Source organism: Marmota monax, unplaced genomic scaffold (assembly GCF_021218885.2).
Source record: "Marmota monax isolate L192 unplaced genomic scaffold, Marmota_monax_Labrador192_F-V1.1 WCK01_AAM20220418_F8-fsc00090, whole genome shotgun sequence".
Taxonomy (NCBI): domain Eukaryota; kingdom Metazoa; phylum Chordata; class Mammalia; order Rodentia; family Sciuridae; genus Marmota; species Marmota monax.
Window position 1 is genome coordinate 7,716,424 of NW_026695219.1, and position 221,249 is coordinate 7,937,672.

The 221,249-nt window shown below is 36.4% G+C and overlaps 3 protein-coding genes and 1 non-coding gene across 7 annotated transcripts in view; 1 reads left to right on the top strand and 3 right to left on the bottom strand.

Moving 5' to 3' along the window:
- Smyd3 (SET and MYND domain containing 3) overlaps positions 1 to 81,499 on the bottom strand; it is a 709,978-nt gene extending 628,479 nt beyond the window's left edge. Inside the window, exon 1 of one of the 2 annotated variants that reach the window (XM_058575189.1) lies at positions 81,259 to 81,499. In XM_058575189.1, coding sequence (XP_058431172.1) covers positions 81,259 to 81,422 — 164 coding nt within the window. In that variant the 5' untranslated portion in view covers positions 81,423 to 81,499. Of the gene's footprint in view, positions 1 to 75,727; positions 78,059 to 81,258 lie in introns of those variants that run through there. The other variant, XM_058575190.1, reaches the window with a different exon arrangement.
- A 17,123-nt stretch (positions 81,500 to 98,622) lies between these two features.
- Tfb2m (transcription factor B2, mitochondrial) lies at positions 98,623 to 122,640 on the bottom strand. 2 transcript variants are annotated; one of them, XM_046432535.2, is made up of 8 exons: positions 121,893 to 122,520; positions 121,094 to 121,182; positions 115,190 to 115,343; positions 114,173 to 114,321; positions 108,886 to 108,975; positions 104,399 to 104,461; positions 102,044 to 102,204; positions 98,623 to 99,401 (listed from the first exon to the last, which is right to left on the bottom strand). In XM_046432535.2, exons 1-8 carry the CDS (start codon positions 122,203 to 122,205, stop codon positions 99,224 to 99,226), a joined length of 1,197 nt encoding a protein of 398 aa, XP_046288491.1. In that variant the 5' UTR covers positions 122,206 to 122,520; the 3' UTR covers positions 98,623 to 99,223. The 2 variants fall into 2 exon arrangements, with proteins under 2 accessions (XP_046288491.1, XP_058431186.1); XM_058575203.1 differs by lacking the exon at positions 108,886 to 108,975 and having other exon boundaries at positions 121,893 to 122,640.
- On the bottom strand, positions 104,902 to 105,006 carry LOC124085059 (small nucleolar RNA U13). The gene has a single exon (XR_006849326.1). It is a non-coding gene; the product is annotated as a small nucleolar RNA U13 (small nucleolar RNA).
- Cnst (consortin, connexin sorting protein) lies at positions 122,463 to 218,790 on the top strand. 2 transcript variants are annotated; one of them, XM_046432533.2, is made up of 11 exons: positions 122,463 to 122,719; positions 160,468 to 160,897; positions 183,836 to 184,029; positions 186,528 to 186,558; positions 188,765 to 188,851; positions 189,620 to 189,734; positions 191,784 to 191,805; positions 191,983 to 192,079; positions 196,161 to 197,059; positions 211,763 to 211,898; positions 216,161 to 218,790. In XM_046432533.2, the coding sequence occupies exons 2-11, from the start codon at positions 160,519 to 160,521 to the stop codon at positions 216,364 to 216,366; spliced, it is 2,166 nt and encodes a 721-aa protein (XP_046288489.1). In that variant the 5' UTR covers positions 122,463 to 122,719; positions 160,468 to 160,518; the 3' UTR covers positions 216,367 to 218,790. The 2 variants fall into 2 exon arrangements, with proteins under 2 accessions (XP_046288489.1, XP_046288490.1); XM_046432534.2 differs by having other exon boundaries at positions 122,580 to 122,719; positions 160,376 to 160,897.
- The last annotated feature ends 2,459 nt before the right edge of the window (positions 218,791 to 221,249 follow it).

The following is a 221,249-nucleotide window of genomic DNA, read 5'->3' on the forward strand; positions in this document are numbered from 1 at the left end:
AAAAGAAAAAAAAGACCCAAAGCTTCGCTTTACAACCAAAAAAATGAGTAATATTTTTATTGTCCCATTTGGGGAAACTTTAATGACTCCAACTTGTTATAATTTTTTGTTAAACACTTATAGTTCTAAATCTGAAGATAATTCTGTAGGTTTTTCTTCTTCAGTGAAAATGATATGATATTTTGTGATTTACACACACTCACAAAATGGTAATTTCTATGTCTCCCAAAAGCAAGGCTTCTTCCATTGGACAGCAGATATTAAATATTCAATAAAGTGCTGGCTAGGATTATAGCTCAGTGGTAGAAAATTACCTAGCATGCAGGAGGCTCTGGGTTTGATCCCCAGTACCTAAAAAAATTTTTTTTTCAAGGAAGTATTTATCAAGTATTTACAGATAATGTTTCCATTGCTTATTATATTCACATCTTATAATAATTCAAAAAAATAAAAGGCTATATTACATAATTATTCTATTATGTGCACTTCAAATTAAAATACTATTTTTATATTTTATTTCACAAATTGAAGATAGTATTTACTATAGAGGACTGGGAGAAGCTTTTGCAAAATTCAATTTTAATTTCATACATAACAAAGGAAATGTTTTTGTGGTAGTATTGTTACCGCTGTTTACTGGTGATGAGTCCTTGCTTCCCCTAATGTTGAAGTATAACACCAGAGAAGCACTCGAGGCAAGTATAGAGTGGAAAGTAAAGGGCTTTATTAAAGGACAGCAGAAAGACTTCTCCCAGGAGGAAGAAGGGGACCCAAAAGGCAGAATCTGTGGAATGGGGAGGTCTTCTTTTAGCTTTCCCACACTCCTGTCCTTTGTTCCCCATATCTTGATAGAATGCAGGTGGGAAATCTCAAAAGATGGGAGATAGGTAGGCTGGAGGAGTAATTTGGGCAGAAAGGGCCTGGGGCTGTTTTTGATTAGAACTTCCTTGTTTGCAGGGAGCTGCTTCAGTTCCTTAGGATGGGTTCTAGGCCTTGGGGACATTAAACATTTCAATTTCCCCAAGTGTTGCTCTGGTTTCCTGGACTCCATTCTCAATAATGGCCTCCATTTTATTTATCTTACACAATGTTAGACCCGATTTACCTAACTACACTAACTACCTATCTTTAAATCTGGCTTCAGTATCTCAAATTCATTTAATATTTAGAAGTGAAAATTCACCATTAATTGGATCTCAGGTTGTGGCTCAGAGGTAGAGCACTTGCCTAACATGCATGAGGCACTGGGTTCCATCCTCAGCACCACATAAAATAAAATGAAGATATTGTGTCCACCTATAACTAAAAAATACATTAAAAAAAGAAAATGAACCATTAATAAATAAGCAAGCTTTATAATATTTTGAATACATAAGGAAAGAGGCATATGGGGTGCTGGTGATGCTATGTTGTTCAGTTTATAAAAATCCATTGAGCTGGAACATCTGAAAGATGCCATTTTCTGTATATACATTCTAGTTCGATAAAAAGCTTTTAGAAAGATTAATAAGTTTATAAACAAAACTCTTACGTGAGTGCTAGAGTTTTTTGAAGAGTATACCATTGCTGCTGTATCTGTTTTGGCATCTGGTTAGGTTTATTTTCCTTCTTTTTTTATTATTTCTTTATTCTAATTTGTTATACCAGATGGCAGAATGTAATTCATTTCATATTACACACATAGGGCACAATTTTTCAAGTCACTGATTATACACAAAGTATTTTCACACCATTCGTGTCTTCGTACATGCATTTAGGGTAATGATGTCTAACTCATTCCACCATCATTCCTTACCCGCTTGCCCCCTCCATTTCCCTCCCTCCCCTTTGCCCTATCTAAAGTTCCTCCATTCCTCCCATGCTCCCTCTCCATCGCCACTATGAGTCAGCATCCTCATATCAAAGAAAACATTCGGCCTTTGGTTTTTTGGGATTGGCTTACTTCACTTAGCATTATATTCTCCAACTCCATCCATTTATCTGCAAGTGCCATGATTTTATTCTCTTTTAATGCTGAGTAATTTTCCATTGTGTATATATACAAAATTTCCCTCTCCATTCCTCTACTGAAGGGCATGGTTGGGTTTATTTTCTAATCCAATTTTTTTTTTTTTACTTTTTTTCTGGCTTCATGATTTTATTCAGCAAATCATTTCCAAAACAGACACATAGCCATTTGGGCATACTTACCTGACCCAGGCCACACAACAAACCTGAACAGTGATTTAGATCCTCTAGACTGGCACTATACAACAGAACTTTCTGCAAGGACCAAAATGTTCTGTTATCTACACAGTTCAATACAGAAGCCACCTGCCATATGTGGCTATTTTACATATGAAATATAGATGGTTCAATTAAAGTAATGAACTTTACATTTATTTTTTTCTTTTTTCCATATTTTTATTGGTGCATTATAATTGTACATAATGGTGGGATTTATTGTTACATATTCATACATGGACACAATATAACAATATAATTTGGCCAACAGCATTCCCCAGTATTTCCTGTTTTCTTCTCCTGCTTTCTCCCCCCAGTTCCTTTCCTCAATTGTTCTCCCTTCTGTGTTCATGAGATCTCCCACCTTTCTTTTCTTTTTTCCTCTCTAAAAAAAAAAAAAAAAAAACATGACCCCTGACTTTCTATTACTCAGAATTTCTTCCACGTGTTTTTATTTGTGAATTATAGTTGTTCATAATGATGGGATTTGTTGTTTGTTATGTATTCATATATGCATACAATATAACAATAAAACTTGGCCAATATCATTTCCCGATACTTTCCCTACCTCCCACTCCTTGGTCCCTTTCCTCTCTTTTTCTTTTCTTTTATCCTCTGTAGCATCCATATATGAGAGAAAAACATATGACCCTTGACCTTCAGACTGCTTATTTTGCTTAACATATGGTCCCAAGTTCCATCCATTTTCCTGCAAATGACATAATTTCATTTTTCTTCATGACTGAATAAAACTTCATTGAGTGTATATATGTGCCACATATTCTTCATCCATTCATCTGTTGATGGACATCTAGGTTGGTTCCATAATTGGGTTATTGTGAATTGTGCTGCTGTAAACATGAGTATGCATGTACCACTGTAGTATGAGTGACTTTAATTCTTTAGGAAAAATACTAAGAAGTGGTATAGCTTGGTCATATGGTGGTTTCATACCTAGTCTTTTCAGGAACTTCCACATTGATTTTCATAGTGGTAGTACTAATTTATAATCCCACCAACAGTGTAAAAGTGTTCCTTTTTCTCTATATCATCTCCAGCACTTATTATTATTTGTATTTTTGATGGATGCCATTCTGCTGGTATGAAATCTCAGTGTAGTTTTGACTTGCATTTCCTTAATTGCTAATGATGTTGAACATTTTTTCATATATTTGTTGGCCATTTATATTGCTTATTTTGAGAAGTGTCAGTTTGATTCATTTGCCCATTTGTTAGCTGGGTTATTTGTTTTTTTGGTGTTAAGTTTTTCGAGTTCTTTATGTATTTTAGATAAAAATCTTCTGTCGTGTGAGTAGCTGGCATAAGATTTTCTCTCATTCTGTAGAGTTCTCCCTTCATATTCTTAATTGTTTCCTTTGCTGTGCAGAAGCTTTTTAATTTGATGTCATCCCATTAATTAACTCTTGGCATTATTTCCTGAGCTTCAAGGGGTCCTACTGAGAAAGTAGTTGCGTGTTCCTGTATGTAACCCTATGTTTTCTTCTAAAAGCTACATAGTTTCTGATCCATTTCCTAGGTTTAATCTATTGTAAATTGATCTTTGTGCAGGGTGACAGAGAAGGATCTAGTCTTATTCTTCTATATATAGATAACTGGTTTTCCCAGCACTGTTTGTTTAAAAGGCTGTCTTTTTTCTAATGTATGTTTTTGGCATCTTCATCAAGGGTCAAATGACTGTAAATGTGTAGATTTGTCTCGGTGTCTTCTATTCTGTATCACTGGTCTATGTATCTGGCCAGCACTATGGTATGACAGTATCATGAATACAACAGCTCTGTAGTAAAATTTGAAGTGAGTACTATGATGCCTCCAGCATTGCTATTTTAGCTTAGAATTGTTTTGCTATTCTAGGTCTTTTATTCTTCAAAATGAATTTTAGAACTTTTTCTATTAGCTTTATATTTAGATTAGATTAATTTAGATTTAAATAGCCACTTGTGGCTCGTGGCTACTATGCTAGACAGTGTAGCTCCAGATAGCATCTACAATTTTTCTGCTTTGCAAATATCAGGCTGGGATTCCTTTTTTGTAGTTACAGAACATCTGACTCACTGTCATTACCACAATCACAAAATGTAAAGATCTTTAAGCATTTCTGCCTTATATTTGTAAATCATCTTTGTGTTTCATTACCAAAAGGCTACAATTGATGTCTACAAATTTAAGACTAAAATAATTTAAACAACCTAGAGAAACCATACACACACAAAAATGAACCACTCTCACTAATTATAAGCTGACAAGACTGTGGTGTGGATATAGGAAAAAAGACCTCATTAGCACAGAGAATTGATTGATAGTTAAGGCCTGAATATGATGAGTAAGTTTATATATGACCACTTCTAGCAAGGCCTTTCATTGCTAAAATTTTCATAAATGAGAGTTGAGAAACATATGTGTAAGTCAGTAATTACCAAACTTTTGTTTTTCAGATTAATGGTATATAGTATAAGAAGTTAAATGATATGCCACCAAAAAAAAAAAGTAGAAGTGTTCATGGTTAAGTTGCAAAATGCTGAATGAAACAAAATGGCTTTTCAGGGTCGGGGAGGTCTTACACATCCTTGTATAAATGAATGTTTATTGTGAATCTCCAAGATGGTTAGATGGTTTATAAAAACCTATCTGACCGAACACGACGGTCACTAGTATGGCAATATGTAAATCAATGGATGTGTAATTGATGTGATTCTGCAATCTGTATATGGGCTAAAAATGGGAGCTCATAACCCACTTGAAGCAAAGTGTGAAAGATGATATATCAAGAACTATGTAATGTTTTGAACAACCAACAATAAAAAAAAGATAAATAAATAAATAAACTGGTTACAAAATGTAAAAAAAAAAAAAAAAAAAAACCTATCTGACCAATAATTGTGGAAAACAACAGAGATCTAATAGACGTGACAAATTTGCCTGGTTATAAAAATAAGGGATGCTTGTCAAACATACAGATTCCTAGGCATCTACCCCAGGTATTTTAATTCACTGAGTTTGTAGGCACTACTCTAGGTAATTCTTATTATCTAGCAAGTTTTAGAAACACTGGGAAAGGGAATTCAGAGCATCCAACAAAAATCTTAAAATAGTATACATACATACAAACTTGACTGTTACACATAAATGCAACCAGAGTTGCACAAAATAGAAATAAACCGTGCTAATGAGGATGTGGGAAAATTAGAATCACTGTTGGTGGGAATATAAAATGATGTAGCTATTTTGAAAAACAGTATGGTGTTTTCTCAAAATATTAAAAAAAAAACAATTATCATATGATTCAGCAACTCCATTTCTGAGAGGGAGGGGCCAGGTTTGCTCCTTTTATAAACAACCTTCTTGAAAGAACTAACCAAGATATCCCAAGAGAACTGCCTTAATCCCTTCTGAGGGCAGTGCTCCAATGACCTATACCCCTAAGCTCCACCTCTTAAAGATCCCATTACCTCTACATCATACTGAGGACCAAGTTTTCAATACATGAATCTTTGGGCAAACCATATCCAAACACAGCAACTTAGTTCAGAAATTTTTTTTTTAATTCAGATTTTTGGGTGAAGTCTACAGTGATAAGCCATCTTATAATTCTGAATGTTTCTCACAAATATCATAACTGCCCCCAAGACCAAACATCACCCACAGATCCTATAAATCAAACCAATCTTATCCCAAATGGTGATAACCTAAACTTACCATTGAATAAAAAAAAGTTAAGCATTATTACTGCAGACAATTATGATAGTTTCAACAGCATTCTTTAAAGAAAAAAAATAAAGCTTCACTTAAATAGTTATGTTTATATTTTTGCTAAATAATGATAAAAACAAAAGAAAATTACCCTTTCACCTGGAAAGACAATCATTATTGAATTAATACAAATAAAATATATATGTACAATTTTATTTTCAAGACCTGGAACACTGATTTGTAGTTTACTTTTTCCTGCTCAATATGATTTTTTTGCCCCATGTCACTAAATATCATTAAAAATTACTCTAGTGGGGCTAGGTTTGTGGCTCAATGGTATAGCACTTGCCTGGCATGTGTGAGGTGCTGAGTTCGATCCTCAGCACCACATAAAACATAATTAAATAAAATAATGATATTGTGTTCATCTCCACCTAAAAAATATTTTTAAAAAAATAATACTAGAGGCTGGGGCTGGGGCTTAGTGGAAACACACTTGTCCGGCATGTGTAAGGCACTGCATTCAATTCTCAGCGCCACATAAAAATAAATAAAATAAAGATCTGTCAACAACTAAAAAATATTTAAAAAAAAAAAAATTAACACTAGTGAAAATAGCTACCAAAAATTAGGTACTTAGCATTTGCCAAGTACTATACTGGCACTTTGCATAAATTATTTCATACTCACAAAAAAATTGCAAGATATTATAATGCCCACTATAGTGATAATCAAAGTACATGTCAATATTTAATGATATTTATTTAGGGTCACAGGGCAAATAATTATGAATTTTTAAATGATGAAGTCAAATTTATAGACTTTTTCTGGTCAAAAGCTAGCAAATTAGCTATAAGTACTAATCTATAAGTAAACATTGTAAGAATATATCTACGAAAAAAATAAAGGTACAAAAACTAAATTGAAATAAGTATACAAACATATTTAGAGTGAAGATGAAAAGCTTGACTTTGATGTGACTAAAAAGGAAAACCTCAAGTTCAACTACTACACAGAAGCACAAGGAGTAATTCAATCAACCTGCAGCAACATCGTGAGCTTTCAGAGAAAGTTAAAAGTTCACAAAATCCTGGGCTGGGGATATAGCTCAGTTGGTAGAGTGCTTGCCTGGCATGCACTAAGGCCCTGGGTTCAAATTCCAGCAGCAAAAAAAAAAAAAGTTCATAAAATCCCTTCTGTAATTGTAGGACTGGAGCATTCTCATCTGTAGCCATCTTTCTGAACATGCATGTATACATACCCCTTTCTTTATATTTTCCTGAGGAAAGAAGAAATTCCTTCATGAATAGAACAATAGTCTCAATGCCACATGCTAAAAGACCTACAGGATTGCTGTTTGGTTTAAGGCCAAGCAGCAATTATGGAATCACACACACACCTGTTAGTAAAGAGAAGCATGGTCCTCCAATCTGGTCACACTGTGCAAAATGAAATTATGGGTAACTCTCAATCACTGTTTTCTGTCTACTTGGCAAGCCATTAATAAGCACATTCTGCTTCTTTTCCCTAGACTTTCAAAGAGCCACTGGGAGGAGTCCAAGATCTCAAGAGTAATCATGTACAATTAATTCTAAAGTCATTCTTTGTCTTCACTGATATAAATTTAAATACTCAAGGTTACTTCACCTATCTGGTTTATAAAAATGTTGCACAACATGTGATAAGAGTGGCTCCACAGAACCCTGAGAGAGCATGATGTTGGCCAGATCATATTATTATATTGTGTATACATATAAATATGTAACAACAAATCCCATCAATATGTACAACTATAATACGCCAATTAAAAAAAAAGTGGGGAAAAAAAAAAGAACTCTAGAAAGGGCCAAACCTGTTCATTAATCTGATGAGCAAACAGAGTCTAATTTAAAACTCATAAACTGAAATTACGTATTACAAATTATCTGTTTAAGAAGAGGTCAGATCATTCCTTTTCTGATATCACTGGAACTTTCAAATCTTCTAGAAATCAGAAAGCATTCTAGTAGCTATTCAACAAAGGTACTAAAACAAAGATAAAGCATGGTCACTGGTTTTCCCTAAATTAACAACACTGACATTTTAGGATCTGAGTGACTTTTAAATCTTATGGAAATTTTTTAAAGTTTTAAAAAGAGAACTTTTGTAGAAAATCAATGCCCCCTAAAACCGTCTCATCTGAACAAGCAAAGGAGACAGCTAGAAGTTTGACACTGAAAACATTTAACTGTGTTAAGGTAAAAGTGTTTGCAGATGAGCAAATTAGGGTCTATAATAACTTGCACAGTTTATTTGAGTCACAGCCACAATTTAAATGTACATAGCCTGGCGCTAGAGCGCACCATCTTAACTACTATGCTATAAAGCCTCCCACAGTGAGTCAAATTGAACACTATGAACCTTACTTTGGCTGGGTACAGTTGCAGGTACCTGTAGACCCAGCTACTCTGGAGGCTAAAGCAAGAGAATCTTTGAGCCCATGAGTTCAAGATCAGCTTGGGCAACATGGTCAGACCCTATCTCAACATCAATAAAATAAAACTTACTTTGTATTTCCACCTAAGAATTAATGAAAGCTAAAATTCCAAGCAACTCTTACTTCTCTTTAATCTATGAGATAAAACTCGAGAAGTAAACATATAACAAGCATGCTATAAATGCTGGCTAATATTATTAGTCTTTTTTCCCTCCCACTTCTTTTTTTTTTTCTTTTGCACGAGAATTGAACTGAGAGGTGGTTAACCACTGAGCCACATCTCCAGCCCTTTTTATTTTGAGACAGGGTCTCACTGTTGCTTAGTTCCTTGTTAATTTGCTGAAGCTGGCTTTGAACTTGCGATCCTCTTGCTTCGGTCTCCCAAGCCACTAGGATTACAAGTGTGTGCCACTGCACCTGGCCTTCTTTGATGGGTAGATATCTGTTCATTCAGTCAACAATCATAACATGCTTGCCATGTATGACGCACTACTGAACACAATGGAGAAACACAGACTATGCAGTCATTCCTTCAAGGCTTGTGTGACTTGTTTGAGAAGCTCAATTTATACCCCACCATGGCAACATCACATACATGCTATAATATGAGAGGGCTTTGAGAGCTAGTGGAGAAGTAAATTGAAACAGGTGAAGTACCTTTTTTCAGGCAAAGAAGGAAATATGTAATAATCCATTAGCTATATTGAACAAGGCACAAAAATAATGGATCTTTAAGAAAAAATTTTCATTAAAAGGCCACTGAAAGAGTTTTAGTGACAAGGAATCAGAAAAGTAAATGCAATAACACAGAAAATGAGAAAAAGAAATAATATTAAGATAAATAAATGTCTTGATGTAGAATTGAAGACCAGTTAAGGTTTAAGTGAGAGGGGGCAAAAAAAAATTTTTTTTTTTAATGGGATATCTACTAGGCCAGAGGTTTAAAGCTTCAGAATAAACAAACAGTATAACTCACTGGTGAAGCAGAACCATTAAGACATAATTAGTACTACTTCCTGAAGACTTCTGTGGGATGAAGGAGAGCAAAAAGGAATGGATGGATGATCCTGGGAGATAAACTCAGGTAGGAATCCAATGCTTTGGGAAAGATGGTTAGTTTTTCCACTCTGGCACCTGGCAACTGTGTCCTCCTGACCTGTTCTGTCTTCTCTATCTTTCTGGATTTTTGCCTACCAACTTCCCACACAAGCTGTTCCAGGTACCAGCTTCAGGCTTGAAGCTCCACTGTTTTATATTTTTCTTATTTAAATGTAAAAAAAAAAAATGAGGCAGTTCTGTCTACTTAAGGTTTTGCATATTCCTTATGGTTATTCTGGGCTTTTACCCTCTACTTCTTACATTAGGTAACATTTTGGTTTACCTACGCATTTTTTGGCATAAGAATTTTTCTCAATTTTCTCTTGCCAATCAATGACTCAGGTTTCACCAATAATTAGATCATAATAAATGTTAAATTATTTTTAATGCCGTAGAGTTTTATCCTCAAATTGGACATTTCTCCATTTCCTACAAGTAAATTATAACAATTACCAACTTCTCAAGAACTCAATACACAGTCAGAAATTTATATAAATTAAATCTCAATCTACTAAGGAGGCTGTAGAATGTAACTGTTCAAAAGACAAAGTGTCCATAGAGTCAGTACACACATAACATTAAGAGGCAGTCTGTAAGCAAAGTGACCAGGCCACTGAGATTAATGTAATTAAGCTGTTGCAAGTAGATAACAGTTTAATTTTTAAACACCTGGAAGAAATAAGTCTAAACCAGACCATTAGGGGTTCTAGCCCTATCTAATCTTGGACAAGGGAGCATTAGGCTTATATGGGACAGGTAAGATGGGCACAATGACCTAACACCATCTTCCAATTTTGCTTGTGCATCTCCTAAAAAGGTTTTGAAAATTGGTGTACTCCTCTGGCACTTTTTGGTTGACATCTTAAATCCTTGTCATAAACTTAATAAGGCAGAGAATATAACTGCCAGTATAGTGTAGTGTAATTTATACTTGTTATTACTACAACTCTTGAGAACTATAGATTTCACTCATCTACTTGATGGAATATATCCACCAAACAATCTAATTGCTAAGCCTTTTCTCATTGTCAAATCAATAAATAAAAATCAAACAAACTTTATGTCAAAAACTTCATTTTCTATTCAAAGAAATGTGCTAATCTGCCTTCCTTGTAAATGCTCACCAAAGATACAAAATCAAGTTGATTCTAAAAGAGAGAAATAAAGCCTGGAGGCCTGCCCTGTGTTTGTTACCTGGAAGAAACAGCCGATTCTGACCAAAGTTTTATTCACTTGACTATTTTCAAATTCTCACCCAGAAGCTAAGAATTCTTAATGGTCCCTTTATTGGACAAACTGCATGTTTTTATTCCCTGAGGCAATCAACAATTTCAAGAATCATGCTGGGTGAAAAGCATGACTGACAATCTTTGTCACCTGGAAGAAAAGCAATTTGTTAACACAGAGGTAGGAAAAGAGACTTGACCTGCCACAAGTGCTCTCACAACTATAGTAGGATAGAGTAAACATGAACATCAAGCATTTAAATTCTACTGAAACTATTCTGGCATGCAAAACCCTTGGAAAATCTCCATGAGCCCCTAAGCATATATTTACCCCAGTATGAAAATGATTACTCCAAGGAACAGACCCCAGAGAGCTGAACTCAAAATTGAAAGCCAGGCACATAAAATGCAAAGGCTGTCAATCATAATTCTGTAAGCACAGAAACAGAATCAAGATATAGGTTCATGTAGATAAAGTTTAGGATATCTAAATTCCACATAAAAGTGCAGAACGTGGACTCTGGAATCATTATATATGGGTCTGGATTCCAGTTCTGTCATTTACTATTCATGTGATCTTGGACGAATTTCGTTATCTCCTTAAGGCTCCTCTCAGAATGACGGTCGTGGTGGTGGTGGTGGTGGTGATGGTAATGACAATGCCCAGTACTTCAGCACAAAACCTAACATGTAGTAAACATTCAATGAATGCTAACAGTGAGACAGTACACAATATCAAGGTAAACCATTGCTCATTTTTACCTGTTTAGGTTATGACGAAGGAAAGGTTTGTTAGGGGCACCCAGCCACTTAGATAAAAATGGAGATATGTTATTTTCAGTTATAAGCCTGTCCCACATTCCTAAAACTTGCCTTCCGTGAATGTAACTACAATCACGAGTTTAGGGCAGAACATCTGAATTTCCCCATCTTAATACTGACTCAAGGAATAAACAGCACAACAAAATTCTGGTATTTTTCTGGTATTTTTAAGCCATTCTCAAATCTTTAGCTGATTTTCTAATTGTGTTTAAATTGCCCAGAGTCTAATAACATGCATCACAGTAACAAAAAATAAAATAAACCCAAGTGGGCCGAGTTAGAAAATCCCTACAACATAATCTTTTGCAAACCAAGAGATTCAGATTTTAATTTGTGCAAGTAAGGATCCATTTATCAGAGTTTAGTACAGATAGAAAACTTAATTTGCCTGAACAACTTAAACTTAATCCCACAAACATTCTCACTTCTCAAATGGAGCTAGAGCTCTATTTTTGAGGGGACATCCAAAAAATAAAAATTAAAAAATAGCAATGAAGGAATTAATGACTCACACAAAGTAAGGAATTACTTTATACCTGTTAACACAGATCAGGCTCATGCACAATCAAACGCAATTAATTCCATTTCATAAAACTTTACTTGAACAGGCTGTTGTTGTTGTTGTCGTTGTTTTAATCTCTACCCTCCCATTTACTCAGGTAAGTTAGAAGACCAAGGATGCACAAATATCAATTGCTTCTAAAACTAAAGACCAAATATTGAGATACCGAAAAGGATACTGTAGTCTCCCATTGCTTTTTTGAGAGCAGAACCCAAAATTATAGCTAAACTATGAAACAATATATCACTACATTCAGTAAACAGCTGGTAAACACAGAATCAAGGTATCACAATGTTACATTCATAAGAAATGTAAGACAAATTTAGAAATAGTAGTTTAGCAAGAAAAGTTATAACAATTTACTATAATGTTAGAAATAAAAATGCAATATTATCCACAAAATTTGATGATCAGATAGAAAAAAAGCTCTAGCCTTCAGTCAGGGGACCTTCATATTAGAGATGTTATAGGTGCTATTTTTGTAAAGCCATTCAAAGTAAACAACAAGTCTCTATAAAAGGTTTCATTCCTAAAATTTCAATTAAAACATCTTATGATTTAGATTGCTACCATATGAGATTAATTTTATGAGTGTCTGTAAATTGAGGCATCTGATGACACCGCACTTTTTAAAAAATATTTATTTTTTAGTTCTAGTTCGACATAATACCTTTATTTTGTTTATTTATTTATTTTTATGTGGTGCTGAGGATCGAACCCAGGGCCTCACATGTAGTAGGTGAACACTCTACCCCTGAGCCACAACCCCAGTCCCTGACACTGCACTCTTAAAAGGAATTTTCCAGTCCCCACCCCAAGGGCATTTTTTTAAAAATATTTTTATTGGTGAATTACAATTATACATAATAGTAAACTTCACTGGGATATATTCATAGCATAATTTGGTCTAATTCATTCCCCCATAGTCCTCCTTCCCCTCTCCATCCTCGCCCTAATCCCTGTCCTCTACTGGTATCCCTTCTATTGTCATGAGATTCCCTCCCCACCCATTTGTCTCTCTAGCTTCCACACATGAGAGAAAACACCCTTGACTTTCTGAGTCTGGCTTATTTCTTTTTTTCCTCCATATTTTTTACTGGTATGTTAAAATTGTACATAATAGTGGGATTTGTTGTTACGTATTCATACATGTACAGAATATAACAACATAGTCCCCAGTATTTTCCTTTTCCCTCCCCTGATCCTTTTCCTCTACTGGTCACTCTTAGATTTTCATGAGATCTCACCCACATACACCTTTCTTTCCCTTAAAAGAAATTTTCTATTACTGCAATAACACAGTAATTTAGAAATGGCATCCTATCTAATTTTATCACACCATAATTTAGAGCAAGTTTTATATTCTAAGCTATATAGCTTTCAAGAAGCAATACCAAGTCCTACAAATGAAGTTAATTAAAATGTTAAATGCTTTATCACTATGTTTCCTTTGGAAACTCAGTTTAATTGTAGAGCAATCTGTGATGTTTTACCTTTTAAGGAGAAATGGGGTAGGTGAATAAGTGAGTTAAATGGTATCACTACACTATGTTAGCCCCATTAACTCTCTTAATATCGAGTAACAAAATACAGTATGAGAAAGAATACTTATAAAATCAATACTTTTAATGTAAAAAATTTCTTCAAGACAAAAAATTAATTTTTTTTATGGTACCAGGGATTGAACTCAGGGACATTCGAACACTGAGTCACATCCCAGCCCTATTTTTGCATTCTATTTAGAGACAGGTCTCACTGAGTTGCTTAGTGCCTCATGGTTGCTGAGGCTGGCTGTGAACTCTCTATCCTCCTGTCTCAACCTCCAAGTCGCTGGTCTTACAGGCGTGCACGACTGTACCTGGCCAAAAAATTAATTTCAGCTATGAAATTAAGAAGAAAATTCCAAGGTGAAAATATTTTAAAATATTTGATATTTGAAAACAAAATCAACACCTCCAAGTTCCTCTCTCAAATATGGGAGGGAAGACAGAAACAAGAGACAGACAGGCCCACAGGCTACATACCTGAAGTTGTTTCACCTGTCTTTAAGATTGATTATCTCAATACAAGGGATGATTGTCTTTCCAATATTTCTTTTTCAACCTTATAGTCTACAGAAGTACCCACATGAGGAGAGCTAGCAGGACACACACATATCATAAATCATAGTGGACAGGTCAGCTCCATGCTTAGTCAATTCTTCATTCAACATCCTTTCCCAGTACAGGGTAGCCTCCTGTCCTCTGGGGAATTAATTGCCATGTAATAATCACTTGGATTATTGAGCTCTGCTGTTTTACTTCCAACCTCTTAAGAGGATTGTTTTTCTTCCACTTTATCAAATAGAAAAGTTAAGGGGGAAGGAAAATACAATAATTAGCAACATACCCTACCCCCCAGATTGAACAGTTATTAATGATTTGACACATCTGCTTCATCTCTCCATATATATGTATGTCCTTTGCACACCCACTTGAAAGATACAGAAATCTTACCCCAAAAAACTTCAGCATGTGAGTCCAGGAATAATATAATCTCTTATATTACCACAAAACATAACACTATCTAGTATGCTGTCTATACTCAAATTTCTCCAAATGATGAAAAAGGTATTTGTTATAATTTCCCAATTCAATATGGATCCAATCTAAGTTTACACATCACAAATGGTAATTATGCTTTTTTAGCTTTCTTTTGTCTAAAGAACAGGAGTATGCAAACACACATCTTTGGATTTTGTACAATGATGCTTTTTAAATTCCTAGAAAACTGTCTGGTTAAATGGTCTTGTATTTTGAATTTAGTTTCCTGTGTGGCCATCTATCTTGGTTCATGAAACTTCAGTACAGTTCAGGTGTGATTAGATTAAAAAATATTTTCCCAAGAATACTTCACAGTTGATATATACTTTATACTGCATCACAACAGGGACACAAAGTCAGGATCAGTTAAGTGATAGTCACCAGATGACTCCATTGTAAAGGTAATGTTTCCCCTACAATTCTGGCACCATGCATAAACCCTGCTCTCTGTTCTCCAACAACTTTTCACCCACTGTTGTGCATCAACTCATGACCATGGCTTGAATCTACTATTACACTGAGGATTACAAAATGATGGTTTTTCTACTATCCATCTGTACTTACTAGAAAGCATTCCACTATAGAAATTTCCTTCTTGTTTTTCTCTCTTCTCCCCCAATTCTACCACCCTTTTTAAGTACCACTATGCACTAAAGGATTTTTACTTACTCCAACTGTTTCAGGGCCAGTGATGTAGCTCAATGGTAAAGCACTTACAGTATGCCCAAGGCCCTGGGTTCAAGCCCAAGCATAGCTAAAATAATAATTTTTTGTAGTTGTGGATGGATAGCATACATTTATTTTGTTTTTGTTTTTATGCAGTACTAAGGATCAAACCCAGTGCCTAACACATGTTAGGCAAGTGCTCTGCCACTGAGCCACAACTCCAGCATTCAACTGACTTCTGATTATGCAGTCTGCATGTGGCCTCCCTAAGATGGTCAAGATCTATAACTTAATAGGGACTTGGATTTCACAGGTGTGTGCATCTTATCGAAACTAAATGTTAGAATGCATGCATTTCGTTGTATGTAATGGATCTTTTTTCATATTTTTCTTCCTCATTAAATTGTGACAAATAGGAAATCACATTCAACTTTGAATCTTCAACACTAGGACAATGCCCAGCTTGTAGCTATATATCAGTAAATGCTTCATTGTTAAAACAAAGACGACAAACTTAAGAATTTCAGATATTATTCATATTGGGATTTATTCTGAAAGACCTGTTTTAAAGTTCCCATTTTAATTAATGATTACATTCCAGTGGATTAATATAAACATATTAAATTTAACTTACAAAGAGAACTGTTTATAAGCAAACAATTAGTGACTCAATTACTCTGCAAACTCTACAGTATACATGATCCTACCACCACCTAGTGGAAATAAAGGCATATTACTACACTTGGAAGTCCCCAAAAAAGACAAAAGAATCTCCAAATGGGTTGATGGGCCAAGAGCAAACAGAATTCAAGCACAAACCTTCAGCAGATACTTGTTGGGTTCTGGAAACCATCCAGGTTCCATAAAGACAGATACAGTTCTTGTCTGTTTTGATCACTGCAGAACTAGAGCCAAGAAGAGTTGCAAAACACTTTGCTGGATTTCAATAAGTATTTGCTCACTGACAAGATCCAGGGAAAATATTGAGCCACTCGAAGGAATAGAATTTTACCCAGACAATGGAATATTACTCAGAGCTAAAAAGAAATGAGCTATTAAACCATGAAAAGTCATAGAACAACTTTCGATACATGCTTTTCAGTGAAAGAATTAGTTTATATATATATATATATATATATATATATATATATATATATATATATATATATATAGTATGATTTCAAATATATGACATTCAGGGAAAGGCAAAACTATGGAGACAGTAAAAAAGATGAAATGTTGCCAGAATTTAGGGAGAGGGAAGGATGAACAAGCAGAGCACAGGGGTTTTTAGGCAACGAAACTACCACACATGCAATTATACACCTGTCAAAACCTACAGAACATACAACATTAAGAGTGAATTCTAATGTGAAGTATGGACTTTGAATGACAATGATGTGTCAGTGTGGGTTTATAAATTGTAACAAATATACCACTTCCATGTGGGATGAAGATAGACAGGGAGTCTAGGTGTATGGGAGTGGGAGTATGTAAAAACTCTGTCTTCCTCTCAATCTTGCTATGTACCTTAAACCACTCTAAAAAATAAAATCTATTTTTTAAAAAATAAAACTCTCTTTTAAAAAATCAACAAAATCCTGAGTTTGGATATCAAATAAGCAGAACCCACACTTAAAGAGTACATCAAAAGTATAAAACTAGCCAGATGCAGTGGCCCATGACTGTGATCCCAGCAGCTCAAGAGGCTGAGGCAGGAGGATTGAAAGTTCAAGGGCAGCCTCACCAACTTAGCAAGATCCTTTCTCAATATAAAAAATAAAAAGGGCTAAAAAGCTCGGTTGTAGAGCACCCTGGGCCTCAATCCCTAGTATCAATCAGTCAATCGGTATGATACTGCTTTTAAAATACCTAAGTAAATGCTTAATAAATGTTATTTCCTCACCTCCAAAGCAACACCTCAAACCCTTACCCTCAGGGTGGGCCACTAAACAGCTGTAAGCAAATCACTCATTCTTCCTCTAGAAAATTAAGGCACCTGAACTAAATTTCTCAGATCTCATCCTAATTCAACATTCTTTTAAATTCTTTTTTCTGCAGTGCTGGGGGTCAAATCCATAACCTTGTACATGCTAGGCCAACACTCTTCCACTGAGCTACATCCCCAGCCCTACATTCTTTTAAACTCTAAAAGAATAGATAATATAATTTAAACCTTCCTAGAGTACAGAGAAAAAAGGAAAACTGACAAATATTTACAGCATCAAACTGACACCAAAACTTGCACATTTTAAATTACCAGCAGGGATGCTGGTATAGCTCATTGTTAGAGTGTGTGCCTAGTACATGGGAGGTGTTCAATACCCAGAATCCCAAAGAAATAAAAAATAATGAAAACCAGAAATTTGGGCTGGGTGTGGTTCAGTGACAGAGTACTTGCCTAACATTTGCAAAGCCCTGGAGTGGATCCTCAGCACTGCAAGAAATTAATTAATTGATTAACTAATTAAAATTAAAAGACTTAAAAAAAAAAAAAGAAATCTGGACTGGAGATGCAATTCAGTGGCAAAGTATTTACCTAGCATACAAAACACCCTGGGTTCAATCCCCACTATCACAAAAACAAACAAACAAAACCACACCAAATCGCACCTAAAATTTTAATACAGAAACTGTAATACCAAAGAGAACTCCAAAGTGCACTAAACAAAGGATAAACTAGAGTTTATCCACTGATGCAAAGATAGTTCAATATTAAGAAATCCACACTTTTAAATAATAACTCATATAAAATTTAAGAAGTTATATGATCATCTCAGTAGATATGAAATAGGCATACAAGCAAAATTTTAAAACAACTCCAGATTTTTAACTCTGAGCAAAACAGGATAACTATTTGGTTAACATCACTGAAAAATACAAAATTTGATATTACTCCATAACTTTCTCATGCTTTATGAGAAACACTATTTTAAACAAGAAAACAGAGAAACATTCTTCTTGAAGTCTGGGTGGTATAAAGAAAGCCCACCATCATTTTTAAATATTGATCAAGAATTATTAGCCAATACAAGGAGAAAAGATATGTTTTTCATTTATGAAACATTTTTATGGTGCTTACTATGTCTCAGACACTGTCCTAAACACTTTATAAATATTAAACTGTTTAATTCATATAGTCATATTATAACAATCTCACGAGGCAATACTCACTTTCAGATGAGGAGATTGAGGCAGGAAGAATGTAAGTAACTTGCCCAAAGTCACACAGCTAGCAAGTTGACAGAGATAGGGCTTAAAATCCAAGCAGTAGTGGTTCCAGAACCACTTTCCCATGCTTTCCACCATTGTGATATATGAAACTATCCATCAGAAAGGAGGCAAAAGAATCCATATATGCAGATAGACTGTGCCTACAAAACTCTAAGGGGAAAAAACTAAAATACTATTGGAAATGACAACTTAGTACAATGGCTGATTACAAACTTATGTTTTAAAAAATCATATTTTTACATGAAGACAGAAATTTTATTTTTAAAAATGCTATTTTCACTAGTGACAAAAAAAGGTAAAATAACTGGAAATGAAAATAAATTGATAGTTCCTACCTAAAAAGAAATATTCAACTCTACTGGTTTAATTGGTGAACATAAAACTCCAAAGTTATAGAAAAGGAGGTATTCAAAAAGTGTGGACTTGGTCAAAGATGTCCTACGGCACCTAAGTTAAGTTGCTAGAGCAGGAAGCAAACCAACCCTGAATAGGATCACACTGCCTGAATGAAGTAGGTGCTCACAAGAAAAAACACATGAGTTCCGTCAACTAAAACTTATGCCCAATCTCTTAAACCAACCTTCAACAAATTTAATCCCTGGGTTACCAGGCCAAGAGAATCAAGACAACAGAGCAGCTTTGCCACCAACTGTTCATAAACCCCAGCTGTACTCACACAACAGCCCACAATGACTAAACAGCACCAACTGCATCAAATCAGGGGCAAAAGGGGGTGTGACAGAACAAGTGGAACGCCCTGATTACAGGTGAGCAGACAATGCCTAGATGTGAGCAGCTGCTTCAAAGATGAGCAGATCAGTCATATGTTAGGAAATGGTTCACACTGCACAGAGAAGTTCTGAATAAATAAACAGAGAAATGCCCCCTTAAATACGGAGCATTAAACTACTAAATAAATTAACAGGAAAACTAGGATTCCTTCAAAGAAATTTTCTGGGGATACCAGTTATTGAACCCAGGGGCACTTTATCACTGAGCTACATCCCCAGCCCCTTTTTTATATTTTATTTGGACATGGGATCTCACTGAGTTGCTTAGGGCCTCACTAAACTGCTGAGGCTGGCTTTGAGCTTGTGATTCTCCTGCCTCAGCCTCCCGTACTACTGGGATTACAGGCATGCCCTGCCCTTCAAGGAAATATTTAATGACCAAACATACATTTGTTAAGAAACTGCAGTGCACTGATATGTAGGAAAAATGCTCTCAGCATCTCAGCCTCCTAACTCAACAGTCAGCCAAAAAACTAGTCAACAATTATTTATGGAGTTCCTACTATGTGCATAACTCTGCAGCAGTTATAATAAAATGTAGATATGTTTCCATCAAGAGAAATGTTTATTATATATGCTTGAGGAGACAAAGTAAACATGTGAAGAAAGCACAAAGCAAATATGTGAAAAGAAATGAATGGGGTAAGCTAATGAGAGCATTCTCTCTCCTAATTCCCATATGTATTTTAGAATAAGAATCTATGAAGTAATCCATCTGAACAGATTTTTTGGAGGCTTTTAAAATGTACACAGGTAAATGATTAATAGCAATAGCAATAACTGATGAGAGACCAACAACACACTACAGACCCAAACAAATCTCAATAATGTTTATACTCCTACTTCATTAAAGCATATTCACTAATTACTTTAACCACTACTATACACAAACCACTGTGCTAGACTCTTACTGAATGAGCCAAAATGAAGCAGATAAAAATATTCAATTATTATATAAGGACCAGGACTGGAAGCAAGCTCACTCTTAAGGGCAGCTCTGCTTTTTCTTTTTCTTTATTTTAATTACAATGAATTTTATTGCTAAATGCTAATGGTAATTTTTACTTGGGGACTTTGATTTGAAATATTAATCCTTTCTTTAGACTGTAGAAATACTTTGACTTCAAAATATTTCTAGCATCTATTCATCCAATTTTCTGAATTTTTTTCATGTTCAATATGCTTATTCATTAATTTATTTATTTTAATTTGTTATATATAACAACAGAGTGCGTTACAATTCATACCCTAAGTACATGTATGAAGACACAAGGATGTGACTGCACTTTGTGTACAACCAAAGACATGAAAAATTGTGCTCTTTTTTCTTTTTTTTAAACTGCAAGTTGAACCCAGGGGCACTTTACTACTGAGCTCTATCCCCAGTCCTCTTTATTTTATTCTTTTTTTTTTTTTTTTAAATTTTGGAACAGGGTCTCATCAAGTTGCTGAGGCTGACATTGACCTTGCAGTCCTCCTGCCCCACCCTCCCAAGTCACTGGGCTATTATAGGCATGTGCTACCAAACAGGGACTAGAGGGCAGCTTTCAAACAATGAAGGAACTGGGACTGAAATTGAGTTTGCAACTAAAAATAAGCACATTTAGCTGCATAGTTGCCCCTATTCACACTGCTATGATAAAAGCCATAAATGGGGTTAAATCAATGACCTCTTATCCCTAATATAAACCACTCTAAAATACAGAAAATTTATACCTAAAGAAATGAGGTAATGATTCACATTAACTCAACAAGTATTTACTTTACAATACTGTAGTCAGTGCCTGAAATGTAAAATTGAATAAAATATGGACCACAGTTATTGCTTGTTTTACATAAAGATATAGCCAAGTCCAAATCTCTGTCTAAAAGAAAAGATCTCATGCTATAGAGGAATTCTCTTCATTCAGGGTAGGGAAGTATGTCTTTTAAAAGTAAGGTTCCTTGAAACAATCCCATTTTTCCAATCATTAAACTGCCACACTTGTATGTACTGAATGGAATATGAATTGGAAATAAGAATTAAATATATCGAACTAAAATGCCACACTGGTTCACCTTACATCAAGAGATTTTATTTACAATCCTATGTCAAGAAATTTTACTTACACATTATCTATGACACAAAGCAAGATAGAAACAGCTAATATTTCACTGAGCTATTACCAAATGTTAAGAGGTTTCCAAGTAAGAAATGTGCTCTATTAAAAGCTTTAGGGACACTGGGCCTCCAAATGCTGTAGAAAAGGCAGAGAGTATAGAAAAGGCAGACACTGCCTTGAGGCAAAAAATGCTAGGAAGTGATAGAATACCTTCTTTACAATTTGCAGCTAGGTTATTACCCATAATAAATTGATAACCATTCATTAACTTTGAAAGCAATAGACAACTGGCAGGCTATTTCATGCCTCAAAGAATTTATGGCAAAAATGACAGGTGACTTTGAATTCAGAAAATAAAACAGATTCTTAAAGATTGTTACTTTCATGCAATCTTATTTTAAATAAACTTGGAAGCAAATAAGGGTATTAGCTACTGATAAAAATTAAAGTTCATATTTTTCTACAATGATTAAAAGATTAATCTCAGCTGTATCAGTCTGACAATCTACTAAATATATGTGAAATAGGCACTTAAGGTATATCCTGATACACAATCCACTCTGGTTCATAAAAGGGAAAAACTGTGCAAAACATACATCAATAACCTAAATTTTAATAATGTGCAATTAAGACTTAGGAAATGTGTTTGCAGGCTCTCCTTTGCTAGCAGCTCCTTGTTCACCACAATGCTGGCATTCACTGATGTTTTTGCATCTGGTTCAATAATATTCTATTTGTTTTACCTGCTCCCCAACTGATCTACATCTAAGGTTTCCACTATCACTAGATATCTAATGCTTCACCTTCTCCAGGAAAAGTTCTCTCCCAAATTAGTGATTGTCAATCCTGGCTGCACATTTGCATCAATTCAGTCCCTTTTAAAATGTCACACTGGCTCCCTGTATCAGATTAACTGAATAGGAATCTCTATGATTAGGACCAAGACATGGTTCTGTGCTAGCATTTAGTTTCCCTACAGGGCAGCCAAAGCAGAGACCAACTACTCATTCAGATGCATCATTCCAGTCCTCTCCTGGTCAGCTCCACCTAAATATCCCACAGGCACCTCAAACTTCTCTCCTATGTGATATACCTACCGCATACACCCACACCAAACTAAAGCATTTTCTCTCCCAACCTAACTGAGCACAGTGGCATTAGACAGCCCTCCCTCCTAGCTTCCACAGTATTCTGTCCATTAAACGGCTCCATTAAAGCATTAATCACCATTTATTGTGACTGACATCTTCCCTGTAAGACTGTTTAAGGGGCTTGGGTTGTGGCTTAGTAGCAGAGCACTTGCCTCGCACATGTAAGGCACTGGGTTTGATCCTCAGCACCACATAAAAATAAACAAAATAAAGATATTGTGTCTATCTATATCTAAATAAAAATTTTTAAATGTTAAAAAAAAGACTTATTTTTAAGTCTATTGATGTGGTGAATAACATTTATTGATTTCCGTATACTGAACCAGCCTTGCATCCCAGGGATGAATCCTACTTGATCATGGTGCACAATTTTTTTGATATGTTTTTGTATCCGATTCGCCAGAATTTTATTGAGGATTTTTGCATCTAGGTTCATTAGAGATATCGGTCTGTAGTTTTCTTTCTTTGAAGTGTCTTTGTCTGGTTTAGGTATCAGGGTGATGTTGGCCTCGTAGAATGAATTTGGAAGTTCTCCCTCTTTTTCTATTTCCTGAAGTAGACTTAAAAATAAGAACCATATGATCATCTCAATAGATGCGGAAAAAGCATTCGACAAAGTACAGCATCCCTTTATGTTCAAAACTCTAGAAAAACTAGGAATAACAGGAACATACCTCAATATTTTAAAAGCAATCTATGCTAAGCCTCAGGCTAGCATCATTCTGAATGGAGAAAAATTGAAGGCATTCCCTCTAAAATCTGGAACAAGACAGGGATGCCCTCTCTCACCACTTCTGTTCAACATAGTTCTTGAAACACTGGCCAGAGCAATTAGACAGACGAAAGAAATTAAAGGCATCAAAATAGGAAAAGAAGAACTTAAATTATCACTATTTGCAGATGACATGATTCTATACCTAGAAGACCCAAAAGGCTCTACAAAGAAACTATTAGAGCTAATAAATGAATTCAGCAAAGTGGCAGGATATAAAATCAACACGCATAAATCAAAGGCATTCCTGTATATCAGCGACAAAGCCTCTGAAATGGAAATGAGGACAACCACTCCATTCACAATATCTTCAAAAAAAATAAAATACTTGGGAATCAACCTAACAAAAGAGGTGAAAGACTTATACAATGAAAACTACAGAACCCTAAAGAGAGAAATAGAAGAAGATCTTAGAAGATGGAAAAATATACCCTGTTCATGGATAGGCAGAACTAACATCATCAAAATGGCAATATTACCAAAAGTTCTCTATAGGTTTAATGCAATGCCAATCAAAATCCCAACGGCATTTCTTGTAGAAATAGAGAAAGCAATCATGAAATTCATATGGAAAAATAAACGACCCAGAATAGCAAAAACAATGCTAAGCAGGAAGTGTGAATCAGGCGGTATAGCGATACCAGACTTCAAACTATACTACAGAGCAATAGTAACAAAAACAGCATGGCACTGGTACCAAAACAGGCGGGTAGACCAATGGTACAGAATAGAGGACACAGAAACCAATCCACAAAACTACAACTACCTTATATTTGATAAAGGGGCTAAAAGCATGCAATGGAGGAAGGATAGCATCTTCAACAAATGGTGCTGGGAAAACTGGAAATCCATATGCAACAAAATGAAACTGAATCCCTTTCTCTCGACATGCACAAAAGTTAATTCAAAATGGATCAAGGAGCTTGATATCAAATCAGAGACACGCCGTCTGATAGAAGAAAAAGTTGGCTACGATCTACATACTGTGGGGTTGGGCTCCAAATTCCTCAATAGGACACCCATAGCACAAAAGTTAATAACTAGAATCAACAAATGGGACTTACTCAAACTAAAAAGTTTTTTCTCAGCAAAAGAAACAATAAGAGAGGTAAATAGAGAGCCTACATCCTGGGAACAAATCTTTACTCCTCACACTTCAGATAGAGCCCTAATATCCAGAGTATACAAAGAACTCAAAAAATTAGACAATAAGAGAACAAACAACCCAATCAACAAATGGGCCAAGGACCTGAACAGACACTTCTCAGAGGAGGACATACAATCAATCAACAAGTATATGAAAAATTGCTCACCATCTCTAGCAGTCAGAGAAATGTAAATCAAAACCACCCTAAGATACCATCTCACTCCAGTTAGATTGGCAGCCATTATGAAGTCAAACAACAAGTGCTGGCGAGGATGTGGGGAAAAGGGTACACTTGTACATTGCTGGTGGGACTGCAAATTGGTGCAGCCAATTTGGAAAGCAGTATGGAGATTTCTTGGAAAGCTGGGAATGGAGCCACCATTTGACCCAGCTATTCCCCTTCTCGGTCTATTCCCTAAAGACCTAAAAAGAGCATGCTACAGGGACACTGCTACATCGATGTTCATAGCAGCACAATTCACAATAGCAAGACTGTGGAACCAACCTAGATGCCCTTCAATGGATGAATGGATAAAAAAAATGTGGCATTTATACACAATGGAGTATTACTCTGCATTAAAAAATGACAAAATCATAGAATTTACAGGGAAATGGATGGCATTAGAGCAGATTATGCTAAGTGAAGCTAGCCAATCCCTAAAAAACAAATGCCAAATGTCTTCTTTGATATAAGGAGAGTAACTAAGAACAGAGTAGGGTCGAAGAGCATGAGAAGAAGATTAACATTAAACAGGGATGAGAGGTGGGAGGGAAAGGGAGAGAGAAGGGAAATTGCATGGAAATGGAAGGAGACCCTCAGAGTTATACAAAAGTACATACAAGAGGAAGTGAGGGGAAAGGGAAAAATAATACAAGGGGGACAAATGAATGTCAGTAGAGGGGGCAGAGAGAGAAGAGGGGAGGGGAGGGGAGGGGGGATAGTAGAGGATAGGAAAGGCAGCAGAACACAACAGACACTAGTATGGCAATATGTAAATCAATGGATGTGTAATTGATGTGATTCTGCAATCTGTATATGGGCTAAAAATGGGAGCTCATAACCCACTTGAAGCAAAGTGTGAAAGATGATATATCAAGAACTATGTAATGTTTTGAACAGCCAACAATAAAAAATTAAAAAAAAAAAGAAAGACTGGAAATGGAAACACCATTTGACCTAGCCATCCCACTCCTTGGTTTATACGGCATACTAAAGGGACAGAGCTACATCAATGTTTATAGCAGCACAATTCATAATAGCTAAATTGTGGAACCAACCTAGATACCCTTCAGTAGATAAATGAGTAAAGAAAATATGGTATGTGTATATATATATATATATATATATATATATATATATATATATATACACACACACACACACACACACATAATGGAATATTACTCAGCATTAAAAGAGAATAAAATCATGGCATTTGCAGGTAAATGAATAGAGTTGGAGAATATAATGCTAAGTGAAGTTAGCTAATCCTCAAAAACCAAAGGCCAAATGTTTTCTCTGATATAAGGATGCTGATTCATAATGGGATGGGGGGACAGCATGGGAATAATAGATGAACTTTAGATCAGGCAAAGGGGAGGGAGTGGAAGGGAGGGGACCTGGGGGTAGAAAAGAAGGTGGAATGAGACAGGCATCATTACCCTAAGTACATGTAGGAAAACACAAATTGTGTGACTCTACTTTGTATACAACCAGAGACATGAAAAACTGTGCTGTATTTGTGTAATATGAATTTAATTGCATTTTGCTGTCATATATAACAAATTATAATAAATAAAATTTTAAAAAAAGAAAAAAAAAAGACTGTTTTACTATCCATGAGAGGTTGAATAATAACCAAAAGCCAAAAAGATCTACCAAATTTTTGTTATCAGGTCTGAAGAACAATTGCCAAGATTGTAAAACTGGATGCAGACCTAAAAGATGATTAACCAAGTAAACAAAGGATCAGAATCATGGAAGACACAGCTGAATATGGAAGGTAGACCCAAGGCTCACCTTTATTAACCCCCATCCTAGGACACTGAATTGAACCAGTCTGGCCTGGTTCAATATGGCCCTATGTTGGAGCAAATGTTCCTGAACAGTCTACCTCCCTAAAAGAGATCAAATTTAAGATATTTTTCACTCTACTGCTATAGCCTTAGATGGAACCATTATCTCTTGCCTAGACTTCTAGACTTTTAAAATAGCTTGCTTACCCCTCCCACCTCCCACATTGGGGTACTTTACCCAGGGGTGCTTTACCATTGAGTTACATCCCCAGCCCTTTTTATTTTGAGGCAGGGTCTCACTTAGTTGCTTAGGGCCTCACTAAATTGCTGTGTCTGGCTTTTGAATTTGTGATCTTCGGCCTCAGCCTCCAAAGTCACTGGGATTATAATCATGTACCACTGTGCCCAGCTAAAATAATATCTTAATTAATTCATGTCTATACTGACCATTTATTTCCACTTCAGGCTAACACTGACCACAGCTACCCTTTAAAAGAACATATCTCTTCCCATTAGTCTTCCACTAGAAACCCTATATAGATCTTAGAAAATGAAATCCAAATCCTATCCCTTCATCTACTCTCCCATGTAATCAATACAACATTCCCATTCAAATGTTCTCCATCAATTCATAACTTATTTTTTATACACAAGCTGTTTTTACAGTCAAAAGGCCCAATCCATTGCCTCCTACCACCAAAACATGACAAATTCTTCAGAAACCAACTCAATGTTTCCTCCTCAGTAAGATTATTCTTTAACAATACCAGACATGCCATTCATTTACTGATTCTTTCCAAAACTTTTTCTGGAGGCCTTACTACTACACAGACACTGGCATTCCTATGGTGCTTGTTCAAACTTCAACTATGATCTTTATCACGGTGCATTAAAACTGTGTGATTTTATTGCTTCTATCGAGGGGGAGGGGAGGGGGAGGGGGAGGGGGAGGAGGAGGAGGAGGAGGAGGAGGAGGAGGAGGAGGGACGACGACCACCACCACCACCACATTTTCTGATCTAATTGTTTTGTCTTCCTGGTTTGGTTCTGCTGAGGGGCCTGCCCTTCCAGCATCGACTTGTGGGGAGCTTGAGGGTGCGGAGAAACCCCTCTGGAGATGGTTTCAGAGAACAGTGTTTGCTTTATTGTGTAGCAAAAATAGCTTTTATAGTGGGTATGTGCCAATTTACATATAACAGTCATGATAGGCCAGAGGTGATACACAACATATCATTTTATTGGAGTCAAGAAACCAAGAGTCCAGAAACTACCAACTAGGCCGACCTTGCACCAACAGGGGAATAACTTCTGGTCAAGGGAATGAGGAAATGGCGCTTGCCAGTGTTCTGACAGCACTCTGTCCCCAAACATAGTTCTATGTTAGGACTTCTCTGCTGCACAATGAGCAAGATAAGCATTCCTTAATGAGGGTTCAAGGTTAGGCCCTGCAACATGGTTCAAGAAGGGCTCAGAATGCCAAGCCATGCCTAGTAAAAACCCCTGACCAAAGTTTGAGTCAAACTACAAGCACTGATACTAGAAAGAAAAAAAAAAAGGACAGAAGTCCACATGTAGAATACAAAATATGAACCAAAGGCAAAGTGTTGAACTCTGCATTCTAGATGAGAAAGATAGAGGTAAACATGTAAACAAAAAAGACAAACAGACATAAAACTGAGGTACAGAAAAGCTGAAAATTGTTTTGACCTAACATCATGAACACAGTCATTTGTGCATGACTTGGTATATTCTGCTAGAACAGGGCCATAACCTTCAAGTGGCAAAGCTATTCAAAATACATTACATTCATCTTTGTAACCATCCTGCAGGCTAACCTAGGACTGTGTGTTGTGGAAGTATGATGACTTAATTTTAACACTTCTTCAAACAGTGATTGTAATATACAACCATGCATTTAATGTGTATTTATATGCCCCAAAAGGTAAAACAAAGCCATCAGAAATACTGGATTTTAGAATGTATTCAGACTACTTAGCACACAGTACATAATAGAAGACTAATTTATTCTAGCACATGGCAAGACATACGCAATATTAAGAGCTGGACCTGAAATATAAAATCAGAAGCTTTGAAAATAAATTGTTGTGTATACTTTGAGAAAACCATCCTGGGTGGGAGTGGGGAGCAACCAAGAACAGAGAAACAGAGACAAAAAAAAAATACAGAATGATATGCTTGGGCCCTTGAAGGCCAGTTTCAATCCTTTCTCAAGTTGCAAGATGGAAGGAATCCTTGTAATACATTCTTCTTTGCTTGAGATAAGTAACACAGGCTTCCGAAGGAGGGAGGGAGAAAGGAAGGGAGGAAGGAAGGAAGGCAGGCAGGCAGGCAGGCAGGCAGACACATAAGTATCAAAAGTGCTTTGCCTTGGGCTGGCGTTGTGGCTCAGCAGTAGAGCACTCGCCTAGCACACGAGAAGTCCTGGGGTTTGATCCTCCACACCACATAAAAATAAATAAAGGTATTGTGTCCAACTACAACTAAAAAATAAATATTAAAAAAAAGTGCTTTGCCTCTGCTATATTTATCAGACCCAAGAACTTCAACAGCAAAGATGTGAATTTCTACTTCACATCTTACTCCTCTTTCCAATCATCAAGTCAGTCATTTAACATATACTGAGCAAACTATTGAGTGCCAGACACTGAACTAGCACTTTGTAAAAGAAAAACAAATAACTAAAGCTCATCATTGAGTGCAATATTTTTTTTTCAAACTGCAGGTCTTGATCAATTTGTAAAACTGATTTAGTGGGTTCCAAGAAACACTTTTAAATATTTGAAATATAAGAAAATAAAAATGGTATATCACAAGGAAAAAGGTTAACCTTGTTTTCTACAACTTCTGTTTCAGTTACCTGTATATGTATTAGATAATAGTATAACGTGTATATCTTAATATAAGTCATAAACAAAGAATCTGAAAAATATGAATAGGTCCCTGCTTCCTAATAATCTCAACAAATGCCAAGGAAGAGTGCCTTAGAGAATCCATTAGTGCTTTAATTAATTTAAAATTTTTTTAATTGGCATATCCCTAGTTTGTGTTGATTTTAACAAGTGCTTGAAAACAGTTCCTGGTTTGACTCCAATAGATTAAAGATTCCTTCTTGTTTACAGTTTTAATTAGCTAAGCAAATCCTTGCCTCCTTGCCTTCAACAGTTTAAAAAAAAATTCAAACCAGCATGTCAGAATTTTTATAAATTCTTAATTAGCTAGATATAAATTTAGTAAGTTTTTACTATACTTTAATGAATGCTAACTATGCTAAACCCCAATCATCATCAGGCCAACTATCAGCTACAAGCCATGACAAGTTAGCTTGGAGAAAACAAGTCTAGGAAGCAGAAGGGAGCTGTGTTCTATGTTACCCTAAACTGTTTAAGGTAACTTCTGAAAAAGACAGATTCAAAAGAATATCAGCGCATCAAACACACCTTTGGGCATTTTCTGATACTTCTCATATTTTCCAAGTGTCTGGAACCTAAGAATCTGATTTCATTTCAAGGGCAACTAATTCAAACATGTTTATTCTGTCACTGACAGACTGTCAATCTTTATCAGACAGTGGACATTATGACACTCTCGATTAGTCAACAGGAATATTTTCTGAACACTTAGCACATGCCATTCCAGATATTGGGCAGAACAACAAATCACGTGCAACATACTGATATGTTAAAATCCATCATAAGGGCTTAGAGGTATAGCTGAGTGGTAGAGTGCTTGACTAACATGTACAAGATCCTGGGTTTGATACCGAGCACCACCAAAAAAAAAAAAAAAATTGTTTTAAATCCATCATAAAAATGTAGGACATAGGTGATGTCAGCAAGATAGGTGACCAAAGGTGCCTTGCATGCTTCCTCTATAATAAAAGACTACAACAAAAAAAACAACAGTTATTTCACTAGAACGCAGTGGGTATTCTGACTCAGACTTGCAGATACACAATGGCCTTAAAGGGAAAGAAACAAAGCACACGGTATCTATCATCCCATATCTGTTTCTCTCTCTCTCTCTCTCTCTCTCTCTCTCTCTCTCTCTCTCTCTCTCTCTCCTCTCTCTCTCTGGGGGGGGGGGTACTGGGGATTGAACTCAGGGGCATTCAACCACTGAGCCATGTCCCCAGCCCTATTTTATATTTTATTTAGAGACAGGGTCTCACTGAGTTGCTTAGTGCCTCGCCATTGCTGAGGCTGGCTTTGAACTCACGATCCTCCTTGCCTCAGCCACTGGAGTTGCTGGGATTGGAGGAGTGCACCACTGCACCCAGCTATTATCCCATCTCTTGAAATGAACCCTGAACCAAGAGGGACTTCACTCCACATGGAGACAGGGTAATTAGGAAGACCCTAGCAATTCCCACACACACCATGAACAACTGAAGCATTTACTGCTAGAGAAGCCTGCAAGCCTCACAGGCCCTGAGCCTAGGAGAAAGCCTAGGAGAAAGCCCAAGAGAAAGAGCCCAGACCACACTGTGCACTCCCACACCCAGCATCCTGCTGGATGCCAGGGCCATCTTGAAACCCTGCCCACCTACCGTCTGATAAAACAGAGACAGCTTACTGGCAAACCTAGGCCTGCCAACCAGGGTGGCACTGCCCACCTATAATGGCCTTGGGAGACACCTGAATAGCCCACTCAGAACAGCTTAGGCTTCAGGGAACCCCAGCAATCAGCCAGGCAGCCCCCGCCTACCCTTCTGCTGACACAGGAAGCATTCAGGCATGCTTCGACCCAGGAAATAGCCATGCAGCCCACCCTGAGCAGCTGACCCATAGAAGCACCAAGAAGCAGTCAGGCAGTACTACCTACCCCTCCTACAACCTTGGGAAACAGGCTAATACATAAAAATGCAAAGGATCGTTAGACACTATTACAAATAACTATATGCAAACAAATTGGAAAACCTATAAGAAATGGATAAAATTTGTGGACTATATATATATATAACCTACCAAATATGACCCATGAAGACATATAAAGCCTGAACAGATCAATAACAAGTAATGAGACCAAATCAGTAATAAAATGATCTCCCAACAAAACGCAAGCTCAGTACTCGATGGCTTAATTCTGAATTTTACCAAACTTTTAAAGAATTAACACTAATTCTTTTCAAACTGTTCTAAATGATTGAAAGGAAGAGAAGACTTTGAAATTCATTATCTAAGGCAAGCATTACCCTGATACCAAATCCAAACAAGAACACAAAACTACAGACTAATATCCCTGATGAACACAGATGCAAAAAAACTCTTGACAAATACTAGCAAACCAAATCCAATAGCATACCAAAAAGATTTTACATGATCAAGTAGGATTTATCACAGGGATGCAAAATGGTTCATCATATACAAAGTAAAAACATAGTACATCACATCAACAGAATAAAGGGCGAAAATTATATGATCAGCTCAAGATGCAGAAAAAGCAACCAATAAAATTCAACATCCCTTCATAATAAAAAAAATTAAAAAATTAGGTATAGAAGAAATATATCTCAACCCAATAAAGGTGTTTTTTCGTGTGTGTGTGTGTGTGTGTGTGTGTATTACACCTATCACAGCCAACAAGACTGAAGGGGGTGGGGGTAAAAAGTACTTCCTCAAAGATTAATAATAAGGAAAGAATGTCTTCTATTATGATTCTTATTCAACATGGCACTACAAGACTTAGAGAATTAAGGCAAAAGAAGGGCATCGGAATAGGAAAGTTGGAAGTTAAATTACCCTTGGTCTGCAGACAACATGATTTTATATATAGAAAAACCTAGAATCAAAAAAAAAAAAAAAAAAAGAACCTGTTAGAATTGATAAATTTGATAAACTTAGAGGATATCCAAACAACACACAAAACCTAGTAGCTTTGTTGTTTTGTTTTTTGGTATAGGGACTGAACCCAGGACTTTGCAAATGCTACGCAAGCACTCTACCACTGAGCTATATCCTGAGTCACTCAGAAGAATTTATTTATTTATAAGACAGTCTCACTAAGTTGCCCAGGTTGGCCTCAAAGTTGCAATCTTCCTGCATCTTCCTCCTGAGTAGTTGCAATCAACAGCTTTTTTGAATACACCAATAATGAACTTACTGAAAAGAAATCAAGAAAGTAATACCATTCACAACAGCTTAAAAAAAAAACTATGCATAAATTTAACCAAGAAGCGAAGACCTCTGCTACCATTTGGATCTGAAATGTTCCTAAAAGCCCATGTGTTAAAGTCCTGGTCTCCAGCTTGGCACTACTATGAGACAGTAGAACATTTAAGAGGTAAAACCTAGTAGGAAATTAGATCACTGGGGACATGTCCTTCTATGAGATAATAGAACCCAGACCCCTCTTCGTCTTCACTTCCTGAATAACATGAAGAGAAGTCTTCCTCTGCCACTCACTCCAGCCATGATGTACTACCTTGCCACAGGACACCCCCCCCCAAAAAAATGGGCCAATCAACCATGGTATGAAACCTCCTAAACTATGAACTAAAATAAACCTATCCATTTTTTAAGTTGCTTATCTCAAGTATTTGTTATCAAAACACAAAACTAACATAACACCTAAAATGAAAATTATAAACACTGATAAAAGAAATTGAAGGGGACATTAAAAAAAGGAAAGATGTCTTATGCTCATGGATTGGAAGAATATTATTAAAATGTTGATGTTGGCATAATTACAGCCATCTTCCTTTCCCCCACCCCCACATAAAAGTAAATAAAATAAAGGTCCATCAACAACTAAAATAATATATATTTTTAAAAAAATAAATCTGGAGGTATCCCAATATTTGACTTCAAAACATACTATAGTTATAGGAACCAAAACAGCATGGAATGGGCACGAAAACAACACACAGACCAAAGGAGAAGAGCAGAGAACACAAAAATAAATCCACACATCTAGGCCAAATAATCTTCCACAACATATACAAAAAGAATAACTATAAATCTCATGACTGAAGAAAAGATGGTCTTGTCAATAAATGGTACTGGCTAAACTAGATATCCACACTCAAAAGAAAAAAACCACATATTCCTACCTGTGACCATACAGAAAAATCAACTCAAAATGGATCAAAACATTAAATGTAAGACCTGAAATTATAAGACCACTAGAAGAAAATACAGGGAAAATCTTCAAGACATTAGACCAAGCAATTATATGTTTTTGGATAAGACTACCAAATGCACAAGCAAAACTAGACAAATGAGGTAATTTACAAACCAAGAAACTTCTATACAGAAGGAAAAAAAAAAAACAGTATAGGACAACATATTTATAAACTATTCATCTAACAAGACATTACACCCAAAATATTTAAGGAACTCAAAAAATTATACAAGTAAAAAACAAATCTGATTAACAAATGAGACATGATCTGAACAGACATTTCTCAAAAAGATATACAAAAAGTCAACAAGTATATGAAAAATACTCAACATGACTAATGTTTATTGCAGTACTAGTCATAGTAGCCAAGACAGGGAATCAGCTAACGTATAAAGAAAATGTGGTATACACATGCAATGAAATATTACTTGGTTTTAAAAATAGAATAAATATAAATCTCATCATTATGTACACCTATAATGCACCAATAAAAAATGTGAAAAAGAGAATGAAATCCGCCAATCACTCCTGCAAGGTAGGCGGGCCTGCGACCCACCGGAAGAAGAGGAGCAGCGGCCTGCTGAGAGGCAGAGCCGCCCCCTCCCCCTGCGCCGGCAAGGTAGAGGGAACTGTGACCACCAACAGAGCAGGCCCAGCGGCCTGCTGAGGGGCAGAGCTGCCCCCCACCCCCCGCGCCTGCCAGGTAGGCGGAACTGTGACCACCGACAGAAAAGGCCCAGTGGCCCGCGGCAGGACAGAGCTTCCAATCACTCCTGCAAGGTAGGCGGGCCTGCGACCCACCAGAAGAAGAGGAGCAGCGGCCTGCTGAGAGGCAGAGCCGCCCCCTCCCCCCGCGCCTGCAAGGTAGACGGAACTGTGACCACCATCAGAACAGGCCAGACCTGCAACCGACAGACAGAACAGGCCCAGTGGCCTGAGGAAGGGTAGAGCCGCCCCCCCCCCCCGCGCCTGCAAGGTAGGCACCTGCGACCCACTGGCAGAACAGCCCCAGAGGCCTGCAGAGGGGCAGTGCCGCTGCCTGCGCCTGCAAAGTAGGCAGAACTGCGACCACCGACAGAATAAGCCTAGCAGCCCGCAGAGGGACAGAGCCGCCGCCCTCGCCTGCAAGGTAGGCAGACCTGCTACCAACCGGCAAAGCAGGCCCAGCGGCCTGCCGGCGTGGTAGGCACATTGCCCCAATTGGAGGAGGGGCAGAGCCGCCGCCCACGCCTGTGAGGGAGACTTTGCAACTATACAAGACCAATATAAATATATAGGGGGAAAATTCAATAGCACAACAGTTTCACCAAGTAGAAAGGAATGCGAACAGTATGAAGAGACAAGGAAAGAAAGGACCACAAGCAATGCAGGTCAACTCAACGTTAGAAGAGGTAATAGCTGCAGCAGATGGAATGTCAGATAAAGAGTTCAGGATATACATGCTTCAGATGATCTGGAGTCTCAAGGAAGACATCAGACAGCAAAATCAGACAATGAAAGATCACTTCAACAATGAATTACATAAACAAATCCAAGAAGCAAAAGATCAACTATACAGGGAGATAGAGGTTATAAAAAACAAACAAACAGAAATCCTAGAAATGCAGGAAGCAATAAACCAACTTAAAAACTCAATGGAGAATACTACCAGCAGAGTAGAACACTTAGAAGATAGAACATCAGACAATGAAGATAAAGTATTTCAACTTGAAAAGAACATAGACAGCTCAGCAAGACTGTTAAGAAACCATGAGCAGAACATCCAAGAAATATGGGATAACATCAAGAGACCAAATTTAAGAGTCATTGGGATACAGGAAGGGACAGAGTTTCAAACCAAAGGAATGAGCAATCTATTCAATGAAATAATACGAGAAAACTTCCCAGACTTGAAGAATGAGACAGAATCCCAAATCCTAGAAGCCTACAGGACGCCGAATGTGCAAAATCATAAGAGACCCACACCTAGACACATTATAATGGAGAATGAAATCCTATCATTTTCATCAAATGGTGCGAACTAGAAAATGTAATAAGCCAGGCACAGAAAGACAAATACTGGCTATTCTCACTCATATGCTAAAAAAAAAAAAAAAATTGATTTCATAGAAGAAGAAAGTAGAATAGTGGTTACTAAAGACTAGCAAGGGAAGAAGGAAGGATAGAGAGAGGATGGATATCAGGTTCCATAACAAAGTGAGATGGAAGAAATAAGTTCTAACTTTCTACAGCACAATAGGGTGACTACTGTTCACAATTTATTATACACTTTATGAACTACTAGAAAAGTTCAAAGTTTGCCAACACAGAGAAATGATAAATGTTTAAAGGGAGAAAAATGCTACTTATCCTGATTGAATCATTATACATTGCATACAGCATCAAATTATCATACTGTAACCTATAAATGCATAAAAGTATTATTATGTGTTAAATTTTTTTAATCATCCCTTCAAAAAAGAATTTAAAAACCTGGAATAATAAAAAACTATTGCATATTAACAAAGACTAAGAGACATGACAATTACATGTAACATGCAATGTTAGACTGGATCTTGGAGTGGAAGAGGAAAAATGAAACAGAAGACATTATGGAAACAACTGACAAACTGGAAACATGGACTATAACTATAGAGATAAAAAAATATTGTGTGGTACAGTGCTTGCCTAGCATGTGTGAAGCCTGAATTCAACCCCCTAGCATAGCAAAAGAAAAAAGAAAAAAAGGTATCATTTGAATATTAAATTACCTGGACTTCATTAAGTATGCAATAGTTATATAAAATGATATCCTTGTTCTTAAGAAACACACACTTAAGGATTCAGTAAAGGAACTTTATTATGCAGTGTACTCTCAATGGTTCAGAAAAGAATAAATAGTTGTGCATGTGGATATCCACAGAGAGAAAATAAATGTGATGAAGCCCAAGCGATGAAGCCCAAGTGAGAAATTATAAAATTTGCTGCATTTGGATTAAGAGCATATGAGAGTTCTCTGTATACCCAACTTTTTTGTAATTTTGAGATTATTCCAAAATAAAGCTTTTTTAAAAAATAATTTGACCAATTATAAAACCTATTTAAAAATAAGAATGCATTTATATGTCACCTTTAATTTCAACCATAAACAGAAAACTAACAAAATATACTTTACAATGAAAAATATCTAAAAATTAATGTGATAGATAACAGAGATAAATGTTTTATGAGAGGATTAAAGCTTCAGCTAACACAGCAATTATGCACTGGTACTGTTTATTGTTCTGCTTAGATTTCATTTTGGGCTCATCAGGGATCCCCTGAGTAAGATTAAAACATTTTATCTCTTATCTATAAATAGATCATTATATTTGAATGAAGACTATAAATATGCAAAGAAACTGCTCCTTAAGTCAACTAGGTTAAGAACTGCAGGGTACCAAATTTGGCTTCTCTTCTCATTAGCCTCTAAAAGCTAATTAGCAGGGAGCACAACTTAAATATAGAAAGTGGAGAATATGCAGCCCAATCATGGGGAACAATAACCGTAAGAAGGTATTATATGAGAAATATTATGCTCTGAATGATTCTATAAAAGTATTTTTAACATTCAATAAAAAATACTTGATCTTAAGGCTGGGGTGTGGCTCAGTAGAAGAGCACTTACTTGCCTAGCATGTGTGAAGCACTGGGTTCAATCCTCAGCAGCACATAAAAATAGATAAACAAAATAAAGGTATAGTGTCCATCTACAACTAAAAAATTTTTTTAAGTATATATAAATAAAATGCTTGATCTTAGTTTTCCAATGATTCTCAATGCTTTTTTTTTTTAAATGGGAAAAACACAAACCGTAGGTCATTTACCCAGCACTTCAGCACAAGTCACAAAGGGCCTCAGAAAAACACACACACCACACCCTTAGTAACTCCTCACCTAGCACCAATATAGAAAGTGACATATTCAATTACAATAGGCAGAGGCTTTTGGCCTTGTGAAAAAGAACCCAGAAATGTGAAAGATAGCCTTTTCTGCAATTTAATTAGATATGCTTCCACAATAGCTGGAAACACATTTTGTTTTTAAAATTTTAATCAAAGTAATATATGCCATATGGTTAAAAAGTCACACAGTACATAAGGGGTTCCTTGTCCTACTCCTCAAAAGCAAACATATTTAACCATTTCATTATTGGGTTCTCTGGGGTCTCTCAAATTTCTAAATAGTAAGCTTTTACCATTATTTCTTCATTTATCACTTTTATATACCTATTAGACATTATTATATAAGACATGATGTTTTAGCCAAGTTATAATGACCATGAACCCCACCCCAATTATTCCACTAGTTTTCGCTCTTCTGTTGGTTACTTTTAAGATAATTTTTCCATTCTACTTTTCTGTTCTATCAACTACATACTATCTGGATTCCTCTTCACAAAATAAACTATGAGAACCCATATCCATTCTTTTACATCTTCTCCCAATCTCTGTCAGCTGTACCTGTTTTCTACATTATTGAGCTATATAATTCACATTCTATGATGTAGCTCCCGCACCCACCCAAGTTCCTTGTCACCCCCACCCACCCACCCCCATTTATTTCACCCAGCCAGACTGCAGCAGTCCCTCTTTTATTCTCTTGTTACTTAATTTCTCTCAAAGATATAAACACTGGAAACCACTCCTCCTTCTTAAAGCCCTATCTTCTCCCAGTGCCTATGATCATCTTCTGATATTCTTAATGCTGTGCTCTTGCTGGGTCTCTATGCCCTCTACCCTGTCACCACGTAATCTTTCTTTACTCAGGTTCAATCCCCAAATCTACTCTCTCTCTTCTCACTCTGAGGTCACCCTAACCTGTCTCATCCATTCCCATGACTCCCACAATTACCCATATCTAGCACAATACCTAAACGCTGCTCAGTAAATATCTGTTGACTAAAATAAACCCACATGAACAAGCAAATGTACAGCTGGCAAAGAGGGAAAAAAGACCAAACATAAAAATAGTATCAGAAACTCTACTAAAAAACACAAAGGAAAAAAGAGGAAAGGCATGGGAGGGAGGCACAAAGATAATACAGCTACTGCAGTCAAAATTCAAAGAACTGTTTTTCTTGCAAAGGACTGTATTATACACTGAATTATACAAGAAATGAACATATACTAAGGATAACTTCAATGAACAATCACAATCTTTCATTTTAGCAAGATTTCCCCCATTAGATAAGTGAATTAAGATGCTTTCTAACACCACTCAGCTTAAAAGCAATTGCTTATCTGTCTGCATCTCTCTTTTTTTAATATTTATTTTTTAAGTTTTAGGTGGACACAATATCTTTATTTTACATTTATGTGGTGCTGAGGATCGAACCCAATGCCTCGTGCATGCTAGGCAAGCACTCTACCGCTGAGCCACAACCCCAGCCCCATCTGCATCTCTTAATTCCTGTGCCCAGCATGCTTTAAACATTTCACAACCTTTCAGAGCCAAAGAGTTGGTTCATGAATCCTAATAAAATTCATTAATGGGTTAAAAAATTCACTACTTTTATTATAATCACCAACTCTAACCATTTCATTGAGCACTACTCCAGCTGCCTGAATAAATCATTTGAACTCCCCCCAAAAGATGAAACCTCCTGAATTTCACAAATTTCCCATATTAAAAAAAAAAAAAACTCTGAACTACTTTGTGAAAAACACTGTTTCTTGATTTAATTTATAATTTCATATAACTCCTTGTAATGAAAGAGCTGTAATACTGTTACTCAGTTTTCCATTGCTATGACAGTATGACAAAACATCTCAGAAAAACAACTCAAAAGAGAAGAGACTTATTTGGGCTGATGGTTTCAGAGGTTTCAGACCACAGTCACTTGGCTCTGTTGATTTTGGGCCTCTGGTGAACACCATGGTGGGGAAGGTAGGGCAGAGCAAGATGCTCAGGTGACCTGAGAGGTCAGGAAGCAGAGACAGAACATGGGGCCAAGACAAAATATAGTCCCCACGGGCACAGCCCCCCACAATCCTTTCATGTAGGCTCATGTCCATAGTTTCCATCACCTGCCAATAGTCCATTAACCTACAAATCCATAACATTAATCCATTGATAAGGTAGGAGACCTCATGACCCAAACACTTCTCAGAAGTCCCACCTCTGAACCTTGCTGCTTTCAGGACCAAACCTTCAACCCATGAGCCTTTGGGAGACATCTCAGATCCAAACCATAATAAATACCTTCATTACAGTATCTTCTAAAAAGGGTTATTAAGAGCCATTTTTAATTCCTAATAGTAAGCAAGTATTATTTTTCATGAATTTGGTTATAATTCTTCCCCGGTTGAATTAAAACCTTCTTATATAACATACACATCTCTATATACTCATACCCAGCATTATATGGATCCCTGAACTGTACTTACCATCTGAACCACAAGAATTAACATTCATGATAGTTGTTATTTGTTTTCCAATCATTTCATTTGTTTCCATAAGTACTATATAAGTTTGTCAATGAGTCTAGCATTTTTATTTCCCCCATTTTTTATACCCTGCCCATCATCTCAGATAGTTCTTTGTCTACAGTGGACAATTACTAAATACATAGTAATTAAACCAACGATCTACACCAACATTATTTTATTCATTTCCTTATACAAGTATTTATTGAGTACCTGATATGCCAATTCCTATAATAAGAGCTAAGTTATGAGAGAGTTAAAGAATGCTATAGAAGCACCTAGCGCTTAACACAGGAAGATGTGTTAAGTACAGGAAGAAGGTACAGGAAGAAAGCTAGAAGAAGTGACAGGGAGTTCGAAACATGAAGGATTTTACTATGATTTGCATGGTGTTTGTCCCCTAAATTTCATGGGTTAGAAGCTTGATGTTCACTATGGCAATATGAGTTGTAAAGATTCTAGAATTAGATGGTGGTGATAGTTGCATAATTCTGTCAATACACAAAAAAATTGCTGATTATACATTGAGGATGCATTTTATGGGATGACAGTCACATCTCTATAACTTGTTGTTTTGTTGAGATGGGGTCTCACTATGTTGCCCAGGCTGGTCTCAAACCTCTGGGATCAAGCGATCCTCCTGCCTCAACCTCGTGTACAACTTAATTTAAGAAAAATAAATAAATAAATAAAAGAATAAATGAAAAGTGATGAGTAATGACTCCTACATGGACCACAGCTACTGCCAACAGCATCTATAAACTAAATTTTAAAATTATGTGAAGGTACTGGAAAGTAACCAAAAGCAGAGAGAAACTTGAGGAAGAAGTGGGAGGCAGCAGGGAGTAGAAAGCATGTTACACTTGGAGGAAGGGAATGGCACCGGGAGAATTTCCAGGTGTCCACCAGGTGGTGGTTGTTGAACAACTCTTAGGATCAGGCCTTAGTCTGCACTAAGCAAGGGCAGCTGAAACTAGGATAAAAACCTATAGCCTTACTGCCTTGAAGAACCAATTTGGAATAACCGCAGAAGCTGGAAAGTGAAGGAAGGAAACCAAAACAAGGGAAACCCGAGAGAGAGAGTGTGCCCAAACTCAAAGTAGAAATTCTGTCCACATTTCTGATGGATCCCCAAACAACAAATATACAGGGAGATTCAAGCAACCCAGCTAAAGCCATAAAAAATGAACAGAGATTTCAGCTGTTACCCAACACAGGGAACAGAGTCTAGGGCTTAAATCCAGCTATTATAATCAAGATAAAAAAAAAAAAAAAAGATTTGTGAATTACAAACAGTGGTGACAAATGAAACTTGGGATATCTGAGGCTGCCCAGGTCCCTCACTTATATAATAATTATAGACAGGTCTCATATTATTTCCCAACAGTGATCAGTTGATAATGGCCTGCTAGAAAGAAAAAGGTATCGACAAAGATCCTGAGGCCAATTCTAGGCACTGGGGGGAAAAAATACCATAGATCAGTCAATTTTTCTCAGGAAAAAATATAAAAGGAAAATAGAGTGGTAGCACTCGTGACATGTAGATGACATTTCTGATCTAAAAATCGAAATTATTTCTGTACACTAAATAAAGCTAATGTGGAATCCTACACACAGTGAGCTTACTCTTCTTGGATGACTCATCTACACCTTTGTGTTTTAATGCTGTTTTCTACTCTTACAGAAATCCTAAAGTTTGGGACAGAAAAGACTACAATGTTTCAAGTTTATTTATCCAAAATACAAATACAGAGTATGTGGTTTTGTTGGTCCATTTCTTTTCATAAAAACACACTCATATACACATGTACATGCAGATGTGCATGTGCACATATGTCAGCTTAATTGAGGTTGGCTGCAGTGAAAAAAGAGGACTGTACAAATTCAGGCTCTGTTTAAAGGCCAGCTAGCAGAACTTAATGACTGTTTCAATGTAGAGAATGAAACAATTCCTTTTAAGGATTTTTCATGCATTCTACAGCTTGATTGTTAAAACAGCATACATTTCTGGCCAGTTGATCTTCTTTTTCATTCCTTTATTTAGTATTTATCTTAGTTTTTTAGTTCACTTTTTTACATGGCTTATATTGTAGTGATAAGGAAAACTAGTACTGAAATAAGTTAACTGGTTTTATATCTTAGAGATAAATAGTACTCTTGCAGTTTAGGTCCAGAATATATTTATAATAAATCAGACATAGTATTTATTTGGATTTATATATTTATATTTTAAGCTAGGAAAAATGCCTTGGTTCCTTATTACTTTTGCTGATGGGTATTGTTTGACTCCAAGAAAAAAGAATCTTTTATGACTAGCTCTGTAAATTACTGCTCTAGGCTTATTTCAGAACCATTTTTCTAAAAACATGGTTTTACAAGTTGAGTTGCTTCTAGCTAGGAAGGAATATTACTGACTTTCTAATAGATCTTGTAGTATTTGAAAAACATTTTTGATATACTAAAATTGCCTCCCTCCCATAACACAGACACGATACACTAGAAATCTAAAAAGCCATTTATGACTCATCAGACTGCTGAATTTGGAAGAAGCTAAATACACATGGCTTAATCCCTTCAGAATTTTTGGGGGGAGAGGAGTAACTCCTCCATGTCATGAATTTTTTTAGAGATACACTATCCCTCGGGGGAAGGGTTGTGGTTGTCTGTTAGTCCATTTTCTGTTTCTATAACAAAATACCTGAGCTACAGTAATTTATAAAGAAAAGAGGTTCATATTCAGCTCTTAGTTTGGGAAGCTGAAAGTCCAAACAGCACCAGCTCTAGTGAGGGTCCCCCTGACTGCTTCACATCATGACAGATGGCATATGGCAGGAGCACAGGCAAGAGGGAGAGATCATATGGTAAGACAGGAAGCCCGAGAGTGATTCAGGGATCAGGCTCACTCTTCTGTAACAGCTGGCTTGTTTCAGGAAAACCTGATGTACAAGAACCAGTTGCCAAAGGCAGAAGGTACTGACAGAGCAAAGAAAAGGGTGAACAAATAAAGAGACAAATTTAAGACTTCACAAAATGCAATATATTAGGGACTTGTGGACAGAGGTTTATCTTGGGCAGCAGCAAGACAGGAGGATTCCCACACCCTGAGGCTGGAGGAAAGGGTTTATATGCTAAGCTAGACAAAGGTTACTTGCTGGCCAACAGGAATGTACCTAGGCTTTGTCAAAAACTATTAACATGTCAAATGTCAGTTAAGAGACAGTGTAGGTGTCAACACCTGGCATGAAATGCTCAGCTATCTTAATAACTCTGTTTATCCTACAGGATTTGAAATGTGTGCCAAGGTCACATGGCAGGCAAGAGGGCTATGATCATGTCAGATTGAAGCCATAAGTCACTCTCAAGCTAACTAACTCAGGGTCCCTCAGGAACTACAAATCCCTTCCAAGGACACTGTCCCCAAGCCTACTAAATTCCCGTTAGTTCCTACCTCTGAAAGGTCCCACCACCATACAATGCTGCCCCACGGGAGATCAACACATGAAACTTTAAGCAACACACTTGAAGTATAGCTGTATAAAAGCATTCAGCATTCCCATGAGACTAAGTAAGTTTGCCTCTGTTGCCTAATTCTGTGGAAGACATGTTTTTCAAGTGCTCTTTCATTAATACAGCTGAAATTTTGATCATCAAAACAAAACAATCTGTAGGGCTATTCAATTTCGCTATACCTTATAACTAACTACTGAAAGGTATCAAAGATTTATTTCTAACCTAATCCTATATATGCTTGATCACAATTAACACCTAAATAATATTAGAATAGAATACAAAATATTGTAATTCTACATAAGAGTGCTTTCTGGGGGCTGGAGTTGTAGCTCAGTGGTACAGCACTTGCCTAGCATGTGTGAAGCACTGGGTTCAACCCTCAGCACCACATAAAAATAAATAAAATAAAGGTATTATGCCCATCTACAACTAAAATATATATTTAAAAAAAAAAAGAGTACTTTCTGTGTTTACCTAAACTTTTAAGTGGATAGCTGTCTCCATAGATAAAGAAAGGAGTTAGAAGGCGTTGTTGTCTGCAGGTCATTTTCCTGGTTCCTCTCTTGTCCTCCTTCCACCCCCTTTCCAAGAAGTTGCTGTAATTCAGTCAAGCAGCAGGATGGGAAAGGATCTGGGCCTTAGTGCTAGAATTTTAAGAACTAATGAAACTGGTCTTATGCATACTATTCGATTAAGGTACTAACTTTGGTACTGTTGATAAAGATGGTAAAATCCTCAACTACAACCTTGCAATCATTTATAGTTCATTAAAGTGTTTATTTTAAAGCAATAACTTGAATTGGCTTTATTCACACTCAAAATGAAGGTCATAGGGACTGGGGTTGTGGCTCAGCAATAGAGCGCTCGCCTAGCGTGTACAAGGCCCTGGGTTCGATCCTCAGGACCACATAAAATAAATAAATAAATAAAACAAAGGTATAAAAAAAATGAAGGTCATAAGTTAACCAGATTTCCCTTTGTCATTCTATGACAGGTAATACAGAAATGTACTCCAGAAAGATAATGCTAGTATATAATTCTAAAGCTATTTTCTTAGCTTTACCAACAAATTAACAATATAGTTCACTTTAATAAATACAGGCATTTATTCTATAATTATACATCTACTCTATACAGTGTACCTTATATTTCTTAAATATCTTCCTAATTCTAACGGAGTACTTCCTATGAAATATACTCCTCTAAGCACTGCATAAGTATCATTAGTATCCTGTTTAACAGATAAGGAAACTCATACGCAGGAGATAAAATAACTTGTTCAATGTCACAAAGTTAGTGTCATTTTCTAGCAAGATTTACATTTAGGTATTCTGGCTCTACTGCTCAGATTCATTTGTTGCTTCTCAGACTTTAACATACACACAAATCACCCACACAAATGTAGGCTCTAATTAAGTTACTCTGAGAATTTACATTTCCAAAATGCATCTAGTTTCACTGCTGCTGCTGGTCCATAGACCACTTTGTTATACTACCCAACTAAGCACTGAGAAGGGGCTAATTTTTAACATAGTAACTTGAGCAAAAAAGCTTTTGTACCCCCCAAGTACCAAACCAAGATGCTGTTTTTAGCCTATATGAAGAGTTTCAGGACTGGGGATATGGCTCAGTTGGTAGAGTGCTTGCCTCACATGCACAAGGCCCTGGTTAAATCTCCAGCACCACACACACACAAAAAAAGTTTCAATGTACAATGAAGTTCAAGACCCAGTAAAAATGCACTTCATTTATGCAATGTCCCTTCTTCTACTTCTAGGGGCAAAAGCCTCCCTATGTAAATACACAGAAGAAAACAACGTGGGTTTGCTTTTGTTTTTTTCCAGACAAGATTTTCAACTTGGCATGTGACTGAACATTACATGTAAAAACAAACACACCAGTAAGACCAAAACTCTTGACTAGTCAATTCTCAAATATGCCACAAAAAGCTGTACAAGACAGCTTGTCTCTGTAACACTCAAGCTCAGCAACTTTTAAAGGAGGGATTACAAAAATAAATTGTTCCAACTAGTCATGCTTCTCTATTAAAAACAACATGATTTAAGCCCTTAGCTTTAGACATCCCTGACGTGAAGTGAAACTGATTTGTTTGAATCTAAACCAACATTAAAATATGGTTAATTCCTAATATACACTTAAATCTCATTTAAAATTTCTCAAGTTCAAGCAATTTCTAAAATTTTTCTTGCACAGTCCCTTTCATCCATTTTGTCCCATCACCCCAGATGTAGAACACATATGAAAACTTACAATATATAATACATGCTACAATAATAATGATGAAATTATAATAATTAATATAATGATATATGTAAGCTCTAGATTATGATTTCTGACCTATTTTAATGCACCTGTGTCAATTTCATTAAAATTTTCACAGAATTGAAAACTTAGGCCTTAATTTATAAAGGGCTATTCAGTTTTCTTTGTTATGCATTGTTTTTCCTCCTTATCTGATACCTGAATAAATGTAATCAAAGAATGTATTAGGTTTTAAAATTAAATTTTAGTCTTACTAATACTAAATTAATTATAGTAGATTCTCTAACAGGTACCAAACTGGCAAATTACCTCTTTACATAACTATATGCTAATACTCTTTTTGAAACCTAGAGAAACTACTTAAGGAAAAGTTAAAAGAGAACTATTATTAATGGCATACCTAGCAGAAAGTAGGAATTACACAGACCTAGATTTGCATCTGAATTTACAATTGCTCTTAGTGACCATGTGACTTATGTGCAGGTTTACCTAAACTTTCTGAGCCATAATTCTTTCATTTGCACATATAAACACTCCATTGTATAGTTATTACTATTGCAATATATATTACAGAACTGTTTATAAAAGAGAAAATGCAAACTGATGAAACTTGTGCAATTTATTGAAAGTCACACAATACCTGAAAAGTTAACAATTTGAGTTCAGCTCTGACTCCAAAGCCCAAGATTTCTCCTTTCTGTCACAGAGTTACTGATCGCTTAACTGGGATAAGTATTCACCACATATTAAGAATGGATCTTTAATAACAAGGCACAAAAATCATCTGCACCTACACTATAAGTACTACATTAAGACAACCAATTATTAAATATCAACTATCAAGGAAAAAAAAGCCATAAAGCCAGTCTCAGGTAACCTAAGAAATACATATGTATCCCAAGGACAAAGATGACTGATAAGACCGGCTTCTAAGGTCCTCCTGGTTTTTTAGTGTAATATCTGTTGAAGACCTACTAGAATATGGTGTTAGATACTCAAATGCTCAAATGTGCATACCTATCTCTTTGAGTGCAGGACCATGGGCTTGCAGGCAGAAAAACCTGGTTCAAGAGCCAGCTCTGTCACTCATAGCTGTGTGATCTTGGTCTGGTAATCACTTTAAGCCTCAGTCATCTCAACTATGAAAAGGGGATAAAAACAACACCCATAAGGTGTTTTAACACTTCTCCAGAGTATAACTCAGAGTATAAATCTTGCCATCTCGCACTATGCTAGTCACTGGGGACTAGGTATAAAAATAATGTGCTTGACATGTGTCAAGAACAAGGCAGAATTAGGCACAGTGGTGTACATCTGTAATCCCAGTGGCTCAGGAGGCTGAGGCAAGAGGATCGCCAGTTCAAGGCAAGCTGCAGCAACTCAGCGAGGCCCTAAGCAACTTAGCAAGACCCTGTCTCAAAAAAATAAAAAGGGGACTGGGATTGTTGTTCCGAGGCAAAGTATTCGCCTAGCATGTGTGAGGCACTGGGTTCGATCCTCAGCACCACATAAAAATAAAATAACGATATTGTGTCCACCTATAACTAAAAAATAAATATTTAAAAATAAATAAATGAAATGAAATGAAAAGGGCTGGGGATGTGGCTCAGTGGTAAATTGCTCCTGAGTTAAATCCCCATACAAAATAAATAAACAAACAAACCAATAACAAGGCAGAGATATTTTTATTCATTTTGTTCCCTGCTATATCATCAGTACCTAAAAAGGTGGCCAGCAGGTAAAAGACTCTCAATAAAAACTGAAAAATTATTTAGTGTCAAATATTGCATAAATTATCCTCCTGGGATTCTTGAGCATGTGTATTTTTAAGTAGCATTACATCTATGTCTCTCTTATTTATTATTTTTTAATTTAGTTTTTATAATAACTTTATTGAGATACACTGACACATGCTAGACAATCACTCTACCACTTAGCTGCAACCTAATCCCTTTTGCTCTTCTTTTTAGAGTCAGTTACAAGTCTAGCTCCTGAGACTCTGTGAGATTTTCTCTCACACACACACATTTGAAAGTTTCATAGAATGTTTTCCATACTAAAACATTAAAACTTACAAAGAAGTATAAAGCACCCTTGTGTACTCATTAATCAGCTTCAACAACTATCAAGATTTTATTTACTATATTAAAATATTTCAAAAATCTGTATACTCTAAGAAAAAGGGAAAGGGGCATAACTATGTCTTCTGTTACATCTGTGGCTCTCACATCAGCTCTCTTACAAACTGCCACTGCACAGCAAAAATACCAGCAAGGAGCATTCACAGAAGGTAATTAATCTCCTGCCCTCCTTCACACTGATATTTTGGGATCTTCTGATAAAATTAAAGCAAATTTCAATGTAATTCCAGCTGACTTTTTTTTCCCCAAAAGATCTTGTTAGATCTCAATTTTTTTTAAATAATCAACAGGAAAAGAATGCTATACACAGATGATGGGTGTAATAAAGCTGCCTAAATACCCTGAATTCAATATGTCAATGAAAATTTCCTGGAAGAGATAAGCATTAGAATTGGTAGACTAAGGGGGAAAAAAAAAGAATTGGTAGACTAAGGAAAGACAACTGCCGTTTTCAATGTAAGTAGGTATCATGTAACCTGGTAAGGAACCAAACAACAAAAAGGTAGAACAAAACTGAATTTTCTCTCAGTGCCTGACTACTTGAGCTAAGAGACATCAGTCTTCTCTTGCTCTTGGATGGGGACTTTGGAAATCCACTGGGATCTGCAGCTTGTCAACAGCAGGTCATGGGATTTTTCAAGTTTCCATAATTGTGTGAAGCAATTCCTTATAACAAATCTACTCACACACACACACACACACACACACACACACACACAGAGAGAGAGAGAGAGAGAGAGAGAGAGAGAGGGAGAAAGAAAGAGAGAATATATTGGTTCTTTTCTCTCTGGAGAATCCTAATACAGATTATTTTAAATTACATAACTTCTATCATCAAAGTGATCTTTAGTTTACCATGAAATTCTGAGTCAACCCAGAGCCTATAATCTTTATACTAATGGTGCCACCCAAGACTATCTTATTTAATGCCCCAGCATTTCTCAATGCTACAATTCTCAATGCTACAGATGCATACTGGGTACTTTTTATCACTCCATAAATTGGCCCACCACGTAGATACATACATCACATACATAAGAATCCACGTGGTACAAACTTGAATTTTATCCTCCAGATTTTTTTTTTCCACAACTATAATGGCTGATGAAAGTCACCCTATCCCTTTCCTGGTCCAGATCAATGGCAGTACAAGGCCCTTCCTCCACCTCAAATTAGTACCCTTAGTGGGCTATCAATAACTCTGACTCAGAAATGTCTGCACCTGTTGAGTGTGTCACCAAAAGGTTCACATGTTAGAAGTTGTTCCTCATTGTGACAACTGTAAGAGGTGGTACAACCTTTAACAGGTGGGGCCTTTAAAAAGTCAAGGAGGGCACTCCCCTTGGAATAAACTAAGGTAGTTCTCTTGGGACCTTTGGTTAGTTCTCTCAAGAAGGCTATTATTAAAGAGTAAACCTATGGGGCTGGGGTTGTTGCTCAGTGGTAGAGTGTTTGCCTAGCATGTATGAGGAACTGGGTTTAATCCTCAGCACCACATAAAAATAAATAAATAAAGATATTATGCATCTACAACTAAAAATATTTTTAAATAAAAAAATTAAAAAGAGTAAACCTAATCTTCCCTAGTTTCTGGGTTCTTGTCTCACCATTTGACCTCTCTTGCATATACTCATCTACCATTATGTGACCCACCAAGGGGTCCCTGAACAGAGGCCAAATAAATAGGGCAACCCAATTATGGACTTTCAGCCTCCACAACTGAGCTAAAGAAATGTTACTCTTTTATTTATAAAATAACCAGTCTTGGGTTTTTCATTATAGCAAAAGAAAACAATAATAGAAACAGCTACCCAATTTCAATACAGTGCTTTTTAAAAAGGCAGGAGGGTCCAGCCCATGAAGTAATAGACACATAATCTGAGCTAATAAAATAAGGTAACAAGTTCCACAAATTTTATAAACATAATAATTTAGGATACATCAACAAATAAGAATTGCTCCAATCTCAGATACAAGGAAATCAAAACCATAAACTTTTCAGTAGGGGAAATGTCAAATAAGATCCTGAAAAACCATCTGTCAGGGGTAGAGAGAGGAAAACACTGCACCACAGACAAGAATGCACTTGGAAACCTCTAAGATTTCCAAGAGTCCACAATTACAAACATATTTTCCAAAGGGATAAAACTAGTTAACCCAAATTTTAGCTTTTTTCTGATTTGGACCATATGGCCTTATACCACCAGGTTGATTCCACTGTCCCTCTCTTGAACCTAAACAAAACTCAATTGCAGACTTAGAAAGAATTTACTGTTCACAGCAACAAAACTAATTTTTTATTGTACCCAGATGACTTTTTTTAAATGTTCCTTTTAAAGTTACCAAAGTTAAAATAATCAAAGGAGGATTTCCCCCTTGATGATATGTATACCTCAATTAATGAGCCTGAATGCTAAGCTAAGAGTTAGGCTGTTGATAAGTCCCTAAAACCTGGATTTATTATAAAGCATTCACATTAATTCAAGCAAAACATTAAAGAGCATTACATAATGAGTCATACAGGCAATAAAAAGAACAGCCATTAAGACGTTAGAGTATAAGTTATCTCAAGTTATCATTACAGCATGAAAATGTGTTTCAATACTAACATCAAAATCTGAGCCCCAAAAAGTAAGTTATTCTTCCCCTTAAATACTCATTTACCAAAAGCACTGTTGTATGCAAATACAAAGATTTCTTCTAGAGAACTTCTTTCTCTAAAAATAAAACTAAAGAACTTCTTTGGAAGAACAGTAGTTATCTCTCCTGCTGACCTAAAGGCTTAAGAAATTTCCTAAGGGAAGAGGGGCTGTGCAATTATGTAATTATGTTCTCTGATATAATTCTGGTGCTTGCACCAGCTTTCTTACAAGAGCACAGAAAAATTGAGATGTCAAAGTCCAGGGAAAAAATTACCAGAAATGAGCATTCACAGAAGACAGAGTAATTAGTATTTCTCTCTCCCACTCTCCCATCCACTCTACAGTTTGGGACCTTTTTAAGGAAAATATATTCCATACAATAAAATCTAAGTAATTTGTGATTAATTCCAAATAATGACTCATATTTTAATAAATTCACCATTTATCATAATTTTCCAGAATTTTAACAAATGCCAATCATAAGAATTTTTTAAAGATACTGAAGAAAACACAAAAGCACATAATTTCAACATAAATATCTAAATTATTGTACAAGTAATACATTACCAGGTAGGGTTTATTCATGGATTAAATCTTGCCTGTACATTTTTTAATCTCTTAAGACAGATATTATTTCATTATCAACTTTATAGCATCACAGAATGTACAATTACTGTTGACATCTGACAAGTTTCCAACAGAAACAAAAGTTTAACAATAAAGATCATGGGCTCTGAATTCAGGTGGAGTTAGCTATATAATACAGGCAAGTTACAACCTCTCTAAACTTCAATTTCCTTATCTGTAAAGTAAATATAATGCCTATAAAAACCTCACAAGATTTTGCAAGATTAAATGAGATAATACACATTAATGCCCTTGGCACCATCCCCAATTCATTGTTAGTATTCCGTTCATCGTTCTTTGACTGACTACAATTATCATTACTGCTTAGTTATCAATCATATTCAAGTCCCAAGCTTTATGCTGGATGCTAAACACTATATCATAGACTATCTCATTTATTCTTTCTCCAAAGTGCTTTCATTATTATTAACCCCATTTTACCAATGAAGACACAAAGTGAAGTTCAGGTAGTAATTAATTCATCAGGTTGATACAATTAGTAAATGGCATAACCAGAACCTGACCCAGAATCTGACAACTCAGTAGATATGATGTTAAGTATTAGCAGCCACTCTAGAATGGGCAATAGCAATTTATTACCCAACAGACATTGCAAATGATATTAATCTGTAAGTATCTACACTAATTTCTGAATATTTTAGTCAAAAAGAGAAAGTCCAAAAGCCAATTTCAACCTTGAATTTATTGCTCTTTCATTTCTAAAAACTATTTCAGGGATAAACATGATGATTATTAAAAAACATTGCATTTACTTTAATGCTTTGGTATATTATGTAATTTTATCTTTACAACAATCTTCTGGTATAGGTAGGAATTATTATCCCCAGTTTGTAGATGAGGAAAATGAAAAACAAACATAGATTAAGTGACTTTGCCCAAGGTCAAAATCTGTCAAGTCGAAATAGGACTCTAACCTAAGTTGTCTTGCTCCAAATACAGTACTACTCATCACTATACATGCAGACAAGCAGATCATTTTAGAAATGATCTCAGGGCTAGAAGTGTAGGTCAGTGGTAGAGTATGTGCTCAGCAACCCACCCCCACAAAATGTCATCTAAAAAAAAAAAATAACTAATCCACAATCTATACATAATATTCATTCTCATCAATTATCAAAGTATTAGAAACAAAGCAATGATGCAGTTCACTAAACTATGTATGACATTCTAAAAAAGGAGAGGGGATAACATTCAATCCTCTATATGGAAGGAGAGAGGGAAGGAAGGATATAAGAAGTGGAAAAGATTTAAAGAAGTAAAAAGGTGGGCCCCTGGACCTACAAGGAAGACAGAGCACTGCTAAGATAACAAAATAAATAAAATATATACAGGTAATAAAAGGAAAACGGCCCAGAACCATACTTAAGAATTTATATAAGGAAGAACACGTAAATGGATACAAGAGAGTTTCTATATCCAAAGCTTCCAGAGAACCAAGAAAACTATTTAACAAGTATTCATTCAGATGAATAATTATTAACTCAAATACAATGTAAAGCCAGGTGTAGTGGTACAGGCCTCCTTGGGAGCCTACCTAGGAGGCTGAGCCTAGGAGTTCAAGACCAACCTGATCAACATAGCAAGATCCTGCTTCAAAAAATAAGTAAAAAATAAAAATAAGATATATTGACTTAAAAGAAATACAATATGATGAGTAAGATAAAAGATATAATGCTCCAAGTACATGCAAGGGAAAGCCCCACTCTACAGAAATGGGATAACCAAATAGTTTGTTCATCAAAAAGAAAACAATAAAATATGCCCCAACACACAAGAAAAAAAAAAAAAAAAACTTCTCAGTTTCTAGCTTTGGCTCCACCTGTCCTCAAGTCATAGCAATCACATGAATCATAGACCTCCCAATAAACCTATCTTCTACAAATACCTTGCTCATTAAATCCTGCTCATTAAAAGTTGGGCTCCAAATTACAATTAAATCCATTTATTTGATCTGTGGCTAATAAATTAATCATTAAGGTAGTTATTACATGAATAATTTCATTCAAAATCAGTATGGGCATTTAAAAATAGATTTCTGGAATCATCTGCCAACTTGACTTGTATATCTTGACTAGAACTAACAGAAGAAAGATTTTACTATAAATCTGTGGTACAGAAAGGTCAAGTCCAAGAAATTCAGTGAAAAGGTTAAGACAGAAGAAAATGAATCATGGTAAGAAAAAGTCCAAGCTAAGCTCATAAAAAAATAGTAGCGACTTTAAACATGCTGTTAAAGTTGTATAGGGATGTAGTCCAGTGGTAGGGCACCCTGGGCTTAATCCCAAAGAAAGAAGGAAGAAAGGAAGGGGGTGGAGGGGACAAATGAACTGCCCCTGACATCTAAGAACTGGCCTGATATTATCAGGTGGGCAGGTGAGGCTGCAAGGTGGCCATGCCCTCATAGGCAGGCCATTTGTCCCTCTGATAAGTGTAAACAATTTACCAGAACACTGACATCAGACAAGTCCACTCCATGACCTGATGGATCAAGACAAAAACAAGACCATTCTGTAATCACATCAGAACATAAAGTATGAATATTGTCCAAGAAACAAAAATGATCAAACATCCCCCATCTAGGCTAATATAAGCGACTACTGTTTCTTAGCCTCATTTTATTCCTCTTAACAAACAGATAAGATTCATTAGGACACCCAATCATAACCAGGTGCAGTGGTGCACAACTGTAATCCCAGCTACTTGGAAGGCTGAAGCAGAGGAATCACAAGTTCAAGGTCAGCCTGGGCAACTCAGCTAAACTCTCAGCAACTTAGCAAGACCCTGTCTGAAAATAATAAAGAACTGGGGATGTAACTCAGTGGTGCAGCACCCCCTGGATTCAATTCTAAGTGCTAAAAAAGAATTTTTAAAATATCCAGTTGTAGACCCCCACTTCTTGACAACAACCAATGCAAAGCAAAACTATTCTTCCTTAATCTCTCCCAGTATCATCCAGTACAAGCCAAACCCTATAATGAATCCCTTCTGACATCCTTGGGGCCAGACACAGCATGTCTATAATCCCATCATCTTGGGAGGATGAGGCAGAAGGATTGCAAGTTCAAAGTCAGCCTTAGCAACTTAGCGAGACCTTGTCTCAAAATAAAACACATAAAGGGCTGGGGATATAGTTCAGTGGTTAAGTGCCTCTGGGTTCAATCCCAAATACCAGGAAAAAAAAAAAAGTATAGCCATGGTATCAGGATTGTTAAAAGCACCCCAGGAGATTCTACAGCAAAAGTTGAAAATCACTACCTTAAGAGAATGCCCATTGCTCAAATCTGGAAGGAAAAAAGAAAAGCAATGGAAAGGGTAGAAAGAGACCCAAGGAAGTACTTAATCAAAAAGGTAAGTGAAAAAAAATGGCTTGAATTCTAAGGAGCTGATTGCCAGATAAAGCAACAGTAACAACAATGATAAAGGGGTTACTATATTCAACAAATGATAGAAACTAGACAGGCATTTAAAGATTGGTTTACATGGGTGGGAAACACAGTCAACTGGTAAAGACTATTCTGCATTAGCAAAATCTTCAAGGAGACTTTCAATCTATGGTCTTCTGTGGATGCTCGGACAACAACTACACCTACTGCTAAAAGTAGATGTAATTGTGTACAGCCTGCTTCTAAAAATAAAGGTGAAGTCCTGGGCCACTTTTCCTACCTGGTGTTCCCACACTGCCACCTACTGGGTCAGCATAGCAAGGTATCAATTCGAATTGGAAGACATGGCCAGGTGGCTTTAGAAGGTAGATGGTAAAGAGGTAAATATAAATTAAAAGGTTTAATCCTAATGTCTTCCTATGTTTAGAGCACAAGTCAGCCTTAAGGTACCATTTCTTTTGAGGATGATGAGAATTTTCTAGAATTGATTATGGTAATGGTTACCTAACATTTTGAATGTACCTACATAACAGAATTCTCCACTTAAAAATTAGTATGTTACTTCATGTCACCTTAAACGAGTAAACAGTAAGGTATTGGATTATATCTCAATAAAGATGTTACAAAATGGGGGAAGAGTCAGCAGCAATAGTAGCAAATAAATGAACTTCAAAGTTGTAGAAAGTTTTAAAAGGATGTCAGAAATCATTCAAACAAGCCTCCTCTTCAAGGACTCATATCAAAAATAATAAAATTATGACTCAGATTAATCTCATTCACCTACAGAGCAAAAACAAGGCCAGGAAAAAAAAAGGCACTATTAATTTAAAGTCCTTCAACTATCTCCCAGTACTGGGAAGTGTTTTCGGTTAAGCATGGTCCTTGGCAGTGTTCCCCTGTCACCTAACTTACTACCTGGAATCTCAAGAGCACCAATGATTTCACACAGTAGTATCACCACCACTCCAACAGTTCTCTTCAAAACCCAGCAAGCATCCTCACATCCTCCTTGTCCTTTAATCAATCAACACACTGAGTCAACTGTTCTCTCAAAAGGATCTATTTTGTTCCAGAACTTTTGCCTATCCTAGCTCAGGTCTTCTTTACTTCACACAAAATAAAGCAAGTTTTCTGCCAACTGGAATCCTCATCTTCCCCTAATCATAAAATTCATCCAAATCAGTACTAATCTATAATTTTGTGCATTTCATACTGCTACTGAAATATCTCTACAGGTTCCCCAATTTCTACCAAATGAAGTTCACATTCTTTAGCCTCACAACCAAGACTTTCTGTATTCTAGAATCTATCCCAATCTTTAAACTCTATAAACTTTTGTTGTTGTTGTTGTTGTTACTGGTGATTGAACTCAGGGACTAAATTTTATTTAGAGGCAGGGTCTCACTGAGTTGCTTAGTGCCTCACTTTTGCTAATGCTAGCTTTGAACCAGTGATCCTCCTGTCTCAGCCTTCCAAGCCGCTGGGATTGGAAGGCGTGGGCCACCACACCCAGCTAAACTCTAAACTTCTGCACAAAACCCACTTGACTACAGTCAAAACAGTCTATTGCACAATCTATATGCATTTCACTAGTCATTCCCCCATATTTATTGTCTATATCATTTATTTTACTATTATAATGTTTGTATATGTTTTTCCTTTACCAAAGGTTCTCAACTGTGGCTAAGCATCGGCACTGTCTATGAAACTGTAAAAAAATTATAAGACCTAGCCAGGTGTGATGGTGCACACCTATAATTCCAACTACTCAGGAGGCTAAGGCAAGAAGGTAACTTGAGCCCAGAAGTTCTAGATCAGCCTGAGCAACATAGCAAGAATTCAACAGGAAGGAAGGAAGGAAGGGATCGATAAATGAATGAACTAGAAGATCTTTAGGGATGTTGCCAGACATTTGAATATGTTTATTAAATTCTACAGGTAAATTTGTACAAGGACTGAAAAACAATGATTACAAGCTTTAAGAAAGTCCTTCTGGGGGCTGGGGATGTGGCTCAAGCAGTAGCGCGCTCGCCTGGCATGCGTGGGGCCCGGGTTCGATCCTCAGCACCATATATAAACAAAGATGTTGTGTTGACCGAAAACTAAAAAATAAATATATATATATAAAAAACTCTCTCTCTCTTTAAAAAAAAAAGAAAGTCCTTCTGTAAGATGCTTCAGTTTTCACCATATAAAGTGAATATACAAAATGACAGTCAAAAAATCAAATTACCCATATAAACTGTTACCTAAATATTCAAGCATTCTCTCTTCTTGATCACTTGTACAACACAAATCTTTCTAATTAACATCTACTTTCTAACAAGGGGTATTCACAACAGATTAAAAATGATAAGAATTAAATTTTTAAATACTCATCAAATTTATTGTGAGAAACACCAAAACCATTCAAATGAAAAATTCGGCATAATCCATGCTTGCCCTACATATGACAATCATTTAAATGTGTGCAGAACATGCTAATGTAAATGTCCAGTTTAAAATTCAACACCCAGACTTCTTAGTGAATATTCATAAGTATCTTCATTAAACCCAGCTATGGAGATTTCACTTTAGCCCTTGAATATATAGATGGAGAGAGGGAAGTCAGTTAAAATGAAAATTAAAAATAGTAGCTATTAATCTAGATTGTACATTGTAATAACTTGAGGAGTTTTTTTTTTTTTAGAGAATTTTAATATTTATTTTTTAGTTATCGGCGGATACAACATCTTTGTTTTTTATGTGGGGCTGAGGATCAAACCTGGGCCGCACGCATGCCAGGCGAGCGCGCTACCGCTTGAGCTACATCCCCGGCCCAACTTGAGGAGTTTTTAAGATTTCTATGCTCAAGCCATACTCTATACAAATTATATCAGAATCTCTGGGAGTAAGACCCATGCATCAGTCTTTTTTTTTTTTTTTTTTTTTGTACCAGGGATGGAACACAGGAGCGCTTAACTACTAAGCCACATCCCCAGCCCTTTTTATATTTTATTCTGAGACAGAGTCTTGCTAAACTGCTTAGGACCTTGCTTGCTGAAACTGGCTTTGAACTTGTGATCCTCCTGCCTCCGCCTCCTGAGCCGCTGGGATGACTGGCATGCACCACCTTGCCTGATACATCAGTATTTCTTTTCTTTCTTTCTTTTTTTTAAAAAAAGAGAGAGAGAATTTTAATATTTATTTTTTAGTTTTCGGCGGACACAACATCTTTGTTTGTATGTGGTACTGAGGATGGAACCCAGGCCCCACGCATGCCAGGCTAGCGCGCTACCGCTTGAGCCACATCCCCAGCCTGCATCAGTATTTATTTAAAACTCCCCAGGTTGTTTTAAAGAAACAATGTTGAGAGCCAATTAAACCATAAAGGAATCTCTCACAGAAAAATTTAAAGATCAAAACTGTTCAAGAGGGATTAGGGTATAGTTCAGTAGTAGATTGCTTCCCCAGCATGTGCAAGGGTCTGGGTTCAATTGCCAGCACCACCATCAACTCAAAAGAAGAAAAAAAAATTTAATTGTTCACAAAACAGAGAAAAAAATGTTCCAAGAATCAGGTAATACTTTAGAAGTAAGGTGCTTTCTCTTATTATTTTATGAGTAATTTTTATATGCTACAGACATACTCATTTTTTTTAAGACAGAGAGAATTTTTTTAATTTTTTTTTTTTTTTTAGTTTTCGGTGGACACAACATCTTTATTTTATTTTTATGTGGTGCTGAGGATCAAACCCAGCACCCTGTGCATGCCAGGAGAGTGCGCTACCACTTGAGCCACATCCCCAGTCCCAGACATACTCATTTAAAAAAAAAAAAAAAAAATTTTAAGAGAGAGAGAGAATTTTTTTTTTATATTTATTTTTTAGTTCTCGGCGGACACAACATCTTTACTTGTATGTGGTGCTGAGGATTGAACCAGGGCCGCACGCATGCCAGGCGAGCGTGCCACTGCTTGAGCCACATCCCCAGTCCCATACTCATTTTTATGGTGCAAATATTTTCTTCACTTTCTTGGCTTTTCCACAGGATGGTTCTTTCACATGCATGTTTTTAACTCTTACGCAGTGATATATTCCAATCTATTAATCTAGTTTTGTCTCCTGGTAGTTTCTCTTATTTATTTTTGCCTCAAAGTCTACCAACAACTACCTCCTCCCAAAAAAGGACTTCCTGACATGTTCTTAACCAAAGTAATGAATTTTTTTAAAAAAATTAACTTAAAATTATAAATGTTCCATTCACTATAAAAGTGAATATGAGTAGGCCATGTGTACAATAGTAAAGGGGCAACAACTAACTTTTAAAAAGAAATTTTTCTTGATTTTACTGTATTTAAACAAGTTTAATACTGGCTTTGTCTATTTCTATGTTTAAAATAACATGCCTGAGCTGGAGGTATGGTTCAGTGGTAGAGTGTGTACTTAGCATGTGTGAAGCCCTAGATTCAATCACCAACACCAAAAATAACAATATTAAAACTTAAAAATCAATTAATTAACTAAATGCCTAAGGTATTTTCTGCATTGCTGAGAAAGTAATCATTCAAATTCCAAGATTAAAATGTAAATGAAAGATAAGTTCATTGCAAAGAGTGACCTTCTTTTGTGTCCTACTAAGTAATTATTATAGGAAAAACTAGGGGGAAAATAATTTGTACAAAATCTCTCACAGTAATAAATCCCAATGTAAAGGGACCAACAAGCACAGTTTTTCCCCAGATCATACCAAATTCAAATGTGGCTACCAATTTCAAACATGGATTCTGACTCTGTGAAAAACATGAATGTTATTAAAAAGCCAGCTGTACCATATGAATTTGAACAGTGCTCCTTCCTTATGAGGAAAGCTATGTAGATATTTATAACAAAATTTGACTTGCTTGCTCTTTTTTGGTCCAATTCAAAATAAGAGTTATGGTAAGGGCTGGGGCTCAGCACTAGAGCATTTGCCTAGCACGTGCGAGGCCCTGGGTTTGATCCTCAGCACCACATAAAAATAAATAAAATAAAGGTATTAAAAAAGTTTATGGTAAGTGTCAGAGGCTGATAACAGTTTGTACAGAAAGTTCATTAAGGGGCCCACACAAGTTTTACATGTAATACATTAGTAAGCTTTAATAGCTGAAAAATAAACCACTTTTCTCCAAAGTGTTGTGTGCTTTTCACATCCGTGTCCACCAGAGGGAGCATCACTTCTAATTAAGATCTCATCAGCAATTTCCCAGATACAAATGGAAAATCACCTAAAACTATCTGCAAGAACTTTGCGTGTAGTATATGTATACTTAAATGTAAGGTGAAATCACAGAAACCCTAAAAGAATCTCAAAATAAACATTAAACAAAAAACTAATCTGCGAAGAACTTATTTAAAAGTGCTTAGAGAAAACAGCTCATCTCAGTTTAATGTACAGACAAGTTAGACATACCTTGAAATCAAACAGAAAACATACAGTCTGTGGCACAGCATAAAATGCTCTGTTGCTAACAAGCTCCAATACTGACCCACAGACTATATACCTGGAGATGTAAGAACTGAATTATAATGCAAACTGAATTTCCAACCTCATGTGTTTAACTCTTACTTTGGTTAGGAATAAGACTCTAAACCTGTGATTAAATTCTGTTGAATTACCTTTGCCACTGGAAGCACTCTAAAGAGGTTGGTCTTTCTTTGCCTGAAAAAAATCAGCAACAGCCTCCCCTAGCTAGGAAACTGCCTTGCAGAAGATTGCTGATACTCCTTAAGGACCATCCTCACAACCTCACTTGTCATTACAATCTAAGTTAAAAAATGTGAAGCATGAGGAAACACATGACCTATCAAAAGAATTATGAGAATATGCCAATTTATCTCAACAGACACTTGGGGAACACAAATAGGAACAGTACCTGGCTGTGGGATTAGGATATAACAAGCTGAATGCATTGAAATGGGTACAATAATAGATTGGCTTAAGCAGCTGGGAATGGCTCAAATGATTTGGTTAATTAGTTGGACCCAAAGGAGACAACAATAAACAAAGCTGCAAATGTCAGAACTTCTTTGGCCTACTGAGGAAAAAGATTTAAGAAGATCAAAATGCTGGAATGGATTTAATATGCAAGGCCTATTTACACATCCGTTAACCATGTCCATAGGAGGAGCCAGAAAACATTTCATTCACCATCCTATGAGAAACACTCAGGGGCTGGGGTTGTGGCTCAATGGTACAGTGCTTGCCTAGCTTGTGTGAGGCACTGGGTTCAATCCTCAGCACCACATAAAAAAATAAATTAAATAAAGGTGAAAGAAAGAAAGAGAAAGAAAGAAAGAAGGAAGGAAGGAAGGAAGGAAGGAAGGAAGGAAGGAAGGAAGGAAGGAAGGAAGGAAGGAAAGAAAGAAAGAAAGAAAGAAAGACCAATGAGAGGAGACTTGGTCTCCTTTAAGAGCTCTATTGTGGCTATTCTCAATGGGCCATGAATAAAAGTAGAAAGGCATGCATCAGACTGGGCTCCTGAATTCAGCAGAAGATGATGAGATCCCATGATGGCAAGTACCAAGTAGTAGCACTTTATCATCAAAGGCAAAATGGGATGGCAGCCAAAATAGTAACCAGAATTTTTGAACTACAGAGTTCTTTGATGCTTACTACTGGTCACAGTCCCCTAGAACTGAAAGATGGGCAATTTGGAAAAGTCTTACCTTATTGGTATTAGCAAGAAAGCTGTAAAACTGGTAAAGAGAGCATGACTTATATCACCAGAATAAAAACTTGTGCCCCACACACCAATTCCCAGATTTGTGCCACTTCACAGACTCAAAGCCTCCTGAATGAAAGGAAGGTCAGTTTCCCTTGAGGAAGAACTCTACCACACAAAACACATGGAACAGTCAGGGACCCCCAACACCCCTTAAAATAGCATCCCTTAAAATTAAGGGAATAAAAGTCTCAGAAGGGAGTAACACAATCAAACTAGCTCTCAGCCTTACAGGATTGATAGATATATTAGAAAATTAGAACTAAACTAAAGTGGACCAGTGTCCAAGGCTATACAATGAAGATAATACACCTGGAAACAGGACACTGAGAAGTCAGTTCAGCTTTGGAGACTATGTGGTCAGCAGAATACTAAAAAAGTCCAGAAGCAGACCAACAAAATAACTAAAACCAAACCCATTGAAATACAACAATAGTTTGCCCTGTTCTGAAAATAATACTGTGAACTCTTCCAGATGACAAGGAGCAAATTCCAGCTGGTGAGGGCCACATGCATTCATATTCACTAAAGTAACCTGCAATTACCTTTACCTTACTTGTGTACCTCTAGATGGAGACTTAAGATGGTAATGAGACATGTAATGCATAGAGAAGCATGATGAAGAAGAGGCTCAATTAAAACCCCACCTCTCCATGTGATCCATCAAGGGACTGGAACCCTGCCTACCCTGCAGATGCCATAAAAGCTGTATATATCTGTGTCCTTTGCTTGAGCTAGAAGGATAATATCCATCAGTGCTATCTCCCTTTGTGCTTAAGCAGATACTCCCTCACCCCCAATAATACCTCTCCTGTGCGTAAATTCTTTCTGGGTCTAGTTTCATTTCTACCATCTCTGAACCCAAGGACCTCAACTCCAATAACCTGTGTACTATAAATCTTCCTCCTTTGCTTCCCAAAAGTCTACAGCCAATTACAAGTTTGTCTGGGCACTAGGGAAAAGGATATAACCAGACTTTCAGGAGAATAAGAAAATGCCTGTGAACTAAAGGTAACTCCTAAAGACTCAAAATCCTATTTTGGCCCCTCTCCCAGTAACAGGAGCTTATTAAAATCAAGGGATCTATGGGGTGTGGTGGCACACGCCTGTAATCCCAGTGGCTTAGGAGGCTGAGACAGGAGAATCGCAAGTTCAAAGCCAGCCTCAGCAACTGCGAGGCGCTAAGCAACTCAGTGAGACCCTGTCTCTAGATAAAATACAAAACAGGGCTGGAGATGTGTAGGGCACGTCACATCAGAGAAATAGAAACCTATGATGGAGAAAAGGAAACCTAACTTGCAGACTGATGCTCACTTCCTGGTCTTGGGGCCCACATGGCTAAGATGGCGCCTGGCGATCAGCCAGAAGGCGTTACCATGGGTTGTGACGAAAAATCAGGCCACCTCTAGGATAGGCTCAGAACCCTTCCACCCTCTTGGACAGCTCCTGTCTCCCTTTACTACCTGTAGAATGGGTGTACATGTGAACTCTCCCCACCCTGCTGACCTTCATCCTGATTGGCTCCTGTGCCTTATATTAGCTGTGTGCTCTTCCTCAATGAATGAGCTCCAGCCTTGACTGGTCTCCCTGACACCCAGTGAGGGAGGGCTGGGTGCGGGCGGTCAGTTGGCCCTCTCCTTTCTTGGCTCGTCCTGGCAGGGGCGTGTTCTCCCCATCTCTCCTGCACATCAGGAGAGAACGAGGACTAAAAACCCCGACAGGGATGTGACTTAGTGGTCAAGTATCCCTGAGTTCAATCTCCGGTACCAAAAAAAAAAAAAATCAAGGAATGACTGGGAATTGGTCTACGAAGATTCATCTCATAGTAGATCCAAAGGGCCCCCAAGCCTACCCTATAGTTATGGCCTCCAGTTTCAGAATACATAGCAGGAAAAGACAGAACCCTCACTTGTTCTCTTACCCATAGAGTAATGATTATTACAATCTAAAAGTCTGAATACAAGTCATAGAACTACCTTAACCTATTAAATAGTAAATTAAAACCAATATGTGATTTCTGGAAAGGTCGAATAAGAGATGTAGAAATAGTAACCATTTAACTTCCCTATCTGACCAATGTAGAAGAATGATGGATTTTGGAGAATGATGGTAGATTACAGGATCCCAAAGTTATGGAATATCAAAGAGAGAATGTGACTCAGCTCTAAGAATAATAAACTCACCCAAAGACAGATGACAAGATTTTATAATCTTCTGGGGAGGGTTTTAGTATGCTTTCAGTTGTCCAAAGGATAGTAAGGTAGGAGAAGAACTGCTATTGTCTTTAAGTAAAATTAAAAGTATTATTAAATGAGGTGTATATAGTTGACAAGGTAAGAACAGTGGTGGCTTCTATAATCAACATAACAAGCTAGAACTACATAAACCCAGTATCTCTCCCTGTGGGAGGCCATCTTCGCACATGATTTGAGTTACCTCCCTGGCTGGGTGAGAGGCGCTTAGACTCAACTGTGTCAGAGCCTTCCCCACCCTGTCGCAGGTACAAGGGATTGTCCGTGTGGAGGCCTGCCTGGCCACTGACCCGAAGACCCAATAGCCGGCCCTGACCTTGGGATGCTGCCCCCCTCAACCTTCATTGGATGGGATTTTCCCTTGAATTTTTTGTTCCCCAATAAAAGCTCACTCCCTGGCGTGCTCTCCCTCTCTCGCTAGCCTCTTCTGAAAACCTCGCCACCGCATTAAGTAGATGGAGGTGGGAGTTAGGAGAAGCCGTCTCAGGAGCTGGGAATTAAAGGTAATGAGAGTACATCTCTTTAATTTTAAAACTCACTAGTAAATTTCTATGCTTCGAACCTTCTTTTATGAAGCTCACGCGCTGGTCGCGCAGCATCTCCCTATAAACCCAGGTGTGAGATTTGGAAGACAGAAGTCAAACAACTGTCACTATATCCTGACAGTTTTGTATAGAGTGCCAGGTACTGCTGAAGCTTATATACAATGTCACTGATCCAACGCTCACCTTGTTGACAGACAGAAGCAGCAAGGTCCCCTTTTCTAGCTCACTCTGAATCACTTCCTTAACCTTCCCTCGATTATAGGGTCCAGTAAAATGAAAAGTTCAGTGGCAAAGGGCATCAGAAATTTCTGCAAGCTATCAATGTCATAAAGTTGAGAAACAAGGACAAAGACATAGATTCCTGTTTGTCTTTACTTGTTCCAATAGAATTACAGTTTTTTTCTTCCTTTCTCTTATTTGACATCCAGCTCACCTCTCTGCCAGCTCTTTTACCTCATATAACTTCAGGTCTATGTATTGCATAGGCAGCATCATCTTCACCAACTCCCCAGGTAATGTAAGGCCTCATCCCTATAATCCTTATTCTTTATCACTCAATGGCTCTGTTTCTTTGATCAAAATCTGACTGATATACCCCTTTAGAAAAAATTGACCCCAGAAAATACCCCTGACAGTGGGAGACAACCAGATAATCATATAGATATCCACTAGGTAAGAATCTGTGCAAATGCCTGGTGGTGGCTTTGTTTTATTTATTTTTTTAATATTTCTTTTTTAGGTGTAGTTGGAAACAATAGCTTTATTTTTACGCAGTGCTGAGGATCAAATCCAGGGCCTCGCACATGCTACACAGGTGCTCTACCTCTGAGCCACAACCCCACCCCACCCTACCCCTGGTGGTGTTTTTTAACCAAAAGTTTATAACCAAAAACATTTTGGTGCCTCCTTCTTAAACAAGTCAAGAAGACATGATACTTGAAGATAGCTCTTTTATTCTTTCTTTTATTTTTCTTTTAATCAGAAATTTTCAAATATTCACAAACAGAACAGCATAATGAACCACTTGTGTTCATAAACTAGCTTCAAAAATCATCATCATATGGCCAACCTTACATAACTTATACCTTCCCCCCATACTTCCCAATTACATTATTTTCCAGCAAACCCCAAACAACGAGCATTTCACTCATGATATATTTTATAAGGATAAAAATCTTTTGCCAGAGCTGGGCCCAGTGGTGCATACCTATAATCCCAGCAGCTCAGGAGGCTGAGGCAGGAGGATAGCAAGCTTGAGACAAAAGTCAGCAACTTAGCAAGGCCCTAAACAACTCAGCAAGACCCTGTCTAAAAATAAAACATTACAAAAGGGCTGGGGATGTGGCTCAGTGATAAAGCACCCATGGGCTCAATCCCTCAAAAAAAAAAAAAAAAAGATCTTTCATTGTTTTTACTTGTAACTTTTCATTTTCAATTTATGACTAACAAAAACTTTGTAAAAATAGTGTAAAGAATTCCCATTTTCCTTTTACAAAAATTTCCCAAATGTAAATGTCTTGAATAAAGAAGATAATTGTCAAAATAATAAACACTGATTTAGTACTATAATCTATATACTCTATTCAAATGTCACAAATTGTCCCATTAAAGTCCTATTTTTTATCCAGGATCACATTTTCCATTTAGTTGTCATGCCATCTTGGTCTCCTTTAATCTGGAAGTTTTTCAGTCTTTGTCATCCATGATCTTGATTCCTTTGAAGAGTACTACCCAGTTATTTTGCAGACTGTTCCTCATTTTCATTTTCTCTGATATTTCCTCATGATTAAATTCAGATTATGCATTTTGATGTATGTTCATCACAGAAGGAATGTTGTGTCTGTCTCAGTAGCATATTATGTTGATTTATCCTATTAATGCTGATAACTTGGATCACTTAAAGTGTTATCTGCCCAGGGTAAAATCACTGTTTTCCCTTGAACTTTAATAAGTATCTACTTCTGATCATATTTTGCCCATTCACTTTAGTATCCATTGATGATTCCCATCTGAAGGCAAGCAATTAGATGCTGAGATCCCATCCACCCACAATTCCATGAGCAACTTAAATTTAAAATTTCAACTTTTCTTGGTGAAATGGTTACAAATTTCAAATAGCAAGACTGGGAAGGAAACGTTAAGTTGCATAAAGACTACATTGATTGATATTTCACAATTCTGAAACAAATTTATTTCAATGATGCCCTTTCCTAAACAAGCAAGCTTGAAATATAAGGAAACTCATACAACTTGCTTTATAGGCTCTCTTAAGTAAATTTAAGAAGAGATATTAATAAGTCATATGACTATCTCCATTGATGCACAAATGATAAAAATGCCCTTGTGGAAGAGTTCGACACCTTTTTTTGGTAGTATTAGGATTGAATCCAGAGCTTCAATACACTAGTCAAGCTCTCTACATCTGAGCTACATCTCTAGCCCTTTTGTTTATTTATTTTGAAATTTTAAAACAGGTTCTTACTAAATTTCACAGGCTGGTACAAATTTGCAATTTTCCTGACTCAGCCTCCCAAGTCACTGGGATTACAGACCTGTACCACAGTGCCCAGTTAAACACCTACTCTATTATTATTATTATTATTATCATATTATTATTATTATTATTATTTTTCAGTTGTAGATGGACACAATGCCTTTATTTTATTTATTTACTCTTATATGGTGCTGAGGCTCGAACCCAGTACATCACAGGTGCTAATAACCAAGCACTCTACCACTGAGCCACAGCTCCAGTGCCTCAATCTACTCTTAATAGACTTTTGAGAAAACAGAAATGGATTAATACTACTTTAACATAATAAAATATATGTGCCTAAATCCTAAAGCTAGTATCTTAATAAGGAAACTTTAGAAGCCAAGAACACAAGAATGCCCAGTATCTTCACTACTATTTAACATTGCTAAGAGGCATGACTCCAAAAAATTAGCCAAAAAACACACTTAGAGGCATAAAAGTGGAAAATATAATACTATGCATTTGAAGACATAAAAGAGTATTCATAGCAATTAAATACTCCATAATTCTCTATAATTAAAACAATGTGGTATAATTTAAGATATCAACAGACAGGTCAATCAATGGAATAAAGAAGGTCTAGAAATAGACTCAACTAGTATATGATCTATCATGATCTCTAGAGCAAATCACAGACTCAAAAATAACTATATATCTACATACACATTGTGTATATATATACATACATACACACAATGTGTATGTAGATAGATAGATAGATAATTTTTTTAATCTTTTGTTTCTGTTGTTTATTTTTTATGTAATGATGGAGATTGAACCCAGGGCCTCATGCAAGGTAGATAAGTGCTCTACCACTAAACTGTCTCCCCAGCCCCCCAAAAAATCTTTTCAATAAATGACAGTGGGACAACTTAGTAAGCACATGGTAAAAGATAAAATTAGGTTCATTTCTTACATCATTCATAAACATGAACTCTAAATGAATCAGAAATCTAAACAATAAAGATTTAAAGTAAACAGTCTAGAAGAAAATGGGATAAATCTATCACATCCAAAGTCAAAGGACAAATTACAACCTGAGAGAAAATATTTCCATCATTATCAGAGATCGAAAGTTAATATCCCTGACACAAAATAAAGTTTAAAATCTGAGGTGCAGTGGCACACGCCTGTAATCCCAATGGCTTTGGAGGCTAAGACAGGAAGATTTTGAGTTCAAAGCTTGCCTCAGCAAAAGCAATGCGCTAAGCAAGTCAGTGAGACCCTATCTCTAAATAAAATACAAAATAGGTCTGGGGATGTGGCTCAGCGATCAAGTGTCCCTGAGTTCAATCCCCGGTACCCCCTGAAAAAAAAAAAAAATCTGTGAGCAAAAATTTATAGAAAAATGGGCAAAAAGATAAATACAGACAATTCACCAAAAGATATAAAATGGCCATTAAACATATAAAAAGTTCTTTAACTTCTCTCATAATGAATTTAAATGCAAATTAAAACTGCACTAAAATTCCACTTTTCACCCATCAGATCAAAAATTCAAAAGTTTAACAATACAATAAGGCTTCAAAACTAAGAAGAAAAGAAAAAAACTTTTGCACACAATGCTAGGGGGACTACAAAATGGTACAATTCCACATAGGTATTCACTCTTTAATTTAGAAAGTCCACTTCTAGGAATCTATTCTGAACATATAACTACAACAATACATAAATGGTTATTTGCAATAGCAATATGCACAACTGCAAGATATAAAAAACTACCTAAATACCCATACATAGGAAATAAAACACTAAAGTTCACACACAAAATGGATGACATAGAGCCATAAAGAAGAAAAAAAAAGATCTCTACAAATTGAAATGGAGTGATTTTCAATAAATACTAAGTGAAAAAAAGCAAGTGCAAAAGAGCAAATACAAAATGGCTACCTTTTGTATAAGAATGGAAAATAAGAACACACATACAGAGATGGGGTTGTGGATCAATAGTAGTGTACTTGCCTAGCACATGTGAGGAATTGAGTTCAATCCTCAGCACCACAAAAAAAATAAATAAAGTTATTATGTTCATCTACTGCTAAAAATATTTTTTAAAAAGAATACATATATATATTTGCTTATCTTGATGGGGGGAAAAAATGCCAGACAAAATGATACACACCTAGTTCCAGCTACTCAGGAGGCTGAAGTAGGAGACACCCTTGACCCAGGAGTTCCAGGCCAGTCTGGGCAAAACCCCATCTCAAAAAAAAAAAAAAAGCAGCAGCAGCAGCAGCCAGATGATCCAGATGCAACTGTCTAAATATTTGTGTCCCCATAAAATTTGTTATGTTGAAACCTAACCCCCAATACAGTAGTATTAAGAGTTGGGATCTTTAGAAGATGATTAGGTCACTAAGATGGAGTCTTAATGAATGGAATTAGTGCCATTATTTAAAAAAAAAAAAAAAAAAGGGGGGGGGGCCTCCAGGGAACAAGGCTGCCTGCCCCTTCTGCCACGTCTTGTGAAGACCTAGCTAGAAATCACCATCTGTGAGAGATGGACCTTCAACAGATATCAAATCTGCTGGTGCCTTTACCTTGAACTTCTTGACCTCTAAAACTGTAAGAAATTCATTTCTGTTCTTTTAGTTTAGGTTTTGGAAGCATGTTAATATTCTACACATTCAAAAAACTAAATTAAATCCAAAAGGATGGAAAAGGACAGCTAAAGCTGAAAGCAAAAATGAAACAAATAAACTCAACCCGATTTCAAATTAATACCAATAACTAAAGAAAGAACCCAAGATGTAACACAGTATTTTACTACACAATTCCAGTCTTTGGTGGAATAGAGGGAAAGGCAAACAAAGTCTAAACAACCATCATACCAAACATTCAGTGAGCAAAGAATTACCCATGGATACTAAATCTAGGGCAAATTTTTAATGAGCAAACTATTTGCATAGTGTTAAAGGGTTTCACCACATTTTTTGCTTGCAAGAGGGAGAAATACTTAATAGTGGAGAAACTATATAGCCTAACTAGATTATCAAAATTAACATCATTGGGCTGCGTGTGTAGCTCAGTGATAGAGCATTTGTCCAGCATGCATGAGACCCTGGGTTCACCCACCAGCATCACCAGCACCACCACCACCACAATCCAACAGAAAAAAAGAAGAGGAGGAGGAGGAAGAAGAGGAAGAAAAAGAAAATTTAACACCATTAATGGAAAGTAGCTGGATGATGTGAGCCTTCTGAGATGATACTTTGAGGATACATCACTCATGTAACACCCCAACTGAGAATACATATCTTGAATCTAACCATAAGGAAACATTTCATAAACCCAAAATGGGGAATGTTCTATTTAAAAAGAAAAAAAGAAAAGGAAGGAACTGTACAATTAAAAAATGTAGACATTATACATGCCAAAAAACAATTGTGGGAATGTTCCAGATTAAAGCAGGCCAAAACAACATGACAATTCAACACAACTCCTGACCCTAGACTGGGTACACACTGAAAGGGTAAAAAGTAAGTCATAAAGAAAATTATCACTTCACTTGACAAAACTAGAATACAGATGATAAAGTATCATAGTAATGTTAAATTTATTGAACCTGATATGTATGATAACATCCCAGTTCTTTAGATAAACAGGCTGAAGTACTTAGGGATAGAGAGCCAAGATCTATGTAACTTATACCTTCAGAAAGAATAAAGTGTGTGTGTGTGTGTGCACGCGCGCACCGCCACATGCCAGCAAATAAGTGACAGGAGTGCAAGGTTAAGAAAAAGAGGAAGAAGTATGCAAGTGAGGTACAATGTTAATAATCATGGTAAAGGGTACACAGATTCCTTGTAGTAGTATTTTTTTATATTTATTTCTTAGTGGTAGTGGGACACAATACCTTTATTTTATTTATTTTTATGTGGTGCTGAGGCTTGAACCCAGGTCCTTACTTTAAATAAATGAATACAAGTTTTAAATGGACCCTCAGGACTTCTCAATAACCCTATATTTCACTAAGCAATTTACTCTTCTCTCCTAGAAGATTACTGCAAATCTTCTAAGGCCAAGTTACTTACTCACACATTAGGCGAGCACTCTATGGCTGAGCCACAACCCCAGACCTAGTATTCTTTTTTTATTATTATATTCATAATTTCATCTTCTCTTTACAAATTCAGAAAGTATATGCTTATGCAGATGAAGACAAAGGGCAACCATCTCTTAGTCAGCTTTTCATCACTGTGACCAAAATACCCAACAATAACAATTTGGAGGAGAAAAAGGTTATTTGGGCTCACAGTTTCAGAGGTTAAGTCCATGGTTGGCCAATTCCATTGCTCTGGGTCCAAGATGAGGCAAAACATCATGGTGGAAGGGTATGGGGGGAGCAGCGCTGCTCCACTCATGGCAACCAGAAATCAGACAGAGGGAGAAAAGAAGGGGCCACAGGGAAGATGAACCCTTCCAGGGCACACCCTCCACTGACCCACCCACCTGCCGACAGTTACCAACTAGTCCATTTAAACTCGGATGGACTGATTAAGTTTTAGCTCTCATAATCCTCTGAATATTCCTACATTGGCACAGGAGCTTTGGGGGTACATTGCATATCCAAACCATAACACCATCCAAAGACTGTTTGCTCATATATGATACAGGTTCCCCCACTGGCACCATGAGTTGTTGTCCTTTCATTTGAGAAGACTTTGGTGAAAGCTTCTTGGATACCCTGGACCGGTGTCAGAGATTCTGTCCATGGTCAGCCAATTCACTGCTTCAGGGCTGTGATGAGGCAGAACATCATGACAGACAGGTGTGGAGGAAGAAAGCTGCTAAGCTCATGACAGGAGGCAGGGAGAGGTCAAGTTCAGTAGAACATCTTTTCACTGACTTCTAAAAAGTTTGATCAGCCCAGAGTTTGAATAAGGGAAGCAAAAATTCTGTGTTACCCTAACTGGTCCCACATATCCTATAAGGCTATGAGAAAACCAGAACCAAATATTGCTCACTAATTCTAACATATACTAGAGAACAAACCCCACTGTCTCAAAATGATACAAAAGGTAAGTCCATTTTCCTGTAACAGTGGTTCTCAAAAGTATAATCCATGGACCTCTTGGGGATCTCTCAAGCCCTTTCAGGAGGTCCACAAGGTCAAAACTATTTCATAATATGAAGATATTTTTGTCTTTTCAAAGTGCATTTCATTGTATGCATTCAGTAATTTTTGAATATCAACTTCCAAACAAAATATATCAAAGGAAATTCACACTTAGATGTAGTCCAGTAAAATGTTAATATTTCAAGTATAAAGAAAAATAAACTTCTTTTTTTAACTTTTAGTTATAGATGGACACAATATTTTCATTTTGTTTACTTATTTTTATGTGGTGCTGAAGATCAAACCCAATGCCTCAAATGTATGAGGCAAGCACTTTGCCACTGGGCCACACAACCACAGCCCCCCGCCACACTTTTTTATTTTATTTATATATATGTTGTAGATGGATACAATATCTTTATTTTTTTTTTTTAATGTTGTGCTAAGGATCAAACCCAGTGCCTCATGCATGTGAAGCAAGCACTCAACCACTGAGCTACAACCCCAGCCCCTCAACAAAACTCTTAATGATAACACAAAACCAGATTCCCTAACAAAGGAACAAAAAAGTCAGACTTGCTCTATAGGGGAAAAAAAAAATGTACCTTAAGGTGTAAAATAAATAGAAAAATAAATTCCTGACACATGTCAAGCACATCCTAAATATTTGTTAAATATATATTCTTTTGTATGCAACTTCTCAGAAAATATGCAACCCAGTTTTTTAAAAAATATATTTATTTTTTTAGTTGTAGTTGGACACAATACCTTTATTTTTATGTGGTGCTGAGGATGAAACCCAGCACCTTGCACGTGCTAGGTGAGCCCTCTACAGCTGAGCCACAACCCCAGCCCCAGTTATTTTTCTTAAAGAAGTTACTTGATGTTATGAAGAACACTGAAAATAAGTATGTACATCAAGTAAATTATTAATCAACTAAAAGAATCTTAATAAGAATGCACAATCATCTAGTTTACAAAAGATAATTATACAACAGTTAAAACACATGACAGTTGTTTTGGTGGAGGGGAATACTAAGGTCATTCTAATATAAAATTCAGCAAAAAAAATACAAAATGAAATAAATATAAGTGGCTAACAAACATGTTGGGGAAATGCTCATTTTACTAAAACAACCATGCCAATTTAAACATCAAAAGAATACCATTTTTACCAAGTGAATTTACAAAGATTTTAAATAAAATACCACTGGTAGTAGGGATAGGAAAAAACAGATACTTCTAATATTTTGCTGATGGAGTGAAACTAACTTGAAAAAATACTTTTTAAAGTACTGCCTAACCAAACAGTTACTTTAAAATCACTTCAAGAAACACTGTCCCATTAGCTTCTTCAAAAAAGGTAAAATGTCCCCTTCTCAGACTATACCCAAAAGACCTAAGAAGAGCATACTACAGGGACACAGCCACATCAATATTTATAGCAGCACAATTCACAATAGCTAGAATGTGGAACCAACCTAGATGCCCTTCAATAGATGAATGGATTAAAAAAATGTGGCATTTATACAGGATGGAATATTACTCAGCACTAAAAAATAATAAAATCATGGCATTTGCAGGCAAATGGATGGCATTAGAGCAGATTATGCTAAGTGAAGTTAGCCAATCTCTAAAAAACAAATGCCGAATGTCTTCTCTGATATAAGGGGGGGTGACTCAAAATGGGATAGGGAGGAAGAGCATGAGAAGAAGACTACCACTAAATAGGGAAGAGAGGTAGGAGGGAAAAGAGGGAGAAGGGGAGTTGCACAGAAGATGGGAGGAGAACCTCATTGTTATAAAGAATACACATATGATGTTATAATGAGAAAAAGGAAAAAAAAGTGTGTCACATTAGATTGGATAGAGAGAAAGGATGGGAGAGGAGGGGAGGAGTAGGGAGGATAGGAAGGGCAGCAGAACAGAATAGACAATATGATTGATGTATGTACAATCCATATATGAATTATATATCAAAATGCATTCTACTGTCATGTATGAATAAAAAAAATAAATAAAAATTTTTTAAAAAAGGTAAAATAGCCAAATTTTTAAAACCCTACAAGTCTAACAAGATTATTTTCCTAACTGCCTACTTCATTAGTGTGTAGGTCAACATAAAATTCTAGGTGGAAAATAATGTTCCTCAGAATTCTGGGGCATTTCTCTTTTGCTTTTCATCTCCAGGGTTACTGGTATAATGTTTGGGAATTTTCTGATTCCCTATTCTTTTTTATATGGCCCATTTTTTTGTCACTTGAAGCTTTTAGGATTCTCTCCATATTTTCAGTTTTCATTGTACTAGGCACTTGTAGATTCCTTCAATCTTCAAAGTCATGTCTTTTCCTGAAATTTTCTTATATTAATAATTTGATAATTTCTTTTCTTCCATTTATTTTTGTTTTCTCCTGGAACTCTCATTATACAAATATGTCATCTTGGACCCTCTTTCTCATATTTCAAATTTTTTATCTCTTTGTTCTGCTTTCTGGAAGACTTCCTCAAAATTACATTTAGTTTCTCTGTTTTCATTTTAGTTGTTATATTCTTCAATTTCCATAAGTAATATCTTCAGGCATTTTTTTTTAAGAGCTAAGGTCTTGATATGTTGCCCAGGCTGGCTTCAAACTCCTGGACTCAAGCAATCCCCCTGCCTTGGTCTCCCAAGTAACTGGAGCTACAGGTGCATCCTGTAGCTCAAGGGTTTTATTATCTTTCTCTATTTCCTTTTTTTTTTTAAACAAAAGAATATTATTTTTGGAGCCTTTCCCCAAATACTCCCAAATTACCTTTGAGAGTAAGGCACTAAAAAGCCAAAAAGGCAGGGCATGTGAAGAAGTGAGTGTTCAGGAGAACGTCCCTCCATTGGCTACTAGCTGGGCAGAAACCCAGCTATTTCTCTGGGAGATCTGCACCAGCCTGTATTTGCACATCTTTTTTCTTGGCTGTTTGGGAAGTATTTTCCTCTCTCTTCCCTGGAGTACCTCTTTGATTCTCATTCTCACACAACTAGACAGAAGTTGTTTGACATGTGATTCTGCAATACACTGAATGCAGAAACAGTTCCAAGAATCCAAGTGTGTTCTATTAAGCCAGACATTAGAGAGATGAAAAAATGTAAAGCAGTGTAACTTTTCCCACTAAATTTTCTCATTTTAGATAGTTTGTTCTTTAAAACTTTTTGTTAAAATGTAATGTACTTGTTTTTTAAATGTATTTCAAAACTTTTCAGTTTTATTAAGTTTTTATACTATAAATATCAATAGGCATAACCCACATGCACCAGCATCCTCAATAACATTCTTTAAAATTCCTCCTATTAAATTCATTTCATTAATTTTTGGAATGCAAAGGGGCTGCCTCAAATGACAGTGTACATTAAGAGCAGGTGAAACCGCAGGCAATAGTCCTCTGCTTCAATTCTCTTTCTGTGAGGTTCTGAGGCAACACAGCTCTACAGAAGATTCTCAATAGATCTCAAAAATGGTAGTACATGCAGAGAAGACAAATCCAAGTGCAGGGGGAGTTGAAATGGGTATTCCAAAGAGAACAAATCACTGACTGCTTCATGACAAAAGGGTATAAAATAAAAACCAGAGAGCAACTGGTTTGTCCTGAGGTGTGTTGCCATTTGGAGAATCCAGGATCAATTACTACTGGTAGCAAATTAGGTTCTCTGTACCAATAGAAGCCACAATGGCTTTAGGAGAAGTCTAAGCTGCTGAGTTCCAGGCACCACCCTCTAGCCCTTTCCCACAGTCGTTGTGTTCTTGAGCCCTCTGAAAAAAACACCAGGTTGTCTGGAAAAAGAGAACAACTTACTGCTATCCACAAAGAAGGTGATCCTGTCTGATTAAGAACATCCTCTGCTGTGGCATTCACAGGACCAAATGATTTCAGGTTCAGGGTTCAGCCATACAGCTCTTTCCCAAACCTCCTTGCAGAAGAAAAGGAAGAAGCAAAAGAAACAGAAATTATAACTCCCACTTAAAAAGAAAAATGGAAGTCATGTCCATAATGCCCTCTTCAAACCACCTTATTCTCAATTCCTACACCTTATTTCATTCCAAATCTTTGAGTCTAAGATAAACTATTAGCCTGCCCAGGAAAGTCATCTCTCAAGGTTCTACCTATGAAATGATTTCACTACTCCTTTGATCTTCAGGCCTCCTCAGGAGGATCTATAAGACTTGTACCTGTTACCAGTACATTTCCCCAAATCAGCCATCAACCCAGGTAATGTTTTTTGTATATTATTTGAGCCAGGGAGGGCTTCCCAGTCTCCATTTGGCTCTTACTACTCTATCGTGGATCAAGAAGCCAATGTGAGAAATCTGCCATTGCTGAACTATTCACCCCAATGCCTAACTTTCTTGATAACTTCATTTGAAGAAAGTTCATCTATTACCTTAGCCTCTCAGATTCTGAGATTATAGGAATGCAATACCATGCCAGGCTTTTCTTATTCCAGATCTCAGCCATTCTTTAATATACCAATACATGTCCTACTTATAAGTGTATGTGTGTGTGTGTGTGTGTGTATTTTTTTTTCAGCCAATTTTGACCATTCCACCTGATCTTTGACCACATCAGAACCTGTAATCCAATGATTCTACCACATTTCACTATCACCCTCCTCAGGACCCCATTCCCTAAATTTAGAAACCATGATCCATGATTATATCCTCCCTTACCTACAACTTCCAACAACTACTCCCTCTTCATCCATCACACTAACTGACAATCCTGGGTAAACCCAATTCTCAGAGCCAAGAAATTAGCCACTGAGAGAGAATATTTAAAAAGCAATACCCTCATAAGCATTCCTTACTTTAAATAAATGATTACAAGTTTTAAATGGACCCTCAGGACTTCCCAATAACCCTATATTTCACTAAGAAATTTACTCTTCTCTCCTAGAAGATTATTGCAAATCTTCTAAGGCCAAATTACTTAGCAACCACTTCCCTGGTTGTCTCAAACCTTACACCATTGCTGTTGGCTTCTCTGGAATTTCTTCTTACCTATGACATGAAGCTATTTCCTCCTGCTTATACCCCAGGCTCAGTCCTTAGCCAGGACAGACTCCATCATCTTACTAAACCTAAGTTCCTTTACTGCCTGTTCACATTTATTCACACTGAAACGCAAATGTAGCTACTTTATTTTCTATAATTGATCTAATCTGTCTCCTTTACATGTGCTGTTCATTTGATAACTAATCTAAAATTCTTCATTAACATCTACCCTAAAAAAGAGCCAGGAAACTTGAAACTTGTCAAATAATACCTCAATCTCTTCCAGTTAATATTCAGACTAAGTTAAACTCCTTATCAGGACTGATTTAAATGGCTGCTCTCAGGTAAATTTTTCTCCAGGGTCTTATCAGTAATTCTTGATGGTGAGAAGGCCTTACATGTGGGGCATGTCTCTAGATCCTCACAGGTCTCTCCTGCAAGAAGGTAGTCAACTCCTGTCACTGAACTGGTACCATCTCATCTTTTGGGATGTCATGCTGGCTTCCATCCCTGGTGTCCATGGTTCACTCCCTAGTACCACCACACACACACACACACACACACACAGAGAACAAAAAAAGGCGGGAAGCAGAACCAAATCTCCTGTACTGGTAACTGTCCCCTGAGTCCACTTAGCACTCCCTCGGTATCCCCAGAACTTTAGCCAGACAAGAAAGTTCAGAATGTGTAACTCTCACAATTTGCTTTCCCTACTCTATGCCCCTTTTTTCCACAATTCACCAGGGCTGAAAAGGATGGACTTTCCACTTCCAAGCCATCCTCCTTCCTCCTGGGAGTTACGAGGCCTCAACATCAGGCTTAATGATGGATGTGATAGAAGAAACTATCATTAGAGTGTGCTAGTGGTAGCTTTTATATGGAAGCTATAGGCAATTTGGAACTTTGGAAAACCAAAGATAAACATATTGACTTAAACTTACCCAAAACATTGTCATTTCAAAAATTCAACAATTAGCCTGTAATTCCAGGAGCTAGGAAGGCTGAGGCAGAAGGATCACAAGTTCAAAGCCAGCCTCAGCAACTTAGCAAGACCCTAAGCAACTTAGTGACACCCTGTCTCAAAATAAAAAGGGTTGGGGATGTGAATCTATGGTTAAGTGCCCCTGGTACTAAAAAAAAAAAAAAAAAAAAAAAAAACCTTAAATAAAAATTTTTTAAAATTCAACAATTAGCATTTACAGTGTACTTTATATACGAAGGACAAAGATTACATTTAGATTACTACTCTGTGGGTAAGGAGACCTACAAACATAATAATAACAATGAAATTTTATGTGTTGTGTTTACCAAAACAAAGAGAAAATATGCCTAACTCATTTGTCAAATGATCTTCTCTATCTCTATCAAACTAAAAAATGTGTGTGATGGAAGGATGATATGAATGATTTCAGGTCACAATGTCATTGTCAATTAGCCTTCCTCTGACTTACTTCATTTTCTTCTCCACTCACAACATGAAAAAACAGAAACCATTCCTTAGTGAGAAGAAAAGAGAAAGAGAAGCCATGAAGCAAGTTCAAGTTTCTCAATTAACAAAAATAAATATGTAGAACTAAAGCACCAATCAAAACAGCCCTAGGGCCAAGGGAAGTATGTATAACACTGTAACAACCATTTTCAGAGACTATGAAGTAATTAAAACAAATGTTTTTCTTGTTTGTTTGTTTGTTCTACTTGGTTCCCCTTCCCATGTTGTTACAAAGTATATAACATTTTTATTCCATTACTTAATTTACATACAAAACAACAGCAGAAGAGCTGGTTCAGTTAGCAGAAAATTTCTGCTAGATATTTATACTACGGTCTAAGAGCACACTGCATGCTACCTGTTAGGCCTACAATAATTGAAAAATGAAATATCTGTTCTCAAATTTACTATCATAATTGATAGTCAATAAAGAGAAACAATTTTACTTACAAGAGAAAAAACAAAGATACTTAACCCCCAATGATGGGCACTCAAAAGTGGTGGAAAACTTGACAAAATGATGCACCAACATTTCCCCAGCAATATTTGCAGGCTGACATGAATCCCAACTACACACTTGAGAACACTACAACCACTGAAGAGGAAGTGTTCAATGAAGTGCCCACTGCAACACAAGTGAACTATGGTATACGTGGCCACCAGGATAGATGGATGGATGGACAGATACACAGATAGATATCCTGGCAACAAAAAACAAGCACAAATAAATTTTTTGTGCAAAGAACTAATAAGCAAGTATCTGTTAGTAAACATGAAGTATCCAACTGTTCAGTCTGTTTTATTTGGATTCTTGGCATTAGCCTTCATCATTTTTTCTATGTTTATACTTGTTGATTTCCCCATTGGATGAATATTTGTGGAAAGTAGAGCCTGCCTCCTATCTTAAAGCCAAAAAGATCAAATACTCACCTTCTCAAATTCTCTTGCAGGTGGTGTACAGGCAGTGAGTGGCCTAAACTCAGCCAATCCAAGAGAACCACTAAGGATTTTGAATCAGAAATTAATAACATAAAGAAGAATGGTTGAAAGAGCAACTCTACAGCAACAATAAGTATCCCAAAAAGCAGCAGCAAGGTCCAGTTTCCATGATGCTGGTGGTACATGCTGCAGAATCATTTTTACCAGGCAACCTAAGTGATATACTTCCAGACCCTAACCCAACTACTCTTACAGTGCAATTTTCACATAGTTCCTACCCACTTTCAAACCCAGGTTTCTCCAGATAGTAAAGCAATATTTAAGGCTTCCCAATACACTTTAAAGAAATTTCTTTTGTGCTTAAATCACCACAGTTGTTGCAAGAAAAATGAGCAATGGACAGCAGGAATGACATAGAATAACAAGTTCAGTTCTGATAATTCAGTTACTACTTTGTCACCATTTATTCATTCCAAAACTTTTCTGTTCCAAGAACTAAATCATGTGTTCTCCATCAATTAATATTAAAGGACCTAAACAGTAAGTTCTCTGCTTTGGACTATATTCAAATTCAGGATACATGCCAAAGGATGCAATGGTTTAAGAGTCCTGCTTTCTATAATTTGCCTGAATAAGAATCAAAGATGTATGACTTTAAATGCTGAGGCCTTCCATAAAAAAAAAAAAAAAAAAAAAAAAAAAAAAGTCAAGTCTTGAAAGAACGAATTGCTTTCAATCCCACAGTTTACAAAAACTTCAAGGTGCTCTCTCCTTAACAGGTGTATGTGTTGTCAGTATTACTTCAGAAAGCAACAGATACAATTATTTGGTAACTTTAAAATGCAAATATGAACCAAATAAGAACATAATAAGATTAATGGTAAAGCTACTGATTACCTCCCTGCCTTCATTCATCCCAACCCCAGACTGATGGTCTGCAAGAGCAGGAATGCTTAAAATCATCTGAACCATCACAAAAAGAGCTCTTCTGCTTTGTGCATGGAAGGAGTTCAATACTATTTAACTGAATGCAATTCTTATGTACTAAAGGTATAGTACATATATATTTCCAGAAGTTGATTTCTCATAGAACTTTAAACTGGCACTGTGCTTCCAGGCTTCCAAAACACTGCCACATGGATTCTCACAACTAGATAAGTGTTGAAGAGTTAGACTTGCCTGCAGTCACTAACTGGAAAAGCACACTGAGGAATCTCAGTTATGTAGGCTACCACAACACTTTATTTGCACCCCTTTGTCAGCCCTTCTGATACACTGTAACTCTATCACTCGACCTGCCCCCTAGGAATTCTTAAGGATATTCCATTAATATCCATATCCCCGAGCCACACAAAACCTGGACCATAAAAGTGCACCGTAAACACTAAGATTCTTCTGCCTTCTTCAAGCCTAGTTCTTTGCCAGCAGGGCCTCAGCTCTGAGCCTGCTTTATGCACATCCCTGTTCCTTCACGCCCACCCCTGCCACTTAAGATTTCCACAGCCACACCAAAGAAGCTTGTCGCACACGACGTAGACTTTTTGTTCCCTAGCAAAATTACCCACAGCCAACGCTTCCCCTCAAGCCTGCAACACTGGGGAGGAAGGAGTAGCCTGGGTAACCGGTCCTGCTTCGTTCGCCATATAGAGGAGCAGGGGCTGGGATTCCTCAATCCACTTGGCTGGAGAGCAGAGGGGTCGTCTCGGCGGGGCCTGTCAGGGGCGACCTGCCCCCAGGAACACGCGTGCCGTGGGGAGTGGAGGGCCCCGTGATCTCCGCAGAACCGCCGAGCTGCTGTACAGCCGAGTGCAGGCGGAGTTCTCCGAGGACTGTCCACACCACGCTCCCAGCACTCTGGACCCCCGCACCGCTCGGGACTAAGGTGGGCAAAGGCGCTCCATACGTACCCGAGTAGGCAGCGGTCGCAGACGACGCCACGACTCCCCTTGCACACCGTGTACGCCAAAGGATCCGAGCGAAAGAGCAGCTCCCCGGGGCGTAGCGGGGCCACTGCGCGCAGCCCGTTTCCCCGGTCGGCAGTCGTGAACTTTTCCATCTTCAGTGGCTCCATCCTCCCGCAGCTCCCGCACCTCAGCCGTCTACCAAGTCCCGCAGACAGCGTCTCGCGGGCTGCCGGAACCCGCGCGCAGGCGCCCTGTGCGCACACGTACGCCCGAGGGGCGGGGCGGGCCCGAGGGGCGGGGCGGGCGCGGCGGGCCTCAGAGCATGCCCAGACCCGGCCCTGAGGGAGCCGCGCGCGGCGCCTGGGGACTCTACTGGTGCAGCTAGCTCCCCGGGGCTTTGCTAAGTAAGGATGGGCTGGTTTCTTCCCTTTCAACGTTTTATGATGATAATTTTAGTGCAGTAGAAAAAGTTAAAAGAACAATTCGGTGAACACCTGTATACCCTCCACCTAGATCAAACAATTCTTAACATGTTGCCATTTCTGATCGTTCACTCTACCCACCTGTATGTGTATTTGCTTGCATTTTCAAAGTTGTTGTGTTGAACCTTTGGAAACTAAGTTGCAGACATCATAACAGTTCAGAACTTATACTTTTCCTCATAACATTTTACACTTAGATACTATAATATTCATTTTCACAGAATAAGAGTGATATCCTGAGCTCTTAGCATGTACAAGGTCCCGGATTCAATTCCCCAAACCGCATAATAATAAGTAAATGGGGAGGGGGACAATATCCTATAAAACTACAATGTCCTTATTACACCTAAGAAAATTATACCAGCAAACAAAAAAATATACTGACTTAAAGTATGCCGTGTGTGTTTAACCAGAATCCAACCAAGGGTCATTCCCCCCCCCCCCCGCCCCTCTGATATTGACTCTTTTAGGATAGAAGCTAGAAGCCTTGTAAAATGTTCTGTTTTCAGTATTTGATTTTTTTATTTCATAGAGTCATTTAACTTGTTTCTCTATATTCCCAGTGAACTGTACGCTAAGTCTAGATGTTAGAATCTAAAGACTTGATTCAAGTGAAACATTTTTTAGGGGAAAAAAAAATACTTCAAATGATATTATTCACTTCATATTGCTTCACTTCATGTCAGAAGGTGTATAATATCAAGTTGTCCCACTTTTAATAAAATTAAGTTTGATCCGTTGGTTAAAGTAGTAGCCGCTAGATTTCATTATAAACTTAACACTTTACAGTATAGTAAGTAAAAAAGTACTAATATTAACATTACAGTAATATTTGTAAGTGATATGGGTGATATTCTGGTACTGTGAGACTGGCCTGATTCCTGCAACCTGGAGAGACAGACTTTTGAGACTTAACTGGAATAGTTTAGAAGTTTTTTTGTTTTGTTTTTTAAATATTTTTAGTTGTAGATGGATACAATACCTTTATTTTGCTTAACTTTTTATGTGGTGCCGGGGATCAAACCCAGTGTTCCACGTGTGCTGCGCAAGCGTTTTACCACTGAGACACAAACCCAGCCCCAGAAATGGTTTTTGATTTGGAAAAAGAACAGTGGATGAGGATTCCAAAAACATGGATTTGAGTCCCAACTCTACCATGTGATCTCAAGTAACTTCTAAACCTGTTTGAAGATGATACTTTAAAGAGTGATGAGATTAAATCTTTTGAAAGAATTTGAAAAATCTTTAAAGTACCATATAAATGTAAAGAATCATTAGACTGAGTTAAGACTTTTCAGTCTGTAATATATGATAATGCCTGTGTACTGAATGCTACCAGTGCTATCAGGATAATTATCTCATACTAGTGGTTCGTATTAAGCATGATACATAGAAGAAATAAAAATATTATTTACTGAACCAAATAGCATATCATAAGGAGATCCAGAGAACCAAGTCCCCAGTTACTAAAGACCGTGAGAAAGACTTCTCAGGAAAAAATATGTCAGATGGAATGTAGTCTTAACAGTTCCAAATGTGATTCCAGATATCCAGATATGACCCATTTCCCCTAATGTATGTCTTATTCCTCCCTTCCTCACCCCTGAAAGTCAATTTGATGAGCCCAACCTAAATCTATCCTAAGATTGGGAGCCATCACGGCACAAAGTTCTGAAAAATTAGATTGCTATTTGGACTGACCATACTCTGAGGGCTAATCTTGTTCGGAATTCCTGCCCATGCTCTAAACTCACCCATGCCTAGCTCTCCTTGACCAGATAACAACCCTCCCTAAAACTTTAGCAGCCCCTCATAAATTCTGATGTTGGAATCTCAATGTAATCCCTACCTTGAAATGTTAAGCCATGTAGATAATTAACTTGCTATCTCCCTTTATATTATGCTTGTCAGAACCCTGTTAGCTGTAAATTCCCAAGACAACCTCCTTTGTAACTTTTTGTGCTATAAAACCTTTTTCCTGGAGTACTGGGGGTCTGTTCTCAGGCTCTGCAATTTTGGGTGAGACAGTCGCTGGCCAGCTCACTTGTATATACAATATAAGCTTGCTTTAATTTGGTTTAAAATTGGAGTTGGTGGTCTTTTCTTTGCATCGGGTTCAACAAACTAACTTACCCTGAAGCTTATAGGAGTGCCCCCTTCATTGTCTTTCCCCTAGCCTGTACACTGCTTCACTTCCTATTGTCTGAAGCTTGGATGTAGGGCTGATGATGAGCCATCTTCCACTATGAAGAAAAAAGCAACATCACAAAAAATGGTGGAGCAGGAAAGGAAGCGCCCTACACCTCTGGACTGTTCGCCTGGTTGGACTGTTAAATGACAAAGACAGCTTGTTAAGTCACTCTTTTTCAGTCTGTGTTAAGGAAGCTATACCAATATTGTCATTTCCCAGTCTTTTTTGCAGTAAATGTGCAGGCACAGACCTGGAATTTGCCCATTTAACTCACCCATTGCAGAGATGTGATTGCTGAAGGAGTTCCAGAAGTTCAGATTGTTAGCAGTGTCAGCAACATGCCCTCACTGGACCAGTTCTGAGGCCCAAATTTAGTGGATATATAGACCACATACCCCATACCTATTTCTCCACCCCTCCTGGCAATCATGTGTGCAAGAATTCCAACCCTTTAGTAACCTCTGTCTTAATTCAGCCACAGAATCTGTTTATTTGCAAGCCAAAAATTGACAACCATAGCACTCTTTACCGTCTCACAATGCCCAACTGTACTAACCTTCTTTCAGGTCCTGAAGAGTGCCACAGTCTTTCTCACCTCAGGGCCTTCCCAAGCATAAAACACACTTGCATGCGAGTATGCACACCCATGTACAACCCATCTCATGTTTAATTCCTTCATTTTAATTCTTAGTTGCCGCAGTCTGGCTGGGCACAAAATCACGAGCCACCACACAGCTTGTAGATTCAAACAGCAACTCTTTATTCCCGAACTCACACCAGCCGTCTACAATCTGGGGAAATCCACGTTCTCTGCCCAAATCCACCCCCCACTGGGCTTCTGTCTCCCAAAAAATACTGTCTGAATCCCGTGAGAACTCAAGGGGAACTCAGGCAGCAGGATACGCCCTATTCCCAGCAGGAATAACCTTAAACCTGGATTGTCCTAAACCGGGAACGCCCTAAACCCGGATTATCCTAAACCAGGAACACCCTAAACCCGGATCTGCCCTGGTCCTTGAGCAAGGTTACCTACATGCAATGTCACTGCAAAATGTCCTATTTCCACGAGTCCTTCCACTAAGCAACATGGGGTACGCTGGCAAGGAAATTGTCATACCTACTTGGCTAATGGCTCCCAGCACTTAGTAAACTAAGGCCCCACTAATGACCCTATTCAAAGAGACCTTCTCAGGCTGGGGTTGTGGCTCAGTAGTAAACAGCTTACCTAGCACTAGAGCGCTTGTCTAGTATGTGTGAGGCACTGAGTTCAATCTTCAGCACCACATAAAAATAAATAAATAAAATAAAGGTATTTCATCCATCTACAACTAAAGAAAAAGAGAGGCCTTCTCAGAATGCTCCATCTACACTAGGGTCCAAGTGAAATTTTATAGGAAAACAGTCTTTAATCTTTATAACACATAATGATTTGCAATTATTTCTTATTGTTGTCATTATTTCACTCATTTAGTATTTCTTACCTATTAGGTATACATTCATATCAATGGTTTAATCACTGTATCCAGAACTTAGCATAGAACTTTCCCTGTTTTTTTAAATTTATGAAAGTACTTGTTTCTGTATATGACACTAACAGCTTTCACAGTCAATTATTATAGCAATTTTCACTGCAATAATGAAAATTAACTGGCAACATATAAAACATATAAAGATATTTCTCATCTCAAGTAGACTCTAGATTTTTACCTAAACAGGAAATGAGTATGTGGATATTAACAATAAATATTAAAAAGTCTTTGATTGTATTAATAGTTACATTTGATAGATATAATTATACCCATGAGTTCACATAATTATTAATCATATACAAGTTTTGGGATTTCAAATACAAAGCTGAATAGTTTATTTTGGCCAAATACAGAGATAAAAGCTTAATTTTGTGACACATGACCCCATACCAGTTCTGAATATGCAATTTTTTTGTAGTAAGGCTTGAACAAAGGGTGCTTAACCACTGAGCATCATCCCCAACCCTTTTATTTACTTATTTATTTTATTTTGAGACAGCATCTTACTAAGTTGCTTAGAGTCTTACTAAGTTGCTGAGGCTGTCTTTGAACTTACAGTTATCCTGCCTCTACCTCTGAAATCACTGGGATTACAGGCATGTGCCACAGCACCCAGCCCAGATACACAACTTTGTGTGTTTGCGTGTGTGTGTGTGTGGTGCTGGGGATTGAGCCAAATACACAACTTTTAAGATAGGAAAGACAACTAACGAAAAGTAAATCTCTTTCACATCACTGTCAGCTAATGATCTGGTTCTCTTGAGCACTGTTACCATTTTTTTCTTTCTGTACTGGGGACTTCATGCATGTTAACCATGTGCTCTACACACCACAACCCCACCAGTTTCTGTTATATCCTTCAGAGATCTGAATATGTTCTACCATTTGCATCATGTATATGCAAGCAAATATGTATATATAGAAGCAATTGTTTCTGTGGAAAATTGTAGATTACTATTCATATTGTGATGTTGCTAGCTTTGTTGTGTCACAATATCTTTCATTTGACAATAAATGCAATATTCAATGTTTATTAAAATATAAAATTGGTACAGAAAATGGTGATAAAAGTACAGTTCAATGTGAGCATCTCCAGGTAACCATAATTCATAACAGAACATTATTTCATTCATGCTCTCTCCAAATAACTCAAAGATAATCATCACCCTAGTTTCAAACTCCTTAAAATGCTTTTCCTGGCTTTCAATACTAAATATATATAATTATGTAACACATATTTTTAGTATTTAGCTTATTTTGCTCACAGTATGTTTTTTGTAATAAAAGTCACTGCAACTAATTCATAGTCACTGATGAGTAGTATTCCATTTTATTAAAAAACCATAATTTATTACTCCATTTAATCCTGATGTCAAAGATCATTGAAGTCGTGGCCTGTTTGGAGCTACTACAAATAATTCTACTGTTTTGTATATTCCATTGGAGATATGTATAGGAATAGAATTGGTGGGTCAAGGGATGGACCTATGTTCAACTTTAGTAAATAATGTCAATTTTCCTGAATTATTTGTACAGTTTACATTCCTGCTAGCAATGTGTAAGAGTTCCAGTACTTCCTCATGCTCACTGCCACTTGCTAGGAGTAGTTATTTTAATTTTAGCCATCTCATAGTTGTGTAATGGGATGTCATTGAGGTTTCAATTTGCATAGTATGAATAGCTAGTGATATTGAGCTTCATAATTTAGTGGCTATTTAAGCATATTCCTTTGTAAAGTGCTCATTTTTCTATTGGGTTTACTATATTCACTTCTTAAATTTATTATATGATTATTGAAATATGTAAAAGTAGAAGACTTGTCTAATAAATCCCCCACATACTCATCATTTTACTTTAACAATGGTCAATACAAAGCTAATCTACTTTACCTCTATACATATCTACTTTTCCTCTTCTCCCTGGGATTGTTTTGAAGGAAAATCCAAACATGGCATTATTATATCCATAATACTTCATTGTTCCCCTTTAAAAGTAATCTGTATCGCCAGGTACATGCCGATAATCTGACTCAGGAGGACCACAGGTTCAAGGCCAGCCTGGGCAACTAAACAAGACTCTGTCTCAAAATAATAATAATAAAATAGGGCTGGGGATATATCTCTGAATAGTAGAGCACCCCTAGGTTCAACGCCCAGTACTGAAAAAAAAAAGATTAATGAAAGGATAAAGGGATGGATAAATAAATTGATGGGTATAAACAGAAACTTGGTGGTGGCATTCAAGGTTCACTCTAAATTCCTTCAATTTTCCTGTATGTTTGAATTTTCTTAATATAATGTCAAGGGAAAAATGCCATCTTCTCCACTTATAAAGTTCTGTTATGGCTAGTAGTATATCTCAGTGGAAAAAGGTTTATCTAGGATGCATGTAATCCTAGGTTTGATCCCTAACAATGCAAAACAAAACAAAACAAAAACAAAAATACCTAAAAGTTTAATAAATATTTTCTTTTTTTTGTTTATGTTTGGAGTTGGTTGGTTTGATTGAGTCCAAATTAAGGTGACATGTGACATTGAGGTAATATGTCTCTTTGTTACTTTCTTGATTCTCTTGTCACTTTGGAGATATAATAGTTCACAGTGCAGGCAAGAGATACTTAGACCTAGGATCAAATTCTTTCACCAGAGCCAGCAGCAGAACTCTCATTCAGCTGTTGATGCTACAGTAGGTCATTGTGATCCAAGAGGCTTTGGCCATTAAGAGATCTCAATTTGGACTGAATTGCCAGATTCGTGGGACCACAATAGACCTCCAGGAGCCGAATCCAATGCAATCACACAAGAGTCTTTATTGCAAGCTCCAGCCTGGACTCACAACCATTTCCTACTCAGCCATCCCAGGGAATGAGTCTCGGTCCTTTGTTCCGTGAGATTTTATAAGTTTTGGGGGATACTCTATGCTTCACAACATCACACAGCAAATCATTCCATACCACGAGAAAATCAAACAACAACTCTTAACATTGATCAGCACATTCACTGGCGGGAACAAGTTGGGTAGGGGTGATTGGTTAGTACAAGAGGGGGATTCCTTTGAACTGATTAGTTTAGGCCACAAGGGCTGTACATGCTAAACTATATGGTTTCCCAACATGTTATCAACCACCATAAACTACTGGGGGGGGTGTCATCTGGCATCCCAGGTATTTTCCCTGTCTCATGCTGATTGGTGGTTGCTAGGGGGTTGTTAGGGGTCCTCACCTAGCCTAACTGAGTCAGGGACACCTGGCACTGCAGATCTCTCCTGTTATTTGTAGACAAACAACTCAACCTCAGTGTGCATATGTGCTTAGAAGTGCTCTGTGGGTTTTTCCAAGGACAAGGGTCATGCCCCCTTCCTTAGACAGGCTTTGCTCTGAGGTAGAGGCTGGTTTCTCAAAAATGGAGTCACAGCAGTTTCTCAGGACCCATACATGCCAACAGGGCCCAAGATATTTTGTCTCAGAGCAAAGATAAAGCTGGAATTATTTAGCTATTCCCCAAATTTGCTTCTCAGGGGCTAACCCTGGAACTAAGAAGGAAAAAGAATGCTGCACAGACTTGGAAGAATCTCTCTCCGTACTTAGATTTTTTTCTTACCAAGCTAGATTGTTCACTGGCCCTTGGTTGTCCCAATGGACAGAGGGTAAGGAAGCTTCAGATTACAGGACCCTCACTTAAAAAGCCCATTTCTAAGGCCAATTGTGCTCTCCTTGGTGGGCATGGGAAGGAAGTAGCAGCTTCAGGTGCACAGGAGTCATAGAGCTCTGTGGCAGCCAGAGCATCACTCCGTATTTCCTAGTGGTTGTTTTAAAGCACTACTACCAGGCCTCAACATCCTCCTGTGGGGGAGGACCAGGGACTTTGAGGACTGGCTTGAGGTGAACCTGTGACCCTGTGGAGGGAGCTCAAAGGGTTAGAGTCCCAAAGGGCTTGCCCTTAGGCAAGAAGCATCATCAGTGCAAGGAAATGCTGAGGAAGTTAAAACACATGGAATTACCAATAATTTAGTTAAGAGGCTGAAAGATTTTCTGAACTCTTAATATTCATAAAATTTTAATCAACCATGTTATAAAAATTATCTTTTCTTTATGGAAATTGATACAATAAAATTATTGCCTTATGAAGAGGCAATCAAAATATGCAGCCAAATATATAATAGAGCTCTATCACTATTGATGATAATATTATTTTTCTAGCCAGTTGTGGTGGTGCATGCCTGTAATCCCAGCTATTCAGGAAACTGAGGTAAGAGGATCACCAGTTTCAGGCCAGCCTGGGTAATCTAGCAAGACCCTGTCTCTAAACAAAAAATTAAAAAACAGCTCAGAGGATAGTTCAGTGGTAGAGAATTCCTGGGTTCAATCCCTAGTACCCCCCCCCCAAAAAAAAAGAGTTATTTTTTTAGTGATGTTTGTAGTATTTGTCAGCTTTTAAAATTTTATGATTTGTGTGACTTTTTAATTCCAAATATTTACTTTTGTACTTAAATTTGAACTCATTGATTTGTGTGTATATGCATATGTGTGCACTAGAGATTGAACCCAGAGCCTTGTCCATTCTAAGTATGCTATCTACCACTGAGCTACACCCTTAACCCCATATCCTTTTTCTTTTCTTTACTTTTTTTTAGACTGGGGATTGAACCTAGAGGTGCTTTATCACTGAGCCACATCCCAGCCCTTTTTATTTTTTTATTTTGAAGCAGGGTCACAGTAAATTGCTTAGGGCCTTCCTAAATTGCTGATGCTGGCCTCAAAATTGTAATCTTCCTGCCTCAGCCTCCTAAATTACTAGGATTATAATAAGCACATACATACCACTGCACAAGGCTTTTTTTTTTTTTATCTGAGACAGGGTTTCACTATGTTGGGAAGGCTGGTCTTGAACTTGCAGTCTTCCTAACTCAGCCTCTCGAGTTCCTGAATTCTAGGCATGGAACCTCACACCATTCAAAATAACAGAAAGCACTCAAACACATACTTGTGCACCAATGTCCACAGTGGTATTATTCACAGTAACCAAAAATATTAACAACCCAAGAGAACTAGGAATATTAAGAGAGGTTCATTGTGTTTGAGCAGAAGTCTCAAACAGATAATAAGGAAAATAAGGAAATAACAGATAATAAGGAAATCCTGGACAGGACCCTGAATCTGACCATCTTTCTTTAAGTCTTGGAAAATGTTTGATGTTTCTAATGAAAATCCTTCCTCATTGCTTTACACAAAATCCAAATTGATTTCTTAAAAATACACATAAAAATCAATGTTTTCTCACACTAATTACAGATTTTCATATCGCTGCTTTTCATGAGCAAACTCCCCAAAATATGGAATGATGTGCTTCAATTCCTCTTAAACCCTAACTGTACATTTAACCCACTGTTTTATTAGAAAGAGGCAAATTAAATAGGAGCAATAAATGTTTAATATGGAATGAGCCACCAGCAGTTTTAGTAATAAACTGAGTGTACATTTAACCAAGAATTACTGAATTATTCCAAAAGTCTTGTACATGTATTATCAGGAAGCTAGAATTTTTCTTTGAGCCATAGACTCATGCAAATATATATTCATTGGGCATGCAATTCTCAAACTCTTCCTTCTGTTAATCCCAAGGGCCAGTTCTGAGACTTACATGTTACCAACTACAGTCAGCACTTCAGGAGCACAGCAATTTTAGTAGTTATACTCAGAAAGTCCCTGCAGTAATATAAGAATGGGATGCTATTGATGAGACCTATTAAGATAGTATTTGTATCAGGACTCTTAGTAAAATGTGGTAGAATTCCATCTCAAACTAGTTCAAACAAAAAAGAAAATGTTTGGCTTCAAGCATTTGTTTAGCTTTGAACATGTATGTGGTTTAAGGTACAGCTGGAGTCACGTTGATTTCTCCTTATTTCTACTCTCTCTGTAAACTTTTCATTCTCTACGATTTTCCTTGAGGGCCAAGAAGAAATTATCCTCCCCATGTTATTTAAAATGCATTTTAAATAACTTGTCAGATAATTATAAAATTTCACAAATAAGGAAACCATGTAATTACATTTTTTTGATTTTGCACAAACCAAAACCAATAAGTAACCTGCTATATACCATTCTACAATTTCATAATCAGAAAACAAATGGTAATGTTCCACAATAACACAAACTTTTTAAAGTTTACTTGATTTTATTGTACATAATATTTTATGTAGTTGGTCCCAATGTTGTTCACACTCACTTGAGGGAGATGTTTTGGATTTCTATGCTCATAGTTGCTCAGTTTCTTTCAGGATCAAGGTGGGTACTTTCATATTAAATCTAATTTTTAATTCCTTCTTTGGCAATTCTTTCCTGAATTCTTTGATTTGCATAATTATACCTGCAGTGAAACCAGCATCCTAAATCACCAAGATAAATCCTCCTACTCCAATATCACGTGATCTTCTAATTCTACCTTCCCCTTCCTGGGCTCTGCTCTGACTGGCAGCTATGAGGACCAATCCGCTCCTCTAGCCCGCCTTGCACCCCCCCCACACAGGGCCTTGAGAGCCAGGAACTTTTTTTTAACCCACAAATACAAAGCATACCTGTGTTAGTCACCTTTCTGTTACTATAATAAATCCCTAAGATGAATCAATTTATAAGGAGGAAAGTTTTACTTTGGCTCACAATTTTAGAAGTTTCAGTCTATGTTGGTTGGCTCATTGTTTTTGTGTCTGAGGTGAGGCAGAATATCATGGATGGAGTGATTGGCAAAGGAAGCCCTCACTTCAAGGCCACCAGGCAGCAAATGAAAGACAAGGGGCCAGGGTCCCAATATACCCCTCAAGGGCTGTTATGGTTTGGATGTAAGGTATCCCACAAAAGCTCACATGTGAAACAATGCAAGAAGGTTCAGAGAAGAGGTGATTAGGTTATGAGAGCCTTAACCCAATCAGTGAATCAATCACCTGATGGGATTAATTGAGTGGGGACTGAAGGCAGGTGGGGTGTGGCTGGAGGAGGTGGGGCTTTGGGGGCATGGCTTTGGGGTATGTATTTGTATCTGGTAAGTGGGGATCTCTCTCTTTGCCTTCAGATCATCAAGTGAGCTACTTCCTTCCACTAGTCTTCCACCATGATGTTCTGCCTCATCTTGAGCCCCAAGGAATGGAGCCACCTTCTATGGACTAAGACTTCTGAAACCATGAGCCCTCAAACAAACTTTTCCTCCTCTATAATTGTTCTGGATCTGGTCTTTTAATCGCAGCAGTGAGAAAGATGAATAAAACAAATTGGTACTGAGAAGTATGATCTTTGCTATGACTAAACTGACCATGTGCTCAGAAGCTATTAGAGTTTTTTGGAATTAATTGGAGGAATTTTGAGATGTGTAGTGGTGCAGGCTGGAAATGCTTTAGGTGTGATAAACCTAGCCTAATTCCCTCTTAAGATTGGGAGCCATCTCGTCACAGAGACATGAAAAGTTAATTTCTGCTTTACTACAAATTACTGCAATTTCTAAACTTGATTGGAATGCCTGCCTGTGTCATGAACTCACCCATGCCTGGCTTTCCCTGACCAGATAACAACTCTCTCTGAAACCCTAATGGTGCTTCACTAATTCTGATGTTGGGATCTAAATTTACTCCCTAAGTGCTGAACCATTTAGACCATTAAACTACTACCTTTGTATTATGCTTGACAAAATCCTGTTATCTGTAAGTTCTCAAGACACTCCCCTTTTGCAACTTTTTGTGCTATAAAACTGCGCTCCCAGGGAGCTAGAGGACTGTCTTCTAGAAGACCAGAATGCCAATAAGACTCTGGATAATAAAGACAGGGCTCCACCTCTATGCTCAAAGTTGCTGAATTTCTTTCAGGATCAAGGTGGGTGCTTTCATATAAAATCTAAACTTTGGTTTTAGAGGAGGAGGAGGAGGACTCTATTGGAATTTGGAGTAGAAGCCACTCGTGTTAGGTTCTGGGTGAGAAGTTGTCTTCATTTTGCTCATGTCCTGAGACTTTCTATGAGACTGTTTTTAAAAAGCGATGAACTTCTTAATCTGGTGGAAGAAATTTCTAAGGATCATAGAATTCAGGAAGTGGCACGGATATTGCTGGTAGCTTTTAGCCAAGTTTATGTGATATTCAGAAGCAGAAAACTGAGCAAAAAGATTTGAAAAATTTGGACTTGAAAGGCAAGAGTAAAACTGAGGCCAAGGAAGTTGCAGTTGTTAAAGACATTTGCCCAGAGACTATAAGAAAGATGGCCTAATGGCATCTCAAGAGCTGGCAAGACCACACCCCCCTCAGGCTCAAGGAAGTAAGAGTAAAAATTCTCTGAGACCAGTGGGGTACCCTTCTTACACAAGGGGGCCTAGGAAGTTTTTTCAACATGCTCAACTACCCAGGCACTCAGGCTGCTGCCGCCAGGGTCCCTGGAGGCTTGGCTACTGCTCAAGATAGTGGCGGACCGTGATGTCAACCATTATGCTGGAGTTAGGGAGTCATGGGTGCTTCCACCAAGATTTCAAAGGAAGGCCTGGGAGGCCAGGCAAAGTGCAGCAGGATCAGAGTCCCTGCGGGCACCCCTGAGAGGCAATGTGTGGAGATGTGAGGAAGAGGGCAAAGCTGTAGTGGAGACCCCCAAGATTAAGAAATGCCAGTAAAGTGGGACATTGTCCTAGGAAACCTGCAGGAATCAGGCAGCCACAAGCCAACAAAAGACAACTTGGGCTGCAACCAACATGGTCACAGGGGTGGAGCTACTCAAGCCTTTGGAGAAGACATCATGCCTTGTGCACAGAGCTAAAGGACTAGTTTGTCCAGCTGGATTTTGGTGTTGCTTTGGTCCCATCCCTTCTTTCTATGCCCCTATTTTTATGAATGGATATGTTTACTCTGTACCATTATATACTAGATACTTGTAAACTGCTTTTAATTTTACATGAGCTTACAATGTGAGATTACCTTGAGCCTCAGAGAAGACTTTGGACTTGAACTTTGAGCAATCTTGAAACTGTTGAAACTATGGGAATAGACTAAATGTATCTTAAATTGTCAGATGAGTGTGAGCTTTTGGGGACCCAGGGCAGAATGTTATGGTCTGGATGTGAGGAGTCCCCCAAAAGCTTATGCACGGACTAAGTGAGAAAGTTCAGATAAGAAATTATTAGGTTAAGAGAGCCTTAACCAAATCAGTGTATTAACCACCTGATGGGATTGAGTGGTAACTGAAGGCAGGTGGGATGTGGCTGGAGGAAGTGGGGCTTTGGGGGCGTGGCTCTGGGGTATATATTTTTATCTCTTTGCCTCTTGATCATCATATGAGCAGGTTCTTTCCACTACACTCTTCCACCATGATGTTCTACCTCACTTCAAGCCCCAACTAATGCAGCTACCTTCTATGGATTAAGACTTCTGAAACCATGAGCCCTCAAATAAACTTTTCCTCTTCTACAATTGTTCTGGGTTGGGTCTTAGTAGCAGCAGTGAAAAAGCTGACTAAAACAAGGGCACAGCCCCAATTAACTCAACAGGCATGTAATTCTAAAGCTCTCACTAGGCTCCACTTCCTAGAGATTCCACCATGCCTCAATGGTGCCACTGGCTGGGGACCAGGCTTTCAATACATGGGTCTTTGGAGGACATTCAAGATCAAACTACAGCAATACCTGTTAGCATAAATCAGTTTCTGAATTGACCCTAATTGCATTCTTACATTTTAGAGAAATGCATCTTATTTTCTTATTGAAAGATTATGAATATTACAAAAACAAAGTATTCCTAAATACCACTGAAAAGAGTCTCCTGTTGGAATAACTCAAGCGTTTAGCTCTCTTAGCCACCACCAGCCATCATGGTCTTATCTGTAGTTAATTGTATAGGCAGATATTTTACTTTTGTAAAGAAAAGTTTTCTTCAGAGATTCCAATCCAGATTCTTAATACTCCATTTGAACAGTCTGCTAAATTCATTAGGTTTGGATGATCCCAATAAAACAACTATCCATTATGCTCAACCACCAACAAAAATGAAAGGCCCTGGACTGTGGTTGTGCTCAGTAGCAGAGCATTTGCCTAACATGTGTGAGGCATTGGGTTTGATTCTTAGCATCACATAACAAATAAAAAAAGAAAGGCATTCTGTCCATTCACAGCTACAGGGGGTGGGGGGGGGAGGGCCCTTTTGGTAAACTATTTTTAGAAGTGCTAAATTCTTTTTCTTTCTTTTTGGACGCAGAGGAGCTTAACACTGAGCCACATCCCACATCCCCAACCCCCTTTTTTTTAATATTTATTTTTTAGCTTTAGGTGGACACAATATCTTTATTTTACTTTTATGTGGTGCTGAGGATCGAACCCAGTGCCTCAGGCATGCCAGGTGAGCGTGCTACTACTTGAGCCATATCCTCAGCCCCCGCAACCCTTTTTTATTTTTCATTCTGAGACAGGTCTTGCTAAACTGCTTAGGGCCTTGTCAAATTGCTGAGTCTGGCTTTAAAGTTGCAATCCTCCTGCCTCAGCCTCCCAAGGGGCTGGGATTACAGGCATGAGTCACTGTGCCCATAGAAATTGTAGCCTTGGCAAAAATAGAGTAGTGGATTCAGCCCAGGGATATAAGTCAACTAACTATTCTACCCCAAACTGGAGGTTTGGCCACATACAGTCTGAAAGACATTGAATGCCAGACTAATTTCTCAGCCTACAACTAAGAAGCACTGTCATCGTTCCCGGCAACTTAAACACTCAGAGGTTACTCCAGGGGAACTGAAATAACTGGGCTCTGCAAAATAACCACACAAGAAATACCTTTTTCTTTGGGGTGCTGTGATGGCTCCTCTGACCTTAAGGGTCTGCAGAAAGAAAGAGCAGGAGCACGTACTGACCCCTTTTATGGAGAAGCCATTCAAATGAAGCAAGGGGTCAGGTTTCAAGGGGCTGAGTCTAGCTTCATGATGTCTGCTGTCAGCAGGCTGACTGACATCTAGGTAGGCCACACCCAAGGGCAGAGTAAGAGAAGGGGACACACAAAAGGCGTTTCCATGGAACATTCTATCCTAAATAGGGCAAGAGGTAATATCACAAAGGAACAGGTGAGCATAGCTCCACCCATGGGGATATAGGAAGCCACGCCCATGCATGAACACACAGTCGCTGGACCCTAAAGACTGGGGCTACCATCTGGGTTACCTAGGCAACCAGATCACAGAGTGACTGAGATGCCACACCAATCAGAAGAGGAGACAAATGTGGTCAAGTGCTAGTTTGGCCTCCCACAAGGTACATTCAAATACACAGAATGAAAGGTGTCCCCTTCATGCCTTCTATCTTTATTACATTCTCCATTGTTCACACAATGGTATACAATAGTTATATCGCCATAAATTTGGGTTCCAAATTTAAAGCTAAGTTCTATGTCATTTCCTCCTAATTCCCCTTCCTTGGTGATTGTCTATAGGAGTTACTACAGATCTTTATATTCTCCAGTCCTTTATTCTACTCTGTATGACACTGTGACTGTAATTTCTCAGAGAATATAGCACCTAGCAAGTATTAATTTATCTTTCAACCCTTTCACTCATAAATGTGTATACATGTACACTTTTTTTTTTTTAAATTTTGTAGTACTGACTTCCCAGTGGTTAATTGTAAGGGACTGCTGCAAAGTTTTGGTTACCTTAGTTAACCTCTCCAAAGGCTCAGGACACTTTTGACTTCTCTGGATTTTAACATATAACAGGAAAAATGGCACTTAATTTCATATTCTTGGGACATTTATGTTATGCTTTATTAATTATTTACATCTTTCAGTGAATCCACAATAAATTTCTATTTATTTACTTATTGTGCTGAAGATGGAACCCAGGGCCTTAAGACATGCTATATAAGCACTTTATGACAAAGTCATCCCCCAATCCAATTTCCTTTTTTTATAAACTTAAATTCAAAATCTATTAGATGCAACATGAAGATAGCATGGGAGGCCTACATAGAAGGGAGTATGGGAAGAAAATACATTGTTCCAACACTTGTAGCTCCCTGCTTTGCCAGATTTTCTCCTAAACTCTCTTAACGCATTCGTTCCCAAAGTAATCCATGACACAGGTGTCACTATTACTTGGGTTGGTCAGCTTTCTGTTGCTATGACCAAAATACATAACAACAATAATTTAGGAGGAAAAATTTATTTTGGGCTCACCACTTCCAGAGATTGGTCAGTCACCTCCATTGCTGTGGGCCCAAGGTGAGGCAGAACATCACAGAAGGGCAGCAGCAAAGCAGTGCTACTGATCTCATGACAGCTAGGAAGCAGAGAAAGAGAAAGGGCCACAGGGAAGATGAACCTTTCCAGGGCACACCCATACTGACCCACCTCCTTCCTCCAGTGATGACCCAGTTAGTCCATTCAAACTAGGATAGACTGATTAGGCTACAGCTCTCATAACCTAATCATTGCACCTCTAAACATTTCTGCATTAACACAGGAGCTTTTGAGGGACACCTTATATCCAAAACATAATATTATCCACTTGAAAACCAAGGCTTCATGAACTTCAGCACTAATTTTTATTTAGTCTGTGATGAAACAAATGTTTTAGATTAATATGGAAGTGATTTGATGGATTGGATGACAAAAGTAGTTAAGATGCTTGAGAAATTGTGGCTTTAGGTACAAGGCTGGGCAGGAAACAGTGAAAAGACTATTACTTATGAAGATTAGACAGATTATATAATGGCAAGATAGGAATTACAAGAGGAAAAAAAAAGATTCGGAATTTTCAACCAGATTAAACTGCAAACTAATGACAATAGTAGAGAAGTCAAGGAAAACTGGGTTAGTTCTATTACTAAGAACATGCTCCACAAAAAAATTACTAATAAAATGACTTAGGTATCATAAAGTGTTACAATAACAAACAAATCTGAGATTAGATATCTCAGCTAAAATCCAGAATCTTCTTCACTGAGCTAAGAAAAATATTCTTAATTCCACTTAGGTTCATGTAGAGATCTACCTTTAGATGAGCTTTCTAGATGAAACTAAAATGGAAAAGACCTCTGAATTATAGACTGTTCACTGAAAGTACAGTGACTATACATGACAGAAATAAAGGTGAATAAATTGGGGTCAATCTAGTGTTTCATTTAAGTATTTAAAAACAACAACAACAACAAAAAAAACCCCACAAAATGTTACTTAAAATATTTTAATTTCTAAAAATAATGAAACAATTAGAATTTAAGTAATTTCATTGTACAGCATTTGATAATACATTTCAACAACCAGAAAGGTAAAACAAACCACTTAAATTAGTTTAATTTACTTTCTAAACTTAATAATATCCAAATTCATTTGCCCACCATGAATATGCAAAAATCAGCACCAGTGAAAGTGCTGATGTAAGTTACTATATTTCAACTGGTAATAACCTATAAGTACAAGCACATAAGAACTTATTTTTTGGTACTTGGGATCAAAGCCAGGGCTTTGCTCATACTAAGCATACCTTATACCACCTTATATTATACTCCCAACGCTACAGTACATAGGAATTTTTTTCAAAAGACAATCTGATGAAATCCATAATCAACTGAAATTTCCATTTTATTCTGTTGTGAAAAAAACAGAAGCCATCACTAATATCAATGGTATCGACAGAAGAGATTATTTGCCTAGTCTGTGCTCAAAAGGAACAGTCATCTTGTTGAAAGGATATGAACTTTTCAAACTTAGTTCTTTTTCATTTGTTTACAAATAAAATGCTTCAGCTAACATTCTGACAATCTGTTCCCTACATGGCTGAGTCTTCCAGGTTCTCATTACACAGCCATTTATGGGCATAATCTTCTGAACACTGTATAGTTTGAAAGAGTTGTTTAAAGTTTCGAGGATACATATTAATTGTTTTCACATTTTCATTTTTTCTTATTTGCCTCAATATATGCTTGGCATCAACTGGACTCAATGAACTGCAAAAGAAACACAAAATAAATCTGCTTAATTCTTTTTCATAATAACTGTCAATTAATATTGATAAAGCTGGCCTCTAGCCCAATTTAAAATATAAGTATATATACATATATACACATACACACACACGTATTTATACATACATTAAGCTTATTTAGTTTAAGAGCTTGAATATAACATGTATAATTTTATCTGTTCCTAAGGTTTCACAGCTAACCTGTAATGAAAATAGCAGATTAGGCTGGGCATGGTGGTGCACACCTGTTATCTCAGTGGCTCAGGAGGCCACAGGAAAATCGTGAGTTCAAAGCCAGCCTCAGCAAAAGTGAGGTGCTAAGCAACTTAGTGAGACCCTGTTTCTAAATAAAATATAAAATAGGGCTGGGTATGTGGCTCAGTGGTCAAGTGCCCCCGAGTTCAATCCCTGGTACCCAAATCAGATTAGGCTTTAACATAATTTAATCATTTTCAATTATTTTCTTTTTAAAATATTTTTTAGTGTTGATGGACCTTTATTTTATTCATTTATTTATATGCGGTGCTGAGAATTGAACCCAGTGACTCACACATGTGAGGCAAGCACTCTACCACTGAGCCACAATCCCAGCCCCTAATTATTTTCTTTTCGGGGATAGGGAGGATACTGAGGATTGAACTCAGGGTGTTCCACCACTGAGCTACACGTCCAGTCCTTTTTATTTTGAGATGGGGCCTTACTAAGTTGCCAAGGCTGGCCTTGAAGTAGAGATCCTCCTATCTTAGCCTCCTGACTGGCTGGGATTATAGGTGTGCACCACCATGCCTCGTTGTAGTCAATTCTTACACAAAATTCTTGTTTAGTTTTAACTTAAAAAAAAAAAGAAAAAAGAAAAAACAATTTTTGTGGGACTGAGAGTGTAGTATACTGGGAGATCATTTCCCTAGTATACAAAAGGCCCTGGGTTTGATCCCCAGCATTGCCAGAAATAAATAAAAATTCTGACTACTTCTTTCATCTTTTTACTCTTACTCTGGTTTTGGGGATTAAATACAGGACCTCATACATCATAAGCACATACTTTACCTCTGAGCTATACCTCCCAGCCCTGCAAAAATATTACTAACTCCATTTCAGTTCATGTAAAAGTTCAAATACAAACAGCACAAGTTGACAGGTGATTTTTTTTTAAGGAGGAAATTATTTTTCACATTTTTGCAGGGTGGGGAGGGGTGGAGTACTGGGGATTGAATCCAGAAGTGTTTAAGTACTGAGTCACCTCTCCAACCCTTTTTATATTTTGAGACAGTATCTTGCTAAGTTGCTTAGGAATTCACATTTCATGTAGCAATCACTGGCAAATAAATTATAAAGTAGAGAACTTTCTCATACACAACCTTAGCAAGAAACTATCAATAAATCTCTGATAGAAAGAAAACAATTTTAGTAAAATATTTTTGTGGAAAATATTTCCAATACCTTTTTAATACTGAATAAAATCTTAAGTTAGCAATATCCAAGGGAATTTTTGACATTTTATACCATGATTTACCATAGTTATTCCTTGTTTTTCTATTTTCTTGATATTTGCATTCAAAATAGCCACAACCACAAATAGCAAGATGAAAAATAGTAGGTTACTATTACTGATCTAATGCCACTTTTAACATTTTAATTTTTATTTTTTATAGTATTGATGATAGAACCCAGGGACATTTTACCACTGAGCTACATCCCCGACACCTCCCTTTTTCAAATTTTTAATTTTTCTTAGTTGTAGATAGACACAAAATCTTTATTTATTTATTTATTTATTTTTTAATGTCGTGCTGGCGATCAAACCCTGTGCCTCACATATGCTAGATAAGCACTTTACCACTGAGCCACAACCTCAACCCCTCTAACCCTTTTTATTTTGTTAAAGCACCTGACTTTAAAATACATTTTTATATTAACGATGTGCAGTCAGTTAATTCAGAGTTATATACTAAATAATTAAAGTAATTATTTTAACATTTTTCCCATCTTCTGACAACACTCTGAATGAATATGGGCTGATGAATACAAGGTGCAGTGTAGGACTTTATACATTAGCCCTATATAAAAATTATATAGATACATGTGTAGCTAATATAAAAAAATAAATAAAATAAAAAATAAAAAAGTTATATAGATACAAAGTAGGTAATAACAGCATAATTTTTATAAATATTTAAATGGAAACATAAAATCTGTTCCACAGCAAAAAGAATGGTGTGGTACAATGATTCATTCTTATTGTGGTTAGGAAATAAAACCAGTGAGGACAGGTAGCAATAAAAGGCAGATGGCAGGTTTGCCAACAGCAATTCTGATTCTCCATCCCAGCTAATGGTGAACATTGGGTTGTTCCTATAGGTTATAGTCTGGCCTATATTTTGATAAAGATAAAATAAATTGTGGGCTTCCTTGTTTGCTTTTTAAAGAAGGAAAGTCAATGAAGTTCAGTGGGAGGATATGTAGAAAAAAATATGATAATATTATTCTCAAAAAGTCTTTCAGGGAGAAGGAAGTATTTTCCAGAAATATTTAAGTGAAATATGGGTACACCTCATATAGAGTTCTAACAAAATACTGTCACAATAAATTGCTACTTTCGTACTTGTATTTATTCTTTGTACTTACTGTAAATGGTCTACTAGCTTGGCATTGCGCTTCCCAAAACAGTGCTTTACCATATGAAAAAATACATCATAGTTAACGGGAGTCAACTGTTCTGTAAATAAAGTTTTTCGAGGAGTCATTTGAATAAAATACAGGTTCTGTTGTATTGGTTCTAATGGTTCCTAGAGAGAAGGGAAAATAAACTGTGTCAATGATAAAATATTATCAGAGCAAAGCACTGTTCACTTATTCCTTCTAGCTATTTGTTGGAAAATACAATCACCACAGTCCCTGAATGTCTCTGGATTTTCTCTTTGGACATGAAAGCATGAATACAAAGCCCTCACTCTTCTTTACCTGGGTCATCTCTCAAAGTTGTTTGCAGTGAGCAACCTTAAGAGATGAGATAATGCCTCTCTCCAGAACAAAGAGGAGGACTGTTTATTGTTTGCTATAAAAGAAGTGTTTCCTGGGGCTGAGGTTGTGGCTCAGCAGTAGAGCGCTTGCCTAGAACATTCGAGGTGCTAGGTTCGATCCTCAGCACCACATAAAAATAAATAAATAAAATAAAGGTATTGTGTCCAACTACAACTAAAAAAAAAAAAAAAAAAAAGAAGTGACTCCTCCAGCTCTGTATCCCTCAGCTGCCCACTATATTCACAGCATACAACTGAGCCACATCACATCACTCCATGGGCTGGAGGTACAAAGTTTTCTATGTAATTAAGAAGTTGTGTGTCCTTGGCCAGCATCTGCAAAACAGTAACATGTACCAATTCCCTACTATATTCAAAGTATGCCACCATGACCGCTAGATCTAAAGATAAGAAAACATCATTGACACAAGATGTGGTGGCGCATGTGTATAATACTAGTTACTTGGGAGGTTGACACAGGAGGATTTCAAGTTTAATTCCAGCCTGAGCAATTTACTGATACCCTGTCTCAAAATAAAAAATTTTCAAAGGGGGTTGGGGACATATATCAGTGGTAGAACCCTTCCCTAACATGTACAAAGCCAGTGATTCATTCCCCAGTGCCACAAAAAGATTGACTTTTTTTTTAAGACAAAGTCATGCTGTATCGCCCAGGCTGGCTCCAAAACCTGGGCTCAAGCTTGCCTTCAAATCTCAAATAGCTGGACTACAGGTGCATGCCATGGCACCCAGCTGACTTGCAGTCTTTAATTGAATATTTAAAAACTGAAAGTCTCAAACAACTTAGATATTAAATGCATAAATAAAATTCTCATCTTCATCCCTAAAAGTGCACATTTTTTAGCCTTTGATCTTATTGAAAAAGGGAGAAATGTCTTATACGTAATCATGTTCATTTTTTGGACATTTGGATAAATTCCTAATGGTACCCAAGCCAAAATGCATTATTCCTATTCAACTCTTTGAATATAAATTATGTTTATGAATAGGGAAATCTAACAGGTCACCATGATATGTGATCACTCTATAATCAGACTCTTCAGTAATTTTCATTTTCCCTTAGTGGGAAGAGTAAGGGGAGGAAATAAATGGGATCTTCCAGAAGCTGGTGTTAGGCCATCATTAACATCAAATTCTAAAGTAGAATTTCTGAATTCAGTCTAAAAAATATTCTTTTGCATCATCTGTTAATTTATTGGAATTGAACAAGTAACCCTGAGATAAATTAAATAGAGGGCCACCTTATAACATGACCACTTTAGTTTTTTAGAAAGGAAAAAAAAGAATAACAAAAACAAAAATGAAAGCCCAAATTCCTGGGCAAGAACAAATAGGTACCTATTGGTGAATTCAACCATAAAGAAGAGTCAAAATTATAAATTTCTGATTGATGAATAAGATGTAAAATTTGACTTTATCCTATTAAATGAACATTAAAATAATTATATTCTACAAATTTGAGATGTGTCTTCATTTTTTTATTTTCTGGCATTGGGAATTGATACCAGAGGTGCTTTACCACTGAGCCACATCCCCAGCCCCTTTTATTTTTGTTTTCAGAGAGGGTCTCAATAAGTTGCTAGGGCCTTGCTAATTTGGGGAGGCTGCCCTCAAACTTGGGATCCTCCTACCTCAGCCTCCCAAGTCACTGGGATTACAGGCATGCCACCCATATCTTCATTTTAAAAGACAAAAGAGAAGTCAGATTCTCTATTTAAGCCTATTACCATGTTAGCATCTACTACTGAATGGCTGATAAATACAGCTATTTCAAAATAATTTCAATTTATTTTAACAAGTAATTAGACATGTTTAAAGAGCGTTTGTAATAATTTTCAAATTTAAACTTTAAATAAATCGAGAATACCAGATAATCTTAAAGAAAATGAGGGATGTTCCATTAAAAGGAAAAAAGGAAAAGTTATTAATTTATTCTTACCCTGTGCTTTAGCTTTTCCAGCTGCCCATTTTGGGGGTATATATCAAATGACGACCAAGGCTCCTTAAAGAAAGAAAAACAAAATACAAAACAATTCTTTCAGTTCTTTTTGGTTGAAGTTCCCCAAATTATTATGGCCTTAAAAAATGTCATGCTTAAACAGCAGAATGAATTAAACCCAGGTCATAGTCTAATTGGATTTAGGAAAAATAAGCGATAGTTGAAAAACACATATACAACTCTATCTTACTTGTGTGTGTGTGTGTGTGTGTGTGTGTGTGTGAGAGAGAGAGAGAGAGAGAGAGAAAGAGAGAGAGAGGAGAAGAGGAGGAGGAGGGGGGAGAGAAAACACCTTAATGTGATCATACAAATAGGTTCTTTTCTTTTTAAATACTTCCATTTTTATGTGGTGCTGAGGCTTGAACCCAGTGCCTCACATGTGAGAGGAAAGCATTCTACACAACCCCAACCCACAAACAGGTTCTTAAGTCATAATTTTTTCATGTCAAATAGATACCATGTACACAGGACAGTAATGCGGTTTGAGGAAGGCATGTCCCACACATGGTGTGAAAACCCTATCATCACGCTTACGAACCACAAAAGCTAACATTTTCATACTAGAGTCAGAATCAACAGTTTAAGGGAGATCATATCAATAGCAAGGATTTTTTTTTGTCCTATTTTAGTGGAAAAGCCTATTACTCAAACTGATTTGAATATATTCAGACATTTAAGATTCACAAAGATACTCATGCCAATTTTTAAAAACAGAATCATTACTTTTTTCTATGTAACGTTTTTGTTCTGTTTTGTTTTGTTTGTTTTGGTACCAGGATTGAATCCAGGTGCACTTAAACACTGTCACATTCCTAACCCTTTTTAAAAATGTTTTATTTAGAGACAGGGTCTCCCTAAGTTCCTTTAGGGCCTCGCTAAGCTACTGAGGCTGGGTTTGAACTTGCAATCTTCCTGCCTCAGCCTCCCAAGCCACTGGGATCATAGTTGTGCACCACCATGCCCAGCTCTATCTAACTTTTCCATGTACAATTTAGTGCATAAAGTAAATCTTAAAAAACCCAACTGAGAGCTGGGACTGTGGCTCAGTGGTAGAGTGCTTGCCTAGCACGTGGGAGGCTCTGGGTTCGATCCTCAGCACCACATAAAAATAAATAAGTGAAATAAAGGTATTATGTCCAACTACAACTAAAAAATAAATATTAAAAAACCAACTGAAAAATAATTCTCTATATTAAAAATATCTATCTATGTACATATAAAATTTCAAAATAGGAGTGGGTTAGAAGAGCATCTGACACAGACTTAAAAAGACTAAAACAATGTCAAACATAAGGTTTGAAAGGCTACTGTCAGAATTGATAATTTATTATTAACTGTGGTGGGAATGGAAGTGGAATGGAAAATACAATTGTTACCCAACTGTGAAATTCCTAGCAGTTCTAGGAACATCATTTTAAGTACAGAAAGGCAAAGCCCTGGGAAGGGTGCACAGCAGGCAATGTTGGTCAAGCCACAGCAGTTTGGGATATAGCAGTGGGAGCAAAGGACACTTCACTTTTGCCTGCCAAAGCCACAGTAGAGGAAAACCTTCAAGACCTTGGGAAATGAGTTAAATGTCTGCTTTGTAATTATAGATTTACAATGCAGCAAGTGCTGAAAAAAATGTTCTGTTCAGAAAGAGCTCTCTTTTCTCAAGGTTAATAAATGGCAAAATTTAATACAGGATGTTATGGTTTGAATATGAGGTGTTCCCCAAAAGCTCTTGTGTCAACACAGGAATATTCAGAAGTGATATGAATAAATTATGAACTGTAACTTAATCAGTCTATCCTGGTTTGAATGGATCAACTGGGTGGTAACTGTAGGCAGGTGGGGCATGGCTGGAGAAGGTGGGTCACTGGGGGTGTGCCCTTAGGAATAATATCTTGTCTCCCTGGCTCCTCCCACTCTCTGCTTTCCTGCTGCTGTAAGCTGAGCAGTTTTCCTCTGCAATGCCCATGGAATGAACTTCTGAAACTGAACCCAAAATAAAGTTTTCCTCCTCTAAGTTGGGTCTTGTCAAGTACTTTGGTCACAGCAATGAAAACCTAACTATCACACAGGACTTTTGAAAACAAATACTAAGGAACAGGAAGAAGGAAACATTAACCTGAAAGCCAAAGTCCTTAGGAGGCCTCTATGAAGATACTAGCTGAAAGCTATGAGGACAGAGAAGGCTGAGATTAAAAGTCAACAGATGAGATAAGAATGGGGAAAGGAAGGGGATTAGGCAAACCAAGAACTACAGTATGGAGATTACAGGATAGTAATGTAAAGATTAAGTATAAAAAGATTCTGGGACTTGAGAAAAATGATGAGAACACGATTGATATCAAAGACAAAGATAAGGACCCAACATACCTGTGTTTTGGAGAAGGAAAAATAACTGGAACAAAACTTCAACTAAAACAAGGTAACATTCCTAAACTAAAAAATGCAAATAAAAGGGCTTACCAAGTTCCTGGACAAAAGTAGGGAAGAGACTACATGGAGACACACACTACAAAATCTAAAACTTAAACCAATACATTCTTAGAAACACAAGGCCTTAAAAAATATATAACTACAATTGTTCCATTGTATCTGTGGAACTGATCTAGGATCCCCTTCCAAAACTTACATCTGTAGATCCAAAAGTCCCTCATACAAAATGGCACATTATTTGCAAATAACCTATTCACATCCTCCTGTGTACTTTAAATCATCTTTATAGACTGTTTATAATAGCTAATATGATGTAAATACTTGTCGTACTATATTGTTTAGGGGATAATGACAAGAAAAAAGTCTATACATGTTCAGTAGAGTCATAATTTTTTTCCAAGTATTTCTATCTGCAATTGGTTAACTCTACGGATATAGAGGACAGGACACAGATATCTGCAGGACACAGATAACTGACTATATATATCCTATAAAAACTACTTGATAGATAATCTGGTCTACTAAAATAAGTAAGAGAATGGGCAGCCTGTAATCCCAGCGGCTCAAAGGCTGAGGCAGGTGGATCTCAAGTTTGAAGCTAGCCTCAGAAATAGTGAGGCCATAAGCAATTTATCGAGATCCTGTCTCAAAAAAATAAATAAATAAAAAGGGCTGGGGATGTGGCTCAGTGATTAAGCACCCCTATGTTCAATCCCTGGTACCAAAAAAAAAAAAAGGGCAAATTATGTATGAAAGTTGTTTATCATTTTTTCCTCATATTCCAGCCTTCTGATATTAAATGTATTAATAGCTTCTAGCAAGATGTATATATTAATAACATTTGAAATGTGTTCAGAATTGACATGGCTGTAATTGTATGAAACATGGTGGATTTTCAAAGGCTGAGTACAAACACAAAAAACATAAATTATGTAATAGCGCAATATTAAGTACATACTGACCTGACAATAATCTGACTTTACAGGTGGCTAAATACAATATAATATTAATTTCACCTGTTCTTTTTTCTTTTTATGAGGCTATTAAAAAATGTAAAGCTACATAATGGTTCATACTACCTTTCTATTAGACAACTATAATCTTTCTTAAGATAACTAAAAAGGGCATGCTCTACATTGAACAATTGAGTAGCCATTAAAAACTTAAAAATGTTTTGTGACAAAGGAAAAAGTTTACAATAATTGCTTATTAAGTCAAAATATAAATAAATAAATGAAGAAAAACTCCACTATATCAAGATAGAAGTACAGGGATAATAATAAAAAACTGAAAATAGGTCACAATCAACAATGACTTCTGGGTTAAAAACTACAGTAACTGAGCTAGGTGCAGTGGTGCATACCTACAATCTCAGAGACTCAGGAAGTTGGGCAGGAGGATCGAAAGTTCTAGGCCATCTTTGGCAATTTGGTGAGATCCCTGACTCGAAAAATAAGAAATGGGTCTGGTGTGGTGGGTCACTCCTATAATCCTAGCCCCTCAGGAGGCTGAGGCAGGAGTATCACAATTTTGAGGCCAGCCTCAGCAATTTAGTTAGGCCCTAAGCAACTTAGTGAAACCCTGTCTAAAAATAAAAAATTAGAAGGGCTTGGGGATGTGGCTCAGTGGTAGAGTTCCCTGGGTTCAATCCCCAATACCAAAAAAGCAATAAGAAGGAAAGGGGTGGAGATATAGCTCAGTGGTAGAGTGTCCCTCTGTCAATCCCCATTACTACAAAAGTGGGGAAAAGAAAAAGAATTAAATTATAGTGAAATGTACTTCCTATTTTTACAACTATCATATATTATTTTTATGATAAGAAAAAATAAATATTTGTCACAAAGAATCTCTTTCACAAAGCTAACTTGCCCCATAACCTTCAATAGTTGGAAAAAATAATAAAAATTAATCTTTTAAAGCAATCTTTAGTACATAATCTGTACTTAAAACTTAGTCTCTGAAATATAATACAATCATCTCTTAGAATACATAATTTTACTCACCACATGCAGAAGCTTAACATCACAAGCTACTTGCCAGAGCACACTTAATGCCTGATAGAAGTTTGGATTTTTGGGACCTGCCGTTAGATTCTAGTAAAAGAAAAATAAGAACTATGTAATATATAAATTATAATCAGTCATAATTAAATGTTAGATCTTAATAGAAATACCTAAAAAGTATCTAAGTAAAAAAATTAGAAACAAAATCTTAATCATAATTATTTTAGAGTTTTTTATGCTTTCCTTTTGAAAACATGTTATCACGTACACTTAAAATTCAAAGTATGTGTGTGGAGCTCAGAGGTGCACACATGTAATCCCAGCTCTTCAGAGGCTAAGGAAGGAGGATATCAAGGTCAAGGGCAGGTGTAACAACTCATTGAGACTCTGTCTTGAAATAAAAAAATAATGGCTGATGATGGAACTCAATAGTACAATGCCCCAGGGTTCAATCCCCAGTGTATGGGGGTGGGAGTGGGGGAGGGGTTCCAATGCATTTGAGACTGGTTTCTTTTAATCATGTGATCTAAGGGCAAAATTCTCATTCAAGAAAAATTGAAATAAAAGTGTATAATACTAATCATTCAGTTATAGATGTGAGCGAAACAGTAACAATCCCTGTTTATGATCCTGTAACATAGCATAACAGAAAACATTAGCTAATAAATGCATAACAATTCATTAACTTATAGTATGTATTATGGAGCATAGGTGTGCCAAAAATATGCATCAGATGGGTTTTAAATTTTGAGTTGAGAGTTTCTTTCTTTCTTTTTGGTAATGGGAATCAAACACCAGGGTTTTTTGCTACTGAGCTACATTCCAGCCCTTTTTATGTTTTTATTTTCAGACAAGGTCTCACTCATTTGCTATGGCCTTGCTAAGTTGCTGAGGTTAACCTTGAACTTGTGATTCTACTGCCTCAGCCTTCAGAGCCATGGGGATTAAGCATGTGCTACTACTCCTGGCCTGAGTCAAGAACTGTAATGCTGACACTACAAAGACAAGAGTTAATTTCAGTGCATGAAATTAAGAAAGGAAAAAGGAAACCGTATTTTTAAAAAATGTATTTTAAAAAACATGCCACTGGAACATTTTCCTAGCAGCAAGATAAAATCTGATAAAGCATTTCCTATTTCTTTCATTCTTTTGTATAAATTCTATATGTATCACAGATATGAACCCCCTGCTCTTATCTTCCAGAGCTAGTCAATATTTATTTACTACCTAGGTGAATAAATCATCCTTCATTTCTCACACCATTTCCCAACCAATACCTCTTTTTAATGTACAAATAAGCATTTCCTATTATATTTTATCAACAAACGAAATGCGAAGTATTCTGGGGAGAAGTAAAACATTCCTCCCATAGCAATATCAAGTAGGCCTATACATTAGAGAATAAAACATAAGAGTTTGCTAAGTAAAAATTACAGGAGACTATTGTTTTGGAGTAAGCTCCTATACTAAACTCAAATACAGCAAGCTAAAAAATCAAAGTGGAATCACAAAGACTAAAATTCCATGCGATCACAAAGAAACCAAGTGTTTACGTGACTTTCCCAGAAATCAGGATTAGAAAGGTAAGAGCCAATTTTCTCAAACAGGTTAGTTTCAATTAGCATGATGTCTTACTCTTAATGTTAAAAAGGTAACCTGAAGTTATCTTTCTTAGCTCTATCTTCCAGTCCCTCGCTCATAATAAAAAGTAACTCTGAAATTACCAATCAACTTTCTGTTTTTTGTTTCTGCTTATCAGCCCTTTCCTGTCTATAAAACCAAAATTCCCTGCTCTGCTCATTAAAACATTTATTTTGTTTTATGGAAAGAAGTATTGCTGAATTCTAGAATAAAAAATAAAGTCAATTGAGATTGTTAAACTGAACTGTCTGTCCTTCAACAAGTCTAAAACCCTAAAGATTTCACAACAAACAAAAAAACAAAAAACACCGTTAGAAAAATCAAATTCAACAAAGTTACAGGATACCAAGACAATCTGCAAAAATTAGTTATACACTTATATTCCAGCAATGGAAAATCAGAAAAGGAAATGAAAAAATTCTATTCCTAATACTATCAAAATTAATTTTAAAAACCTGAAACCAAACTAAGGAGGTGAAAGACATACATTAACAACTACAAAACACTGCTGAAAGAAATGAAAAAATATACAAATAAATGGAAAGATTGTCTATGTGAATATATTGAAAGATTTAATATTGTTGAGCTGTCAGTACTAGTCAAAGTAAAAATACAGATTCCATACAATCCTTACCAAATATTTCTTTCCGAGAAAGAAAATCCATCCTAAAATTGATATGAAATTTCAAGGGATCCTAAGTAGTCTAAGCAATCTTTAAAAAGAAAAAAGTTGGAGGACTCTTATTTCCTGATTTCAAAACTTACTAGAAAGGTACACTAATAACACAGTACAGTATTGCCATAAGAACAATCATACAGACTAAAAGAGAATCCAGATATAGATCCTCATATATATGATCAAATTATTTTTGACAAAGGTCCCAAACTACTGAATGGGGAAAAGAAGTAACAATAAACAGTGCTGGGAAAACTAAATATTTACATGCAAAGAATAAAGATGGACCCTTGCCTGACAACATATACAAAAAGTAACTCAAAACAGATCAAATACCTAAATTAAAACTGGAAAACTCTTAGAAGAAAACCACAGAGGAAACTTTCACAAGAATGAATTTGGCAGTGATTTCTTAGATAGGATACCAGAGACACAGGCAACAGGGTTGACAGTGTAACTCAATGGTTGAACCCTTCTCTAGAATGTGTGAGGCCCTGCGTTCAATCTCTAGCATGAAAAAAAAAAAAAAAAAAAGAAAAAGAAAGACATTTTATCTCATCAAAAATAAAGACATGGGCTGGGGATGTGGCTCAAGCGGTAGCGCACTTGCCTGGCATGCGTGCGGCCCGGGTTCGATCCTCAGCACCACATACAAACAAAAATGTTGTGTCCACGGAAAACTAAATAAATAAATAAATATTAAAAAAAAAAAAAAAAAAAAAAAAAAAATAAAGACATTTGAGGTTGGGGTTGTGGCTCATCAGTTCGAGGTCCTGGGTTCGATTCTCAGCACCACATAAAAATAAATAAATAAAATAAAGGTATTGACAATTATAACTAAATAATAATAAAAAAAAGACATTTGATTTCATCAAAATTAACGACTTTGACCATCAAAGACACTATCAACAGGGTAAAAAGGCAAGACACAAAATGGGAGAAAAACTTGTAAATCATGTATTTTAGTAAACAATTAATACCTAGAATATATAAAGCACTCCTAAAATTCAGTAACAAATAAAAGGCCCTGGTTAAAAGATGGGCAAAGGACTTGAATAGACATTGTTCCAGAGAATCTTATACAATAAGTAAATGAAAAGATGTTCAGTATAACTAATTATTAGGAAAATGCAAATCAAAACCACAATGAAATACTACCTTATACCATCAAGACAAGTGTTATAAAAAACAACAACAACAACAAACAGCCATGGCACAGTAGTGCCTGCCTATCATTCTGGACAATTAGGAGGCTCAGGAGGGAGGCTGAGGCAGGAGAATTGCAAGATCAAGGCCAGTCTGGGCAATGTTGTGAAACCTTGTCTCAAAAATAAAATTAGAGAAGGGCTGAAGATATAACTTTTAGAGCACTTGCCTAGCATGATGGGCAAGGCCCTGGGTCAAATCCTCAGAAGAAAGAACATATGTGTGTACACACACACACACCAAAAAACAAAACAAACCAGGAAATAAGCATTGATGAGGATGTGGAGAAACTGAAACATTTGTGGTAGAAAAGTAAAATGATACATTCTGAAAAAAATTTAAAATAGAATTACCACATGAGTCAGTAAGTCCACTTTTGGATACATATCCAAAAGAATTGAAAGCAAGGACTTGAGGAAATATTTGTCACCTTGTGTACATGCCAGCATTATTCACAATAGCCAAAAGGTAGAAGCAACCAAGTGTCATTAACAGATGAACAGAAGAGCATGAGAAGAAGATTAACATTAAACAGGGATGAGAGGTGGGAGAGAGAAGGGAAATTGCATGGAAATGGAAGGAGACCCTCAGGGTTATACAAAATTACATACAAGAGGAAGTGAGGGGAAAGGGGAAAAAAAAAACAAGGGGGAGAAATGAATTACAGTAGATGGGGTAGAGAGAGAAGAGGGGAGGGGAGGGGAGGGAAGGGGGAATAGTAGAGGATAGGAAAGGCAGCAGAATACAACAAACACTAGTATGGCAATATGTAAATCAGTGGATGTATAACCGATGTGATTCTGCAATCTGTATTGGTAAATGGGAGTTCATAACCCACTTGAATCAAAGTGTGAAATATGATATGTCAAGAACTATGTAATGTTTTGAACAACCAACAATAAAAATTAAAAAAACAAACAAACAGATGAACAGATACACAAACTGCGATGTACACAACATGGTACAATAGAAATATTATTTATTCTTAAAAACGAATGAAATTCTAACATGCTACAACACAGAAGAACCTTGAAGACATTATGCTAAGCGAAACTAGGAAGTCAGAAAAGTACAAATACGGTACAACACTAAGTCAAATTCAGAGATAGAAAATAGAATAATGTTGCTAGGTGCTAGGGGAAGAGGGCAATGGGGAGTTAGTATTTAAGGGTATAGAGTTTCAGTTTTAAAGAAGGTGGATGTGGGGCTGTAGCTGCAGTGGAAAAGTGCTTGCGTAGCATGTGTGAGGCACTGGTTCGATCCTTAGTATTGAATAAAAACTAACAAATAAAATAAAGGCATAATGTCCATCTACAACTAAATAAATAAATAAATAAGGATGGTCATAATGGTGCACAATCTAAATTTACTTTGCCACTGAATTTTACACATAAAAATAGCTATGATAGTAAACTTTATATGTGTGTGTGTGTGTGTGTGTGTGTGTATACATATAATTACAATTAAAAAAAAAAAAACTTAAAAAACTTTCTATTCTTTATACTCTTAAATGTTGTGAGCCCTAAATTAAAATTGTACAGATTGGGCTTGGGATGTGACTCAGCGGTAGAGCGCTCACCTTGCACGTGCGGGACCCAGGGTTTGATCCTCAGCAACAAATAAAAATAAAATAAGTGAAATAAAGGTATTGTGTCCAACTACAACTAAAAAATAAATTTAAAAAAATTGTATGGATTAAGACTACACAGATAAAAATTACAGAACTCTTTCAAAACAAAACAAAAAAACATTTATTAATGTTACCTGGTATTCTTTTTCACTGACAAACATATTTAGTTCTACTCGTCCGTATTTATATATAGAAGTACAGGAATACAGATCATATAAAAGTTTCCAAAGTATGTTTCTTTCACTTCTAAATGGCAAAATTCCAACGATTTTTAAAGGAATACCTGTTAGGAATATAAGCAAAAAGATTTAGGTAAAGTTCTTAACTTTCCTTCTGTGACCACAATTTACTGAAGCAAACTAGGTAACACTGTTAATTTTAAGTTGATTTCAATTAAAAGAGAATAAAATCATGGCATTTGCAGGTAAATGGATGGCATTGGAGAAGATAATGCTAAGTGAAGTTAGCCAATCCCAAAAAAACAAATGCTGAATTTTTCTCTGATATAAAGAGGCTGACTCATAGTGGGATAGGGAGGGGGAGCATGGGAGGAATAGATGAATTCTAGATAGGGCAGAGGGGTGGGAGGGAAAAGGAGGGGGCAGGGGATTAGCAAGGATGGTGGAATGTGATAGACATCATTAACCAAAGTACATGGATGAACATTCGAATTGGGTGTCAACATATTTTATATATATACAGAGATATGAAAAATTGTGGTATATATGTGTAATAAGAATTGTAATGCAAAAACAAAACAAAACAAAGAATATGTATAAAGGCATGAATGGGAGTGAACATACTCTATACACAAAGATATGAAAAATTGTCCTCTATATGTGTAACAAGAATTGTAATGCATTCGCTGTTGTGTATTAAAAAATAAAATAAAATCAATAAAACTAAAATAAAAAAAAATTTTAAGTTGATTTCAATTAAAACTAAGCCTCAGTATCTTTCCCCCATATGGAAGTTGAACTCTGAGGATATAAAATGGTTGTGTCCAAGGGAAGGAAATGTCATATTCAACTGAGAAGCTGCTCATGAACTATGCAATAGAAACTATACCCAAATCTAAACAAACCCAGGTATACTGCCAAAGAAACCTGGCAAATTATAAGGCATTTACTTTACTGAATGACAAAAATTACCTGCTTTCCAAGAAACTGCTCGTATTCCTAAATCTTTAAAAAGCTCATTTGAAACGTAAACAGGCGGTTTTGCTATTGTACAATTGTCAGGATCCATTTTAAAGAAGTCACAGTAGACCACTTTTAGTCTTCTATCCATATTTTCCCTTAAGGACTGGAAACAAAGAGATAACATGTTAGGAAATTTCAATTACATAGACTATGCAATAGTTCAAAGATCTACTTAGAAAAATAATACAAAAAATAATTCAAAGACCTTACAAAATATATTTCTACCTCCAAAAAGAAAATATTACTAGCCAGGCACAGTGGTACACACCTGTAACCCAAATGACTCAGGAGGCTGAGGTCAGAGGATCACAAGTTAGAGGTCAGCCTCAGCAACTTAGCAAGATCCTGTCTCAAAGAAAAAATGAAAAGGGCTAGGGAATCAAGCTTAGTGATAAAGTCCTGGGTTTAATCTCCAGTACAAACAAAAAATGAAAGAATGAAAAAGGCAAATCTTACTAATGTACCTAAACCTTAACAGAGAAAATAAAAATCAATTAATGCCAAAAAAGCAGTCAAAGTATAACAATACTACCAAGAAACCCCCTCCCAAACAAAAGTAACCTTCAACAGGGGCAGAGGGTATAGCTTAGCAGTAAAGAAACTGCCTAATTTAAGCAAGGCCTTTGGTTAAATCCCCAGCACCACATAACAAAAAAACAAATAATAACAACAAAAGAAAAGCTTCAACAATCCTAACTTAACCTTTTACTTTCTTTGTTTTATCTTAATAGCTTCAGTTCTTCAAAAGTTTCTTCACACTAATCTCTAACTGCTTAGTAGTAGCTACCTGAAGCACTAGGCCAAGATTCTGAGATCATAGCTCGACCCTAGCACACAGCTGTGTATCATCTGCTATGGTCACTGGAAGAAGAAACAAAAGATGTTTCACAGAAGAGAAAAACAAAATATTAAAGCAAAATGCAAATGGAGTCAAAAGAATATCTCTTTTTTCTAAGGGAATCTAGTCAATCATCCACCAAATGAACTTAAACTCACTGTATAGATCAATCTATATCTTCACCTTTTCATTTACATTTTCTAAAGAAAGAAGCAGCCACAGACTTTGTCCAGTGGAATAGAATCACTACATTTCAGTCTTCTCATTATCCATTAAACTTAAATTGAAGTTAAAGAAAAATCAACTAGAAGAAGGCAGTAAGTTTTTGAGATGCACACTGAGGTTTGCTTTTTTTTTTGGAACTGGGGACTGACTACTGAGCCATATCCCCAGCCCTATTTTGTATTTTATTTAGAGACAGGGTCTCACTGAGTTGCCTACTGCCTTGCTTTTGCTGAGGCTGCCTTTGAACTCACAATCCTCATAATCCTCTTGCCTTAGCCTGCATTTATTTTTTAAAACCATGCTGAAGACTGAATTCATGGTCTCACAGTACTATCAAAGCACTCTAACACTGAGCTGCACCCACAGCCTTTACTGTTTTTTTTTTTATTAAATAGTTTTTAGTTGTAGTTGGACACAATACTTTCATTTTATTTATTTATATTTATGTGGCGCCCAGGACGTACCCAGCGCCTCCCAGCGCCTCCCGTGTGCTAGATGAGCGCTCTACCACCGAGCCACAACCCCAGCCCTCATACTGTGTTGTTTTTTTTTTAAATCTTAATTTTATTTATTTATTTTATGTGGTGGTAAGGATTGAATCCAGTGCCTCACACATGTGAGGTAAGCACTCCACCACTGAGCTACAACCCCAAATGGTATTCATCAGGTTTAAAATAATTTCACAACCTAAAGCGATGAATTTAAAAACCAACTTTTTCTTAAGCATTAAAGTTCAACCTATAAATAGTATTCTATTTCAAAATCTAGTAATTTTTTTTTTTTGGTGGTACTGTGGATTAAATGCTAGGTAAACTCTCTCTACCACTGAGCTACATACATCCTCAGCCCCTAAATCTAGTAGATTTTAATGATCACTTCATCAAGGGGACTATTTACAAAGATTAAAAGAACAACTGGGGGTAGAAATCATATATATTTTGTCACATCAATTCTGAGATGCCTACTAAGTGGTCAAATGGAGATGCTGGGTAGGAAGCTGTATATTTGAAAGAGGAGGTCAGTGGAGTGGTCCAGGCTGAAGGTATACATTTGTGAGAATATGACTTGTTAAGATAATTAAAGCCAGGAGTGTAGATCCCCAAGGAGAAATACAGAAGACTAAACCCAAGGATAGTGTAACTCCAGAATCTAATGACAAGAACCTGAGAATAATACAAGGAAATAAGGAAGGAAACCTGAAAAGTGCAGTGTTACAAAAGCCAAAAGAATAGAATACGGATGTAAAGCATATGATGACTTTAAAACTCCAACATGTATAGCAGTAAGCTAATCTCACAAGGTACAAAAGATATGTTTTAAGTAAGTAAAGTTAATGAATCTTGATTTGATGGAAATGTTTTATTTTTTTTAAGTGTATACTTCATTATTTAGTGATTTTTGTATTCTGAGGGAACATCATATTTATTTTTTTAAATATTTATTTTTTTTAGCCTTAGGTGGACACAATATCTTTATTTTATTTATATGTGGTGCTGAGAATTGAACCCAGTGCCTCACGCATGCTAGGCTCAAGTGCATTACCACTTGAGCCACATCACCAGCCCCACATCATATATTTTTGCTTTAGCACCTGTAATTAGCCATTCAATAATTCAAACACAATAACAGCCAAAGCTCCAAAATAAATAACTGAATTCATACAATAATTGTGAGGTCACATTTTAAAACTCAATTAGGATGCATTTAAGAGTCAAAAACAGGAAGCAAAAAAGAGGAAATTAACTCTTGAATTTTTCAGTCATTAAGTTAGGTACTTTACTTAAGTTTATTTTATTAATCCTAATCAAGATCCTATACAGGCGGATATTAGTATCTCTTATTTTACATATAAGATTTATAAGTTCTGAAAGGTTGAATTAGTTACTCGAACCAGGTCTAAAACTAAGAAGTGCTAGGGCTGATGACTATGTCCTATCCCTGCTGAAATTAGGATTTACCATAAAAGTTAGTTCTTGAACTGAACATCACAGCTATTTCTGCAACTTTTTTTTCAAAACTCAAATGGATATATCATGATTTATTATTATGAAACAAAATTTGCAATATGTGTAAGATGTCTAGTACATTCAGATAGGAAAAATAAACTTGTTGCCTAAAACATTGTTATTGTGGAATTCCAGGACTAGAGGAATTTAAAGTTAGTTAAAAATCCAGAATCAAGTATTATCCTTGAAAATTTTTTTCAGAAGCAAACTTGAGAGCCTTTAGGTTGCTAGAAACATGATTTGTTGAGAGGACCATTCTTGTTCCTTGATTAAGGGCAGCAAATGTTCTGCTTACATTATTTCTTTTCTTTTATTCTGACAAATAGATGAGTTCACATAAATGATTTGAATGGCTTTTCACTTTATCCTAGGATAATTAATAAAAGTGAAAGAACATCTACCAAGGGCTGAGTTCCCTAGGGTGTACTCAATGTCAGAGTGTGTACTAAGCATGTATGAGGCCTTGGTTGGCAGTTTAAGTTAGTGCCAGTGGTGATAAGAACATAAAAGCCTGAACTGGAGCAAAAACTAGATCTAATCTAAGACTGGATTTAGTCACTGATGTTTACATTTATAGCCTCAGAAACATTTTATTACTGATGTTCCTGTAAGAATTATTGTGTGTCAAAAATTCTCTGGTCCTTAAAAAAATCCTAGTTTTTCACTGAAGCAATTGTTTGTAAATTTAAACTTATTATCTGTAAAGATCTTACAATAAAGCAACCATGTGTTACAGGATAACAAAGTTTTAATAGAAACAGACATAATGTCATCTTAATTATTTCGTGAACATGTAATCTTCAAATGTAGATCTTTTTCAAACCAAGATAAAAGTTATCTTATTGCATTTAATTTCCAAGTTAAATGCAAACAGCTATGTTTACTAAATCACTTTTCATGACATTAAGTCTTTGAACAATTGTGATTTTGGAGGGGGCAGGCGGTACACAGTGCTAGGGATGAAACCTTGGACCTCACACATGGTAGGTAAGTGCCCTGTGACTAAGCTACACCCTAGGTCTGAACAACTTTATCTGTTCTTTTTTTTCTTTTTTTGAATTCCAACAGATTTAGCATCAATGAAATAACCTGGTTAAAATCCTGGTTTCTTTTCAAGTCAGTTATAGAATAACAATAATCTTTTTTTTTTTTTAATTGTCTTGGGATGGAACCAAGGGCTTTCCACATGCTATGAAAGTTCTACCACTGAGCTACACTCCCCAGCCTAGAACAATAATCTAATGTTCAAAGCTTTATTTTAAAAAATTAAATGACTTGGGCTAGGGATGTGGCTCAAGTGGTAGCGTGCTCGCCTAGCATGTATGAGGCACTGGGTTGGATTCTCAGCAACACATAAAAACAAAATAAAGATATTGTGTCCACCTAAAATTAAAAAATAAATATTAAAAAAATTAAATGACTAAGTTTTACAGACATTTTCACATAGCATACTTTACAATAAAGTCATCCAATCAACATGGCTTCAGGAAGTTGTCTTTGAGTAGGTGATTGATCTAAATTGATCTAGAAATTTATAAAGGAGAGAGGTGGTGGTGGGGAAGGCTAGCTAATTATGCAAGGAATTTCTATTTATTTTCTGTTATGTGAACTTCTCTGCTACATGAGAATCAGGATCACTGAAATATCCATTTGGATAAGATTTGCACTCAATACAATCGTATCTGAGTACACCAAATCTTTCTTGCCTCTGAAATTCTAAATCCAGTTTACATAGTCTGATTAATCTAATCTTAGCATTCACTCCAATTAGATTCTGAACTAATAGAAAGCAGAGGCACAGCACAGCCTACTAAAGGCTAGTGATACCAAGTATACACTTTATTCACAGTCAGTTCGTCTGTGGTTGAATGTATCAGTGGGAAGGTATGATCCCTTCCCCCAACCATCATGAGAGTCATGGCCTACACTCCTATAAGCAAAGACTGGTTAACAAAGGAGAAATATAAAAAATATAAGTAAGGGAAGTTTTATGTAACATGAGATAAAGATAATGAAGACCCAAAGATCCAACGAAAACTGCCTATTTTTATGCTTAGATTCACTGAAGTATGGACAGATGTAAAGAGATGTGACTGAACAAAAAGGGTGTGATCTAATGTAATAGACTGAAGCAGGGGAACTCAGCAAGCCGTGCCTGTTCAGTTTCTTGGCTTCTCTCTGTGGCATTTCTTCCTCCTGGATATAGGTTTAAAATTCCTTCTGAAATGAGGCTTTGTGATTTATTATGAAACAAGGGAAGTGGGAAAATTTCTTTATGGTCAGTTCTTAAACAGAAAGGTAGGGTGAGGTTACAGTAATATTTTAAGCTTTATGGCTTGCTTTGAGGAAAAGTAGGTCCAGTTTTTATAATGCCTTGGGGAAAAGGAATTCTAGTTAATACGACTTGTTTTGGGGAAAAATGAAGGGCAAGAGATAGGAGGGCAGGAGTAGGTCAGAAAGAACTTAGTTCTGAGGCCGATTCGGAGGACTTCCAATGTTCCTTTACTTCAAAGTATTCAGCACATCAAAACATCATACTTGGGGGAATCATTTTCTGAGCTCCAATAAGAACTAGAACTAGAAAACAAATCACAGATCTCCCAAACTCTTATTCAAGAGGCACCAAATACTTTACTGTGTTTTATTCACTATGGATAACAAACAAGGTATTTAAGACATGGCCCAGAAAGGAGATTCTATAAAAATAATGTATTTAATTCTACTTCCCTAAACTACTCAAAGTTAGCAGACTAAACAATTTATTTTTAGAAACTAAAAATGTACCTCCAAATGTGGAATAAAAGTTTTATCACTTTCTAAGGCAACCACTTTGGCACCAGCTTCAAGTAATGCTCGAGTCAGGATTCCAGGACCTACCATGTAAACAGAAGAGAAAGTTCATGTGCAAAGGAACAACACAATCTCTTTTAATATCAAACTCGAGTAATTGTTTTACAAGTATTGTACAATTTCAATGCTCACAACATCCTCAACATGTCTTTTTGACAATTAGCGGGGATTAGATAATTATTTGACTCCAACGTTCCAACTGGTAAATGAAACAGGTTGAATCCATCCTGTCAGTGACTGCAAAATTTGTACTGTTACTCACGTTTCACTACTTCTTAGAAGGAAAACAAACAAATCAGAAAAGCTTGCCTCTATCCTTCCTCTTATTCATGCTTCAACCATCAAAAATATCGCCGAGCCTAAGCAGAAGTGACATTCAATGATAGGAAATGATGCTTTAAAACATGTTCAAAAAGTCTACAAATCGTGTTTTTGGCATATTATTGTGGTCTATAATAGATGCGCAACGATAAGATAAACTTCTTTGAGCTCACGCTGTGTGAGGGAGAAGGTGCAAGTTAAGAGCAAATTTAAAATGATGCGTAAGGTGCAAATTGCTACAGAAATATTCCGTGATGCCATTATTAATACAGATCTTATGTGTATGTTGTGGGCAATCTCTCCACGGAAGACGCCTGAAGTAAAGGGCAGTGACTTAAACAGCACTCCACCAATGGTCAATAAAATTATGCAGAAAAGAACATCCAAGAAAATGGAATCCAGCCGGACTCACCTGGATTGCACTCCAGGAATAGCTGTTCAGGATTTTTTCGTTTCGTCCGCACAAGTTTTATCAGGGTCTCAGCCAATTTCCGACTGGTTATGTAACGCCCGGGCTCTGAGCGGCACTTGGACATCCACCAAGGAGATTCCTCCAAATCGGTATAGGGTAAAGGCTGGGGGGAGAAGTCAGACAATCCACGGCGGTTCCTCGCCGGCAAGTCCTTCCGCTTAGTTGTTCCCGACCTCAAAGTACTAAAGCGACCAGCAGCTGCCAAAACTGACCACGTCAGTCGCGGAGCAAGGCCAGTAGCTGGGCCCCACATCCTCGCCTCTAAGGTCGCCCCCAAAGATCACCTAGGATCCACTTCGGTAAGCCCTGTGCAGAGGATCCCACGTGCGAACCCTCCCCTCCGCCAATCTAGGCCGGGCGGAAGTAAATATTACAATCTGCGCATGCGAACATCTGATCCTTGCTGCTGTCCTCCCTCACTTCCGTTTCCGACCCGGCTCAGCCGCCAGAGGATTTTGAGTGGACGGATGAGAAAAGAGACCGACTATCCGGCTGTGTCCGGACGCGTACTCTATGGTTATCCCGCCCTCGGCGCTTCCTCTCTAGCCGCTCGTGCTCTATGCTCCGCGGTCTCGGGCCGCCAGCCGGCCAGCGGGGAGGGGTGCGCAGAGGGAGGCGGGGCGGAAAGGCAAGAGGTGTCTAATCCACCCGAGCCGCGGGAGACCCGAGCAAGCTCAGTGACAGCTCCTCGGCCGCCATGTCAGCGAGTGGGGCTGAAAACAGACCCGGCGCCCAGCGGTAGTCCTCCTTTTGCCTCGGATTCCCAGGTGAGGAGGGGAAGAGCGGGATGCAGGGGACCCGCCGCTGGAAAGCCTTTAGGAAGCCCCTCGCTCCTCCCCTTGCGCTGTCCTCGTCCGGCAGCGCCGCCTCTGCCCTCGCACTGAGGTGTAGCCGGGTTCCCTTACCTCCGCCCCCTCCCCGGTAGCTTGTTTTCCCCTTTTTTTCTCCAGCCAATGTGGGTCTTCTAATCCTGCGCGTCGCGCCAATTTCTCCCTCCCTAGGGGATTAGCGCCAGAAATCGTTCCTCTCTGGGCTCCCGGGAGAGCCTGTGGCTTCTACTATGCCTCTGTCCCTCTCTGTCCTGTTGCCCACAGCCTGGTATCTCCACCCTTGTGGATGGTTTTTATTACTCCCCACCATACCTGCCCTCCCCCTCCCGCCACCACCACCACTTTAGTTGTCGGGAACCACCTGGTGTCTCCGTGGAGGCCGATATTTACCTTAATTTTCCATTTTTGATTTGGGTGTTTGAAAGACTTAAGATTGAAAAAATTAAGATTTATAAGCTTAAAGCTCAAAAGAACGAAGATCTTGGGATCCTTGTTTTATTCACTGTATAAACTTAAACACATTGTACTATAGAATGCAATTTAAAAGACCAGTTCCAAAAGACTAAAAATAGGATGCTCTAATGGAAATTTTGGCAGTCTGTTGGGCAATGTTAGAGACTCTATTCTTTGAGACTAATTTCACTGTTTGAGGATCATACTTAGAAAGAGCTTGACCACCAAGGCAGTAAACTGCAACCAATCAACTCCCTAGTTTAAAATATGTACAATCCTTTCTGCTTACTCTACTGGGAGCATAATTGAGCTTGAGCTTGGTATTTAAATGCACAGGGTAAAGGTTCCAGAGGAATGTGTCACCTAGCAAATAGTCTGAAGATTATCCTCAACTGATAAAACTCCCAATTGATGAAGACTTGACAACCAAATAGGGCCTTTTGGGGGTGATTATTTTTGATACCATAGAAGTATCTAATCAACTGTTGTGGAAACTCTAGGGGATTCACTCACTGATCTTATTTCCTTAAGTTTTCTTTCATTGAAAATTTTCTAGAACCTTTTGCTACAGTTGAGGAAAGCTTCCCTCCTTCACTTAAAAACATTTTCATAGATTCAGAAAACGCTGACTTTTTTTTCCTTCTTTTTTCAAAAAGCTCCTTGCAGGCCTAAATATTATAAATCAAATAAAATAGAAAGATGTCTTATGGTAGAGGAAGTACTTAATTGACTCAGAGAAATGTAATGTTGAATTTTTCACTTTAAAAATTTGCTTTTTAAAACTGGATGTGTAGCTCAGTGGAATAATGTTTGCCTGGCATGCTCAAGGCCTTTGGTTCCATCGCCAGCACTACAATAAATAAATAAATAAAATACTTTAGAAATAACATTGTAGGGGGCCGGGTGGGCTCAGTGGTAGAGCACTTGCCTAGCACATGTGAGACACTGGGTACAATCCTCAACACCACATAAAAATAGATAAATAAAGGTATTGTGTCCATCTACAACTGAAAAATATGTGTTTAAAAAAATAACATTGTAAGGGGAAAAGCAAATATGTAAGATGAACAGATGGAAATACAAAATACATTTTCTTATTTCATAATGTCTATGGACCAAAGTTAGTCGACTTATTCCTAAAGAAACAGGTAATTTTCTAATTTTGCTTTTAACTGCTGTTTTTTTTAGGGGGAGGGGAAGGGAATTAAGTTATAAGTGTTTCTCTTTTTTATACTATTAATGATTCACTTGTTTGTGGTTGAAAGTGCTTGAATAACAAAGAGAGAGAATCTTTTTGCTTTTTTCCTAAGCACAAAAAATGAAAGAAATGTCCATTTCACTCTAAAGGTGAATGTTATAATTAGCCTTTAGACCTATTTCATTAGTAAATTTTGGTTAGTTTATTTTCTTAAGATGTGTGGTTTTGCATCCTGTGCTATTTTTGCAGTAATCTTTCTTTCAAATGTTGCCAGAACTAAGTTATTCTGCTTAGTATTTTTATGACTGCTTGAAGTTATTTTTCTTATTATCTCAAACTGCTTTTTTTTTTAGCTTTTAAATTACATCTGTAACTGCGAAATACCAGTTTGCTGTCAGAATCAAGGTTATAGTTCTATAGCAGTAAATGTTAAAACAAAACAAAACTATACTGCAAGCCAGAAAAGTAATTTAAAAATGTCTAGTAGACATATTAACAAAGTAAAAAGAAATAGACGAAATTAAGTTTTAATAATATCTTTTAATAATAACATTTAGTCCTATGTATATCATTTCAAAACAGATGCAAATAAAGTTTAAAATGAGATTTTTTTTCATGATTTTACACTAAATCTGCAAATTCTGGTGTATATTTTACATTTATCGCATATCTCAATTCAGACTAGCTAGCTACTGTTCAAGTACTGAGTAGTCTCATATGGTTGATTGACTACCTCAGTTGGTAGCACCAGATCTGGTTTTTGGTTTGTTTTCTTTTTACAGTGCTAGGGATTGGACCCAGGGCCCCATGCAGGTGGGGCAAACACTCTACCACTCAGCTACATCCCCAGCCTGTGGTAGCATGTATCAATAGGATTGCCATTTTATGTTTAAAACACCTTCTCACCCAAAGAGTCTGATTCTGTGGGGTTAATTAAAAACTCCTTTTCTTGATGTACTTTGGTACTCAATCTGAGAAGCTTCTATGCCGAAAAATAGTTCTAAGAATTCTCTTCCTCTTAGTGTTGACAGTGTTAATACCGAGTTCCACGCTTATTAGTGAACACTGATGCCCAGAGCTTGTTTAATGAGGATCATAAGATGAATACAACATTCAGTCATTTCCCAGCATGGTGTTACATTATTTACATCTTTGTGTCAATAATGTGTCAAGGCACTGTACTAATAATAATCTTTGTCTACTAAATCTTATTGCCATTAAGTAGGAAGAACTTAAGAATCTACAAAAGATTTAACTTTATTGTAAACTGCTGTTGTTATTTTCTGAACCAGTTTTTGGTATGGCTAAGAGTTTTAGGAATGCATTTCTCTATGTTTCTTATGAAGGGAAAGATCAAAACTTTTTTTTTTTTTTTTTTTTTGCAAGATTTAGAAGGAAAAGGGGTTTGTTTTGGTTCTAGGAACCTGAAATATGACCGTTTTATAAAGCTACTGACATATAGTCTAGGTACATGGCATAAAATGTTTTGCAACAAGGAATGGTGATTTGCATGAAGCCATCTGTGGTTCAGAGCTGAAAAATAACACTGAAGCCAGCTGACCCCAGTGGGGGATCAGTCAGTTCCATCATTGTTCCTATCTTGACCCAGTGCTCTAGTAAACTCCCCAGCATGACTCTAGCTGCAATGTGTTTCATCTACATTTAATGTCAAAATTAGCCTGAAGCCCTAATTAAAATTCATTGTAATTTAATACAAGAAACATGCCCTCCTCCTAACCTTTATAACATTAAAGAATTTTTAAATTACCTGGTCAGTAAACTGACCATAAAATCTAGTCTTTATAGACCTGACACAGGATAAGGCAGTGTGTGGAATATTAGAGGATCAAACACAGAATTGGAGAAGAGCATGGATATTGGTTGTTGCTTATTTCTTGAGAACTGTGGGCATGTTCTATAGGATAATAGAGTGTTTTCATTTGCATTTAAAACTAGATGATGGGCTGGGGTTGTGGCTCAGTAGTAGAGCCCTCATCTAGGATGTTCGAGGCCCTGGGTTCAATCCTCATCACCACATAAAAATAAATAAGTAAAATAAAGGTATTGTGTTCAACTACACCTAAAAAATAAATATTAAAAAAAAACAAAAACAACTAGGGGCTGAGGTTGTGGCTCAGAGGTAGAGTGCTTGCCTAGCATGTGTGAGACCCTCGGTTCGATTCTCAGTACCACATATAAGCAATTAAGTAAATAATAAAGGTCATCAATAACTAATAAAAATATTTAAAAAACTAGATGATTATCCATTGGTGTTATTTTATTTGAATAAGAAAGAAAACACTAAGTCAGTGTTGTAGGGAGGAAATGGAGAGAAGTAGCTAAAAGGATACAAAGAAACCAATATATAAGATGAACAGGTAAAAAAGATATAATGTACAACATGAGGGCCATATTGAGTTGTATTCAGAATTTTTGCTAAAGGAGTAGATTATAACTGCTTCTGCCACAGGGAGGAAAATGGTTAACTATGTGAGATGATGAGTGTGTTAATTTGTTTCACTATAATAATTTTTACTATGTATTTGTATCTTTTTTTTTTTGAGAATACAGTTCATGTCTGTGTGATTCATTTTTTTAAAATTTTTATTAGTTGCTCAAAACATTACAATGATCTTGACATATCATACATTTGATTCAAATGGGGTACGTAATCTTAATCTTATTTTTCCACGTGTACAGATTGCAGGATCACATTGGTTATACAGCCACGTTTATACATAGGGCCATACTAGTGTCTATTGTATTGTGCTGCCCTTCCTATCCCCCTTCCCCTCCCCTCCCCTGTGTATTTGTATCTTATAACATATATATATGTTATATAGACAGTACCATATTCTTTTTTTTTTTATATAGACAGTACCATATTCTTTTTTTTTTTTTTTTTTTTAAGATTTTCCTATTCAACTCTCTAGTAAGAATTGTGGAATAGTGGCAAATTTAGCAATCTTTATTAATATTTGGGCATTTGATATTTTATTTGGGAGTATCTAAGTGATTGTAGAAGTTAGCATTACTTTGAAATTGTCATATTTTAAAATTTTTTTATGAGAATTACCCAGTTTTTTCTGTAGTCTGAGCTATTTGGGCAGAATGAGGAAGGAAGATTGCTTCAAGACCAGCCTGGGAAACAAAATAAGCACCAGTCTCAAAAAAAAAAAAAGAAAAAGGAAAGAAAGAAGGAAGACACGGAAAGAAAACACATTGTTTGATTCAATTAAACAATGATTAATTGAATTTAATTTGATTCATAGTTTGATTTCAGATTAGCCTTTGAAAATTTATTTTAGTTATTTGAGGAAAAATAATTGATAGTTCTTTTTCCTTTTATTGTCTGTTTTTGCAATACTGGGGATTGAACCCAGGGGCACTTTACCACTGAGCTACATCCCCACCCTGCTTTTTTTTCTTCATTTTATTTGAGACAGGGTTTTGCTAAGTTGCTGATCTTGAACTTGCCGTAGCCTCCCCAGTAAGTGGGATTACAGATGTGCATGAGTACACCCAGTGCAATTTAAAAAAAATTTTTTTAAATCCCTTATAAGATTTGAAGAGTTTCCTGTAGGATTGTGTTCTCATTTGATATTCTAATATAGTATATATGTGTTTTGGCTGGAGATGTAACTCAGTGTAGAGTGCCCCTTACCTGGGTTCAATGCAGTTGAATCATTCTCATGGGGAGATTATATTTCCTTTCAACCAGGGAATACTGTTGTTTTTTAAACATTGAAATAGTTTATATGGAATATTCTTTAAAGAAATATATCATTCAAAAAGTTCTCAAGTCTTTTTTTAATTTATCTTTATTTTGTTTATTTATTTTTATGTGGTGCTGAGTATTTTGGAGAGTTTCCATTTTACTCTAGCTCTTTGGAGTACTTAAAAAGAGATCCAGAGGCTGGAATTGTAGCTAAGTGGTAGAACACTTGCCTTGCAAGTGTGAGGCAATGGATTCGATCCTAGGACCACATAAAAACAAATAAAGGTGTTGAGTCCATATACAACTTTTAAAAAAAATTTTAAAAAGAGAGAGATCCAGAATGCCACCAAAGCATATTCTGTCTTCCCTCAGCTCCTCCTACCCCCGAGTTTTTCCACTTTCTATGGAAAGCCTAAAGGTAGGAACTAGTTACGGCTTTTTGTAAACTTGAAAGAGAGAAAATAGGAACATAGATGTTATTCTTTTCACTTTTGATTTACTTTCCTTTTATAAAAGTAATAATTCTCCAAAGAGAAAAAGGTAAATAAATTTTTACCTGAGAAAAACAGTTTTTTAAAAATTAGTATTTTTTTCTATAAGGAAAACTAAAGAAGAAACATTAACAGTCAGAACCCATTAATCTCTCTCATCCTACTGATAACAATATATAATGAATTAGCCAAGAAGAAACTTTCAGTACAAAGCAAATCTGTGCACTGGTACTATACCATACATCTTTGGAGAAAAAATATATTCTACCAGCAATCTTCTGAGCACTAGAAGGTATTCTCCCTCCTCTGATATAAAAATTGTTGGTTTATCCTTTTCTTAGAACTTCTAATCTGACATTGCCCTTTCTCTGCAATGTTTTCTTTACCAAAACCCCATCAAAATATGCATTCTTGGATGACTCATTTCAGGAAAATGCATTCATTTTACACCTATCTGCCTTCCTGCCTATCTAATAACTTTCAAGGTGTTGGAGATATAAATTAGTATGCCATCATTATCTCAAACATAAGATCAAAATAAGGATTAATGTTGTATATATTTACTTAGGCATTGTGTTGTAGGGATGGAAGATGGTAGCTTACCATATGGTATGCATTAAAAATAATTTCTTGGGCTGAGGATGTGGTGCAAGCATGTCCAAGACCCTGGGTTTGATCCTCAACACTACAGAAAAGTATTTTTTTTTTTAACAATTTCTTTGGAATAATCAAAGTTTTTAACCTGGAGCTCCAAAAGAGTCTACATTGGTTAGTAGGTTCCCTGAATTACATTTGTAAATTAGTGGTACTGTAAATCTGTTATTCTGAGAATAAGATTCTTAGGTTTTATCCAATTGTTCCTAGTGTCCATGACACCCCAAAAAAGACAAGAACTACAGATTTTCTTTTCTTTTTTCTTTTGGTACTGAGAATTGAACCCAGAGGCACTTTACCCCTGAGCCACATCCTCAGCCCTTTTTAATTTTTAATTTTGAAACGGGGTCTTGCTTAGTTGCTGAAGCTGACTTCAAACTTAGGATCCTCCTGCCTCAGTCTCCCAAGTTGCACTTGGTTATTAAATATACTTCCTAAATCTCTCTTTTAAGCAGCTATAGTTTTGTAAGGATCCCTGTGTTGATGCTTCACTTTTAGTATAATTTTACTTAAAACAAAAATAATTTAATTAATTACTTTATAAGAAAAGTATAGTGTTTCACTCTTCTTTTTTTTCCATACTGGAGATTGAACCCAGGACCTTGTGTATGCTAGGTAAGTGCTTTACCACTAAGCTAGATCCTCAGCCCTTTTTATTTTTTATTTTGAGACAGGGTCTCACTTAGTTGCCCAGGCTGGCCTTAAACTTTCAATCCTCCTGCGTCGGCCTCCCAAGTATCTTGGATTACAGGCATACACTGCTACACTAGGCTCGCAGTGATTCTTTTTTTTAAAAAAATATTTATTTTTTAGTTGTAGTTGGACACAACATCCTTATTTCACTTGTTTATTTTTTCGTATGTGGTGCTGAGGATCGAACCCAGGGTCTCGCACGCGCGAGGCGAGCGCTCTACCGCTGAGCCACAACCCCAGCCCTCGCAGTGATTCTTTTAAAAACAAATCTTCCCATATCTTCTCTTGCATCTTTTAGGACTTTAGGATTTTTTCTTTGTACTTCCCTGGGATCTTGCAGGATACTTTGTTTTTTGTCATTTTTGTGTTTTATGGGAAGGTGAACAATTCCTATGGTAGAGTTTTTGCTGAAGTCCAAAAAATTGTTTATAGACTTGAGATTAGGATAAATAGACCTCTGTCTTATGATGCCCTTCCTAGTAAGAAAAATAAGCCATGGATAGGTGTGATTATATAGACGTGCTCTCTGATGAATAGAAAGCGTTGAGAAAATAGGTACAACTAAGATGATTACCCCTGAAGAGCAGGTAGAGGAATTCTAGATAACAGGGGAAGATATGCTTATTACTGATATTTGGTAATCTCTTTGTCCAGTAGAAGCTGTTGAGTCCAGGTAGACAATGGAGACAAGTCTAGAGACTTGTGGTAAAGGTTTAGAGTAGCTTTGGAGGGGTATCTGGTTCTCGGAACTCCATGAGGGAAGGATATCCAGCCAACATTGAGGCTGTAGCGGAGGGTGTGTGGACACTGTATTAATGTACATAGTTGTGATATTCTTTACCGATGGATAGCAGTTTGGGTATAATGGCAGAGAAAGTAGTGAGCCTGATTAGGGTTGGGGGTTCTAAGGAAGGAACTAGAGAAATGATAAGGATACAGCACTAGATATAAAAGAAAGTAATGGCAGAAGGAGATTGACTGACTACTATAGTTAAAAGAAAAAAGAAAGAAAAGAAGGTAGGAGTCTGGAGTTCTTGCTGTGGTTGAACAGCTGTGATAATGAAAGTAAGGGATTATGAGTAAATGAGTTTAGGGCCAGATACCAAGATATTGGTAGTTGGATGTTGAGACTCATCTGGAGTGAGTCAAACATATTGTTTATTTTGATGCTCAATAAACCATAAGACTAGGGTGACATTATAGATTTCTGAGATAATGGAGATTTATTTATTCCACAAATATATGGAGTCACTGTTCATATTATGTGAAACAGAAATGTAGTGTTTTCTAAAGATTAATCTGCATTTGATGTGCAAGATGGATTGAAAGGGATGTGTAAGTTGATGAGAACATTTGATTAAAGGTAGCATCAGGGGCTGGGGATATAGCTTAGTTGGTAGATTGCCTGCTTTGCATGTATAAGGCCCAGGGTTCAATCCCTAGCACCAAAACAAAACAAAAAAGTAACATTAGCCTAAACTCTTTGAAATTTCTTAACTTCTGAAATGGTAGAATTAATGAGTTTTTGCTCCTTGAAGACAAACAGGAAATAAGCTAGTGAAATACTGCTTAGGTTTTGTTTTGGAACTGTATGGTTATACATAGTAGTTGGGTTTATCCCAATAAACTCAAACATGTGTGGAAATCTATTTTAGTTCACAATCCCCCCATTTCCCTCCCATTTTCCCTCCTGTCCTCCCCCCATCTGCTTATAGGTTGTATAGTATAAATAAAGTGTTAAAATTGTTTGCCATATGGAATATTACATTCCTTATTGTAGTTGAATTATGAAGTTTTAAATAAATAGTGAACTGATAATCCATATAAATTTGCATAATATACATACCGTAAGAAATCTGTCACTTTGGTAAACAATTTTGAAGTATGGTGTCTTGTGAATGACTCCAAACCCAACGTTAGTTTCTGTCAACTTGATGGCTAATGTTGGAGCCCCATAGATAATCCCATAGTACTTAGTATAATGCTGATTTACAGCGCCCACACAGAGCACTTTGTATAAGACCTTCACTGAATATTTGATGAAAAATACAAGTCCCAAATACATGCACACATATATATGTGTGTGTATGTATATATACATATATAAATATAAATTTCACTCTTGACTTTAGGTAGATATGATTTAATGTTTTTTAGAAAGAAAAGGAAATACATGTGGAAACTTTTTTTGGTTAGTATAATTTATAATTAATTCATAAATATTGTGTAGAATTTTCTTTCTTAATTTTACCAGAGTTTTATTTATTCATTTATTTATGGTACCAGGGATTAAACTCAGGAGCACTCGACCACTGAGCCACATCACCGGGCCTATTTTGTATTTTATTTAGAGACAGGGTCTCACTGAGTTGCTTTGTGCCTCGCCATTGCTGAGGCTGGCTTTGAACTTGCCATTCTCCTGTCTCGCCTCCTGAGCCGCTGGGATTACAGGCATGCGCCACTGTGCCTGGCTACCAGAGTTTTAAATGTCACCTTTCTGATTTAGGATTCTGTAAACATATAGGGCAAAGTTCTGAGACAAATCAGATGGGTTCATTTCTAAGCTCTCTGCAATTCTGTCATGAATGTTTCCACTGAGTGCCTTTGAGAACTGGTTTTGTAGGAATTCCTGGTTCTGTAGGTTATGGCAATTAGATGGGGTGACTCTTTGATGCTCTAAAATAGAGCTCTATGGCAATGAGTGGCTCCTAAAATGGTTGGTGAATGCACTATCTGAAAAAATAAATAAATAAACCCCAAAGATATTACATAAGATAATACTTGTGAAAGTGCCTGCCTTCAGTGTTTGATATAAGAAGGCACTTAGTAATTGGTATGTTTTTGTTTTTTATTTGCTAAATTTTCATTATAAGCTTGTATTTACTTGGATATTTTCTCTTTTTTTAATATTTTTTATTTGTTGATGTACCTTTATTTTATTTATTTGTCTATGATGCTGAGAATTGAACCCAGTGCCTCATACATGCTAGGCAAGTGCATTCCACTGAGCCACAACCCCAGCCCTATTTGGATATTTTCTTTGTAAAGAAGTGAAAATATTAATATTTAGCATTCATAGTGATTTTTAAAAAAACATTTTATGTGGGGGCTGGGGTTGTGGCTTAGCAGTAGAGCACTCGCCTAGCATGTGCAAGGCACTGGGTTCGATCCTCAGCACCACGTAATAAAAAATAGATAAATTGGGGTTGGGGTTGTGGCTCAGCGGTAGAGCGCTCGCCTAGCATGTGTGAGGCCCTGGGTTTGATCCTCCACACCACATAAAAAATAAGTAAATAAAATAAAGGTATAAAAAAATAGATAAATAAAATATAACTACAACCCCCCCCCCCCAAAAAAAAAACAAAACACTCTATGTCCTTGATCCAATGCTGTATGTTTTTTAAGTATAAAAATTGTACATATTAGATAGGCAAAATACAGAAAAGTGCAAAAAAGAAAAATCACTTGTGCTTCCATCAACCAATAGCAAACCATAAATATTTTGGTATATTTACTTTAATTCTCTTTGGAGTATGTTTTTCCATAGTTGAGATTATATTTATGATTAGTTTTGGTTTCTACTTCCCTCATTTTATTATTGATTTGTCATGTACCTTTTTTGTGACTTGTAACACTTGGAGTATGAGCTAATTTTCTTAATCATTCCTTTGTTAGTGAACATTTAGGTTGTTTCCAGTTTTTCACTCCATGCCACCAGTAACCTTGGACAAGCTATTTAAGTATTTTTCCCTTTAGTTTTCCCATTTGTAAATAAGAAAGATAATACCCATGAAGATTGGTTTAGGTAGTTTGGATAGAATATACAGAGCAGTGCTAAAAACAAAAAATAGTCTTTAGAATAATGCTTCCACATTCATTGTTATACATAGTGGATACCCCTCCTTTTTTTCCCTTCTCTTTAAAATATTTCCTTAACGTAAATCCCTAAAATAAAAAGACTTAATTTGAGGCCCCAGGTTCAATTTTCCGCACAAAAACAAACAAGTAAATACATGAATAAATGAAAATACTTAATTATTTTAATATTCTCATAACATATTATGAAATCATTTTCCAGTAAGCTGTGCCAATTTACATTGTTCATGAGCAACGTGTGACAGTGCATATTTCATTGCACCCACACAAGTATTGCATATTATCATTTTAAAAAATTCTTTTTAGTTTGAGAGGCAAATGAATTGCCTATTTTAGTTAGGGAATAGGATTTATAGAAGACTACTAGAGTTAGGGAGATGATTTACTGAGAGCCTGTAGAAAGGCTTGGGTGTGGGACTGTGTGAGTGACATGATCCTTACAGTTCTTCCTAAGGACTTAAACTGTAGTAGGGGCAGTGTTAATCTAGAGGCAAGTCTCCACAAACTTCTTATACTTTTCCATGTAATCAACCTGGTGTGCCCAGGTCCTCTAAATATTCCTTTTCTCTATGTATTGGGGTACTGTTCCATCCTACCTCTCTGTTCCAGATATTTAATCTTTCCCTCTTATTGTGATTCATTCTCAGCTTCCTCTTGTCTTTTCCTACACAGGAGGCCTGGCCAGCTAAAATAGCACAATAGTTCCTGGACAGTGTGTTGTCTACTAACAAGCTCATTAGAGGGAGAAAGAAGGTGTCTGAGTTAATCTCAGGTATTACCAAATTTACCAATTAGATAAACCATTCCACCCACAATATTTACATTTTATTTTAAAGCAATATTAACATATGTCCAATTTTTTTAAAAATTGTATTCTGAGGATAAAAATACAACTTATAATTCAGTAAGACAACCCAATTTCAAAATGGGCAAAGGTTTTGAATGGACCTTTCTCCAATGAAGTTATACACAAATCGTCAGTAAGCACATGAGAAGATGTTCCAAATCATTAGCCAAAAAGGAAATGCAAATTGAAACCACACACTTTACTTTTAGAGGCAAAGAAATCAGAATCCTCCTGCACTGCTGGCAGGAATGTAACACGTATGACCCCTTGGAAAACAATCGATGCATTAAAAAATAAAAAGAAATGATATATTGATATATGTTCCAACATGGGTGTACCTTGAAAACATTATAGTAAGTGGAAGAAGCCAATCACAAAAGACCACACATCATGTAATTCCATTTATATGAAATATCCAGAATAGGTAGATCTACATAGGTTGAAAGTAGAATAACACTTTGGTACCTAGGGCTGGGGTGAATAGGAAGTGATTATTAGTGGGTATGGAACAAGAGATTCTTTTTGGGGTGATGAAAATATTGTAGAATTGTTTGTAATGATAGTTTATGTGGATATGCTCATAATGAATTGTACATTTGATATGAAGATTGTACATTTGATATGAAGATTGTACAATATATGAATTATATCTTAATAAAGCAGTAATTTTAAAACTCAATTGAAAAAAATATAAGGCTTATCATAAAAATGTGTAAAATACAGAGAAGTGCAAAAAGAAGAAAAGTTATTAGAATTTTTTAAATTCTGTATTTTCATTTCAATGACAAACTGAAAGAAAATAATATAAGCTTATTCATAATCAAGATCAGCATCTTAAAACAACGTTCTGCTATGGGATTTCAATGTCTGAGGTTCCATTTCTGTTTATAAACATGGTAGTAAAATTAATAAATTATGCCTTTGGCTCTGCATAGTATAGGATGTTTTAAAAACCAAAATTTTCAGTATCAAGTAGAAAATAGTGGTGGGAGAATTGGGTCCTCATGTGCCAGTGATAAATAAGCAAGGTACCAAACAGGCAAGAACCTATGTAGTCAGAATGTCCACCACATTCAATTGTGAACATCACTTTAATTTTTACGGAGCTATATCATATTAATGTTATTTTAATTTTATTGATGTTTTTATTGCTTGTATTTGTCATTTTGATATGGTTTAAGATTTGCTTTATTAGAGTTATGAGCACATAAGAATTGTTTCTGCCCCTTTAAATGAGATTATAAGTAAATAGAATATGTTATTGATTAAAGACCATCATAATTATTTGTTTTGTAGAGCCATTTACAAGAAATAGTGGCATAAATGCTTTGAATTGAAAGGACCCTTAAAGATCTCTATCCAATCCTTTGATTTTTATTGTAAAGAAATTAAAGTTCACAGAGAAAAAGTGTCTTGCCCAAAGTCTTTAAACAAGTTATTAACAGAGATTGGATTAGAATACAGAGTTCAATATTTGTAGTTCAATGTTTTGTTTTACTTTTCCTAAGATTTATCATTTTTTCCTCCCTTACTCTTAATCCTTTTGAAAGCTTGCCTTTCAAAAGCTGTGGTTTCTTGTACATGTGCTTTTGTCTCTTCAAGTAGAGAATTCCTGGACACAAATTACAGCTTTTAATTCCTTCATCCTCCCCTACCTTACGCTGCAGTGAGCCTGCTAGTATGTACTTATCAGGCCACTCAGTGAATGTTTGATAAAGGACATTAACCTTGCCTTTTAGGAATCCATGGAAACTTGGCTTCCAAATTCAGGCAAGTGCCAGAGTGGAAACATTTGGAAGTCTTGTTACAACATGCTTTTACTTTTTAAAGTTTTAATTATTGAATTAGGTTTTCAGAAACTGTCCTGCCCTCTTGCTTTTTTTCTTTTCTTTTTCCTTTCCCTCCCTCTCTCCCTCTCCCCTTTCCCTCTCCTCCTCTCCCCCTCTCCCTCTCCCTCTCCCCTCTCCCTTCACCCTCTCCCCTCTACCTTCTGCCCTTCCCTTCTCCCTCTCCCTCTCCCCTGTGCCCTCTCCCCCTCCCCTCTGCCTTCTCCCCCCTTCCTTCTCCCTTTCCCTCTCCCCTCTCCCTTCTCTCCTCTCCCCTCTCTCCCTTCCTCCCTCCCTTTCTCTTCTCTTCTCTTTTTTCTCTCTCTCTCTCTCTTTCTCTCTCTCTCTCTGTCCCCCCCCCTTCCCTCTCTCTCTTTCTTTCTGACATTGCCCAAATTATGCTTTTTGGAAAGATACTAAGGTGAACATTGTCCATTTAGTAAGGAAGAGAGTATGTACTAAGGACATCATTCAGGTGAAAATGCTTTTATGCTTAAAAAAAATCTTCAGAATTGATTATTCTTATGAAACAGAAGTTTAAACAATACAACCAAATCCTGTGATACTGTTATTATGACTTTTCCCCCCTACAGTGCTGGAAAGTGAACCCAGCGCCTTGCAAATGCTAGGCAACTTCTCTACACTGAGCTATTCCAGCCCACTTTAAAACCTTCTATTTACTTCCTTATTTCAGTTCTCTTTCTAGACCCATTAGCCATCCTCTGGGTCTATTTTTGAACTGAATTTTGGATTAAAATTACCTCCAAAACTCAGTAGAATGGAAAATGTCTTCTACTTCAACCAATATTTTATATCATTATTCAAATTCTCAAAATTACGTCTCTACTTTCACTTGGACACCTCAGAGTACTCTATTATTTTAGTCTTTTATCTTTAAAATCTCTGGAGCATCCTATTAGTAAAATAAAGTATTTTCTAAATTTTCATAAAGGTAATCATAATTCTGACTAGAACTAGTTTTATTCCATTTGTTTCCTAGGTTTTCATTTTGCCTTTGTATAAGCATGTGGAATTTTCCTTCATACTTTTCTACAGTGGGGAAACCTCATTAAGAATGTGAAGGGAGGGTGGGGGTAGGTGGGTGGGGGAGGTCTGAGGTTGTGGCTCAGTGGTAGAGCACCTGCCTAGCATGCATGAGGCATTGGGTTCCATCCCCAGCACCACATAAAAACAACTAAATAAACAAAATAAAGAATGTCAAGCCAGGTGGGGTGGCACATGCCTTTAATCCCAGCAACTCAGGAGGCTGAGGCAGGAGGATTGCAAGTTTGAGGCCTTCCTCAGCAATTTAGCAAGTTCCTAAACAACTTAGACCCTGTCTCAAAATAAAGCATAAAAAGAGCTAGTGATGTGTCTCCAGTGGTTAAGCAGCCCTGGTTTCAATCGCTGGTACCAAAACAAACAAAAAAACACAAACAAACAAAAAATGTGAGAAGGTGAGCCTTTAAGTGAAATTATAGTTGAAGAAACAAAAGCAGAAAGCCTCGGTTAAAATAAATTTGACCTTGGTCTAATTCCATTTGTCTCATCTCCATTTTAGAAAAGATCCTAACACAGTTCGTAGATATTTTCTTTGAGTTTTTGAAACTTAAATCTTTTAATTTGCATAAGTACAGGCTCCAAAGATTTGTAATTACATACTCACAATTTTTGTACATTGTTATGTCAAAAAGTAGAGTAAACCCATTTATTGAATTTATTTATTTACTAATTCATACTGCTTTTTTTTGTAGTTTGCTGACTTGTTGTTATCATATTTATGTTCCACTGACAAAAATACCATCAGCTCTGATGTTTCCATGGTATTTTCTGTTTCCTATCAAATAATATTTGTGGGGTTTTATAAAAGTAAATTGGGGGCGGGATACCGGGGATTGAATTCAGGGGCACTCTACCACTGGGCCAAATCCACAGCCCTATTTTGTATTTTATTTAGAGACAGGGTCTCATTGAGTTGCTAAGGGCCTAGCTTTTGCTGAGGCAGGCTTTGAGCTCTGCGATCCTCCTGCCCAGCCTCAATCCTCCTGCCCAACCTCGTGCACCACCACACCTGGCTTAAAAGTAAATTTTAAATGTTATTTTTTTAAAAAACATTTTTTTTTTAGTTGTAGATGGACACCATACCTTTATTTTATTTATTTACTTGGTGCTGAGGATCGAACTCAGTGCCCCACAAATGCAAGGCAAGCCCACTAGCACTAAGCCACAACCCCAACCCTTAAATGTTATTTTAAATGATATGTTTTTCTCTATCTGTATCCTTAGGTAAGAAATAGTTAAAGAACAACTTTATTGTTGTAGTTCATTTGGACAAGCATTTATTAAGCACCCCTCATGTACCCAGGGCTGTGTTCTGGTAAGGAAACAATAGACACATTAACTTGTTTCCAGTGCTTAAATTCAGATTGGGAAATAACAGTATATGTGCATGAAATAACTTGAAATAAACAATAAAGCAATAAATAAGCAAATTTGAGACAGTGTCCACTGGATACTAAAGCAATTATAATGTTTATTTCATTTAAGGAAGTAGGTCTCTGAAAATGTTTCATTATAAAATTCGTATTTCACTATGCCTCATGTTATGTTTGGACTAGTCTAAGGCTAAGTAACATTTTGGCAATTTCCCTTCCTACTTCTTCTAACTTGTCCAAACTCCTCTTCTTCAACACCTCAGTTGATTCCACCATGTTTATGGAGTCTGCTGTATCAGAGATAGTGCATACTCTGGAGCTAATATGACTAGGTTTAAGGTCCTAATTCTGAGAATTGGTTGACCTTGGATGAGTTACTTAACCTAAGTGCTTCCATTTGCTATCTATAAAATAGCAATGCTAAAAATAGATACCTAATAGAATTATTGTGAAAATAAATGAGATACTGTGTGTATAGTACAGAGTAAGCAACATATAAATGTTTGTTATTAGTCTCATACTATGTTATGATTACTCTTCACAATGGACTTAAATAAACTTCAACTTTTCCAAAAAATAATGTATTTGAACCTAAAGGGTTTTTTTTTTCAATTTTATATTTTTTATGTTCTTCTCTGTAGCATGTTTATTTGAACATAAATTAGTGTCTGCCCCTAACCTCAATATTTGGAATGAATTGGTGTTTCCAAAATATGTACATTTCTCATATAGTGGTTTTATAGGTCCCTGTTTCTTCAAAAGATATTGCTTCAGTGACCATGATGCCTCTAGCACCACCTGGGTACTAGGAATACCTTTTGAGAAGTGGCAGCATATGGTGACTAACAGGGTACTTTCTAAATTCAAACAGATAGGGTTCAAATCTTCTGCATCTTACTTGCTAAATAAACTTGAGCAAGTTATTTATCTCTGTTTCTGGGTCTATAGAATTGGGAGGAAATCACAGGGTTTCTGTGAGAATTAAATGAAATATGTAAAGTTTTAGCACAGTACTTGGCATTGATGGCAATGTTCAATAAAAGTTAGATGTTATCAAGAGCTATTTTAAGAGAATAGGTTGGTGCATGTATCCAAAGGGTTTGAATTTTTTTTCTATTATTTTTTTGGACTGAGGATTGAATGGAGGGACATTTTTGTAACTGAGATACATGTCCTGTGATCTTTGATTTTTATTTTGAGACAGGATCTCACTAAATTCCTGAGGCTGGCCTTGAACTTGCAGTCATCCTGCCTCAGCCTCCAGGTCACTGGAATTGCAGGTGTGTACCACCGTACACAACTCGAATGGTTGGAGCCACATGGGAATAGAAAAGGAGGCCTTGAATCTGAGCCAGGGAACCCCATAGAATATTGGAACTAAAAGTCTAATGCTAGGACCCTTGAAGATCTGTTTTCAAAAGTGATGGATTTAGGGTAGGGTATCAAATATTCCCAGTAGAAAAGGGAAAAGTTTTTCTCTCTCATCCTGGATATTCTTTTGAAGAGAGGCTTCCCTGATAATTTGTAACCATGATCTGTTAAACCTAAGGTTTGAGGCTCATATATATTATAAAAAGTGGTCCTGGCTGGTAACACACCTTTGGTCCTAAGCAAAAGCACTTGTGAAAGAGTAATTCTTAGGTCAGCTTATGCAAGATCCCCACAGATAAAGCCCCTCACTGTAGAAGAACAAGTAATTTAAACAAACAAACAAACAAAAAGCTAGTAATAAAAAAAGATTGGTGGAAATGACAAACAACATATTTAGACTTCAAAAAACTTTAAAAAGTGAGTTTACTCTGACTTTAAAATATTAAATTTTTGAAATGGAAACAATACAATTAAAAAACTAACTTTAAAAATAATACTAGATATGACTTGAAAATAAAAGATAGTCACAGGAATGAAGTAAATGGACAAAGTAGGTAGCCAATTTTACACACGGCTGAAAGAAGCAGTACTTAAATGGAAGATATTTGGGAAGTTGAGTCCCTGATTCAGTTCCCATAGAGTAAGGAAAGCTAACAGGAGTTACAGAAGGAGAGAGTAACAAAATGGGGGAGAGACTAATTAAGGAGATACTTGCTGATTGTTTTTCAGAATTGATGAAACATAAATACTCAGATATGAGTATCATAGTCCTGAGTAAATAAAACTATATTTCTATTTAGAATACATGGCAAGAAATATCTCTGATCAAATAGCTGACTTTTAAATATAAGCATAGGGTTTCGAGTGTCTTGGCATCTCAGGAATATTTATGAGGACATTCTTATCTTTCTGGATGGCCTTTGCAACTTCCTATACCTTATCTCATTTCATTCTTAAAACAAATGAACCGAGGCACATAGATTAAACAGCTGGCAAGCAAAGAAATCTGTATTCAAACTGAGGAAGGAATGACTCCCCTTTATGTTGCTTTATCCTATCCCTACTGTTAGTTTCTAGTTTTGAAATGGAATTTCTAACACCTAGGAATGATGAAAACTTAGATTCTTGAAAATATATTTCTAAAACTTTTTAAATTAAAATATAACATTACCAAGTGCTTAGTTTTATTGATGTTTTTTCTTTTTAAAAAATAAAATAACCTCTGAACTTTTCAAGGCTTATATGTAGATTTTACTCTTGACGTAGAAATATTAAAGCTGATGTGACATTTAAAGTACATTCAATCATAAATTATGTGAGTGCTTGAAAGTATTGGAATTCACTGAGTACACTTTTAAAATAATCCCTAATAATTTTATCACAATGGTGAGGTATTATTTTGCCATTTACCAATATGTAGTTTAACATACCTTAGGTTAATGACTAGAGAGAACAGTTAAGTTGGTCTACTCAGATCACAAAGGCCTGAAGCAAAATTTCAGACATATTTTCATTGTTAATGGAGTCTATAGATTTCTGTAATACTTTGTGCATTGTAGGTTTTCAAATAGTTCATGAATTCCATGTGAAAAGGAGCTATCTTTTTAGTCCCTATTCATTCATTAGTGTTGCTAATTGAATTATTGTTTTTTGAAGATTAGGCATAGTTTATATGGATTCAATTTTAAGAACTTTTCTGAAGGTTTCTTAAAGCACATAAAAAAATTAGTTCATCAAAATATCCACTCATACTGATGCCTGCTCGAGTGACCTTCTGTCCTCATGTACCATTTCTGTGCTATTTCTCCCTTTTACTTGTATATTTTTCTTTCCCACCCAGCCCCATATGTGGATATGGTAATATCACATTGGATAAATCATCAGTATCTCATAGTGTACCCCAACTAATCCCAATCTTTCAGAAAAGTTAATGGTTCTTTGTAAAGTTAATGGTTGCTTAAATGTAGACCATTTTGATTGCAAACTATGTGTGCAAGAGTACATTGAATTTTACAGTTTCATATTTCTTATAAGCTTTCACAAAAAATTATATAAATAAATAGATGATATACTCTTTATGAGTTTGAATGAACATTACTTTTTTAACTGATTCCCCTGAACAGTAGCCCACTAATACTTTAATCTTATTTTTATTTATGTCTAAACTGGATTCTATGAGAAAAAGAAATAATATACAGACAAAATGTTGATTACATTTCATTCATGGAATGTTGATTTATAGACAAATGATGAGATATTTACTAATATATCAGTCAAATATGGAATTATTAATATCTTACATATACTTCTCATTTTTATAAGATGAAAATAATAATAACATACATTTGGATATGTAACTAAGAGTTATTAATTTATGTACCCTTTACACAAATAAAAAAGTGAAGTTAAAACAGCTTCTTCCACTGTCTTTCCTCTATTTTTGCCATAATAGTTTATCTTCTACCACCTATTACTGCACACTTGAGGAGAGAAAGGTATCTGGAGGTGCTGGGTTAGATAGCTAATAGACAGCTGTGACTGACAAGAAGGTACTTGGTAAATAGATTGGTTCCTCTTTGTTTATTTTCTCTTTTCTTCTACTGCTGTCTCCCACCTCAGATCAAAGTCTGAAAGGTATCCTGAATTCCTGATGGTCTCTTGCCTTCCACATCTACTCAGTAGACCAAACTGTAAATTCCACTTTCACATTTTCTCATTTATGTTCCCATCACTCTCATCTTAGATGATCAGGGTTTCATTTCTTACATCTCATCACTCTAGCCCAGTTTCTCTTGCTGTAATCAATTGTATATGTTACCATCAGATTTGTCTGCATGCAGTACATTTCTGATACTCTGTCACCTATATTTGGAAGCCTTCAATGGCAACTGCAGCTTCTGCTTCTGTTGCTCCCCACTCTCTCACACACAGAGGTTGGAACCCAGGGCCTTGCGCATGCTAGGTTAGGCAGGTGTTCTACCACTGAGCTACATCTGCAATCGTTTATTTTTATTTTTGAGACAGGGGCTTGCTACCTTGCTCACGCTAGCCTTGAACTTGCAATCCTCCTGCCTCATCCTCCCAAGTACACACATTATAGGTGTGTACCCCCCCACCATGCCCAGCTTTTTTTAAAAAAAAAAATTTTCATAGTTGTAGATGGACAGCATACCTTTATTTTATTTGTTTATTTTTATGTGGTGCTGAGGATTGAACCCAGTGCCTCATACATGCAAAGCAAGCACTCTGCCGCTGAGCTACAACCCCAGCCCTCCATGCCCAGCTTTTAATGGCTTCTTTTTTAAATTTTTTTTTTTAGTTGTTGATAGAATTTTATTTTTATTTTATTTATAAGTGGTGCTGAGAATCTAACCCAGTGCCTCACACATGCTAAGGAAGTGCTCTACCACAGAGCTATAACCCCAGCCCCTTTTACTGGCTTTTTGATCCCAATCACAGAAAGTAAATTGGTGCCACTCAAATTCTTGTCCTTGGTCCAGTGACAGTTCACCAACTGTTTGTTATCTGTGTGCATTGAGATCATTCCATAGAGAGAGAGAGAAGTTGACTGTTTAGAAAATTTCACAGTGTCTTGACAGAATAAATTTTCTATTAATGCAAGAATTTTAAATATTGGGACTGTTTGTATCCCCTCTCCAAGTAACTGGTTCATGATTTTCTAAGAAGAAAAAAAAAAGTTGGTGTTTCACAGCAGGTAGTGTGAAATTCCTTTGTCATGATCTAGCCACATATAATTTATTCTCGTCACTTACTACTTCCCTTCAGCACTCATTCCAAAGTACATCTGTTTAGTGCTGTTCACACCCTGTTTGCTTACCTTTTGCTTTTGTTCATGTTTCTTTCTTCTCTTAAAATTGCCTCTCCATGTGGGGGTAAAAGGTGAATGAGGTGGGGGTAAAAGTAGAATGGAAGGAACATATCACCTTAGAGCAGCTGGGTGACACAATATTCATATATTGTATCCTCTCTGCTATATCACCATTCTTTACCAATGTTGTAGGCCAGAGTTGAGGTGAACCAAACAGCTAAACAGACTGAAGGTGCTTGGAGCCAATAACTCATGTGTTTTTTCAGAAAATACAGGGCCAGGTACACCTGCTGGTACTGTTCCCTGCCTGTGAGCATGGTGAGCAGCTATGAATTTCATCTGTTTCTGGGACAAAGGTCATACAGGTCTAGAAATGGACGTCACCAATGGTGACTGATTTAACAACTCATGAGTATCAATGCCTTCATGAATATTTGATGTCTCTTCTGTGGTATCATGGATATTTGTTGGTCTTGATTTTTTTAATTGCTTCCCTTCTATATTTAGTATGCATATGTTCTATTTACTTTTTCTAAATCTAACTATATAAGATGTTTGATTTGGTACTTATTTTCATCTTGCTTCCCCATTTTGGTCTTATTTTCTATAATAGAATTGGATATTCTTAAATATTCACATATTCCTCTCTCCACAAGCACAAGTAATCTTCCTTTGGCTCTCAAATAATTTAGCTGTTCTTTATCACATTCTTTGTTGCCAAGATGTTTGAGGAGAAGGAAGATGAGGGAATAGTTTGTAGATATCTTACAGTTTATTTCCAAATAGAAGTATAAACTCTTTTTATTATCCAACTTTATAGTGGAGTATGAACTCTTCGTTTTTTTTTTCCCAGTAAGAACTCTTAAGGGTAGCTTGTGTCTCATCCCCCCCCCCCTTTTTCAATTTCTCTCTCTTTACCCCATTATATTTAATAAACATAGCTTGTTGGTTGTAGTCAGTTGATTACATTGACATCTGGTTAGCTCAGTTAAAGCACTAAACTTCTGAGGTCAAACTTTGGTCTTCACACAGAGATATATTTGCTTTGTTTCATTTGTATCCTCCTTTGTTAAACCTTTAATGCTTGCCAGATATGTGCTTTCTTTCAAAGAACACAAGGTAAAACAAAGAATTAGCACCTATATTGTGTAACCAGTTCAAAACCAGTGTTCTCTTGGATTTGGGGCAGGCACTTCAAGTACTCATTCAAAAAAACAACATTGTATTATTGTTTTTTAGACAAAAGAGAGGCAAAAGAAAATGTGTGAATTCTGCCTGTAGCAATACTTTTAAAGTACATAACAAGTAATTGTAATTCACATACCCAGCAAACTAGAAAGTGATATTTGTTTTAGACTTGAAGCAGTAAAAGACAAATGACAGAGAACTTGTGACCTAAATTAGAATCAAATGTTAAAGTTAGGAGGTCTCTTAGATACCAACAGATAAGATAACATCAGAGCTCTTGTTTTCTTATTCTCTAAGTCAGTATGTTGGCCTTTTTATATAGGTTTAAGAATTTTGTTTCCTATCTGTGATAGAAATAAGATGAAATTTGAAGTTGACATCAACATAAAAGATTACATTTTAGGAAAATAAATATCTCTAAATGATGCAGAACCACTAAAGAGTGGTGAATAGCATTGTGAGGTTAAAATGAGGCACTTTAGGAAAATTTCTGGGTTTTTGGTGTGTGTGTGTGTGTGTGTGTGTGTGTGTGTGTGTGTTGCTGGGGATCAAAGCAATCCAGGACCTTGAGCTGTGTGCATGCTAATAATATGTGTGTGCTCTGACACTGAACTCTAATTTAGCAACCTCACCCCATCCTTTTTAGTGAATAAACCGGAAGCAAGGGTTTTAGAAACTGCACTCACATCCTGGGTCTCTGACAGTCTCTCTCTAGGCTTCTTTTAAGTTGTCCACATAAAGAAGTAGGAAGAAGAATGACAGAACTATGCAAAATAAAGAAAACATAAATGAAAATTGGTGTGATAGGTTGAAGAAATCGCTTTCCATTACTCTGGAAAATTCCATTTATTTCTATTGATACTTTGTACTCATGTAAAAGGTTAGAAGAAAAGATGCTATGCTGTTGTTTATTTTCTTTGTGAGATTAATTTGAAGACAGTATATATAACCAAATAGGATGCAAACTTCAGATTTATTATTTCAGGAGAAGGTGGGCATTAGCCCTAATTGTTATAATTTCCCACACTGATTTTTTTTTTTTGTATGTGTGTGGTTCTGGGGATTGAACCCAGGGCCTTGTGCATGCAAGGGAAGCACTCTACCAACTGAGCTATATCCCTAGCTATATCCCTATATTATCATACTGACTTTTTTATACCTTCTATATACTTCCCAAGGCTTCCTCCCAACATACTATCTACCCCTACCCCTCTCCAATATATGCATCTCTTATGAGTTGTTTCTTTGATTATCACAACTTGATCTCTTGGTATGGAATATATATACAGGATATTATATATTAAAACTTGTGGCAGTAGTTTGAGCCTTTTTGGATTTTTTTCTTCCTATCACCAGATAGGATCTCTGTCCGTTGGTCCTGAGAAGGGAAAAGGGGACCTCACCTCATCCCTGGCAGCTTATCAATTTATGTGGCAGAAAGGAATATCAAGACACATCAAAATAGGTGCAAATCCAGGGTGTGGTGCAGGCCTAAATCCCAGAGGCTCTGGAAGCTGAGATAGGAGGATGGCAAGTTCAAAGTCAGTCTCAGTGATTTAATGAGACCCTCAGCAACCAAGACCCTGACTCAAAATAAAAAGATAAAAAAGACTGGGGATATAGCTCAGTGATAAAGCACCCCTGGGTTCAGTCCCCAGTACAAAAAGTGGGGGGAGCACAAGCAGAGATTTATTTAGGAAAGCAAGCAATAAATCAGGATACACACTTAAAGGAAGAGGGAAAGCAGGTGCTCCAGAGTAAACCGCACTTCTTTTGGGGTTTCAGGCGGCTTCTACTAAAAGAAACTTTGTAAATGGCGAACATGAGAGGTATTTGGGGTGGCATAAGCTTAATGAGCTCAGTTCTTTCAATCAGGGAACACAGACTAGACCACAGTTGTCTGGTTCTGAGTTTGATATCATCTGTAGTAGTACAGGAACTGTACTCACATCCTGGGTCTCTAACACCCTCTCTCTCTCTAGGCTTCTTTTAATCAGTCTAAAAAATACATTCTATAAACTAACAAAGTATATAGGCAGTAATTAACTGGACTTAAGTACTCTAAGATTTATTGGACCTTTTAAAAATTCATTGCTGGAGAAAAACAGGCTTGGGGAGTGAAGGTGAGGTGGTTCACAGAGCTTTTAGATTTAAAGCTACAATCCCTCTTTCTTTCTCTTTTTGTCTTCTTTCTACCTCTCCTTATTTCGTCTACCCTAACTCTTTCCCAAGAGTATTTACTCTTTCTGGCAGATCACCTTAACTCAAAGATGAAATTATTCTGTCGGTCTTTATTCTCTGTGAGCGCTGGTCTGCTTTGGCTTATCTTTTCTTTTGGAGAGTAGCTCTTTTAGGTTCCCACCTGAAAGTCTACTCCCACCCCCATCTTCTTAGCAGGCCCTGAATTCTGGGGGCTTTTGCCAGCCTTATGAGTCTGCGGAAAGCTCTGCTCAGCCTTTCTGGCCTTTGTTGTGATGCTTTCTGCCATATTTTTTAGTTGTTAGCAGCAGAGGAATGTATTTGAACCAAGCTGATCTGCCCTCCAGAGGTAGAACTTTTGCATCCTTTCTTTCTTTTTCTTTTTTTTTTAAGAGAGAGAGAGAGAATTTTTAATATTTATTTTTTAGTTTTCAGTGGACACAACATCTTTGTTTGTATGTGGTGCTGAGGATCGAACCCGAGCCGCATGCATGCCAGGCGAGTGCGCTACCGCTTGAGCCACATCCCCAGCCCTTTTCATCCTTTCTTAATGTTTATTTTTGCATATTTAAAATGAATGTATACACATTTTAGTGAAGTATATGTGCATATCATCTAGGGACAGAAATACATAACAGTGCATGAGCTTTGCTCTTTATAAGCATACTATCCAAGTTTGGAAACTCTTGCTTTTTATTTCCTCCTCTTTAGATGTAATGTTGATTCACTAAATACCTATAACCTGTCTCATAGAAATTTTTCTATATGTACTGAGGTAAATGTCAAATACCCAATGATGATTTCTAACAGATGTGTTATATAACTTAACATATAAACTTGAAGAAATTACTCCATCATATTTAAGGAACACAGGAAATAATGGTAGGTTTTATTTTGCCTCTTAACCTATTTTTCTAAATTCTGTATATCTGAAAAATATGTCAAGATACTGGAAATTATCCTTAAACGTAGCAGTTTGCTGTTTACAATACATACATCTGAGAGTAGAGTTTTTAAAATTACTATAAAAATGGTTATAGTGGTTAAGGGTCTGGGGACACTGAGTGTGAATCCTGACTTTGCTACATACTAGCAGAGTGGTCTTGGCTTATTTCACTTAGAATGATAGTCTCCAGTTCCATCCATTTACCAGCTAAATAATTCTTTTTTATGGTGAGTACTATTTCATTGTGTGTACATACCACAATTTCTTTATCCATTTATCTGTTGACGAGCACCTAGATTTATTCCATAGCTTAGATATTGTGAATTAAGCTGCTATAATCATGGATGTGGCTATGTCACTGTGGTATGCAGATTTTATACCTTTGGATATATGCTGAGGATTGGGATAATTGGGTCAAATGGTGGTTCTATTCCATGTTTTCTGAGGAATCTCCATACTGCTTTCCAGAGTGGTTGTACCAATTTGCAGTCCTACCACCAAAGTATGAGTGTAAATTTTGCCCCACATCCTTGCCAGCATTTCTTGTTACTTGTATTCTTGATAATTGCCATTCTGACTGAAGTGAAGTGGAATCTCAGTGTAGTTTTAATTTGCATTTATCTAATTCCTAGAAATGTTGAACATCTTTTCATATATTTGTTGACCATTTCTATTTCTTTTTCTGTGAAGTGCCTGTTCAGTTCCTTTGCCCACTTATTGATTACATTATTTGTTGGAGGTTTTTTGGGTTAACTTTTTTTTGAGATATATCCCCAGCCCCTATTTGTATCCCTTTAAAATGAGCTATTCTTGGGGCTGGGGTTGTGGCTCAGTGGTTGAGCTCTTGCCTACCATGTTCGAGGCCCTAGGCTCAATCCTTAGCACCACATAAAAAAAAATAAATAAAGGTATCGTGTCCAACTACAACTAAAAAATAAATATTAAAAAAATATTTAAAATAAGCTATTCTCATGTACCTCTAAGTGTTTCTTATTTTGTCCCTGATTTCTTCTGCTATTCATTGGTCATTCAATAGCATATTATTTAGTTTCCAGGTGTTAGAGTAGCTTCTAGTTTTTATTTTATCATTAATTTCTAATTTCATTCCATTATGATCTGATAGAATGCAAGGTATTATCTCTATTGTTTTGTATTTGCTCAAAGTTGCTTTGTGGCCTAAGATTTGGTCTATTTCAGAGAAGAATCCATGTGTTTCTGAGAAGTATACACAGTCACTGATGGATGAAATATTCTGTATATGTCTGTAAAGTCTAAATTATTAATTGTATTTTTAAAAATGTTTATTTATTTATTAGGACACAACACAATGCCTTTATTTTTATGTGGTGCTGAGGATCGAACCCGGGTCCCGCCCATGCTAGGCGAGTGCTCTACCGATGAGCCACAATCCCAGCCCCTAGCTTCCTTTTTTAATATTATTTTTTTAGTTGTGGCTGCACACACTACCTTTATTTTACTTATTTATTTTTATATGGTGCTGAGAATTGAAGCCAGGGCCTCACACGTGCTAGGCAAGCACTCTACCACTGAGCCCCTATAGGTTCTTTATTTAGTTTTGGTTTATAGGATCTATCCACCGATGAGAGAAGCACATTAAAGTCACCCAGTATTATCGTGTTATGGTCCTTTTCATTCTAGAAATTGAGAAAGCTTTGTTTGATGTGCATAAATGCTACTGTTTGTGGCATAAATATTTACAAATGTTATGTCTTATTGATATATAATTCCCTTAAGCAATATAAATGACCTCCTTTGTCCCTTCTGATTATCTTTGGCTTGAAGTCCACTTTATCTGATAAGAGGATAGAAACCCCTACTTGTTTACATGATCCATGTGAGTGACACTTTTTTCCCCATCTTTTTACCTTCAGTCTCTGGATGTCTTTGCCTATGAGGCAAGTCTCTTGGAGATAGTATGTTGTTGGGTCTTGTTTTTTAATCCAGTCTGCCAATCTGTGACTTTTGATTGATGAATTTAGGTCATTTGCGTTCAGTGCTATTATTGAGAAATGATTCTTATTCCCTGTCAGTTAATTTCTGGTTTCTAATTTGAATTAATTGCTCCTTTGATTGACTATTCTTCTAGTGTAGTTTCTTCCTTTGCTGGTTTTCACTTATTTTTCATTTCTTCTTTATGAAATATTTTATCGAGTATGTTTTATAGTGCAGGCTTTCTAGTTATGAATTCTTTTATCATGGAATGTTTATATTTCTTCATCAATTCAGAAGCTCAATTTTGCTGGGTATAGTATTCTTGGCTTGTATACACTTTCTTTTTTTGGTATATATTATTCCAAGATGTCCAAGCTTTGAGAGTCTGGTATGAGAAATCAGCTGAGATCCAGATTGGTTTCCCTCTAAATGTGACCTGTCATTTTTCTCTAGCAGCCTTTAAAATTCTGTCATTATTCTGTATATTTCATAATAATGTGCCTTGGTGTGAGTCTGTTGTAACTTTGTATATTTGGGGTTCTGTAAGCCTTCTGTATTTGATTTTCCATTCCATTCTTAAGGTTTGGGAAATTTTCTGGTATTATTTTATTGAAAAGATTGTGCATTACTTTGATTTGGATCGCTGAGCCTTCATCCCCTGATAAATTTTATATTTGATTTTTCGATAAAAATATGGAATGCGTCACAAATTTGCACGTCATCCTGTGCAGGGGCCATTTCTAGTATATGTGCTGCCAAAGCAAACACTTGTTAGGCCTCTTAAAGGAAGTTTCTAAGAAATTATTTGGGTTTGCCATTATATTTTCAGGAATTAACATTTTAAAACAAAATATATAATTTTGTGTATATTTAATGATTATAGGTAGATTGCTTTATATCACTAGTCATATAACAAAATGATTGAAGTTTAAAAATTAGAAAGATGGGACTGGAGATAACAGCATAGTGTTGGAGCACATGCTTATCATGTACAAGACCCTGGGTTTGATCCCCAGCTCTTCAAAAAATAAAATCAGGTGCAGTGGTGTGTGACTGTTGTCTCAGCTACTTCGGAGGCTGAAGTAGGAGAATCATTTGAGCTTAGGAGTTCAAGGCCAACCTGGGTAACATAGACCCTGTGTCAAAACAAAACAAAACAAAAAATAGTTTCCATGAGGATATATGATAGAAATTCAGCAGTAAACATGATTTTTGTTTTTAAAAGGGTAGTTTTTGTCTGGAGAAATATTTCCAAGACTTGGATGTTGTTGCTTGTGGCTTAAAATATGATTGCAGTATGTTTTACAACAAAAGGCATTTAAATCCAAATAAGCACAACGTGTGTGGCCTGGGGAGATGACTTCTTCCCCTAAACTGATGGATTCCTTCTATGTGTGTGTTTTTAACTGTGAAAGTAACTAAAGAAAATGTTTGTATGGCTGTGGTAAGTTCATATGGTATGAATTGTGCATCCTTTTGGCTACAAATGGAAACTAGAAATTGTAATTTCCAGAAACATCTTGAAACATAAATTCAGTCCCTTGATGTAGGCAAAATTTCCAGTTAATGATGTTTGTTAGTTTAAAAAATATATAGTAGAAAGTATTGCCATAATTGCATATTTCTGAATGCCTGAAGGCATCTTTGAAAACATACTGTTTTAGAGATTTGCTTCTATTTGTTTCTTTACATAAACTGTATATGTCTCTGTATATAGAGCAGGAGGGTCCTGTATCTTTGCACTGTTCATCTGTTCCCACAATGAGGCTTTTGAGATATCTTGTCCATTTTTGTAATGGTTTATGAACTCAGAGGCCCCATGTATTTGTAAGCTGTGTTGATCAGAGCTTTCTGATGAAAGGGAGGCTAAGGAGAATGAAACAAATTTTGCGACCTTTCATTCCGTTTATCAGTCCAAGGTTGTTTTAGGCATATGAGTCACATAGTTTCAGTTAATTTCTTTATATTTTAAGAAGTGTTTTCTCTGCATAAATTAAAATCCATATTTAATGTTTCCTCTTTTAAAATCATTGCTTTCCCATTTCTTTTTTCTGTTTTTTTCTCCTATATTTTTATATTAATTTATATAATGTGTATAATACTTTATCTTATTTTTATTCTTCTCATTTACATTATCACATGAATTTTCTATGACCTTTTTTTTTCCTATATTAAGAACTAATTCTTGCTGGACAAGGTGATGCTTGCTGGTAAAATTCCAGCTACTCCGGAGGCTGAGTTCAAGACCAGCATGGGCAGTTTAGCAATACTGTGTTTCAACAACAACAAAAAATATTCCAGGGGTATATTGCCACTGAGCTACATTCCCAGCTCTAGTTAATGTTTATTTTGAGACAGGGTCTCACCAAGTTGCTGAGGCTGGCCTCCAACTTGCAATCCTCCTGTCTCAGCCTCCTGAGTGGATTGGAATACAGATGTATTCTGGCTTACAAGAAAAAGTTGTTTTCTGGGTTTAATCCTTCAACAAGGAAAGAAGGAAGAGGAGAGGAGTGGAGTAAGAAAGGAAGCAAAGAAAAGGGTTCTTTTATGACAATGGGTTTTTTATTCTTCCTAAAGAAATATTAAAACAATCTCTAGTCTTTCTTTTCTATCCTTTCCCCCCCGCCTTTTTCTTTCTTTTTCCCTTCTTAGAGTAGGTAAATGCTGTGTCACTTAGCTGCATACCTCCTATCCCTGATGTACTTTTGTCTCGCCCATGTCCTGCACAGGCAATGAAAATGGGGTTCCCTGTGTGGAATGGACTGGCTGAGAAATAAAAGCTAAGAAAAATAGAATGACAAAAATCTACAGGACACAGAAAATATTTTCAGAAAGCAAGGGCAGGATGGGTTAGCGGATCATAGGGATCAAGCTTCTATACTATGGCAAAATGGAGCCCCCCACTTGCTTTATTTATAACCGGGGATATCAAAAGCAGGGATAAGTTTTAAGGGCGGAGTCTTGCTTCGTGGTATCTTGTAGTCAGCAGGTTGCTTGACATCTTGGCAGGTCACATCCATCTCAGGTGCTGTGTGGGATCTCTGGCAGAGCTTGAGGGGGAAGTTCACCTGCATCAGGCGATCAATCCCTGTGGGAGTGCCATGGGAGGTCCCAGTGCCAGACTTATCCCCTCATTAGGCTTCTATGCGCCACATAGTTCACTCACAGCCCATGGATGGTTCGTGACACTTTTGTAATGTACAATTATATAGAAGAAACAAGTATTTAGAAGCGTTCCTGGAAGACTGTCTTACCAGTTATAATTGCCATTCCACTTTTATGAAGTGTCAGTAATGTTTTGAATACAAGGAAGTAACAAAAAAAGAGACAGATTAACCTTGAGTTTTACATTCTGAAAACAGGAAATAAATACATATAAGTCAATTTTAAAGGCATACAGTATCTGTTTCCTCCAATAAGTATTTGCATCATTGAATTACAGTAATTATAATGTCTGAAGCCAGGAAATGCCTATAGCATAACTTGTATTAGCAAGAATCTGTCATGGGGTGATTAACCAGGAGCTGTGACTTTGACTACTGTAACAATGGCAAGGCATGTCATACTAGCATTGACCAATAGAAATGTAATGTGGGTTATATGTGTAATTTTTTTTCTAGTAACCATACTAAAAAAACATTTTTAGAAATAAAATTTAATTGTGTGTGGGGTGGGGGATAGGGATCAAACCTAGAGCCTTTCATATTCTAAGAACATACTCTACCACTGAGCTAGACACCCAGCCCATTGAAATTAATTTTAATAATATTTTGTTCAAACCATTATTTTAAAAATATTATTTTAACATTTAATCATTTAAAATTATTGTTTTTTAAAATTATTCTTATTCATAGTAATTCATTGAGCTGTGGTGTGTATTTTATAAATATAGCACATCTCAATTTGGACACAGTTTTCATTGGAAATCCTTGGTCTATTTATTTGCTTTTGAGACAGTGTTTCACTGTGTTGTCCAGGCTGGTGTTGAACTCCTGGGCTCAAGGGATCCTCCTGGCGCAATCTCCCATGTAGCTGGGACTACAGGTGCCCACCACTTTACCTAGCTTTGATCTGTATTTTGGTTTCATAAAGCATATAGGTGAAATAGGTTTGGATGCTGGAGTTCCAAACATGTTTAAGTTTTTTGATTACTGAATTGATACTCTTTTAAAATTTTTAATTAATTAAAATTATAAAATTAACAATTCTGTTCTTCAGTGTGAGCTATTTATTTATTTATCTATCTATTTATTTTTGGCTGTACTGGGGATTGAACTAGGGCTTCGCACATACAAAGCAAGTGCTCTAACACTGAGTTACATCCCCAGCCCCTCAGTATGAGTTTATGTTCCAGTTCCTCCATAGCTACATATGGTTAATGGTTTGCCATATTGGATAAAATAGGCAGAGAATATAATTGACAGTGGAAGTAGTCAGCTAAGGAATCCTGAATCAAGGATAGTCTTTTAGCTAGATTTTAAAGTGAAAAGCATGATAAACATTGAGCCACATCCTCAACCCTTCTTTGTATTTTATTTAGAGACAGGGTCTCACTAGGTTGCTTAAGGCCTCATTATATTGCTGAGGCTGGCTTTGAACTTGTATTGAAATTATGAGGACTGCACTTTGAATGAAGTTTATATCTGAGTTTCATAGGTTCAGCATTGTTTTCAGGAAATGATGTGGAGATAACCACAGCTTTGTCTGGTCCCCAGTTGGTGGTCCTCAGGTTGAGACACTGTTAATTCCTGGAAAGTACTACTATAGTCAACACCCATTACTGGGATATGAAATCAATCTAGTAGATCTTTGATCAGCATTTTAAAAATACACAAATACTATTGGATAGAATAGAGAACGTATCAGAGTGTTCCACATCTGTTAAGGTTTAGGGAACCTTTGCTTTAGTTACATATATGTGTATATTTTGCGTTTATAGGATTTCAATGAAAAATGAATTCTGAGTCACAAAATTTTTGAGAATTATTCCTTTTCTTCTTCTTTCCCCTTTCCTTTCTTTCATTCCCTCCTCTCACTGTGTCGTTGAGGTTGACCTGGCCTCTTTTTTTCTTCCTTCCACTATTTTTCTTTCCTTCCTTCCTCTAAGTTCCTGAGTTTGGCCTTGAATCTCTTTATACTGTGTCAGCCTCCTGAGTAGCTAGCACTGTGAGTGCACACCATTGCACCCAGCCTGTGTGTACTTTTGATTGCTGCTCTAATGAATATTGCCTATAGGTACAGTGTACTAAACAAAGATAGCATTAATCAAAGAAAACTATGGATTTAGCAATAAGATATGAGTGCTATTAAAAGGTATCTAGTGTCTAAGATGGTAAAATAAATGTAAAGTAGTATGTAATGGCCATAATAAATAGAACAACTTAAGGGTATAATGACTTTCTTCCTCAATTCTGAATTAACTAGGAGAAGATAAATTTGACATTATCATTTTGGTCCTTGTATTCCTCTAAATTTTTATTTGAGTTTAAATAACCACATTTAAATTTGAAATTTGCTCTTATTTCTTTGTTTGCACTGTTGGGAATTGAACCCAAGGTCTCATGTATGTTAGGTAATCAGTCTGCCATTGAGCTATATCCTACCCGCAGTCTGGGGTGAGGCTACTGGAACTTGAATCCTCAAGACTTTACCACCAAGTTATATCCCCAGCTTTCTATTTTGAGACAGGCTCTCACTGAGTTGCCAAGGCTGGCCTCAAACTTGGCAATTCTGCCTCAGCTTTCCAAGTTGCTAAAATTATAGGCATACACCACCATGCACAGCCCCTAACCCCAATTTTAATTCTTAAGAAGGATCTTGGCTAAGAGTAAAAAAAAAAAAAAAAAAAAAAAAAAAAAAGTAGTATTTTGGAATGATTATATGGATTACAGGAAAAATGGCACTCACAGTCTCCTTAAAACATTTCAATAAAATAAATAATAGTATACATTTAACTCTTCTTGGATGTTAATTATTAAAGTTTTAGTAAAACCTGATGTTTAATCTTACCACACATTTATTATAAAATAAAGCTAAATCCTATTTGGGATTCAGATTATGCTTCTTGTTTTTCGCTTATTTGTTTTGTTTTTTTATGGGTCCTGTGGATGGAACCCAAGGTCTTAAATGCTAGGCAAGCACTCTACCACTAAGCCACATCCCTAACCCTGAGATTATGCTTTTAACAAATTGTAAATTTCTTTTTCTTGGTCTGTTAATTTAGTTATTTATTTAATATATCTTTCTCAAAGTTGTTTTTTATAGCCTCACTGGAATATGTTTGCTTTGAATTCTGAAGACAGCCAGCATGTCAAATGGCTTTTATACAGTGTACATATTTGGAATGCTATTTTGCCACAAGAGTGTGGAAACTTGGGAAGTACTTACTATCATGCTTTTAAAAGGCAAAATATGGATGTGTAACTGATGTGATTCTGCAATCTGTATATGGGGTAAAAATGGGAGCTCATAACCCACTTGAATCAAATTGTGAAATATGATATATCAAGAACTATGTAATGTTTTGAACAGCCAACAATAAAAAATTAAAAATAAATAAATAAAAAAAAATAAAATAAAAGGCAAAATATGTTAGAGTCACTGCTGTAGCAGTGGTTACAGTGTGTCACTGTTTCTTTTGTAGGAATTGGTTTAGATACAGGGACTCTTGCAGAATAGCCATATTGTTTAGATAGAGCAAATAAGTTTGAATACAACCTCTACTGTACTGAGAACCCTCAGGTCCCATGCAGTGTTAACATATATTTTGAAATACTGTTACTAAACAGGGGCCCTTTCTCCTTATAATTTTTCTCTTGCCCAAGTATTATTTATTTATTTATTTATTTTTGTGGTACTGGGGATTGAATTCAAAGGTACTTAACCAATGAGCCACATCCCCAACCCTTCTTTGTATTTTATTTAGAGACAGGGTCTCACTAAGTTGCTTAAGGCCTCATTATATTGCTGAGGCTGGCTTTGAACTTGTGATCTTCCTGTCTCAGCCTCCCAAGCCACTGGGATTACAGGCATGTGCCACTGCATCTAGCTTTACCCAAGTATTTTAATTTAGTGATGCATGGGTACTAGAAGATCAGCCTATCAAAATACTGTTGGTGTAGCACAGGGACAGAAGAATGAGGAGGAAGAGACAAATATAACATTTTATTTATAACTATTTCCTAAAGCAGTAGAACACTACCGATTAGAAATTCCAATAAGTTTATCTTAGCCAGGTACCATGATGCATTCGTATAATCCAAGTAACTCAGAAGGCTAAGACAGGAGGATCACAAGTTTGAGGCCAACATGGGCAATTTAGCAATACCCTGTCTAAAAATACAAAAAAGGGTCTGGGAGTCTAACTCAATGGTAAGAGTGCTTGCCTGGCACATGCAAGATGGTTCAATCTCCAGTACCCCCCCCCCCAAAAAAAAAAAGAAAGAAAGAAAGAAAGAGGGTGGAGAAAGTAAGTTATTGCTGGAACTTTATTTTATTTACTTATTGATTGATTGATTGATATGCGGTGCTGAGAATCGAACCAGTGCCTCACACATGTTAGCCAAGCGCTCTATCACTGAGCTACTATCCTAGCCTAGCAGTGGTATGTTTCTATAGTTCCAACTGCTCAGGGAGGCCAAGCAAGAGGATCACTTGAGCCAAGGAGTTTGAAATCAGCCTGGTTAAGACCTTCTCTTAAAATTTTTTTATCTATTGTTAATTAAGATACTCTAATGAAATGTGTAAATGTGATCAGAATAACCATAGAAGCCAAATACTGTGCAATAGGTCCCTTCTCCTCTCAGACTAGGAACAGGGATGTTGATGGAAATTTATGTACAATCTGAATTTCCCCTTTTCAGAGGGGAACTGTATGGGTCATTGGGATAGGAAATCAGAGAAGATAAATTGGGTAAGACTACTGAACCAGGTCTTGATGCACTGATAGGTGTCCTGCAAAAAAAAAAAAAAAAAGAAAGAAAGAAAGAATTACAGCATGTACATACCTTGGAGAGAATATGAAAATCAATGTTAGAGAGTAGTTTATAAAATTTCCTTTTGAGAGTTAAACTAATTATGTTATCATAAAAGAGTCAGAGGCAAAATATCTTGAAGCCCATGGAAAGGAATACCTACTTTACTGGGAATAGCCACTTCATTTACATAGTATATACTCCCTTCCCCCAACCACTACCAAGAATTTCTCAACAGAAGAAGGTGAGGTGCATTGCAAATGGTCTAATGTGCGGATCCAGCACTTTCTGGGGAAGAATGACTTGAACTTCTTGGTCAATAGAAAAGTTTCTGCTATAGGGTAAAGCACAGCTGAAGTGAAATATTCTTTCACTATTTGCTCCTTTTTATCCCTATAATATAAAGATTAAGAATGTGGCCTCAGGATAATAACTACTCCAAATTCCATTTCTAAACTTATTCTATGAATAATTTGACAAGATATAAGTCTTTTTTTTATCACTATAATGGGACTAGAATTACCTATCTTCTAGGGTAATTGTGAGAGTTAAATAAACTGTTGATCTGAATAGTTTAACTCAGGACCTGGTATATGACATTCAACAAAGCTGTAAACATGATCTGTAGTTTTTATACTCAACTTACAAATTTTAATCACTAATTCCTAAATATCTTAGTCATCTGAAACAGGATATTTAGAACAGGCATTTATACATTCCAGGAATGAAAGGAAATATCCCCATGATAAATCAATACTTTAACTTTCTCAAATTATTAAAACCTGATCATTTATTAAAAACCTGATCATTTCTGGGTTTTTGGAAAAGATATTTCTGAATCTGCAGAAGGCCAGGACCCTTTTGAGTAAACTCAGCAGTGCTTAATGCCAACATGTGAGATTTATTGGGAAGCAGTAATTTACTGAGCATTTACTGTGGATCAAGCATTCCACTAAGTGCTTTACCTATGTAAAAAATGACCTTGAGGAAGGTATTACACTTCTTCACTTCTACAAACAAGGGAATTGAGGCTTGCAGATGCCAGGTAACTTGCCTAAGCTTGTTTAAGGACAAAGTCAGAATTTGAACATAGGTCTGCCTTTGCTGTTGCCCATTATGCTGAACTGCAAAGGTTCCAACATCAGAAAGACCTGGTTTTTAGATCCATTTCCACTTCATTCCAGGAATATGGTCTTAACTCATTTTACCACTCCAAGCCTCAGATTCTTTATCTAAAATATAGTATGGCTATCTACTATATAGGCTTGTTTTGAAGACTGGAAATAAGGTATGTAAAGTGCCTGACACCGTTTCTGATGTGTGTAGGAAACTTAGGAAGAGGTGATTGTTTCTGTTTGGGGTTCCAAAAGCTGCTTTCTACTTCCATTGGCAGGCCCCCCTGGCAGGTAACCTGTGGGGTCTTTTGGAGATACAAGTAAGACCCTGTAATTTGAACTGCAAGTTCAGGTTAGAATACCTCTTGATAAATGAGACTATAATGTAAATATATACTACATGAATTTTCCCCTTTTCTATTTTTTATAATAAATACTGTATCTTTAAATGCTTACTTTTGCAAAAATTGCTACTGTTTAACCAAAGAAGGACTTATACAACTAGCCTTCACTTGTCTAGTAAGTGTCCAGGGATAACATGAGTGACTGATTTTAGCAGATGACCTATTTAGCCAGGAATTTTTTTCACTGTGTCAGCAGTCCAAACCTGGTACACATTAGGATCACTTAGACAACTTAAAAAGATATATCAGTGTGTGTGCAGTCCTTAGAGACTCTGATTTAGTGTCTGGGATAAATTTAGGTAATTGTAAGGAGCAGCCAGGGTTGAGAACCAATTGTTTTGAAGCAAGAACTAGGTGAGATTGGGATGGGCTTGCAAGTGGAGAAATGAAATGAATTGAGTAATTTTTTTCTCTTAATTCACAGTGAAATGGCTCGGGAGAAGAGGAAAATCAAAGATCATCTTGAATCACCAGAGGATAGAAAATGAAATAGTTTCTTTTTCTTTGTCTTTGTAGACATGGAAGGACTTTAATGAAACTTTAAACGGTTCAACAAAGGATGCGCTAATGGATGACAGCAATACTCCTACATATAATCTGCAGTTGGAACCACAAGATGGGTGTCATCCTGGTGACAGAGTGGAAAGCAGAGTAACATGCTTATCTTCTGTGTCTGATGAAAATGAAAATCAACTTGATGGGGATGGGCCTGAGCTTCTGACCAGCAGTGACAGTGCAATGGGAAAAACTGAAGTGTTTGAGCAGGACAGTCTCAATAATAATGAAAACTTCATGTCCAGTTGTGAGGTGCCTGCATGTGAGAACTCAGAATACACTCTGTGTGAAGGCCCCAGAGATGAACAGGGATTCTTTGAAAAGGACAAAAGAGCAGCTGGAAAAAGAAGTACAAGAACCAAAAGAGGAACTGTTAAGAAGATACCACCAGGTATTTTTTAAGTTATTATTTTTACTATTCTTTAAAGAAAATAAACCCTATCACATACCGTGTACACTGTCTTGCATATTGCTTTTCTTCTCTTAATATTTTCAGAGCTTTTTTACAACAGTATATGTTGATCCAGCTGTGTGGTATTCCGTGCATGTGATATGTCTCCACAGTGTTCCATCACTTAGGTGTGTCATAATTTATTTAACTTCTTCCTTATGGCTGTACCCAGTCTTTTACTATAGTAAGCATGCTGAAATTGATATTCTTTGTGTATGTTTTCGTACTAGCTACATTATCTATAATCTAATTCCTTTATAAATTATCCTTTTCTACCAATACAAGCCTTAATAATTTCTTTCTGCCATCACCGTGGCTTTGATCTCTCACCTGTGAATTTATATGCTCGTAAGATCTTTATAGGATCTTTTTTATCTCATTCTGTAAGTGAATAATATATAAGCTATCTGGTTCTAATTGTGTGTATATATATGTATATATATATATATTTGGTAACAAAATTAACTCAGTTTTTCTAACTTGATATATAGTTTGGCAGTTAAGGTTTAAAACTATGGATTTTTGTGTCTGAGTCACAGGGTATCCTCGGGAAAAGGCAGCCTCTGGCTATTTTGATCAGAAACATGCAGAACTGGAGAGTGCTGGTATGCCCTAGACTGGGACTCCTTACATGTTAAGTAGGCAAAAGAATTTTAAACAGTATACTACTTCTTTACCCAAGGCAAAAGTCTTTGCATAAGTTCTAGTGAACAAAGTGGAATGTCTTCTCTTTTGTTATCTTGTACCTCTTTGGCTGATTAGAGGTATTGTCATAACCTGTTTTTTTCTTTGTATGTTTTTACTTATTCAATAAGGTGATTTCATAACTTTTTAAAAAATATATATTTTTATATATATTTTTAGTTGTTGATGGACTTTTATTTTATTCACTTATTTATATGTAGTGCTGAGAATTGAACCCAGTGCCTCACATGCCAGGCAAGCACTGTACCACCGAGCCACAACCCCAGCCCTCATAACTTTTTAATGTGACTGGTAATTTGGCTGTTCACATCCATTTGTGTTCTTAGTAGACTTAAGATAATTTTTGCCAAACACAGTGGAACATACCCTGTAATCCTAGCCTCTCAGGAGGATGAGGCAAGAAGATCACAAGTTTGAAACCAATCTGAGCAATTTAGTGAGACCTGTGTCAATAAAAATTGAACTGGGTTCAATCCCCAATGTCCCCCCAAACCAAAAAAATTTTTAAAAATGATTATTTTTACAAGAGATACAAAAGCATTTTCTTAATAGACCTAAGGATTAACAGACATTGTGTACAGTGAAATATGTATATAAATGGATTTATTTTGTAACCATCATTCAAGGGCAGATTGACTGCCTCTCTAATCTGATCTTGCGATGTGTTTAAGAACTGATACCTAGTAGCATATGTATAAGGATCAGTCATAATTTCAAGATTATGAGTCCTTTTATTCCTCTCTTCAGTGGCCTTATTTGTTTCCCTTGGTGTGATTATATAATATAAAGTTAGTATTTCTTGTCTTGTGAGAAAGTATAGAATCACCATCATTTGAAATATATGTAAAATTTAGGAGTAGTTTTTGTACAATTTATTTTTTAATTATTATATATAAAATTATATATGTCATATTTATATATAAAAGGACACAAATATATAATGTGAGTTTAAGAGAATTAAGAAGCTAGGCACTTGCCTGTAATCCCAGCTACTCTGGAGGCCAAGGCAGAAGGATTACCAGATTCAAGATTAGTTTAGGCAATTTAGAAAGACCCTGTTTCAAAAAATGAAAAGGGCTGGGATGTAGCTCAATTGTAAAGTGTACCAAAGTTCAATCTGCAGTACCAAAACAAAAACAAGGAGAGAGTAAGAAAACTGAATCAGGAATTGTAAAACCTAAGTTCAAGATACACTTCTAATCCTAGGTCACTTGGTGAGACTGAGCCCTCCTGTACTTCCTTGTTCTCTTCTGTATAATGATAATGTTCATGCACACAAATCTATAAAATTCCTTTCTAAGCTGTAAATTTCTTAGATTTCTGAACAGAGAGAGTATAGTCTCTACTCCTTTAAAATTTGGTGACTCACCTTGAGTGTATCTTCTGTTGTTTTTTCTATTTAAGAGATACATTTTGAGGCTGGGGATGTGGCTCAAGCGGTAGTGCGCTCGCCTGGCATGCGTGCGGCCCAGGTTCGATCCTCAGCACCACATGCAAAGATGTTGTGTCTGTCGAAAACTAAAAAATAAATATTAAAAACTTCTCAAAAAAAAAAGAGATACATTTTGGTTTTTAAATTTTGTTATTAAATGAAAGAACATGTTAAGTAGGCAAAAGAATTTTAAACTGAAAGGAAGGATTATTTAGAGGATAGAACCATCCCTTTTTTGACTGGAAAGGACCTGGAAAGGGAACCTTTAAATTGGCCTGGGGAGCTCTCCTTAGAGTTATTTGCCAGGCCCATCCTGGAAAGATCATCTAAGCTTATCCTCTCTCAGTGTGAATCCAGTCACTAAGTCCAGGTGACTGTATTTCCCTGTGATATTCCTGGTCTCTTTCGTCCTATCTACACTGCCATAGTTCAACATTACCTTTGACTAGAGTACTACAAAAGCTCCCTAAGTGTGTTTCCCATTTTGCTTCCATTATCTATGTCCAAACTAACAATGCAGGGCTGGGAATACAGTTCAGTTGGGAGAGTGCTTGCCGTGCATGCACAAGGCCCTGGGTTCAATCCCCAACACCACAAAATAAATAAACAAACAAACAAACAAATAAACAAAAATTAAAATAAATAAAAACTAACAATGCCAGGCTGAGACTGCGGCTCAGTGGTAGAATGCTTGCCTAGCATGTATGAGGCACTGGGTTCGATTCTCAGCACCACATATAAACAAACAAATAAATAAAGTTCCATCAATAACTAGTAAAAATTTAAAAAAAATACTAACAATGCAAAGAGTTTATGTATAGAACTCTAGATATTTACTCTCTCTTACTGTCCATTTTGCTGTAAATTCTCAGATCCTAGCTAAAGTTTCAATATTTTGCAAATGAGTACTTATCTCATAATAGCTTCTCAAATGTGACATGACATGTAAGACATGATATTCAATTTTTTTAACTTTATTTAATTAATTAATTTATTTATTTATGCATGCTGCTGAGGATCGAACCCAGGGTCTCACACATGCTAGGTGAACGGTCTACCACTGAGCCACAACACCAGCCCACTCAATTTTTTTTTTTTTTTTTTTTTTGATGGTGCTGGGGATTGAACCCAGGGCCTTGTGCATACGTGGCAAGCACTCTACCAATTGAGCTAAGTCCCCAGCCCATGATATTCCATTTTAAACTAGAAAAAAAATTTTTGTATGTAGATGTTCTTATAATACTTTTATGGAAATATAAGTTAATTTACTGTTATGCTCCCTTAGTTTGATTTGTACTAATTTTGTATTCCAAGGCTAGTACTGGAAAAATATATATAGGACAAACTTCAGGTTTTCTGAGACAGTATCCATATAGGCCAGCTAAAATCTTGAACTTATCCCCAGAGAAGTCCAGTTGTCATTATACTATGGGCTTTTTTTTTTCTTTTTCTCCCCGGCCCCCTCCTTTAAGAGATGTAGTCAACTAACCAGGTATTCAAGCTGTGTTACATGCAGTTTTCACTATAGATAAAATTGGTAAAGCTTTAGGTGAGATATTATATTACAAACTAATGGAAATTAGCCTATGAATTTTTAACAGCTTTATTCAGGTATAATTCACATGCATACATTTACTCATTTAAAGTGTACATTTTTTATGATTTCTAGTATATTTACAGAGCTGTACAATTATCCACCATGGTCAACTTTAGTATTTTTCTTCACTACAATAAAGAAACCCTGTACCCATTAGCAGTTGTTTCTCATTTTCTTTGAGCCAATCCAGCCCTACAAAATTGCTAATCTACTATTTTTTATAGATTTGCCTACTCTGGAATTTTATATCAATGGAATTACATAATAGATGGTCCTTTGTGACTAGCTTCATTAAACATATGCTTTTTATGATTTACCCATGTTTCAACATGTATCGGTTCTTTTTAATGACCAAATAATGTTCCATTGCATGGATATACCATATGCATGGTGTATAAATGTATCATTTATACATTCATCAGTTGATATGGGTGTATAGTTGCTTCTGTTTTTTAACTATTATAAGCAATGCTTCTATGAATATTTGTGTACAAGTTTTTGTGTAGACAGATGTTTTCATTTTTCTTGGTTATGTATAGAATGACTAGATAATACGGTAACTTTATGTTTGACATTTGGAGGATCTTAAATTCAATATTTCTCTTCCTCTTCCCCTCCCCCCCCCCCTGTTCTGGGAATTAAACCCAGGGCCTCACACATGCTAGGCAAGTACTACATTCTCAGCCCATTCTCATTTCTCTTTTATTATTGGGGATCAAACCCAGGGGTGCTTTTCTACTGAGTTAATCTTCATCCCTTTTTATTTTTTTTTATTTTAAACATTCTCACTAAGTTGCTGAAGCTGGCTGAGCTCCTGAGTCAGTAGGATTACAGATGTGTACTGCTTCACCTGGCCCAAACTGTTTTTAAACCAGTTATACAAATTTATTTTCCTAACAGCAAGTGTATGATTTATAATTCCTTCGTATTTTTATCAACATTTGTGGATACCTGATTCTTAGATTATAGCTATAGTTCTTTTTTTTAATATTTATTTTTTAGTTGTAGTTGGACACAATGCCTTTATTTCACTTATTTATTTTTATGTGGTGCTGAGGATCAAACCCAGGGCCTCGCATGTGCAAGGCGAGCGCTCTACTGCTGAGCTACAACCCCAGCTCTATAGTTCTTTTTTACTGAGATGTAATCTACATACCATAAAATTGAATCCAGGAATACTTTAATCCCCATCCCTTTTTATATTTTAGTTTGAGACAGGGTCTCGCTAAGTTGCTTAGAGTCTTGCTGAATTGGTAAGACTGGCTTTGAAATTGTGATCCCCCTGCCTCAGCCTCTTGAATCACTGGGATTATAGGTATGCATCACCACAGCTAAATTTCACCTTTTAAAGTGTACAATTGGAAAAAAACAAGCAAATAAAAAATGTGCAATTTGGTGGTTTTAATGTAGTCACAAGCTTCTACAGCTATTACCGTTATCTAATCCAGAACATTTTATCCCCTCTTAAAGAAACCATGTGCTGGGGAGTGATATTGGCCAAATTATATTGTTATATTCTGTGCATGTACTAATATGTAACAACAAATCCCACCATTATGTACAACTATAATGCACCAATTAAAAAATTGTAGGGGGTGGGGGAAGAAACCGTGTGTTCATTAGCAATCATCCCTCATTCCTCCCTCTACTTTGCCCCTGGCTACCAATAGCCCATAAATTTTGAATGGTTGTAAGAGTCAAGTTCAGATTAAGTTTCTGATGGTTGCCATAACAACATTAGTTATTTACTTAGCTCTAGTCACCATAGTATCTAAGCATTTAACAAAACAGTTCAGTAAATGGCAGGAAGCCACAGAAAGACAGCACATGAAGAGTGAGAAAGGAAGACCCTTTCAGATTGACTTGCCACAGTTTGGTGCCCTGTCTTGTTCCACTAGAGTTTTTCATAATTTGACATGGAGGGCATAAAGCTACTGGAAGACAAACCTCAGAAATGGATCTGTGGCCTAAAGTCAAACTTATGAGTTAGAAGAGCCAAGACTTGTTTGAATCTTGGCTCTGCCTTTTCCTACCTATGTAATCTTAAAAAAAGGAACTCATTTTCTTCCTTATTTGTAAGAAGGGATGATTCTACATATCTTGCAGGATTATTCATGAAATGTCAATCCTGTATATAAAAGAATTTATAAAAGACCCAGCAAAACACAACTACTTCTGAGTGGTACTTGTTTTCATTATGTGTGTCACAAAATGATTTTTAAGTGGCATTAAAAACCATCTTGTCTTTTTTCTTAGTACTGAAAGTATCTTCTTGGATCTTTCTAATATTCTTTTCAAGGTTTCCTGTCCCCATCCCTTTCCCCTAATGTGTACTCCTAAATATGTATTTCCTGCTCTATGGTAATATTGGGTATGATATGCCTGCTGGCATGGCATGTTAACTGATGTCTAAAATAATAATTGGTATGCCATAAATATGAAACCCCCAAGCATATTTGCATTTTACGTATCTGGTTTTGACCATAGTAGATCCTTTGTAACTGGCCTCCAAATTCAAATGCCTAGTGAAATCAGTCAGGTAACATCTAATACTGGCAGTAATGACCAGGATTGAGATCACTACAACTGGTGAAGATCATTGCAATTGGAGTGTACATAACCTACCTAAGTATATTCAAATTTTAAAAATGTAACCCCTAGATACGACCCTATAAGAGAACTAATGGGGCTATGTTTGGGGTTTGGGGATAGTGATGTATTATGTTCACTAGGTACGTAAATGGACAGTTTAACTTTCTTACAGACTATATTACTTCTAAAATTCTAAAGTCCTAATTTACCTTTTGGGCTTTTCCATGCATACAAACAATAAAAGGATTCCGGATTCATAAATAGTCAAATTATTTTAGAATCAGAAGATACATTAAGGCCAACTGGTCAAAACTCCTTTCAGGGAAAAAACACTCTGATATTAAAATGTGTTCATTTTCTATTGCTGCCATAACAAATTATCCCAATTTTAGTGGCTTAAAACAGCACATATTTATTATAGTTCTGAAGGTCAGGAACATGGCTGTCACTGGGCTAAAGTCAAGTTGATGGCAGAACTGCATTTCTTTCTGGAGGCTCCAGAGAAGAATCTGTTTCCTTGCCTTCTGCACCTTGCAGAGGCTGCCCACATTCCTCTACTCGTGGAGCCCTTCCTCCTCCAAGGCCAGCAATGGTTTGGAGAGCCCTTCTTACATCACATCACCATGGCTGACTGACAATTCTGCCTCCCTCTTCCATGTTTAAGGACCCTTGTGTTTATGTTGGGCCCACCCAGATAGTCCAGGATCATCTTTCTTTTCGAAGATCTGCTGATTTGCCATCTTAAATCCATCTGCTACTTTAATTTCCTTTTGCAATGCATTATAACATGTTTACAGGTTCTGAGGATTGGGGCACCATCATCTCTGGTAGCTGTTATTCTGCCTACTTCAAAACAATTTTAATTAATGTAGATTAGTGATGACTTTACCTAATAGTTCTTCACTTTATAAAAATTCTTCATTATATTTTTTGATTTGTAGAACCATACAGGGTTACTTAGTCAAAAGATATTTATTGAGCATGTATGTTGAGCACTATAAAACCAGTGATGAGCCTGTCTTTCAGTTTTAATTGCTAAAGTGAGGGAGCCAAGTAACTAACAAGTGCAGTCTAGCAAGATGAGTCTTAACTGGGATGAGCAAGCACTTGTGTATGGAAATACTGTGTCAAAGGAGAATTATGAAAGGGTTCTAGGAGGAATCGGTATCTAGGCTGAGATAAAACAAATAAATCCTAGTTAAGTAAAGAAAAAGGGATAAAGAGTGAAATCATTAGAGGTCACAGGCACACCATGGACTGAAGACAAGGAGAGAACATTCTATGTTTCGGCAATTGTTAACATTCACTTGGCTGGAGGAGAATAAAAGGAAAGGGAGACTCAAGGAGAAGTAGTAGAGGGTAGAGCTGTAGAGACACTGAGGAGATTAACAAGGTCTTGATCATATTATTTTTGTATTAAAATAACCAGTTTGGGCCTTACCAACAGGTTTGAACAAGATAATGACATGATATAAGTTGCATTTTTTAGAAAGATTGCTTAATCTGCCATGTGGAGAACAGATTGAAACAAATTAAGATCAGAACCAAGAAACCAGTTAAGGGTGTTTTCAAGGGAGACAGGAAATCTATACTGAGGGAGCAGCTGTGGGGCTGAAGAAAAGTAAGTAGACTCAAAGCTTTAGACATGGAATTGACAAGAGGATCACCAGGGCCACCTTAGAGCTTGCCCACCACAGTTGTCCAGGAGAATGTCAGCATCTCAGATTGTAGCAAGGGCCCTTTGAGAGGCAGTTCTGTACTCAAGTTTTGTTTTTATTTTTTGTTTTTTTGAGTGCCTTGGTCTGAGATTGCTGTTGGTATGTACAGACAGGCCAGGGAGGCAGTTTTCTACTCCTTGTGTAGTTATTTTTCCAATATTTCTGTCATGCTCTTAAAATTCAATATCTGCATAGAGATAAGGTTTAAAAATTACTGAATAATTACTGAAATACTATCAGTCCAGTCTTTCAAATTCTGTCCTGAAACCACCATTCTCCATCAAGTCCCAGGAATAAGATGTGCATTTTTTTAAGTATTATGATATTATATATGAAGAAAAATTAAGAAACTTACATCTCAGCCTGACACATTGATCCACATCTGTAATCCCAGCTACTTGGGAGACTGAGACAGAGGATTCCAAGTGCAAAACAAGTGAGTAAGTTAGTGAGACCCTGTATCAAAATAAATATAAAAAGGGCCAGGGATGTAGCTCAGTGATAGAGTGCTCATGTGAGGCCCTAGGTTCAATCCCCTTTTAAAAAAAGAAAGAAATTTACATCAGCACCTTCATTTAAGTATAGTTACTATAAACATAGATGAATAAATGGATGAATATCTACTTAAGGTAAAGGAATATTTTGTAGACCATACTTAAGAATACTTTCTTATTGATTTCATAGAACTCAACTTAATGAAAGCTTAAGGGAAACATACATTTAGATGGGATGTTTAGGGAATTTGGCTTTCTCTCAATTCTGTACTGTTAGAGGCAGACTTTTCAATGTCAATACTTTCCAAATAGTTTCCTTTTGCTGGATCATGATCCCTGCAAAGAATCAATGTCTTATCTTCATTTGTTTAAAAACATAACAAAACAACAAGATAAAAACCAAAACCCTTCTAAGCATCACTTATAAGGGTCAAAACTACAACTAATTAAAAGTTTCTTTTCTTTTATATATATATATATATATATATATATATATATATATATACACACACACATATATATATATACATACACACACACACTTATATATACATACACACACACACACACACACACACACACACATATATATATATATATATATATATATATATATATATATATATACTTTTTTAGTTACAGAGGGCACAAAATCTTTATTTTGTTTATTTTTATATGGTGCTGAGGATCGAACCCGGGTCTCACACATGTGAGGCGAGCGCTCTACCGCTGAGCGACAACCCCAGCCCTTAAAATTTTCTTTTCAAACAAAATTATTATATACACCTGATTCTCTAATTTGAAAAGACATATGAATGAGGATTTGAAAAATAAAGCCATACAAAAGCAGGTAGAGAAGGTTTATGCCTACAGTAGAATATTATTTGGTAGTAAAAATAATATAGGAAGGGCTAGTGTCATAGCTCAGTGGTAGAGTGCTTGCCTAGCATGTGCAAAGCACTGGATTTTATTCTCAGCACCGCATATAACAAAATAAAGGTTCATTGAGAACTAAAAAATAATAATATAGGAAGATATGCTATAACAGGGATGATGAACCTTGAAAACATTATGCTTAGTGAAAAAAGCCAGATGTATGCAATATCCAGAAGAGGAAAATTCATACAGACAAAAAGTAGATTATTGGTTGCATAAGGGCTAGGGAGGTTGGGGGCAATAAAGGATTGGAGGTAATAGCTAAAGAATGTAAGAGTTTCTTTAGGGAATAATGAAAACATTCTAAAATTGATTGTGGGGATGGTCGTATACAATGTATATACTAAAGTCACTGAAAATATATGCACTTTAAATGGATGAATTGTATATCATGTCACTTATATTTTAGTAAAACTTTTCTTAAAAGAAAAAAAGGATGTGATGGTAATTGGTCTGGTGATATAAAGAAACAGGGTCTCTAGAAAATTTAGATTACTGGTGTAATGAAATTTGATATCATGTAATTTTCTGCAAACTATATAATAAAATGTCATTAAATAATGTTTCCTGTGCTTTTTTTTTTAACTTATTGAAAATTCAGAATTAACTCCTAAGTTTTCTAAATCTTCCTTTCTCACATGGTTTCCTTAACAAAGAGAATCCCTGATATCAGTAGCTTTTATTTTTTAAAATATGGAATGCTTCACAGATTTGCCCATCATCTATAAGCAAGGACCATGCTACTGATCTTTTTGTATCATTACAACTTTTGGCATACAAGTTGCCAAAGCAAGGACTACCATTACATTTTTGGTGGACCAGTGGGTACTGGGAATTGAACCCAAGGTGCTCTACCACTGAGCTACATCCCCAGCCCTTTTTATTTTTAATTTTGAGACAGAGTCTCAATAAGTTGTTGAGGCTAGCCTGGAACTTGCCATCCTTCTGCCTCAACCTCCTGAGTCCCTAGGATTAAATGTTAAAAAGAGGGAATTCTTTAAGGAAAATTTCACAGCTTGGTTTCCTTTGACTATTAGACTCCCCTTCTTCTGCAAATAAATGCCAGTTTTAAATTTTGAATTTAAATATATGCCTTTATATTTGTTAGAGAAACAAAGTATGTGTATTTTCAGATGTAAGATTTCTTATAATTTCACATAAAATTCGAGAATTTTATTTATATATATATATATATATGTTTTTAATTTTTTTTTGTAGTTGTAGAAGGACAGAATGCCTTTATTTGCGTTTTTTAATTCTTTTTATGTGGTGCTAAGGATCAAACCCAGTGCCTCACACATGCAAGGCAACCGCTCTGACACTGAGCTACAGCCCTAGTCTCTATTTATATATTTTTTATCCTGGAGAACCAGGAAATATTTTATTTCATTTGAAACTTTGTGCTGGAGTTGTTAGTGGACCTAGATATGAAGTTTAAGAAATACATAACTAATTGCATGCTTGGGAAAATCCTGCATATTTTCCATTTTTAATAAAATGTGTTAAACTATAAATAGCATCAAAGAGGAAAATTAGGGAATCCAAAAGTTCGTGTTAATTGGCATGTGCTAATTGGCATGTGCTACATAATTTAGAGACTAAATCCCAGCAATATTTATGTGTACTAATTGTGCCTTGAATACAAAATGAAAATAGCCTGGAGCAAGCTTTAGAAAGTAGTGAGCAAATGGTAGAAAGGCTGTAACTGCCCTTGGAGTTATCTTTCTTTACATCCTTGGGGACAGGGAGACTGGTCTTAGACATTAGCCTGGGGAGCTGTCATCTACATGCATTTGTTAAATTCTCTGTTTAGTTTCCTGAAGTTCACTTTGTGAAATGCTTTTTCAAATCCACTGTGTATCCATAAAATTTCAATACTGAATTTAGGATAGAAGTGTGTCTCTCAGACCTAATGATGCTTTTTGTTCAAAAGGAGAAAATAAATAAGGTTTTTGGGTTCAAAATAGTCTGGATGGAGGCATAGGTGTATTTAAATACGTAGATAGGCTTAGAGCCAGTGGTTTCTGTGTACTTCATTAAAATTTCTAATGAGTAATTAGAGCTGTGTCCCTTTAAGAGTGTTGCCAAGCAAGCAAACTATAAAAAGGGCTCTCTCCTTCCACTCAAACGCCCTACCAAAGAGGAAAATTAGAATATTCTTTTGAAGGTTATATGTTGCTCTCCAGAGTCTGCTATGACAGCATTTAAAAAGTAGGTAACTTAGCTAATGAGAATTGTGGTCTCTCAGCCTCAGGGGAGTCCTGTTCCTCAAAACAAACCTGAAGTATTAATAGTAATTTCCAAGATGCTACCTCAAATAAAGCCCAGTGGCTGCTTTTGTTTTTTCATCCCGGTACTGACATTGAAACTATTGACTAAACACTCAATCAAGAGAACAGTGTGTCTACTTTGAGTGCTTACTAAATTGGAGGTGCACTTTTTATGTTATTCTTTCTTTATCCTTTACCATTAATTTACAAGGAGTTTGGTTGAGAGTCAATGGATTACCATGGGTCAATAGGGTGACTTGACTTCAGCCTCAACTCTGAACCACAGCACTGCCCTGCTCCCTTGGAAGGCAGAGGTTGTTGCCTGAGGGCATGGGAGGAGAATGTGCCACGTGGAGCAGTTGGTAATCATGCCATAATTACATAATACATCCCTTTGACCCCAGGTCAGGTCAGAAAGACGTTGACTCAGTTTTTAGATTTATCTAACTTGTAATTCTAGTGTCTCCTGTAGAGAAGGAAGGGACATTACCTCTTTGCCACTTTAGTGTGTTCAGACAAGGACTGGAGATATTTAAACAGTGAGCACTCTCCTCTGTTTTCATGGCATTAACTCTAGTACCTTAGAGCAAAGAAATGAGGGGGGAAAGGAGCAAGGCACAGAACCTAGCATAGCAACTACATAACCCATGGATTAAAGTTCACATTTCATCTGTCTTCTAAATTATGGCCAGGATAGGAATCAACATTAATAGATAAGGTGCTTTGAAGAATTCAGTTATGCAGTGATTCAAAAATTATAATGTAAAATTAGAACTGAAAGCATTTTTTACATTGAAACATAAGTTTTCTATTTTAGGCATTTCAGTGTATAATTCAGGGGCTTTAATGATATTCATAATGTTGTATAGCTTTCACCACTGTTACCGCAACAGAGTCTCTATACCCATTCATTTTTGTAGTTTGTCTCTATAGTTTAATAATTTCATTTTATTCATACTTTATTTATGTTTTTCTGATTTCCTTTGAGCATGTTTAAGGCAGTTTGTTTAAATTCATCAGTAAGTCCAAATGGTAAATCATCCTCAGGTATGTTTTCTGTTATTTTCTTTCTTTCATCAGATGGGCTATTCCATACTCTATCTTTGTATGCTTTGTATGCTTTTGTGATGTTTACTTATAGGAAACTGGACATTTGAATATTATGATGTGGTTGATTGCTGAAGTCTTTAAAGAGTGGCTTGTGCTCAGATATTCCTTTAACACATAGCCAGGCCATTTATACTCTGACTTAGCTTTCACTTCCTGCTTGCTCTGCATATACAGATCATCCAGTGGAGAAAACTCGGGGTCTTCTCAGATTTTTTTTTTTAAGTGTTCGTATTGTCCTGGACAAGTGTGGCTTTCTCACCTCCCCAGTACCTACAACATTTTTTTTTTTTTTGCTATTTAAGATTTTTTTTTAGTTACAATATCTTTATTTTATTTTTATGTGGTGCCGAGGATTGAACCCAGTACTGGGCCTCACGCACCCATGCTAGGTGAGAGTGCTCCACCTCTGAGACACAACCCCAGCTGTCATGTGTCCCGTCCCGTCCCCCCCCCCCCCAAGGGATTTCCTAAGGGAACTGTCTTCCTGGCTTTTCTTCCTGGCTTTAAATGTCTGTTTTGTCTAGACCATTTTTTAAAAAATAGTTTTTTAGTTGTTAATGGACTTTATTTTGTTTATTTATATGTGGTTCTGAGAATTGAACCCAGTGCCACACACATGCTAGGCAAGCACTCTACCATTGAGCCACAATTCCAGCCCTAGACCATTCCTGTGGTTTGCTGTTTTTTGTTTTTGTTTTTGTTTTTGTTTTTCAATTACCTGACAGTATTTTCCAGAACTACTTTTCTGTTCTATAGATGGGTACTTTTCTGTTCTATAGAGGCAAATGCTTTGTGAGAGTCCTTTGGGTAGCTCCAGATAAATTAGATTAGACAAACACAATGATTTGCAGCTGAGATCTACTCTCCCCCAAGAACCAAGCTTGAAGACTGTCGCACTGGGTAGGGGTAAGGCAAGGGCAAATAAAAACACTCAGAACTTTCCTACCGTTTTAACAAGTCTTTTTCTTGATTTATTGTTCACTTTGCTGTATATCTTGGTTTTTCCAGAGTTATGACAAAGTCAGTTCTGACAGTTGTGATGTTTTTTATACTTTTTTACAGACATGGGAGTTTGGAGTTGCCTATTGTACTATTTTACTTATGTCACTCAAGGACTTTAAATTTTAGGACTTCAATAGCAAGAACTATGCTCAGAAGCAGGGAATTAAATTAAAGGAATACCATGTTGTATTTTTGTACAATAGCATGTTTTAGATAAAAATACCATTGATTTAGAAACATCAGCCATTTAATCTTTGGGAAGTAGCAATATCTGTTTTAGAGGTGGGAAAAAAACTGCACAAATATTGACATCTCAATACAGTGATTGAAATAATTTTTAAATCATAGAGATTTAGGGAAACAGTTGGACAGTTCCTCAAAAATTTAACAGAATTATTATATAACCCAGCCCTTCCACTTCTATGTATATATCGAAAAGAATTGAAAGCAGGGACTTAAACAGATACTTGGACATCAAAATTCATAGCAGCATTATTCACAATAGCTGAAAGTAGAAACATTCCAGATTTTCATTGATGGATTAATGGATAAACAAAATGTGTGGTTTATATATATTCAATGTAATATTACATTGAAGACATTTTGCTTAGTGAAATAAACCAGACATGAGGACAAATAGTGTATAATTTCACTTAGTCAATTCTTAGAACAGGCAAATCCATAGAGAGAGAAAGTGGAACAAGTTTCCAGAGGCTGGAGCGGGGAGGGAAATGTCAGTTAGTGTTTAATGGGTGCAGATATTCTTTTGAGGATGATGAAAACATTCTGGAAATAGACATTGGTAATGATTGCATAGCATTGTGAATATATTTAATGCCACTGAATTATGAACTTCAGAATGGTAAAATGTTGAATTTTGTGTTATATATTTATTTAAAAAATCAACTTAGGAACATACAGAGCTTAATTTTATTATAGTTTGCTAAATTAAAAACATTTATCTTTTACTATGTGCCACCACTGTGATACATATTTTATAAGGATTATCTCATTCAGTCCTTTCTTATTAAGCAGTACTACAGTTAGCCCTAATTTATAGATGAGGAATCTGAAACACAAAGATGTTAAATAACTTGCCTGTTGTCATAATGCTAACAATTGACACTGAGGATAAGATCCCAGGCAATGACTTAAAACTCTGGGTCTGTTGTTACACCATACAGTCCCATTTCTGCTGAAATTTCAAGTGTGTTTAAAGGAATTCTCTTTTATATTTGACTTGCCACAATTTGCCACCTAATTGTTGCACATGCTTTTCCTTTGAGTGTGTAGGTAGCTGTTTCTGCAAAACAATTCCTGCCTGCCAGCCTCAACAAGACAAAACATGATCAGAGAAAAGGTGGATGGTTCACTCTTAAAGAAAGTGGTGGAGTTTGGTTTGTTTCAGTAATTATCTCTGATTGACAGTATAACTTTCTCTAAGATTCTTGATTTGATCTAGCTTTATTTCAGTAAAAAGGAACTTTATTTAACACAAGTCAACACATTTTAATAAAAGTAGTAAATGTAGTTTGTTTTCTGATATATTTCTGCCCAAAATTTGAAAGAAGAGAGATAGCTAAAATGTGAATAAATAGAAGAGCCTCTACTTTGTTATTAAAGATAATTTCTTAGCAGACTCCATATGATAATAAAGTAGTATCCCCACTTAACATGGGGAAATTAAGGTTTAAAGAGACTTACTTGCCCAAAGTCACAGAGCTAGAAAGCAGTAGGTTTTTTTGTTTGTTTTGTTGTTGTTTTTATTGCACTACTGGGGATTGAACCCAGAGCCTTAGGGTATGAAAGGCAAGAGCTCTGCCACTGAGCTACATCCCCAAACAACCTTTCTTAAATTTTATTTTGAGACAAGCTCTTACTAATTTGCCAGTCCAGCCTCAAACTCATGTTCCTCCTGCTTCAGCCTCCCAATTATCTGTGATTACAGGTGCCCTAGCCGAAAGCAGTAGATTAGGAATTCAAACCCAGGCATTCTGACTTGAGAGCCCATGCTCTCATTTTAATCTCTGATGAATTTAAATTACTTCATCTGTAATTTCTAATATTTGCTTCATAATGTTATGAGACTCAGATGATATGGTGTACGTCGTTTGTTGTACATGTACTTCATGATGCCTGGCAGCAGGTTTTTTCTCCAAAACATGCTGTGGGTCAAGCACTGTGTTACATCCTGAGGTCATAATGGTGACTCAGTCACTTGCTCTCTAAAAGCCTGATAGTCAAAGCAGAGGGCATGAACAAAGGCATATTTTCCCCCCTAAATCTACTTCTAGAATGGTGTGCTTATGCAGAGTTGTAGTGTACAGAATTCAAAATGTTTTAATTCCTTATATAACCCTGTTCCTGTCCCCAAACATCCCCATCAGCTTAGCTTATGTTGTCAGCATTCCCCATCATAAGTATAATTATTACCACTGTCTTAACCTAGGCCTGATGTCATCTATGTGATATCTTGCCTAAAATACCAGCTATGAGATTTTTGCCTTTCAGTCATCTGGTCACATCACTCTCCCTATCATGAAGAAAAATGGGGTGTCCTTTAGTTACAGAGAGCAAATCAGTGCTAAATTATTAAAAGGAGAAGGAACATCAGGGTATATTCTTAGTGTTTCAAGATAAAGGTCATTAAAGAATACTCTGATTCTTCCACAAAATGCCTCTTGACCACATCAGGGATGAATTCAGTTATGTATCAGAACTGATACAGAATTCAGATGGTATGACAAATTTAATAAAATATCTCAGTCAAGGTAATTCCTCCAATCTCTCTCCCAAGGTTTTTTACAAATTTTTTAAAAAATAAATAGAACCTTAATAGGTACATGTAAGCTGCATCCATTTTAGAGCTTGATGAAGTTGACAGGTATGAAACTAAATTTAATTAGGTCCTATAAATTTGTTTGTTATTATGTATAAATACTTATAAATAGCATCACCATATTTTTTAATTTTTTTATTGATTTTATTATTTTTTAAAATACACAACAACTGTGGAATGCATTACAATTCTTATTACACATACAGAGCACAATTTTTCGTATCCATATTTCTTAATGAATAATTTTAACTATAACTTGTGTGGTTTTCACAGGTGAAGATAAATGCAATATTTTTGTTTATGTCCAGCTATTGATTCATATGTGGCAACAGAAAGCTTCATTTATACTGGATGAGATTTTACATATAGCAGTTCATGTTTTGATTTGGTTTTCTTTCTTAATATATCTACAAGAAAAATCTTCTATTTATTTATTTAGGAATTGGGGACTGAATCCAAGGTTGCTTTATCACTGAATTACATCCCTACACCTTTTTATTTTTTGAGACAGAGCCTAGATAAATTCTAAGGTGGCCTCAAATTTAGGATTCTCCTGCCTTGGCATCCCAAGTTGAGAAAACCTTTTATATATTAGAAGAAATTTTAACACTTATTCATGAAATACAGTTATAGTTTGTTTTAAATTCATTTTTTTTGAGCAAAACTTTTGTAAGATTCAAGTTGCATCAAGAATAGAACATCAGGGGGACATGGGAGGAGTGGAGGAACTTTGGATAGGGCAAAGGGGGCGGGAGGGAGCAAGGGAGTATGAAAGATGGTGGAATGAGACAGACATCATTACCCTAGGTTCATGTATGATTACATGAATGGTGTGGCTCTACTTGATGTACAACCAGAAAAGTGAAAAATTCTGCTCCATTTGTGTACAATGAATTGAAGAGCTTTCTGTGGTCATGTATAACTGATTAGAACTAATCAAAAAAAGAACATCAAAATCATTTCAAAATTCACATGGAAAAATACTCAAACTTCCATGTTGCATTGTGAATGCTTTATTAATATTATTTTTAAATCTTTTAGTACATCATAAAAGTGCCAGTTCACTATATGTTAACCTGGGTAAGTGCTCAGGATTATACTGGTGTTTATTTTCTTTCTCATTGACCTTACTAAAAACAAGTTCCTGGAATATTATTCAGTGCTAAAAAGAAATGAGCTTTTGAAAAGACATGGAGGAAACTTTAATGCATATTACTAAGAAGCCAACCTGAAAAGACTGTATACTCTATGTTACTGTATAGAAAGAAAACAAAACAAGTTCAATCATGTTCAAACAATAGTATTGGTGGAAATAAACTAAGCATTTTAATAATCCAACATAGTTATATATAATAACACTATATATAGTGTTAATATTATAATTATATTATATTATATATTATATTATATTATATTATTATATTATATTATTATTATTATTATATTCTGTGACTTTAGGAGTATAAGCTTTATTAGTTTCATTTATCCTTGCCTCTGAATGTTTTTCTTCTAATTAAAAAAAAATGGACTATTTCAGAAGTGTTTCAACAATCCTGTGACCTTTTTCACTCAAGTGACAGTGAAGCCTCTTTTTAGGCTGAGGATTGGGAGCACACCTGCTTCTTGTACACACTGTCTCTTTTAATCCTTACAATAATCTTTAAGGCAGATGTTATTTTTCCCATGTTACAGAGAAAGAAATCAGGGGATCAAAGAGATTATGTAACTTGGTAACGGTGCATAAAATAAGCAGTGGAAGCTTGCTGCTCTGATTTTCATATCATTCTTTTTCTAAATCTTGAGCGAGCAATAGGTAGTTTTCTAATATGAATTCTTTACCATAAAACTAATAAGGCCATATTTTTCATAGTTTACAATTCCATGAAACTAGAATATGGCTAAATGTTTATTTTATGTTTACCTAAGGTAAAATGTGTCCTTGATGTTTAATAGCACTAATGGCAACTTATGCGATTATTTAAACCACAATAGAATTCTATTCCTCAAAGTTTGGCACAGCTAGAAATAAAAATCTACTCTTTAGTATGGAATGTTATGGAATTCTTCCCCTGCCCTCCTCCCGGTACTAGAACGCTGTACCACCAAGTTACATTCCCCGGTCCTTTTTATATTTTTTAAATTTTGAGACAGGGTCTCCATCCTTCCTCCCCAGTCTGCTGAGTTGCTGGGATGGGATTAATAGGCCTATACCACCACACCCAGTGTGGAACTCTTTTTGCAACAAAATTTGATTTATTTTCTTGCCTTAAAAATCGAATGTGCTACTTTTTATGCAGTTAACAATCTAGGCAAAATCCGGGCACCATGGTGCACACCTGATGCGCCTATAATCCCAGTGGTTTAGGAGGCTGAGGCAGGAGGTTCTCCAGTTCAAAGCCAGCTTTATCAACAGCAAGGTGCTAAGCAACTCAGTGAGACCCTGTCTCTAAATAAAATACAAAACAGGGCTGGAGAGGGCTGGGGTTGTAGCTCAGTGGTAGAGCACTTGCCTAATATGTGTAAGGCACTGGGTTCAATCCTCAGTACTAAATAAATAAATAAATAAAGGTGATGTATCCATCTATAATGAAAAATATTTTTAATAAAATAGGGCTAGGGATACAGCTTCGTGCTTGAGTGCCCAGTTCAATCCCCAGTTCCCAAAATATAAAATAACTTTTTAAAAAAACAATCTAGGCAAAAGAGGAAGAACAGTGGTGTGTGTGTGTGTGTGTGTGTGTGTGCGCGCGCCTATTTATTAGTAGGAGAACTTTAAGACATTTTGCGCAAGACTATTTATTAGTAGGAGAACTTCAAGACATTTTTATTAGGGGGGAAACCTTACCTTTTAGTTTTCTTAAATAATTACTCAATCTTGTTCATAAGGATAGTGTGTATTTCTTTATTTTCTAAGTTTTCCTTTTCTTTCCCCCTTGCTTTCCCTCTCCTCCCTGCATTATTTCTGTGTTAGATAGAGAACCTAGGGCTTCACATACTGTACAAGCTCTATATCCTAGCCCCTTATATTTCTTTTTTTCTTTTAAATATTTTTTTAGTTGTAGATGGACACAATACCTTTTATTTATTTATATGTGGTACTGAGGATCGAACCCAGTGCCGCACACATACCAGACAAGTGCGCTCCTGCTGAGCCACAACCCAGCCCCCTCCCTTATTTTCTTAATTACCAAAATCTCTATGGGTATTTTGAGTGTTTTAGACAGTCAGATCTAGGAACGACTTAAGAGATCAAGCGGCCAGTCCCTTTATTTTAGATAATGAAACTTTAGCTAGGAAGAGTGATATATCCACCAGGCTCAGTGGCTCTGGAGGCTGAGACAGGAGGATCGAAAGTTCAAAGCCAGCTTAAGCAACTTAGTGGGCCCCTAAGCAACTCACAAAACCCTCTGTTTAAATAAAATACAAAAAGGGCTGGGGATGTGGTTCAGTGGTTAAGCACCCCTGGGTTCAATCTCTGATATAAAAAAAAAAAGAAAAATGATCCAAGGTCACTTGGAAAAATAATGGCAGAACTCAAGTCCCTAAACCCTGCTCCAGTGCCCTGTGATTTATATTACATACTCTGTCCCAGCAAAAAACATTATCTCAAGGGGTAAGGTGGTGGTGTAGTTCATTTATCTCTGAAGCTCATGATCTTTAAGCCCTGGAAGATAATCCTTTTGTGGTATTAGTCTGGTGACTTTTGCTGACCTCTTGATCTATCTTGGGTCTAGATAAGGTCGTATTTTCCTTTCCCTCCCCACACTAGGCATCTTCTTTATAATCACCCATTTCAGCTTTCTGTTGCTCTTAGAATCCTGGACTCCTGTAGACTTTTGGGACTTATCTTGGTTGTATTTTATAATTAAAAGTCATCTTTCAATTCAAATGTCTTTGACTACCTATTTATTTATGTTAGTACACCCAAGGATGCTTTAACACTGAGCTGCATTCCCAGTCATTTGTGTTGTTTTGTTTTGTGACAGGGACTCGATAAGCTTCTGAGGGTCTTGCTAAGTTGCTGAGGTTGCTCTCAAATTTGCAGTCCTCCTGCATCAGCCTCCCCAGTCACTGAGTTTATAGAAGTGCATCACTATGCCAAGCTTACATACTTCTATATAATGATATATGGCTTGTTTATAACGTGTACATACCAGTAACATTGCTTATTGAAGTAATTCAGGAAACTTGACCATCATGAATCTGAGATAATCACAATTCAGAACCATTTTTCTGCCTCCTTTAGAAAAAGAAATCATCATTTCCTTTTTATTTACATTTGAGGGTCCTTTCATTTTTGATAATTGACTTAAGGGATTTAATTTAATTCCCTGTTAGTGAAAATGAGCCATTTTTTTACAAGTAAAATTTCAGCCATTTTTTTAAAAAAATATTTAGTTTTTAGTTGTAGTTGGACACAATATCTTTATTTTTATTTGGTGCTGAGAATCAAACCAGGGCCTCACACATGCTAGATGAGCACTCTACCACTGAGCCACAACCTCAGCCTCAGCATTTTTTTTTAACAAATAAGAAGCATAGAATAATATCTTGATAACCATATGGAGCAAATTTAATCAAAAGAACAGTGTATGAGAAGCTGGTTTTCTCACAGTCATTTTGAGGTTGAATGTCTTAAGCATAGTTGGGCATAGTGCCGTGGCTGGGAAGAGTGGAAGAAAACACCGTTCTCCTCGTTTCTTTGCAGTTATCTACAGAAAGCTTCTTTGTACCAGGAATTGAACTCACAGCACTTAACCACTGAGCCATGTCTCCAACCACTTTTATTTTTTCAGACAGGGTCTCATTAAGTTGCTGAGGCTGGCATTGAACTTGATATTCTCCTGTCTCAATCTCCCAAGTTACAGGTACAGGCATGTGCCACCATGTCAAGTACCACATTGATATTCTTTTGGTCCCACTACCATGTGGTTAGAAAATTGGAAAAATCAAAGAATCACTTATGTTTTTAAATACTGTCTCTACAAAATGGGAAGCCATCACTGGCCTTGTATATCTAAAGATCAACTGACAGAGTTTGTAGAATTCTCCAAAATATAAGTTATCACTATAGTGATAACTTGGAATTTTAGTGCTGAAAGACACTTGCCTTGAATGTAATTGGAATGGCATCACTTATAAATTAACCCCTGCAAACTACATGAGTTATGATCCAATAAAGACAAGATTTCACACCAATTACTATAATGCAGTCCCGTATAATATAATACCATTTACAGAATTCAGAAGGAAATTAACTCGTTTCAAACTCATGTTATGTGGAAGGATACAGAGCTTGTCGGGGTAGAACATGAATACGCATTGATGGGATCCGTAATTGCTTTGGAAAGCACAGAATATTTTACTAGGAAATTGAAGAATGGACCAGTCTGAGTTTATTTGGAAGGCAAATACTGGGTTTATTTGGAGGGCAGAAGCAGGCCAGCTGGCTTCTGGGCACTCTGTCAAGGGAGGGCAGCCTGGATGTGGTATATACAGGCCATATTACTGAAAAAGATCCTTTCTGATACAAACTAGCAGGAGATACACAGGCAGATGAACTTTTTAATTTGAACATGAATATTAGAACTGATACTGAGATTTTGGTCATGGGTGAAGTTATAATTGATTATTTTTAAAAATTTTTGCATATTTCAGGAGCTGTGGGTCAAGCATTTAGTGATTTTTTTTTTTCCCCAAAGGTTTATGTTGTTTAGCCCTTTTTTTTAATCCGGAAAAGTATGTTATTGGCTCTTGGCTCTGGCATCTGAATTCCCACTACTCTCCTGGACTCTGGACACAGTTCTGGAGTTTAAAAAGAAAATATTCAACATCTTTAGCCATGTCATAGGATAACTCATTTACCTTCCTGTTTAGTTCTGTTTTATTTTCTGCAAGCCTTGAGTCTAATGATAAATAATATAATTTGCCTTTGGGAGAATCAAGTTTGGAGTCAGGTTTTAACTTGCATGTTTTTCTTTGGCTTCCTTTTTTGGTAATACCCTTAATTATACTTCTGCAAAAATTGTTTACATTTATGCTAATAGTGGCAATAAGTGCCACAATCTTAATTTAATAAGGCCAATAACTTGTGGTTTCTGTTTTTTTTCCTATAGTCAGTTTTATTTGAGAGTTTTGTGATTAATAGGCATAATTATTTTAAAATGATCCACTTTTTTTCAGGAGATACTACACCTTTGATGGAAACAAAGATATTAAGTGCAGCCACACATCCTGTTGGTGATGAAGAGGCTACTGAAGTAAATGCTAATGACCAACCAGAAGCTCCAAATCTAGTTCTGCAATCTCTGTTTTCACTAATACGAGGCGAAGTTGAGCAGTTGGATTCAAGAGCACTTCCTCTTTGCCTTCATCAGGTACCACATTAAACCCTTCACTTTCAGCTTCACTTAAATTCTGATACCAATATTTGTAATCATCTAAAATCCAGTGTTCTGTAATTGCTTCTGACCCACCTAGGGCTGTTGAATCCAGATGAAGATGACCAGTGGCTGGATTAGTGGCTGGTGGATTGGCATATTACTGACTAGTGACCACACTTTGCTCTTGAATAATCTTATCATTTGGATAATGGTTAACACCTTTTATTCAGTGATTAAGCTGTATACAAATAGGAATCAGTGTGACAACAGCTTAGTAAACACTGATTAGATGCCAAAATTATGCTAGACACAGGGTGGGGGAGGGAAGATCATTATCAGGGAATGTCCTTAAGAGAGCTGTGGAAGCTGGGGTTGTGGCTCAGTAGTAGAGCGCTTGCCTATCATGTGCAAGGCATTGGGTTTGATCCTTGGCACCACACAAACATGGATAAATAAAGGTTTAAAAATGTTGTATCTGTCTTTAAAAAAAAAATTTTAAAGAGCTGTGGAGAATAGGAGAAAGTTACAAAGATACCTAAATGTAGAATTCTGTATTAAGTGTCGAAATAGACATATGGTCAAGGTTTAGCAGCACAAAATGGGTGATTAACTTTGTCCTGTAAGCACTAGGGAAAAGAAGGTGGTCCTTGGGCTGGGTTGTTCAGGATGATTAGGTGCTCACCAGATGACACAGTGAGCTGCTTCCAAAAGAGACATCAGCGTGTGGAAGACACAGCTGGGACAATGCTGGAGATTAAGGTGGGAAAAGAGACAGGTGAGACTTGATAGCTGGGGACCATAAGGCCTTAGTTTGAGAGGCTGGGCATTGTTGTTTAATAGATATGTTTTTTCTTAATTTTTTTTTAACTTGTAAATGGACATAATATCTTCATTTTGTTTACTTTATTTTTATGTGGTGCTGAGGATCGAACCCAGAGCCTCACACATGCGAGGCAAGTCCTCTACCATTGAACCACAACCCCAGCTCCAAGGGCTGGGCGTTTTTTTAATAATAAAAATTTCAGGACCAATTTTGTTTTTATAGTTTTTGTTTTTGTTTTGTGGTGTTAAGGATCAAACACAGGGCCTTGTGCATGATAGACAAGTGCTGTACCACTAAGCTACAGCCCTAGCTCCCTGAAATTCAGTTTGAACTTTAGAAACATAATTCTTCTGATGACTAGGAAGGTAAATTGGAAGATGGACAGCCTGGAAAATAGGCAGCCTTTCCACTCACTGTCCAGTGAGTGGAAATCCTTTTTACATAAAAGCCCATTCAGGAAAAATAAAACTGCATTTTTTTTTCCACTTAAAATAATTGATATGTGGGAATGGAAAAAGTTCTACTTTTTACATTTACTTATATATCATTTTAACTTATGTGAGACAAAATTAAATAGTAAAATCTTAAAAAAAAATAAACCCAAGGTAGGAAAATGTATATTTTTAGAAATTTCTATTTCCTCCTTTGTGAACTTGAGGCAGGCCTTTGAGAAAACATGTACTGCTGTTTGGCCCCTAAACCATTACTGACTTGTCTTTGTTGAGGAACTCCAGCACCAAGGCAGCCTTCTAATCTTTCAGCCTCTGTAGCGTTTGCTCAGTAGGTTGAGTTTGCAAAGGGTATTCACAGTTCATGTTGTTTTATCCTCCAAACAACCTGGAGCATTAAGTATGATTATCATCTATTCACAAAGGGGGAAAACAAGGCTCCATCACAAAGCATGTTTTTATAACACTGATGCTAGAATATGTTTACTCCATTTTAGTGCATCTGTTTTTGAAGCAACCTGGAAGAAATTTGAGTATAGGAAATATCCTAAATAATCTTATTGTGTCAAAGTATGATTTCTACAAGTGAATAATGGTATCTTAGGTTTGTAGGAGAGCATTCTTGTAGCTGGGATCATAGGTAATTGCCAACACACATGGCTCTGAACTCTTGACTAGCGTTCTGTACAATGTGCAGCACTGTGTACATAATTCCAAACACCATTATTCAATTGTGAGCACTTGGCCTGGCCTTTTGTTTAATATCAAAACAGAATCAAAAAGTTAGTGTCCATGAGGTCTTCAGCTGATAGTTGGTAAAATAAAAATGAAATGAATGGATGTAAAGGCCTCACATGATGTGGCATGTTTGCTTTTTAATTCACAATAAATAGAATGATCTTTTTATTCATGTTATGCCTTTTTAAGCTTCTGTAACGTTTTTCTCATGAAAGAAGATTGCTATGACTCTAAATACAATAGAATGTGTTTATGTAAAGACTGGAGAATGCCTGTGTTTGCTCAGCTTGAAATGTGTCAGACTTTAGAATTGTTTCCTGTGCCTACAAAGCTCTTCTGAACCAGTTAATTAAGAGTCTTCTTACTTTCATATTAGAAACATTTAGAGTTTCAAAATTTTTATTTCTTCCAAATTTGTCATTAAACCCAAATAGTAATTTAATTTCCTCTGGCTTTCTTTTTCATTTGCTTGTTTTTAACAGATAGCTGAGTCCTATTTCCAGGAAGAGGACTGTATCCTTTCTTAATTACTGGAAGAAACTCACCAAACCCTTATAGAAACTCACCAAACCCTTATTTTTAAAATGGGGGTCTACATAATAAAAAGTATAAATCATATGGTTTTAGTGGATTTTGACAATTTTAGTACCCACGTAACTACTTCAGAAAGCAAGGTTCTGAAAATATCTGTCACTCCAGAAAACTTTTAAAACCACCCAAAGTTGACCTTCCATGAATAAACCCTAGTTTTACCAAAATTAAATATTTATATTCAAGAAGGAGGAAAAGGACATTTTGCTGAAAATAAGATGTAAAAATCTTTTGGATTTTCTTTCTTTGAAATTAAACAGACATAAAAGTCAAGTGATATTTATATGATGGAGCATGTCAGATATATTACACATTATCTCATGACTATCTTATTACAGCTAGAGTCATGTGTTACTTGACAGTGGGGATATGTCCTGAGAAATGCATCATTAGGTGATTTTTGTCATTGCAAATGTCATACTAAGATGGCTACTGTGTTGTTAGGTCATTGTTGACCAAAACATTGTTATGTGGTACATGACTGTATATAGCTGCAAAGGAAAGAATAGTTCTTCACTAGTAATAAACAGAATGAAAATTGCTTTTCTTTTGAAGGGATGGCCTAGTGTACACTGTATAGACAGTTTACTTTTCTTTCTAACCTTATTGACTTTCACCTTTCTGACCAGATTGAGGATAATCAGTTATTGTCCTAAACCCTGTCAAATTAACTGAGGTACTTCAAACAATGACAGTTTGCTTCCTAAATATGTTGGAACTCTAGTGAAATGAAGAGGGAACTCACACGTGTGCATTCATTCCCTTTCCTTGCACCCCACCCCTTCTTCTTAAACAAAGAATGAATATCTGATATAGAGCAATATAGAGTAGTATCAGCAGCCCTGGGAAGCTCCTAGAAATGCAAGTTCATGGGCCTCAGAATTAGAGCTTCTGAGGGATCAGACCCATGAATCAATATTTTTTTAAAATATTTATTTTTTAGTTGTAGTTGGACACAATGCCTTTATTTTATTTATTTTATGTGGCGCTGAGGATCAAACCCAGGGCCTTGCCCTTGCTAGGCGAGCGCTCTACTGCTGAGCCACAACCACACCTCTTTTTTTTTTTTTCAGTTGTCAATGGACCTTTATTTTATTTATTTATATGTGGCGCTGAGACTCAAACCCAGTACCTCACACATGGCAGGCAAGCACTCTACCACTGAGCCACAACCTTAGCCCATGAATCAGTATTTTAACAAATTTTTCAGATAATTTTTATGTTCAAGAAAGTTTGAGAAACACTGGTATAATTAAGACATGGCAGAGGAAAGAACAAATTGTTCCCATTTCTCCTGGGCCTATTTTAGGATCCCAGGGATATCTTTAAGACAACAAATGAGAGGGAGAACTGAACCTCTGAGTGTTTATGGAAAGGACGCAAAGCTAAACTGTGAATTTTTCTCTTTCTTTTTTCTGGGTCAACATTTAGAACACTGCCCAGAGGAAGGTAGAAAATTGGACAATGTATCTTGACCACAGAAGACGCACATATTTGTGATACAGATGGGAAGGCAAAAGTTTGTAATAAGATCTACATAAAACTGGAATCACATGACACTTTTGAAAATCACTGTGGTAATTAAAATTTTTAGAAAAGATCCATATAATTTTTGCTCACCATTGTCTGGACATGTGGTCTTTTGGTCTTATAAGAGAAAAGCATTCAGTGGGAAATAAGTCAAGGATGAAGGTTAGCTGAAACCAGAAACAAACACTTATGTCTCGGGTCACATAGTTGCTTGACAGAAAGTAATTTCAGGAGAAAAATTTCAAAAAGGAAAACAAATAGTCTCCCAGATTCCATGTGGGTTCTATTGACTCTGCTAGAAGTATGTTAGCAAGCAGGCACTCTTTGAGCATGAAAACCTTTTAATTCCTGCTGTTTGTTGATAATATGGAATCCATGTAGCTACTTCATAATATACTAGAATAAAATTTATCTACGTCAAAACCAAGAATCATTACTTTAGATATGTTTAAATTTAAGAATGTCTAGAGTTCTCTCTCTCTCTCTCTCTCTCTCTCTCTCTCTCTCTCTCTCTTACCTTGTTTAAGACATTGTTTTTCAAATATAGGGTTTAATGTAAATAGTCTGGATTTCTGTTTTCCTCAAATTTTCAATTCAGATGAGAAAGCAATGAAATTCATTCAGCTTGAACGATTATATCATGAGCAATTGCTTGCAAATCTTTCTGCCATTCAGGAACAGTGGGGTGAGTATAGACTAATACAGAATGTGAAACTATCTCTAATCTAACAAATTTGTTATTTGCCGGGTGCAATGGTACATACCTGTAATTCCAACAACTCAGGAGGCTGAAGCAGGAAAATTGCACGTTCAAGGCCAGCCTCAGGAATTTAATAAGGCCCTAAGTAATTTTAGCAAGATCCTGTCTCAAAAAAATAAAAAGGGATGGGGATGTAGCTCAATGGTAAAGTTCCCCTGGGTTCAATCCCCAGGGGAAAAACAAGAAAAGAAAGTTAACACATTTAACCTGGTTTTATAAGTCAGAAATTTCCAATCATATTAATATTGCAAAATATGGAACTGGGGATATAGCTCAATAGAATGTTTGCCCATCATGCACCAGGCCCTGAGTTTAATCCTCAGCATCATGAGGGCGGGGGGAGGGGGGGACAAAAAGGAAAGATTTTACAAAAAATGTAGCATTTTTATCATGTCTATTTCACTGTGAGAAAATTGTTTTCTTTGTATTTTGCTCTTTGTACTAAGTGCCAAGAAAAGAACACTTGCAGCTATTTGTATGTCTTCTGAACATATTGCATGCCCTATTGGCTAATTCAGTCTCTGGGATGGTATTTACTTATACTTCAAAATAATAACTTAGCTATTTCTGTTAACTTTTTGGTGTTTGAGAAGATAATTTTGCATATTAATTTTTATCAGTGGTTCAGTTAACATTTTTTTCCTCCAAAATATTTTTTTAAGAGCCAGTGACTTACAAATATTTTAAATTTAGAAACAAAATGGAAAACTGTACAACCACATACAGTTACACCACTAAGGAATTCAGAAAAAGGATTTAATGGTGAAGATTTTGAACGGCTTGCTAAATTTTGCACAACACATCAAGAGTAAGTATGTCAGAATTTAGTTGCAATGAGTTACAGTAGAATGTCGAAGAAGCATTGTATGAAGTATTGAAATACAAGGGCCTTTGTTTTGTTGATATTTTCAACTACAGAAATTAAGATGGGTATAATAAAATTTTAGGTTTCTTTCTCAGCTTTTACCGTTTTTTACATTGACCTTGGTGAACAGTCATTTTACATAGGCTCAAAAGATTCTTATAATTAGTTATTTTAAAATATAACATCTAATTTTGACATCTTTTTGTGTAAGAGATTAGGCAATCCAAATGAACTTAATTCTACATTAGGACTTCTTTATTAATTTTACCCCCCCACTCCCACCCCCGCTTTTTAAATTCATTACTTGAAGACTCAGGTTCTGAACATGAGGGGGCATGATAGTGTTCATTGCAGCCTTCTGAGGCTCGGGACTTGAGTCCTCAATATGAAAGTGAAAGGCTTTCTGTTCTGTTAATAACTTTTTCTCCTTTATCTCTCAGACTCACAAAGAGTATACAAAAGCTCTATTTATTAATAATGAAACATTCCTAAGTAATTGTTGCTTTTGTTCATGCAGAAGATAGATAACTTGCTGTGGGACCTTATTGTTTTGGAGATGGCCTTTGAAGAATGATTCTAGATTCATTCATCTCTCACAATAACCATTCTCTTATGTTTAAAACAGTATTTTCAAGGATTCTGAGTTATAACCTAGTTTCTTAGCAAATTAAAATAAGTTAACTTTCAACCTTGTAACATTTAATAATCATGGAATCTTTTAAAAAATTTTTTTTGAACTTCAAAATAATATATGCCAGACACAGTGGCACATACCTCTAATACCAGCAATTTGGGAAGCTGAGACAGAAGGATTGTGAGTTCAATACCAGCCTAGGCAACTTAGTGAGACCTTGTCTCAAAATAAAAAGGGATGGGGGTGTAGTTCAATAGTAGAGTGTCCCTTGGGTTCAATCCCCAGTAAGAAGAAAGAAGAAAAGAAAACCTCCAAATACTCTAAGTACTGCCCTTTCTATGGAACTAATAACTTCTTATCATGTTACAAAAGTTTTAAGTATTTAATAAACAAATATTTTGAGCATAATATGAGTGTGGTGTCTTTAGATAATTGCCCCAAATTATTACTCATAATTTTAATATTAAAGAATATTCTCAAGTTATAGATTGTTAAGCATACAAGCTTGATAAGTTTTTTTCCACATACATGTATGTCTACATGAGTACCACTCCAGAGAAAGATCCAAGATTCAGAACATACCACCTCTCAGAAGGCTCCATCATTCGAGTACCAAGTCCATACTCACCTTCCCCCCATGGTCACCACTATCTGAGTTCTACTGTTTGCCTATTCTGTAATTTCATATCAATGATATTGCTCAGAATAAGGATTGCTGTATCCAGCATTGTGTTGCATTACGTGGTTGCATGTAATGGAAGTTTACTGTGCTTACTGGTGTGCAGATTCACTCTATGACTTTGCAATAGCTTGTTCATTGTGTTGTTCCTAGACCTGTGAGTTGCTCCTGGTTTTTGAACATTATGAATTATAAAGGGGCTATGCATTTTTGTTCATGCCTTTGCTAGATATACTCATATCCCATTATGTTGGGTATTACCTAAAATTTAATATTAAAAAGTTACTTTTCTGGTAATCTGTTTCCATGGGTAATTTTAACAAATCATTTTTTGCCCTAATCTATTTTAGATTATGACATAAACTGAGATTTTAAAAATGTGTGTGAAATTGTCTTTAAGTACCTTATTAGCAAAAGGTTAACACTCTGTTTTACTTCTGGATTTTAGCATTTATAGCTTCATTGGGGGTTTTCAATAATAATTGGCTACCTAAGGAGTTTAACACATGATATAGCTGCACTTTGAACTATGTAACCCTGTGGTAATGTTTCAGCTATGGAAATGTTCTGTGCTAATATTAGAATCCAGAGAAGCTGTATTTTTTTATAGCCATTTCAGTGACATTTGTTTGGAAGCATGCTGCACTTTAAAAAATTTTTTTCTTTCTCTTTTCTACAGTCCTCTTTTATCCAAACACAGGGTAAGTTTGTTTCTTTTGAAAATATTTATGGGGAAAATATTGTCACATGTCTATTGTATGGACTGTTTTAGAAAATAAAGAAACATTTCTCAAGTTATTTCAGGTTTCTAATTTAATGCAACAGTTTCCAAAAATGTTTTTTTGTGTTTTATTTGGTTGATGTTTTAAAATTTTTAGATAGCAGCTATAGAAAAGTCCCTGGGAAGGCAATGCTTTACACAGTTAATAGTGTCTGAAGATCCAAAGGAAAGAGGAGCTACAGCCAAAGAGTCAGGTATGTTTTTAAATTAAGTTAGGGAGGAATGTAAAAGATACCCATTTCCTTTAATATTTTGTTCAGTGTTATATCTGAACATTTTTGTGTCTACACCTCTTGTAGAAAAAAATACCAAAGCAAAATTTTTATGATGTAATTCCATTTTTAGTTACCCAGTAGTAGATAATATAAAATATAAATTCTTGTAAAAACATAAAAGTATTTTCATGTTTTCAGCAGGCGGTTTTATGTGTCTAACAGAATATTAAAAGATTATACAAAAGTGCTCTGAAATGGAATTGTTTTTGGTGTATTTAGATGTCCTTTTCTGTTTAAAAAACAAGCACCGAATGGACTTTACCAGAGATCTTTCTATAAATCTAGATAGTTAGTAGTTTTGTGTTTTGATAATTTATTTATAGCAATGTATCCTTGTCTCTCCTGTGTTTTATACACTGTTACACACACTAACATATAATTTGTATATATATATATATATTTCTAAAACATTTATGATATATTTTATATCAACCTATGCCTTTTGTCAAAAGATTTTTAGAAACTTTTTTCTAAATAAACTTTAGAAAATAAAAAATAAATAAGTTTTAGGGTGATTTTCCCCCTGGCATCTGATTTCACTACTAATGTATACCCCAAGGTTTATGTTCTTGGGCCTGAAAGTCCTCATATTGAAAAGGAGGTATAAGGTGGTTTGAGGGGTTTGTTTTGGGTGAGTGACCCTGAAGATATAAGATGCTACCATCAAGTAGCCATGTCTTCTTTTAAAGTACTTTTTAATTTTTTTTTAAATCTCTATCCTCTTTTCCCTTAATGAGACAAGGGGGAGATAATGTCTTGAGTCACCCCTACTATACTCTGTTCTTTCTGTTTTCTACATTTTTGAATAAGAAACCATAGTAAAATAACCTTTATAACCGTCTTAAAAGGGCGGGGAGAATCCCCAAATAGCCACCTAGTTTGAAAGTGGACATGTCTCCATATCTTACACATTAGGAAGAGTGCTGTTACAGCTCTTTAGAATCTGAGACTCTGCACTGGTTGCTGCCCAGCACTAGCTTGGCCTTTGCACGGCTGCATGTGGATGGAGAAACTGATGTACCAAGTTTAAAGACAACAGCTGGGTGCTTTGCTTCTCAGCTAGAACCTGGGACTTCTGGTTTCTAATTGAGCACAGCATGGTTTTTTTTGTTTTGTTTTTTGTTTTTTTCCCACAGCATAAGTAAACTGTAGGAATTAGGGATTATCAAAGGCTTCAATGATTCAGATATCCTATTAACAACCATTTTTGAAGGGGTGGGGACTAAGTCCTGGAGGAGGATGTCTTGCCCCAGCCTGATAAAACAATGTGTTTTTAAGAGAAATGTCAGCAATGGGGATGACTCTTCAAATGTAGTGTGGAATTCTTGCCTTTTGCATCAGTATGTGTGTGTGTGTGTGTGTGTGTGTGTGTGTGTGTTGTGTGCGTATGTGATGTTTTGTGTTTCTAAAGACAGAATAATTGTTTTCTCATTAGTTTGTAAATACATTGGACCTATAGATAGTATTTGTTACCATTTAAGTGATATTTCAGTTCACTAGATACAGTACTTAAAATAGTTTTATTTTGTCCAGTCATGGTAGTTGGTAAACTCACTTCCCACTCAGCATGACTTCTTAGACTGACTCAGTAACTTTTCAGTCACTTATGGTTTTGTCCTTTTTTGGTTTTGGGGAGTGTTTGGGGGGTTTTTTGGAGGGTGGTTGGTTTTACTTTTGTCTTTTGGTATGTGGATTGATTTGGGTGATATACAAGATACATTCCCAGTCTTTTTTATATTTTACTCTGAGATAAAGTCTTACTGAGTTGCTGAGCATCTTGATAAACTGCTAAGGCTGGCCTCAGACTTGTTCCTCCTGCTTCAGCCTTCCAGATTCCTAGAATTACTGTCATGCACTAGCATGCCCAGCTTACTTTAGTTCTTTTTTATTATTTTTAATGTATTTTTTGTTTGGGTACTGGGAATTAGACTGGTGTGAGCCACATCTCCAGTCCTTTTTATTTTTTTTTTTATTTTGAGATAAGTTCTTGCTAAATTGCTGAGGGTCTCATTAAATTGCTGAAGCTAACCTTGAACTTGCAATCCTCCTGCCTCAGCCTCCGGAGTTTCTGGGATTAGAGGTGTGCCACCACACACTAATCGTTAAATAGTCTTATTTTGATTCCTGAGGACTTAGTTCTATTCAACTCCAAACTTCATTAGAACACCTAAATCTCATTTTATTCAAAGCTCTTCTCTGCTATCCAACTGCCGGGACTAGGAGCAGAGGGTACTGCAGCTGGAGCTACCTAGATTAGTGCTTAGGGCTGAATCAGGTTGTTCTGTTATAGGGAAGCATGGTGAATCCAGAAGGACCAGCTGATCTGCTGTTTTGTCCCAAAAATAACTGACCTCAGCTGGGGGTAGCACACCCTATTTCTCTGATGTGGAGGTCTGTCTGCCTTGTGTTTTTTTAAATGTATTTTTTTAGTTGTAGGTGGACACAATACCTTTATTTTATTTTTATGTGGTGCTGAGGATCGAACCCGGGCCTCCCATGTGCTAGATGAGCGTTCTTCCGCTGAGCCACACCCCAGCCCCTGAAATCTTAATATAGCATTTAAGAATTCCCTTTTCTTTGGTATGGTAGTGGCCTCAGTTGTTAGTTGGTTATACAGTACCCATTAAACGAAAAAGCAAACAGAATAAAATTCTTATTTTATCTATCTTGTAAGAAAAATATTTTTTTAAATATTTTTAAGATACTGACGAGCCTTTATTTTTTTCATTTATTTATATGCAGTGCTGAGAATTAAATCCAGTGCCTCACACATGCTAGGCAAGCGCTCTACCACTGAGCCACAACCCAGCTCTGAAAGAAAAACATTTTTTTTTACATTTTTATTGGTACATTGTAGTTGTGCATAATAGTGGGATTTATTGTTTCATGTTTGTGCATGCATATAGCATAACAATATAATTTGGCCAGTATCACTCCCTAACACTTCCCACCTCCATCTCAACCACCCGCTCCTTGGTCCCTTTCCCCTACTGATCTTCCTTTGATTTTCATGAGATCCAACCCCCACAACCACCTTTTTTTTTCCTTTTCCTCTCTAGCTTCAGCATATGTGAGAAAATATGTGACCCTTGACCTTCTGTTTGACTTATTTCACTTAACATAATGAGTTACATTCATTTTCCTGAAAATGATACAATTTCATTGTATATATATATCATACCATGTGTATATACAAGCTATATTCCCAGTCTTTTTTATATTTTACTCTGAGATAGGGTCTTACTGACTTGCTAAGCATCTTGATAAACTGCTAAGGCTGGCCTCAAACTTGTTCCTCCTGCTTCAGCCTTCCAGATCCCTAGAATTATTGTCATGCACTAGCATGCCCAGCTTACTTTAGTTCTTTTTTACTATTTTTAATGTATTTTTTGTTTGGGTACTGGGAATTAGACTGGTGTGAGCCACATCTCCAGTCATATTATGAAGGAAAATTTTTTTAATATTTATTTTTTAGTTGCAGTTGGACACAATACCTTTATTTTTCTTAAATATTTATTTTTTAGTTGTAGTTGGACACAATACCTTTATTTTTATTTATTTATTTTTATGTGGTGCTGAGGATCAAACCCAGGGCCTCACACATGCTAGGCAAGTGCTCCACCACTGTGCTACAACCCCAGCCCCATAACGTATTCTTTTATTGCTACCCTTTGCTGCCCTGCTTTAAGAAGTTGCAATTTCAAAATACCATTTATTAAGGGTATTAAGTTAATAAGGTTTTTACTTTTTCAATTATATTGATAACTAAATATTCACCTTAACATGATTTTGAATAATGTCTGTTAATTTTAATATGTAAAGGGTTATTTACTGAATGTTTTGGGTATGTCTTCTCTAAGAACACTATAATGCAACAGATAGAATTTGTATTTGAGAGGTTAGAATATTGTGTTCCATGTTATTCATACATCCTTTCTCTTCCTTTCCATACAAAGCATTGTTTGGAATTTTAAAACAGCTTATTTGTTTTCTTCTTTAGAGAGTGAAACTTGTCTGGGCATGGAACCAAGTAAAAAAAGCCAACATACGGAAGAGCCTCAGGAAAGCAGGCCCAGCTGTAATCAGATGGATGGACAGGCAAATTCCCCAAGCCTTCCAGTAACTGCAGGAAAGGACCACACGGAGCCGCTCTGCAGCACTGAAGCCACGCTGGAGCTCCACACCCAGCCCTCCGAGACAGCCTGGAGCAGGTCAGAGCCAGACTCTTCCGAGAATGCCTGTGAGAATGACAGACGCTTGCAGGCTGCTGCCACAGAGGACCGACCAGATGTGGCTAAAACAGGGGGCATTGCTGAAGACCCTCAGGTGTTACCTTCTGGTGAGTCAGTGAGAGAACCATTGATCTTACCAGGCTGTGACCATATATCATGTCCTGTGTTGAATTCCAAGGGAAAATATTCACAGTCACGAAGGAAAGAACTCCAGTTGCCCCTTCAGGATGTTTCTGAGGCGGTGCCAGAGGACCAGCCTGAGAACAATGAATTAAATGAGCTGCAGCAACCTGATCTCACAGACAGTGATGGAAAATTGCCACAGGGCCAGACTGACTCTGAGGGCTCAGAGAATGTACTTTGTGAAAATAATAAAATATCTGACTTAAGTACATTGCTTCCAGAAGTGTATATGGCCCCAGAGGAAAAGGGAGATAAGGAAGACCAAGTCAATAAGGAAACAGAAGACTATTTGAACAGCCTTTTGGAAGGATGCTTAAAAGATACTGAAAATCCTCTTTCCTATGAAGACAGCCAAGACGAGGATTCTGATCTCCTTCAGGATCTTTCTCCTGAGGAAGCATCCTACAGTCTACAGGAGAATCTGCCTTCTGATGATAGCTGTCTTTCTCTTGATGATCTTGCCAGAAGGATAGAGATTGCAGAGGTAAATTAGAGATAAAGTAAAATGAAATTTTAAAAGCTGATACATGTACAAAATATTGCTTTTTTTTTTAAGTTTTCAAACATGGTTTGAAACATGAGGGAAAATTTTTAGTTAATGAGCTTTTTATCGTTACTATCTTTTTTTTAGTTGTTGATGGACCTTTGTTTATTTATTTAAATGTGGTGCTGAAAATTGAACCCAGTGCCTCACCATGCTAGGCAAGCGCTCTACCATTGAGCCACAACCCCAGCCCTTGTTACTATCTTTATTTTTTGTATGTATTGAATAAAATAACTTGTAATCATTATGTTTATATTTTAAGAAGTTATATTGCATGTCTCCAGATACAATGAGTATTATTATGAACATGATTTTTTAAATAGTCTTATTGTTTTTATTTGGCATACCCAGGAATTATGATGAAGACAAATAGTCACATTCTTTAAGGAAATCTTATGTTTCTTCTTATATGTCTATAAGGTTACATATAGTATGTACTCTTACATATAGTTTCTTCCTCTTGTTAATATATTTTTAGAATTCTCTAAAACAGTATAACAGGATGAAGGAAGCATTTTAAAATATAATGAGACTGGCAGGTAGTAGATAAATTTTTAAGCTATTAAGTTGCAGGGAGGGGGAAAAAAAAGGTCAAGGAAAGGCCTTCTCTTTTGTTTGATAGTACAGTAAAGAAGTTCAGAAAAAGGAAAGATAAAAGCCATACCAAAACTCTCACCCCCTCACCAAGGCTGCTGTGATGGGAATAGTGGAATCATTTTGCCTTGGTTCCAAAACGGATTCTACCATTTCACCAGTCTCCTAAAGTTGCTTTTTTCCTCTCTAAACCTGCTTGCTTTTCTGAAAATTAGGATTCAAGCAGACTTTCTTTTTCTTAACCCTAATTTTTTCTCAAATTGGCTTTATGTTCCATTTATACCCGTTATATTTTAATTTAGCATTATCATTGAAAAAATGACCTCAGAGAAAATTTTAAAAGTAGCAAAGCAAAAGTATATAAAAAATATAGAATTCTCTGAAAAGCTTTCTGAGGTAATTTAACTATTATATTACTAGCTTCCTTTGTTGCCATTTTAGTCAATTCTCCAGAGTATGGTTTTTCTTCTTAGTTGTTTTGTTTTTTTTTTTCCCTTTGACAAAATTAGGTAGATTTTAGTAAAGCACTTGTTCTACTGTTCATTTTTCTGTTTATTTTAACCAGATCACTGGATTGTAATTTATAACTAGTTGTCCACAAACTATGAGTTTTGCTTCTTGATTTTCTCTTAACAAAATTATTTAATATTGCTTAATGTATGCAGAGTTTCTGTTTGGGGTGATGATAATTTTTAGAAATAGTGGTAATGGCTATACAACATTTCAAATTGTATATTTAAAAAGGTTAAAATGGCAATTTTATGTTATTTATTTTTTTATTCATTCGTCAATCATTCATTTCACCACAATTTTAAAAGTCATTTTTAAATAACAGCTCAATAGTGTTTATGATAAAGTGTTTGATACAATATTTATTGTCTTACTTTTTAAAAAAAAATTTTTAGGGGCTGGGGTTGTGGCTCAGTGGTAGAGCGCTTGCCTAACATGTGTGAGGCCTGGGTTCGATCCTCAGCACCACATATAAATAAACAAAGTTAAAAATCCATTGGCAACTAAAAAATATTTTAAAAAAAATTTTTTTAGTTGTTGATAGACCTTTATTTTATTTATTTACATGTGGTGCTGAGAATTGAACCCAGTGCCTCACACATGACAGGCAAGCACTCTACCACTGAGCCACAACCCCAGTCCCTGTCTTGCTTATTTTTTTTTTAATATTTTTTTGTAGTTGTAGATAGACAGAATGACTTTATTTTAAGTGGTGCTGAGGACTGAACCCAGTGCCTCAAGTAGCCACTGAGCTACAGCCCCAGCCCTGTCTTGCTTATTTTAACTAGATCTTTGGTACAGGGAATTAGCAAATTATTGAGTTACTATTGTGTATTAAATGGCATATTCCTTCCTCAAACTCATAAAACAGTGTCTCTTTTCCTCCTAAAATAGCAGCTAGCAGTGGAAGTTATATGTACTTAAGGCTCAAGGTTGTCTTTTCTGGGAAATTAATACCAAATGACCCCTTTTCCTAAAATTCTTTTTTTTTTTAAAAAAAGGGGTACCTTCCTCTATGGACTGAGTCCTCATATAGAGGGGTGCCCTTTCTTTTTTTTCTTTTTCTAAAGAGAGAGAGAGGGAGGGGGGGAGAGAGAGAGAAGAGAAGAGAAGAGAAGAGAAGAGAGAATTTCAATATTTATTTTTCAGTTTTCAGCAGACACAACATCTTTGTTTGTATGTGGTGTGAGGATCCAACCCGGGCTGCACGCATGCCAGGCGAGCGCGCTACCGATTGAGCCACATCCCCAGCCCCCTAAAATTCTAATGCAATATTAAGTTAGGATATTTTAGGGACCCCAAAAGATACATATGATTAGCAACACTAGTTTACTTTCCTATGATAATGCTAAATAGATGGTTAAATATTCGCTTTCTGTCTACTTAATTAATCCCTTCTCTATTTTGAGAGGTATGCTTTAGTAAAATGTAACTGCCAGCAGAGGAGGTCTTGAAGTTTCAGAGCTAAAAATCACTAATGCTTACTGTTATCTTAATCCTTAAGGATGAGGGTTTGGGGCTGGGGCTGTAACTCAGTGGCAGAGCATTTGCCTAGCATGTGTGAGGCACTGGGTTCGATCTTTAGTACTGCATTAAAAAAAAATAAATAAAGGCATGCAGTTCATCTACAAATATAATAAATAAATAGATAAACAAACAAGTAAATAGAGTGAGGGTTTGGATTAAAATATCTAGGTCATTGGGGTTTTTTGCTTATCAGTGCAAACTTACAAATTTTTTTATTTTATTGTTTGATGCTAAGGATCAAACCCAAGTTCTCTACCACCGAATTATGCCCTAATTCCTAATTTTTAAAATTAAAAATTAAATACTATTTTTTAAAATTTAAGTACAAACATAACTTTTAATTCAAACACTTTGTTTTGCTTTCAGTAAAATATTATTAAGAGGGCTGGGGTTGTGGCTCAGTGGTAGAGCACTTTCCTAGCATGTGTGAGGCGCTGGGTTCGATTCTCAGCACCACATAAAAATAAAATAATAAAATAAAGATATGGTGCCCACCTATAACTAAAAAGTAAGCATTAAAAATTTATTAAGAGCTCTCTATCTAATGCTGAAGATGCAGTGAGGGATCAGATACAGTTCTTAGCCTTCTGGATTATCTTTAGGCTATCACACTTGGCTAGTTTTACTACAGTTGTTTCTGAAATATTGTGTATGCTTCCCTCCTTTTGTGAGCACAGTTTCTTAATAACTAAACACTGGAATAGTAATTTTCATGCCCTTGGGAGCCACTAAGGCACCTAAGCTTACTCATCTCCACATATTGCTATTTGTTTTTTTCAGTCCTCTGTTTCCCAATCTCCCTATCATTTCTCCCCCATCAGTGATTCTGCACCTCACTGGCTACAAACTTTTCCTACCTCTGTGTTTTGGGTAGACTACACTGGTATGTTCTTTCTTTGCTAGTTTTCTCCTTTTTTCTTGTCCCTTGTTTTTCTGCGTTGCTCAGCTTTGGCTAAACTTGGTTTTGATAACCACTGCCAGCCCAGTGGAAGCGCTTGTTTTGTTGTATTGTTTTAATCTATTAGATTCATCATGTAAAAATAAAATAAATTTCACAAAAGTTTGTGGAGAACTAAAAACATCTCTGCTATTTTATTTTTGTGGGTTTTTTTTTTTTTATGTATGTGTGTGTGTTGCTAAGGATCTGACCCCATAGTTTCACACATGCTAGGGAAGTGCTCTACCACTGAGCTACTCTATTACTTTAATTTATTAATATAGTGAAATGCATAGATGAAACATTTCTAGGGTTGGTAAATATATCTCAAACTCAAATAATTTTGCTTAATGATAGCTTAATATCTGATGTATTGCTTATCTTTCTTGTGTAAAAAAGAAAAAACATGACACCTGTCATCAATAGTGTAGTCTCCACTGTTATAAAAAAGCACCATGGCCAGGGTTGTAGATCAGTGGTAGAGCGCTTGCCTAGCATGCCTGAGGCACTGGGTTCAATCCCTGGCACCACATAAATATAAACAAATAAATATAAATAAAATAAATATAAATAAATAAATGAATATAAATTAAAAATAAATATAAATAAAATAAAATAAAGGTATTACGTCCATCTACAACTAAAAAGATTAAAAAAAAAAAACACCAAAAATGCCAATGTAGTGGCACATATCTGTAATCCCAGCAACTTGGGAGACTGAGACAGGAGGATCATAAGTTCAAAGCCAGCCACAGCAACTTAGTAAGGCCCGAAGCAACTTTGCAAGACCCTGTCTCAAAAAAAAGTGTGTGGGGGGGGCTGGGACGTGGCTCAGTGGTTAAGCACCCCTGGGTTCAATCCCTGGTCCCCCCAACAAAAAAACATCAAAAGCATTTATCCTCATTTCATAGGTGTGTTTGTGTGTGTGTGTGTCTGTGTGTGTCTGTGTGTTGATAGTGATTAAACCCAAAGTCATTCTACCACTAAGCTACATGCCCAGCCTTTTTATTTTTTATTTTGAAATAGGGTCCTGCTACATTGCTGAGGCTGACCTCAAACTTGCAATCCTCCTGCTTCAGCCCCCTGAGTGGTTGTGATGTGATTATAAGCATGTGCCTCCACACCCAGCTTCATTTTATAGATTTTTAAGAAAAAAATTATCATTTATGCAGTATTAGATAGCAAATTAGAGAGTTATTCATAAGGTCAGGCATGGAGAAGAGTTTGCAACCAACATGGGGCAACATAGTGAGACCCTGTCTCAAAACAAAAAAAGGGAGAAACTTCTTTCATTCAGTAATATTGTGAGCAAATTTTACACGAGTCTTATAACATTACAAATGCAGTAATTAAAAATAGAGGTAAGGATATTGCACAGATGAAGCCTATAATCTAACAGTTGTCTGATTCTAAGTGTGTTGTCTTTCTGCATTTAGTATCTTGAGGTTTTGACAGAAGATGAAATTTTATTGTGATATTCATGATATACTGACATGATTTTTTAAAAGATATTTTTAGGTGTAGGTGGACACAATACCTTTATTTTATTTATTTATATTTGGTGCTGAGGATTGAACCCAGTGCCTCATGCATGTTAGGCAAACACTCTACCACTGAGCCACAACCCAGCCCCTGACAAGATTATTTTAATGTCAGAACCCAAGACCCCTTTGCCTAGAAACTGATAATGCAAATAAATCATTGATTTGAGTGGTTCTGGAACTTGGAAGGATCTTCGCTCTGAACTCTGCAGCTTTTCCATCCTTTAGCATGAGAATTACAGGGAGTGGCTAGCATCAAAATTTGAAACTATGTATCTCAGTAATAGAGTACTCACCTATCATGTGTGAGGCCCTGGGTTTAATTCCCAGCACCAAAAAAATAAAAGAGGGAGGAAAAAATTTGATAGCAGAAATATGCTATGCAAATTCAAAGAAGCATGATGACCCAGCTCCATACTGCTAATAAAAGCCTACTCAGCTTTCCTGTCTTTTTGTAGGTTGTTACATATGTGAGGGTAAGGGAGTTTTTTGTTTTTCTAAGTAAGTAACACGTAAATTGAATATTGAATTTTTAAAATAATTTTTAAATTTATTTTAATTAGGTATATATGACAGCAGAATGCATGTTGATTCATTGTACACAACTGCAGCACAACTTTTCATTTCTCTGGTTGTACACTATGTAGCGTCATACCATATATGCAGTTATACATGTACATAGGGTGATGATATTCATTTCATTTCACCATTTTTCCTGCCCCCATGTCCCCTTCCCCACTCCTCCCTCCCCTTTGCCCAAAGCTCTTCCATTTTTCCCATGCCCCGCCCCCATTATGGTTCAACATCCACTTATCAGAGAGAGCATTCGGCCTCTGGTTTTTTTGGGATTGGCTGACTTCGCTTTGCATGATATTTTCCAACTCCATCCATTTACCTGCATTTTCCATGATTTTATTCTCTTTTTATAACTATTATTATTATTATTATTTAGTTGAGATCTCTATTACTCAGGCTGGCCTCAAACTCCTAGGCTCAAGTGATCCTCCTGCCTCAGTTTCCATAGTAGCTGGGACTACAGGATCAGCCTGTCTTTAAAACATTGAAAATAAACCGGTGTGTTCAAGATACCTGTATGTAGTCCCAGCTACCCTTGCGGCTGAGGCAGAAGGATCACCTGAGTTCACAAGTTCAAGGCCAACCTGGGCAGCATAGAGAGACTCTATCTCAGAAAAAGAAACAAAAATAAAGAAATAACAAAAATGAAAAATAGTATATAATTCAGAGAATCCCTATGTGAACAGATATGATATGTCATATGGAAATAACTATTCATTTTTCTTCACTAACACATATGTATATAATCTACTTGTAGAGATGACATGTGTTTATATTAAATGATTCAGATCCAAATGATTTTTCTTGAATGATCCTGTTATTTCTAAAAGCTGGTGGAGGAACCACATTGCTAATGCTTAGGACTTTAAGAAATCTATTAATCTGGGAGAGGGCAGCTCATGTTCCTTACTCTCTGTCTAGATTAATAGCATTTAGTTAGATGTCTGAAGGGTCTATTTTTCTTAAGCGCAACAAAATCTAGAGGAGGAAGTAACTTGGCACTGTCTAGTGGGGGAGAGAAATGACAGCACAAAATTGTGGTTGGGTTTGTCTTCAGCAAAGCTATCCAGTTAAAGTGGCTTCTGTGAACTCCTCATCCCTGATGCCTTTTACTTGAGGTAGCTGTCTCTTGCCTAGATCACTGAGATCAGGGAAACTACTTAAGATTAGCTGCTCTAGGATTCTCTCACCAAGTTAAGATAGCTAACAGTAAGCCATAGGGCTTTATGAAATTGTATAGGTAACTGTTTCATGGGTCTTAGAGAAAAGAAAAGAAAAGCGTTAAAACAGTGATCCTGGTGGTTCTGCCCAGAGTAGCTCTTTCAAAGGCAGCAGGGTAAGTCCAGCTTCCTTACAATAGCAGAAAAAGGGTTTATGGAGCATGGTTGACCCAGGGTTTATGTAGGTATCTAATGAGCCCCCAGGGGAAGACCCCCCAGAGATTGCCCATTCTTATTTTATGCCAGATGGTGTCATCTTTCCCTTTCAATTTTTATCTTACTCTTTAAGTGTTCTAATTAGTTAATGTATGTCTTAATTGTCAGGTTTCTTGAACCCAGCTCCTTTTCCATTTTAATTACTTTTTAAAATTTATATCTTCTTCCTGAATTTTTTCAATGGCTACTTAACATTTTGCCCCATCCTTCATTTCACCTCTCCAACTCAAATGGTTTTACGTTTTAACTGTATAAACCTGGGGTCCCAAACTAATACCCAAGGGCCCAGCTAGGTAATAGAGGTAAATGAAATGACTTAAATGTAGAGTAACAGGGAGGGTTCCATGCCTTGTCTAGAAAGATTCACTTTTGAAGTTGAAGCACTCTATAATTAAATTAAATACATCCAAGGGTCTCAATCTGACACATAAGCCTGTTTAAACTCCTGTTCTAAGCCAGTTTTTACATTGTCAGTCCCTTCCCATGGCTCCCGGTAGTTTCAGGCTGTGCTTCTTGACTTGACATTCAGGACTCTTGGTAATCTGGTCCACTCTACCTGTCCAACTCCATCTGCTACTGAGCCTAGGTCTCAGCCTATGTTACAGTCACTTGTCTCCTCTCTGCTCTCCACATACACTTTGCACATGGCTGCCCCTGCTTCTTCCAGGTTATGTCATTCTTCCCTGGAACGGTGAACCTCCTTCCCACATCTGATTCTTTCCATCCCTTAACGTCTATTCATGCCTTTTTAGTGTGCAAAGTGCCAAGCATAGTACCTGGCTCCTGGTGACTTCTCAGTAAGTGCTAGCTGCTGCCATGTTCCTTAGTCACTGAAGTTCATAATGTTTGACCTTTGGAACTATTTATCTGGACTTCTTTTTTTTTAATGTTTATTTTTTAGTTTTAGGTGGACACAATATCCTTATTTTATTTTTATTTGGTGCTGAGGATCGAACCCAGCACCTCACGCATGCCAGGCGAGCGCGCTACCACTGGAGCCACATCCCAAGCCCCTTATCTGAATTTCTACTGAGGGAAGGGGCATACTTCCCCTAAAGTTTTGTCCCCAATGTAATCTTCCCTTGTTATTATAGGAAGACACTTATTGTCTTCTGCACCAAATTGCAGACTCCTTAAGGGTAAGGATGCTGCTGGATACATCTTATATCGCTATAAAACCAACATAGACCATTGTTAATAACAACCACTGTATCCAATAAGGCTTTTTTTCCCCCCAAGTTCACTTACAACAATAAATAACCTTTGAAAATAGATTGTTTTGATAATTTTCAAGGAAAACCTACATTTTTCAAAGAAGTATGTTAGATACTGTCCTTATGTAAATTCTTCATCTGAGTATTCATTTACTCTTTGGCATGTTTATTGAGCACCTACTATGTAATAAAAACTGGAGAGAGAGTAGTGAATACAGATCAAGTCCCTACTCTCATGAAGCTTATTTTCTAGAGGGAGAGACACATGATAAACAAGTTCACATAAAAATAAAGTAGTTTCAAATACTGGCAAGGACTGTCAAGTAATTTCACAAGGTGAGGGGATATAAAGTAACTTAACTGATAGTTTTTGTTTTGTTTTTTAATTTTTAATATTTTTTTTAGTTGTAGATTGACACAATAACTTTATTTTATTTGTTTATGTGGTTCTGAGTATCGAACCCAGTGCCTCTCACATGTGAGGCAAGCACTATACCACTGAGCTACAATCCCAGACCCATTAACTGGTAGTTTTTTAAACAGCTTTATGGAAGTTAAAAAGTGGGTGGTAGCTGACATTCTTACCATTTATTTTCCTATCTTAATATTTATTAAATTTTCCCTTTAAGCAAGCAAAACAAATTATAAAAATATGAAGTAATGCCTAATTTAGAAATTTACTTTATGAAACTCCTTATTTTAAACAAAAAACTCTTTCCTTCTTACCATAATCTTTCCAAATCCCACACTGATTCACTTCATCATAATTTGTCTTTTTCCTATTTTGCACTTTCTCCTTATTGCAGTGCTCTAAAATTTAAGGTTGTGGGTTTGACCACCTGCTCTTTCTGAAGATGGTTTTTCTTTCATGTAGCTGGCACCCCTGGGTCCAGCTGTCACTACTTCTTTTAATTTGCTATAGTAATGGCCATGACATTAATCTCTTTCCACGAAAGGTTTTCTATCTAATCACCCGTTTCCCCATGTCTCTAGATTGGCAAGTTTAGCCATATGTTTAAATATCTCCTTTTTTTAAAAAAAGGGGTGTGTGTGTGTGTGTGTGTTTAAGAGAGAGAGAGAGAGATACCAGGGGTAGAACCCACGGCCTCATGTTTGCAAGGCAAACACTCTACCACTGAGCTACAATCCCTATGCCCTAATTTAAGTATCTGAAATGGGGAAATATATAAGATTAGAATTTCTGGCAAAGATATGAACTCATTAGTTTTTTTTTGAAAGTTCTGCTCATCCCACTTTAATTGTATCAAAAGATATGACACGCAGCCGGGGCTATAGCTCAGCAGTAGAGCGCTTGTCTCATACATGTGAGGCACTGAGTTCGATCCTCAGCACCACATAAAAATAAAAGATTAAAAAAAAAAAAAAGATGAAGAGGGGCTGGGATTGTGGCTCAGCGGTAGAGCTCTTGCCTAGCAGGGGCAGGGCCCGGGTTCGATCCTCAGCACCACATAAAAATAAAGGCGTTGTATTGTGTCCATCTACACCTAAAAATTAAATACTTTTTTTAAAAAAGAAGAAAACGAGTAAATCTTTTTTTAAGAAAAAGATATGGCACAAAGCAAAATTTTCGTAGTCTTAGAAAATGAGATCTTTTCACATTGGGGAAATGGCAAGTGATTTAATCCTGAATTTATATTCAAACTCTGCTGGTTACTGGGCAATGCAAGCTTAAGCAAGTTACTTAAGCTCTTTTAAGTTTGGTGTCTTCATCTGTATAATGGGTCTGATAATGCCTATAAAAGAGAGTTGTGAAGATTGAACGTGGTATGTTATCTAAAGACACAGGATACGCTATAGTTCTCACTGTGGTACCTAAAACTAAATGAGCAAGCAGAGACAATCACAGGTGTTTGTTTGTGGTGCTGCTGGGGATAGAACCAGGCCTTTTTCCTTGCTAGGCAAGCTCTCTACCAGGGACCTACACTCCAAGCTCATCACTTGTTTTTTTAGGGAAGAAAGCTAGATGTAAATTTGAAAGTGCTTCTGCAGAAAAATCATTGGCATTTAAGATATTTATAATATACTAATACCATTTATGAATGTTGTCAGTTTAGTTGGAAGCATATGTTTTTGCTCAAAATTTACCAGCCTGGAGGTTCTGGATTAAGTTAAGCCTATATCATTAAAATAATACTTGATATCTGTTTTCTCCTTTAATCTCATGAGCAATGTGTTTACTCTAACAGCAGTCCATTCTGAATGTTTTCCTTATCCTATTAGGAATTACTATTCCAGTAGAGTTGCAAAATAATTTTGTTTTTATAACCAGTTCATTCTGAAAATGCTGCTTAAGGTGGTCATTGATTATTGAGGGCAAGTTTATTTGCAAATATGGAGGACTCAGCCAAATGGATTTTTTAAAGCTCTGCATTTATTCATAAAGTTCCACCAGTAACAATTACATTAATTATGGCACAGACATCCTTTTTGTTCTCAATAGAAGGGTTTAGCATATTTTGTTTGGGTAGGAAACAGTTTGCTAATTGAAATGAGAAATTAAATTTAGTTTTAAAGCTGTTTTTGAGCTTTTTAAGATTCTTCATCTGTCTCAGCATGCATAAAGTGGTAGGTTCAATCCCCAGCCCTACAAAAATCAATCTATTTTATCTTTTAATATTGACATTATGGTAACAACAGCAAAAGAAAACAAAATATTTTTTAAATTTTATTTTGAGACAAGTTTTCATTAAGTTGCCCAGGCTGTCCTCAAATTTGCAATGCTCCTGCCTCAGCCTCCTGAATAGGTGGGATTATAGGCATGTACCACCAAGCCTGGTTTAAAATTTTTTTTTCAGGAATAATTTGGAGGAGACACATTGCAGTGCGTCCTAAATCAATATTTTATTTTCTTTAGAAAATCTTGGCATACTTTAGTGACACCGTAAGCCGAGACCATGACCTTGTTTGGGCTTACTTGCCCTTTGACCATGGAAATAAGGCAGCCCACCAAAGTAGTTTCTTGCTCTGTCCCAATGGAACAAATAGGAGTTGTGTGTGATGGTAGGTCTAAGACCTCTGTCCTAGGCTCTTGCAAAAAATGAAAAAGGACAAATCCTGTCATACCTCCTGATTTTTCTAAGAGTTTCCAGGTTGGTGGACACCTTTTTGCCTCAAGTTGGTCCCATCCTTCTTTGTTCTTCATCTATAAGACCAGAAAACAGTTAGGGGGGAAAAAACACCCTAGAGAATATCCCTGAAAAGAGCACCCTTCTTCACTTAGGACAGCTGGGACAGGCCCTCCTGAAACAAAAGATTTTTATAGGATTTTTTAAAAAAGAAAATATGTGGTTAGATTTTTAACGAAGAATCAACGGATGACAGGAAGGACAAGTCAAAACTAAATGTTGATTCATCCCACACAACTCACAACTGTAATTTCTCATACTCTGCCTCTTTCCTCTTTAAAAAAAGTTGCCCAAGTTCATTGCTGCCCATATAGTGAATAAGGTGGGATAGCCTGATCAGGCTTCCAGAGCAAAACACCCCACAAATTGAGCAGAGCTAAGGTAGGGACTGAGCAGCTGCTGCATCAGGCCAGCTCTGGGTCCAGGTGGCACATTCTGTGCTTTTCCAGAGGACTTTAAGAGCTTTTCTTAGTCTGTCAATATCCATTTATTCATACTTACAATATTGTTTTACTTATGGTTTGTGCTTATTTCTTGCTTTTATGGATTCAAAATTCATATCAGAAAGATACAATTAACAGTAATACCACACCTTAGAACTATTTTTAATCTGAAAAAACAAATTTTTTTTCAAAGTTAAAAGAGCACCTTAAAAGCTCCCAGAATGGAGGGAATGGTCAAGCCCTTGCTTAGCATGGATGAAGCCCTGGATTCAGTCCCGAGCACTACTCAAAACAAAAAACTGTTCTGTTGCCTGGTTCAGTAGTAGGTGATTGTAGTTCTAGCCACACAAGAAATTGAGGCAGGAGGATCACTTGAGCCCCAAAATTGAAGATTAGCTCAGGTAACATAGCCAAGACCCCTATTTCAAAAGCACAACAAACAAATTCCATCAATATATACAACTATAATGCATCAATTTAAAAATGTGAAGGGAAAAAAAAGCACAACAAAACAAAAACTCCCACAGTAGGTAAATTCACTTTTGGTAAATGTACATATTTATTTTATGGGAAAATAGGTATTAAATGACTCTGTGAGTCCCCTCTACCTTTTTTTTTTTTTTTTTTCCAAACTGGGGATTCAACCCAGGGGCTCTTTACCACTGAATTACATGCCCAGTCCTTTTAATTTTTTTTTTTTGAGACAGGGCCTTGCTAAGTTGCCAAGGCTGGCCTTAAATGTGGGATTCTCCTGCCTTTGTTTCCCAAGTTGCTGGCATTATGGATATGTACCACCATGCCCAACTTCAATGATACATCTTTAGTACCAATGTATTAATTTAAATTAATTTCTATTTTCCATCCCTTGCTCTTTAGAAAGATTCCTCTTCAGAATTTCTTCCCTCTCAGTTTCAGCACGATGCTTATAAAATAATTTTTCTTTGTTTATGAAGCTCTTTTTTTTCTAGAGAGAGAGAGAGAGAGAATTTTTTAATATTTATTTTTTTTTTAGTTTTCGGTGGACACAACATCTTTGTTTGTATGTGGTGCTGAGGATCGAACCCGGGCCGCACGCATGTCAGGCGAGCCGCTTGAGCCACATCCCCAGCCCTGAAGGAGCTCTTTAATATTGTTTCTTTGTAAAGAAAGATTGGAGACTTTGTGCGTGTCAGCGGGAGGGAGATGGAACCCCAGGCCTTTCACATGCTAGAGCTAGCTACATCCTCAGCCCTATAAAGAAAGATTTTAAAGACTATTCCTAATGTCACTAAAGTATTTTAGGTTTCTCAGAACCAAGACAAATGAAATATATATCTCCTATAAAAAGAATAAATTGCTGAATATTGATTTTTTTTTTTTGACATTATGGTTTCCATAGATCCATGTTCAGAAAAGCTTGTAGAAGACTATCTGGAGTTATTTACCCCTAAAAGCCCTGAGTTATAAAAAGACCTAATACAATCATTAACGTTTATGCATAGCACATTATCAGAGATTGCTGGCTAGAGCTGGAAATCATATTAAGTGTTTTATGGCATTGATCAGATAAATGACATGACAGGCAGTCCTCAGCTTACAGTGATCTGATACCAGCAAGTTGCTGACATCCACAGTGTTAGGCCCACAATGGCCACCTAAGTCATCACCTGTAGCTCAGAACAAGCAGGTAACTCACAAGTCAACTTCTGTGGATGAGTCTGCTGCCTAGGAGTCCATGTGAAGGCCTTCTGCCTCCCAGCCTGGCCTTTCCTACTGATCCTCTTCTCTCTCACTGCATCTTGGAGTTTTTAGTTCCTAAATGGCAAGGGTTTTTGTTTTTGTTTTTAAATAAGAAATAGAACATAAGCAGGAGAGAGGTAGCCCAAGTGAAAACTAGAAGGCAACATAGAAAAGGGTAGTGGTGGGGACCTGAAGATGTGTTGGGATACTTTTCCCATGAAGGGACAAATTGTGAATATTTTAGACTTAATGGTCTGATGTAACTACCTTTCTGCCATTATATCCCCAGAACAGCCATGGGCAATATGTAGATGAGGGGCTGGGCTGGATTCCAGTTAAATTTATTTATAAAAATACACAATGATTCTCTGGCCTGCTGGCCATAGTTTGCCAACCTCTGTATATAAAATAATATATCCATGTTAGACTGGCTCTGAGGGAAGTTCTAGAGATGTCCCTAATATGTTTTGAATATAGAGCTTTATTTTAGTAAATAGATACTTTCTCAGAGGAATTGAAGATAAATCTCATTTGATGTTAAAAGCTTGGTGTTGGATACTTTCTAAGTCTCATGTGTTTATTTCTTAAAAATTACTGATGAATGAAAAGAGCTGTGATGGAGTTTAAGCATCCAGTGTAAAGCAAAACCAGCATTAAGCAACCAGGGCTGTAAGTGATCATGTACAGATAACTTAAGGGGAAGTTAAACTACAAAGCAAGGTAGTTAATGGAGTTCTTGAGGTCTCCTGCTGGTTCCTGGAGTCAGTTCCAGGTCAGGAAGAGGAGTCAGGGGTTTGGACTTATGTGTTTGTCAGCTGCCTGCATGGAATTGAAAATTTTTTTTCTGTTATATGTTGATTATGATTTTTCCCATAAGAATTGGATATACCTGAATAAAAATTCAAATATCTGTTGAATTGAATTAGCCTTTTTACAACATGTAAAATATTGCTGACATATCCCACCTTAATATAACAAATCATTCTTTGATCTTTGGCAGGTTGTTCCTGCTGAAGGGTTGGTCTCTATATTAAAGAAAAGGAATGATACTGTAGGAGATCATCCTGCCCAAATGCAGCAGAAATCATCTAAGAGAAGAGTGAGATTCCAAGAAATAGATGATAACTTGGATCCAGGTAAACTGCTGAGCCCTTTTCTTTTTAATAGTTTTAGTTGTAGATAGACATAATACTTTTATTTTGTTTACTTATATGTGGTGCTAAGGATCAAACCCAATGCCTCACATGTGCTAGGCAAGCACTCTACCACTGCTACACCCCTAGCCCTTGCTGAGCACTTTTCTAATGCTGTTAACAGTCAGTGTTTGCTGGAAGAATCAATTGTTATATGATGTGATGTTTGCTGACAGAATAGGTAAAAGAATATATGAACTTAGTTGCTTTATCTGCTAAGAAGGAAAAATATAAAATATACATTCAAACCATCATCATAAATTATTTAGAAGCATTTTGCTCAAATGAGTGAGCAAGTTAAGAAGTTCAATTCATGGTTTCCCTGTTCCATAGATAATCCACCATATTGAGACTTCATTTCAATTTCTTTCTTTAGCATTTTTTTTTTTACAAAACAAGTTTGCCAATTAATATTCAATAGCCAATTAATATTCCTCCTTAATTGTGAAAAATATTTATGAATCACGAGTATGTTCTTTTCAGCAATTCCTTCTTCACTTTGTAGAAAATAGTGTCTCCCAAGAGCAACAATTTAACACTGTTACTATGGTTTGATTTTTTTCCCTCCTGGGCTTATGCTTAAGGTGGTTGCCCTAGCAAACAGTGCTATCTTTTGAGGTTTCAAATAGGCTTACCTGAAACACAGATAAATAAGAGTGGAAAAATGGCCAAGAACCTTTAAACTCTTAACAACTATAAAGCTTGTAGGGGCCTTGAAATAATTTTTTCTAACCCCTCACTTGCACCTTGCTTTTCACTGTCAAGATCTTCTCCATGTAAAGTGCTTGGTTCTGTTTGTGCTAATTTATACTAAATCTGCTTAGTAGGAGGAACCTGGATTTGTAGATCTCAGTTCCTATTTCACTTACTAGCCAGACCAAGTCATTTAACTTTGGGAGACTCAGATTCATCATCTTTAAAGATAAAAAAAATAGCATTTGCATCTCTGCCTTTATGAGAACCGAAAAACATCTGACAATGAATATGAAGTCATTTTGACAGTTATGAAAGTTTTGTGTAAATGTTTGATGCTGGTAATGATTTATTCCAAAGCTGTGTAGCTTACATAGTGCTTAGGAATAAGCCTCACCTTCTGCCAAAGCTTCCTGAATGGAAGTTATTCTGCTGAATCAGTTCTTCCACTAAATCATCTCTATTCACTAGAAATATAATGTGAGACTCATGTGATTTTAAATTTTATAATAGCTATGTTTAAATAGTAATCAATTGTAGCCAAGCCTGGTGGCACATACCTATAATCCCAGCTACTGGGGAGGCTGAGATAGGAAGATCACAAGTTTAAAGCCAGCCTTAACAACTTAATGAGATCATGTCTCAATATTTAAAATTAAAAGGATTGGAGAGGACAACTCAGTGGTGGAGCATTGCTGGGTTCAATCCCCATTTCCACTGGGAAAAAAAAAAAGTTTATATTTATTTCAACATGTGAGCAATCTGAAAAAATTGGGTTTTCACTTCTTTTTTTTCACACTGAATTTTCCCAATCTGGTATGCATTTTTTGCACTTGATAGCATATTTGTTCAGACCAGCCACATGTCAAGTTCTCAACAGCCACATGCAGCTCATGACTTTCACATTAGACAGCATGGCTCTAAACTGTTTTAGTACATATAGATAAAACAAACAGAAGAAGTATTTTTAAACACTTAAACTGCTCAGATATTTGTACTGTATATGAATGCAATCATCCTGGTTCCAGGATCCCTGAACAAAATCTGTGGATGTTCAAATCCCTTTCGTAAATGGCATAGTATTTCTATATGACCTATGCTTACCCTCCTGTATACTTTCACTCATCCCTATTACTTATAATATGTAATGCATTGTAAATAGTTGCCATACAGTATTATTTAAGGAATAATGATGAGAAAAAAGTCTGCATATTCAATACAAACTGGTCCCCAACCCCCTGGGATATTTGCCATCTGTGGTTGGTGAATCCACAGATGCAGGACCCACAGATATGGAGGGCTGACTATAAATGATAATGAAGATAAATATGGAAAGATGCATACACATTAAATAAGCGCATGAAAGGAAATTATATTTTAAAAAGAAAGAAAGACAAAGCTCGAACTGACCAAAACTTAAAAAACACAATGTCAATGATATAATTCTACTTTTTAAAAATTTGTATTGAGCTGCAAGTGTTGCTCAGTGGTAGAGCACTTTCCTAGTATGCACAAGGCCCTGGGTTCCATTCCCAGCACTGCCAAGAAAAACTAACAAAAAATGAACTATTTTAAAATGCAAGCTGGACATGATGGCACACACCTGTAATCCCAACAACTTAGGATGCTGAGGCAGGAGGATTGCAAGTTCAAAGCCAGCCTTAGCAATGGTGAGGCACTGAGCAACTCAGACCCTGTCTCTAAATAAAATACGAAATAGGGCTGGGCGTGTGGCTCAATGGTTGAGTGCCCCTGAGTTCAATCCTTGGTACAAAAAAAAAAGCAAAATTAAAAATGCAAATCAAAGAACCATATGATTACGTAATACTATCTGTATAAAAGTTCTAAAATTAGATATATCTGATTTAGAAAGGTGCATACCATATTTAACAGTGTGTAACTCTGAGAAGGGAAGAGAATAGGATTGTAGGAGAAAAAGGGACAGATCCTTAGACTTAGATACTTTATGTTCAAATTTTTATAAGAAGAATATATTCATATATTACTGTAAAATCTTTCATATAAAGTGTATTTTGTATCGTTTAGATTTTATAAAATTTATTTTTCAAGAAATAATATATGCTAATCTTGAATTCAGACAGTAATGAAGTAAAAAGTATGAGTCCCACAACCTTCTTACCCCTTTCCCTAAGTGCTGCTTGGAATTTCTTATCATTCTTTCAAGTCATATTCTGTGTATATATGTGCATATGTGTGTGTACATGTGTCTATATGAGTTCTATATATCCTGCTAGGTAACTTCTTTTTAAAATTTAACCATGAATCTTTTTTTTAAATATTTTTTTTAGTTGTCAGTAGACCTTTATTTTATTTATTTATTTATATGTGGTGCTAAGAATTAAACCCAGTGCCTCACACATGCTAGGCAAGTGTTCTGCCACTGAGGCACAACCCCAGCCCAATGAATCTTGAATATCTTTCTGTGAAAGAACATTTCCTAAATTTACTTCATTCAGCTTAATAATTGTACAATATTCCATTATATAAATATCTCATAATTAAACTATCCCATGTAACATGATTAACCAAGTTATTTGCATCATTCTGCTAAGCAGATTCTGTTACAGTGAACAAATTTGTACATATGTTGTTACGTATTAGGCTCATCTGTGAGCTAATTCCTAAAAGTGGATTTGTTGGACTAATGTTGAGACCATATATCACAGTTGGCCCAAGATAGTCCTGGTTTTTCCCAGGGGTCTCAGCATTGCATTCAGTTAACCCTGTGTCACTCTTAGACATGTCCAGGCTAGAACATAAATTAGTTCTAAATTTTAATAGATACTGCCACTTTATCTCCCAAAAAAGTTTATATTTGCCTTCATTGTGCTGAAGATTTAAAATTATTTAGTCTTCCCAAAATATTTTTAGTTTTCTTTAATTATAAAGATCATTAGGATTTTTCAACCAAAGAATAGTTATTTTCCCCAGTATAGAAAGACCAATGTGGACATTTTTATTAGAAACAAGCCTGCCAAAATTGTTAAGCAAAATAAGAAGAAATTATAACAATTTTTAGAACTTCTCTGTTCCACTAAATAAGAACAAAAATGAGTATGACTAGAATGCAAAGGGGATCCCACCCAAAGACATTTTCATTGTGTTACATAAAATTGACTTTCATTCAAGGTGGTCCCATGACATAAACTTCAAAGACATTGTAATTAAAGCCAAAGTGTATATTCTAAAACAACATCATTACACCATCTGAGGAATATTGCCATTTTTCTTCTTTTTGATGGAAGTTATATTCATTGTACAAATGAGCTGGTTTTAATTTCAGCATTCACAAGCTCCACAAATATGAATCTTTATAGTAACTAATAGGTGGGCCTTTGTAGGGTTTGTAGATGCACGTGTTTTCTGTCTAAAAGCCCTGGCTCTAGAGTTTTAACTACGAAAAATCCTATTATCTTAATCAGGGGAAAGACAGCAGATGCTAAGATTTCCATTGATGACAATTTAACCTCACTCTCTTCTCATGTTTGCAGATGAAGTTGGAGGTGGCTCTTGTATTTTACTGATCTTGCTGTGCATAGCAACAGTTTTCCTTAGTGTTGGAGGAACTGCGTTATACTGCACTTTTGGCGACATGGAGTCACCTGTTTGTACAGACTTTGCAGACAACATGGACTTCTATTACACCAAATTACTCCAGGGAATGGCAGAACTGAAACACTGGATCTACCTCTCCTAGCAACACTCAAGGGGGACAGTCACATTGGCAGTGAGAATGAAAGATGTGAAACTTTCTAAACAGCTTTTATTTCAGAGTTCTGAAACATTCCCCCTAACCCCCAATGAAGACCCAAGAATACCCAAAACAGCAACTTTAAATGGCAATCCAGAGGACATCTGTTAGAATATCTACATAATGAGGTGTTATTGATGTAACCATCATGGATGAAGAAATGATCTTTGGAGAGGTATCCATCTCTTCACTGCTTCTTAGAGCAATGAGGAACACTGAACAGATTATGCTGGGCAGTCTTGTAACCACACTGTTTCTAGCTCCTGTCAAGCTAATGGTTAAAGGACACCTCTGGTTTAGATTTGTTGGTCTACAGGCATTCCTTCTAGCCATCATGCAATAAGTTTGTTTATAATCAGAGTTCCTTATGGTTCCAATGTCATTTTTTAGTTACCCTTGGGAGCTATGTAATTTAGGCCTTTTGTATTATTTCCAGATTCTGCTATCCATTTGTGAAATGGCTCTGTGTGTGTGTGTGTGTGCGCGCGCGCGCGCGCACGCATGTATCTCAAGCAGTTCTCATAAGCAAATATCCAACATAGAGTAACAGAGATTATCTTTATTCTTTTAACTTGACTATGATGTGCAGGCACAAATATTTGAAGAAGGCTTAGCTGTAGAATAGATGAATTGTAGAAATGGTGGCCCTGAAATGAGAAACTGTGACAGATCTGTGGCAATTAAATTGATTGAGTAGCCAGAAATTAATCACAGTCCTGAAGGCAAAATTAAAGAGCTCCCCCTGAGTCTCAGGAACAGTTTGATCACGGACTCAGTGCTTCCTGAAGTGGTGAACGCTGAAATCAACATGATTCAGCAAACACATACTGAGCATCTATTATGTTCTGAGAATCTAAAAAACAGAATATGGACATAAATATAAAATCCCTACTACAGATGTCTTAATTCTGGTCATATAAAGTAAGCCAGTCCTTTGGCGAGTGAAATTAAATCACCATATATAATTCAGTATTAACAGATCATGCATTCAGGTGTTTTAATATGCATTCATATCATGGGCTTGATTTAGACTCTATTGTGGGGTCATTAAGTGAAAATTCAATCATACCTTAAATAGGCAAAAGTATGATTTTTATTTAAATCTGTCAGTTAGGTGGCCTAACATTTAGGAAGCCTTGCTTTGACTTTTTATATCGCAGGCAGCATTTAAAAAACAAAAACATGAATTATAGTTTTTTAGCAAGTGATTATTATTTTCTGTTTTTCCTCTTAGGATCATTTGAAAGAAAAAGGGAGAAATTGCTTTCTAGTTGTTACTGGCTGGTACAGTACTTTCCTTTGTGTTTTTGCTTATTTATTTAGATTATATGAATTTAAAGGGCTTTTTATAAGTTGAAAGTGTGTTGCTAAGCATGCATTTGGTTATCCCAATGCTAGATACTTAATTATTATGTACTAGTGTTTTGATTTTTCTATAATTTCACCTCAGTGTGTTTGGGGGCTTGTTTATTTTTAAACTGATGTTTTGTTTTTACTTGTAATACTGTCTGGCTTGTCTTTATCATGTCACTATAAACTGTAATATTTCGAATGGTTATAGATCAAAGATATTTATTTAGAAGTGTACAAGATACTGAAATTTAGATTCCTTATACTTAAGGCTGATTTTATTAGAAGATTATTTTAATGATGTAATATAAATTTTAAGACTTTGTATTCAAATTGTATATAAAATATGTAATCTGTCCACGGTACTATCTTAAGTGGTTCTATAAAAGCCGCTCACAAGATCTACTGTATGGAGCCTCCTTGTCATAGACAAACCTCTTCTGTGCTACCCTCATAATTTCTAGTTGCAGGAATTTGGTGATCCTTATTTTAGCCAATTTTATGTCAAGAGAAGTCAAAATTTCCCTCCTATTTACCTTTTTAGGTCACCATGAGAGTCCTATATAATCTCTGATGTTATGTTTGCAACCTAGGCCACTTTTTTGAAACCTGGGATTTCCTAGGAACCTTCACATTATAATGAAAAAGTTGAGATAATACCTTGTTAGTCAGGGCTCCCAGTCATGTCTTGAGAAACCACGGATATCTTCACCACTTCCCAGAGGTGGTGAGATGAGCTCAGGAGCTTATCAATATTTTGACTTAAAATAGGCATGAAATCTCACTTAGAAAAAATTAGGGAAACTTTAAAAAATGTAATAGTAAATTATTGCATGAATTGGAGTAATTCCATCCAGTGATGAAAGGATTGTTATATCATGCGTAAAAAGTTTATCCAGTTTTACTGAAATGTAATTTTTCCTCTCATTTGAAAGTACTGATAACTGTTTGTAACTAATCTTCCTTAAGAACTGTATTTGAGGGTATCACATTGGGCTTGTAATTTAAAATCTACACCAATGAAGTGTCTCAGAGAATTTATTTGAATCCTTGGATGTTCAGGAAAGCTGCTTTAAAGCAAGAAAAGTAATTTCAGGAATTGGTCTGACCCACCGATATTTGGGGAAGTCTAATCACCCCCTAAGTAAAGGTTCCTCTGCTTCTAAAACGCCTCCCCCATCTGCCTGACACAGTAGCTGAAATCCACTCTAAAAATACAGTCTCTCAGATTTGAAAATCAAATCTGGGAGGTTTACTTCATCAGGCTGTGAATTTGTGTCTTAAATGTGGAGAAGATTTGAAATTTGAAGGTGGGCCTTCCTTACTTTGTAAGGACGGATCCAAGTTTGGTCTTGCTGGAATGATAGGAGGATATGGGGTGAGGGGAACAGCCAGTATGAAAAAAGGGGTAAGAGTTGAGGAGAAAAAGAGGAAAGATGGATAAAAACAAAGAAATCCCTCAGTTGTTCGCCCATTTGGCTGAAGTTAGTCTAGACTTGTGGCATGTACTCCAAATACAAATGGAGATGAATTTTTAACTTTCTGCTGATGTGACCTGTGTAACTCTGTTCATTTCTTTGGGCTCAGTTAATATTAACTGACTCTTGTGTACTACTTTATGCATTATTCGTAGCATTTTAACATTTATTCATTTAATGCTTAGATTAGTAAATACATATCCTCAAGTCCAGGTCTTATAACTCCTAAAACCATTATACTTTCTATTCTGTCATGTTTCCTTCACCTTCAAAAAAGAATTAGGAATAGAGGCTGGGGTTGTGACTCAGTGGCAGAGCTCTTGCCTCATTCGTGTGCAGCACTGGGTTCGATCCTCAGCACCACATAAAAATAAATGAATAAAGGTATTGTGTCCATCTACAACTAAAACTAATTTTTTAAAAAAAGAAATAAGAATGAGTCCAGGATTTATGGCACAAATTCTAGTGTCATCTTCTATCTCAACAACCTCAAAGATAAGCATTTTTGAGCCTCATGTTTAAAATTTCCTTATGGAATTCCAGTACTACTTAAGTTTCCTTGAGTTTAGGCTGCTGAGAGAAATGGTAAGACCTATGATCATCTCTTCTCTCTGGTCAAGGAAGAGTTACTCCCAAACTCCCTCAGATCAGTGCAGAGCCATGAGCTACAGTATTTGTCACTACATACACCTTGACAGACATTTGGATGTCTGCAGTGTTCCTGGCACAGAGCATGTGGGGGCTCCGGAAATTAGAAATAGTACCAGCCTAAAGATTTAGCATCTGGTAAGGGAAATGTGTTTTTGAAGAGGGATAAAAAAGAAGAAACTGGAGAACATGTTACTCCTAGGGGTGGAGCTCATTCTTTCCTATTTATATGTCGTGTACTATTAGGAATAAAAGTCAAATTTTATCTAGGCCACCTGCACAGCAATTTGATAGGAATCTTGATGGGGATCATTTCTCACAGCCAAAGACCTGGTAATTGTGACCTAATAATTATTACTTTTCACTTGTAGTTAGCACTTCTGGCATTAATAGCTGGCAGGTTTTCCAGCAGTGGAAATCATCTCAGTAAGCCTTCTTTGAAATTTAAAGTCTTAATTTCCCTGAATTGAAAACTTTCACACAAAGAAAAATCTAGTCCCAGATGGCTTCACAGTAAGTTCTGTCAATCATTTAAGTAAGACCTAATATCTATCCTACAAAATACTCTTTTAGAAAGAGAGAGTACTTGTTAATTCATTTTATGAGACCAATTTTATTCTAATACTAAGACGAGACAATGCAGTAAGAAAACTAAGACCAATCTCATTGAAGAACTTAGACACAAAAATCTTTAACAAAATAGTAGGTCAATTTTATAGAACATATAAAAGGACAATGGACTATCGTGAAAAAATGCGATTTATCCCAGAAATACAATGAGTTAATATTAAACATTAACTCAATATAATTCATCATTTTAACAAAATAAAAAGAAAATCCATATGATCATGTTAATGAGTATGCATTAATTGTACATCATTCGTAGAAAAACTGAAACTGGAAGTTAATTTCTACAACTTGATAAAAGGACATTTATGAAAAATCAACAACTAATGTTAGATATTTGTTGGAAAAAGACCAAATGGTTCTCTTCTAAGATCAGGAACAAAGCAAAGGCCACTTCTATTCAACATTGTACTGGGGAATCTATAGCAAGAATAAGAAAATTAACACAACATTGACAGGAAAAAATACATAATTTGTCAGGCACAATGGTGCACATCTATAATCCTAGCAACTCAGGAGGCTAAGATAGAAGAATCACAAGTTTCAGGCCAGCCTCAGCTACTTAGCAAGGCCCTAAACAACTAGCGAGACCCTGCCTCAAAAAAATAAATAGGGCTAGGGATGTAGCTCTGTGGCACTCTGCCACTGAACTTTAACCCCAATACTCCAAAGGAAAGAAACAAACACATAATTATCTCTTGGGATGTAGAAAAGACATTTGTTCAT

Coding starts and splice junctions, on each gene's coding strand:
- Tfb2m (XM_046432535.2), bottom strand. CDS start 122,205: ATGTGGGGCCCAGCTACTGGCCTTGCTCCGCGACTGACGTGGTCAGTT. Junction 108,976..114,172: donor TCAGTGAAAAAGAATACCAG/GTAACATTAATA, acceptor TTCTTTTACTAG/AATCTAACGGCAGGTCCCAA. Junction 102,205..104,398: donor TGGAAAAGCTAAAGCACAGG/GTAAGAATAAAT, acceptor CCTTCTCTCTAG/GAACCATTAGAACCAATACA.
- Cnst (XM_046432533.2), top strand. CDS start 160,519: ATGGATGACAGCAATACTCCTACATATAATCTGCAGTTGGAACCACAA. Junction 184,030..186,527: donor TTCCTCTTTGCCTTCATCAG/GTACCACATTAA, acceptor TGTTTTTAACAG/ATAGCTGAGTCCTATTTCCA. Junction 197,060..211,762: donor GAAGGATAGAGATTGCAGAG/GTAAATTAGAGA, acceptor GATCTTTGGCAG/GTTGTTCCTGCTGAAGGGTT.